This window comes from Mus caroli, unplaced genomic scaffold (assembly GCF_978045245.1).
Source record: "Mus caroli unplaced genomic scaffold, Mus_caroli_1 scaffold_2, whole genome shotgun sequence".
Classification (NCBI taxonomy): domain Eukaryota; kingdom Metazoa; phylum Chordata; class Mammalia; order Rodentia; family Muridae; genus Mus; species Mus caroli.
In genome coordinates this window covers 168,642,316-168,930,673 of record NW_028227257.1, presented here as the reverse complement: position 1 = coordinate 168,930,673, position 288,358 = coordinate 168,642,316, and the positions used below count along the sequence as shown (strand labels likewise).

Below are 288,358 nucleotides of genomic sequence, written 5' to 3'. Positions count from 1 at the left end.
TTTACTCTAATGACAAAGGAGAGAATAAACATTTGGCTAATCTGCTTTTCTGTTATCCTATTACCGTTTACATAGTTAAAATACATGCGTACATGCATGTGCACGCACACACACATATTATATACTCAAGTGTGTTGTTAGATATGTGTGCAACCCTAGTGTATGTGGATACTTTTAAATCATTGCGCACATCTGTACATATATTAAGACATGAATATGTATACAATAAATATTCACATATTTGATGTATAAGGTTGATTTGAGAATCTTCTCGTTTGTATTGACTTATTTTACATGAACTTAGTAATCGAGCTACAAAGTAAGAATTCACCCTGGTATTTCATGGAAGATTAAAAATGAACTTTCCAGAATTCTCAAGATATTTGTGGGAATTCATCTGAGCAAGTTAATGATTTAAAATGACTGTGCTCCCTACACCGTTTCAGAGGTCCTTGTGCTTGCTTGTGTTTTCCCTTACTTAGCTACTTTCCTTGGCAGGACCAAGCAGAACTTTTCCAATTCAGGTGAGAATGTATGTAGTCTAACCTAAGACAATTTGACCTCAGTGGTTTAAAACAGTGATTCTGCCATCAAACATTTGGTTGACTCAGGCTGTGTAGTGTCTGTCATGGAGGTCTCTTAGCTAACTCAGACTATTCAGGGACACAGGAGCTTTGGAGATGGTTCACCGGAGGAAACAAAATCTAACCTGAAGATGGAGCCTACCAAATGAATATGCTCTTTTCTCTCATATGTTACATCCAGACTACAGTTTCCCCTCCCTCCTCACCAGCCTTCACCTAGCTTCCCTTTCCCTCTCTCCTCCCAGCCTTCACCTAGCTTCCCTTCCCCTCTCTCCTCCCAGCCTCCACCTAACTTCCCCTCTCTTCTCCCCTCCCAGCCTTCACCCAGCTTCCCCTCCCATCTCCCCTCCCAGCCTTCACTTAGCTTCCCTTCCCCTCCCTCCTCCCAACCTTCATTAGCTCCCCACCCACGCCTCCTGGCTTTCCCTTCAGAGAAGCACAGGCCTCCCAGGGATAGCAACCAAACATGGCTTAGCAAGTTGCAATAAGACTAGGCACCTTTCCTTCTATTAAGGCTGGACAACACAACCCAGGAGGACAAAGGTCCCAAAAGCAGGCAAAAGAGTCAAAACCAACCCCTGCTCCCTATGTTAGAAATCCCATAAAACACTAAGCTACACAACTATATCATATATGCAGAGGGAGACTTAGGATAGAACCAAATATGACTGGTATATTGATGTATACATCAAGAGGAATTGCAAAGGATCTTTTGAACAGGAAAACAGGAACAAGGTGAAACCCCAGACTTGAACGTTTTACCCTCCTGAACTGTCTAATTATTGCTAAAGTGTTTTGACTTTATTTCTTCTCTTCTTATACTTCTGGCTTATAGAAATGCAGAGTTTGTTTTCATTTGTTCCACTTAATTTCTGTTTTCTTACCTCTTGTTCTTTCTAGCATTGGGATTATTAAAATTTCAAATTAAGTTGCAATCCACATATTTGAGATTCATTCTTTGAAGGCCTGCAACTTAGTGACTTTAAATATAGTCATAAAGTTGTATAATATTCATCATTATCTATCCCCAAATAATTTCACTATCTATATATGAAGTATATTAACAACCCATGTTCTACCTGCTCCTATCCCTGGCCACTATTCACCTCCTTTCTGGCTCAGTTGACCTGAGGCTATTCTGGATATTCCATATAGATGTAATGAAAGAAAATGTGTATGTCTAATTTACTTCATGTAGCACAATGTTTTCCAGGTTAGTCTATATTATAGCCAGCACCAATTTTTTATGACTAAACTAGTTTCATACAGGGACACATATTTTTGTTATCTATCCATTCACAAGTTAATTGGCATTTGTTTTGTTTTACTTTTTGGCTACTATAAATCATGTTGGGGTGAACACCTGTGTATAAGGCTGTGCATGCATGTATGTTTCCAGTTCTTTCAGGTATATACTTAGGAGTGGAATTACTGGACCACTTGGTAACTCTGTTTATACTTATGAGGAGATGCCAACATTTTTTTTATAGTGGCTGCACCTTTTGGTGTCCACGTAGCGATATATAAATGTTAGACTTTCCCCTTACATATCTGATTTAGAAATGTTTCATCCCATTCTGTTGACCTTTTTATTTTAAAGCTTTTGTAACATTCTTTGATGTACAAATGTTCCTAATTTTTGTGAAATCCAGTTTACTCATTTTCACCTTTGGTTGCTTATAGTTATATTTTATATATGAGAAACCATCATGTAGAAAAAAAGGTTCTTGGAACTACATGTATGTACTGAGCAGGTGCTAACTGCTGTGCCCTTTACCCCTTGATTCAGTTCAGTTGGTAAGTTTTAAGCTTTGTCTGTTTTGCTACAATGAATAAAAATAATGGTAAATCAAGTTATGCAGCATTACAAAGATTTTCTTCTAGGAGTTTTATAGTTAAAGGTTCTTTGCTCTTTTGAGTTACTTTTCTCTGTGGTGTAACGTAAGGTTGAGTTTTAATGCTTGATAGGTAGATGCCCAGCTCCCCCATGAGCACCCTGTGAATTCCCATGGCATCTTAACTGTCATTCTACATTTATGGCACCATTCATTGTGCATGGGAATCACTTGTGATATGTCTATCAGCTTCCTCAACCCACCACAGTGGGCTCTATGGTCACCTGTTAAACCTTTCCACTCGTGACATAGCTCTCAGATGAGCTCATGATGCTACATGTTGTCAATTAATTGTTGATCTGAATTGATATGAAAAGCAAAAGATATCTCTAATGAGCCCTATTGCACTGTGACTCTTATTTCTACGGGAACTATTTTTCTTCTAAGTAGTTATCAATTAATAAATTTAGAATAAAATGATTCTTCTACTGGTATATTTGGACTTTGCAGAGTCAATAGGTAGCACATAGCTCTTCCCTGATTTTAGAAGCAATTGGAGGGTAGATGGGGGAGTCATATGAATGTTATAAAATACTACTTTTTTATTGCTGAGAAAACATGGCTTATGTCTGTGGCTAGATGGCTTGTTAAAACTAGATATACTGTTTTGTAGGGTAATTGACATACAGCATGACTTCCATATTACTACCAATGCAGATAGACTGTATCTTATTTTTTAAATTTAAAATTTTTGCTGAGTCAAGAATGGCCATGTAAGAGATGGAATGACATGGTTCCTGCCCTGAAACAGAGCCAGCAGGGCCTGGGCCTCTATGAGTGTTGATGGTTGCTGTGGGCATGAAAGCTTGTTTCTACAATAGTGTGCATATTTTCACATTCATCCTTCAAGGATCATCCCCTTTGCTCATATCTTTGAGGCTCTTCCCCACTTTTTCCTCTATAAGTTTCAGTGTCTCTGGTTTTATGTGGAGTTCCTTGATCCACTTAGACCTGAGCTTTGTACAAGGAGATATGAATGGATCCATTTGCATTCTTCTACATGCCAACCGCCAGTTGAGTCAGCACCATTTGTTGAAGATGCTGTCTTCTGTCCACTGGATGATTTTAGCTCCTTTGTCAAAGATCAAGTTACCATAGGTGTGTGGGTTCATTTCTGGGTCTTCAATTCTATTCCATTGATCTACCTGTCTGTCACTTTACCAGTACCATACACTTTTTATCACAATTGCTCTGTAGTACAGCTTGAGATAGGGGATGGTGATTCTACCAGAGGTTCTTTTATTGTTGAGAATAGTTTTTTTCCCATCCTAGGATGTTTGTTATTCCAGACAAATATGCAAATTGCCCTTTCTAACTCTGTGAAGAATTGAGTTGGAATTTTGATGGGGATTGCAGTTAATCTGTAGTTTGCTTTTGGCAAGATAGCCATTTTTACTATATTAATCCTGCCAATCCATGAGCATGGGAGATCTTTCCATCTTCTGGCTGGTCCTTGGCAGAGTTTTATACATTTTTCATTAAAATACTTTCTTCCCTCCCAAGTCATATCCCACATCTCTAGAGAGGAAAGAAAGAGCCTGGGATGGAATGCTTAGTTTCTTCTTCTAAATTTTCTCATCAGCTGTGTTTCTCATGAGTGTAGGAATGGAGACAGAGGGAAGCAAAAGGGGCAGAATCCTGGGCTGGGCAATTGCTCAGATGTGAAAAAGTAAAAAGAAACAGTAATTATATTAAGCACCAATATTTCTACTTTTAACAATATGATTCTTTGAAGCAGAATTGAGGTTCCTGGGGTTTGATGGCCAGTCTAGTCTAATTAGTCAGTTCTAGTTCTGATGAGAGACCATGTTTTAAAAAGCAAAAAAGGTAGTTAGCATATGAAGAATGACCCACAAGGCTGACTTCTGGCCTAGTGTGCTCATGTACACATGTGCATCCAAGCAGACACTCACAATCCCTAGGAAAAAACACCCTGTTTTATGGAAGGAAAGTTCTTATTGCCAAAGATGCAGACACTTCAGTCAGAGGCACTGCAGAGCTGGGACTGACCCTGCGGACTAGCTTCCATTGTATCAGAATTCATTGAGCAAGCTTCCAAGGGGAGAACAAAGCAACAGTCCTACCCAGTTATAATGCCTATGAACCCCAGCAATGACTCTCAGGGAACAGCAGTGTCAGGCACAAATAAACAACATCTCTCTGGTTTGATAAGAGGGAAAGAAATTATGTCCACGCCCAGGACTGGAAAGCCAGCGCTAGTGAAGTCACACATCTTGGAGGAGAAACTACAACCGCTACTTTACTAAGCCAGCACAATCCCTAGCTACATTCTATTTGTCCTTATACCCACAGATAAGTGTGGTGCTCACCCCTCATCAATGGAGACCATTATAGAAAAGCACAACCAATCAAAATGCAGATTTGCAGAGCCCAGTCTCAAGGGGTACATCTACAAAACAACTCTACACCTAAGGCTCAGGGAACATTATGGAAGAGGGAACAGAGAGATTGTGCGAGCCACAGATCAGGGAGTTTGCTGTGAGATTGCATTTCCTGGTGATGTCAGAAGCAATACCAATAAAATCTCACCAACATGGCTGCCTAAATGTGAATGAACTAAACAAGGACAACAATGAAAGACATGTCAACATTGTCAGGGGTGGGGTGGGGTAGGAGGAGCCTATGAGGCCTTGACCCTATGCAAAGAGCTGCAGGCAACAGAGCAATGCTGAGGGTGGCTGCAGTAGTCTTATCCAGGGAAAAGCACATCAGCTGGCCATCCAGTACCTAACACTGCACAGTTGGAGCATGCTACATTTAGGAATACATTTGTGTCTATGTATAGGCACATAATAACAATGAAAAGAGAGGCCATAGATGTGAAAGAGAGCAAGGTAGGGTATACGGGAAGATTTGAAGTGAGGAAGGAAAGGGGGTGATGATGTAATTATAGACTCAAAAAAAAAAAAAAAAAAAAAAGAAGATAATCTAAAATAACAACCCACCTGTTTTCATGATCCTGTTCCTCTTACTCTGTTTGTGTAAGTGCCAATGAACATTTAACTTGTTGGTCATGAAAAATACAATCATAATAAGACTGGAGAGCTCACAAATGCCTGTTACTCTGACTCTAGGGATTGTACACTCTCTTCTGGCTTCTGGCTTCTGTGGCTATATGTACACATACACACACACACACACACATGTGTGTGTGTATATATATATATATATATATATATATATATACTCATATATATACTCATACCTAGGTGAGTATATACATAATTAAAGATAAAATGAATCTTAAAATCCTATTATAAACATCCCTGTCATTATATGTAAGCTTTTGTTTATAGGGTCTTTTCCCTGAGTCAGGCTGGAGTCACTGAAAGGTGCCTCTTTGCACCATGACTTGTGTTAAGGAGCAGTATATAGGATCCTTGCTGTGTGTTCACAGGATCCTTGCTGTGTATTCACAGGCTGCTTCCAGGGAACCAAAGGAGGGAATGCAGAAAATTACACTTTGAACAGAAAGGTGGCTTTCAGATGTGTGTGAGGAATTAGTCACCACTCTCACATATCATGAGACTGAAGCCACCACAGTTTCACGTTAGCCCTGGAATTTTAGTTAATTTTTCTCATTGTTAAAATACTTTGCAGAAGCAACTCATAGGCAGAATTTATTTTTCCCTCATAGCCCATAATGGGAAAGAAGACATAGTGAAGTTCAGGGTGATGGAGTTTATACAGAGACTCCTCATGTCTTGATGAATCAGCGAGTGGACAGTGGAAAACACTGGACTCATTGGCCTTTCTCTATTTTGCCTCTTTTATTTTAGGTCCCCAGCCCAAGTGACACAGTCGGTGTGTGGCTCTGGTCACAGCTGCCTGAGATATGAAGTCGAGTACTAAAGGGGTCAGAGAGGGATTTCAAGGGGTGTGGCTCACTAGCATCTGCCCCCAAGGACAAGTGAGGTATGTAGCACAGAGTGCAAATGTACTTAAGATAGCCCAAAGTGAGCGAGACTCTTTCAGTGGTAGGGTGTTGTAGGTTGACGGGTGTTTCTAGATTTCTTCAGGCTCTGGTGAGGATCACTCATGACATCATCACAGGTGAAGTGAAGGAATGTGGTGATATGCAACTCTAATAACAGGGACATGGTTTCTATACTCCAGATCCTGAAGTCATGAAGTCCTAAGGAACACTTAATTCAGCTTAATGTTAGATCACTTCAGAGCTAGGGAGATGGCTCAGAACCCTCAGAATCTATGTTAACAACAAACAGAAAAGCCATGAGCAGTAGCGTGTGCCTCGGGTTCAGTCTTGGAACTCAGCAGAGAGAAGATAGTAGGTACCATGGAGGTCATGTGTTAGTCAGTCAAGCCAACCCAGTGAGCTATGGGTTGATGAGTATTGATCGAAGAAGACAACATTGACATCTAGCCACTACAAATACATACATGTGCATATAACATGTGCACACATACACAAGCACACACACACACACACACACACACACACACACACACACACACACACTGGTTGTGGGGTTAGTGAGTATGGTATGGGATAGCACAGTTGACAGAGGTTGTAACATCAAGTTAACATCATGGACTACCTAGGGCCCCCTTAAAACAAAGTCAGCATGATAGATTCAGAGACAGAACGATTCCCATCCAGCTTGCAAACCAAGACACAGTGACTTAGCGGCCCAGAAGAAACAAGGATTTCCTGCTAAGCCAGGACTCTGAGCCAAAGCTGACCACCCACTGTCATCTGCTGTCTTGGGAGAGAGAACAAGTCCTTTGCCTCCACCCCCTTTGAGGCACTGACCCCCTAGCTTCAGAGCTTCTGTCTGGAGTCTTCCTGATGGATGCTTGGGAGGAAGCAGCACCCTCAACTTTGAATGTGGTTAATAGCGTTCTCATGACTTTTGTGGTGCTTGAGGTCTGCTCTGTCACCTCTTCTGATTAGGGCTGGACATTTGGAGTCTGCATGGCTGGCTTCCTGAACACCAGGCAGGGAGGCTGAGCTACTGTCAGCAATTCCAGGAGGTCACTGGGTCTCTGTTCTCCTCATTGTCTTCCTGTCCCCCGAAGCAGCGTTTTGAATAAACAGCTCTTTCCTCTCAAAATCCAAGGCATAAAAAAGCCTCCTGATCCCCCCCCCTTGCTGCTGTACTAGTTTCATTTCCTGTTTTCTAGTTGGGCATTCCCTCTGAGTCCTTTTGGGGTGCACCATCATGACTAGCAGGAATGGGTCAAACATACCCCAGCTTTAATCCTCTTCCATTTTGGGGAACGGTCTTAGTTACAGGAATCTGTTCTTGGAAAGATGCTATTATTTTTTAAAGGGCTTTTTCCTTGTAGCAATCAAGATTTAAAAAATTCCACCAAGAAATCTTTCCATTCTTGGTCATGCTTGATATCATGCGTCACTTGGAATTGGATGAAGATAATTAAAACAAGCAGCAGACTCAAATACATGCAGAAATATCAAGACTGCTCAGAGCCGGTGCCGGCAGAGAAAGCTGGCGTCTCTCATCAGCCATGCCTCTGTTCTGTTTCCCCATTATTATTGGCTCCATCAATGGCCCCATACGTCTGCACCAGCAGCAGGCATGCATGCACTACTCAAGTACACGACTGCTAACTATACACAGATCCCTGGATTTTTTGATGATAGCTTCTTTAGGACAAACAAACATAAAATGCTTGGAGTTTTTAAAAAAGGTTCTTAAAATGTAAATAACATGTTGAATACCAGTCTGACTGCCGCATGATTAAAAATCATTCAATTTTCTTGTTTATCCCATGTTCATCTCTTGGAAACCACGGAACCTGGTGACTCTGAAGCTATGCGCTTACTTAGCTTCCTCTCTGGGAGGTATCTATTTGATTTTTTTTTCCTGTATGACTATATCCAGAGATGGGAAAATTTGTCATTGTTTACCCTTTGGTCCTTTTATTTCATTTATTGAGCTAAATGGTAGTAATTCCATTTTCTTGAGGCTGGATTCAGTATCTCTTCTGATTCGCTGCTTGCCTGAGTCTTTTCCTTACTCATGTGAGGGCTTCCTAGCAGGCTCCCTGTTTTCATTCTTGTTCCTCCATTGCTCAGTTTCCATGTAACAGCATGTGAAAGTTTAAAGTAAAGGAGAACTGTTGTAAGAGGAGGTTTGGAGTATTCGACTTTGTAAAACTTCCCCATGACTCCATGTATGATTTGCCACACTTTTCAAGGCTCCTGGTTTTTCCTCTGGCCTTACACTTACAGCAGCCACCTTCTGAAATTCAACAATATATTGCCCTTGAACCAAAATACAGGTTCAAAACAATTTCATGATCATGGGGAGGGAGAGATAGATGGCTCATTGTTTAAGAGTGACTTGCTCACTGGACTGGAAGTCGGATCCCAACATCTACCATGGGCAGTTCCCAAATGCTTGGAACCTATAGCTCCAGGGACCCTTAGACTTCTGGTCTCCCCAGACCCCCACCCACATACATAGTTCTGTGTACCCTCACCCAGAGACACATACAGACACATGTGCACTCATGCATAGTAGACATTTAAAGAAAACATTTTTATAGTCTCAAAACCATTATAATACTGTTTTTAGTCAATGTCTAGTCTGAATCCACATACTAAGCAAGCACTAATTTTTGTTTGTAAATGTTTCCTTTCTATATGTCTTACAAATACAGTAATGTAAATATGCACTCCACAGTTTTTAACTTCTCTTATTAAATATCAGTTCTGTTTTCATTCATTCATGTTTCAGTATTTATTAACATTCCATTCCTTTTAATTGATGGAAAATATCTCATTGTACAGATACACCAGATACTTTTTAATCTGCTCACTAGTTGATGGATATATATCTGGCTTTTATATATATATGGCTTTTAAAATCTGCTCAGTAGTTGATGGTACATATCTGGCTTTTATCTACTCGCCATATTGTTTATGAGCATTAATATCTAACTTTTCTGTGGGTACATGGTTTCATTTTTCAGTACATTCCTGAGTAGTCCTATGGGAAGCTGATGACATCATTTTTAGGAAGCATCCAAACAGATTTCTAAAGTGGCTGCACCTTATTATATTCCCACTAACAATAGATAAGTTTTAGTTTCTTCATATCCATGCAAATATTTGATGTTTTCTTTCTTATTAAGGCCATTGCAGTAGCGATTTTTTTAGTATGTATTGAAATGACTATGATAGTGAATTTTAATTCTCTATTATTTTAATTTTCTGGGTGTTAAGCCAAACTTGAATTCACCTTGCTAATATTTCTTTGTGTAAGATTTTTGTGTCCATGGTTTATCAGGCATTTTGACATTCTGACTTTTCTCTCTTGTGATGTTTGGTGTGGCTTTGTTAGCAGGGTAACACTGACCTCATTATAGAATCTTTTCTCCTGTATCTTCTGAAAGGCTTGGTTTTTGTTTGTTTGTTTGTTTGTTTTATATAATATTGGTTTTCTTTTTAATGAGTACATGAGAGATCTTTTTAGCAAAGTAAATAGTTCTAAGTTAACTTGATCCTGAGTTTCTTTTTCTAGAAAGATGGTAAATTGCTAATACAAATTCTTAGCCTATGAATAGATCTATTTTTTCTTGAGTGAGGTATATCTTTCTAGGTATGTCTGCTTTTAATCTCTCTCTCTCTCTCTCTCTCTCTCTCTCTCTCTCTCTCTCTCTCTCTCTCCTCTCCTCTCCTCTCCTCTCTCTCCTCTCTCTCTCTCTCTCTCTCTCTCTCTCTCTCTCTCTCTCTCTCTCTCTCTCTCTCTCTCTCTCTGTGTGTGTGTGATGGCCTGAGTATGGAGATCAGAAAACTACATTGTTGGCTTTTGCTTTCCATCTTGTGACAGGCTCTCCCATTGCTCATCCCTGTGTATGTTGGGCTAACTGGCCCATGAGCTTTAGGGTCTCTTCTGTCTCTGATGCTGGGGATTACAGACCCATGCTGACTTTGCATGGGCTATATGGGTCCAAATCTAGGTCCACAAATTTACATAGTGAGAGCTTTACCTATTGAGCCACCTTGCCAGCTATTTTTTAGGAATTAAGTTTCATCTTCTTGATAATCCTATTCATTTTGTGAGGATGGTTATGTTTTTCTCTCTTTCCTCCTTAATTTTGCTAAATGTGTGTCTTCTTGGTTATTTGTTAGAGTGACACAAATTTTATAAACTGTAAATTCTAAATACTTGAATACTCTAAAACTTGTAAAATTTTAAAAGCCCAGCTTTTGGTTCTGCCGACTTTATTGCTTTTCTGCACCTGAGTTCCTTCGGCTCAGTTCTATCTTGAGCCTCATTGTTCGTTCATCTCTCTCAGCTGAGTGGGGCAGGTTTTAGTTTGCTGATGTGGGCTCCTGCCACAGGCAGCAAAGACATGCATTTTTCTTCCTATGCTGCCTCTGTGCATCCAACATGTTTTGATCTTGCGTTTTCATGTTTTTCTTCCAGCTCAAAACCTTTAACTTACTTGTGTGCATTTTCACTTTGACCTGTGGTTTTTCAGAAGTGTGTTGCTTCATGTCCAAATATCATTCCCTGAATTTGTTTCTCTCTTGGTTTGTTCTTTCTGTTGTGGTCAGAAAACATCATATAATTTTAATGTGTTTAAGTTTGTTGAGGCTTGTTTTGTGGTGCAGCATAAAGTCTCTGAAGAGGGCTCCTCCTGTACTTGATAAGTTTGTGATCTTGTGATTTCTGGCTAGAGTGTTCTGGTAGAACTATTTCGTAGGACAGCATTGTTCACTGCCATAGCTTTACTGATTTGTTTTTGTTGGTGCTGTTTTCCAGTGGTTTTTATTGATTATTGAGCCTGGAGTATTGAGAGCTCCAACTATTACTGTTACATTGGTTTATGATTCATATATTTTGGAAATCTGCTATCATGAGCACATACATAAATAATTGTTCTATCCATCAGATAAGTTGACTTTTAATCACCATGAAGATCTTTTCTTTGTCTTTATAAATATGGTTTTTAAAGTTTATTTATTTGCTATTCATAGTTTCCATATTGACATATTTTTATACAGGCTATAATTTTTCTATGCTTCAACTCTGAATGCATTTACTTATTCAATAGCTTGCATATGCACAGATCTTGCTTTTTTTTATGTAACAGGTTAATCTCTGTGTTTTGAATGGAACTTTTAGTCTATTTATATTTAATGTAATTGTTGATATAGATAAACTCCCAAAAGCTATTTTGACATTTCTTTTCTATCTATATTTTTCTCTTTTATCACTTATTGTCTTTGTTTGTAAATACTTTATTTTTGGCATATTGTTCTAAATCAACATTGATTTCTCACTACAAAAAATGTAAGCTATTACTTCCATCTTAACTTATCACAATCTCTTTAAAAATAATATTTAATACCCTTACTGAAAAGCACTTATTGTACTGGAAGTTACTCTGCACACTACCAAAGGAGTAAGACACACCAATCCAGGTACAAACGCTGGGATCAACAAGGTGACCCACCTGCAAGCTTTGCTGCTGCAATAGAGGCACAAAAGTTGTGGAAGTAACCAATCACTATGTGAGGATTTAAGCTCCACTCCATGAAACGGAACCCAGGTTTGATGCTACTCAGGTGGCCAAGAATCTAGCACTACATGGGTCATGTATATAGGGGAAAAACAAGTATTACTGTTATGCTAAAGGAATATAGGAATAAAATGGCTCCTAACAGTGTTCTGTTAAACTCATAAATCTTTATCTTGCTTAGCCATTGACATAGATGATTACCGCCCCCCCCATGGTAATTGGGAACAAATTCAGAGACCCACAACCAGACAAAGTGCAGAATGTGAGAGACAGACCTTGGAACACTTGGTCTTAAATGGGATGTCTCTCCTTGCTCTGAGGGCTCAGAGAACCTTGTAGATGAGGAGGCAGAAAGACTGTAAGAGCCAGAAGGAATGGAAGACATCAAGGCCCAGACACAATAGGGCCCATGCTCATATGAACTCACAGCCTACGGCAGCATGCACAGGGCCTTCACAGTTCTGAGAGGAGAGGTGAACACAGCCCCTCACCTGAACCTAGAAACTATCACCAATTAACAACCTCTTGAAAAGGAGAAATTAGTTTTTTCCAATGGAATCTCACTGGGTATACAAGCCACACTAAAGGGCAGGCCTCATGCCCAATAGTGGTATTTTTGGAGGAAGTTTTCTGTCTCATGCTTTGTTCAGACTTTTTTTTTTTTTTTGACCCTACAGGGCTTTTGCTTATATAGTATATTTTATTTTCTGGTTTGTGCTTTTGTGTGAGTCTTGTGTTGCAAATGTGTGTATGTAGCTGTATCTGAGTATGTTTCTTGTGCTTTTTCTTTGGCTTTTTTTCTCCTTGTTTGTTTCATATTTATTGTATCATCATCATCATGATCATCATTATCACTACTACTTTGGGTACATGCTTGTTTTTTTAATGAGAGCAATCAAGAAAGAGATGGAGTTAGGTGGGTAGGGGGTGGGGCTGATCTGGGAGGAGTTATGGGAAGGGAACCATAATCAGAATGTATGGTATAAAAAATTATTTTCAAAAAATCTTTAGTTAATTCTGGTAAAATGAATAAAGCTTGCTTCTATAAAATTCTAGTCTCACTCTCTGTGTTATTACTATAATGTATATTTGTTAAAAATCTCAACAATATACCATAAGCATAACTTTATGTCATTGTATATATTTAAAAAGTTTTAAAACATAATTTAAAAATTAAAATATATTTCCATAATTTCCTCCTTCCCTTTGACCTTTTTAATCCCTCCATGTCCTCCCCCACTCCATTTCAAAGGGCTTCTCTGTTATCACAAATATGTATAAATATATAAATAGAACCTGTTGGGTTATTTGGTGTTGTTTTATATATATGATTTTGGGGCTGGTCACTTGATACCAGATAAACAATTAGGGCCTTATCCTTGGGAAGACTAGTTCTTCCTCTCGGAGTGTCATCAGTTACCTGTAGTTCTTTGTCCATGGGTGTGGTTCAGTGAAATGTCTCCCTTACACATTAATATGTACATTGGTGCTGTTATTGTTCAGGTCTTGTTTAGGCAGCCATATTGTTGAGGTATCAATGTTGTAGCTTCCCTATCATTTCTTTCCTTTTTAATTATTAGACATTTTCTTCATTTACATTTCAAATGTTATCCCCTTTCCTAGTTTCCCCTCTGTAAATCCCATATCTTCTCCCCCCTCCCCCTGCTCCCCAACCTATCCACTCCTGCTTCCTGGCCCAGGCATTCCTCTATACTGGGGCATAGAACCTTCATAGGACCAATGGTCTCTCCTCCCATTGATGACCGACTAGGCCATCTGTGCAGCTAGATATATTCAGTTAGAGCCATGAGTCCCTCCTTGTTTTTTCTTTGATTGGTGGTTTAGTCCCAGGGAGCTCTGGAGTTACTGGTTAGTTCATATTGTTGTTCCTCCTATGGGGCTACAAACCCCTTCAGCTCCTTGGGTACTTTTTCTAGCTCCTTCATTGGGGACCCTGTGCTGCTCCTAATGATATGTACTCACTGATAAGAGGATATTAGCCCAGAAGCTCAGAATACCTAAGGTACAATTTGCAAAACACATGAAACTCAAGAAGAAGGAAGACCAAAGTGTGGACTCTTCAATCCTTCTTAGAAGGGGAAACAAAATACCCATGGAAGGAGTTACAGAGACAAAGTTTGGAGCAGAGACTGAAGGAATGACAGAGACTACCCCATCTGGGGATCCAACCAATAAACAACCACCAAACCCAGATACTATTGCAGATGCCAACAAAAGCTTGCTGACAGGAGCCTGATATAGCTGTCTCCTGAGTGGCTCTGCCAGTGCCTAATACAGAAGTGGATACTCACAGTCATCCATTAGACGGAGTACAGGGTTCCCTATCATTTCGAAGGAACACAATCTCACTGCAGACTCCTTGGTTCTTTGGTTGTTACAATCTTTTCTCTTCCTCTTTGATACAGTCCCCTGAGCCTGGGGCACAGGAGTTGTGTGTTTTATATATTTATATATATATATATATATATATATATATATATATAAACATATATCCAATATATATTATATATATATATAATCCATATATATCCATATATATATATATTATATATATATAAAATCATATATATATATATATATATATATACATATATCCATTGGATATATATATCCAATGGGGCAGGACAACCTGGGGTCTGTTATTCTGTGCATTTTGATTATTTGTAATTTTCTCTGTTGCTGTGTTTACTATTTTACATGCTTTTATAAATAAAGCTTTATTAAAATGCAGCTGTTCTTGTGAATTTATGTTTGTGTATTTCTTCTTTTCTCCCTTGAGACAGAGACTACATATGTTTCCAGGCTGGCCTTGAACTCCTGGGCTTAAATGATTTATTAACTTCAGCTTCCCAAGTAGCTGGGACAATACATATTACAGGTATGTGCTGCCTTTCCTTTTTTGCTTTTATAAATTACTGGTTTTCCTTTAGGAAATCTAAAATAAAAAGTTTTAATGGTTGTATAAAACCATATACATATATCATTTACAAGAGGTACCACAGATTTTTTAATCTAGTTAATAGGAACAGCACAACTATCACTGAGCCTGAGCACACCCTGCCCACAGTTTCAGACTAGGGTTATGTTGGTGTAATTCGAGTCCTCAGGTCTTCAGACATGGACTAAATTGTTCAATCCTGGTCTCTAGATTTTGGGTCAGAGATTTCTCAGTGTCCATTTTCTCATGAATCAACCTCCAGAATAAAATTTCTCTTATCTACAGTTATCTCTGCCTTATTATTGGGGTATGGAATAACTATTCATCATTGTCAACTTGACTATATCTGAAATTAACTAGAATCTAAATAACTGGGCACACCTGTGATAGACTATTTTCGTAATGAAATTATTTGAAGTTGGAAGACCCACTTCTAGTTTGAACTTTGAAGTGAAGAGATAATCTAGCTCTCTTGACAAGGGAAGATCACTTTTATTCTGTACCACACCTTAAGCGGGCAGCCTATATAAATGACATGGAAGAAAGAAGCTCACTCTCTTTGTCTGCTTGCTCTGGCTCTCACTAGGAGTCCATTCCCCCATGGCATTAGAGCTTACTCCTTTGGGATTCTAGTGCATATTGAAGACTGTTTGAGACTTTGGACCTGAAAGACTAAACAACTACTAGAATTTTGAATCTTATGTTCATAGGCAGTAATTGTTGGATTAACTGGATCACAACCTGTAAGTCATTGTGATAAATCCCCCCATACATGTGTGTGTGTATGTGTATGTATGCATACATATATGAGACATATATGTGACAGAAATACACACACATACATATGAAAGAGAGGTTCATCCTATTAGTTGTTAACCTAGAAAACCCTGACTAAAATGGAGACATGTCCTGAGACCCTGAGCTACCACCTAAAATCAATACTAAATTTTATACTGTTTTTTTCTTACCATGACGAAGTTTAATTTGTAATTTTAACACAGAAAAGAAATTAGTAATAGCTAATAAAGTAGGATAGTTATGACCATAATAATACAATATATGAATATATATATATATATGAATATAGTTTCTCTTTCAGAAGAGTTGACAAATATCAATCAAGGATAGTTATGACCATAATAATACAATATATGAATATATATATATATATGAATATAGTTTCTCTTTCAGAAGAGTTGACAAATATCAATCAATACATTCAGGATGCATTGGCTCACAGCAAACCACAACTTCAGAGCATGACGCCTTGAGTGGCCACTCTTTCTGCATCTCACAAGAACCCTGAGTAATAATTTTTAAAAAATTAGATAGATTTGTTTGATCTTATTGCATAGGTATTTTTGCCTACATGTATGTATGTGCTCCACATGCATGCCTTATGCATGTGAAGTCTAGAAGAGAGTCTCAGATCCCTGGGAGCCATTGCTCTAGCCCTGCAATCTCCATGTTTTAATCTCTGTGAAATGCTCTCTCTGTGTCCTATTTTATTTTCCTTCTCATTATTCAAACTTCTCTACCCAGACTGTCTTTCATCTTGCTTTATTTTCTCATAGAAATCAATATCACATTATAAATTATGTTTAATTATGCTTTACTTAACTTCAAAGGGTATGGGCTTTGCCACGTGTTCCAGCACGTTCTCAGAATAATTCAGCGTGTATCACGTGTCAATGAGCATCTGCTGAGAGAGTGAGTTGAGAAGGAAATTGAATGTTATCTCTTCTCTACGCATGCTTGAAACTCATTTTTCTTTTTCTTGCTATAAAGATGCTTGAGTGTCCACCCCTAAAACTTAAAATATTCCTGGTGGATACAAATGCCTTTATAATCAGTGGGAGTCTTGTTCTCAAGGAGGAAGCAACAGTATGTAAGACGGATAATTCCTACTGCATTAATCTTTTGGTAATATGACACAGGAGACCATTTATCCACTGAGCATCTCTACATAAACTATTTTTTTTACAGAAGTGGTCCTCTCTGGGCTAATTACTTCTACCTTCCTTTCACCATCCCCCAGATCCTGTGTTAAATAAGAGTGCATTTTACCATTCTGAATTGCAGTGGAAGTTTACCATAAAGACAAATCATAAAGATGATGTGAACACATTAATAGGCTAGTAGAACATTCATATGGAGAAAAGATAAGTTAAATACTACAGGAAAAAGGACAAGCACTTAGATGAAAGGCAAAATCTCATGTGTTATGTGAATGGGGGAGGCAAGGACAGAAAAGGACCCAAGAAGAGCTGTGTCATGAGAGTGGGCAAATAATTCTAGGCTGGTTCACAGGACAGAGGACCGATGTCTTCTTTTACATGGAAAGAGTTGGGGCTCGGAGAAAAAGAGGGGTTTCAATTGGAAGAAAGTATGACACCTGGAGACTCAACAGGTGTTTACTAGGCTCAATATGGAGAACAGGTTAGGACATCCCAGACAAACCGAGCTGATGGTAGAATGAGCAGATAACCCATTTCACAGCTGCTTTCAACCTTATTTTATGAAATTAGTCTTGTTTGGTTCAATGAGATCATCACAGTAGCATTGAGCATATAGCCAACAACTGTAAGGAATGAAGTCCTAGATAAACTATAAGTGGGATGAGTCACTTTACGATTAAAATATCTGTGGATAAGCTAGGCAGTAGTGGTACATGCTTTTAATCCTAGCAATTGGGAGGGAGATCTCTATAAGTTTGAGGCAAGACTGGTCTACAGAGTAAGTTCTAGGACAGCCAGGAATATATGGATGTTGAGGTTTGGTCTGTTGCTATGTATTGTAATGCTAAACACTGGCCCTGGTTGCCTCAGGGTCAAGGAGAATCTCATGTTCACCAATATGTAACCTTGCTCCCCAAGTTATCCCTGATTGGTGAATTAAGATGCCTCTGATAATAACTGGGCAGAAGAAAGGTGGAGTTTTAGTTCCCAGGCTTGGGGTCTGAGGAAGGAGACCAGAAAGAAGAAGAGGAGAAAGGACGGCATGAGGTCGGAATCCTGAAAACATGGCCATGAGGGCTGGACAGAGGGAATAAGAGCAACCCAGATGGAACATAGCAAGTCATACTGTGGAGCTATTGACAGGGACAATAGAATAGAATAGAATAGAATAGAATAGAATAGAATAGAATAGAATAGAATAGAATAGAATAGAATAGAGGGAAGACATCTGCCCAGCTCTAGTGTTGATTAAGGCTTTATAAATATAAAAGTTTATGTGTCGTTTACTTGGGAACTGAATGATCAAAGGCAAGCTAGAAACCCCTGATTGAGATTACATATTTACTACAACACACAAAGAAACCCTGTCTTGAAAAAAAAAAAAACAGAAAAATATATCTGTAAGTCGAGTAGTGACTTCATAGACATTTTACTGTGACATTTCTAGTAAGTACATACTTGCAGAGATTATTCTATTATTATTCATTTTTATGCCTGCCAGGTAAAATAGTTTATTTTAATAAAATAATATAATGATCATTGTCTGGGCCTGTATAGATAACTCAGTAAAGTACTGCCTTGTAATCTCAGTTCACTTCCCTATAACCCATGTTAAAGATTTAAAACCTGAAAAGCAAGGTGTAATGTCACACATGTATCCCCAGTGCTGAGGAAGTAGAAACATCTAGATCCTTGGGGCTCCATGTCCAGCTAGCTTAGCCTACCTGATGAGTTCCTGAACACTGAGAATTCCCCAGACCCCTGGAAAACTCAAAGTGGATGGTGTTTGAGGAGTGACAGCTGAGATTGTCTGACAATCTCCACATGGCATTCTGACACATGCACATATAAGTTGCTCTCAGTGCAGTCTGTTTTTGATGAGACTTCACTGATACAGTTGAGTACTAAAATAGGGACTAAAAATAGAGAGTATAGGAACATGTGCTTTGAGTTCTTGGGTGAATTTTATTTAAGCGGGGAGTTACATTCCAAGAGGTGTCTGAAGTGCTGAAGGCCATGCTCAGGTGAGGACTGATAATCAGGGGAGAGTTGTTACTTTTGCCTCCTAGGAGTAGGATCTTCTTGTATCCTTCTGTTGGGGCAAATGTTTAATACTAATTGGGGGTTTGTATCTCATCTTGGATCATTCAGTCCCCCGATAAAGGACACACAACCTTTATATTTCTAATAAGCCTTAAAAGCACTAGAGCTGAGCAGAATCTACCCTCGAAGCTATTCTATTTCCCTGACAATGACCCTGTGATATGACTTGCTGGGCTCCACCTGGGTCCCTCTTACTCTTACTGACCAGGCTTCAGGGCCAGTTTTAATGATTCCTTACCCCATGGGATCTTCTCCTCTCTCTACCTACTCTCCTCCCTCTTGTGGTTCTGCCTCACATTCCAAGCCCAGGAAGCAAAACCCCACCTACCTCTCTTTCACCCAGCTATCAACTGTAGGCATCTTTATTGACCAATCAGGGATAACGGGTGGGGGTGTGGGGCAGTGAGCAGTATTAACATCAGTTAATATGAAGAGAATATTAATAGAAGAGACAGCATTAAGCTGCTTCATACTTGAAGTATAGGACTCTAGATAATGTGAAGAAAAAAAAAGAAGTTGGAGCACTCAAATGTCTTTTCTATATGATGGCTTAGGAGTGCAATGGTTAGAGACTACCAGGGACTGCCAAAATCCTCACGCTGAAGGATTCTTTGGGCATGGAGACTGGCTTAGGGAAGGGCAGGCATATGATGGTGCCAGGCATCTTCTGTTAAATACTCACTGCCTTTTAGGAAGGGAGGGAGTGGAGGCTCCCATTTGTTCAAGAGTCAATGATACCGTTGACAGCAAGGGAGACCTCAGTGTGGGATCTCAGTGGCTTCAGTCTTACAGAGCAAGCAGCATTTCACCGCATTTCATCTCCTCTTCAATATGTGGTCCTCAGGTTCAACCCACAATTATTTCCTTCTTTGAAAGCTGTAATGTGGTCTTCCGACGAAATATTCCAGCATTGCCTTTTGAATTGCCAGGGCAAAGATTCTTCCCTACATCTGTCCCCTGCAAAGAGTATTTTGGGAAAATGAATCACATATGGTATTCTGCTCAGATGACGCCGGCAGGCTCTGATGGCAGGTCTCCAGGGAGATTTGGGTTAGATAGTTAGTCACCATGTCCTATGGACTGTGCCTTTGAAATGTCGCTCTCATCTTGCCTTTGGAATGTTTCTGTTCTCTTTCCTGCTCCATGTTGCTCTAGCCAACCAACACTTTTTTATCTCTGTTCTGGTTCCTGGTGCCTGGCTTTCAGCACCTTGTAGCTGGTCAGCTTAGACTTCTTGCTTAGAATCCTGAAGTAGCTTCCATTTTCTCATTATTGAATGGACACATCCCTGCCTAGTATTAAAGCCTTCTGTCATCTGTTCCCAAACGACCCATTCAAGCATGACTGATCTTTCTCCATGTCACAGATTCTCTGTTCCCATGGGACCAGAATCCTCATGATGCCCAAGCCTTGTCTGCTGTCTAATTTACTTTTTTTATGAGCCAGAGGATATCCCTGCCTAGTCCTACATACATTTTTCAGTGTATAGTCATCCAGGGCCAATGTCCTGCTTTTATTCTTCTATAAATGTCTTTAGAACTTTCTAATAAACCAGAAGAAACTCAGGTTTTGATTTACTTTTTTTTTTTTTTTTAATAAGATGGCTTAGCAGGTTTGGCAATTTGACTTCAATCCCTGGATTCCACAAGGTGGCAGAAGAGAACCAACTTCTGAGGGTTGCCCAATGAGTACACACACTCATACACACACACACACACACACAAGCACATGCACACACACACACACTCACACACACACAAGCACACACACACACACGCACATGCACATATACAATATATGCATGCACACACAGATACACACAATCACACATGCTCACAAAATGCATAAATACATAAATACTTTTAATGATGATAATTCTAGTGTATACTTTGATGCATTTAAAATGTCTTCAGCAATCATCATAATTCTTGATAAAAAACATGCTTGATGATTTTGCATTTCTTAGAACTGAAAGTGATTAGAGTCAGCTTCTGAAAATATATCACAGTTACTCTAAGTTAATTCAGGAAAATGTGTGTGTGTGTGTGTGTGTGTGTGTGTGTGTGTGAGCACCTGCACATGTGTGCATGCACATCTACATGCATGAATGCATATGGAAGCCAGCGTTTTATATCCTGTGCCTTCCTCATTTGCCTTTCACCTTATTTATTTATTTATTTATTTATAGACAGGGTCTTTCATAAAACCTTATTTCACTGATTTGGTGAACCTAGTTACCAATAAGCTCCAGTGGCCATCCTATCTTTGTCCATGTTCTGGGACTACAGACACGCATTGTTGCTCATATCTGACATTTTTTACAAACATGGATGCTAGGATCAAACTCAGTTCCTCATGTTGTACAGCAAGCACTGTATTGACTCATCCCTCTCCTTGTGCCCATTCTGAAGAAATTTCACCATCTTCAGGAAATTGTGGTTTTTGCATTGCAGGTGTGGAATGAGGTAGGTTACAGTGCCCATTTTGAAAATTCTCATAATACAGTCATTCTTGTGACCAGCATCTTATCATCACCTCTGTCAACAAAGGTCCCTTTAGTCTCCCTCTTTCTGTAGAGTGCAAGAATTCCCACCTAAGTATTGTGTTGATTCACTTCATTGTTTTAAAAAACATGGCTTTCTTAGTCAAAGTCTTCACAGAAGTTGAAAAGCATGCAGAGATCATTGTCTTAATACAGTTTCAAGCACGCCACATCTCTGCACACATTCTTCCACGTCTGAATGTAGCTACTGCTTTGGGGGCAGCACACGGGTCATCATCTTCTAGGGAAGTAGGATCTTGACCCATAACTAAGGCTAGTTTTTACATAAACAGCCACAGTGGAGGTTGCCCAAATGTCTGTTGTCTGTCTACAGACTTATAAATAAAAATAGTCAGCTGGAAGTTATAGCTGTCTTTTGTTAGAAGAAGGAATTTCTTTAATAATCAAAGAATAGCAGTTTTTAATTTCTCTCTTAGATAGCAAGGACTTGCTAAGGAACTTCTCATGCCTCCTGTAGGATCTTTACTCTGTGTTCTAGAATATTTTCAGGAGCCTTCGTTGTGGGTAATCTTCCACACAGTGTATACTATTTCTGGGTTAAAAGATTCACATCTTGAATTCCATTTTTATCTCTCTCTTGATTTTCCTTAAGTTCTGTGTTGTTTCCTCCAGGTTTTCCAATAACATGCTTTGCCCATGAGCAAAGATGACAAAGCAGACAACTCAAAGATGTTTGCTATGAGTTTATCTCCAGCCTGGATTCTCATGAATTCTGTAACAACCATTCCAGCATGAACACAGCGTCAGAGACGAGACTGGGCCACGTTAGCTCAAGACAATAAAGATTCTATTACTAAAAGTGACCTTGTGGGAGGAGGAGCACATAGGGGGTCCATTGACCCCAAGTTCATCTCTGGGTACTGACATGAGATTTAGCTTTAAATAGAGAAGAATTTGGAACAAGAAAGCATGTGGATAGTGGTGTTCATGGTCAAAGGGGGCTTTCTTTGGTCATTGTCTCTGCTTCAACCTTGAAGGTAGTCTAAGCCCTGACTGTTTAAGAGGATACACCACTTCTGCTTTAGGGTGCAGCCTCATCACATGGATGATTTGCCCACAAGGCCTTGCTGTTTCCAAAATACAAGCAGACTCACTGTTTAAGACAATGACTTATCTTCATGCCTGTAGCCTTGAGAAGGAGTGAGATAGGTTAGATAGGCAGACACTCCTTCAATGATTACCATACTTAGGCAGAGTTAAGCAGGAGTTCAACTCAAGGTAAAGGAGACAGAAAGAGAATGAAGGCAGAGATGCCTGCTCTCACCTTGCATGTAGTTACTTTCTGAGCCCAAGTGAGGAGTTGATGCCCAGTGTAAAAGCAGCTTCTAAAAGCATGTTATGGGACCCACTCATCACTTCTTCTCATGTGACATGAAGTAGAAGTGATGAAGTGGTTGGTGCAATGACTCCACTCCTATTTTGTATGCCACTGGGCCTCTTGAGCTCATTGCATTATTCAGGTTAGAGAATTTAGCTTTAGTGATTCCTCGGGGATGCAGGTAGCTTCATACAAGGTTTACCTACAAAGTCATCATTCCTTTCTGAAGTTGTCTGTGGAGATATCAAAGCTTTTGGGAAACATCTCTAGGGTACACAGTAAGATATGCCTAAACCCTCAAATGCGGCGGGATGGTGGGCTGTGTCTTGTTTCTCTTCCGTCACTCAGGGATTACTCAAGTCTTCAAGGACTGACGTGCTTCATTGTGATTTTGGTCACCAGCTGTAGGACAATTAATTATATCTTCCATTACATCTCATTGCTTGATTTCTTCCATTTTAGGACATCTGCAGTGGAGTTTAGATTTAGAAAGCATGCTTTTAGATGGAAGGGTTTGTATCTATACCAAGGAGGACAAAATTCCTTACCTCTTAGCAGGGCTATTTGTAAACCAAGATTAAACTTGATGAACAATTGTTGAAGGCTTAGTTTCAGCACACTATGTAAACCCCAGACCTTGCCTGAATGCTGCATGAACCCTGTGGGTAGCCACAAGAGATTTACATTTAGGGATGGGGATATCTGTCTCTCAAAGTGGCTGCCTCTTAGTTGGAATAGGAAGCTGGGGAACCCATGGTCTTGCAGCCTTTAAGGATGACTGGAAAAACTCAACTGAGTTCAGCAGGCTAAGACATCATCCCATCTCTCTATGCAGATGGCTAGAAAGCAATCCCTCCTCACTCCAGGCATCTCTATCCAGGCTGTGTCTGGTTGTATGGTTGTTTATTTTGGAAGTGTCACAATAAATAACTGGAGAGAGGATATTAGAGAAAGTCTTCTTGGGAAAGGTCACAAATTCTTTGGGGACATAAAGCCTCCTGCATGTGGTCACTAATAAGAGGAAATCTCTATAGATAATATTTGCTTTTTCTACATTCCCCAAGGACAGTAAAATAGAAACAGGAACAAACAGTAGAAAAAAAAAGCTGTTATTTGTTTGCCTAGAAAAGCCTTCTATTTTAGTCATTTCTGCTAAAGCAGGGACTGGACCTTGAACTGACGTGGTGCCCTGATAGTTGTGGGACAGATCTACTGGGAAACTTGGGGATCACAGTTACAGCAGGAGGAGTGAGGTCTACTCTTGTCCCACCAGGCCTGGGCCAATGCTTTGTGAGATGTGGCATTGGGCCTCTGGTTCTTCCTGTTGGCTACAACTCGAGAATTCCTGGTATAGCATTTGGAGACAGATTTGCTGCCTTAGGCAAGGAAACAGGAGGAAGAGTTAAAAAAATCAAATGGCAGAAAACAATGGCAGGTACTGTTTGCACATATTCAGGGGCTCTCCGAATCACTCTGCACATCTCTCTATAAGGGTTTTGGCTCAGTTACTTAAACCTCCACAAGGACCATGAGTCAGCGCCAAAGCTTACATCACCAGGAAGATAAAATAAGACGTGTGTATAGCTTAGGGGACAAAAGGAGGCGCCAGCCACATCTGGGGCAGTGACCCTCCCCAGGATTCTGCCCTATGTCCAGAGGTGGAAAGGACCCCCCAAGGAGTTCCTGGATCAGCAAAGGTCATCAAAGAGAGGGCCCTCTTTCCATGGAGAGTTGTTTATTTTTTTTCCTGATTTTTTTTGAAATTTCAACTTAGAAATTCTGAATTTGTATTTGCAGGCTCACCTTCCTTTAGCTTGCAGCAGAGAGATCCTTCACAGCCCAGCAGGGGAGCATTTGGATTCCAAACATCTTTAACAAGGAGGAGGTCGGCAGAAGAGTCAGCAACCAGGCTGACTCACTGCTACTTTCAAAGGAGTTATTGAGGTGGTCAAAGACTGACAAATCTCCCGTGGAATTGGGACAGAAACCCAAGAGAGAGTTAAACACAGAGGACTCCAGCGTGAAAAGGTTCCCTAGCCATTGGGGAGGAGGTCACATTGTGAAGAAAGGGACTGATTATACTTGAAATCTCACAGGAAACTTTTTCTTTTATAGAGGACAAAAATGAAGAATGAAGTTTATAGTCTGTACTGAAGTATGTACCAGGGGCAGGTGCTGAAGATGCACACATGGCTGAAGGCAGGGGAGAAACTGGGACAAATTTAACACAAAGTGAGGCAAGAAGTCCCCCAACCCATCCTCATCTCTCTCTCTCTCTCCTTCTCTTTCTGTCTCTGAATGTCTCTCCCTTTTCTCTGTCTTTCTCCCCCACCTCTCCCCATCTGTGTGTGTGTGTGATTTTATGTCTCTGTCTCTGTCTCTGTCTGTCTGTCTCTCTTTCTCTCTCTAAATATGTGTGTCTAAAAGCATCAAAGCATTACCCTTTTGGACTATAAAAGAAAGTACATGCCAGGTGTCCAGACCAGCTGCGGGCCTGTCACCAGGGAGTCCTCTACATCTCTCCAGCCTCAGTTGTGTTTCACAGAAGGGCCACCAGGCTAGGATAGTCTGAGTGCTGGAAAAAGTAGACGCTAAGATGAGTTTGACAGGTGAAGATGAGGCTGATGATATGAGCATATCCGTGAAGAGGGATACCTCTGAGGAAGGATATGGTCTGGGAGCCAGGACAGGCTGAGAGCAATCATACTACCGTAGACTCTAACCCAGGGAGGACCAGAGGAAGAAAGGTTGAAGGAAGCCATCATGCACTCAGGGAAGTTTCAGCAAGGTCACTGGAGAAACTCTGGGTAAAGGAGGGGCCCATATCTCAGAGAGGCATCAGGTCTCCTCAGTGTACCCTGTATGTCTTGCCATCAGATGGGGCTGTCAGAATGACAGAGACAGGCCTTAACCAGACTTCTGAGTGTGAGGAATTTCCTCTTCTTCCTGCAGTTCATATTGTTGTCATGGTTTTCATCCTGCCTCAAGGCCAGCTCAAATAGGGTCGGTTTGATGTGGATGTGATTAGTGATGGGCTCCAGGACACAGCTTTCAGCCCATCCTGGCTCCCACTTCTTGAATGGAAGTATCTGTCCCTCTATATAAATATTCACGTAGCAGCCTCATGTTAACATACCTTGGTCAGTGAGCTGAATGATTCTGCGGTAGAGCTTCATGGGTGCCTAATGTATTTAATTTAATATTCTGTGCTTTTTCTCATTCTATGCTGTCATAGAGAATTGCTGTACCCTGAGACCATATAAGAGCGAGTGCTCTAAGGACTATGGGATATTGCTCCTTGGATGTGTATAATGGGCTTGGTTGGAAAACTGTCTGAAACAGAACCATCAGCAGTTCTGTCTAAAAATTTTAACTTGATGTGGGTAGGATATGGTGAGGAGACAGCTGGTTAAGAGGATAGAGCTCTCTTGCAGAGGACCTGAGTTTAAATCGCAGCATCCACATTAGGTGACTGATAACCACCTGTAACTCCAACTCTGAGGGATCCAACACTTCTGGCCTCTCTCTCTCTCTCTCTCTCTCACACACACACACACACACACACACACCTTTTATTCTCTCTCCCTCTCTCACTCTCCTTTTGTCTTTAAAAAATAATATACTTGTAATATTGTAATTGGGGATCAAAGACTGAGTTGGTTATCAAAGGAAGTGAAGCTCAAATAAACTCAAACAAAACTCACGTGCAGATGTTTGATTATGAACTACAAATAAAAACAAATAGCCAGAGAAACCAGAGAGGGGGGAGAGAGAGAGAGAGAGAGAGAGAGAGAGAGAGAGAGAGAGAGAGAGAGAGAGAGAGAGAGAGAGAGAGAGAGAGAGACTGGCTGTGTGTGTGTGTATGTGTGTGTGTGTGTGTGATTATATGGTATGTGAGAAGTCTTGGGAACAGTGACTCTTCTTTGCTATATCTCCCTATGCTACTGCGCAGGTGCTGTGTCCCATCTGCGCATGTCCAGGAAATGCAGGTCAGCTGCTGCTCTTGTTAACAAGTGGCTGGGGCAATGCAAGGACCCTTTGAGAAATGGGAATATGAATTTTTCCCTGGTAAGGGCTCTCCAGTCTGACTCAAGCATGAGAGTGACCAATCTGGAGCCATCTCAAAGGAAAGAATAGAAGTGGTTAACATATCTCAGAGGTTTACGTGTGGCTTGCTGGTCATATTGATAGAAGTTAGAGATGAGCAAGAGACAACTGGGCAAAGAATAGAAAGTGAGACGATTGTGTAGCTTACAAATAGTGTGATTTTTCTAAATCTTGTCCCTATCTTTTCTCTGTGACCCTGAGGGGTAACTGATGTTTGGAACATTGGAAGTACAAACAGAAAAGTTAGTGGCTTCTACTGGCAGATCAGGAGTGGAATGTGTAAAGAGAACCAGGTCTTTGTAAACCTTGTCGAGCTACTTAACGTCTAGATTCTCACCAACCTTTTTAGCCTTTTTCATTTCTTTGGAAAGGTAAATAGAAATGTCACTGGGGACACGGAAACCAAGGCATCACTTCTGTCACACCATAGCTTATTTGAAGACACAGAGAAACAAAGTATCCTTGTAAGTCTCCTTATTTGCTGGAGGGGGTTAATTAAGTGACTGTGTAGGAGGTCTTATGCTGAATGCAGCCAGGGCCAGAGCTCAGCAGGCGTCTTTTGCTTGATCTGAAAAGTACCAGACATAAAAGTGTGGTCATTGTTGGCATGTTCCATGACTACACAGAGGTGTCAAAACCTCTCTGTAAGAATAGCTTAAGTCACTGCAAAGAGAATCTAAAACAGAAGCAAATGATAGACTTTTCCAATTAGTGAGAGTTACAAGAAACGAGCTGTCTATAAGGTTAGATTTTTTTTTCTCCAAAATTAATCTTACAGACAATCAGGAATTCTCAGAATTTGATTATCACTAACACTTTTTTTTTTTAAACAGGTGTAGCTGGATGGTGGTGGCGCACATCTTTAATCCCAGCACTTGGAAGGCAGAGGCAGGTGGATTTCTGAGTTCGAGGCCAGCCTGGTCTACAAAGTGAGTTCCAGGACAGCCAGGGCTATACAGAGAAACCCTGTCTTGAAAAAACCAAAAATAAAACAAGAACAAGAACAAAAACAAGCTGGTGTATTTCTGGGAAAAGACCGGAAAGCCACCGGAGTTAAAGATAAAGTGTACTCTTTGTTGAAGAAGTTAGAGATATATTCTGCCCAGACCTTTCAGTTGAGAATCTTGCTACTGAGAAACTACTTGGATTAGATGCCAGTTAGGCTGGCTAGTCACGTGATACATGGGCTACTTGAATTATCCACACCTCACTGGTCTCTTTTCCAGCCATAGGAACTCTACAAAGAGGCATTCACTGTTTTATCTAAAGGGCTAAAGTCAATGATAGAGTATGGGAGTCACAGACATTCCAATGTTAAAGGTTTTTTTTTTTTTTTTTTAACCTAAGTTGGGTCAAATATTTTCAGCACACATTGCTTCAAGTATTGCTTAAGGCTAAAATTAGAATAAAGTGACTTCTGGAAAGAAAGATCTGATCTGCGAAAAACAAGATATCCTTAGCTATTTATGTCATTATGTCACTTTGCTCAATTTTTACAGTGTGTGCGTGTGCGTGTGCGTGTGCGTGTGCGTGTGTGTGTGTGTGTGTGTGTGTGTGTGTGTGTGTGTTGTGTGTGTGTGTTGAAACTGGCTGTTTTACTGAACCCTGGAGGTTGTTCTGTTTGGCAAGGTTGGCTGGCATCTAATGAGCTCCAGGAATGCACCAATCTCTGTTCTCCTACTCCAGGGTGACAAGCATTTCTACTATGGCCATCTTTTACATGGCTAGGAATCAAAACTCAGGTTCTTATGCTTGTAGGGCAGGCACTTAAGTAACCTGTTCTCCTTTCTAGACCAAACTGCCTTGTCTTGAAGTCAAGCAAGTGAAATAGAAATTAAGTTTTTAGCACAAAACACAAGAAGATGTAGCATTTGGTGTGTGTTTCATCCAATTAAAAATTTATGTACATATTATCTAGTTTAAAAAAAACATGAAAAAAAGATGTCAATTTTGGGGTCCTGATAATGGGTCAGTATGCTATCATTGCTTTATGCTGTGTACTTGAGACTTTTCATAAAACCTTGAAAAGAGTGACAGAGCTTATGTTTTCCATCTTGGGGACAAGTCTGACCCTAAAGGATTAGCTTGGTTAGCTTGGACAGGCTTGCCTCCCATGAAATCACAAGTGGGCCAGGAGCATCTGACAATGTTTGCTTAAAGAGAACCTGCTTCCATCCTGCTGGCTACCCACTCTGGGCCAATGCCATCTCTGCTTTCAGGATATTCTTCATTCTGTCTGTTGCAATGATAACTGGAATACTTCAGGCTCTAGGGTGTTTTGGCCTTTTTTCAACTCCTAAACTTAAATGGTAGTTTAGAGAAGTTAATAGATTTTCCCAGTTTTTCTTTTATTTATTTATTTTTTATTATTGTTATTATTATTATTTTTTTAATTCAAAGTTGAAATTCTGATTGGCATTCTGGAATGACCAGTAGATTTCTCTCCAGTGTGGTCTGTCTGATAGTTATCTAGAGACTCTGAAGGGAAACAGAAGGCAGGGCCATGATGCTGAGCCAGACAGCCTCCCTTCCTCCTCCCCGCAGCCCCCCCCCCTTCATTCATGACTCTGCTCTGGTGTCTTCTAAGTGAGAGTTTTCCTTTTCTGAGGACCTTATCTGAAGTAACATCCCATCATTCTCTCCCTGTTTCCTTGATTTATTTATTTTTTTATTAAATCTTCCAAAAAAGCATCAATCATTGCCTGACATTGTACATTTCTTATAGACCAATTGCCCATCTCCCCTCTTAGAATTTTCTCTCTGGCAGTGGGGGGCAGAGGGCATACTGTATAGCCACAGTTCTCCAATTTGATTAGGTTGGGGGATTTTGATATATTCACAAGGCTGGTTTCGAACTCTTGTTCTGGGGCCACACAGTGTGGGGCAGAATGCCTATTACTTTAATAGAACTCAAGGGATCCTCCTGTCTCAGCCTCCTGAGTAGCTGAGATTATAGGTGCATGATTCTCTAATTTTATAACAGTGTTGAAATCTCCAATGGCAGTTGTTAAAGACAGGCTGTATATAGGCTAGTTTAGCCTCAAACTTATAATCCTCCTGCCTCATCTTCCCAGGCATGTGGTCTCATATTCTGCTGTAGTTGTTTCATTTTTGGTCTTGCTGTCTTCTTACAAGACTCAGCTATTAGTTAAAATACTTCCTTCTTGTTAGTTGCATTTGAAGTAAACACCATTGTGAGAGACGTTCCTTCCTCTTGGACTTGGAGACTGAGGTATCAGAATGAGCATTGGGGAGCCATTTCCTATTTTGTTTGATTTCTAGAATCTCAGAGAAATGTTAGCAAAGTGCCTAGGATTCTTTCCCTCAAGCTGTGGTTGATTGTTTCCTACTGATATAAATATAACAGTCTGTCCACCATGGAGAGAGCAAGTTATTGAACTGAATGCCAAAGAGTAAGAACAGAGCAATCTTAGGTATTATTAGTAGTGTGTTATATTTTTGTAAAGCCATAGTTTCCAAATGACACAAATGATCTCACTTTTCCTTGGAATTATTCTGTAGAGAACAGTTGGTTGTTTAAGAACATTGGGTAAGTTCAACAATTTGTGTTTCCAGATGTATAGCAAAATGTTGGTCCAGAATGAGCCTACATACTTCCCATGGCTATGATGACTTCTGGTCTGAACACATATGTCTATGATTATTCTTGTACATATGCACACATGAGCACATGCACACAGAACAACTTACTGAATGGACAAGGCTGTGTACTGGAATCCATCCAAAAGAAGTCACACTGCCCCCATATACTGGGATGACTGGGGGAGTTGGGGTCTGGGATGTTTTCAAGGCTCTGTTTTGGTGTCAGATTGAGGGGAGATAGAGCAACCATTAATTTAACAGCACATCTGGGATCTTTAAAGCCAGAAACAGCTAGACAATTTATCAATCTTAATTTGCTCGTACTGCAGTTAGACAAAGGAGAGCTCTGGGAAGCACTGACAGGACCCAGATGTTCTTCATTCGGCTGATAGCACACACACCAGCAGCTCTGTACAGCTCCCACCCCCAACTTCCTCAGCCTGCTCATGCCTGAGCTCTTGACCTTGGGCCTGGTTTTGTTAGTGCCTGCACAGGGAGGCGGCACTGAAGCACACTTATCCAATATCCTCCAGGCAACCCTCTATGCAATGGAAAACTAGCCTCTTCTAAGCCATTGGCACTGGGGGACCAAGGTAAACTTTTCATTGACTAAACATTGGTGCACCCAGTTAAAAGGTTGATCAGAAATTGGTCAGCCCACTCAGTCTTTATGATGTACTTAGATATCCAAACTGGTCAGTCATATTTGAGGTCAGTAGAAAGGTGACTGAAGACAGAAACTAAATTTTCTATGTTTTGTTTTCCTATAGTTTCTTACAGACCACCATGTGTAATGATGCCCAGTTGATGTGATTTTTCAGGCTGTTCCTCTTATCCTTGAAATGAGGTTAACAGTGCCATAGGTTTTGTAGCACAGATTCACAGACATATAACACACATGCAAATGCACATGCACACACATACACACAAATATGTGCACTCAAACACACAAACACACACCATTCATTCCATTTTCTATTCAGGTTGCTTATGTCCTAGCGCATGACCATTCTGAGTTAAGAGTTTGGGGCATGCAGAAGGAGGTAAGATAGACAGCTTTTTTGACTCTGCAAACTCTATCATGTGGTTGAGATGAAGAAGACAATGATATTTTCCCAGAGTCATAATTGCTGCAGAGTGTGGGAAAAAAAATCACTGGGCTCTGTGAATAAGGAGAGCTCAAGTTTGACTCTAGCCTGGGGCTCAGAGAGGAAGAAGCAACATTTGTTTTGATTTCTAATGAGAAGGGGCCCAGTTTGGGAAGGGCAACCCCCAACAGACTTTATAGAGCATCCAAGCCAGGACAGAGAGACAGAGAGACAGACAGAAAGACAGGCAGAGACAGAGACAGGGATAGACAGAGAGAGAAACTTTTATTGTTTTGGTGGAGACAGGAGATGTGGACAGAAGAGTAAGCTGGCTACGTGTGGGCAGGAGGTTTGCGACTTTTTCACTGCTGTTTTTAACTAAATTGTTTTCCTTCAAAAGCTTTAGTAAATGTCCAAGAATTCCCAGTGAGTGGTAAAACAAAATGATCACTCATTAGGAATCTCAAAGGAAATCAATGATTTCTTCAATGGGCTTTGAGGAAATGTGTCCTCAGGCTGTCAAATGTTGAAGTAACAAGGTGACAAAGGAGGAAAGATTAGAAACTGAGGCAAAGGTCTCGAGGTTCTCTAAGTGCCTTGTGGGAAACACTATTTTGATTTGGTATCTCTAGTTCTTAAAGGCCTATGTCCAAAGAAGTTGTTAAAACAGCGAATTTAATGATAGTGGAAGTTTACATATAATGGTGCCATTAGAGCCACCATTGGGCATAGTGAATCTCCAAGAAACTGCAATAATAAGCATTTCTTAAATAATTTGATGATGGAAGCCCTTTTTGGAAAAAAAAATGGGGCGGGGTTGGTGCATTGAGAAACTGAGGATTGGCCTGTGATGATCTTGAAAGTAAGGCCAACTTCAGGAGGGGCTTCATTGTGTCACTACAATGGCTAAAGCATTGTGTCAGGTTGAGCAATTTTTATCAAGGATCAGCCTTATGTCTTGCACAAATATGTGTTTACGTCTGACTTCCAATAGCATTAAGAAGATTTTAGTTGCATAAACAATCTTTCTCTAGTTAAAACTATTTTTTTCTAATTAAAAATATTATTACTAGAGCTGAAGAGATGGCTCCATGATAAAGAACACTGGGCACTCTTCTAGAGGATTGGGGTTCAGTTCCCAACACCTACAGCATGGTGGCTTAGAACTGTTTAACTCCAGTTCCAGGGCATCCAATGCCCTCCCTCCTCTAGCCTTCTCAGGCACTAGATGCACACACACACACACACATTGTACATGTAAAGAAAATACTCATGTATAAAAAATAATAGTAATTAAAATTATTATCACTATAAGTGTGTGTGCACACACAGACATATATGTGTGCACTCACCCTAGTATGCATGTGAAAGTCATAGGATATCTTTGTGAAACTGGTTTTCACCTTCCACACTTACATGGGTCTGGGTGACTGAGTTTAGGTCATCAGGTGTGTGCAGCAAGTACCCATTCCACATTTCTAATTTTTACTTTAGATTCAAGTTATCCATTAGAGTCTTTAAAATGAAATAGGCCCACAGAATGCTTGAGTTCTCATGCAACTGCTTCCAACAATGCATGCAAGTGGTATCTATAAAAGTGCCAGGCAATTCGTCTTGTCCATTTGACCCCTTTTATCTTGCTGAGTTTATCAGTCTATCTTGGAAACACACTTTCACCAAGCTGACCTGACTATTTATATATACTTGGAAAACATTCCTTTGGAAATGACTCTCACAGTGTTCTGTGCAGTATAAAAAGGAAGTGGTAATAAGACCCTGTTGCTTCATCACCATGTTTTCCCTAAGATAGTTTCCTGTGCTGTTATTGGCTAGCCACGGATTAAGAAAATCTCCTGTGGGCATCCAAAAACATTGTTCCAATTCTCTGAGATTCTTTTGGGGCAAGAAACACACGATGTTTTTATTCTTAAAGTTGAAAAGACCAAACTCTAAGAGGAAGAGAGGGGAGAGACACATATTTTCCTTATTGCCACTGTTTAAATGTCCACCACACCCAACCAATACCATTGGGCAGTACAGAGTATTGAAAGTGTGTGTGGCATTTGCTGCTGGAGACTGACAAAGGAAGTGTCTGTGATTTATAAGTGATTAGACAGAAACAGGCAAATTTCAGATAATAGCAATGTGTGAGGGTTTCCAGTGAAGACTTCATGGCTTCTCACATTGGATAGGCACTTGGAGAGTGAACTTTATCCTGAAGACATTTGCTATGAAGTTTCATGGGGGAGGGAAAATAAAATCAAATATGGGGGCTAAGAGAATGTTCCCTAGGAACTAGGCACCAGGCAATTTTGGTAAATATTACCATGCTCTTACCTCATGCCACCAACTGGAAGTCAGGAGGTTTGCTCACACCTCTGTTTCTATCTCTCTGTGTGACAGGCCGCTCAAGCCTATGAGTTTTAATTCTCAAGTATCTTTTAATCCCACCACTGATCGCTTCCCATGCCATCTTCCCCAGCTTGTCCTGCGGTCATCCGTGACTTGTTGTCTTCTTTTCTGCCAGAGCAGTCTCTGATGTACTCTCCACACCATGCCAAGGAAAACTTCTCAGATAGCAAACAACAATATAGAGAGCATCTATGGTTGGCCAGTGGCCACTGGGATAAAACTCATATGCCTCACCATGGCCTGGTTCCAGTTTCAATATTGTTCGGATAATTTGTTTGAGCAGCTGTGTTGGTTCATGTGATCAAACCCAAGAAGTGGGCATTGGTGGTTGCCATTGCTAATGCCTGCCACTATTACCTCTCTAGGTCTCCTCTTGTCCTCCTCTCTTTAGATGTTTGCTCCAGCCCTTGTTAGCAATTTGATACTGTTCTCTCTTGGCTTTATACCCACTTGGGCATTCTTTTCTGTTCCTCCTTTCACCTGTATATCCAGACACACTTACAGCATCCTTTCCTCTTGGAAAGTTCGCCTGAATCCCCTGTTCTGTTTGGCACTGAGGGCTCATTGGATGTCTCTGCTCCTATCTCACTTGGAGCAGAGCCCATGATGTTGCCTGTTTTGTTTTTGTTTTTGTCTGCTCCATAACTGCCTTTTCCCCTAGTACAAATTCCCAAAAGCAGAATTACTGCTTAAATGGAATATGCATTTTACATTCAAAAGCTTACTATCATCTTCCCTTCGAGAGATGGGTAGCAAGTTCCATTCCCACAAAAAAGAAAAAAAAAAAAAAAAAAGGACAAAGAGCCTTATTTTCCTCCACCTTGTAATGTGTGGGCAGTGTCACTCTTTTTGGTTGCCAATCAGATAGGTGACTATGATATAATATTGATTTTTAGTTTGAGTTTCTTTGAATTTTTTTTAACAGTTTACTATTTCTCCCTTTCCTCTTGTGAATTGACTCTTTGTCTTTTGCCCATTTTCTAGTGGGGGCTTCTGTTTCCTTCCTTTCTTTCTTCTTCCTCTCTCTCTCTCTCTCTCTCTCTCTCTCTCTCTCTCTCTCTCTCTCTCTCTCTCTCTCTCTCTCCAAGATACTCTTCTCTACTGGCCCTCAGAAAGGCCTATTGCAAATTCTTTCTCCTGTGGTGTTCACTGCTTTTCACTGGTCCATTTTTCTATTTCTGTGACTTCTACACTATTTTAGTTAATACAGAAAGACAGGGCATTTTGTTGCATTGAGCCTTATGCCCTGTAATTTTCCTATAGCCATGCCCTTGTCATCTGGAGTGAGGAGAGGATTCACAACCTTCTGAGGTCTCATGAGATGCTCAGGGACCAATCAGGAGGTGTTTGTGACTTGAGTAGACTGGAGTATCCCCTATGTTGAGATGTTCTAAAAAAGAAAAAAAAAAAAAAAACAATCCCTCAATATGGGGATTGGCATAAGATCTGATAATTCTTCAGAGCTCCTGGTTCTTGGTGCTGGCCTGTACCTTTGAGAGTATCTATGTGTACTTGGATTAGTTTGGAATTATAAAGGGTCTAGAGATTATCCATACATTTCTAAAGACTGGCCAAGGATAGAGATGAAGGCAAAGCAGAAAATGAATGATAAAATGATCAAGAAAATCTTATCTTTGTTGTCACATGAGTGGTGTCATGTCCCCTGGAGAGGGAAAGTTTTCACATTTATAGAACTTTGATACCTAAGCTGTTTCAGTCTTTCAAATGAGAATGTGCGGAATGACAGATTGCAAACAGAAACGCTAGTGAGGAGAACACTGTGTGAGCTATTCATGTTCAGAGCGAGCTGCTGTTTATTCGGACTATAACATTCTTCTAATAGTTTTTGGGGCAGGAGGAGAAGGATTTTACCCCAGGACCTTATATGGGTTCCATTCCTCTTCTTTCTGGAAGATAGGCCACTTGAGTTCACCCTGGCCTCATTCAGCCATTCACGTTTCTACCCACCGAGGCTGTCTAGTTATCTTAACTCAAGCCAGCTTCTTGAAATACCATCTGCTGGGCCAGATGAGGGAAAAGCAGCAAATGAGGTTTGGATTAAGGAAGCCCTGCTCCACAACTGATCTGTGTGGCGAGGGTGGTGTATGGTTTCACAGGTCAAATTCCAGCCAGGGAAGACATGGGCTAAATCTTCCGAGGCCTGCATGTTCTCAGTGATCAATAGCTTTCCTTTGAGTAGGTTATTCCCTTGGGGCACAGCCATCTTTCTGTTATTGAACATTTTTGTGGTAACCAAATTTAACCTATAAATAGAATTCACATGACCGTGTTCTTTTGGGAACTAGGAACAAATCAACCCTGAACTGGCCTTCATAGGTGACGTCTCATATTCTCCTTCATGGGCAAAGACACATTTTTGAGTATGCATGGGGGGTGGGCAATCAGAAACTATGCACTACATGGAATTTCCCTAAAATGCTGTGACAGTGTCAGGATGTCTCCAGGCAGCTGATTTCTGCTCTGAGTTTACAAAAATGAATCCCAGATTTTTCTCGTAGAGATGTAAACAGAATTACTTGCATGTAGAGGCACAGCCAGGGCAAGTCACAATGAGTACTTCATTAGCTCCCAATTGTGTTGTGTTATTTTCTGGGCTTGCATTCTTGAATTCAATCAGTCCTCAGGGAAGGGAAAACATGATTCTCACAGGTTAACTCTTCTTGTGTGGGAGCACAGCCTGCTTAACCGTGGCTAGTCTGAAACAGGCCCGGCTTTCCATAACAGAATGTGGTTGAACCTGCAAGGATTGGATCAGCCATCATTTCTTTTTATTTTAATTTGCTATTTTGACTGAAAGATTGTTCTTATTATGTATCCTAGAGAAGGAGGGCACTCTCTTAATGGTGAACTACTTTGACATGTTAGCAAAAGTGCTGAGACCAGGGACACTGGAACAAACACAGAGTCCCTGCTTTATTGGTGAGTAATGGGAAAGGTGGAGACATAACCCAGAATGAGCAACTGGGAAGCTATGAGAACACGGAGAATGGTCCAGCAACCTAGAGCAGGGAGAGGACTGGGCTGGGAGCAGGTGCTGACACCTTCAGGGGATAGGGATGCTCATACCACACCAACTTTGGGAAGAGAGGAAGTAGAGAGAAGTAGGAATATTAGAAAGATAATCCTAGCAGGGAATAAGTTATTGGGAAAGTCATAGAAATGCAGTAAGAATCCTAAGGTGGGAAGATGGAATGTGCTTGTGGAAAGGGAAGATGTGAGTGAGATTGGACACTGCTAGTGTCTGTCATAAAGAACCTAACAGTATTACCCTGAGGGCAATGTGTAGCCTCTGAGGTGTGGGTACAGGAAATAGAGGGGAGGGCAAGTGACACATTATTGGATTTGTCCCTTAATGGTAATGTTGTCAAAACATTGTAAAAGAGTGGAAGGACTCCGACATTAGTGGCAGCCTTTGGTAAAGTTGTGTTGAACCAAGAAATACAGCAAGCCTTAAGGAGCCAAGAAACACAGGTAAGGAGATGCCCCTGATGGAACAGATACTTTAGTAGTGAAGCTGCAGAGAAGAGTCTAGAGAGACTTGGGTGTCTGGGTCTCCAAAGGTAGAATGATTGACTAGAATGGAGTTAGAAATGGAGACGAAAGAGGCAGAGCAGTGATGGGTATGAAGACAGATGAAAGGCTTAGTTGAAATTTAAATTTTATGGTCATGTGTTGCAGCACAACATTATCTTCCAGGATAAATATAAATGTTATTTCTGAAGAGGGAGGACTGTGCTAGGGAGGAGGGAGTAGACAGTGCTCCTGTCAGCACCTCATTAAAAGGATTTTTCCGAGGTCACATCTTTCAGGGGCATGTGAGCCTTGTAAGATAGCAAGGATAACATGTGGTTTGAGCTCCAGAGGCATTGAAAGAATTTTAGTGATTGTATACAAAACCCTTTGACCTGTGCCCTACAACATGTCCCAAGCCTCAGATGCCTTTAAAAAATAACCTCATTATGGCTGGATGAAAGATGGATTCTTTTCTATCCACCTCCTCTAAACAGAGACACCATGGCATAGATGCAATCAGGATGAGTTCATAGATGTAGTCAGGGCTGAGAGATTAAATTGCAAGTGGAAACTCTTCTGCAATGATATATTCAGGACAGACAGGTCCTAATTATGGTGGGAATTCTCACATAATGTGATCTCATCGCTCATTCAGGTGACTTATGACGGTGTTCCCTTTCCCCCTCTAATTTATTCTGAGCAGTTTTGCATACCCCACTAATTCCACCAGCATGATGCTGAAGCTAAAGTGACTTAAACATAAATGATGGCATTGCTTGCCCTAGCAGGGGTGGGGATCACAGGAAGAAGCAGGTGTGGAGTTCAGGTTACCATGGTTACATGTTTCAGCTGAAACTCTTCATAGGAAGTTCTGCTATGCTTTTCCACATGTGTGTCTGCTATGGCATGCTATGTCCACCATGGTTTAGTCACATGGGACACTTTTCCACAGTGTCCCAACCACACACATAGTGTAGATACAGCGCTAAAGAAAGGTCAAGGGAATGCCTATGTGCAATCAATATTTTAAAAATTGTATTTATTGATTGATTTTAATTAGTGTGTGAATGAGTGTATGTAAGCACACATGCATATGTATCTCTGTGTGTGTACAAGTACATACATGTTACAGCACATGTGCAGAGGTCAGGGTACTCTCATGCCACCTGGTAGGATCTATGCATAGAACTTATATATCAGCCCACCCCCACCTCTAATTTTCTGAACCATCTTGTCAGCCTCACGATCAATGTTTTTTCACACCAGTTGGAGAACAATAAAACCTCCACAGAAATAGATTGATGCATATTCGTTATTGGCTTAACCACTGAGACTGCAAGTTTTGTGAGAGAAGGGAACGCTTTACTAACCATTTGGTGTCTAGACAGTGTTCAACGTACTGTCCACTGTCCTCAATGGCCACTGAATGGATGAGTGAATGAGTCAGTGGGCTAGAACTTGGTAACAAAATAAACAGAACAAAACAAACATCCCAACAAAGAAAAAAATCCCCTCTGAGTCAACGGCTCTCAACCTTCCTCATGCTGTGAGCCTTTAATACAGTTCCTTGTGTTATGATGACCACCCCCCAACTATAAAATTATTTCATTGCTTCTTCATAACTGTAATTGTGCTATTATGAATCATAATGTGAATATCTGATATACTAAATATCTGATATGTGACCCCTCTGAAAGGGGGGGGGGTCAACTCTCGCCTCGTTTCAACTCTCAAAGGAATCATGTCCCACAGGTTGAGAAAGACTGCTCTAAGAAATAAGGAAGTTCTGCACACACACACAGATACACACAGGCAAATATCAAGCCTTCATGGAGACAAAATTATAGATGCAAATTACATTTGCACTTTGGTAGGTAAGGTAGTTGTTTCCCAAAGTTACTGTGATGGAATTAAGGAAACGGGTGACTATCCATACTGCGTTGCAGAAGGGGAATTGTGGTTCTGGATGGGACCAAACCTGTGAATTGCTGATCTAAGTTAAGTAAAGTAAGGAGGGCCTCCTGATGGATGGACACAGTGTTATCATGGAAGCCCTTCAAAGTAGAGACAGAAGAGAGCAAGAAGTTGGAAGAGTCTACTGTGTTGGCTTTGAAGGTGGAGGAAAGTGCTGTGGGCTGAGGGATGCAGGCAGCCTCCGTGTACTAGAAACACAAGGGAGCAGATTCTCCCAGGGACTTCCAGAACACAGTCCTGTTGACATCTGGGCAAATTTCTGACCTCTCATCTGTAGAAGGAGAAGACAAATTAGTGTTGTTGCAAGCCAATCATTTTCTGGTAATTTGTTATAACAGTAATAATTTTCTATGTAGTTGGTATTTGTGGTGTGTGTGTGAGGTATACTCACTATGAACATGTAGAGTCCCAAGGACAGTATTAAAGGTCTTCCTTAAAACTCTCTGCCTGATTCATTTGAGACAGGGTCTTTTATTTTTTAAGATTTAAATTTTTTATTTTTTTATTTTTTACATCCCAATCACTGCTGCCTTCCCAGTACTTCCCTCACAGAGTCCCTCCCCAGTTCTCCTTCTCCTTCTCCTCTAGGTGGGTGTTGGTGTCCTTATACCTCCACCGGGAGTCCTGCCTAGCTATTGTAGGTGACCTCTTCAGATTCCATATTTCTACAGCTATGCATCTCAGAGAAGGTCGCACACATTGATTCCAGGAAGCCTCAGCCATCCCAGGTCTCTGGCACTTCCCAGAGATTCCCCCCACGCCTTGGTAGCTGCAGATTGCCATTCACTCTCCTGGATCTCTGGCCCTCTCTCCTGGCTCTCTCCACACCTGATCCTGAAAACCTCATTCCTCTCTCTATCTCCCCACCCACCCAGTTTCCTCCTTCCCTCTGCCTCCTATGACTATTTTAAGAGAACCCCTATAGCTGAGAAACAGCTTTGGGTAAGTGACTGGATATAAAATTAACTCAAAGAAATCAGTAACCCTCCTTTATAAAATGATAAGTAGGCTGAAAAAGAAATTAGGGAAGCAACACACTTCAAAATAGTCACAAATAATATAAAATGTCTTGGTGTAACACTAACCAAAAAAATGAAAGGCCTGTATGTGAAGAACTTCACGTCCCTGAAGTAAGAAATTGAAGAAGATATCAGAAGATGAGAAGATATCCCATGTTCAGAGATTGGTAGGATTAACATAGTAAAAATGGCCATCTTACCAAAAGCAATCTACAGATTCAGTGCAATTCCCATCAAAATTCCAACACAATTATTTATAGACCTTGAAAGAACAATTCTCAACAATATGGAATAACAAAAAACCCAGGATAGCCAACAGTAATCCTGAACAATAAAAGAACTTTTGGAGAAATCACAATCCTTGATCTCCAGCTGTACTACAGAGCAATAGTGATGAAAACTGCATGGTACTGGTATAGAAATAGACAGGTTGATCAATGGAATCAAAGCAAAGACCCAGAAATAAACCCACATACTTGTCTATACATGATTTTTGACAAAGAAGCCCAAACCATACAATAGAAAAAAGAAAGCATCTTCAACAAATGATACTGGTCGAACTGGAGGTCTACATGTAGAAGAATGAAAATAGATTCATATTTATCACCCTTTACAAAACTTAAGTCCAAGTGGATCAAAGGCCTCAACATAAAACTAGTTACACTAAGTCTAATAGAAGAGAAAGTAGGAAATAGGCTTGAACACATTGGTATCACAGTCAAGTTCCTGAATTGAACACCAATGGCTCAGGCTCTAAGATCAACAATTGATAAATGGAACCTCATAAAACTGCAAATCTTCTCTAAGGCAAAGGACACTGTCAATAGGAAAAAATGGCAGCCTACATACTGGGAAAAGATCTTCACTAATCCTTCATCCAACAGAGAACTAATATGCAGAATACATAAAGAACTGAGAAAGTTAGATGACAACAAACCAAATAACCTAATTTTAAAAAATGGGAAGTCTGGGCTGGAGCCCTGAGCAGAACTTGGGTGTAAACTCTGCAGCTATTCCCACAACACCAAGAGGAAGTTCCACTTCCAGTCACTCTAACATGCCCAGAATCCCAGGATCCCAGGAGATTGCTCACACCAGGGTCTCATGGTTCTAGAGGCAGCTTGACTCCCAGGATCTCTGACATACCCAGGATCTCAGGATCCTAGAATCACAGGATCACAGAGACAGCTGGACTCTGAGGAGTTCTAACACAACCAGGACCAGAGGAAGGACAGGCTCCAATCAGATATAGCAAGGGCAGGTAGCACTAGAGATAACCAGATATTGGGAGAAAAGCATAAGGATATAAGCAACAGAAAATAAGGTTACTTGGCATGATCAGAATCCAATGTTCCACCATAGCAAGTCCTGGATTCACCATCACACTGGAAAAGGAAGATGTGGATTTAAAATCACATCTTATGATGATGATAGAGGACTTTAAGAAGGACATAAATTATTCCCTTAAAGAAATACAGGAGAACATAGGTAAACAGCTAGAAGCCCTTAAATAGGAAACACAAAAGTCCCTTAAAGAATGACTGGAAAAACATAATCAAACAGGTAAGGGAAATGAAGAAAACATTGAGGATCTAAAAATGGAAATAGAAACAATAAAGAAGTCACAAAGAGAGATAACCCTGGAGTTAGAAAAACCTAGGAAAGAGATCAGGAGTCATAGATGCAAGCATCACCAACAGAACACATGAGATAGAAGAGGAAATATCAGCTGCAGTAGATACCATTGAAAACATTGACACAACAGTCAAAGAAAATGCAAAAAGCAAAAATCTCCTTACTCAAAACATCTAGAAATTCAGAACACAACGAGAAGGCCAAACCTAAGGATAATAGGTATAGGAGATAGCAAAGATTCTCAAACTAAAGGGCCAGTAAGTATCTTCAACAAAATTATAGAAGAAAACTGCCCTAATCTAAAGAAAGAGATGCCCATGAACATACAAGAAGCCTACAGAAATCCAAATAGACTGAATCAGAAAAGAAATTCCTCCTGTCACCTAATAGTTAAAACACCAAATGCACAAAACAAAGAAAGAATGTTAAAAGCAGTAAGGTAAAAAGGTCAAGTAACATATAAAGGAAGACCTATCAGAATTATACCAGACTTCTCATCAAAGACTATGAAAGCTAGAAGATGCTGGGCAGAAGTCATACAGACCCTAAAAGAGCACAAATGCCAGCCCAGGCTACTATACCCAGCAAAACTCTCAATTACCATAGACCGAGAAAACAAGATATTCCATGACAAAACCAAATGTACACAATATCTTTCCACAAATCCAGCCCTACAAAGGATAGTAGATGGAAAACTCCAAAACAAAGAGGGAAAGAAACTATATCCTAGAAAAAGCTTTCAACAATCTTTCAACAAACCCAAAAGAAGATAGCCACACAAACATAATTCCACCTCTAACAGGAAGTAACAATCACTTTTCCTTAATATCTCTTAACATCAATAGACTCAATTCCCCACTAAAAAGACAGTCTAACAGACTGGATAAGAAAACAGGACCCAGCATTTTGCTGCATACAGGAAACGCACCTCAGTGACAAAGACAGATACTACCTCAGAGTAAAAGGATAGAAAAATATGTTCTAAGAAAATGGTCCCAAGAAACAAGCTGGTATAGACATTCTAATATCAAATAAAATCGACTTTCAACTAAAATTATCAAAAAAGTTAAGGACACTTCATACTTGTCAAAGGAAAAATCTACCAAGAAGAACTTTCAATTCTGAACCTCTATGCTCGAATTGCAAGGGCACCACATTCATAAAAGGAACTCTACTAAAGATCAAAGCACACATCACACCTCACAAATAGTAGTGGGAGACTTCAACACCCCCCTCTTGTCAATGGAAAGATCATGGAAACAAACTAAACAGAGACACCTTGAAACTAACAGTAGTTATTTGCCAAATGGATTTAACAGTTATCTATAGAACATTTCATCCTAAAACAGAAGAATATATCTTCTTCTGAGCACCTCACGGTACCTTCTGCAAAACTGACCATATAATTGGTCACAAAACAGGCTGCAACAGATATAGGAAGATTGAATTACTCCCATGCACCCTATAAGATCACTATTGACTAAGGCTGGCCTTAAAAAACAACAAAAACAACAGAAAGCACACATAAACATGGAAGCTGAATAACACTCTACTCAATGGTAACTTGGTCAAGGAAGAAATGAAGAAAGAAATTAAAGACTTTTTATAATCTAATAAAAATGAAGACATATCATACCCAAACTTATGGGACACAATGAAAGCAGTCCTAAGAGAAAAACTCATAGTTCTGAGTGCTTCCAAAAAGAAAATGGAGAGAGTATGCACTAGCAGCTTGACAGCACACCTGAAGGCTCTAGAACAAACAGAAGCAAATACACTCAAGAGGAGTAGACGGCAGAAAATAATCAAACTCAGGGCTGAAATCAACCAAGTAGAAACAAAAAGAACTATTCAAAGAATCAACCAAATCAACAAGAAAATCAACAAGATAGATAGACACTTAGCCAGACTAACCAGAGGGCACAGAGAGAGTATCCAAATTAATAAAATCAGAAATGAAATGGGAAACATGGAAATTCAAAAAATTATCAAATTCTACTACAAAAGGCTATACCAACAAAACTGCAAAATCTGGTGAAGTGGACAATTTTCTAGACAGATACCAGGTACCAAAGGTAAATCAGGATCAGATTAATGACTTAAGCAGTACCATGTCCCCTAAAGAAATAGAAGCAGTCATTAATAGTCTCCCAACCAAAAAAAAAAGCCTAGGTTTAATGGAGAATTCTATCTTCAAAGAAGACATAATACCAATACTCTTCAAACTATTCCACAAAATAAAAACAGAAGGAGCACTACTCAATTCTTTCTATGAAGCCACAATTATGCTTATACCTAAACCACACAAAGACCAAACAAAAAAAGAGAACTTCAGACCAATTTCCCTTATGAACATTGATGCAAAAATACTCAATAAAATTTTTGCCAACTGAATCGAAGAACACATCAAAGCAATCATTCACCATGATCAAGTAGGCTTTATCCCAGGGATGCAGGGATTTCAATACATGGAAGTCTATCAACATAATCTACTACATAAACAAACTCAAAATAAAAAAAAATCTCATCATATCATTAGATGCTGAAAAAGCATTTGGAAAAATTCAGCATCCCTTCATATTAACAGTCTTGGAAAGATCAGGAATTCAAGGCCCATACCTAAACATAATAAAAGCAATATACAGCAAACCAGTAGCCAACATCAAACAAAATGGAGAGAAACTTGAAACAATCCTATTAATATCAGGGACTAGACAAGGTTGCCCACTCTCTCTGTATCTATTCAATATATTAGTACTAGTACTTAAAGTCCTAGACAGAGCAATTAGACAGCAAAAGGATACAAACTGGGAAGGAAGAAGTCAAAATATCGCTATTTTCAGATCATATGATAGTATACTTAAGTGACCCCCAAAATTTCACAAGATAACTCCTAAAGCTAATAAACAACTTCTGCAAAGTGGCTGAACATAAAATTAACTCAAACAATTCAGTAGCCTCCTCTATTCAAGGGATAAACAGGCTGAGAAAGAAATTAGGGAAGCAACACCCTTCACAATAGTCCCAAATAATATAAAATACCTTGTTATGACTCTAACCAAGCAAGTGAAAGATATGTATGGCAAGAACTTCAAGTCTCTGAAGAAAGAAATCGAAGAAGATCTTAGAAGTAAAGATTTCCCATGCTCATGGATTGGCAGGATTAATATAGTAAAAATGGCTAACTTGCTGAAAGCAATCTATAGATGCACTGCAATCCCCATCAAAATTCCAACTCAATTCTTTATAGAGTTAGAAAGAACAATTTTGCAAATTCATTTAGAATAACAAAAAACCCAGGACAGCTAAAACTATTCTCAACAATAAAAGAACTGGGGAAATCACCATCCCTGACCTCAAGCTGTATTACAGAGCAAAGGAACTAAAACCATCCAGTTGGGGGTGGGGGAAGCATTTTTAACAAATGGTGGTGGTTCAACTAGAGGTCAGTATGTAGAAAAATGTAAATCAGTCCATTTTTACGTCCTTGTACAAAGCTCAAGTCCAAGTGGATCAAGGAATTCCACATAAAGAACCAGATACATTGAAACTTATAGAGGAGACAGTGGGGAAGAGCCGCGAACACATGGGTACAGGGGAAATTTTCCTGAACAGAACACCAATGGCTTATGTTCTAAAATCAAAAATTAACAAATGGGCCCTCATAAGATTGCAAAACTTCTGTAAGACAAAGGACACTGTCAATAGCACAAAACGGCAACTAACAGATTGGTAAAAGATCTTTACCAATCCTACATAAGATAGAGAGCTAATATCCAATATATACAAAGTACTCAAGAAAATAGACTCCAGAGAATCAAATAACCCTATTAAAAATGGGGTACAGAGCTAAACAAAGAATTTTCAACTGAGGAATATCAAATGGCCGAGAAGCACCTAAAGAAAATTTCAACATCCTTAGTTTTAATTTTTAATTTCAACATTGTTGATGTCATTGCAAGCTCCCACAACCACTCTGGAAATCAGTATGTCAGTTCCTCTGAAAACTGGACACAGCATTACCTGAGGACCCAGCTATACCACTCTGGGCATATACCCAGAAGATTCACATGCTCCACTATGTTCATAGCAGCCCTATTTATAATAGCCAGAAGCTGGAAAGAACCCAGATGTCCCTCAGCAGAGGAATGGATATACAAAATGTGGTACATTCATGAAATTCTTAGGCAATGAATGGAACTAAAAAATATCCTGAGTGAGGTAACTCAATCACAAAAACATATGTGGTGTGCTGTTGTGGATAGCCCTGGGGCTAATTATAGTTCATGTTAATTCTGTTCTCCTGTGAGTGGCTGTGAATAAGGAATGAGTCAGCACTTAGGTGATTTCCTGTAAGCCTGCTTCCCACCTTAATTTGTAAAATAAAGGAGAGCTGATGATTGGGCAGATAAAAGGGAAGGTGGAGCAGAAGGTGGGGGAGAGAAGAAGGAGAAAATGGAAGAGGGAGAGGATACAGAGGAGGAGGAGGAGGAAGAAGAAAAAAAGTGGAGCAGAAGTACATGGCCTGGAGAAACCGAAAGTTCTAAGGGGTCTCATAGAGGTGGAAGATGGCAGTGTAGTGGTAGATCTGCCCAATCTAGGCACACAGCATGTAATCATATTAACTGTGTTGTGTTTTCATTGCCAGGGCATATTTGGGAGGAGATTTACTGCAACTGTATGCCCTCACTGATAAGTGGATATTAGCCCAAATCAGCTCAGAATACCCAAGATGCAATTCAAGGACCACATGAAGCTCAAGAAGAAGGAAGGCCAAAGTGTGGGTGCTTTGGTCCTTCTTAGAAAGGGGAATAAAATACTCTCATGAGTATATATGAAGACAAGGTGTAGAACAGAGACTGAAGGAAAGGCCATCCAGAGCTGTCCCACCTGGGGATTCATCCCATATACAGTCACCAAAAACCAACACTATTGTGGATTTTAAGAAATGCTTGCTGAAAGGAGCCTGATGTACCTGTCTCCTAAGAGGCCTTGCCAGAGCCTTACAAATACAGAGGCAGATGTTCACAGCCAACCATTGGACTGAGTGTGGAGTCCCCACTGGAGGGGTTAGAGGAAGGACTGAAGGAGCTGAAGGGGTTTGCAACCCCATAGGAAGAAGAATAATATCATCAACCAACCAGACCCGCCCCCCCCCCCATAGCTCCTAGGGACTAAGCCACCAACCAAGGAGTACATATGCCTTTAGTTGCATAAGTAGCAGAGGATGGCCTTGTCATGCATCAACGGGAGGGGAGCTCCTTGGTCCTGTGAAGGCTCAATAGATGTCCCAGTGTATGGGAATCAGCAGTGGTGGCACTACCTAGCAGAGAGAGCTAGATCTCAGCTCTGGCACTAGTCAGCAGCAGGGACCAGGAGGAACACCAGGAGACATTCCCCAATGTGCCTCTCTCAGGGAAGCAAAGATCACCAAAAATTCAACACCCACAGGCTTTGCACAGTTAGCTCTGTAAGCCAGCCAAGCTCAGCCTCTGTATCGTCCACAGGAAGTGCCTTAGCATGTGTCTGTCTGTCTGTCTCAGCTGACATCACTCGGCCAATCAGTCTGAGTCCTTGGAAGTAGCAAGTCCAAGAAACTGCAGCACAGCACCAGAAGTTTTTTGGCACATTACACTCTATGGAGTCCCGACAACTACAGCTCACCTGTGCAATGCAATTACAGACCAGTTCATGTGTGTTGTTAGCAAAGAATCCTTTCACGTGCTTGCAGAACATCCTTTCATCTGTGTCTGCTTCAGCTAAACATTCCTTCATGTGCTTGCCCCAGCAAAACACATCCAACCGACTCTCCAGAGAACCCTTACGTTTCCACTTCAGGCAAGACTGGGACGGCTGGGCTAAAGGCATTTGTGTTTTAGCTGGACCTGTAAGCATCTGCTATTGTGCTCAACCAAAGTGTTAATCATTACCAGGAGGTTGTTTTCTCAATTGTAATAATTTTAAAAAATGATTTTTCATCATTAAATAATTTCATTTAGTTTTCTCCATATTTTACCAATTTGTTTCTTTTTTTTCTTTTTATTAGATATTTTCTTTATTTACATTTCAAATGTTATCCACTTTCCTAGTTTTTCCTCTGAAAGTCCCTATTCCCTTCCCCCTCCAACCTACCCACTCCCACTTCCTGGCCCTGACATTCCCCTATACTGGGACATAGAACCTTCACAGGACTAAGGACCTCTCCTCCCATTGATGACTGACTAGGCTATCCTCTGCTACATATACAGCCAGAGCCATGAGTCCCACCATGTGTTTTCTGTGATTGTTGGCTTAGTCCTAGGTAGCTCTGGGGATACTGGTTAGTTCATATTGTTGTTATGGGGCTGCAAACCCCTTCAGATCCTTGGGTTCTTTCTCTAGCTCCTTCATTGGGGACCCTGTGCTCTGTCCAATGGATGGCTGTGAGCATCCACTTCTGTATTTGTCAGGCACTGGCAGAGCCTCTCAGGAGACAGCTATATCAGGCTCCTCTCAGCAAGACAAAGTGGGAAGCAGAGACTGAAGGAATGACCATCCAGAGACTGCCCCACCTGGGGATCCATCCCATGAACAACCACCAAACCTAGACACTATTGTGGATGCCAACAAGAGCTTGCTGACCAATTTGTTTCTTAAAAACCCCTCAGTTTTTTCCCCTAAATGTCAGAGAAGCATATGTTATCATTAAGTTTCTCAGTATCAAGAAGTAAACTAACTCTCTCTCTCTCTCGCTCTCTCTCTCTCTCTCTCTCTCTCTCTCTCAGATAAACCTATTTAAACTCAGTGGTTCACAAAACAAAACTGAAAACAAAATAAAAAACATAGGTGTGGGAGGGGGCCTCTTTTGGGAGTTGACTATATATATATATATATATATATATATATATATACACACATATATATATGTATATACACACACACACACATATATATATATATCACTTGTATGAAATAGAAATCTAATAATATGTATGAAATTATCAAAGAATAATAGAAAAGAAATCAGCTCATGTAAACTTAGAAACAAAACCAGGCTTCATTTCTGTGTGTAAGGGCCTATTGTATGAGTTCCATACACTAAATACTTTTTCTTTTCAAGGTCAGAGCCTACAAGTTCCCGATATCTTCCTTGGTCAATGAGGAGGACGAGGTGTTAACTGTGGTTGACCAGAAAGGCCATAGGGATCTGAAGAAGCCCTGCAACTCAGGACAAGAGAGAGTTGCTATGGGAGAACTTGAGTGTGATATTAATCTAGTGGTTCACAGAGGTCAGAAATCTAGATATTGATGCATAGATCCAAATTCTCACATGCTTAGTTAAGGCTTTACTGATGTGAACAGACACCGTGACCAAGGCGAGTTTTATAAAGGACAACATTTAATTGGGGCTAGCTTACAGGCTCAGAAGTTCAGTCTATTATCACCAGCTGGAACATGGCAGCATCCAGGCAGGCATAGTGCAGGAGGAGCTGAGAGTGCTACATCTTCATCTGAAGGCTACTAGCAGAATATTGACTTCCAGGCAGCTAGGACGAGAGTCTTAAAGCCTACCACCCCCAGTGATACACCTACTCCAACAAGGCCATACCTACTCTAACAGGGCCACACCTTCTAATAGTGCCACTCCTTAGGCTGAACATATACAAACCATCACACATGTGGAGTTTAAATATATATCAACTTACTTCTGAATCACGACACATAAACTTTTTGTCTTTTTGTATATGAAATATTAGGTATTGAACTCAAGGCCTTGTGCATGCTAAATAAGTACTCTACCATTGCACTAGAACACGTAGACACAGAAGCCATCTTTTTTCCCCAATTTTTTATTAGATGTTTTCTTCATTTACATTTCAAATGCTATCCCAAAAGTCCCCTATACTCTCCCCCTGCCCTGCTCCCCTACCCACCCACTCCCAATTCTTGGCCCTGGTGTTCCCCTGTACTGGGGCATATAAAGTTTGTAAGACCAAGGGGCCTCTCTTCCCATTGATGGCTGACTAGGCCATCTTCTGCTACATATGCAGCTAGAGACATGAGTTTGGTTGCGTTTAGTCATGCATATTCTTCATTTTGGGATGTTTTGGGATGTTATTGACATGGAGATGCTGAATGTGTGTAGAAGTGATTAACCCTTGAAAACACTATTGATGAAATGCTCATATTTACAGTGGAAGCACATAGGAGGAGGACAAAGATACCCAAACAAATAAGCAGACGTAACTTCTTTAAACCCCTTAAAGTAGTGAGACAAGGTGAGAAATCTTAGGTTAACAAACTATCCCAGGTTAATGTGATTCTGAAAGATGGAGGTGATCAAGCTACATATGAAAAGTTCATGCCCAAGACAGCTACAAGATGAGCAAGAAGAGGCAAGTGCCTGGTAAAACCGAATGTCGTAAAATGTTTGGTGAAGAATCTAGCATAAGGTAGGTGCCTATTGGTGCAATGCTAATTTCAGAGAGGTCAAGGCATTTGCAGAAAGTATTTAAAGCTGAAACACTCTGTCTGTACTGCTCAGGTAATGTCTGTGACAATTTACGGTGATGCCTAGTGGATCAAAGTGTGAATGGTGAAGGAGTGAAATTAGGAAGTCAGCTGTTATGGAATTTGCTGTGACATTTGAGGATGTCATAAATGAAGAACTATAGCTTTCAAGTGACTTTCCATATGAACACAGTGGCTTCTTTTGACTTGAAAAAGTCAAACAATGTTATTAGATTCTAACATATGTCCTTCGTATCCAATGTGTTTTTTTGACTGATCCATATTCTTGCTTGTATTAATTTATTTTTTAAAGAATAGAACTTTAATCTTTATTTACAGGACATGACAGTGTATGAAATTTCACATAGAAATAAATTCAGAGGACAGCTTCATAGAATATGTATAGTTTATAACTGGTCAAGTATAGTTTCTTTTGTAAAAAGTGCTACAATAACAAACCACATTTAAAAAGAGTTCTTAGTAGAGAAACAGTAAGACAAATCTATGAGAATACAGAATAGCACAGCACACAGCTAACAACTTTGTGCCTTGGCTGGACATTAGAAGTTAAAGGTCCCGGGAGCACCATCCTGAACTTGGAAGGCAAAGCCTTCAGAGGTAGTTTCTGGCACCATGTTTTGATCTTCCTCTTCCTCCACTGAGAAGTACTTCTCAATTAAGTTCAATGAGGCCCTGTATACAGACTCGTTTTCATGGCTCTGTAATGCTTCAATTTTATCCAAGCCTCCACACTCTTCAATCATTATACTGAGCTTTTCTGTCTCACCTAGTTTCTCTGCAGCCTGAAAGATATTTGAAATGGCATCAAGAATAACCTGAATAATCTTGGTATCTTTTGCATTCAAGAGGTTCATCAAAGGTTCTATTATCCCACAATGAAGGAGATACACAATCTGCTCAACAGTTCTACCACTGGTATAGATGGTTATAGCCCACACGGCCTCCATCTGTGTCTTAAAGTCTGCCTAGGCCGTGATTCACAACTTGCTGTATCTGGTCCTGGCGTCCAGCTGTAATGTTCGACATTGTCCACGTGGCCTCCTTCTGAATATTAGTTTTTGGGTTTGTTAGCAGGCTGGGAAAGACTGCACGTGCTCCTGCATCTATCACTTTCTGAGTCTGTTCATCTGTTCCAGTGACAATATTCCCTATGGCTCTTAGTGCGGGAGTCACAGTGGGCAGTTCAGTAGCTCCTAGAAGCTTCACAAGTTGGGGAACAGCTCCTTTCTTCACAACCATCTCAATGAGCTCATTTGGCCCATCAGTCAGGTAGGAAATGGCCCAGCAGGAATCTGCTAATACTTCTGGATCACTGTGGTGCAGGAGTGGAACTAAAGTAGGAAGAATCTGCTCAACAGCGTCTAAGGGAGGTGCAGGGTTCTTGTTTCGACAAAGGTTTGAAAGTGTCCAGGTAAGATTACATAAGTAACCACAGGACAAGGATGACAGATCAGGAACTGCAAGAAGTGCCAACAGTGGGTCAATTGCACCGTGTTTGATAACTAAGTCTCGGAAAGCTGAACCATCACCAGCAATGTTTCCAAGAGTCCATACAGCTTGCTTGCTGATGTGAGCATGGGGAGATGCCAAGAGAGAAATAAATGCTGGGATAGCACCTCCATCCACCACAGCTTTGGTCTGTTCAGATGTTCCAGAAGCAATGTTGGTGAGTGCCCAAGCAGACTCAAATCAGTTTTGCCCAAGAAGGACGTAAATTTTGGGATCAAACCAGTCCAGATGATGTTGTCTATAGGAGGCTGTTTCTCTCTAGAAAGCAATTTCTGAGCAGCTTGAGTAGCTTGGAGCTGGCTTTCCAAATTGTTACTGTTTATGCCTTTAACAATGTCCTCAACAGACCAATTTATAGTACCTTGGTTGTTCCGGTTTTCCTGTAGCAGAGAAGTAGCATCATCAGGAAAGGAGCTGACCTTTCTCCTTTTCAGCATCTGCTCATCTTTTTTTTAGCTTTCCTGAGTTCCACATTAACTTCTATTCGGCGGCGACACATTTCTGTACTGTCCTTCGCCTTGTTCTTGAATCTGTTAAGTCGGGCAGCTGGTAAGTTAGCATTCTTGTTCGTGGACATGGTTGCAGGAACAAGGAGGAAAGCTGTACAGCTGGCTCAGACTTCCACGAAAGGCGGTGTGGGATACTCAAGCTGCGGGTCGGCGGCTGTGGAAAAGTCTGCTACCCTTCAGCCCTCAGACTTTGTGTCTCGTGCTGCCAGCCTGCGCGATTTAAATTTCGCTTTTATTAATTTTTAATACAACACACAAAACACTGTGTTTGATTATAACATTTTTTGTTTTTATTTTTATTGTATATTTTATTTATTTATATTTCATTTATTTTCATTTATTTACATTTCCCAGTTTCCCCTCCTCAAATGCCTTTATCCAATTCCTCTCCTCCCTGTTTCTATGAGGGTGTTCCATGCCCACTTACCCACTCCTGCCTCACCGCCCTAGCATCCCCCTACGCTGGAGCATCGAGCCTCCACAGAACCAATGGTCTCCCCTCCCGTAGATGCAACATTTTAGTTCATGTGTATCATTATGCTTTGTCCTTCTTGTCTGTTTCCCCAACTCTCTTTCATACTCCCTGCCTCCCCCTGGCTGGTTTCTTCCTTCGCCCAAATACTTTCCCCTTCTGCTTTCATACCAAATTGATTCTATGACTCTCTTTCTGCCTGTCACTTCAGATCCCCTTTCTAGTCTCATGATCCTCCCCCCCCCCCACCCCGACACACACATAAACTTATGGTGCACATTCTACATAGGAAAGAAAGGTAAATTTTTGTCTGAGTCTGGGTGATTTCACTTAACATAATGATTTACTGTTGTATCTATTTTTACACACATGTCATGATATCATTTTTCCTTATAGTTAATAAAACTCCACATGTATGTGTACCATATTTTCTTTATTCATTCATCTGTTGGTGAACATCTAGGTTGGTTCTGTTTCCTGGCTGTTGTGAACAGTGCAGCATCCTCAAGGGCATGAAGATAAATCTCTGCTAATGTGAACTTCCAGACATTTGCCCTGGACCACAGGGTTGTTACGGTTTTTAGGTTTTTTGAGAAAACTCTATTCTGGTTTCCATAGTGGTTATACATATTTTCATCCCACCAGCATTGGGTAAGAGATCTCCTTTCTTGCTCTTTCTCTGTTTCCTCCTCCTTATTTGTTGATACATGTTTCCTTGATGCTAGCCATTCTGACTGGATTGAGATGGAATCCAAAAGTGGGTTTATGTACAAGGATACAGGGATATTTTTCAAACATGTGTTGGTCACTTGCATTTCTTTTTGCAGGATTATTTATTCAGTTAATTGGTCCACTTCCTTATTTGGTGTTTTTTTGTTGTTGTTATTGTTGTTGTTGTTTTCAGTTCTTCATAGACTCTACATGTTAGTTCCTTGTCTGATGTGTAGATGGCAAGGTGTTTTTCTCAAGTGGTGGCAGTGGTGGGGATTGGAGGGGGGAATCTCTTCTCTTTAGTGATTACTTCCTTTACCATGTAGAAATGTACAATTCACGTAATCCTACTGATCAGTTCTTGGGAGTATTTCCTGTGTTATAGAGTCCTTTTCAGAAAGTCTTTGCCTGTGCTTATGTCTTGAAGTGATTTACCCGCTTTTCCCGAGCAGTTTCAGATCTCAGAGTTATAGTATTTGATTCACTCTGAATTCATTTTTATTCAGGGTGAGAAATACAGATAAAGTGTCATTCGGCACAAGGAAGTGCAGTTTGTTAAAGTGGCTGTCTTTTCCCAACAGTATGTTCGGGCTTACTTCCTGTTTTATTCTGTGGCTTTAAATGTCTATCTCATGCTTGCTACTTTGTTCCATGCTACTTTGTTCCATGCTGTTTCTGTTACTATGCTTTTGTAATATAATTTTAAAACAGATGTTGTACCTTACACATTGCTCTTTCTGGTAAAGACTGATTTGGCTATTTGAGGTTTTTTAATGCTTTATTGTAGAATTTAGAATTTATTTTATTTAGTTCTGTGAAAAAGTCATTGGAATTTTAATAGAAATTGTGTTGAATTTGTACGTTGCTTTTGGAAATATGGCCATTTTAACAATATTAATTGTGCCAATTAATAATTAAGCATGAGTGACTTTCCATTTTCTAGTGTCTTGTTTGGCATCTTAAAGTTTTTATTGTTGGGATATTTCACTTTCATAATTCAGGCTATTTCTAGATACTTTATTATTTTTGAAGCTATTGTGAATGGGATTTTTTTAAATTGGGATTTTTAGAAAACTGGTTGTTTCTTTGGTGAGTTTGCTATTAGTATGTAGAAGAGCAACTGATTTTTTTTTTCCAGAGCTGAGGACTGAACCCAGGGCCTTCTGCTTGCTAGGCAAGTGCTCTACCACTGAGCTAAATCCCCAACCCCTGAGCAACTGATTTTTATATTTTGATTTTGTGCCCTGATATCTTTATCAAAGTACTTATCATTTTGAAATTTTTCTTGAGGAGTTTTAGGCTCTAATAAATATATAATATAGCATTATGTGACAGGCAAACAGGAATTAATTTTATTTCTTCCTTTTCTATTTGCATTTATTTTTCTTGTTTTGTTGCTATAGCTAAAATTATGTTGAAAAAGCAAGACCACCAACTATGGAGAATGCATGAGCTGGATCTAGGCCCCCTACACATTTGTAGGAAATGTGCAGCTTAGACTTCATGTGGTCCCCTAACATGTGGAGCAGGGGCTGTCTCTGTCTCTGTTCCCTGCCATTGGATCCCCTTCTCTCTACCTGGCTGGCCTCAGTGGGAGAGGATATGCCTAGTCCTGCTGGGACTAGATATCCTAGGACAGAGTGGTCCCCAAAGAGGGGATCCCCCTTTTCTAAGGAGAAAGGGAAGGGACTGTTAAAAAAGAGTAGAGAGAGTGGGTACCCCTGTCTCATTCCAGATTTTAGAGGAAATGTTCTCAGTTTTTCTCCATTTAATATAACACTAGTTACATAATTGTCATATATAGCCTTTATTATGTTGGAATATATTCCTTCTATTAATTTTTTTTAGGGCTTTTACCATGAAGGAATAGTGAGCGTATTCAAAGCCCCTATAAGATGTATTCACATGGGACATGACTTGTCTTTAAGTCTGTTCATCTTAGCCATTCTGTCTGGTGTAAGGTGGAATCTCAGGGTTGTTTTGAGTTGCATTTCCCTGATGATTAAGGATGTTGAACATTTTTTCAGGTGCTTCTCTGCCATTCGGTATTCCTCAGATGAGAATTCTTTGTTCAGTTCTGAGCCCCATTTTTTAATGGGGTTATTTGATTTTCTGGAGTCCACCTTCTTGAGTTCTTTATATATATTGGATATTAGTCCCCTATCTGATTTACGATAGGTAAAGATCCTTTCCCAATCTGTTGGTGGTCTTTTTGTCTTATTGAAGGTGTCTTTTGCCTTGTAGAAGCTTTGCAACTTTGTGAGGTCCCATTTATCGATTCTCGATCTTACAGCACAAGCCATTGCTGTTCTATTCAGGAATTTTTCCCCTGTACCCATATCTTCGAGGCTTTTCCCTACTTTCTCCTCTTTAAGTTTCAGTGTCTCTAGTTTTATGTGGAGTTCCTTAATCCACTTATATTTGACCTTAGTACAAGGAGATAGGAATGGATCAATTTGCATTCTTCTACATGATAACCGCCAGTTGTGCCAGCACCATTTGTTGAAAATGCTGTCTTTTTTCCACTGGATGGTTTTTGCTCCGTTGTCAAAGATCAAGTGACCATAGGTATGTGGGTTCATCTCAGGGTCTTCAATTCTGTTCCATTGGTCTACTTGTCTGTCGTTATACCAGTACCATGCAGTTTTTATCACAATTGCTCTGTAGTACAGCTTTAGGTCAGGCATGGTGATTCCACCAGAGGTTTTTTTATCCTTGAGAAGAGTTTTTGCTATCCTAGGTTTTTTGTTGTTCCAGATGAATTTGCAGATTGCCCTTTCTAATTCGTTGAAGAATTGAGTTGGAATTTTGATGGGGATTGCATTGAATCTGTAGATTGCTTTTGGCAAGATAGCCATTTTTACAATGTTGATCCTGCCAATCCATGAGCATGGGAGATATTTCCATCTTCTGAGATCTTCTTTAATTTCTTTCTTCAGAGACTTGAAGTTCTTGTCATACAGATCTTTCACTTCCTTAGTTAGAGTCACGCCAAGGTATTTCATATTGTTTGTGACTATTGAGAAAGGTTTTGTTTCCCTAATTTCTCAGCCTGTTTATACTTTGTGTACAGAAAGGCCATTGACTTGCTTGAGTTAATTTTATATTCAGCTACTTCATTGAAGCTGTTTATCAGGCTTAGTACTCACTGATAAGTGGATATTAGCCCAAAAACTTAGGATACCCAAGAAATAAGATACAATTTGTTAAACGCATGAAACTCAAGAAGAACGAAGACCAAAGTGTGGACACTGTGCCCCTTCTTAGAATTGGGAACAAAACACCCATGGAAAGAGTTACAGAGATAAAGTTTGGAGCTGTGATGAAAGGATGGACCATCTAAAGACTGCCATATCCAGGGATCCATCCCATAATCAGCTTCCAAACGCTGACACCATTGCATACACTAGCAAGATTTTGCTGAAAGGACCCAGATATAGCTGTCTCTTGTGAGACAGTGCCGGGGCCTAGCAAACACAGAAGTGGATGCTCATAGTCAGCTATGGATGGATCAGCCCCCAATGGAGGAGCTAGAGAAAGTACCCAAGGAGCTAAAGGGATCTGCAACCCTATAGGTGGAACAACATTATGAACTAACCAGTACCCCAGAGCTCTTGACTCTAGCTGCATATATATCAAAAGATGGCCTAGTCGGCCATCACTGGAAAGAGAGGCCCATTGGACTTGCAAACTTTATATGCCCCAGTACAGGGGAACGCCAGGGCCAAAAAGTGGGAGTGGGTGGGTAGGGGATTGGTGGGGGAGTGTATTGGGGACTTTTTGGATAGCGTTGGAAATGTAAATGAGGAAAATACCTAATAAAAAAATTAATTCTCAAAAAAAATAAGTCTGTTCATGTAGTGTCTTATAGCTATTGATTTGCACACAGGACAAGCTTGCATGCCTGGAAGGAAACCAACTTGTTCTTGCTGTGTGCTCAGCTCAGTGTGCTTTTGTATCAAGTTTGTTAGAATTTTATTGACAATTTTATGCCCACCAAGGAACCTGACCCAGTTTATTTTTGTGGGGTTGTGTTGCTCTGTAGTTTTGGTATCAAAGTGATTCTGGCTTCAAGGGATGAGTTTGGTATTTTTCTTCTGCCTACTATCTTTTTAGAGCTGTTTGTGGAACACTGATGTTAAAGAAGAGCTGACTCTACTTTAAAAGCTTAGTAGACTTTGGCAGTGAGTCCTTTCAATCCCAGTCTTGTCTTTGCTGGGAAACTTTATTACTTCTTCAATGCTATGGATTGTTATGGAAATGCTTAAGTTGTTTATACTCGATTTAATCTTGGCAGGCTGGATATGTCTAAGAATTTATCTATTTCTTATAGTTTTTCAGCCTTTCTGGTATATATTTCAAAATATTCTCTAATGATACTCTATATTTCATTGGGATATGGAGGAACCTCACTAATCTTATTACTTTGTGTTTCCTTTCTCTTTTCTTTAGTTTAGCTATGGATTTGTCAGTTTTGTTTAGGATTTCAAAGAATTAACTCATTGATTTTTCCCTATGTATTATGCTTATACTTTCTGTTTCATTAATTTATTCCCTAATTTTCATTGGTCCTTTCCATCTGTAAGTTTCGGGTATAGGTAGTTCTTATTATCCTAACTCCATGAAGTGCATTATTTGTTTGAGGTCTTTTTTTATATGTAAGCATTTGTAGTCATAAACTTTCATTTTAGAAATACTGTAGCTATATTCTTTTTGTTGTTGTTGCTTTTTTATCTATATCTCTATATCTATCTATCTATCATCTATCTATCAATTATCTATCTATCTATCCATCTATCTATCTATCTATCTATCTATCTATCTATCTATCTACCTACCTATCCATCTATCTATCTGTCACAGGGTTTCTCTGTGTAGCCCTGGTTTTTCTGGAGCTCAATCTATAAGCCAGGCTGACCTCAAACTCACAGAGACCCACCCACCTCTGTCTCTTGAGTGTTGGGATTAAAGGTATGTGCCACCACCCTCTGGCAATGCCGTTATATTCTTGAGTTTCTGGTAAGTTGTTTTAATTTTCATCTGACTCTAGGAACTAAAAAAAAAATCTCCTCCCTTATTCCTTCAGGGATTCATCTGTCATTCAAGACTGCATCATTCAGCGTTTGTGTAGTTGTACAATTATTGCAATTTTTCTTGTTATTCAATTTATTATACTGTGAACTGATAAGGTATAAGAAATTGTTATTATGTTGACTCTTTACCATTTGGCAAGACTTCACTTGTGCCTTAGAATGTTATCTGTCTTACAAAAGGCCCCATACTCAGCTAAGAAAATGCATACTTGGTATCTTGGTTGGAATAACCTGATACTGTTAAGTCCATTTGACCTATGCTATGGTTTTGTTCTGGAGTTTCTTTGTTAATTTTTTATTTGAATGGCCTGATGAAGTCATTCTTTATTATTGCATAAAGATCTATCTAACCATCCATGCCCATTGCTGTTTCATGAGACAGAGAGCCCCAATTATTTAGTGCATATATATTTATTATATATTTGTGGTGAATTGTGCCCTTTATTGCTAGGTAGTGACCTTATATGTTTCTTTCCCCCAATTTTGGTCTGAAACTAACATTATCAGATTTCAGAATAGCTAGGCCAGCTTGTTTGGGGCTTCAATTTGCTTAACAGTTTATCTTACATCCTTTGGCTCTTCAGACTGTGAGTGTATTTAGCAGTGAGGTATGTTTCTTGGAGACAAAAGGCTGGGGTTTCTTATTAGTGAACAGAGTCCACTTACATTTAAAGTCACCATTGGAAGATAATTACTAATTCCTGTAATTTTATTGGTGCTTTTTCTGGTTGGATTATTATTTATCATACCCCTCTTATTAGTATTAGAGGTTTACTGGTTGACTGTTGGCCATGATAGATTCCTTCCTAGCTCTTTCTTGATCACCTATTTCCTTCATGAATTTTATTCTTGGCAGTGTTCTCATCCTTGAGATGGTCTTCCTCTTCTATGTAGAAATTCCTTTAAGTGTCTTCTGAGATGTTTGCTTCGTGGTTATGAATTCTCTTAATTTGCTCTTGTCCAGAACCATCACTCTTTTCTTTGTTATTTCTAAAGATAACATTGCTGAATATAATGATCTTGCTGGCAGTTACTTATTAGGGCTGACACGTGTCATTATTATTCTTTTATTTTTTAAACATTTTATTCATGTTTTGTAAATTTCACATCATGCACCCCAATTCCACTTCTCTCTCCATTTCTTTGTATCCCCTTTGCAACCTCTTCCCACAAAGGAAAATAAAAAATAAGTACATAAACAAAACAAGACAAAATAGCATGTGGTAGAAGCTGTAATGTGTAGCAGAATATCTTTTGTCCATACTTCTTTGCTTGCAAATGTTCATTTTAGTGAGTAATTGATCTGGTTTGAGGCCTCTGGCTCCTGTTCCACCATCAGTACTGGGTCCTCACTGGAACTCCTGTCAGGCATCCTGTTGCTGTTCTTTATCATGGAGATCCTGCAGCTTTTATCTGCAGGATGTGATGCTTCAGGAGTTCCAGTGGTTCATTGATGGGGTAGATGTTGGGGTGGACCAACTCAAAGCTCTGGATCTGAGCCTGGTCACTAGCTCATTGGTTATCCAGATGGCTCTCCTGCACCCACACCATTAGGTCGAGCTCTCCAGCACTGCCCTTGGCTAGCTCACCCAGTGCCACAGCTGACAAATGTGGGGCCAGACCTCCTGCTTTCATACCCTCGGACAACTCACCCATGCCCACACCCATGCCACCTGGGTGAGCTCTACTGTGCTGCCCAGGCCATCATCCTTACTCTCCCTCTTATTAGTTTTGGATTTAAGGTTAAGGATGAGAGATTAGACATGTGTAGCTTTCTGAGTTGGCATTTCCCCCTTATACCTTCAAAAAATTTTTTTGTTTTTTCTTTTTTTAAAAAAATAATGTACTAATTTGTCCTCTGAAGTATAGTATGTCATGGATATGTTCTGCTCTCATCCCAATTTGGAACTGTAAATGTCTTTATGTTTGGATGATGCCCATTTCTGGAGATTTTGAAAAGTGCTTGTTGTAATTTCATTGAACAGACTTTTTATTCCTTTGTGTTTACCTCAGCTCTTCTTCCTGCCCATGGAATTTTAGGCATGGCCTCTTGATTGGATCTCAGAATTCTTGTGTTCTGTGGTTGTATTTGCTTATTTTTCCCCTAACATTGTTTGATTGTAGTATTTTACTGACTTCGTCCTCTAGCTCAATGGTTTATTGCTGATATTTTCCACTGTGAGTTCTCTTTGAATCATTTCCAACCTTTCTATTTTTCTAAAAAAGAGAAATCTGAATGATTCTGCTGGAGTTTTGTCCCCCATGCTTCTGAGTATGCTCTTCAGAGTTCTGATTTTCTCATCCATTCTGCCGGCTTTTTCTTCTTTGGCACTGACTTTCCTCTCTAGATCCAGGGTTGAATTAATCTACGTGGTTTAGTCTCTTTCAGGTTTTGCTTGTCTTTACTAGTAAATCTTTGAAGTCTTTATCAGGCACTTTACCTCATTCAGTGTCTTTGGGCTCAGTAGCTGAGGAATTATACATTTTTAGAGGAAGGATGCTGGTTTGCTTTTTTACATATCACAAATAAATGTAGAACACTACAGCGGGGACCCTTGAGGGAGTACACTCAACTCTATCTGTGGGTCATATGTAGATACATTCCATAAAACGTGGGTCAAAAGTATTTGAAAAGAATGTGTTGTTCTAACAACCTTTCCATCATTCCCTATGTAATATAACAACTATTTGCATCACCCGTGATTATTTTGAGTATTACAAGTATTCTAGAGATGACTTATAGCCTGGGTACACGTTATATGCACATATTGTGCTCCTTTATATATGGAAGCTGCACACCCATCTGTAGATCTCAGTACTGAGGAACCAGCTCTGCAAGGACTTCATGGGAGAAGTGTACTTCTCACCGAGTGGGAGGACTTTCTGCCCAGCTTTCAGAATTCAAAGGGCTTGCTCATGCCCTGAGGAAATGCCTCAGGGAAGGCTGCCTGTGAGTTGACTCAGGAACTCACTTGTGAACTGCTTCTTGGAACCTAACTTATTTGTAAGCAAAAGAACTTTTCAAAAGTATTCCTTCTCAACAACCTTAATGAAGGGTTTTGAACATTTTGGTAATTTTTTTCTTCTTTAAGCAACTTACGGCAGTGAGATACAAAGTAGCTCACATTTTGACGTAAGTGAGCCATTCTTTTCCATGTCATAATGATCTTCTATGCCAGAATCACTCTTCCTTTAACCTAATGATGCAGGTTGGCAGACAAGAGAGGTTAGAGCAAGGGTGGGTCACTCTCTGATGATTCTAGCAGGTGTGTGGGCAACATTAGCAGGATTCTTAAGCCCATTTAGTCTCCAGTCCACAGTGACTCCAATGCAGGAGCAGAGCAGGAACGGATATATGAAGACATCAAAGTTTCCAAGCCATCTAAAAGAGGTTCTTTAGGGAGCATAGGAGTTGCTCTGTGGGTAAAGTGCTTGCTGCACAAGTGTGAAGACCTGATTCTGAATCCCAAGAACTCATGTAAAGTTGTGTGTGGTAAATGACAGTAATTCCAGTGTTCTTACAGTGAGATGGGAAGTGGCTACAAGAGACTTTCCTGAAACTTGTGCCAGTTAGCCTGGTATATGTAGTGGTCAACAACAAATCTTTTGTCAAATAAGGTGAAAGATAAGGAACTACACCTAAATAGTCCTCTGGCTTTCATGAATATGTCATTCACGTATGTGTCTGCATTCACATACAGGAATATGTGTGTGCATATACACATGCACATGTGCACGCATGCACATGTATACACAGAGATACAAACACGCTCAGGACACTCTCTGTGTGACTCTTATTGTGAACTCTAATTGTGCCCAATAATTAATTGCTAAACAAAATTTAAAGTTTCCCCAAGCCCTCTCAATTTTACTTAATAGCTTCTTCCTGGTCAATATATCCAGGGCAAAAGCAGGTTAACAACATAAATAAACCACTAGATTTTCTCTACAAAAATACGCTATATTTTTTCCTTTCCTAATAAACTTAAAACATTAAGAAACACAGGCATTTGTAAGCCCAAGCAAGATGGCTGCAGGAGAGAAACAGCCACAAAGCTTAACTGTCTCCAGATGTAAGCCCTCGCTCCTTCTCCCTCCTCATTTTTTTTCTGGAATGAAACTCCAACGGAAGACTCTTTTCTCATGTGCACTTAAAAGTGAGAGACACAGATTTGCAACTTCAGTGGTAAACACTTGCCTGAGAGTGCTCTGTCTCCAGCTTCCGTGGATCTATGCTAAAGCCCAGGGGAATAAGAAAGTAGATTTCTTAACAGAGATAGGTCAAAGGTATAGACTTTTAAACCTTATGATTAGTGTAATTTAAAGTATCTCTTTAGTACTAACCTTAAAAGGACAATTTTTTTGTAATGACTCATTGGCTGCTCATATTAAGAATGAAAGGGAAAAAGACAAATATACAGCCTAGTTACATGACAGAATAAGATCATGGTATGCAAGGGCTTCATTCCAGTGTTAATAATCGGCTGACTTTTGAAACAGAAGCCAAACAGCACATATATTATTAAGTGTGAGACTCCTTACATCCTGTACAGTAACTCACATGAAGAAATGTTCAATAAACATATTTAAATGCACATACATATGTATGGCCTATACACAGATATGTGTGGAAGCTTTATTGTATTTAAATCGTGGCATGTATAAAAGGGGGGATTTTTATTTTCATTTTCTCTAAAGGAGCCCCCCCCCCAGCTTAGTGAGAGTTTTGTGTGATTATCTTAAAACTATGTGTATAAATGAGTAGGTGGGGCTAAGTAAAAATCTCTTTCATGCTTCTAGGTTATCCCAAACTCTTTCTGCCATTGAGTAGTTTTCCTAACACTCTCAGTGAGATGCCTGCCACTCTATATCAGTGGTTCTTAACCTTCCGAATGCTTTCTAATACAGCCCCTCATGTTGTTGTGATCCCAACCACAAAATTATTTTCTTGCTACTTCAGAACTATAAATTTTAGTGTTATGAATTGTGATGTAAATATCTGATATGTAGGACATCTGGTATGTGATCCCCCAAAAGGATTGTGACCCACAGAGAAACTAAGATTTTAAGTATGCCATGCTTCTTTTTATCTGCACTGGATATTTATCCTGCAGAGAGATGATATAAATAGTGGTTAAGAATGGGCTCAAATTCTTGATCAAGATGATATGTATATGTATACACACACACACACACACACACACACACACACACACACACACACACACACGTGAGTTTGGTGAGAGGTTGCCTGTTCCCGGGGTTTCGCATTTTTGGTATGAGGAAATTTACCCTGCCATGTTCAGAGGTATGTCAGAGGGAAAGAAGATCTAGCTATCTTATGCTTGTGCATTTTCAATATGTGCCCTCCCCATTGCTCATATGCTACTTCCAGAGCATGTCACACATAAAAACAACAGTCGAAGAGGGACAGTTGGCCTTTTGATGGGAGGAACAGTACAAGTCATCATTACAGAGAACAAGCAAGCAGTGCCATTAATGGTCTGAGGTTAACACGGCCATTCCTACTTCTAAATATATCCCTCCAACTCCTAAAGATAAGCATGAATTCATAAAGACAATATAGTGCAAACACATCAAAGTTGCCCACCTAGGCCTCCTGACAGCACTGCCATGCAGGAGAGTAGTTATAAATGTCACATTCGTATCGTTTCCCATTGTCCCTGGAGCAGTGCCTATAAAACCAAGTCCTTTAGATATATTTCCCTTTTTAATTGCCTTTTCCCAATAGAAAACTTAACTTTGTGAAATTCCTTACTGAAAGTCTCAGTTGCTGTGAGGAAAAGTGCCGTACTCACCAAACTATACTTTAGGATTTGTTTGTTTCCAGAACATTCCATTTCTCATTGCCTTATGGCAAGGAAGATCCTATTAGGAAGCTTTATGGTATGTTTAATTCACTTTGTGCAGTTCCACTGAGTTTTTTCTCCATTGTGTCGGCTTCTCCATTTCTCAGTTATACATGGTGAATTAGAAGTTGATTCTTTCAATTATTCATATAATATTCTAGTGTATGACATCCAAACATCATATTGCCTGAACTGTTTTTGAACAAGGATTGATATTAGTACAATCAGAAGAACCTCCTAGGTGGAGGGTTAAATTGGAATTCTATTTGTCAGGGTGAGTCCTTCTCTATTTTTAATGTGCAAAAGATAAAAATGTAATATTATAATAATCTCTCAGGCAATAGTATCGTTCATTAGACAGCAACACTTTGAGGACATGACAGCAGACTTATGTGAAGTCATCATTTTCCAAGATGAAATAAAAAAGTTTAGATATGTTTGAATTGATGAATTTAATTTATCATATCATTTAGGCTTTTAATAAGAAGAGTTTTGTCAACAGGAATATTGATATGGTTCTTAGATCCCCAAATCCTTGTGGTGTTGGTGGTCAGTTCTAACTCTAATCAACGACTGAGAACACGAGAATCTCTCTTACCAGATATTTTGAAAATCAAAGCACCATCTGCTAAGCCTTTTAGGTATCAAAGGTATTGAAAATGTTTAATGATGTGTGTGAATCTAAGTAGAAGGATTTAGCTTTATAATTTATACCTAGTGGACCTCATTCACTGTGGCCATTATGCTGCTCTCTTAGTAGGGTTTTACTTGGAGATTCTATTGCTGTGATAAAATATCATGACCATAAACAACTTCAGAAGGAAAGACTTTCTTTCAGTTACTACTCTCAGGTCACAGTCTTGGGCCCACACTTTCATCATTGCACTTGATGATGGAAGTCAGGGCAGGAACTCACACAGGGTAGAAACCTGGAGACAGGAGCTGACAAACAGGCTGTGGAGGATGCTGCTGTCTTTATTGCTCCTCAAGACTTACTTATCCAGCTTTCTTATAGAACCCAGGACCAGCAGCCTAAGGGCAGCCCCACCCACCGTGACCTGGGGCTCTCACATCAATTCTCAATCAAAAGAATGTACCATGGGCTTCTCCACAGGCCAATCGGGTGGGGAAATTTTCCCAATTGAGGTTCCTGCTTCCAAAATGACTCTAACTTGTGTCAAGTTGCCATAAAAGCTAGCCATCACAGTGGGAGAACTTGAAAGATTCTTGAGAACGTTCTAGATTCATTGTTTTGATCCTTCTTTTCTTTCAACACAGAATGCAGTAGCAGTGCTCAGTATTTGTTGCCAATAACATTGTCCAACCCCAGACTCTGGAACTGGGCACAGACAGACTTAAATGCCCTTTCTGTCATGTACTGCAGTATAAACTGGCAAACTGCTGTTCTGCAAATAAGGATCAATGTAGAATGGACAAAGAGGCTCTGCCTGACAGACTGGGGCCAGACTCTCTGAGATCTGTAATTCATAACAGCTTGTACTTCAGTTTCTGACCATAAAGAGTCCAGTTTAACAAGAAAACTATTACATGACAATTCCTCCCTGTTCTCCATATCTGATTGCTCTCCTCATATCTCACTATCTCCCTTATCCCTATATTTACTGTGAATTACTTCCCCCATCACTCCTGCTTAACCCACTCTCCAGTGACAAACTCCTTTCTTCCGCTGGTGTGTTTGAAGTCAAGCTCAGTATGTCTCTTCTCTATAGCTAAATCTACCACAGTGCTTCCTATACCCAGTGCAATAGTCTTGAATACTCTCCCTTGCCTTTTAAAAAGAGTGAACATAATTTTTTCTCAGACAGTATCTGCCTTAGATGATTGTGGTGTGGACTGAGTTGAAATGCAGGAAAAGCACTTAGAAGAGAGTTTTGGTATAGGTAGAGTGTGGGATGCTTTCTTCCTTTTATTGTGATCAGTGTTCCTGTTATGATTCTGATCTCATTTCCTTTGTACTTTGCCTTCTTCTTCCTTTAGATGGTCATGGTCAGTATTTTCCCCCAGGCATTGTATCCCTTAACTCTTTCTTGTATAATGTATATAAGCATCTCATCTTTTTGTTGCCTCCCCTCAGGGAGGTGTCAGTAGCAGCTGATGCAGGGGATCTTGTTCTCACACAACTCCTGCACTTGAGTGTGTACTGGGAACCTGCTAGCCAGAAGGAGATGTTACTTACTGTCCAGCTTGAGCTGTGACTGCCTACTTCATACAACCAATGGAATGGACAGTGGGAGGAGGGAGACTAGGTGGGAGATGGAGGGGAAGTAAGAGATTGCAAGATTGCAAGACTCTATGTATCCCCCAGTTTGTCAGGCCAGAATGATATCCACTAACAGGTGTTTCTCCCCACCCCAATCTGTGGCACTGCTAGTCCTGCCTTTTTTGTTGTTGTTGTTGTTGTCTGGCTAGAATCCATTTCTACACCAGCTATGTGGCTCAGTGTAATATATCATGTGTGCCCAGAAAATTCTAGTTATTTTTTGATTTATAATCTTGTGTCTATCATCTCTTTTGGTAGATATTTTGGTATCTATCTTCTCAGCTTTGCATCACTCTGAGTTTGAACAATAGACACCTTCTTAGGATCCCTGAACAGTGAGAGGGTAAAGGCACTAAGCCTCCAGCTCAACAGTGACTTCTTGCTAATGGAGGGAGCAGAATCCTCTAGTGAGGAGATTACTTACTTATCCCACTGTAAGTGAAAGCTTTCCACATTGTATCATGCTGTTTGAGATGAATAAACTTGGCAAGGAAAGTTGTATTTAGCCCATTGTTTGGGGGAGTTTAAGTCCATGGCTGAGTGGCCCCATTGTTGTAAGTCTCTGCTGATGATTGCCTCTGTTGGATGGCAAAAGTAAGGGAACATGGTGGAACAGGACCACTTCCAACCCAAGCCAGGCATCAGCAGAAAGAAAGGAAGTGAGCATGGTTCCACAACTCCTTCCAGGACATGTTCCATGACCCAAAGTCCTCCCCCTCCTTGGACTCATCTCGTAATGGCTTTACCACCTCTCAGTGGTGTTTTGGGGTCTACACCTTTAACACGGAAAACATTCAACATCAAAACTCTAACAATCAATATATTTACAAATATCCATATTGTCCATGAGAAAAAATTATATCCATGGTAATTAAAATGGAGACTAAGAATTTTTTTCTCCAGTGACTCTCTAAGGTGGGTCCACTCACAGAAGCACACAGGTTGCAAAAACAGCAGATCAGCTGGAGCAGGGTCCTATAGGCCTACATCTGCAACCAGGAGGTAGGGCTGATCCTCAGCCCTCTGTGTACTGGTCTTGCCAGGAGAGAGCTGATCTCCCAAGAGTGCTCACACAGGCTTATAGACCCACAGGAGAAACAAGCTCCAGCCAGAGACAGCAAGAACATCTAATACCATAAATTACCAGATGTCGAAACGCAAAGGAAGAATCTTACCAACAGAAACCATGAAACTTGGCATCCTCAGAACCCAGTACTCCCACCACAGCAAGGCCTCGATATCCCAACACACCAGAAAAGCAAGATTCAGATTTAAAATCATATCGCCTGATGCTGATAGAGAATTTTAAGGACATTAATAATTCCCTTAAAGAAATACAGGAGAACACAGTTAAACAGGTACAAGCCCTTAAAGAGGAAACACAAAAATCCCTTAAAGAATTACAGGAAAACACAACCGACCAGCTGAAGGAATTAAACAAAACCATCCAGGATCTAAAAATGGAAGTAGAAACAATAAAGAAATCACAAAGGGAAACAACTCTGGAGATAGAAAACATAGGAAAGAAATCAGGAGCCATAGATGCAAGCATCAACAACAGAATACAACAAATAGAAGAGAGAATCTCAGGTGCAGAAGGTTCATAGAAAACATTGACACAACAATCAAAGAAAATGCAAAATGCAAAAAGATCCTAACTCAAAACATCCAGAAAATCTAACACACAATGAGAAGACAAAACTAAAGCATAATAGGTATAGATGAGAGTGAAGATTTTCAACTTAGAGGTCCAATAAATATCTTCAAAAAATTATAGAAGAAAAATTCCCAAACCTAGAGAAAGAGATGCCCATGAACATACAAGAAGCCTACAGAACTCCAAATAGACTGGACCAGAAAAGAAATTCCTCCTGTAACCTAATAGTTAAAAGACCAAATGCACAAAACAAAGAAAGAATATTAAAAGCAGTAAGGGGAAAAGGTCAAGTAACATATAAAGGCAGACCTATTCAAATTACACCAGACTTCTCTCCCAGAGACTGTGAAAGCCAGAAGATCCTGGACAGATGTCATACAAACTCTAAAGGAACACAAATGACATCCCAGGTTACTATACCCAGCAAAACTCTCAATTACCATAGATAGAGAAACCAAAGTATTCCAGAGAAAACCAAATTTATACCATATCTTTCCAGGAATCCAGCACTTCAAAAGATAATAAAGGGAAACTCCAACACAAGGAGGGAAACTATGCCCTAGAAAAAGCAAGAAAGTAATCTTTCAAGAAACCTAAAAGAAGATAGTCACATGAACAGAATTCCAACTCTAACATCAAAAATAACAGGAAGCAACAATAAGATTCCTTAATACCTCTTAATATCAGGACTCAATGCCCCAATAAAAAGACATAGACTAACAGACTGGTTACATAAACTGGACCCAACATTTTGCTGCATACAGGAAACCTACCTCAGGGACAAAGACAGACAGTACCTCAGAGTAAAAGGCTGGAAAACAATTTTCCAAGCAAATGGTCCGAAGAAACAAGCTGGAGTAGCCATTCTAATATCGAATAAAATTGAGTTCCAACCCAAAGTTATCAAAAAAGACAAGGAGGGGCACTTCATACTCATCAAAGTTAAAATCTACCAAGATGAACTCTCAATTCTGAATATATATGCTCCAAATACAAGGGCAGCCACATTCACTAAAGAAACTTTAGTAAAGCTCTAAGCACACATTGCACCTCACACAATAATAGTGAGAAACTTCAACACTCCATTCTCACCAATGGACAGATCCTGGAAACAGAAACTAAACAGAGACACATGGGCACTGTGATGGTTTGCATATTCTTGGACCAGGGAATGGCACCATCTGGAGGTTTAGCCTTGATGGAATAGGTGTGACCTGGTTAGAATAGGTGTGTCGCTGTGGGTGTGGGCTTAAGACTCTCACCCCTGGAAGTCAGTCTTCCAGTAGCAGCCTTTGGATGAAGATGTAGAACTCTCAGCTCTGCCTGCACCATGCCTGCCTGGATGCTGCCATGCTCCCACCTTGATGATAAATGGACTGAACCTCTGAAACGGTAAGCTAGCCCCAATTAAATGTTGTTTTTTATAAGATTTGCCTTGGTCATGGTGTCTGTTCACAGCAGTAAAATCCTAACTAAGACAGACACTAACAGAAGTAATGAAACAAATGGATTTAGTAAATCTACAGAACATTTTATCCCAAAACAAAAGGACATACCTTCTTCTCAGCACCACATGGTACCTCCTCCAAAATTGACCATATAATTGTTCACAAATTATAGGCCTCCACAGATACAAAAATATTGAAATTATCCCATGCATCCTATCTGATCACCACGGACTAAGGATGATCTTCAATAACAGCATAAATAATAGAAAGTCAACATTCACGTGGAAACTGAACAACACTTTACTCAATGATTCCTTGGTCAAGGATGAAATAAAGAAAGAAATTAAAGACTTTTTAAAGTTTAATGAAAATGAAGCCACAACATACCCAAACTTATGGGACACAATGAAGGCAGTCCTAAGAGGGAAACTCATAGCCCTGAATGCCTCCATAAAGAAACTAGAGAGAGCATACACTTGACAGCCACCTAAAAGCTCTAGAACAAAAGGAAGCAAATTTACCCAAAAGCAGTAGACACCAGGAAATAATCAAACTCAGGGCTGAAATCAACCAAGTGGAAACAAAAGAACTATTCAAAGAATCAACCAAACTAGGAGCTGGTTCTTTGAGAAAATCAACAAGATAGATAAACCCTTAGCCAGACTCACTAGAGGGCACAGGGAAAGCATCCTAATTAACAAAATCAGAAATGAAAAGGGAGACATAAGAACAGATCCTGAAGAAATCCAAAACACCATCAGATCCTTCTACAAAAGGCTATACTCAACAAAACTGGAGAACCTGGATGAAATGGACATCTTCCTAGACAGATACCAGGTGCCAAAATTAAATCAGGATCAGATTAATGATCTAAACAGTCCCATTTCCCCTAAAGAAATAGAAGCAGTCATCAATAGTCTCCCAACCAAAAAAATCCCAGGACCAGATGGGTTTATTGCAGAGTTCTATCAGACCTTCAAAGAAGACCTAATTGCAGTTCTCCTCAAAATATTCCACCATATAGAAACAGAAGGTACGCTACCCAGTTCATTCTATGAAGCCACAATTACTCCGATACCTAAACCACATAAAGATTCAACAAAGAAAGAGAACTTCAGACCAACTTCTCTTATGAATATCGATGCAAAAATACTCAATAAAATGTTTGCAAACCAAATCCAAGAACACATCAAAACGATCATCCATCATGACCAAGTAGGCTTCATCCAAGGGATGCAGGGATGGTTCAATATATGGAAATCCATCAATGTAATTCACTATATAAGCAAACTTAAAGACAAAAAATACACGATCATCTTGTTAGATGCTGAAAAAGCATTTGACAAAATATAACACCTCTTCATGATAAAAGTCTTGGAAAGATCAGGAATTCAAGGCCCATAGCTAAACACAATAAAATCAATCTACAGCAAATCAGTAGCCAACATCAAACTAAATGGAGAGAAACTCGAAGCAATCCCACTAAAATTAGGGACTAGACAAGGCTGCCACTTTCTCCCTACCTATTCAATATAGTACTTGAATTCCTAGCCAGAGAAATTCGACAACAAAAGGAGATCAAGGGGATACAAATTGGAAAGGAAGCAGTCAAAATATCACTTTTTGCAGATGATATGATAGTATATATATAAGTGACCCCAAAAATTCTACCAGAGAACTCCTAAACCTGATAAATAGCTTCAGTGCAGTAGATGGATATAAAATTAACTCAAATGAATCAGTGGCCTTTCTCTACACAAAGGATAAACAGGCTGAGAAAGAAATTAGGGAAACAACACCCTTCACAATAGTCAGAAATAATATAAAATACCTTTGTGTGACTCTAACTAAGGAGGTGAAAGATCTGTATGATAAGAACTTCAAGTCTCTGAAGAAAGAAATTGAAGATCTTAGAAGATGGAAAGATCTCCCATGCTCATGGATTGGCAGGATTAATATAGTCAAAATGCCTATCCTGCCGAAAGCAATGTAAAGATCCAATGCAATCCCCATCAAAATTTCAACTCAATTCTTCACTGTGTTAGAAAGGGCAATTTGCAAATTTATCTGGAATAATAAAAAACCTAGGATAGCAAAAAATATTCTCAACAATGAAAGAAACTCTGGTGGAATCACCATGCCCGACATTAATCTGTACTACAGAGCAATTGTGATAAAAACTGCATGGTACTGGTACAGCGACAGACAGGTAGATCAATGGAATAGAATTGAAGATCCAGAAATGAATCCACACACCTATGGTCACTTGAACTTTGACAAGGAAGGTAAAAACATCCAGTGGAAAAAAAGCATTTTCAACAAATGGTGCTGGCACAACTGGCGGTTATCATGTAGAAGAATGAGAATCAATTCTTATCTCCTTGTACAAAGCTCAAGTCTAAGTGGATCAAAGACCTCCACATAAAACCAGAGGCACTGATATTTATAGAGGAGAAAGTAGGGAAAAGCCTCAAAGATATGGGCATAGGGGGAAAATTACTAAACAGAACAGCAATGGCTTATGCTGTAAGATCAAAAATTGACAAATGGGACTTCATAAAATTGCAAAGCTCTGTAAGGCAAAAGACACTGTCGATAAGAGAAAAAGGCCACCAACAGATTGGAAAAGGATATTTACCTATCCTAAATCAGATAGGGGACTAATATCCAATATATATCTCAAGAAGGTGGACTCCAGAAAATCAAATAACCCCATTAAAAATGGGGCTCAGAGCTAAACAAAGAATTCTCACCTGAGGAATACCGAATGGCTGAGAAGCACCTGAAAAAATGTTCAGCATACTTAATCATCAGGGAAATACAAATCAAAACAACCCTGAGATTCCACCTCACACCAGTCAGAATGGCTAAGATCAAAAATTCAGGTGACAGCACATCCTGGCAAGGATGTGGGGAAAGAGGAACACTCCTCCATTGTTGGTGGGATTGCAAGCTTGTACAACCACTCTGGAAATCAGTCTGGTGGTTCCTCAGAAAATTGGACATACTACTGGAAGAGCCAGCAATACCTCTTCTGGGCATATACCCAGAGATGTTCCAACTGGTAACAAGGACACATGCTCCACTATGTTCATAGCAGCCTTATTTATAATAGCCAAAAGCTGGAAAGAACCCAGATGTCCCTCAACAGAGGAATAGATACAGAAAATGTGGTACATTTACACAATGGGATACTACTCAGCTATTAAAAACAATGAATTTATGAAATTCTTGGGCAAATGGATGTATCTGGAGAATATCATCCTTAGTGAGGTAATGCAGTCACGAAAGAAGTCACTAGATATGCACTCACTGATAAGTGGATATTAGCCTAGAAACTTAGAATACTCAAGATACAAATTGCAAAACACAAGAAAATCAAGAAGAAGGAATTCCAATGTGTGGATACTTCATTCTTCCTTAGAATAGGGAACAAAATACCCATGAAAGGAGTTACAGAGACAAAGTTTGGAGCTAAGATGAAAGGATGGACTATCCAGAGGCTACCCCACCCAGGGATCCATCCCATAATCAGCCACCAAACACAGACACTATTTCATATGCCAGCAAGATTTTGCTGAAAGGACCCTGATATAGCTGTCTCATATGAGGCTATTCCAGTGCCTGGCAAATACAGAAGTGGATGCTCACAGTCATCTATTGGATGGAACACAGGGCCCCCAATGGAGGAGCTAGAGAAAGTACCCAAGGAGCTGAAGGGGTCTGCAACCCTATAGGTGGAACAGCAATATGAACTAACCAGTATCCCCAGAGCTCGTGTCTCTAGCTGTATGTGTAGAAGAAGATGGCCTAATCTGCCATCATTGGGAAGAGAGGCCCCTTGTTCTTTCAAACTTTATATGCCCCAGTACAGGGGAATGCCAGGGCCAAGAAGTTTGAGTGTGTGAGTAGGGGAGCAGGGTGGAGGGAGGTATAGGGAACTTTCAGAATAGCATTTGAAATGTAAATAAAGAAAATGTCTAATAAAAATAATAATAATAATAAAAAAGAATAGACCAGATATCATGTTTTCAAAAATAAAAAAAGAGTTCATTAGAGGAATAAAAATGTTTGTCTGTATGAACCCTACAGTCCACAAAGTGAATGGATTTTGAAAGCTAAGAGATCAACTCCAGGGGTGTCCACTATGACTACCTCTTATAAAAAGCCCACCTCATAGTTAGATAGTAACACAATATGCTGATGGCATGTGTGTTTCTGCAGCACAGTGAACTGTCAAAATAAGTAGTACCACAGATGTCATGAACACCAATGTCATATCATGGCACCAGTGGATATAGAATCTGAGCCATTTTACTGGCCTCAGGTCCTGGTATAAGTCTACATTTCCATATGGATTTTGACCAAAGCTCATAAATAACAGAGAACTTGCTCATAAAGAATTGGAAGGGAGCAAGTCAGACAGATGGTATGTTGTAGGTGGGATGGGAAGAGTCTAAAACGGCAAGTGAGCCCTACCTTCTGCACACCGATCATGCTAAACTCATCACTGAATGAAGTATCACTGGAGTCAGATTCCAAATGAATCTAAAGACTGGTGTTTTGATGCTTTAAAATTCTCACGTGTACGAAATCAACATTTTATAATAGAGTTCTGTGAAAAAAGGAAAGTCTTTTGTATTTGAGGGGGAAAAAAACCACTTGATACCCTGAAGGCACAATATTTGCATTTGTAGCTATAAGGTAAAGGTTTTCAAGTCTTGGCTCTATGGAGGTGTTCTGTGGGGAATGGTCAAAATTTTACAGAGTAAGTGGGACATCCACAAAAAAACTTTTACTTTATCAGAAAACTATGCCAAGATTGCTCCTCAATTCATTTTACCCAATATAGCAACCCAGAAATCAGACCAGTGTTTAGAGAGTGTTGGTGCAGTTGGGTTACCCACAAACAGAATGGCTGGAGGTATTCCAGATATCAAAGGATTTGATTCATTAGTAGACTAGTCCCCATCTCCTGCATGTAACCATAAAGCAATTTCTACAAGCAAAAGCTGGTAAGAATCTTTCTTCTTCCTCACTGGTAGGATGTATAGGTTTTCTCCAATGGTGCTAGCCCAGGGGATAGCTGCTATCTCTATGCACCAGACAAGTCCAGCCCCACAAATATGGGTTTCTGTTGGGGTGTAGATTCTGTCTTACCTCCAACACCAAGACTATTGAATCCTTGCAATGGATTCCTCTGAGTGGTCATATTCCATTAGGCAGGGTTAGGTTTGAAAATGTGAGTGACATAATCTAAAGCAGAGGGTTCATCCTATGGCTTGCTCCAGGTTACAGGGAACGTAAACAGATGTAGATTCTTCTCATTGGTATTCATGAAATTCACCATTGAGAAAAGTAGTGAGAATTTAAATATCTTATGGGGCATTAGCAAAAAAGTTGGTGTGTATTGAATGTATGATTAAGTATTAGAACTCAAAACTAAATGTATCCATTAAATCTATTTAATTTAAAAATTAACTACAAATTAAAATCAAATTAGCTTTGATTTTTATCATTGAACTGTTTAAATATTGGTGCCCGAATTGTGAAGTAAATGGTATGTTTAGGTTATCAATTCATTTAGATTTTGTAAGTGTAGCATGTTTATGGGGAGCTAGAAAAACCTTCATTTCCTTTGAGCAAGCAATCTTCAGTCTTAATAAAAAAAGAAGAGATAAACTCTGACAAATGTGTTGAATTTAATGCTATTCTGAACATCTGAAACTGTGTGGACAGATGTTTCCAACAAGAGGGAGATGTCGTGAGTTACGCTCTCTGACCGAGTACTCTGGGTACCTGTTATAGGATGACTAAGTCATTATCTTTATCAAAGATGCATGATGAGAGTTTTAGTTGCTTTCTACATGTGGTGACCAAGCACATGACAAGAAGCTACATGAAGGAGGAAACATTTATTTTGGTTCATAGTTGGTGAGGGTACTGTCCATTAGGACAGGTAGGTAATTCATGTTGGTCTCCACAGCATCTGAGTGTGTAGCTGAGAATCCCCATATTGCAAAGAACAAAGAAACATAGAGCAGATAGGAACAGGGACCTGGTTATAAAATATCGATGCCTATCCTTCTATGTCAGTGGCTGTTTCCTCCAGTAAGGCTCTACAGAAGGTTTTCTCTCCAGACAACATCTCCAGCTGGACCCCAAGTGTTCAAGTGCATGAGCCTATTGAGGACAGTTCATGTTCATTCCATAGTGAGCTAATTGGAGATTAGATCCACATCTAGACACAAAATGAATTTCAGTTTCACATATACCTTGTAAATATAACCTAGAGATCCTTGTTACAAAATATTGTTCATGTGTCTATTTATTTACATATTTATGTGTGTGTGTGGCAGGGTGTCTGTTCGTGTGTGTATTGGTACTCCAGGAGGTCAGAAGAGGGATTTGACCTTGAAACAGGAATTACAGGTGGTTCTGGGCTCTCTGATGTGGATACTGGGAACTGGACTTCAGTCCTATGCAAAAGCAATAGCTTCTTGTTTTAGTTATGGTTTCTATTGCTGGGATCAAACACTGTGACCTAAAATTAAGTTGAAGAGGAAATAATCAACTAACACTTCCATATCACTGTTCAGCATCTAAGAAGTAAGGTCAGAAACTCAAGTAAGGCAGGATTCTAGAGGTAGGAGCTGATACCAAGGCCATGGAGAGGTGCTGCTTACTGGTTTGCTTCTCCTGGCTTGCTCAGCCTGATTTCACATAGAACCCAGGGCCACCAGCCCAGTATGATCTGGGCTCTCTCCACCAATCACTAATTTGGAACTGTCTTACAGATGGATCTTATGGAGGCATTTTCTCAATTGAGGTTTCCTCCTTTCCAATAACTCTAGCTCATGTCTAGTTAACAAAGACTAGCCAGCACAGCACTCTTGACCGTGGAGCCATCCCTCCAGTCCCAGTGCCTATGTTTTTACTGGGGCTGATAACCCATATATGGAATTTTTGGCTTATGGAATCATGCTGACATTCAAGATTTGGAACCTGAATTTCAGATGTTTATATTGGAATAGTCAACTTCTAATAACACTGTATTATGAATAGAAGTGTGGGCATACATTGTGTGTGTTCTGGTATTTAGTATTTAAAGTGGTTCACAAAAGTACATGTTCATCATGAATAATTAATATGCAAATAAATATACATTTATTCCTCAGTTTTTTGAGCATCCACTATATACAAGGCATCATGACTAAGTGTAGGAAACACACAGTTGAAAAGATGTGGTGACTGTTTTCATTGAGAGACAATCAGGTTGAGAGCTAGTCACGTGCACAAGTGGGAGGTGAGTCAAATGGAGGGCAGGTGAAGAGAAGAACCTTGAAGTTAGCTGAAGATGCAAGGGAAGAGAGGTACAGAGATACAAATTAAAACACATCAGACCAATCGGTTGCATGAGTGTGGAACTATTAGGAACTATGCAAACATTTGAAACTCTTTTCAAATATCACCCCTAACTATAATGTACCCACGTAAAGGGCACAGTTATTCAGCGTTGAACAACCGTCACCAAAGGCCAAGTATAGAGAAGTTTTACTTCACAAAGGAACCTTCTTCCAGTGTCAAATATTCTTATAATAAAGGAATCAAGGTATAAAGATGGAATTCTTATACTGTTAGCCTGCTGTGAATGGCAAATCTTCACATTGTACATTAAAAGAGCTAAACACGATTTTCTGTCTTTAACTTTTAATTTTATTGGTGACAATGTAAATAGGTACATGAAAATCTACACTGTCTCTACACATGTATTTAAATAAGACAAGAATTCTAAGATTTAGATTTCAGTGACAACTAGAATGCTTTACTGTATAAAAATCTCCAAGATTAGAAAATCTGCTCATTTCCCTGTGTCTTATAAAAACAGCTGTGAGAACTAGGGAAGAACTCATTAAAGAGATATACAGATAGACTCCTCGAGAATACCAATGTATGACAGAAGCATCAGCAATGCCCTGAGCATTGTTGAATACTCAGTTCTCTGTGAGGATGGGATGCCTACGAATATGTCCCCAGAGGGGTCACCTGACCTCAGCTTCTGTGTGCATGTGTATGACAGCCCCCCTGCACTTCTACAGTTGAGACCATTGGAAACCATGTTTTGCCTCTGATATCCCCATACCTTCTTCTGTGTTGGTCTTGTTGCCCCCTGACATCTTTAGTTTTTCCCATATGGCTGTCTCCCACAGTTCCTGTTTCACCCTAAGAGTTCTCTGAGCTCTTTCAAGATCAGACATGTACTCCAAACTTCTGAGGAGTTTGTAATGGACCCACATCAGGAATCCCAAAAATTAAAATGTAGAGTGAGTTGTCCCACCAAAAAGACTAACCGTAAATACAACCCCAGAGGCTGGTGTGTGACTCTGAGTCAAGTGTCGTACTCCCTAGACACTAGCCATATAGACTGGGAACTATATGTGAGTTCCTTATAGACATAAGCCAGCTACCAGGACAGATTTAACTGACAAGCAGGGCAAGATGAACAGCAATGCTGTTTGACTCTGTGCATTTCATTTGCTTTCCAAGGAACTGTAGCAACTGAAGCCAAATGGCTCCTTTCCAGGTTAAGGCACCACATAAAATTTACTGTCTGTGAGTTTGGGTCATCTTTCAAATAAAGTGTCATTGTTGAAACTGAGACACAGAGTTTTCTGTTTTGTAAACATTAGGATTTTGGTCGGCTTGTTATATCAGACTTAGTGATCAGGATATTAATTAAAAAAAGAAACTAATGCCAGTGTAAACATGCCTCAGATACATAGGTCTATAAAATATTGCACATAACATTTTGCTCAGCATTTCTCCATAGCAATTTTTCATTATTATAAAAAGGATATAAAATTGTGCAGACAATCTTATTAATTTGGCTGGTCAATATTACTTCGAAATGATAATATTACAAATTATTATGGATTATTTACAAGAGCTCTAAACAATGATTAGGTAAAGATGATGGTAAAATAGCTTAAACATAAAAGATTCTCCAAGATTACTTGCTAGGAAAGGTTAAGCATAAAGAGTGGACAATAAAGCTGCAATAAGCACTGTTATGTCCTTAAGAGTGAGTTTCTGTTTGGCTCACACTGGTATAACTTTATATATCTTCATCTTATTTATGTTCAACACAGTTTTCTCTTTTATATAAATGTGAGGTATTACAATGAAAATGAGTGTGTAAATTTCAAGGTAAATATTGGTGCTTACTATAGCTCTTAAGATAATATTCACCCATAGAGTTAAATTGCTTTGTATATGGACTCTACAAAATTGTGCAAGTACTTTTCACCATCATCAGCGTAGTGAGTACCTTGAAATGAATGGTTTAAAGAAGTCACTGGAAGTAGTTTTTTACACATAGAAAAGAAACTATAAATATAAGGTTTTGTAAAGTTGAATTATGCAGACATGAGTTTCTAGAGAACATGAAGAAAAGTCACTCCAGGCAGCAGGAAATTAAGCACAACAGAGCCCTAATGCCAAACCATGTGTAACACCATCTAACACCTGAAGAAGCCCAATTAAACACGCTGTCTGCATGGAGTAGTTATCTTAAGAGGAAGTAAACTGAGCAGTGATGAAATCTAGCTAACCAAATCTTAATTTCCACATCCTCTAGATGGCCCAATTCTCTACCTAGAGAAAGGAAACATAAATAAATATATTTTTTGGTCCTCCCATGATGAAATCATCTCTGTAGTTCCACAAGCACTTTCATAGTCCCAACATCATATCACTTTTCTCCCTGAGCCTTCGCATCCTTAGAAAGGGTTCTATTCCATAGGGAGGTGTCTGAGATTCCATCGGATTACAGTAGTGTTCAATCTCAGTTCATCTCATCTCTGTAGAAATTGTTTTTGTAAGTCATATTGGGCTGACCTGGACAGATGCCTGAGTTCCTACAGCTGTTCCAGAATGTCAGCCAGATGTGAAACGGTAAGAGCAAAGGAAATCTTCATGGCTGTGGACTGTTTCTGTAGTGTTGGTGGCTGCATTTCTTTGCACATGGGGTTCTCTGCACTCCACACCAATGCATGACTTAGATGAGGTGATCATTAGGGACTCTTCATTCCCTGGGTCATTGGCAGGTATGGAAGGCTATGATCATTGAGCCCTTGTGTCCTTCCTCCATTTCTTTCTTTGAATAGGACCAATGCTTAAATTTTAGGTCTTCATGTTTCCAAATCACGCCTCCGGGGTCTTGTCACTGGTCAGTTGTTCCCTGTCTGTCATTTCATCCTGAGGAGGTCTTGCTCTATCAAAGAATCCACACTAGGAGAGAGAAAAACAAGCTAAATATCAAGTCATGTGGGGAATTTGTAAAATACCTATTTAAGGACTTTTCATCTTGTACATTTTTAAAAGAAGCCTTGGGATATGTGAATGCTATCTGTCCAGTTCTCCAAATTAAGAAGGAAAAAAATCAATGTTACCTGTGGAGAGAGTTCATTGTTCAGACAAGGTTGGCAGAAGGCAGAACAGCTGTGTCTTTTCTCCTGCCACACAAGCAGGGGTGCTAGAATGTTTCCATTTTATATAAACTCTCACAGACCTTGGATGTTTTCCTGGAGTATAGCTAGTGTTCTAAGGATCCATCTCTGCTGTTCTGCATGCCTTCCTGATGGCACATGCTGAGATGACAAGTGTTTCCTGTGGTGTTCTACAGTGTCCTTAGGACACAGTTTAGGAAGAACTGACATTGTTCTCTTCCTTCTGTACTTGGTGGGACACACAGTTTTTAGAGGAAAGTCCAGCTTGTCATTTATGTCAGTGATAGCCCCAGGCAGGAGGGGACTAGCTTGTGACTTTCTATAGGTTTACCAGTACTCTAAAAAAGATGATTCCAGAATCATCTTTCTAGTGCACTTCAAATTAATGTTTAACACTAGAGGATGCATATTTTCCTAGAATTTGGAATTATTATTTACTATTTTTCATGTGGGAAACACAACATGAGTTCTTTACAAGATTAGCTGGGTATTCTGTCATTAAGAATTCTATCTAGTTACCATAAATAGTAGACTAATGTAAGCCAGAGGCGATATGGGCTCAGGACAGAACAGGCAGCTGATAATGATTAGAAAAGCTATTTTTTTAATTCAAACAAAGTTTTCTAAGTTTATAGTCTTGTAAAGCATACAGCTTCTATTTCAACATTTATAAATGCCATGTTCTTGGAGATCTACACAATAGTGGTTGACCAAGCAGTGATAATTATTCTAGTCATGTCATTGTGACACTGTTTTCATTTTGAGTGGAAGGCTCAGTCTGACTTGGCAGGTGGACAAGTCACTGGGCTATAAATCTGCTGCTCTTATGGACTTTTCGAACAAGTCTCAGTAGGACACATCTAACAATTTGTTAAGATTTCCTATTAAAGACAGACTAGTTGGCAAGATTGAAGACAAAGTCCACACACATTATGCATGGTCTATTTTGCCTAATATTTGACATGAAAAATTACAATTTACATATATTAGTTGCATGGGTGTATTGCTTTTAAAGCAGAATTCAAAGGGCTGATGATGGGAACATTCCAATAAAACACACAATTCCTGGTTAATGGAAAAGAGAAAGAAGTCTTGATAGCAGTACCATTACTCTAAGCACAGTGAAAAGGAGATTTCAAGATAAGGGCTCTGTGAATATTGCTCAGGACATAAAGGCTTGCCTAGCCTGTTCATAACCCCAGGTTCAATTCTTAGCACTCAGAAGTCAATCCCCTGATCCAACCAACCAACCAACCAACCAACCAACCAACCAAACAAACAAACAAACAAAACCAAAAACCCTTCAAACATGGAAAAGTTTACTCCCCATGTTTTTACACTATTAGCTTCACAAACATTAAAGTCCAAAGCAAATTAGGCACAATACTCTCCTATCCTTGAGGATTTATTGAAGATCAGCAACTTATGATTTTATCATTATATTATATTTAATAATTTCCTACAATTATCTTTTCACCCTCTAAATGGTCTCTGAAACCCCAAAGGAAAAGTAAAGGGAATTATCTTACCTTCCATAAAGCTAAAGTTAAGATAGCCAGAACCAGCAAACCAAGAAGGATCGCTAGTATTATGACCCACAATGGAATTGAGAAGGAGACATTCGGAGTGGCCCAAATAACCGACGTCTTAACCTAAAAAGAAAATGAAGCAAATGAGTACTAACTTGAAATCATCTGGCAAGATGTAGCAGGACCTTCCTATTTACCATTGCAAATCATTCTGAAATGATTCTCATGAAAGCTGATGTGATGGGATTCCAGGGGAGATGAGAAGGTCATAGCAATTGAACTTGACCTCTCTAAAGCAACCACACACCCATGTATAGCTGGTTGAGTGAAAGTCTAATAACAGACACTTGTTGGGTGAGTGAACTTTAGTCACAGAACCCTAGACTAAAATTGAGGTAAATGTGAAACCAATAGGATGGAAGGAAGAACTTTGAGTTGAATTGGCCTGCTATACAAACAACAGATCAAGATACTCCTGTGAGTGTCAAGAGTATATGTCTCTTCATGAAGCTCAGCTAATCTCACTGAAAGGTAAATTTGTGAGCAACCATGAACTATTAGGCATGTAAGAGTTAATGGCATTAGTTAATGTCAATACTGTGCCCCTTCATCTGTAGACCTTGTGATAGAGTAAGAGATTACAGCTGAGAACTTAAAGCTAGTCCTCCTGAATTTATTTATTTATTTATTTATTTATTTATTTATTTATTTACTTACTTACTTACTTACTTATTTTTATTCTCACCCTGTCTCTGTCTTTGTGTTTCTCTGTCTCTGTCTGTCTGTCTCTGTCTTGTGTGTGTGTGTGTGTGTTTGTGTGTGTATACCTTACCATGTATGTAAAGGTCAGAGAACAACTTGCCAGAGTCAGTTCTTTCCTTGCACTGTGTGAATTCCACAAGGAGAACTCAGGTTGTCAGGATTGGAAGCACATACCACCTTACCCACTAAGCCACCTTGCCAGCCCCTATCTTGCATTGTAGTGAAAAATTGTTAGGATGAGAGTGAAGCCATGTGTGTCAGCCCTAACAAACAGGAATAAACAAATAAAGGATGGTTCTCATGAATGATTGCTTGGTAGTAATCAGTAACAAAGATTCTGCCAGGAGGGGCTGGATAGATGGTTCGGTTCAGTGGGCAAGAGCACTTGTTGTTCTTGTACAGGACCAAATTGACTCCCAGCACCTGCACACAAATATTCACACACACCAGTACAAATAAATGCAAATTAAATCCGAAAAAGAATCTGCCAAAATCAAAATGGTCTCTTCAACACATACACATTGTAGTTCTGTAAAGTTACCTGCCCAGCAACTATCTGATTAACTTAGAATAACATTAGTTACTCTAGCTAATAATCGCTAGGTTAATGATTATTATTTCAAAATATCTTATTTCATCATCCTTATTTTTTGCATTGTGTCTGAGAAGATTCAACAGTGGATAAATTACTTGCTGTGCAAGCTAGAGGACCTGAATTAGAACTCCCATCAGAATCCATGTCAGAACTGGGCATGTAGTCTGAACATATGTAATTACTGTGTGGTTACCAGTGATGTGAGGTGGAAATGGGAATCCCTAAAACTCTTGGGAAAACTAGTCTAATGAATGAGCAAATGAACAACAAAAAAGAGACCTGTGTCAAATACACAGGAAGACAAGGACTTGGTATTGGTATATTTCTCTTGTGTTCGCATGCATGGATACACACACACACACACACACACACACACACGATTTCATTTTCCTTAACTTCTCCAAGTACACTCAGTTTACTATAACAAATGCATTCTCATTGCAGTGATGTTCTATTCCCTAAGAAGTATCCTTAACAGGAGACACTGATTGCTGCTTAAGTTAATGTTGTACTGTGCAGAGTGATGTAGGGTTACACACATGTGTTTGGATTAACTTCCAGCTTAAGTCCAATTTTTGTGGATAGAGCTGGAGTTAGCACTTGGAGATAATAGGAGCCCAAGCCATTCCCCACTATTGAAAAGAATCCTGGAAAAAATGATGCTTCCCCAGTAAGGTCTGTAGATTCAGAACCTTCTTCAGTTCTCTTGCAGAAGAGCTGGGAGTCTATGCAAGGAGGCTACAGACCCTACATAAAGTAGGGGGACTTAGTCATGCTGCTGGAACCTTTGCTCAGACAAAATAAAAATAAAAAATATTCTCAGATCTGAATATTATCTACTACATTTGCTATGTCTGGCTTTAACGGTATTGTCAGCAGTATGTCTGGCATTGCCTCCTTTAAACGGGTCGATATGCTCTTTATTTTAAATATGTTCCTTGAAACCACACAGGAACACTAGACTACAATCTTATAGCTTCCCCTCTAGGAGGAGATGGAATCACAACTAGTAACTGTGAACTGGTCTGACAGAAAATGACTGGAAATTTTTCTCACTAGAAGCTAATATTGGGCTCTATCAACGTCTATCATCCATCTCTCTATGTATCTATCTACAAATCTACGTATCTATCTATATATGCTTATATCTGTCTATCTATCTATCTATCTATCTATCTATCTATCTATCTATCTATCTATCTATCTATCTATGTAACTATCTATCTGTGTATCTATGAATCGATCTAGCCATCTATCTTTGTATCTATTTATCATCTGCCTGTCTGTCTGTCTGTTCTAACTTCTTAACTAGATTTGGACACTGTGCCAATGTTCTGCTCAGCTAGTACTAAGCATCTTATTGCTACCCCCATTTTAATCCATGCCCCTATTTAGCAGACATACTCATGGGTTATAGGTCCATCACCAGGTGTCCTCCCTACCTGGTCATTGCAAACTTTGCAGGACTGTCTCAAAAGCCAGACTATCTGTTGAAATAGGCATGAAAGTCCCTTGCAAACACTAAAGAAAGATACTTGAGGGACTTTTCTTGTCACAACAGTAATGAAAAAGCACAATTAAAACATGTGATCAACACTTAGACTTGCTGGGTGGTGGTGGCACATGCCTTTAATCCCAGCACTTGGGAGGCAGAGGCAGGCAGATTTCTGAGTTCTAGGTCAGTCTGGTCTACAAAGTGAGTTCCAAGACAGCCAGGGCTATACAGAGAAACCCTGTCTCGAAAAACCAAACCAAACAAACAAACAAACAACCCCCCCAAAACCAACCAACCAACCAAAACAAAACAAAACCAAAAACAAACACTTATACTTGACAGGTGCCTCTGAAGCAGGGAGCAACTCCTTCATGGCTCTTGATTTATATTTGTATCCAGAGATTCTGGTGGCTATGCCTTAGGGCAGCCTGTGGAAGGATGCTCACTGTATGATGATCCAAGATCTCTGAAATCCTCCTTTAGTTATAAAATTCTGAAACTCTCATTATCAAAACTGTGGCCAGCCTGCTTCCAGCAATATTGGGTTTATTTTAAAGCTACCATGCCCTTCCGTCCCTCTGAGTCACCTGAAGTGTTGGGGGTAGCCATGTTGTGCATACTTCTTGTATGTCATCCCATGCAGTTCACTAAGGGGGAGGAATAGAAGGTCGTGAAAGACTCCGAATGTTTCCCTCTGCCTTTTGGATCCACAGAGGACATGGTCTATGATGGGTGTGACTATAGACCTTTCTTCATCCTGATGTCTTCCCAAGATGGTCTTGGATTTATGTTGCACAATTAGAAAGTTGCAACACCGGAAAAGGCAACAGTGACTCAGATTACTGCCTGGTTTGCAGTGTAGAGCTGATAGACAGCAAAGAGCTAGACACTGTGAACTACTGAAAGAGGCTGTAAGCCTTGGAAGGAGAGGTTTTTTTTCTAGAAGCAATTAGGGAGTCGGGGGACATTCATATTTGTGCATCTGCCATAATGATGGGCCACCAGCAAAGACTGCTTTTCCGAAGACTTGCTGCTCTGAATAGATAATTCAGAGACTTGAACTGCACCTGCCTTTAAAGGAAATGATTTAACTGGTCATTTTGCTTAGACCTAAGTTTATTTAAATAAATGGTGGTGGAGAATTACAGGCTAATTTTGGAGATTTTGAGTGGAAATAAAATGCTGACAAATACTAAAACATTGTAATACTCATCTTGACGAGACCACAAGGTGTTTAGTTTGCAGCATCCACAGGGTTATAACAAAAGAAAAAAAAATGAACCATAACATGTGAGGGTTCTTATGACCAACTTTGGATTTACCCTAAGAACTTTGTGTTCACATCAAATAATATGAAACACACCATGTTCTCTGAATGTCTGTAGGAATCATCAGCTATAACCACGGTCGTGCTCAGTGCTGCCCAACTGATATGCAAGCCATCTGCAAAGGCAAATTTTGTAGCAGCCACGTTAAAAAATGATCATAGGAGACATTAACTTTAACTGTTAATTGTGCTATAAAACCAAAAATATCAACTATTATCTGTTAATGTAAACCTATTGCCATTTAAACATGTAATTAATATATTTTTTTAATTTTTATATCTCCAAAGTCCACACTGGCAACACATAACAGCTGCAAAGTTTTCAATTGCTAAAGTTAAATGCACCCTACAAAACTAACAAGCTGTGCTTAGTGGAAGGAATATTTTACAGTGTCAGGTCTTACTGTTTACATTATGAATCAAAATGAAATGAAGCTGTGAGTGTTCTCTAGTCCTACATTTTAGGAACTTGGGTTCTTCATGCATGCCTGGCATTATGTCCATGTGACACACTGGCTATTGACTGACATATCCAGACTCCTCATTGTGATCTTTGTCTTCTTGTAGTGAGTCCAGAGCATACTTCAAGGTCAGAGTTTACATTAGGGCCTGCAGTGAACCAAAACCCATGTGCCCAGGCCTAGTGACCTGGGTTGATTTCACAAGATGGCAGGAGAGAACCAACTCCTGCATTATCCTCTGATCTCACTAGGTGCCTGTGTGGGGAAAAAAAAAAAAAAGGAAGCCTTAAAGTTCTATTTTCAGAACATAGGCTGTGACTGGGTACTGCAACTTCCTAAGCAACGTTAATGTGGAGTAGCTGGAGAATATAAAATGTTGTTGGGGAGCCAATTGCTTGCCAACAAACCAACTATCGCTTTCATGCATATTTGCTTATCAGGGACGTGAAGCTATTTAAAGAAATAGTATAAAAACTTAGCAACTCCCTTATTGTCATTATCTGTGGCTTTAGGAAGTGGAGTCTATAAATTATAAGCAGTTGGGTTTTCTCAAAGTGATCCTAAGCAGGGAACATTTAATCTTACCTTCATCATGTCGTAAATTTTGCTGTTCTTTATTAAAGTGGAAAGCCTATAAATAGACTCCAATATGTGTCCACTCTATCATTGGCATTTATGATATATTTTTTCCTATTTTGATTAAAAAACACCAAACTAGGAGGAAACAGCTCCCTTGTGTTTGCAACTGTAGTTAACATTGACATATGTGTTTACATATCACAAAGCCTTAGATAAACATACTGCAAAGGGGTCAGGAGAATGTTTTAATAAATGTACCAAGACGTTTTACCTGCAGTGCCATTTAGAAGAAAGTAGAAATGCAAAGGGGCTCACCTGAGCCACATTTAACCAACCACCTGTGGCGTGTCACTCCATCAGAAGTCGATACTCCAAAAACCCATTTCATTCAAGCATTCTGTTTTTTAAATGCATTTGCAACTTATAGATAACATTTTACATAAGAATTTTCATGAATATTTTACAATTATAATCATGTTTGCATTTGTAAGTGGTGGAATTGCTTGTTTGTTGAATGGTATGCAAATGGCTAGATCTCACTGGTCAGGAAGAAGAAAGAAAGAAAGAGAGAGAGAGAGAGAGAGAAAGAGAGAGAGGAAAGAAGAAGAAGAAGAAGAAGAAGAAGAAGAAGAAGAAGAAGAAGAAGAAGAAGAAGAAGAAGAAGAAGAAGAAGAAGAAGAAGAAGAAGAAGAAGAAGAAGAAGAAGAAGAAAAAGAAGAAGCATTCAAGTAATTGATTTTTTTCCCCGTTTTGTGATAACTTAAGATCTACTCGTATGTCTCTAAATCATATGGCCCCTCATCACCTCTGAGAAGTATGGTACCAGCTCAGATGCTATGCTAACAAACAAACCAGTCACCCCATGCAAGGGTCTAGGAAAACAATCATATATTAGCTAGTCCCCCTTCAAAGTCTTCCCAGTGTCCAGATGGACTGTGGCTGATGATCAAGCGATTCCTTCAAGTGACTCTAACTTTAACAGCATTTCTCTTTGGCTGGGCTCTTTTTGAAAGAATGAGATCTTTGAGAACTCTCTCAACAAGATGTCTGCTCCCTCCAGCCAGAGTTCTCTCCAAGCCACAGAAAGACAGGTTTCCTACACTGAACAGCTAGCTTTGTACCAGTGTGATCTTCTCCTGTAAATCAGATATTCGGAGATTTGAAGGCATTTCCTTTCCTAAATGTTTTTTTCCAATAACCTCAATCTAAATGATGCAGTAAATCATGGCCATCAGATAAGGGGTCTTTTTTTTTTTTCATTTTCAAGATGGTAACAGGAGGAAGCATGCTTTTATTTGATCATTTCATGGATCTTTTGACATGAGTTGAGAACAGCAGGCTGTCACCTGTGGCCATCCCTGAAAGATGCGATGCTGTTGATGGAATCCACTGGAACATGTGTTTCTGTTATGAAACACGTGCTCCAAGAAAAACAAAGGGGTCTGGATTTATCTCCTCAAGAGCTGCAAGTCTTTGAACCTCTTTGGATGAACACTCTGTATTAAAATCCTAAGCCTCTGTTTTCTGGCTTGAACATAAATCCAGGCTATAGCAGACAACTTGTGAGAGAAAGAGAGGCAATTTAAATGAAGAAAGATGTGGCCATGCTGGTTTTAAAATACATTGCTCAAATCTTTATTGTCATTTCCAGTGTGGGCTTCCTAGACTTAGCCAGAGGAGATAAAATATTTGGGGATGTTTACTGATGTTTATTGAGTCTCGAGACTTGATTATCCCTGACAAACTCCTAAAACTTTGGTTATATAATTTTTTTAATTATCTTATCAGTTCAGTATGATAGATACGGTTTCTAATTAGATTGAGGAAGGGCCCCCAAACCTTAGTTTTTCTTCTTGGTGATCTGTCATGTTAAATTTCTCAAACTTGGCTCCCCCCTGAGGAATCTCCTCTTGTATATTTTTTAAAACAGAGTCCAGGGCTCCACCCTACATCTCTTTAATCCAGTCACATGAAGTGAAGTCTCAGAATATATGCATTTCTACATATATTTAACGTTACATGAGTAATGATTCTAAGCATATACTCCAAGTTGAGACTGATTGAATAATCAATAAATAATTTATTTAATTTTTTGGTGTGTCTATGTGCATAGATACATGTGTGTGTCTATCTGTGTACATCTGCATATGCCTGTGCATGTATGTGGAGACAAAGAGCAACTTCAGGTGCTATTCTTTGGACATAGTCCATGTGTTTTTATTTTAGTTTTGTTTTGAGATAGGTTTATTCACTGGCTTAGAACTGGTAAAGTAGGCAAGGCAGCTAGAGAGGGAGCCTGAGGCCTGTGAGCTTGTTCCTAGCTCCCTAGCTAGCACTGGGAGCAGAGGTGAGCACTATAAAGCCCTGAGCCTCATCTTATTTTATTTTATTTTATTTTATTTTATTTTATTTTATTTTATACTTCATGTGTATGGATGTTTTGCCTGCATGTATGACTGTGCACTGTATGCATGCCTGGTGCCCACAGAAACCAGAAGAGGGCATCAGATTCCCTGGATTGGGGGATACAGATAGACAGATGTGTAACCTCCCCTCCCCAGCCTGAAACCTGTTTGCTCAGGTTTCAGTGTTAGAGAGCATCAGGGTGGAGCTTGCCACCCTATCGTCCTGCCACTTCCACTGCCTGCCTCCTAGCTGTTCTGGAGCTATCACATGTTCACCTGCAACCTTACTCCAAGATGATTTGGCGGGAATCGGGCCCCTTCCCCTCCTTCATAACTGGGTGCACAAATTAGTAAAATTGAGCTTTGATCAGAATTTTGTCTTAGCTTTATCTTTCTCTCGTCCGCCTAGCTCCCTCTTCTCTTCCAGGTTTCCAAGATGCCTTTCCAGACTAGAACCCAGACACCCAGACATGTGAGCCGCTGTCCAGACATAACAAAATGTGTATCTGTAATCATGTGGGTGCTGAGAATCAAACTCAGGTCCTTTGGGAAAGCAGCCAGCTCTCTCAACCACTGCACAATCTCTCCAGTTCCCTTCATTAAAAACAACAAACAAACAAACAAACAAATAAATCATGGCTTTCAGATACTGGACTCATGCTTACAAGGGAATCAATTTACTGACTCAACTACTTCTTCAACCCACAATTTCAATTACCAAAGGCCAATTAGGCCAGGAAGATGACCCATTACAGTGAAATGGAAAATCTGGGCAGGAATTGGAAAGCAAAGGCATCAACTTCATACATTCTAAAGGAGCACTTCACAAACCTGACTGTGGATGTCCCAATAACGTAATAGCTGTGGAGTGAAGTGTGAAGCTGTATTTCTAATTAGCTCCCAGGAGATGGCCAGGATCCTGGCTATTTACAAACTACGTTTGGAATAACAAAGGTCTAGGGACCCAGACTTCAAGTTGGGGGTTGAAAATATCCACTGATAACTAAGAGATGGGGCTTAGAACTTTAATATTGTTTTTGCTTTGTTGTTGTTGTTGCTGTTTGCTTTCTTGAGAAAGGGTCTCACTCTGTATGGCTTGCGGTCCTGGAACTCCCTATGTAGACCAGGCTGGCTTCTAACTCAGAGTTGTCTGCCTGTTTCCCAAGTGCTGGGATTAAAGGTGCGTGCCACCATGCCTGGCTTTAATATTGTCTTGAAGAGAGGTGAGTTTTTCAGATCTTTGTAAGTAACCAGAAAGGCAGAGTTCTGTTAGCTAGCCTATCCATTTTCTCTCAGCTATGCCCTTCTCTCTGCCTGGGTTTAACATACTCCTGAAGATGTCAAAAGTTGTTCTGCAGAAGCTATGAAGTTCAGTGATATTTAACAGTCTTGATTTTCAAAAGCTCATATTTCCTCCACCCTTAAGCTCAGAATTGTTCTTGATGTGTAAAGGACAGAGGATTCTAAGTTTGCAGCCAGTCTAGGGAAGTTTCCTCATTCCCTACTAGACTCACCATTATGCTACCAAAATTAAAGAATCAGTGTGGTTTTGTTACGGCTTCTGTTTCTATTGCAATGTGTTTCTTGGAAACAGAACAATGGACTTTAAAAGTGCCGTGTAGTGTGAGTCCAACACCTGTAACTTTTAATGTAGACACTTAGATGAAAATTAATAACTAAATCAAAAGCCACTGGGGAATTTCTAGAACAAAAGAGGAAATGGTGGGATAAAGAGGAGAAAGGTTCTCTAAGCCATCCATGTAAAGGTTAAACTAAGCTCAAGCTGGGCAGTGCTTTAGAAACACTGTTAATTCTATTACTGTATCTATGACTTTTACAGAGGTGCTCACTCACCGCTGTGCTCCCCGCTGGCAGCTTTGCTGGCTGTTCTTTATACGGCATCTTCTTGACTTCAAAGGACACCAGGGATGCAAGAGCATAATGATCATTCTTTCTCTGAAAGTAAAATTGTTTACTTAAATGTATGTCCTTTTTAAATTTTCTATGTCTATGTACTCAGTTATTTTCAGCATTTTCTATGTCCAGTGCAACATTTCATTCTTTTATTCTGTTTTTCTGTTATGTTATCCATCCATCTACTCTTCCCTCTGTATGTCCATCCATTCATCATTTATTTGTCCATCCATCCATATATAATAAATATAAATCATATTTTTATGTAGTATATGTTAAACACACACACACACACACAGATTTAAGGCATGTACCACCATGCCCAGTTAGGATATGTTTTGTTAGAAAAATATTGTGCCTAAGTTTAAGAGGACCCCTGCTCCAGGAAATTTAGGCTCCAAAAGAAATAAGCTCAAGGATTCTCTGGAGTTATTGCTGGTGAAAGGAAGAAGGACCCTCAGAGATTACAGATGCACGTTATTTGAAAGAGAAAAGTGTTTTAGAGAAGACCCTGGTGACAGCTTACAAAAGAATGTTTCACATTTTATTCACACAGACAATGACCCAGTGCAGGGCTGCTTGGCCTGAGAGCTACTGAAGCTGTAGGTGCCTGGAGGCCTTCCTGTGCACTTGAAGGTGTTTAGCAGTCTCTGCCTTCTCTCTACTATATATGCCAGTTGTAGGAACTGGAATGCTCCTGAGAGCCAGTGGCCAAGATTTCAGAACCCTTGAGGTCAGCTGTTAAATTACAGCATAATTAACCAACCAACCAACCAATAAACAAATAAATGACATAAGCCATGAAGTGGAAGGGACCTGTGTGGGGAAAATTTCTGGGCAATTGGATGGAAAGTAGCAGGTAGATATGATCAAGATACACTGTACAGCTGTACAAAAAAATCAAAATAAATAAAATGCTATTAAAATTAAATTATACAAAATAATTTGTATTTATAAAATATAACAGTCAAGACTGAATTCTGTATAATTATATTTTATTATTACCAATGCTCCTACTATTCCTTATATCTATTTCATCTTTACATTTTCCTATTACCAATAATCCATTACTTATATCTGCACTTGGGCATCTCTTCCCAGAGTCCATATTTCCTAACATGGTGCTGACACACTAAAACTAACCATGGTAGGAACATTTATACTGTGGAACCACAGAGCCCTTTGATTCCTCCCTGATATCAGTGTTCCAGTACCTCACCTAGTTACCAGCACATCCCTGCCAATAATCCAGTGTTGTGCCTTTTAGAACCAGTCTAACATTTGGATAGTAAAAATTTTGTTCAAACATCTTTTATGAGTTAAGCTTCCCCTATGACTGAATTTTTCTGCCCCTAATGAACCCTACTTTTTGTACATGATAAGCACAGGCCATAAATGCACCTTTCATGTATTTAAAGTAAATTTATCTTTGCCTTTTCTTTCTAATTGTCCAGGGGTAAATAACTCTATCTGAACAGAAATATGTTCAGGATGGCATTCTTCAATGACCTATCCTTAACTGTCATTTCCATTCAAACTGAAAGCTGGATTTTTAATGTATGTGTTGGTACTGTCTAAAAATGTGGAAATACTTGCTAGTACTTGGTGATTTCAATCTCATTTACTCACAAAAGAAGTGCTCCAGTAATGAGATTCTGTGACTTTGTTTTGGCTTGAGACTGAATCTCCTTCTGTAGCCAAAGTTTACCATGAGCTCTTGCTGTAGCTTAGTTTAGCCTCAAATTGATGATATTCCCACTATTTCAGCCTCAGACATGAGTCACCACACAGGCTATTAATAAGATTCTACGGGGAAGAATTGTCACCCCCATATGCATGGGTATCCTTGCCTCTAAACCTTTGCTTCAGTCAGGGTTTCTATTGCCATGATATCACATCAAACCTAAAGCAACTCAGGAAAGAAAGGGTGTTTTTCATCTTATAACTTGAAGGTCACACTCCATCATGGAGTGAAGTCAAGGCAGAAACTCAAGGCAGGAACCCGGAAGTCAGAACCAAAGCAAAAGCCTTAGAAGATCACTGCTGACTGGCTTACACCTCATCTCTTGTTCAGCTTGGTCAGGGAGGCACCTCCCACAGTAAGCTGAGCCCACCCACATTAATCATTAATTAAGAAATGTCTCCACAGACTCACCTACAGGCAATCTTATGGGACACTTTCTCAACGGAGGTTCCTCCTCTTAGATAATTCTAGTAGTTTTCATGTGCCAAAAATCCAACCAGGACAGCTTTCAGTGAAGATGATTTCTGAGCTGGGAATAGGGGGTGGTGCACGCCTATGATCCTAGCACTTGGGAGGCAGGAGGATATGGAATTCAAGGCCAGTTTCTGCTACTTAAGAGTCTGAGGCTGGTGTACCAGCCTAGGCTACATAGGACCTTGTTTCAAAACAACAAAGCAAAGCTCTTGGTTCAATCCTTGGTACTGGAAAGCAACCAAACCAAAAAAACAAACAAAAAAATAAAACAAAACAAAACAAAATAATAAACAAAACAAACCAACAACAACAACAAAAGACACACACACACACACACACACACACAAACCCACAAGGACTAGTTTTAGTTGGGTATGTTGGCTCCTATTTAGAATCTCAGGACATGAGAGGATGAGGCAGGAAGATTGCTGTGAATCAGAAATAATCTTGGATTACAGAGTGAGTGTAGATTAGGCTCAGTGGTTAAGAGCACTTGTTACATGGGACCCTGGTTCAATTCCCAGTACCCACATCACCATCTCCTTGGGTACCAGCAGATATGGTGTACAGACATACTTGAAAGAACACTCATACATATAAAATAATAAAAATAAATCTAAAAATAAACATAACCAAACAAAGTCTCAAAAGACCCAAAGTGTTATTAATGTGCGCGTTTAATAAAAAATAATGGGTAGAAAATTGAATTTCTATTCTGGAAGCCACATCCTCATTAAACAAATTTAGCAAGAACTGCATCTCTGCATTGATTCTAGCTGAAAGCTTTTTTTTTTTTCCTCTTACTGAGTCTGCATTTAGCAATAAGAGTTTCTCAGTGCACTAAAGATGGGTGTGATGGTCTCTCCTGACACAACAGGACTGATGCATTCACAGACTCTCAGAGACTTGGGCACAAGACCTATGCAGGTTCAAGCTGGATGGGACCCCAGCACTGATGGGGAAAGGTGGACACAGCATCCGGCCACTAACCAAGAAGCTATCTGAGTTTTCATCTATTTCCTACCTTCACTGTCATTTCTGTTGGTTCACAATCCACAGGGGTTTTCTGGGTCCTTGAGAATTCCTGAGATCCTTGTCAGAAGTTCTGAATCTGTCTGCAGTGAAACTGTATTTGAAGTGTGGTATTATATTATATCATAACCTTTATATTTGATTTTCTAAGTTTTATGTTGTGGCTCATAATTTTTTGTTTGTTTCCCTATTTTACCGTTGTGATCCATGAAACGATGTCTGGACAACAGATCGCAAACACAATAGGAGCTCTCCAGGTTATATCACCTAATGGCACCATGGCTACCTGAGTGAGTGTGCTGTATGCTGTTTGCATAGCAACAATGCCTCTTGTAAACCTGTCTCTTCAAGGTAACAATGATACATGACTGCTCTTTTTTCCCCAAACTAATGGTACAAAATGGAAGGTCTACTCCATAGAAATATAATGAACTACAAACTATGCAGTACCTTTGGACTCACTGTAAGCACCTGTGTGCGTGCATGTGTGACAATGTCCATCTTGGTGTTTTTTTCTCTTAGAGTCTGTCTACCTTGTTTTTTGAACAGGGTCTCCTAGGACCTGGGGCTCATCCATAGGATATTATGGCTGCCCAGTGTGACTCGAGGATATACCTGAATCTCAGTGGTAGAATTATCAGAGCATACTGCCCTGCCCTGCTTTTGACTTGGGTTTTGGGGGGATCAAAATTAGGTCCTTGCACTACTGCAGTAGACACTCTATGGACTGAGCTGTCTTCCTAACCAGCTAGTGGGTACTTCCTCATTATGGTTTCCTTATGGTACTAACAGTGTTGGCAATACATGGGAGAGGAGGCTTCTGAGCTTGATAAATACTTAAGCATTTGCCAATATCAAGAGCATTTTCTGACTCGTCTTTGAACGGCTTAATTCCTTCTCAAGACTGATGATAATGATGTTATTTGAGAAAGGACTCTCAATGTAGCTCCAGCTGGCCTTAAACTCTCAATGTAGCTTCAGCTTGCCTTGAACTCTCAATGTAGCTCAAGCTGGTTTTGAAGTTACCATCTTTCTGCTTCTATTGTCCAAGTGTTGAAAGTCAAGATGTATGCTTCCATGTTCAGCTCAGTTGTTATTTTTAAGCACACACTCATTTTACATTTAAATATTCACTAGTTTCCAGAATCCAAGCTCCTGGGATTTCTGAGCAACTCTTGGTGAAACTTTCAACAGTAAAGAAGGTTTCATTCTGAGCGATGCTCAACAGAATAAGGTGTCATTTAGTAGTAAGCTAAGTAGAATCCTTTTCTGACCAGTTTGCATGTCTACCACAGGGAGAGAAAAAAAGCCTTGTGTGGCAAATCCTGACTGTCTGTCAAATTCAGATTTCTAGCCTGTGTAGGGGAAGCAGAAAGCATTATCCCTTTATAGATTATGTGATGAAACTACTTAAAAAAATGAATATATAAACATGCACACACAGAAGCAGATGTATATACCTAAATATAATTATATAAATGTATCTCTACATGTATACCTCTAACTATATGTTTCTATAAGATAGTGCACTCCTCTTTGGCATCAGGCTTCCATGAGGCTAATAAGCAGAAACTGTAGGAAGTACAGCCATTGTGGCTACAGGTGTGTGTGCATGTGCGGGTATGTATGAAGTGACTTGTTCTAAATTTTTAGCTTTACAGTGACCTCCTTCTTCTAGACGGGATTCAGAGTGTTGGTATACTTTCTAGTCTGACTCCTCTGTTTAACTGTTGTTTAAACAGCCTCTCAGTCACTGGTAATTTCCTTCAGACACACTGTGTCTTCTTTTTCTTTAAGATTTTCTTTTCTTTTATGTATATATCAGTGTCTGCACGCACACACGCACACGCACACGCACACACACACGTTCCTGTAGAGTCTAGAGGAGGTCATTGGATTCTCTGGACTAGAGTCATAGACCATTGTGAGCCACCATGTGAGTGCTGGGAACTGACTTCAGATCCTCTGCAAGGGCAGCCACCACTCCTGATCACTGAGCCATCTCTGCAGCTAGGTCTTCTCTATAGGAGAAAGAAGCTATGATCTCATCTCTATGGCCCTCACACTGGGATAGAATTCTATACACCAGGCCAAAGCAGGTACTTTAAAATTCTCACCCCCTCCCCAGTTACAGTGCTGTGATGACAGGTCCTGTTTCATCCAACAGCCCTTCTCTCTCATTTTGGGAGGATGCAATGATCAGAGTGACAGGAGGAATCTACACTTTTCATTTGGACCACATGGGCTTGGGAATTCCCTAAGGCACTTCTCGTCCAACTCTCAGATAAGAAGTAATAGCAAACAGGCAGTGTAACTCTGGCAGTCCTATGCTATGCAAGATGCAAGTGGCAGGGTCATCTTCTGGGTTCTTCACTTGAAACTTTGTGTAGTCACTTGGGGAAGTTTTGACTCCAGGAATACCAGTATTATCTATTAAAAGGGCAGTCTGATTTGAAAAGGCCAATTATTTTCAAACATGTGCCATTTGAAAGTATTTTTAAAAAATGGGCCATTTTATTTTTTTTGTGGCTCAGCCTTTAAAGAAATTAGTATTCACATATGCATGTCAGAAAAGTAGTTAAATGATAAAAGTCTAGAGTGGCAATTTATCATAAAGACTAATAATCACATTTTCAAAATTATGCAGGGAAAATAAAATTTTTATTGAAACTGCCTTTTTGGGATTTTTTTTCATGTTTCTCTCTTATCTAAAGTTCTAAAATTTTGAAAGACTTTTCAAGAAACCATCTGACACTTTAATGTAAAATTTTATTTTTGAAAACTTTCTCCCAAGGCAAGGGGATGAATAGGCTGAGCTAATTCTGCAGAGATCTGTGTGTGGCATTCTCTGAGATAGGTTGTACATGTGTAAACTGTTTCGCAAAGTCCTTTGATGTACATGCCTGCTTGTGTATTTCAACTATAAAGTAGAAAGAAAATTGTCTAATGTCCCTAAGGCAATAGAAAACATGTGACTGTCTTTGACCAGAGTTACCTGCCTCAAAGGAGGTATGGCACACTCGTAGTCTCTTTTGGCAGAGGAAATGAAAAGGAACATAAGGCTTAGTGGGTCTGAGTCCAAAGTTTGTTATTATTACTGTTCTGCTAATCAGTACAACCCAAGAATTATCTTTTATTTATCATAGGTATGGGGGTGGCATGTGCCTATAATCCCAGTTTCAGGAAGCAGAGGCAGGAGGATTATGAGTTCGAGGCCAGCCTAGGCTGTGAGCTCTTGTCTCAAGCTAGCCAGTGTCTTCCTTCCTGAATTCTGAAATAATAGGCAATATCTAATTCAGTAACACAGTAGAAAGGCTCTATAAGTCTTAAGGGGAAAAAAAATCTCTATATTGTGGTTACTACAGAATCACCTAGACTACTGGGGTTTCAGGTTTGCAGTCTGTGCCATTTGATCATGACCTGAAATCTCTAGTGGGTGAGTATCATGAGGTGATCTTGGCTCAGCACTCTAACCTAGTGATACACGCCAGGCTAAAGCTTCCAGACTCCTCCTCTTACCAGCTATGTGACCCTGGGAAGGCTACTTAACCTCTGTGTCTCTGGTTGCTCCCCTGTAAACCATAGTTGATAATAACCGTATGTATCCCACAGGTTTGCTTTAAGGATTAAGAAATTCACACATGAGCATTTATCCTCATGCCTAGTTGCATAGTCATCATTCAATAGGACCCTGGCTCTTGTGGACAGGCAGGCCTCTCTGGAAAGGCTGCTTGTTCCTTAATGTTTAGAGAGAGCCATTCTGACATAGTCTGTTCTGAGTCAACCAAAGTATCAACACAATAGAAAAGGAGGCCATTAATAAAGCACAGAGTTATTGCTGACTTCAGCTAAGTAGAATAAACATCATAAATAACTTATTAGGAGAGGTTCCATATGAGTTGCCCATATATCACTGAATTTTCAGGAAAGAAAGGAGACTTTTGTCCAATCCTTTCATCTCATGCAGGAGGGAATTCAGACCCATGAAAGCTCATTTGAACACAGCCAGTTCAGCATGGAATTGGGCTAGGGCCTCCTGACCCCATAACCCTGAAGACTGAATACAGATACTAGTCTAAATGAGGAACATCAATCGTAGAATTGTTTTTAATATGTGGACTTGGATTCTTACAGAGCATTTGGCTCATAGGTAGTTACCAGACATGAATCTGTCTATGAAATCCATAAACATGCTTCCCACATGTTCTCATAGATACTTTGGCCGATGTTTACCAAGAGTGAAAAGAGAATTCTCCATTGGCTTGCCTCTAATTACAACTTTTGCCCAAGATTAGTGATTATATATCTGAGAGTTGATAAAACAGGATCAAATGAGCAGAAAAAAAGAAAAATCAGAATAAATGTCTTAAACCCTCATTAATTAATTCTCCTAAACACTAAGGTTAGAAAAAGTGTTTTAAGAAGCATATTAGCTAAGGCATTACACAGTAGCAAGGTGGACTAGCAGAGGTTGCTAGGAAGGGAGTAACACTGCAGATTGTAGCGTGCTGACCATCCTCCCTGCAAGTCCATGGCCACAGGACTTTACTTAGACATGACTTTACTTAGAATCAAGATTCCTGTAGACTCTAGTTCAAGTTTGAGATGACATAGTGTTTTGGGTGGGCTATAAATCGAAGGATAGTGTCCTTAAAGAGAAAAGAGAGCTGAGGTGGTTCAGGTGGCACAATGCCTGCCTTGTTAGCTTGAAGACCTGAGTTAAGATCTATGTTAAAAATCATCTATGTTAAAAATGTAGCTGTGGTTATGTATATCTATATTCTAGCCTGTGGGGTGGGTGGGGGTAGAGGCAGGTAGATTCTCTGAGCTTGTTGATGTCTAGGCTAGTCCATCAGTGAGTTCTGGGTTCATGGTCTGCAGGCTAGCCCATCATGAGTTCAGCAGAAGACCCTATCTCAAAAGGTAAGGAGAAGAGGCATAACGGGAGACACCTGACCTCTACCTCTAGACTGCATATGCATGTGCACACACATGCAAACACGCATGCTTGTATACACAGACAGACCCTTATACACTACTGTATCATTCTCGAAAGACAAGAGAAGGAAGACACAAGGCCTGGGTGAGGTGATATAGCAGCAGCTAAGGTCGGAATGATGCTCACAAACCAACGGAGGCCAAGAATAGGAGGAGGTAGAGGGTAACTCTCCTTCAGTGCCCCTAGAAGGACCTATATCTTTCTACATTGGCTTAGACATTCTGATGGTTTGTGGTGTGTGTGTGGGGGGGTATGTGGTAGGTGCAGTGTTGTAGGGGGTATGGTGTGTATGTGTGGTATGTGGTGCTGGTTATGGTATGTGTGTAGATGTGTGGTGTGTATGTTTGTGTGTGTGTGTGTGGTGTATGATATGTAGTTCTGGTGATGGTATGTGTGTATATGTATGTGTGTGTGTGTATGGTGTGGTATGTAATATGTGGTACGTAGTGTGGTGTATGTGTGTGTGTGGTGTATGGTATGTAATGGTATGTGTGCTCATGTGTGTAGTACATATGGTATGTGGTGGTGGTGGTGGTGATGTGTGTGTTTGTGTGTGTATATATGGTATATGGTAGTGTATGTACATGTGTGTGGTTTGTGTATATGTGTGTATGTGTGGTTTTGTGTGATATGTATATGTTGTGTGTGGTATGTATGTGTATGGTGTGTGGTATGATGGTGTGTGTGAGTGTGTGGTATGTGTTGTATGTGTGTATCTATGTTAATGTGTGTGTACATGTGATGTGTATGTATGTTGGTATGTGTGGGGGTGTGTGGTAGAGTGTGTGTGTGTGTCTATGTTAGTGTGTGTGTGCATATGTGTGCATATCGGTATATGTGTATGTGGTGTGGTAGGGTGTGTGTGTGTGAACCTACATCCTTTCTTACACTACATCAGTGCCCTATCACTGAGCTAGTGTGTGTGTGTGTGTGTGTGTGTGTGTGAACCCACATCCATGTTTACACTACATCAGTGCCCTATCACTGAGCTATATACCTTTAGGCTTTGATTTTTTTCAGATAGGATTTAATTTTTTTTTTTTTTTTTTGGTGCAGGGTCTTTGTGGTTTGGATCAGACTATTCTTCTCACTGTTGGCCTCAAAACACCATCTTCCTGCCTCAGCCTCTGTAGTGCTGGGCAGTGTTGAAGAACACTGGCTTAAACTTGTAAGGCTGAAGCACCTGAATGATTTAGTCTCTCTGAACTACAGTTGGTTCATGTGTAATCTGCTGTTTATAATGGTTGTGACCTGAGAAAGATTTGAGGGTTAAATAAGATGCATTGAAAGTGGAATAAATGTACTTCTTGTTTGTTTGTCTTATAATAAAAATTAGGGACTAGTGGGATTATCCAAGTGTTTTTAAGTAATTGAATAGGTGAAAATTCAGAGACCCTAAATTCTATATTAATAGCTAGACAAAAGGATTTTCTTTGTCACATGAGGCAGATAAATATCTGCCTAGTTTAGGAGGTAAAGTATGAGCAAGATTAGACTGATTTACAACTTTCCCAAACAGTAAGATCATAACACAGCAGTATCATTTAATTGAATTTCATTTTCCTGCTGTAAGGAGACACACAGCACTTGCTGTGCAAGCGTGAAAGCTCACATTCACTCCACATATAAAAGCCAGGCAGGTGTGGTGGTTATCTGTAATCCCAGGACCTGAGAGGCAGAGACAGGGCATCCCCAGAGCTGCTGAGAAGATAAGCTTAGCTGGGATTCAAGAGCTCTGGGTTCAGCAACAGATCCTACCTCAACAAATTAAGGAGGAGCTCAATTGGGGAAGACTCCACTTCAACTTGTTTGTGTTCACACAGACACACGTGCACACAGAACTCTCTCCCTGCCTCAACGCTCAATGGACTTTCCCACTGCACAGTCAGGCAAAGCAGTGAGCAATCTTCAAATTGAAAAGGTTCAAACACTACTATTGACTGGTTAGACCTGCCCTGCATGGCTGCTGTCGAAAAGGAACTTTTAGAATAATCTTGCTATTTCTATTTGGTTCTGTTTGTTCAGCTTTCAGGATGTAGGATTGTATCCCCACTCTCCACACTGGCCCTACTCTGTCCCCTGCCTGACCATCCAGCAGTGCACCAAGTCTTTTCTCTTACTATCACGGACTCAGGAAAGTTAAACTTTTTTCCTCTGCTGGAAGAGGTGACCAGGGAGTGAAATCCGAAGATTGTTCTAGAAATTTTCTCTTAGAGGGCAGCAGTACAATACAGGCTCTAGCCAGGCCAACATCTCAGCAGAGTTTAGATCTTTTGAATTTGAAAATTGCTTGCTGCTTTGCCTATGTAGCAAGGAAGTCCATTGAGTTTTGATGTGGGGTATGTGTGTGTGTGTGTGTGTGTGTGTGTGTGTGTGTGTATGTACACATCTGTGTTTGTATTTACCTTCAGTGTCTTCACCAACTGCTCTTGGCTTGTCTCTTCTACAGAAATGTCCTTTAAAAATATTTGAATTCTTAAATTTTAAAAATTAAAATCTTTAAATTTAAAACTTGAAAAAAATTCCAAAATTAAAAAAATGAAAAAGCAGGGCTAGGGAAATGGCTCGGTCAGTAACCTGCTTGCTGAACAAGCATGAGAACCTGAGCCTGGATTCCCAGCACACACGGAAAAAGCCATGTAGAGTGGTGCATGCCTGCCATGCCAATGCTTGTGGCAGTGGTGAAGGACTGTGGGGAAAGGTGGCCTGCCAGCTTAGCCAGGTTAGTGAGCTCTAGGTTCAGTGACAGATTATCTCACAAAGTACATTGGAGGATGATGGAAGAAGACACCCTACATTGACCTCTGGTCTCCCGACAGTATGTGTGGGAAGCCACATATGCCATTACAAGGTGGCACTGGCTACCGCTGGCCACCATGCATAAGTTTGGGTAAACAACCAATGTGCGCATGTGCAGTAGAGTTTTTGCGGAGTCACTGCCTGCCCAGGGCATGTAAATAAGGTAGAAAGCATAACCAATCTGGGTGTGAGACACGCCTCTCCTAGGCCTATATAAGCAGCACCAGTTCTGGGCTCGGGGTCTTTTCGCCTCTGCAATCAAGCTCTCCCAATAAACGTGTGCGGAAGGATCCTGTTGTGGCATCGTTCTTGCTGGCGAGTTGGGCACTCACAAGTATGTGTACACACATGCACAATAACATCAATAACACATCTTCACACACGCATGTGCAAATGAAAAATTCCTACACATGGTGCTCCTCTTTTGGGGAGGTTCTGGGTGAGTGGTGTGTAAGGTATCTATCAGTGGCATTGTTACCTTGAGGAACGTGTGGGCCCACAATCTCGATCTGACCTTTAGGACTGCACTTTCACCTCCTCCCAGGCGACCCACTGCACAAGAGATTTGCAAGCAGTCAATGTTGGTACAGTTCTGCAAAACGCAAAGGCAGAGGCAGAGCGTTAGTGCCTGGAATGGCAGTAAAGAGTCAAAGCTGACATTACTTTCTTTCCTCAGAAGATATCGCCTTGCCTGCAACTCTAATTTGCTCCATGAAATCTAGGGAAAGAACACATTCATTGAGATAAACGAGACAAAGAACAGTTAGCAATGGTGCGACATTGAATTTCCTGGTAATAGAGTGGTAAAAGTGGATCATAAACAACAGTTAAAGACATGATCCTCTCTAAGGGTTCCATCTTTCAGTAGCAGTCAGTGAGCGCTCTCTCAGAGCTTGGCAAGACATTTCTTAGAGATAGCAGAGGCACTAGGAAAACCTAGAAGACTTTGCAGAGGAAGCCCTTGAGTCCATGTCTCCCCAAAGACTCAGTTACTGTCTCATTTACAAGTAATTGTTCCCCAACATTCTTGCTTTTGTCCAATCCATTTCCTGATCATAGAGCTGATTCTTGATCTGCTGTTAAGCCAGCCATTTACCCATCTTACAAGGGATCCCTTTAAAATACAAGACACACAATGTGAAAAGTTTTCATGATGAGGACTTTGTAACTATCAAATTTCTCTTCTCATTGGATCCTGGTTTCCACAGGCTCACATGTTTGAACACTTGCTTTCTAGCAGGTGACACTCTCTGGGGAGGCTGGAGAGCCTTTAGCTTGTAGGTCTTGGTTGGGAAGAGAACACTAGTGGAGTATTTTCAAGGTTATGCCTCTGGTTTCAATCTGCATTGTCTACTTTATGGCTGATTATGTATGTGGACTTACTTCTATGCACTCCCTAGACAATCCAGAAAGAGTTTCTTCTGGTACTCTGTCTTCCCCACCATGACACACTGAAACCCCCCTGAAATTGTACACAAATAAGCATGTCCTCCTTTAAATTGCTTTGTAAGGTGTTTTGATCAGGGCACTGGCAAAGATGACTACTATACCGAGTGTGGGAATACATGGATATGCATAGTCAGTTTTTCATGGGTAATGTGCAGAAGGATGCCTTTCTGACTGCGCTGGAGATAAGATGGAAGAATCAAAGAAGGACCCCCTGGAAGAGTAGAGTCTATTACAGAGGAGAGCAGGAGGTTGGAGATGGAATTTCCAGGTACAGAGTGTGAAGAGGTTCAAAAGGCCCTTAGGTGGGTTAACCAAAGGTAGGAAAACAGCGGGGAAAGGACAAGTGGGGGATGTGATAGTTCAGAGGTGTTCAGTAGCATTAAATGCAGAAAAGAAATCCATGGTTGTTTGTTGCAAGTTGAGTAACTAAGGAAAACAGAGAAAAGTTTGCAGAGGAGGAGAGGGAGGCGATCATAACAGAAGCAGCAGGAGCCCGAAGGCGATGGAGGCAAAGGTGAATGTAGTTGGGAGATTATGTTTCCATGTTGGAGATATAGAGTCTTTTAAAAAATGCAAACTGGAAATTATGATCCCAATACAGGATGTTGGCATTTTGCACTTACAAATTCCTAATCAGGAATGGGATTAAGTGCTTTGTTTTAACCAAACAAAAACTGTAGGAGGTCTTCTTTAGCTTTTGATTTTAGAATAAACTTTGCATAATCACCCTCTCCCCAGAGTTGTCTTGATTCAAGGACCTGGGTGGGTGTTGCATAGTTTGTAGTTTTTGAACCAATAAGAGGAAAGAAGAATGTAACATGAGTTTGAAATCAGATCCAGGTACTAATGACTGTGTGGCAATCATTTGCAAGTAAAATGCTCTTATGATATTTAGAAGTTGAAATTTATGGTAAAATATTTAATAAGAAATAGCAGAAGGGAAGAAATTGGACCTGCAACACAAATGCATACAAATTCTAAGAGAATTCCATTTATATATCTCTACCCTTCCTCTACTCAAGATTCATGCATAAGTAGATATTTATAGAGAGAGGGATTTGAATTTTGTTTTTACCAATGTTTACTTCCACAGAAGTCTGATATTGGGTTTCTAATGGGCTCTTCTCATTTCTACTGTATATAATAGGGTTCTGTAGATGTGAGCTTTCAGTAGCGACAGCATACAGCTTTATTCATTTAGCCTAAAAAAGACTATGTATGGATTGTCTACCATGGCTTTTAAAGCCATTCAGCATTGTAAGCTGCTCTCCTATATCTCAGGTGCTTTTTCTTTAAGAAGAAATGGATGTATATCATTCTCTCTCTCTCTCTCTCTCTCTCTCTCTCTCTCTCTCTCTCTCTCTCTCTCTCTCTCTCTCTCTCTCTCTCTCACTGTGCGTGTATGTGCCAGCACGCATGCATGTGTGTACATATGCATGTGTAGGCCAGAGGTCACCTCAGGTGTCATTCCTCAGTCACTGCCCATCTTCTAGGTTGAGACAATGTCTCTCACTGACCTGAAACTTATCAAGATGCTAGGCTGGGCAGTGAGCCTGGGGCATCTAACTTATCTGTTTTCTCAGTACTGGGATCAATCTACACCACCATACTTGATTATTTTACTTGGGTTCTGAGGATCAAACTCAGGGCCTCACACTTGCCAAGAAACCACTTTTCAGGGTGAGCTATCTTCCCAGCTTTAAGTCATAATTACAAGTCTCTCTCATCATTTTAGGAGTCTAGGCCAGATGTGCAGTCATAGCTACCATCTACTCACAGAACTTACCATCTCAAATTGAAACTCTACCTCCTGAAGTCTTTGTCCCATTGAATCGCAGCTGGCCACAGTGTCCATGCTATCCTACCATCCTCTGTGGATGCTTGTAATTACTATTAGGGTACCCACATGGCAAGTATCATATTCTGGAATATTAGTGCTGTGATTGGGGATGCCGTGGCCCTACTTTATTAGACTGAATTAAGTGGTTAGAATTATCAGGCTTTTAAATTTATTTTTCTATGCCTTAAAAATTAACTCAGGGTCAGTACAGAGCTATAGGAATAGAAAAGAAGTCAATTCACAACTTTTCTCAGTTCCCCACTTGCAGTCCTGTTTGTTTGTTTTCTTCAGAACTCATGTGTGTTATCTCTGTCTTTGCTGACCACCAAGACTGTGGCCCCCAAAGAGCTGGTCAGAGTTCAGAACTCAGGAAGAAACAGAGTCTGCAGACAGGGATGTTCACCTGGGACTTAACACCCCGGACCCAAAAGAACATGTATCTTTTTCATAAAGCAAATAACCTAACAGTACAGTTGGTTTTCCAGACCCTAGCTTGTGCCCCTGTTGTACCCTAGTCTAGCCTCTTTAGTTGAAATCTTCTCTGTGTGCTCTCTCCCTCTCCCTCCCCCCCCCAGAGTTTATCTAATTTGTTTGAGGGGATAGGATGGTCTTTACATTCAGTAAATTCTCCACCACTTTGGTTAGGATCTGTAAATGTAGCTTCGTCTCCTGATGTATGTGTTGTCTCCGAGGCTTGCTATCTCTGGTCTGCTAACCTAGATCTAGTCCTGGAAGTTTCTAGCCTCAGCACAATCTTATCCAGGCCTAGAATGTCTCTGAGACTTACTGCTGAATAATCTCACCCTTTCTTGTTCTTTCTGATATCTGGCTGGCTGGTTCAACTCAGAGGTTCTGGCTCAAAACTCCTCTCTAAGCTGACTGATTCAATCTGGCTTCTCTCTCTTCGCCTCTCCTGAATTGCTCTGCTTGGCCTCATACTAACTTTGGCAATCTGTTCTAAACTTCTGGCTCCTTCCTAGTCTTTGCCTCATTTGTTTCCACCCATGTCTAGCTTGTTTCCTATCCAGCCTGTCTCTGTAAAACTCTCCAGGTAAAACTGCCTCCCTTTCCCTACCTTCCCACCCCCAGCGGTTGGTCACTTTGTCATTCAATTTGACATCATTTTCAAACATGGTGCTTCCTTCTACAAACTAATTTTACCTTTGTTGTTTGGGGTTGAAGCTGTATACTAAGAGTGTATCTGTATTGCAGCTAGAGGGATTAAAGCTGTGAGGCCTGAGCCACACCACAACTAGAAATGTTGTTTTTTGTTTTGTTTTGTTTTGTTTTGTTTGTTTGTTTGTTTGTTTTAGTAAATAATACAATCTTGGCATTCATGGTGTGATCAAATATCCTGCAACAGGGAGCAAACAATCATGAACAGTCATTGATTCCACCATTCTCTCCTTTACTAATTGCAAATTATTACCTTTAAATTTTCAGTCATGTAAACTGAGGTCTGTGGTGGTTATTCATTACTGTCAGTTTGACTAAACTTGCAATTCCCTAGGAAATTTGATGGGGCACTCCTGTGGGTATGCTTGGGATACCATTTCCAAGGAGTGATTTGAAGGTCAATCAAAGGGGCAAGGAGAGAGCAAGCTGAGAACTGGTGCTCTCTATTCCCTGAGTCCTGGCCAGGGCATGAACATCTCTTCTCCACAAGCCTTGCTACCATGATGTGCTACTCAAGCACATGAGGCCAAGAGACCATGTGGTGAATCATATCAGTAAAACTGTGAGCAGAAATATATCCTCCACTAAGTTGCTATGTATTGTGCTTGGTCATTATGAAAATGCTAAACTCAGAGACCCAGATCCTTGGCCATAGATCCATTCTTTTTAGCTACCTTGAGTGACATCAGTTTTATGACTGGCTGGAACAATGGCCTTCACTGAAGTATTGCCAGGATAGACATCATATTTTCAATTCAGTGAATGTGGTGACTAATGAATTTTGTCAGGGTTCAAATTATCTTTTAATTTGTGCAGTAGTTGGTTTTGTAATTGGGTTGAGAGTTGAGAGGAGTGAGGGACTGAGAGGAGGAGCAGGAGGGAATGATATCCTCGGGGCATTTGAGATATGACTCCAAAAGCTACCACTAGTGCTTCAGTGAATTCATACCTGCTGTTCACATGGTCACTGAGCATATGAGTCAGGTGCTGAGCTGCACCCAGGGGAGGCAGTGCAGAGGAAAGCACACATATCCTTTGTGTTTTAGACGGGTGGACAGGTGGGGAAACAGCCCTGGGAGTCAGCACACTGCTGTGCCCAGGGTAGTCTTGTAGTCATTCTGTATTTCTGGGTGAAGGACAACAACATCAGTTTAGGGTTTTCCTGGTCCCTTGCCTGGTCAGGGTAGTAACTGCTGCCCCTGTGGAAACTGCTGTAGAGCTCAGCAGGGCTCAGGTTCTATCTTTCCCATCCTTCCCCATATGTTCCTTGGTCCTGAAGCTTCCTGATGAAGATCTCTCTGTGTCTCTGTCTCTATCTCTGTCTCTGTCTGTATCTTTCTCTCTCTGTCTCTCTCTCTCTTCCTCTCCTTTCTGTTTGTGACTTTGGATAGGAAACTCTTAGCCTTAGGTTGTAGCTTCAATTGGAATCAGCACAGGATAATGAACATTGGGTTGGGCTTCTTCAGTGCAGTGTGAGAAATGAAGCCTCTGCATTAGCCAAGGCACAGTCCCTACTCTGGGATGCTTGAAAAGAGGATGAGATTTCTGGTGGTCTCTGACGTCTACAGAATTTGAGAATGTATCTGTGGTTGACTTGTCCTTAGAGATCTAGTCTGTGAACTGCCTATGAATTGAACATTGATTTGAGCCTTTGCTACATGGTCAGGAAAGAGGATAAACATTCTTGTGAGGGGATAAGATCAGAACTGGCACTGGAGTGCATTAAGGGCCTTGCATAAAAAATGCTGACTCATGCTGACAGTTCTGCAAAGTCCTGACTAAGATCAGGCTACTTTCCCCAGAGCCCATCTGTCCTAAGACCCTCCTGTTTCAGCCCAGAAAACCTGAATTCACTATTTCTTTTTCTAGAAGGAGATTTTGTTGTATGTATTTGTATGTATGACTAATACATACAAATACAAAGCAACAGATTTTCTAATAAAAAAGGTTGCTGGGCTTTTTTCCCATCCTTTTGCTACCTCATTTTTTTAAGGTTGATGAATATTCATTGCACATGGTAATGGCTCTCACTCTTACTTCTCATGCATGCCTTTGGTCTCATCTGCCTACCAGCTCCCTCCTCCTTTACTACCCCAGGCCTTAATCCATCACCTTTTCTTTCTTTTTTTTTTTTTCATCACCTTTTCAGCAGTTCCTTTACTACTTGAATTTCAGGTCCTCATGTAGCCTAGGCTGGCTTTGTACTTGCTATGTAGCCAAAGATAACCTAGAACTCCTGATCTCTCTCTGCATCTATCTCCCAAGTGTTGGAATTATAAGTGTGTATCACCCAAGTCCCTGGGTGTTTGCTGGCTTGCTATTCTTGATGGGATTTCTGGTGAGCTTTTATTTTTTATTTTTTATATCCTATATATCACATATGAAAAGCAAAAGATGACTTTTTGCTTTCTGTAGAAGTAATTTTGTTCACTATGATGTGCTTTAGTTCCACTGATTTTCCTGCAGATGACTTGATTTCATTCTTCAGGGTGATACAGTACTGCATTGCCTACGCTACCACCTTTCCTTTATCCATCCACGTGGTGACAAGTGTAGGCTGATTCTATAGCTTGGTTCTCATAAGTAGTTCCTCAACAAACATGGAGGTGCAGAGGACTGTGAGCTGACTTTGTTTCCTTGAGTACACAGTTCTTGCCTCTTGAACAAGCCACGCCCCATGAGATTCAGGGATAGGTGTAACATAAAGACACACTAGGTGGGTGGAGCTCTCAGTACTCATTTGACACAGACAGATCAGTGTATCTGGGTAGGCTAACAACTGAACCTGTATAACTTAAAATTGATTTTTTAAAATTAATCTATAAAATAATGGAGTTCATTGTGATGTCATATATGAGTATTATTATTCCTGCCCATCCTCCTGTATTGTTCTTTCATGTTCTTGAATGGATTCCCAGCCATACTTTTTTTTTTCATCTCTACTTCTCTGAAGTGGCCTTCATGGTAGGCTTACAGGAATATAAAGGTTTTATTACAAATACTTCTTAAATCTTTTACAAAATAGTCACTTTCACTTGCCACAGTCCATACTGCTCCAAGCTGTCAGGTGGATCTGAGCACTGAAGGAGGCTAAAAGCAAACTTGATGCTAAAACCCCTTGTATCCTGAAATTCTATCTAATCCAAAGTTTCCCTTCAGTCCTGTGTATGTGGTGACAGCTTACCAGTATTCTTGCAGGGCTCTGTCTGTGGAGCTGGACCACTGGCACATCCCTCTTTCTGACAAGATGGGGAATTGTAGCATTTCTTAAGAAGGCACTGAGCTCAGGGGTATCCTCTGGGGAGGCAGCAGGCTGTAGAGAGAAATCAGGAGTCATCACACATAACTGTGTTCATCTTTCTCTTCACCTCAATTCCTCATCAAACCCTGGGTGATTGAACTGGATTCACCTGAGAGCTCACAAAGGTTGGGCTTTGCCATTAGCACAAACGTCAAAATGACTCAGGCTGACAAAGCAAGCACAAGCCTGTCCACTTTTCAGTTACAGGAATCCATGAAGCACAGGAGAACACATTCGTGGAAATTTTATCTTGCAAGAGTGAGATTTTCAGGAAAAATAATTTCTCCATTAAGGGTAGAAACCAAGACTCTGATTTTGTAGACATGAGTTACTCTCATTGCTTTCCCTCCATGATGAAGATAGACCTGGCTAAAGCAAGGCGGCTTCTATGAGGAAAGATAAACCCTGAGGTGTCTGGAAAGGGTTGGGGATAACTTGATATGGTCTTCAGGCTATTGTCATCATGATTTTGACCCTGCTCCCATTCTCATGTGTAGTGTTCCTGTAAGTAGAGTTGTGTCCTAATGGCAAGGGTTTTCTGATGCACACATCAATGCATACACTGCTTCGGGACAGTGTGCTTTCCACCGTTAGTTTGTATTCTAGAACTGGTGACTTTTATCTTGATGTCCCTGCTGAGCATAGCTTCTGCCTAAAAACAATACCCTAGTGATGTTATTTGCTTGTAGGTGTGGCCAACCTACAGCTCACCAGACATAAGCTGCATGAAAAACTATAAATGAAGTCTGAGATGAAGTAGTAAATGTACTTAAAACATTATAAGATTATTTTTCTTTTATAATTTGGTTGTGCAGTTCTCAAGTGTATACTTGGTAGATCACAGTGTTGTGTCACAATGGCAAAAGATTGGAAACACCTATGACCAACTGAATATAGAAACCTGCCCCCTCTTCCACTCTGAATATTAAGCCTTTGTTTTCTTGGCTTGTCTGTATGTGATGGGGATAACACTAATACAGTCATGTCTGGAATGAAAAAAGAAATTCTGGCATTACAGATGCATGATGTATCACAAAAGATAAAACAGTGATGCTCAGTGTATCTCATGGTCTAGAGCAGTGATGCCCAGTGTATCTAAGGGTCTAGAGCAGTGGCTTTCAGCCTTCCTAATGCTATAATCCTTCAATACAGTTCCTCAGGCTGTGGTGACCCTCAACCATAAGATTATTTCATTGCTACTTCATAACTATAATTTTGCTACTGTTATGAATTGTAATGCAAATATCTGATATAAAGGATATCTGATATGTAATCCCATAGAGTATGCAACCCACAGGTTGAAAATCACTTGTCTAGAAGACGTTACCAGACAGAGCAATGGAATTCAAACTCTTCAGGATGACAAGGGTCATGACATGCTGGATTTTGTATCTGTTGGCTTCTCCAGATTCATCTCACCAAGATCACTTTGATTTCTGCTCTACAAGGTCTTAGCTGGTTTCCACTCCTGAACTGCACTACCATGAAGCCCTGGGTACCATGACATCCATCTCATGGCACACATGACTTCTGTGGCCTATAAGTAACCATCAGGACTAGCCCAATTGCCACTAGTGGTCTCCATTAGAAAAGATAAAGTGAGAAGCTCAGAGTCACAGGCATGCTCCTAGGAAACTCTGGAGACAGCATATCTAACCAGGAAAAGTCAGATGGGAAAGTCCAGCAGTAAAGAAAATTAGCAAAAACAAACAAACAAACAAAACAGGGGCCTCTAGGTCACAGAGATCCTGAATAGGAGGAAAACCTGGTAAGGGACGCATTGACTGGATATTTCAGCTAAGAAGTTTTGCATGTCCTTTCCTGAGTGGGAGACTCAGCAGGCGAAAACTGAATTATAATCAATCAAGAGGATTTGGATAAGTGAACAATTGTTTAGAAAGGTATCAGATGGAGTCCCTTAGTCATGTTAAAGAAGTTTCTTTCCATCCATGCCCGAGTCTACAAAGATAATTTCAGGTAACCAGGGCTGCATTGTGAGGTCCCGTAAAAAAAGAGAAGAAGAAGAAGAAGAAGAAGAAGAAGAAGAAGAAGAAGAAGAAGAAGAAGAAGAAGAAGAAGAAGAAGAAGAAGAAGAAGAAGAAGAAGAAGAAGAGGAGGAGGAGGAAGAGGAGGAGGAGGAGGAGGAGGAAGAAGAAGAAGAAGAAGAAGAAGAAGAAGAAGAAGAAGAAGAAGAAGAAGAAGAAGAAGAAGAAGAAGAAGAAGAAGAAGAAGAAGAAGAAGAAACAACCAAGCAAACAAATAAGGAAACAGAAACTGATTTTCAATGGGTGTCGTTGGAATAAACATTAAAAGGAAGGGCAAGAAATCCACTCTTGAAAAAGATAAAACTATTTGGCTTAGTTTTTATTTTGATAATGGAGGAAATGTCCCAAGTTTGTAAGATCCAAGGAACAGATGGTAGAGGAGATGAGGTCAAAGACACAAAAAAAAAAAAGAAACAGGGATGTTTCACGTAGAAAAATTTAGTCCTGGACCTGCCAGAGGACATGTTTTTTTGTTTGTTTGTTTGTTTTGGTTTGGTTTTTTTGTTTTGTTTTGTTTTCTGTAAAAGTATTGCAGAGAGAAGTTGAAGATGAGAGAGGATATCAGAAGGTCCAGATTGTGGTCTGGATTTTGATGTGAGAATTGAACTTTTGAAGACATACTTGTCTTCAGCACATTATCAATAATAATGTGAAGGAAAATGAAAGGGAGGACAAAGAGGGCAATGAATTGGAGACACGAACATGAAGATTGACAAGGACAGAGCTTCCTTGTGACAAGAATGGCCCCATGGATACTTCAGCCAGTGAACTAAGCTGGCACCACCAGTGAAAGAGTGAAGAAGCTGGCAAGGGTTTTCAAGGCAGGGATTTGGAGATTGCAGAAGAGAGATCAAGGCAACTTTTGTCTGGGTAAGTCATCTTGCATTCTCAGCATGGCTGGAAAGAGAGTTTCGCCAATGGTAGCCTCAAAGGTGGGCTGGGCTTGGCTAATGGCTTGAAAGAAAGCATGCAAAGACACACAGAAAAGGTTCCCTGGAGAGAGGAGGTGGGACCATGATAAGGGTAGGAGAATGGATAAAAAACAGGATGTTGAGTGTGGCAAGGTAAGCTATCCTTTAAGACCAATGGCTTTGCAAAGCCCTGAGATGGTGGGCTGAATGGACAGAGTGAGGTGAGAACCCAGAAGTGTCAGCTCTCGGGATACAGGAGTCTCCCAAGACAACGACAGAACTGGCCCTGAACCAGGAGGTTGTTCACAGATGCACAGAAACAGAGGATCTGATAAAAAAAAAAAAAAAAAAAAAAAGTGTTTACAGCCCAAGATTTTTTTTTAAAAAATTGAGCTAAACAGACAATTAAGAATCATGTAAATCCTTAATTCCTCACATGTTTCCCATTGCACTTGCTGTATGTGTCTGCTGTCACGGCTTTCAGATTTATTAGCTGTAACTTCTCTTTCTTTTTCTTTCTTTGAGACAGGGGCTCATTATGTAGCTCAGGCAAACTTTAAACTTGCAAGCTCTTACCCCAGCCTCTAGAAGCTAGTTAAAGTACAGTGGAAGTACTGGAAAACCTGGGTCATAATTATCTGTGTGCACATATGCATTCACATGAGCAGGCATGTCCATATGTGTGTGCAAGTGAGCACACACACACATAGATGCCACAGTACATTTTTGGCTATTGTTTCTCAGATAGCATCCACTATGGAGTTTTCTGGGGTTTTGTTTGTTTGTTTTTAGGTAGGTCTAGTTTCTCACTGGCCTAGAACTTTTCCAGCAGGCTAGGCAGGCCGGCAAGCAAGCTCCAGAGATCTGCCTGTCTTTACCTCTTTAATGCCGGAGATGACAATAATGTTATCATATCTGCCTGTTTTCTTTCATAGGTTCTCGGGATTAAGCTCACAGCCTTGTATTTGCATGTAGCCATTATACTGACTATGCCACCTTCCTAGTCTCTAGTTGGGATTAATTCCCAAAATTTCACCTATGATTGTTATCAGTATTAATAAAACAATGGCCCCAAACCAAGAATTCTTTGTGTGGTTTCATCTGATATGACTTATGTGGAAATAAAAAAAATTGTATGTACTGGAGTACATTATAATTTGGCAATACTGATACATGGTCTCTGGATGAAGCACAGGTCTTCCTGTGAGCTAGAAAACAAGGATCCTGCAAGACAGGGGTTGGTGGAAACTGCTCCCTTCATTTCATAACCCTGTTTTGCAGATAGAAAAATATGCCACTGTTGAACAGCATAGACAGAATATCTTCAAGTCGCTTACAAAGCCAGTTTTCTGAAATAGCATTCCAGAAATTATTTCATAAAATAAAACCTAAGAGGGGAGATGTCTAAGAAATGCAAGCAACAACTACAATTCATTTTCTAGATGGATATTAGGGTCTCTTTCTGAGCTGGCCATGGCCCCCCAGACCATGCTTCTCCTTGGCCTGAGATTGTTAGTGGTAAGGGAGGCTGGTCTCTGAGCATCAGGCTGAGGCAGATCCACAGTCGAGAGAGTAAATTGGTTCAATGCCGTGAGAATCACCAAGTAAACCCCACAGTGACTGCCTGAGAAAATGCAAACAGCTTTCTGCAACAAGGAAAGAATTATTAGTAAATATCCCCTTTCTCCAGCTGCTCCTCAGACTTTGACCCCAACAAGACCTTTGTATTCTCACAATATACCCCAAATTCGTCATTCTTGTTTAGGCTTAAGGAACAATATGTGGTTAGAATGTGCAGTGCAGTTGGAAAAGTGGAATTTGAAGAAGGAGGTTGGCATGAAATGACACTGATTGCCCTGCGAACCCAGACTTAAGCACTATACCCCACTGTTCTTTTGTTTGTAATGTGTCTTTGGACTTCAGGTATTCCTAGAATGCACGAACGAACAGACTATACTCATGGACTATAATTAAATCTGCAGAAGAGCCTAGAGGGCCAGTGTACCCTACAATTAAGTTGTACATGTTAAGAATTTGTGGGCAGAGGGACACCCCATCTTTTTCTTCCTGAAGGAGTTATTCACAGGCTACCTAGAAGAATCATCATACTCCATTAATGGAGTTGATGTTTCCTGAGTCTTTGGGTGTATTTTTTCCATTGTATCATTTCTATGGGATGTACACACATATAATATGTGTTCACATATATGTTATAGGTGCATCATGCATGTGGGTGCTCACATGTACCTGTGTGTGCACATGGGTAGCAGACAATGGACAGCCTCAGGTGTCATTCTTCAGGTATCTTCCATGTTTTGGTTGAGAGAGGTCACTCATTGGCCTGGAACTTTGCCAGTAGCCTAGGCTAGCTGGCCAGGAAGCTCCAGGGTTCTGACTATTTCTTCCTCTCAGCTGACCAGCAAGTGCATCCAGATCCATCTCACATGGCTCTGTACTCAGGCGCTTGTCCTTTCTGCCATTAATATTGTTGGTAATCAAGTTTTTTTTTTTCAAGTGTGTGTCTACAGCCAGGATTGGTTGTCTATGCCTATAATATACCAGCATTTTTCAGAATGAAGTAGGAGGAGTTTAAGGTTGAAATAAGCCTGGACTATATAATGAAATTCTGTGTCAATGCACATGCACAGACACACATGCACAAGCTCATGCACACACACATGCACAAGTACACATAAACACACACATGCATCATGCATCCAAATGGATATGCAGTCACAGGCTCACATGCATAAGCAATGCTGAAGACATTCTCAACGAGCAAAGCTGAAAGCATTGTCTAGAGAACCAGCTCTGTTTGATGGTTAAGAATTGGATCCTCAGGCACTGTTATGAGCTGGAGGGAGCAATTCCTGAAGGGTGCTAGCATTATACTAGGAGGGAAGACATGAGTTCAGTAGGAAGCATGGAAGGAAACTTCAGCATCTTAACTGGATGAGAAAACCAGGCCCAGGTCATCACTCAAACTGAAGCCCTGACTGCCTTCAAAGGAGGAGGCAGGGCTTATAGCTCACACCTGACCATGACTGGGGTAAGTCACAGCCACCCGCAAGTGCTTCTTCCTTGAAATAAACCATAGCTGCAAATATCCATGCCTTTTAAAATGGTTCCAAAAGGCAAGAAAAGAAATTGTTAGGTAATGACAAAGGCAAGGCTAAAAGCTGTTTTTTTTGTTTGTTTGTTTGTTTGTTGTTTTTCCTCTATGTCTTCATTTAAAGGTTAGGAGGAGGCTGGTGGCAGAGAGACTGAGTTTTGTTTTGTTTTGCTTTTGGTGTTGTTGTTGTTGTTGTTGTTGTTGTTGTTGATTTGAGCTAACAAATGTCTCCCAGTTTTGAGTTGATGAGAACCAGTATACAGAAGCAGTTAACAGAAAAGAAACTCTTAAGGATAAGACAAACTATGCAAATTTGCCAAACCACTGTCTGCAGGCCACTTGAGTCTAGAAAACTATTTGCAGGGCTATAATCCTTGGCAGATGCATGGGTTCTGAGTTTCTGCCATCACTGTTTGTATGATCTGTATGATCTGGTTGTAATTTGGACTTCCTGTGGGATCAGTCTTGCTGAAGCAAGAGGAGACTCAGAGGCGACCTCCTTCCATACCTCCAAGGACAGTGCTTAGGATGCGGGCTTCCTGGTCTAGTCTCTGCAAGCCCCTTTATACCCAAGGGTTCTCCTTTTAGTGCAATTACTCCTGGGAGGTAATCTTGGGTTCTAATGCAGGCTGGCTCTCTGCATCTTTGCCTGTCTCCCCAAGTACAGGGTCTTGTTCTTCAGCTGTATTCCTGACTCTGGTCAGCTCATACTTTGACTGTTTATTATAAAATCTTGCCCATCAAAAAAACTTAAAATGCTTTATTCTTCATGAAACTTGTGGTTCCTTGTTCAGGTTTCCTTTTTCAACCTCATCTTATCTAGAGATCGTAGTATGTTTGGAAGGCTATCCAACCGCCAGAATAAAGTCCACCAAAATAACAAAATTGGTAGTTTGAAAAAAAAAATTTACCATCTTTAGTATAGTTGAGAAACACTTTTCTCAACTCTAAAAATCTTATTCCAAGAAGGAGCTGGAACAAATTTGATTTAATGGATCAGCTTTAATGCTGCAGACAGTTGAATGCTTCAGAGTCTTTTAGTTGGTGGCATGGAGAAAACTGCCACATTAAAATCTTTTCTTTCTGACCTAGACCATGATTCGTGTAGGCAGAACCTTCATGGGTGTCTGCTTCTTCTCACGAGGTTATAGAAAGCTGATAACCAAGCTCAGGAGGTAGAAAGAACCACTGCATAGCAGAACCCCAACCTTCTGATTGGGCTGCCACTGTCGATTCCACGTCTATTGCTCTGTGTTGACCTAGGCAGGGCATTGGCTTTCCTTGAGTGAGAATAATAGGGGCTGTGTAACTGTTTCTTCTCTTCACATTTATACTTCTCCTCAGACTCTGAGCTTTGACAGACCAAGCTGAATAACCTAGCTTGTGATTAATGTAGGTATCTAAATTAAAATTAAAGATGACACTATTGTCTAGCAGTGTCTCTGTGTGGTCACCCCTGCTTCATCACACCTTGGATGCTGATATTCTATATTTGGGCAACAAGTAAGGTGAAGTGGGTGAGATTGTTTGTTCCTTGTTGCCTAAAGTGACCATGGGTTAGAATTATTATGCTAGTGCCTTAAAAGGCACTCAGCATCCCTCCTTAAAACTTGGGAGACATTGGAATAACTTGATAGAATAGCCAGCTTCTATTGTGAGAACTGAGCCCTGCTGAGGTCAGACTCACTGGACCCTGATGTGCATGTGAGAAGACATTGAGGCTTATGTTGAATTTGGAACTCTACTTTGTTTGCACACAGGTCAAATTTCAGAGGGTTTGGGGAGATATTTGGCATTAAGGAAGCATTTCTCTTTAAAAATCATGTTTTAAATGGTAACTCAGTACTCAAGCCAGTAAACACACACGCACACACACACACACAGACACACACACACCCCTAGTGGGGAAAACCCTATTTAAGCTTCAATATGGTTTTAATGCTATAAAACTGTGTATTTATAATAAAAAATAATAATATCCAGGACAATGGCCATATAAGTGATTATAAAAAGTAGAAAAATTATTTGTTTGCTCTGTGATGTTGAATATTTAGGTAGGGACAGGTTTTTATAGAGGAAATCTGGAAAGTCAACATTTGCTAAGGTCCAGGAGAGTCCCTCGTTCATTCCAAAGGCTCTCTTTCTCTGTGGTGTCTCTGGTTTCCTATAGTGGGTGGCCTATAAAATGCTTCTCAGGAAATCGGAATGCTTTCTTTTTCATTAGTGTGTGATAGAAATGGGTACCCCATAATCCATGAAGCCAGGAGCCTGAGGTTGGGGAATGGAGAGTTAGAGGCCAACTTAGCCTGCATAGTGAGAACATGTATCAAACAGAACAGAACTATTAAAAATGAGGACATTGGGGCTGGTGAGATGGCTCAGTGGGTAAGAGCACTGACTGCTCTTCCGAAGGTCCAGAGTTCAAATCCCAGCAACCACATGGTGGCTCACAACCATCCGTAACGAGATCTGGCGCCCTCTTCTGGAGTGTCTGAAGACAGCTACAGTGTACTTACATATAATAAATAAATCTTAAAAAAAAAAAAATGAGGACATTGTGAGCTTTGCAGGCAAATGAATGGAACTAGAAAATATCCTCCTGAGTGAGGTAACTCAGACCCAAAAGGACATGTATGGTATCTATTCGTTGATAAGTAGATATTAGCCAAAAAGTACAGAATACCTAGGATACAACCCACAGACTGTAAGAAGTTTAACAAGAAGGAAGGCCCAAGTGAGGATGCTTCAATCCCCGTGGGGGACCCTCTAGAAAGTCGCAGAGACTTGGGATGTGAGAGACTCCCAGGACTCAATGGGGATGAGTTTAGCTGAAATGCCTAACAGTGGGGAGAGGGAGTGTGAAGAGACCATCTCTAGTAGATCAACAAGGGCCCCAAGTGGAGGGATGGGTTAACCAACTCAGAATTGTTCCTTTCTAAAAGGATTGCAGGGACAAAAATGGAGAAGAGGCTAAAAGAAGGGCTGTCCAGTGACCGGCCCAACTTGGGATCCATCTCATGAGGGGTGGCGGGGGCGGGGGAGGACATCAACAAAGCTTGATGCTATTACTGATACTGTGATATGCTTACAAACAGGAGCCTTTTGTCCTCCTGGGGCTCTACCATCTGTCCTCCCAGCAGCTGACTGAGACAGATGAAGATACTTACAGCTAACCATTAGACTGAAGTCAGGGACCCCTATGGAGAAATTAGGGGAAGGATTGAAGGAGCTGAAGGAGATTGCAACCTGATAGGAAGACCAGTAATTACAACTACTCTAGACCTTTGGGTGACCCCAGGGACTGAACCACTGAAGCGCATACATGGGCTGGTCCATGGCTCTGGGGCACATATGTAGCTGAGGGCTACCTTATCTGACCTCAGTAGGAGTGGATGTTCCTAATCCTGTAGAGACTTGAGGCCCCAGGGAAGGGGGAGTGGGATGGGATGAGAATCTATGGGAGGAGGGATCAGAAGCATGGGCCACCGTCTGGAATGTAAATAAATAAAACAATTAATTTTAAAAACCAGAGCAGAACAAAAGAACAAAAGAAAATCATAAAAGGGAGAAGAAAAGATGGTTACAGGGTTTTGCTGAGACATCTTTTCAGTCATAAGTGAGCACAGCCAAGAATTCACAGGAGAGAGAACAAGTTGACTAGAATATCTAGGCACAGCCATTGATGAAGGTGTCTAAGAGGAAATCTCAGGAATGGTGGCAGAAGATGGACAGCTAATGACCAGATGTTTCAAGACACACTCACTAAGGCACAGCAGATGAGGCCATAGTTAATGCAGAGACTCAGAGCTGGTCAAAGTGTTGACAAGGAAAGAATGACTATTGAGTGCTCAGCCCTAAGTGGGAGAACCTATGTAGCCCTAAACTATATCATTAACTGACCCACTTCCAGCACCTCCAGGCCCTAGAGTTCAGAGACCATTGCAGAAGAGGCGGGTGGAGTTGCCAGACAAGGAGGGTTGTTGTGAAATGTTGTCCTCTTGATAGGACAAGGCAGTTGCTCTCATGGACTCAAGGTAGCCCACACAAAAATGACACAGGCTCAAGCCACTTAAAACTCCAACGTGGACAGAGGAGGTGGTCACAAGGCTCCATCCCAAGATGATGAAAGATTGGCAGTTGATGACTTTTGGGTAGGGTATCATCTTTTCTTTGGAAGCATGGCCACTGGTAGATGGCGCATACCCTGGTATATGACCCAGTACACATGCGCAAAAAGGGCAGTTGAGAGAATGAGTCTGTTAGAGAAAACTGATTTTTTCTCTAATGAATATGTGATATATTATCCACATTCCAGAGCAGGCCCCATACTCAGGAGTAGGTGGCCAACATTAAATAGACTCCATGTTTGTGTGTGTGTGTGTGTGTGTGTGTGTGTGCTGTTTGCTTTTTTTTTTTTTTTTGGTCTTTTTTGTTTGTTTTGATTTTATATTTTGAGGGAGAGAAATAACATGAAATTGGGTGAGCAGGGAAGTTATGAGGGTCTAGGAAAAGTTAGGAGAGGAGAAAGAATGTGATCAAAATATACTATAAGATAAATGTAAATATATATTCTCTTAAAACAGCAAAAAGCATGTAAACTAAAAAATAAAAGTAGAGAGAGAGGGAGAGAAAGACAGAGAGACAGATAGACAGAGAGAAGAGTGTGATGCAGGAGGGAGATGTGTTTTGATATTTCCAGGTGAAATTGGGACCAGGGAAGTTAGAAGTAGACATGATCAGAGTACATTGTATACATGTATGACATTGTCAAAGAACAATAAAATATATTCTTTAAAACTGTAATGTTACAAAAAGAAGAAAAGAAAAACTTGCACATAGGTAGCCTGACCTTTTTCAGTTGTTAGGACAGAGTCCTTGACAATGGGTAGTATACACTGGAAAGCTCAAGGGTCTAGAGGCTGAGGAGTCCAACATGGTATGTGCCCAGGAGCAGAGGGGTGCTACTCACCTGCTTTCTTGGCTCCTGGTTCGGAAAGGAGACATGTGGAAAGGGAGGAAGCAAAAGCAAAGAAAAGCTGGGGAAGCCATCTTAGTGGCTTAACCCCCTGCACCCACAGTTACCAACTGCCCTGAGACTTTGCCCTTGTGAGAATGGCATTAACCCATCTAGAGTGCAGAAGCCCCAGCCGCAAGCCCCTCTTAAAGGTCCTACCACCTCTCAACACTTACACTGGTGACGCATTTCACACATTCCAACCAGAGTGCAGAGAGTAAGGCACTGTGCCTCACCCTACCTGCTAAGTAAACTTCGACTGCATGTGGGGACTTTATTCTCGCCTCTAACACATTTATCTTTCCTTCCATCTCTGAGGATCTGAGTTCTGATCCCCAGTGCCCACATACATCAAACACCAGGCCCATGTCTGCCATACCAGTGGCCCTGGAGAGGCAGAAAAAGAGGATTTCCTGGGATTCACTGAATATCCAGGCTAACTGCATAGGTCAGCTCTAAGGTCATGAAAATCTCCAACCTCAGGCAACTACAAGCCTGTATACACACACACACACACACACACACACACACTTCAGAGCATACACGCACGCAAGAACACACACAAGCATATACACACATACAGACACACTCATAATACATATGGACACATTCATAAGCACATATACATAAGCATATACACGTATTCACACACACACACAGACACACATAGACACATAGACACACGCAGCATACACACAGAGTGTACACACATACCCTATATACATATACCATACACCTTTATACACAGAGACACACACAGACATGCACACAGTGCACAAACACACCCTATATACACATACCATACACATTTGCACACACACACACACACCTGACATACAAGCACACACACACTTAGACTCACACACACAAGCATAGACACACAGAAGCATACACCCACACCCACACACATACACGCACACCTAAAACAATATATAAGTTATCGATTAGCCTTGATATTACCATTTAGAAAAATTCAAACCTATGTGTTTGAAAACATTTTGCAATTCACTTTAAACTAGTTTTTACACATACTCAATACAGAACAAGTTGTTTATCTTTGTATTGTCTAGGAAGGAATAAACTTGCTGAGTAACTTAATAACTATGTCACTAATCAATTTAATATCTTAAGAAAAAAATAATATTCAAGCAATCTCAATTATAAATGCCACTGACACAAAAATAAAGATTAACATTTTAATATCTATTTTTAAAATCTTTTTTGAACCTTTTGCAATCTTTTTTTAAAGTTTCTATTTATTTTTTTATTTAACACATGAGTGCTCTGCTGCATGTACACCTGCAGGCCAGACGAGGGCATCAGGGCATCAGATCCCTTTACAGATGGTTGTGAGCCACCATGTGGGTGCTGGGAATTGAACTCTGGACCTCTGGAAAAGCAGCCAGTGCTTTTAGCCGATGGGCCATCTCTCCAGCCCTTAATAGCTATTTATTAATAAGAGGTTTTTGAAATTTCCCTGGGCAACATAGTAAATATTGTTAAACTGTATTAAGGAGGCTGGAAAATGGCTCAGGGGTTAGAGCATGGCTGCTCTTCCAGGTAAGTTGGGTTCTATTCTCAGTAACCATCCAGTGGCACATAACTATCTCCAACTCCAGTTCCCATGGCCTAATATCCTTTTCTAGCATCCAGCATACTTGTGGTATGTACACATCTATGCAGACAAAACACTCATACATACAGAGTACAGTAGATTTTAATGAAATATGTTAAGAGCCTGGAAGTAAAGACATTCAGCTTTCCCATATTTAAAGAATTCATACATTATTCTAATCAAGCTATTTTAGGGAGCTATTACTTCATATTGTCATTAAATCTTATATTCAGTTTTCACAGATTGAAAGTTGTTTTTTTCTTTTATTAAAAAAAAAAAAACATAGTCAAGTTGCTTTAAAAGAATTTCCTAGCCTTGGGCAGGTTTTTTTTTTTGTTTGTTTTATGTAAGACTATGAACACTCCCAAAGAATAAGGAAGAAACAAGGATGCCAGGTGCTTAGTACACACTACCACTCAGTTTGCAGGGATCTGTCAATGTTTAATGCAAGTTATCTGTTAGCACTGTCCCTGTCACTGAAAATGATTGTTAAATTGCCACAGAGGGGGGAAAGCCCTGTACAGCCAGCATAGTGCACATTAAACAAGTTATATAATATATACAAACATATATAAACAATGTCAGACATAAGGCAAACATTACACTCTAAGAGAGTTAGGGGCCTTTTACTAGCGCATGTGACTCAAGACTCTGTGTGTGAGAGAGATACGTTAAATAAGGGTGCCGCTGTGAAGATCTGGGTTACTTACAGTATATGCTAACATTCAAAGACATTATTCTTCAATAAGCTGTTGTCCCTGAAGTCAAAAATCATCTCAATTAAGGGTAAGGAAAGAAGAAATGAGAAAAACTATTTCAGGAAGTATTTGAAATAATTTCATGACACACAATGGCTTTATTTATTACTTCTGCATAAAGAGGGAGGCTTACTACCTCTTGTGTCCTCTACTGTTGAGCCTCCTGTTAGGAGAGTCCTCTTGCCTCTATATACAGAGCATTTGGGGGTGAAAAAGGAAGCCATTCATGATGGCAGTGACCCTGGGCCTATGCCTGTGTCCTAGATGGCTCAGTCTGGGGTTCAGGACATCTGTCCTTGCACCAGAGACACTGGGCCCTTGTAGCTACTAGGAGAATGTTCTCCAGCAAAGTTGTCTTCTGAGCACATAACTGATTCACAAAGTTTCATTTCTGTTTTCATGCAAATGTGACATTTTCAAGGGGTGATGCTACTTCCCTTCTTAGGAGCCTAAGCTCAGTCTGGTCCTTACCCTGGATGGGATCTGGCTTTGGGTCACTTGGGTCGTTTGGTGATGAACAAGTGACCAGCAGACAAGCTGCTTGGACAGAAGGGAGAAGCTCAGAGCCAGTCCAGACCTGCTCTCAATTGACTCCCAGACTTCTTCCAATGAAGCCCTAGGTTCTGCCCTGACCCTGCATGGTTACAGACCCTATGTCAGGGCCTCTTATACTTTCCCTAGTCCCTGAGGTTCTTCTATAACCCTGCCTTCTAATACCTCTCCACAAACCCCATTTCTGACCCTGCTTCTAATAGGCTTCTCAGGCTCTGCTCTGGCTCTGTGTTATAGTAGGCCCATGGCCTTGCTCTGACCCTGCTGTGCCATTGGTTCCATAGGCCACTCCGTGACCACACTTGTTACTAGACCCCAGAAGCACTTAAAGTCTGTACTGCACTGCTTTGAGAGTCTCGTCAAGCTTTCGCTACCATGCATTCCAGTCTGGGGGTTCTCAGGGCATTGAGAGAGCCTTTGGCAAATCCCATTTTACCACGTGCTATTGACAACAGCTGTGAGAACTCATTTTGCAAAGATCCTCATGTCTTTGGGCAATATACCAAAAAAGACTTTTAAAAATAGCATTTTATACTAACTCTCCCAAGTGTGGCATACCTAGTTATGATTTTGGCTTTGTTGGGGCTATTGATCAAATAACCTATAGAACTTGGGGAATGCCAGGGCCAAGAAGTGGGAGTGGGTGGGTGGGGTAGTGGGTGGGGGAGGGTGTGGGGGACTTTTGGGATAGCATTGGAAATGTAAATGAAATAAATACCTAATTAAAAAAAAAAGAAGAAGTTGCCTATCGAGGCTCAATAACTGCCAGGTTGCTATGGATAGAAAACACTTGCTCAGGCCAAGACGACACTTGCTTAGGCCCTTTAAAAAGAGAAATGTTCTGCTCAGGGATTACCGAAGCAATTTAGGTCAAGCCATTGTTTAGACTATAATCCTACCTTTATATCCTGTGGGTTGATCTCAGGATTTGTTTGACATCGTAGAGGTCCCAGAGTTTGAAGATGAAAAATATAAAGGAGAAACTCATCCCGTGCAGAGAACGGCCAGCCCACGTCAAGAATGCTGTCACTGATGGTGCTGGGTCCAATGTTGTGCAGCTGCAAGAACGTGGCACATTAGGGAATGACATGTCTATCATGTGTCTGTTTTAAAAAGCACATCTTATCAGCTTTAACTATGGTGGTAGGGAATAGAACACAGAATCTAGCCAGGCCTGGGGCGCTCTGAAATCATGGTATGTACACATTCAGGGAAGACTCAGGCTGTGAAGCATTCAGCATGGGTTATTCAAAGACTATGCAGGTGGAGCAATTCATATTGGGAATGCTTGGGACCAGAAGTCCTTCAAACTTCAGAATACTGCACATACAGAATGCAAAACTTAGGGATGAGAATCTCCTATAATCACAAATCTGATGTTTCCTTCACATTTTATTATGCATAGCTTGAAGGCAACCTTTTAAATATCTGTCTATATATGTATGTATGTATGTATGTATGTATGTATCTATCTATCTATCTATCTATCTATCTATCTATCTATCATCTATCTAAAGTATGTGTGTGCATGAACATGTGCAGGTGTCTGTTCAGATATGTACCTATAGAGGCCAGATGTTGACATCAACTGTCTTCCTGGATTTCTCTGCACCTTATACATTGAGATAATATCTTCCTTGAACCCAGAGCTCCCTGATATAGGACTCATGTAGCTAGTCAGCTTTCTCCAGGGATCTCTTGTCTCTGCTCTCTAAACATTGGATGACATGCAGGTTGCCACCCTACATGGCAAGGGCTTTAAGTCACCTGTGCAGCTTCTTATGTTTTTGTTTGTTTGTTTGTTTTTGTTTTTGTTTTTTTAATTTGCTGGTGTTTTGCCTATAGTCTGACCCATGAGGTCAGGCTTGGTATTTTCTGCTTGCAGTAAGCATCATGTGAATACTCAAAACAACTCGACTTTGGAGTACATATTGTTGTTTGCAGATTGGAGAAGATCAGTCTGTTCTTACTATGTACAAGCATAGCTATGCTTACCTCGAACTGAAATAAATTCAATGGTAGCACTAGAAATGCTATTTTAATTATATGCTTCTAAAATGTAGTGATCCTTTCTTTACATTGGAATTTGCCTCCCGCCTGACTACTGGCTTGTCAATTGCAACCATCTGCAAGGCACTCTCTTTCACCCTCTGGGAAAATGGCCATCCATCAAGTGCCAAAGACAGTCTGTGCGCCCTACAGTTCTCTGCAAGTGCATGTTTCAAAGCTGGGATTCCTGGAGCAAGCTGACTAGTTACATTAACAAATCCCAGGGAAAGGAAGTCCATACCTCATGAAGATGAACATTTTAAACATTTGAGTTCTACTCAGAGGACACAGACCACATCCCCCAAACCCTGAGCACAGTGGAAGGCATTGTGTGAGTTTACAGATTCTTTTCAAGAGATCTTTGTCCCTTCTCAGTTCTGAAATCATCATAAAGCAACAAATTTTCTGTTTTTGCTACTCGATGGCTTATTTAATTCACATCATTAAGAGTACAGCATCCACTGACAGCATATCGTAAGACTTGAGATTAGCAATTAGTATGTAAGAGATATTTGGTGTTTTCGTTTTTTGTTTTGTTATTTGACATCCTGGTGACTACTTTAAATTTTTATAATGTGTATGCTAATCCTAGAATGCACATAAACGATTGAATCTGAACTTTTTTCTCTAAGCTCTGAAGTTCTACCATTCTTAAAAAGAATTTGGCTCACCCCGTTTAGTTAATGATTTGACAGCTTACTGTTTTCCCTGTGAGGTTCTGGCCCTGAGTTTTACTGGGATTGGACTGTCCTTTTGTTGTTACAACAGCTTAAGCTCAGGCCAGGGCTTCTGAACAGAAGGTGGAAGGGAACACCAACACTAGTCAGGAGTTATCACTTCTTCCCTATAGATGAGTAGCTCAAGTTTAGGAATGTATTGCTCTTCATGGCCCTTTGTGATGGCTAGGGTTAAGTGTAACCTTGACAGAAGCTAGATTCAGCTGAGACATGGGTCTCTGGGCTGGTGGGGATTATCTTAGTCTTGTAGTGATATGGAAGGCTCCTTTTTAATTGTAGGTGGTACTGGTTACCCTGGACTGTCAAAAATGAAGATGGTGGGCTGACCACTTATGCGTACATGCATTTCTGTCTGATCCCTGAGTACAGATGCAACGTGACCAGCTAGGCTTCTGTTCCTGCCATGCTCTCCTCCCTGCCTGCTGCAATGTCTTTCCTTCTGTGACAAACTATATTCCTGTGGAACTATAAGCTAACGTAAAGCATCTCGTGAGTCACTGATGTTAGTGTATTTTATTACAGTCAAAAAAATGTAACTAAGGCATTACATGAGATGAAAGTCACATTCAGAAATAAAAGGACATGGTGGGACTCATGGCTCCAGCTGCATATGCAGCAGAGGATGGCCTAGTCAGTCATCAATGGGAGGAGAGGCACTATGTCCTATGAAGGCTCTATGCCTCAGTGTGGGGGAATGCCAGGGCCAGGTAGTGGGTGGTTGGTGAGCAGGGGGGAGAGGGAAGGGGATAGGAGATTTTCAGAGGGGAAACCAGGAAAGGGATAACATTTGAAATGTAAATAAAGAAAATATCCAACAAAAAAAGAAGCAAGGAGAGCTTTATATTTTGACTAAATTTCTTAGCAATTTAGAAAGTAACATCTAATAAAAATATTTTTCCATTATAAAAAAACAAAACAAACAAACAAAACCCCCAAAAAGAAATAGAATCACTTTGAATGGCATTCTGCTATTTCCATAGCTCAGTGCCTTGCTCAGCCATCGTCAGAGAAGCTTCCTCCTGCACTAAATGGGAACAAATACCACAGGCAGACAATATGCAGAGTGAGACACCTTGGAACACTCAGTCCTAAATGAGATGTTTCTCTCCATCAATTCCCTCTCCCCCAAGGCTCAGGGAACTCTGAAAAGGAGGAGGAAGAATTTAAAAAGCCAGGGGAATGGAGGGCACCAAGGAAACAAGAGCTTCCAGACACAGCAGGGTCGGCACACAAATGGGCTCACAGAGACTGTGGCAGCATTCAGCCCTGCCAGGTGGGATCCCAGTGCTGAGAAAGGAAGCAGTCACAAGCCCCCACCTCTAACCCAGAAGCTATCTCCAATAGAGAACCACTTGCAAATCAAAACACAGTTTTCTCCAACAGAGTCTCATTGGCTATAGCAACCACTCTTAAGGTCAGATCCCATGCCCAGCAGTAGGTGGGTAACACAGTGGAACTTTGAGGTTTGTCTTACAATGCTTTGTCAGGGATTCTGTTTGTTTCCCTTAAAGGTCCTTTGTGTATACACTATGTTTTCTGGGTTTGTGTTTTTATGGGTTTTCTGCATGTGCAAATGTATCCATGTCTCTGAGGCTATCTGTGTTTTCTTGAGCTTTGTCCTTGGCTCTTTTGCTTTTGTTTACTTGTTTGGTTTCTTAACCTAATTTAATATTTTTAAATGCCTGCTTGTATCTTAATGAGAGAGAGAAATAAAGGGTGTGAATATTGGTGAGTGGGGAAGTGGAGAGGAACTGGAAGGAGTTAGGGGAATCATAATCAAAATTATATATATATATATATATGTATACATATATATATATACACACATATATATAATCTATTTTCAGTAAAAAGAGAAAGAAAGAAAGAAAGAAAGAGAGAGAGAGAGAGAGAGAAAGAAAGAAAGAAAGAAAGAAAGAAAGAAAGAAAGAAAGAAAGAAAGAAAGATGGAAGGAAAGAGAGAAAGAAAGAAAGATGGAAGGAAAGAGAGAAAGAAAGAAAGAGAGAGAGAGAGAGAGTGAGTGAGTGAAAGAAAGAGTACTTCCTGCTCCATACCATGAGGTAATAGACAATGAATGGAAAAGGATCTCAATCAAACAGTCTCTTGGAACTTTATCTATCTATCTATCTATCTATCTATCTATCTATCTATCTATCTATCTATTTAATTCTATACTGGGTTTTCTGAAAATGAATTGCTACAGGGCTGGTGGCATTGACTTTAAAGAAACACCTAAATAAACACTAAATTGAGCCTTGATTATATGTTCTTTTTTTTTTTTCATTAAAAGCTTAAGTATTTTAGGTAACGTCAATAAATCATTCCACTATTCCCAGTTTAACACTTTGTGTGGGAAGAGAACCTCTAGTTCTTTCTGTGGTTTTCTGTTTGCCTCTCAAGAGAGTTTACCAATCCACGGAGCATTTCAGATCTTGGGATAAATTATTCATTTCCTATTTCATTTACATAAGTAAAAAGTATAATTATGCTATCATGTTCTTCCTCATAAATTATTTCTATATTTTGGTACAGTAATAAATAATTCATTCATAAAGTATTTGAATAGTACCTTATATATACTATTTTAGTTTATAAATATATAAGTTTCTAAAAATGTGAGATGAAAAGAAAAGAAATACAACCAAAGGAGCTAGTTTTTATTTTAATGTATAGGTTGCCCAAATATTATGTGGAAAACAGACAAACTATTTTTAAACTATCACTTAATAAGAGAAGACTGTCACCCTTACCCCTGAAGACTGAGTGTACGTGACTATGGTTATAAATAACCATTGGCAGCCATTGCAAAATGGTTCCATAATAGCACAAGTTACAAAGGTTGGACCTAAGGTTCTATGAATTTCTTATTAGTAAAAGGTATATGAATAAAACCTCAAAAAATTAATATAAGATATACTACCTTGAGCTGAAAAGATGGTTCATCAGTTAAGAGCATTGGTCACTCTTCCAGAGACTCTGAGTTCAGTTCCCAGAGCCCATGAGGCAGTTTACAACCATCTGTAACTCCAGTTCCAGAGGATTAGATGCCCCTCTCTAGCTTTGACAGGCACTAGGTACACATAAGGTGCACAGAACTATATTCAGGAAAAACTCTCAAACACATAAATAAATCATATAAGAAATTAAAAAGAAGTGGATACCTCATAAATATGCTCAACCAAAGGACCAACTTCCTCCTCTTTGTGTGGCTTCTTTTCTGGTTCCCAGTTGTGGATGGGCAGAACAATCTGTGGAGGGTGGGACACTCTGCAATATGAAATATTAGGTTAATTACTGATGAGGGCCCACTAAGGATGTCTTTGTTGCTATTAATATATGCAACTGGTTTCATATATTACACTGATTTCAAAGGAAGCAAGTTGAAGTTATCTAAAGAATATATATATATATATAACACATGGTACGACATTGTCAGTAAGGCTGGGTGAAATGATGGAGTGAAGAGTGGAGACGCAGAAGCTCTGCAGTTTTAGTTACTGGTCTATTCTACAGCCACTGTTTTACAGTCTTGCACATCTTGGACACTAGGGGGCAGAGTAGAGAGAATTCTTGAATGGACATAAACAGTTGAATGCACATACACCTATGTGCATTCATAAAGCCTGCTACTTATTCTTTTTGTAAATATGTGTATGTACCTCTGTGTGAGGATCCTGTGAGTTCTATTCAATCTCCAGTTTGAATGGAAAAAGTAGTTTCTGGTGAAAGCTGCCTGCATAGAACAGTAGCTACTCTGTGTTTGTTCCTTCTTTCTAGATTCACCGCAGGGAGCAGAGCCAGAATCAAATCCGGAAAGGGTCAAGTATGATGGAGGCATAGAATTGTTTTATAGAAAGTTCAAGGGGCAAGAGAGGTGGAGCTAAAGTGTTGCCATCATCTAAGTATGAAATTAACTTGACATTTGCAGTGAACACATAGACATACATTAGTTTGTGGCACCATGTGTGCATGTATGTGTGGCACATGCATGTGCACACATGTTTTCATATGTACTTCTCTCTCGTGGAGGAAGTGGAGGCCTGAGCTTGATGCTGAGATGTGTTTTTCAGTCACTTCTGCCCCTTGTATTCCTTGCAGGACAGCTTGCTGACCTTTGCATTCCCTGCTTTGGTTATGCTGGGCTGGCCATGCAGGGAGCCTCAGGAACCCCAGTCTCTGGCATTCCGTGCTGAGGCTACAGTGGCTTACACACACAGCTTTTTCCATGCACTGTGAGGACCCCAGTGCAGGTCCTCATTCTTGCACAGCACTTACTCCGAGCCATTCCCCAGCCCCCATACTAGAATGTGAAAGTTTTTTTTATGGCATTCTAGAAATTTATTTTAAAAGAATCCCTCAATATTTTGTTAAAATTAATTTCCACAGAATATATCCTTATGTGGGTTTAAAATGCTGCTTTAAGAATGTCCAGTAATTAATGCAGCCTGTAGCAACTCCATCTTTCTCCCTTCTAGACTGTTCCATCTATTAAGTGTCCATTTCGCTTTATTGTTGAGTAATCTATGGTATGGTTTGTTTACCATTGACCCATTGAAAACAATTTGGGTTGTTTACAGTTTAAGGTGATTACAAATGAATTTCTATAAGCATTTATATACAAGTTTCTGTGTAAACTTAAGTTTTCATTTTCTGGGAATAAATTTTTTGTCTGAGATAAAGTAAAAGAGTTTTGATAAGTTGAAGTGTGTTTGCTGTCAGGAATCTCAAAACTAAAGATTTGGTTATATGATGTGAACTCCATTTGAAAAAAAATAAGAGGCCTTGTTTTTAATTTCTATTTATCCCAAATATCAAATAACATCATTTATTGTCTTAAGTAATGTTGACCCTACCAGCAATGGACAGTATCCTATACAGGCCTTGGTTAGTCATGATTTTTTTTCTCATTTTAAATCTTTTTCTTTCTTTTATTATTTGGTGTGTGTGTTGGTTTGAATTAGGAGGTGTGGCTTTATTGGAATAGGTGTGGCTTTATTGGTGGCCTTGTTGGAAAAAGTGTCACTGGGGGGGGGGGCTGAGTGTGGGGGTGGAGGGCTTTGTGATTTCAGATGCCCAAGCCAGGCCTAGTGTCAGTCTCTCTTCCTGCTGCCTGGGGATCCAGATGTGGAACTCACAGCTGCTCCTCCAGCACCATGTCTGCCTGGATGCTGCCATGCTTCCCATCATGATGATAATGGACTGAACCTCTGAAACTGTAAACTAGCCCCAGTTAAATGTTGTCCTTTATAAGAGTTGTTGTGGTCACAGTGTCTCTTCACAGCTGTAAAACCCTAAGACTGTGTGTGTGTGTGTGTGTGTGTTTGCCATGGCATCTACTATGAGTCAGCACTTTTCTCCTCCCATTTTGGGGTTTGGTTCTGAGTATAATACTTGGCTTTTCAGACTTGGCAGAAAGTAAATTACTTGGTGAGCTATCTTGCGAGCCCTGTTTTATCTCTTAACAAAGCCTATTCCACTGGATTATTTTTAAAAGGCTGCATATTTCAGAAATTCTTCATGAGCTCAAAATATATGGTATTTCCACTGATGGCAATGTTTACCTAATGTAGATCTGTGTTAAATCAATCCTTTATTCTAATGAATTGTGTACCAATTGGCTCAAAGACAATGTTGATGCATGTAGTACTGAATCAAACAACAGTTATAAGCACTTTTACCACTCAAGAAACTCTACTTGAGATTATTTTTAAACTATAAAAACAACAAGAAATAAAAACGGGCTTAACATAGTGCATAATAAAGTAGCTAAGAATAAACATGATTGGCCAAAAGAAAATGAGATTTCCCTAAAGGCTGAACACAGAAGATCTTCAACACAGTGACAATTTGTTCCTTGAAGAATTAAACATTGGAACTAATATTTGAAAAGAGTAACCAGAAGAAAGAATTCTGCTATGTGATATGGCCAGAAAGATTTTTAAACTGTCAGAGAACAAACTGTAGTCAAGTATTGGATATTAATGTGGCAACTAAAACAATTGCATCCACAGGAGGAACCCAGTTTTAATTGTTTGGATTGCTGGCAAGAATGAATAGAAATGTCCCCATTCACCACAACTGATGGTAGAAATACATGTGAAAACATTAATCCCATAAAGTGAACGTGTGAGAATGAAGGCAGTCACCATCAGCCCTTCAACTGCCTTGATTCGCTTATACATTATTGAATCCTAGAAACTTTCCTCCAATTTATATTCATTTACAGAACAATTTTAATTTAGAATTACAACATAGCTCATATGTTGTTGTAATTTATTATTATATTACTATTTATTATTATTGGTTTTATGAGACAAGGCTTTTCTGCATGGCCCTGGCTCAGCAGATCAGACTGACCATGAACTCAGAGATCCATCTGCCTCTGCCTTCTGAGTGCTGAAATTAAAGCATGTACTACTATACTCGGCTTGGTTCCTATAATTAGCAAAACTAAAACTACAGGGCATTTGGCGGCACAGGTCTATAATCCCAGCTACTCACAAAACTGTAACTAGTTAATCAAGAGAGTGAGGCAGCAGAATTGGAAGTTCAAAGGTTACAGAGTGAGTTTGATAGGGGTTATAGAGTGAGTTCAAGGCCCAATAGGGAAACTTAGTGAATTCTGTCTCATAAGAAAAAGTAGAAAGAATTTTAAGGAGATAGCAGTGTGGCAGAACATTACTTAGCATGTGTGAGGTCCTACGCTCAGTCCCCAGCACTGAGAAAAACCAATACAAACACATCAAACCCAACTCAGATAAACAAACAATGAGAAAGCTGTAAGATAAGCAGAGGCATGAGATGGGGCTCATGAATAGTAGTGGCATTGTTGAAAATACATAGAAAAAGACTGTAACAATTAATGCTATATTTTCTTTCCTGGGCTATTAAAACAGTAGCTCTTTTCTTTGAGAAAGAGGCAAGAGGATGAAATTAAAACTCAACAAAAATGAAATAACAACTCCTAACTCCACATCCCAGGGCTCCAAATGAGTCACTTCCCCTGAGTCAGATGAATCAGAGGAAAAATCACAAAGCAAGTTAGAAACCCAATATAGCAACAGTTGAGAGGGGGCGGGGATGTGTATGTGTGTGTATGTGTGGTGTATGCTTGTGTATATGTTCCTGTGTGCATATGTGTTTTATGCTTGGGTATGTGCATATGTGAATTATATACTTGTATATGTGTTCCTTCCTATGTGTGTGCATGTGGTGTATGCTTGTGAATATGTTCCTGTGAGTGCATATGTGTGGTGCATGTTTGTGGATGTGTTCTTGTGTGTGCATATATGTATGCTTGTATATGTGTTCCTGTCTGTGTGTGCCTGCGGTGTATGCTTGTGTATGTGTTCTTGTGTGTGCATATGTGTGGTGCACACTTTTGAATGTGTTCCTGTGTGTGAATATGTGTGGTGTAAGCTTGTATGTATGTTCTTGTGTGTGCATATGCGTGGTGCACACCTGTGTATGTGTTCCTGTGTGTACACATGTATGTGGAGCCCAGTGGTAATGTCAGGGGACTTCTCCAGTTTAGTTTTTGAGACATGTCTTTGAGTGACAGTGGAGCTTGCCTATTGGAAAAGACTGACTGGCCCACAAGCCTCGGTGATCCTCGTGCTCCTACCTGCACAGTACTCAGATTACAGTGATGGACACCATACTTGCTTTCTAGAGTAGGAGCTACCAGTGTTCTTAGGTCATTGAGCTTGCACTGCAATACTTTAGTGACTGAGCCATCTCCCAGGCCCTTAATAAAGTCATTAGTAAAGAAAAATATATGGAATAAATCATCAAAGATAGAATTTCTTTTTTTATTAGATATTTTCTTTATTTACATTTCAAATGTTATCACCTTTCCTAATTTCCTCTCCAAAATCCTCCTATCCTCTCCCCCTTCCCCTCCCCCTCCCCAACCCACCCACTCCCATTCCTGGTCCTGGCATTCCCCTATACTGGAGCATAGAGCCTTCAAAGTACCAAGGGCCTTTCCTCCCATTGATGACCAACTAGGCCATCCTCTGCTACATATATAGCTAGAGCCACAAGTTCCACCATGTGTTTTCTTTGATTGGTGGTATAGTTCCAAGGAGCTCTCGGGGTACTGGTTAGTTCATATTGATGTTCCTCCTATGGGGCTTCAGTCTCCTTCAGCTCCCTGGGTATTTCTCTGGCTACTTCATTGGGGACCTTGTACTCCATCCAATGGATGACTGTGAGCAAAAGATAAATTTCTAGATAGAACTAGGAGAGGGGGCAAACATAACCTACAATGGAAAAAGAGTCAGAAAAGCACAAAACAGACAAGAATGAAAAGAAAAATAAGAAAAAACAGGGAGGGAAGTATGGCCAGGTGCTGGGCTCGTAGAGCGGCCACCTACCTCTTTGTTTTCCAGAACAAGGCAGTAATGGAAGAGGATAGCATTGTCTCTAAGAGGCACAGCAACAAGAAGGCTGACCATAATTCTGAGTCAAGAGAGGGGCAGGAGAGCTACCCAGGCTCCCCTGAAATCAGGACTTCCTGCCCTGGTGGAGCAGAGGAGTCCAAGTGGGAGCCAAGAACAACAAACTCAAGCTGGAGAACACACTCTCAGCAGGAGGGAGACAAGAGAAGATAGGGAATGAATCAAGTACACATTTCAGCAGGCACACTGCACCTTCTGAAGGTCAGGGCTGTAGAAATAGGAGTCTGGATGAATCTTGTTGGGATGGAAAACACATGTGCAGGTACTGAGGCTGGAGAGATGCTTGGTAGTTACGAACATTTGGATAGAGGAATGCTTCTAATGTATTTAATGAATCTAGTATACCCTAACACTTAAGAAAGGAAAGAGATACTGTAAGAAAACTATAGAAGAACACTTCTCATGAGCATAAATATGAAAGTCACCAGCATAATTCTAGTAAGTTCAATCATAAAGTATCCCCAGAAAGAAAATTTAGTTTAAACTTTTGAAACAAAAATGAATTGGTTTACAGTTTCCATGGATCCATGGAGAGAAAGACATAACTATTTAATCATCTTCATAAGCATAGAAAAAGCATTGGACAGAACTCAATACATATTCATCCATTCTAGCAGTTTTCAAGCAAAAAGAAGACAAATAAAATGTAAAGGGGAACAGATAGAACTTGAGAGAAAAAAGTTATGAAAACTGTAAAGTCAACATCAGACTAAATGTGAAAGACTATATGATGCTCCTTGTACCATGTCTATCCAATCTTGAACTAGTGAGCCTAGTCTTTGCTATAAGAGAAACAAAACAAAATAAGTACATTCAGCTTTGCCAACGAAGAGGTCTGGCCTTTGTCCTCATTTTCTCCGGGATACTTTTGAAGATACAATTTTATTGATGCCTGAAGTGACAAGATATGTCTAAGCCTTTGTGACACACTAGAAATTCTGATAAAAAGGCTTACTGTGAGGTTGTCCAAACCAGAAAGACCAACAGTATAATTTAGATGGGAGCATTGGTCATATCATTTTAGTTAACTTGGAGATGAAAATCACTTAGGTGGGCAGACAATCAATCAATTAATGCCCCTCTACAAAAGACCAATAAAACTTGTGTTAAAAATAGTGCTCTGCACATTGTTATCCATCAATTCTGGGAAGTAATAGGCCCTACTCTCCAGACCAGGACAAGGAGAAGCCAGTGTTTGGCACTTGTCTAGTTTCTTCCTCCTTGCCTTCTTACTTTGAGGACCTTGATCTGATCTTCCCCCAGCAGTACCTAACTGCTGTGAGCGTGAGAGCTTTCAATGAGACCTGTAAGCAGCTGAGATTAGAAATGATGGTGCTTGTTCTAGTTTGCTCTCTGTCGCTGTGATTAATATTTCAACAAAAAACACCTTTGTGAAGGAATGGGTTTATTTCAGCATACAGATTTAGGTAATAGTCTATCATTGAGAGAACTCAGGGCAGGAACTCCAGCAGAAACTGAAGCAGAAACCATGGAGGGATGGTATTACTGGCTAGCTCACAAGGCTCTGCTCAGTTCACCTATCTAAGAATGGTGTTGACATCTAGGACTTTTTAGGGAGGCTGGGCCCTCCCACACCAGTCATCAGTCAACCATTCCAGACATAGCCACAGACTATCTTATTGTGGCAATTCTTCAGTAAAGGGATCCTCATCCCAGGTGACAAGACTGTGTCAATTTGACAAAGAAACAAAACAAAACAACCTCAATCAATCAACCAACCAACCAACCAACCAACCAACCAACCAAAAAAACCTAGGACACTGGTTCTTTTTGGAATCCTTAAGTTTGCAGTTGGCTAAATTATATATAAATAAATTGTGTGTGTGTGTGTGTGCAAGAACATGGCTCTTTCTCAAATTCTTTATGCTAACTAGAAGAAGTAATCCTCATTCTGAATGAGTTCCCTTTGTGACATTCCAGGAAAGGCCAAAGTAACATGACAGAAAATAGACCAAGATGCCAGAGTATGGAGCCCAAAAAAATCATGACCATCAATGGTCTCATGGTATTCTAAATTTATAAACTGGGCTCTCCAAAGTATGAATTTTACAACATGTAATTTATATCTCAAACTTGACTTTAAAAACAAAATGGACACCCAATAAACTATGAAAAGATAAATCTGACTGATAGCCTAATGTCTATATTCATGGTCATGAGTGCAACCCTGTGAGGCAGCTAGGAAATCAAAGTACCTAATGATCTGACTTTTATCCCACTGAACACTAAACTTAATGATTTACCACTTACCCTCTGATTTCGACCTGAGCAATGGCAGTGATGTTGATTTGTACACTCGCGAAGTTGCTGTCAGGATTGTCCTTGTTGGAGCTAAAACAGAGACATAACACAATTTCACTATACATTCTCACAATCGTGAGAACCATACTATATATATATATATATATATATATATATATATATATATATATATCATAAGAGCAAACCACATTTCCAATTTTATCATTTGGAAAAAAACAGTGGGATTTAGTCTTCAGAATCATAGCCATTTGTCCACAGAGATGAAGAGCTCTTAGAATCTATACAAACCAATCAACTCTCCCCAGGAAGGTGCTTCATTTGGAAGCACTACAGAGATGGAAAGAAGCTAACACTTTAGTTAGAATAAACCAAAGGGCACTGAATTGAGTTTGTGTTTCCAACTTCTATCTAAAACAAATTCTTTTGCTTCTTGGTATATCATGCTCAGTGCTCTTTAAATAGGAAATGACAGCATAGTCAACTCCAGATTTTCCACGCTAATAAAATGGAGACCTGGCATGCATGATCCAGGGCAGCGTATAATCAAGAAAGTTTTTGGGTTTGGCTCTAGAATGCACAACCATATATTGTTTTATCAGAATTTTATCTCCTTATGGTTTCTTTCTTAAGTTAATATTAATTTAAAATGTGTTTTATTATATATAAGTTAATAGTAATATATAAGATAAGTGTTTGTAGTCATCACGTACTTTCAGGATGTCCGTGGCAAGGAACAGGGAGTGTATCAGAAGCCTAGCTACACATTGCATAAGCAGGCAGTTCACAGGATGTGGGTGCTTGTGAAATGCATCAAGAGTCTTAAGACAGAGGATGTGAGTTTCACAATTCCTCATTGAATGTGGAAGAAAAATTTAAGTTTGCTGTTTTTCTCTCACACAAATATAATTATTTCATCAATTATGAAATTGAACTTTGTAAAAAGTGTACATGTTAAGCAGCTGGGGCTGTAAGGAAAATTAAATAGAACCCCCCAGAGGCTCAAGCAGTGCCTGGGCCTTGGATACAGCCACCACCCACACTTCATGCCCCGTTTGTGCTTTCAGCAAAGCCATTTGGCGATGGAACACCACTGTGGGTGGTGGGTGTAATCGGCTTTGTAAGGACAGAAAGCCTGCCCTGTGGTCCTCATGAGCACTGCTTGGATCCACTGGACAAGCCCTTACTATGAAGATGGCAACAGGGTAGATAGATTCACAGCAGTCTTCTGATGCTTTCCCAACTCAGGCTTGGGAATGCATTGGATAAAATCCTGCTTTTCAACCAGGGGTGCCTTTGAAAAGTCCTGATCACTTGTATTTAATGATAAGGCAACTTAAAGTCTGAAAACATTAGTAAAAGGTGTAAACTGGCAGATTGCATGCTTGTTCCCTATAGGAGACTTCCCCCTACTAAGTTTGTAAGGAGTCTACAGGAACTTCCACACCAAAGCATAAAGCCCAGTTGTTACCATCTATTTTCAGTATTTACATCTGGGGGTGTGTGCTTATTTTTCCCTTTTAAAATAAAGTGTTCAAAAAATTCAGCTCCTGAAAATTGTCTTTGAACCCGAGTTTCACATGAGGCTGTAAGAGACTGTTTTGATTTTTAATTACATCTATTTATTCTTCGTTAGTATGGGTGTATCTGAGAGTCCATGTACTATAGCATGCAAGTGGCCATCAGAAAATCACTGTAGTAGCCAGTTCTCTCTCATAAAACCATGTAGATTCTGGGGAACTAAGCTGGAGATCAAGCTTGGCAACAGGTACTTCATCTGTGGAGCCATCTCCCTTGAAATTCAGCAAGAGCAATGGCAGTCATAGAGCAGTCCTTGCTCACTTAATGAGACTGCTTCCTTCCCAGTATGCCAGCGCTTTATGCCCTAACAGTGCCAATAAAGTCTCCTGGTAAGGAAGGACCTGGCTTCTTATATAACTCAGATGCTTCCTGGAGTTCTTTCCTGGAAGGAAACTTCCTTCACTAATTAATACCATAGCTACATGCAAACATGTCCTCTAACCTTTGCTGAGAAAGCAACTTCAAGAATGCTTACAAAGGGGTGTGTGTTTGTGTGTGTGTGGGGGGGGGGTGGTGGTGTGTAAAACTGTGTCCTGACATTCAGGGTGGGCAGGAATTCCCCCATACAGATCCAGGGCTTTGAGAGACTATTTAATGCCTTTATTTGGCAACAGAAAATATTTTAAGTGCTATTAATATATAAAGCCAACTTATCTCCTGATTTTAGTTTATAGAAATAGGCATTTGTCTTGAGTTGTGGTAGAGTATAGGCTGTGGAGCATTTGATTTAATTTATTTTTTGTTTGAACACATTTAACTTGAATGCAAAGCCACCTCCATGAGCTTTTACATCTTTGGAGCTAGCCAGCAAAGCAAACAAATAAACACCTTTCAAATACTTTATAGTATTTTTGTATGAGCTGTCCTCAAATTCTTTTATTTCTCAAATAATTTTGGAAATTTAAACCCTGAGGGTTTTTCCCTGCATTTTTATAATTTTAAAAACAGTTGCAACTGTCATGAGCAGAAATGGAATATGATTATGGCTTGTTTTTAGAAGAACGTGAAGGTTGATCATTTGGTCATTTTTGATCCTGCCAGATTCAATCCTTCATTGATGAATTTATTGCTTTAACTATGATCTGTATTGTGGATTTTGGGGAGGCTCACTCAGCACATTATATAGGACCTCTTGTTCCTTTGGCAAGAAACAGTTTGCATCAGTTCTCTTATCTAAAAACCAAGAGGGAAGCAATGGGTTTGCTTTGTATCTTAGTCCTGGATGGTCCTCCTAGATGAGGGCTATGTGTTTTTATAAGAGAAGTGTCTTTCCCCAAGTGACATACGCTTTGTGCCAATGAACATTGATGGGGGAAACAGAAGCTTCTGGCTTCTGGCTAAGGTGATATCAATGTCTTCACTTTAAGGTTTCCTCTCTTTAAGCTTAGTAATACACACTCACAGGATTTTAAAAGTTGAAGAATTGGGGACCATGTGAATCTTTGGAGGAATATTTATTTTGGTGGATGTGAAGAATTGCTTTAATAATCTTTGAATAGAATGAAGAATTATTAAAAGAGAATCAGACCCCATCATTAATATAGGTAAAAAAAATTTAAAGTTCTAGGAGTCACAGAAAATCACATCCAAGAAGGAGCCAATTATGGTAAGAAATGAACATCTGAGCCAGCTAGAAGACTTCCTTCCCTAGAAAACTGGATCAGGCTTTGAGTGGGTTCAGGGAGACAAAGACATTTTAGATCTAATTGGTTACACTCTTATCCTAAGGTTTCTCTAAGCCTTATGTGGATGTAACTTTAATTGATGTAAGAAAGTAGTCTGCCACTCAGGGTCATTATCATAAAATCTATCACACTCTAATATCACTTCCTCTTATAAGACATTAAGGTATATTACATACTACTTGAGAACCAAGAAACAGGCACCAAGTTTACAGCTATTCATATGGTTACAACAAGGGTTCCATATACTAGGCAAGGTATAAATTATCATGGAAAGTACCCTATGACATCTATATCAATGTTTTAAAAGCTTTTAAAACGCTTGACTGAAAAAGTAAAAAGGTCCATTTGACAGAGCATCTTAATAGTGATTTATATTTTTCAATGAGGAATGGTTCACATACAGGACAGTTATACTATAATATATATTTTATATACTAATTATATCACATTATATCTATTTCATTTCTATTTGTTTCAATGAGTCTAGGACCATTAAATTCATTGTACTGAAGCCCATATCTGGGAGATCCCAGCCTGAATGTGTTATTTCTCTGTAGGCCTTTCTCTTCATGAAATATCTCTGGCTACAAAATAACAAACAGAATAGACAATGAAAGGGCAAAGTCATGGCCAGATATTTGAATAGGTCACCCATAGACAGCTGTGTGCATGGCTCAAGGTTGTTAGAGAATGGCCCAGTCCGCAAACAGGGCTATATCACCCTGACCTAGCACAGAACAACCACTCAGGCCATGCTTAGACTTAGTCCCTTCTGAACATTTAGGAAATCATAGACTTCACTTGCAAGATCTATCTTTTTTCTTTAGATTTTGCCCCAGAGATTAGCCACTGACTGGCTGCTCAATACATCTGGTAAAAGAGGGCTCAGTACTTCATTATATATAATAGAGTGTAGTACAGTCCTTTACAGTATAGCACAACAGCTCTGGGTCTGGAAGGAAACAGAGTGGGAGTAAGTCAGCAGGACTGGGAAGCTGCTCAAGACCACGAAGCTGACTATTTTATGCCCTGGACTATATTATTTAATCACTTTCAAAAAGCACAATACCAAAAGAGCTGAAATAATTCATAATAATAAAGAAGAATGGGTCTGTGAAAGTCTAGATTCTCATTTTAGGAGAAATTTGAATGTGCACGTTCTTGGCCACCATGCATATTTTCATTTGAGAACAAGTGGTGTCAACAAAGTTGGCATGTAGAAGTCTAACCTTCTGATTTGGAGATCGAAGTTAATGCTCATATTTGTTTTCTCAAGGCGAGGAACAGCAAATCGGAGGCCCAGAGAAAACTAGAAACAAAAAACAACACACATAGGATACAAAGGTATTCACAGGAGGACCCCTTACACAGTGTGACAGTTTCTCCTTAGTAACCCCTATTCCAATCACCACCATAGCCGTTATCTCCTGTTCTGGATGTCTGGGAGGCAAGAAGTCTGCACTGAGACCACAGGGCCCAGAAGATTCAGTTCAATTCATGTTCTTCCTCCCTCTCTCTCCCCCCTCCCCCCTCTCTCCCCTCTCTTTCCCTTTCTCTCTCCTTATAACCTCTCCTCTGTTTCCTCTCTGATGCAAAAATTCTAATAATACAAATATATAAGATTTAGAGAGCTGTGATGCTTATGTTTGATAGACACTGGTGTACTTGTAGAGATCACAGCTGTGGCACCAGTGCAATAAGGTGGGTGATACTTCTAATAATGCTCTATAAAGAAATAAATGTACAGCCTTCTGCATGTCACACATGTTAGCTATGGTTTGGAAAGTCTACACAAGCAAAATTACTATGTGTTTGAAAGCAGTGGGAGTGAACTGTAAGGAAATATTCCAGGAGAATATGCTACCGTCAGGTTGGGGTAATGGTTGTATGAGTTTCTTTGTTTTCCTTTATTGTCCAAATTGTAAATTTTGCTCTTAGTATGTTTGCATCCTGAAAATACTTTTAAAACAATTTTTATTAGATATTTTCTTCATTTACATTTCAAATGCTATCCCAAATGTCCCCTATACTCTCCCCACATCCTGCTCCCCAACTCACCCACTCCTGTTTCCTGGCCCTGGCATTCCCCTGTAGTGGTACATATAATCTTTGCAAGACCAAGGGCCTCTCCTCCCAATGATGGCCGATTAGACCATCTTCTCCTACATATGCAACTAAAGACACGAGCTCTGGGGGTACTGGTTAGTTCATATTGTTGTTCCTCCTATAGGGTTGAAGACCCCTTTAGCTCCTTGGGTACTTTCTCTAGCTCCTCCATTGGGGGCCCTGTGTTCCATCAAATAGATGACTCTGAGCCTCCACTTCTGTATTTGCCAGGCACTGGCATAGCCTCACAAGAGACAGCTATATCAGGGTCCTGTTAGCAGATGTGGGCATATACTCTCTCATACACATACACATAAATAAAATAGAATAAGTATTTTTTAAAATCGCATATATTAACTAATAAGATTTTGGCCCATCTCTTTTGCTATTGATTTTTAGAGAAATTTGCAAGTTATGAACCTTACTAGCATATACTATTTTATGTCACCATGGCAGCTACATGCAAACAACTTTTCCCTTTAAAAATTTTAAGTCAGACTTCTGACTTAAAGACTTGACAAAATTAAATTAAAATAAATGTCACTTTTTTCTGACTCTTAAAATATTAGGCCTGGGTAAGTATTCCTGCTGATTTATTTATTTGTACTTTTGTAAATACCAGGACTGCATTTCCATCTGTAATTTGCTCCACTCCATGGCCAGAGAGTGTTTTCAAAGTACAAAATGAAGATGCAGGTGAATCAGCATGTTTAATAACAAAACAGAAAGCAAGAAAATTAGATGTGTTTGAGGGCTTTAACGGGCAAGATAAGACACTTATTCGGTTTCTTCTACTAGGGACCTAGAGATAAATGAATCTAAACAGTTTACTTCCCTGCCTTCTTGAGCTTATTTGCTGGTGAAATAGATAGATGGCCTCTCACGTAAACACTTCCATAGTTCAGACTATTCTGCTATTTACACCCTTTTCTCAGAATGGCCAAGTGGGCAGCTTTTAGTCCACTGTTAGTCATAGCTATGGTGATTTTAGACCATCTGCAGTCTAGATGTAATACTCCCAATACTGAACAGGAATGAGTGACTGTGTCTATAGATGCTGACCTTGATACCCTCGTGCCAAACTGGTTTCTTCTTGTCTTTAGGTAAATATCTCTATAGCATATCAAGTGGTTGGATTTATTTCCTTGAAAACTGGCAAGAGAGGTTGCTAGTTTCTAACTGAGGGGATGCTAATGGGAGATGTGCAACCTATCTTTCATATCTCCTTTGTAAACATCCCATCTGCAGCTCATTAGCTTCACTCAAGTTCTTCCCACAACATTGCAGACCAGATAGAACAAGGGCTTTGTGGTCAGGCCTGGTTGGAATCCTGTTTCTGCCTTTCATCATCTGTGTGACTTCAGGCAATGTGTTTGACTTTTTCAGACCAGAGTGTTCTTGTCTAGAAAAATAGGTGAAATGAAGTAAGATAACATTAAAGTAGTTATTCAAGGGTCTGGGCTTGGAACATAGAAGACATTCAATCTATGGGAACGACCAGGAATCTGTTACGGGAATTTGACATGTATTAAAATGTTTCTTTAAGTTAACTAATTTATAATATACATACATATATATATATATATATATATATATATATATATAGTAAGTCTATAGTATCCCAGCTAGCCACATTTTTTTTAAGTACTCAAGAGCATGGCAATGCAATAATGTAAAGAGGAAAAACTATTATTTGATGTATACACTATCCTGAAGTATAAGTTGGGAAGAGATGTTTAAGAAAATGTTGCAAATATTCAGTTAAATTTGTGAAACACACTGGGATAAAAGATTTATTTGCTAGAAGAGTTATCAGCATCTTTGAAATATAAGACTCTGGACCCCCTCAGAGATGCTCAGGATAAGTTACAATGACCGCAGAGCTCCCTTTAAAGGATGGCCAAGGGGCATCACTGTTTAGAGTCAGCCAGGGAAACATTCTCACACAGGCCTAGTCGATCGTAAATTCTCACAAAGTTCTTTGCAAACAGGCAATTTCACTGATGACAGAAACACCCAATTTTAAGTAGAGGGTCATATTCTCTTTATTGTGATTTAATTGTGTGACTTTTTCAGGTTTCAGAATCTGTTCCCTGACCTCAAGATTTCTACTTCTATGTTGATTATGAGCTGTTGCCCTTCTTTATTCAAACTGTAGGTGGGTAAAGTAACTTTTCTGCCTGCAGGTATCCTGAGGTCATTAATCAGCCCAGTTTTCTTTCATTGCAAGGAAATTTGTATTATTTTTCAAATGTATTTTGTTTAAAATGTGATTAATTGGTTGACTTGTTTGTGTGTGTGTCTGTGTATGTTACATGTGTGCAGACGACAAGGGAGGCCATGGAGATCAAAAGAGGGGATCGGATCCTCTGGAGCTAGAATTATAGATTGGTTGGGGGCTACCCCCCATGGGTGCTGAAAACTGAACTCTAATCCTCAGGAAGAAAGCACTGAGACCTCTTACTGTTGACGCCTCTCTCTGGCTCCTTTTCAAACCTAGACCTAGTAAAGATCACTCACAAACCAGACTATGATTATTTTAAACATGAAAATACTGTCATATTCGTATGGAAGGCATACTGGAAAAGAGGTTTCTTTGCTAATATATTTTTAAATTACCCCTCCCCCACTTTGGACGGAGTGTCATACAGCACAGGCTGGCCTTGAACTCACTGTATGTACCTTGGGGATGATTCCAAATAAATTCTCCTCTTTCTGCCTGCTCTTGGGTTCTGGCATTCCAGGCCCCACTCCTGGTTGGTTGGTTTACTCAGTACTTGAGATCAAACCCCAGAGCTTTGTGTGTGCTAGACAGGCATCCTACCAAGTGAGCTACATCTTTAGCCCTCCTAAGGAGCTTATTTTAAAGCTCTTAAACTTAGCACTATAGTTTAAAAATCTACACTATAATTAAAAGAAAAGAATAAAAGGCAAAATCCTGGAGTGCAAATGTTGCCATTGCCTTACTGTAACTATAAGATGTAATGTGTAATCCTCAGAGAAAGTGTGTGAAAGCCAAGATCAGTTTGTGTATCTGAAGCGCCATTATCACCCCATGGAGGTTAAAATGCTAAATCCCTCCATGCTGGCAATTTCCTGCCCAATCTGCTCTGGCTGCTGTTTGCTGAGTGCTAATTGGTGAGTTTTCCATTAGTCCTCTGTAAAATTCAATTAGCCCAAGATCAGTAAGGACTGCTGGCACTCGCTTACATTTGTTCCAGTCACCATCGGGTTCCCAAGGTCACACACCACCATCCTGGTCACGTTTTCCATCTTGTACTCACAACTCAGGGGCCTCAGTCCCTGTAAGGAGAAAAGAACACCACCGTGGGGGTCAGGGGCAGAGTAAGTTCCATCCTGTGGCCTGCAGTGTGGGAGGCCTGAGCGCTCCCCTTGATTTCAAACACCTGTGCGTCCCGCTGCACACAGTTGATCTGCTGCCATTCACTCAATAGAAAACACCGGGACACGTTAAACTTCAGGAAGAGTTGTCTGAGGATGTGTTGTGTTGCGGAATAAGAGGCTCAAATGATATTTATGTGAGCATTTTGTACTTTCAGTAAACCTTAATGTTAGACTCTGAGCATTAAGATAAAAAAAAGCAATAAAATATAAGCAAACAGATTTAGTCCTTACATTAATACCACAGGAGAGAAGCAACAGGGATGCATGCTGTTATTATGTCTCTGTGGCTATTTGTAGGGGTTCAATTTTTCACATATCAAATGTGATTAAAGAAAAACTCTTAGGTTAGCATACTAAAGAATAGCTTTATTATGGTATTTTCTTTCTCGAAAAAAAAATTTGTTGTTTTTTGGAGTGAGTGTGTGTGTGTGTGTGTGTGATGTGTGAACACACACATGTTTGAATGAGTTTAAAGGCCAGAAGAGAGTGTTGGATCCCTGGGTTTGGAGTTTCAGACATGAAACCACCAAAGCCTCTCAGATCTCACTGACGCATTTCCATATCCATGTGACATATACATATTGATTTAATAGTGCCACCTGTACTGTACCCCACCATGTTCTCTGACTAATATTTTAGATATATGCTTAACTGGTTCTTCCTCTATGTGTCCTTCTTGTAACTCCAGTTGGAAGAGGTTCTTGTTCGTTGCTGGAAAACTCTTAAGCCTTCCCTTTGCAGCCTTCTGCCCCTCCCAGGTCCCCCTTCGTCTTTGTGCTAAAGCCATGGCCTGGAACTCCACTATTCACTTTTCACCTAATTCTCTTTCCATCTCTCAAAACCCGATGGTGTATTTGGTGACAACTTCTTACATACTCCACCATTTCCTTATATGTCATCAAACTGTGGACTGCCACCTTCAGCCCCTAAGATATGAAAGTCACATGGATGGCTTTCACAATGGAGTACTTCGGGGGAATTCTGGGAACTAAATAGACGAAGCTTTCTTTGGCAATGATACTTTGTTCATTGTTAGTGTTTCTGGGGTTTTTACATAAAAGGAAGCAATATCAGGTTTTCAAGTAAAGGCTTAAGAAATGTTTCTCTGTTCCCTTCTCCTTTAGGGACACAGCCCCCACCCCCACCCCAGCCAACCTGCCTCCAAACAAAGGAAAACAAAACAAAACCCTCCAATTTCTTCATGAAGAATTTTATAATCTATACATCTGAGTGTGTAAGCTTTAGGAGGGCAGAGCTGCCCCGTCTCAATATCTGGAGCAGGGTCTACACAGAGCAGCAGAGAAGATCAGAAGCAGCTCGCACATTGTCTCCTAAAGAGAAGACTACACAGAGATGCCTGCTCTGATCATTACCCAGGGACTCGCATGCATGCATACACACGTGTGCACACACATAAAGCTTGGAAGCACCATTTATCAAAAGTTCTTTACAAATACCCTGCAGAAGGCGTGCTAGGTATCATGAAGGAGCTAAAAAGCATCTTTCCAAAGTTAGTAGTATCTCATTACTCAAAGGTAGGTGTCAGGTATTAATCTTTATAGCTCATAACTGAGAGTGACCATACAGAGATGTTTCATCCCAAAATTACTAGTCATGAAGGCAAAACAAAAGTAAAATGCTTTTGCAAGTATCCATATTCCCCTCGATTGTAGCTAAGGGTTTTAGTTTCTACCGTTCATAAAATTGACAAGGACTTTTAAATTTTTTATTTTTAAAATAAAAATTGTTATATGTGTTGTGAGTTTTTGGCCTATATGTTTGTATATGTCCTGCATGCCTGGTACCCAAGGAGGCTAGGAGAAGGCATTGGCGGTTATGGATAGTTTTGAGCTAATCTCTCGTTGATAGAAACTAAGCCCAGGTCCTCAGCAAGAGTAATACATGCTCTTAACTGCTGAGCCATCTTGCCAGCTCCCACGGGTACATCTTCTCAGCTTTCAAGAAGCAGTGGATATCAATGGAAACATTTCCCCTCCCACATCACCTCTACCCTCTTTTCTTTGTTTAGCTTTTATTTCCTCTCTCTGATGAAAAGAGAGGCCAATTGTTTTTCTAGACATTTCTAGATTATTTTTCTCAAGTAGTTCCAGGGACATTTTTGTACTAATCCATTTATAGCTTGTAGAATATTATTCACTCCGTTATTCATTCACTGAAAATATTTATCTTGGGTGGGCCTGCAGCTTAATAGGTAAACAAGACTCCCATGTTCTTACTGAATTTCCAATCATTGTAACAATTCTAACAGGTGACTTGTAGCAAGCAATGGAAACATAACTACAGAAGAGTTAGGTGGGTTTTTTTTAATTAGAAAGTAGGATTTAAAGAATATTTATTGCATATTTATGCAATCAGAGAGGGCATCATGGAGAAGGTAGCATCTGAGCTGATGGGGACAGGGCTTGTCAGTGATTCAAAACAGCTGAGACCTGAATCTTGGTTCTGCAATACAACAACCATGTAGTTGGAGTACGCTGCTGTCTTCTTATCTATGAAACCTAGAACAAATTTGCTTTTTCTCTGTAAGGTCATTGTCATGATCATGTAAATTCAATGCATGCAAGAGCTCAGAGCATCACAACTGCACAGTAAGTGCTGATTGTCTTCTTTAATAGCCACTGTGGTTATTAGTGGGTCTTAACTATTACGAAGACCTGAAGGATAAATAGAAAGGAGTCAGGTCTCTGAAGAGGGTGAAATTTTAGAGTTAGTGTGTCTGGCGGAAGAGCATGAAGGGGGACAGAACAGAAATTTACACCACCTGGAATTTGAGAGGTGTGTGTGTGTGTGTGTGAAATAGATGCTGATGACAGAAGGAGAAGAAAGAACAGGAAGAGTTAACCCTCTGAAGGATCTGAATCTGATCCAGAAAGCAATGGAGAACTAATGAAGACTTTAAGACAGATGCTAACATAGTCAGACTTGCTTGTTAGAAAGATGGTCCCTGCATAGCAAAGAGTCTGGAGAGGGTGATGGGGAAATGGAAGAAGAGTAGGGTAATATTCTTGTCTAAGTCATGTCAGCCTGGAGGAAGGCAGCAGGAATTTTAGTACTTGGAGCAAAGGATAAGGGCCAGGCAGATTTCAGGTTGGTTTGAAGCTGTGGACACCAGGTGGATGTAGGTACCACTCTCTGAGACAGAAAATGCAGGCGAGAGCCATGTGAATATAGGGGAGAGAAGGGGAGGGAAATGGTAAGGGTAAGGTGATTGGGAGAGATTTGAATTGGGACACGCAAAGTATCTAGAATAGCCAAATCACAGATGAATAGAAGGAAAGCATCTAATGGGGAGGAGAAGAAATAGAGAATTAGTTTTCACATGAACACAGAGCTTCATCTTGGGCAAACGAGTTCTGGAGTTGGATGGTAGTGGTGGTTATATAGCAGTGTGTGTGTGTGTGTGTGTGTGTGTGTGTGTGTGTAGTAATGATAGTTAAACTGGGCCAGGGATGTGGCTTGGTACATTAAGGTGCTTACCTGCACAGATATGAGGAGCTAAATTTGGATTCCCAGCATCCACATCAAAGCAAGGAATGGTGGCAGGTTTCCCCACTGGGGGTTGGGGGTGTGGTGTGTTGAAGACATGACTCCAGAGGCTAACAGGCTAGTTAGTCTAGTTAACAGTGCTAGATGCAGGTTTCATGGCAGAAACTGCCTAACACAATTAAGGAGTGAGGAAGTGTATTCTGAAGAAGGTATCCTGATATGAACCTCTAGCCCCTGAATACACCAGCATATGATATACCCCAGCATATGATATACCTGACATATACACCATGCATCTGTATATGGGTGAGTGCATGTGCACACACATGCACACATGCATGCACCACACACACACACACACACACACACCCCACATATCATATACTGGTTCAAATGGTAGATTTGATTGTATATATAACTGCAATAGCATAGACATTTTAATTTCATTTTTCTAGAAGATCAAAGTTTCCCAAGAGAGAACACAAAAACTCACTATCAGATAATACTTACTGTACGTCCTCACGTGGCAAACCTTTCATACACTTACTGTACGTCCTCACGTGGCAAACCTTTCATACACTCAAAGTCCTTGTGCTGAGTTCAGAAAAATTCAAACTACTTAAAACACAATATAGTTTACCCTTGGAAGATGTAAAGATCCAGTAAAGTCTCTATCCAAGGGACATTGACAAAGGGTTTAAAAAATTGGGGGTACCTTAGCACTAATTCGAGGTTACGGCTAATACCTGTTACAATGTGTGTTACAATAGAGTGGTAAGCTTCTCTGGTATTTTCTCTTGCAACCTAGTGAACAACAACCTGGATGAAAATGAAAATATAGGGGAGCCCAGACATATTTTTTTGAAAATAATACATTTAAGCTATATGTTTGTATTTGTTTATGTATCATTTGCACATAAACATTTGTAGGTGACATTTTTCTTCTCTCTCTCTTAATAGACCTATTTTTAGTTGTACGTGCTTGTGTGTGTGTGTGTGTGTGTGTGTGTGTGTGTGTGTGTGTTTGGACGTGAGCCTATGCTCTCACATGTTTATAGACATACAGGCCAGAAGAGGTTGTCAGATCACTAGGAGATGGAGTCACAGGGCTAATAGGATCTGACAGGGTCTCTTATAAGAGCAGTTAGTGCTCGTAGCATCTGAGCCATCTCTTTAGCCTTTCTACTTTTTTGTTCCTCTTGCGTGCAGAAGTTTAATTACGAGGTGGCACTTCCAGTTGAAAAGCCTACCACAGATATGTGGGATGTGTTTCACTACCCTCTAGTTTTTATATACTGAAATAACATCAACCAAGGAACAAGTGTGAAGTACCATGAAGTGTGAAAGTGAGGATTTGAGATCATTCCTTGGAAATATTAAAATACAAACGGATGCTAAGGCTTGCAGTGGAGGAGGGGAAATGCCAGAGCAATGAAGAACAGCAGGGAAAGTTTCCCTCTAATTGTTGCTGCCAATGAGAATGGGTTTAAATGCTTCTGCCGGATCATTTTAAAACAATTTATTAAGGTATAATTGGCAGGAAAAGGCTTGGGATACAACCTGATGAGTGTAGATATTTTTAAATCACTTTCTTCAAGAGAAATGCATAATGATTTTAAGTGTCAAAGACACTAGATTGCTGTTTGGTTTAATTATCTTTTATTTTTAATTAAGAAAATAATTCAACAAATACAAGAATCCATGAGACTAGAAATGGAAATAGAGAATTTTTGTCCCCTAACTTTCTTCTCTCTCTTCCTTATCCAATACTCTATCTATCTATCTATCTATCTATCTATCTATCTATCTATCTACCTACCTACCTACCTATCTGCAGGGTCCTCTATGTACAGCCTGGCCTTGAACTTGTGATTATTCTGTCTCTCCCTCTCAAGCGCTAGGACTGTAGGGATACATCTCCACATCAGGCTCTGTTTACACGTTTTTAAAGGCGCAAGGGTGACAGCATCACACCAGACAGATCACTTTCCATGACATAGTTCAGTCATTAGACTGTGAAAGTCCCTTATAACATGTGGTCTTGAGAAAGTGGTAGACACATAATAAATTTCAGCTGAATAAATCCATCGGCAAGCATTTATCGGCAAGAGTTTATTGAGTGCCTATGCTATTTTTATGCCTGTGAAAGAATGTGAACCTTAGTTTCTGCCCTTAATTGAACATCTCAAATACTCTGAAATGGAGGGACCGTCAGTCTACCAAGCATTTACAATGATGCTTTTGCTTGATTGCTTATTTGTTTCAGTCTTTTTACTGAGTTTGATTTGTAGCATGGGCAGGTCTTCAAGTCATGGATCCATTAGCCCAAGCCTCCTGGCTGCTAGGATTACTGGACTAGTTAGAATGTTTTTTTTTTTTCTTTTTTTTCAGACAAAACGATTAAGACTACGACAGGTTCCCAGGACACACGGAGTGGGAAGAATCATGTTCTGATAATGATCCACAAGATTTATGCTCAGCATAAATAGCCCTGGTACCTTGTCAATAAACAGCAACATTGAAGACTGGTGCACCAGGAAAAAACAGGCCCTTCTCTGGTCTCAGTCCCAAAAATGCGGACTAAAAAGAAAGAAATGAATTTGTTTTCTTTGCAGTTCCTGTCCAGGCTGTTATCAGTGCTCAGCAGGACTGGTTGGCTCTTCTTCCATCACCTATAATAAAAACCAGACCTCCTTCGATCTGCTTGGAACTTAGAGGAACTCAAAGCAGGGTTTGCAAAGGCAATGAGGAGAGAAGGTTAGCCTGAGAAATGAGCCATCTGCCTCTTTGGCTGGCCTTTTCTCTGCCTCGCTTCAGCTCCTGGTCTTTGGCCATCTTTGTACTGTGGCTGAGAGAGACTTTACTATTTCACAGTCACCTTCTCCCTGCCTCGTTGCTGTTATGAGCTGACAGAGGAAGGCCCCATCCTGACCTCTTTGGGGAGGAAAGACTCAGTCTTGCTCACTGAACTTTATATTTGCATGGGTTCCAGCCTTACCTTGTTGTTGCGCTCAATCCCAACATAATCTGCTTCTTCGGGGATGATAACAAAGAGTTCGGCTTCATAGGCCCCTTCTCCCTCATTTCTTGCATTTATTATGAGCATTAGGTGATTTTCATCGCCAATAATTATCTCATGTTTATCTCTAAAAAATACAGTTTAAAAAGGATGAATATGCAAACCCTACAGCACTGGATTCATGAATATTCTATTTAAGATATTTAAATATTGTGTGCCTGTAAATCTAATCACTCGGGAGACTGGGATGGGAGAATTGGAAGTTTGGGACCATCCTGGATTACTGAGCTAATAACAGGAGTCTGTCTCAAAACAAACAAACAAACCGACCAAGAAATACAATGACTTAGCAGAGAGATGGGGGGGGGGGGAAGGAGAGAGAGAGAGAGAGAGACTGGTAAATGTAAGGCTAGGGCTGAGAAAAAAGGGAGATGGTCCTGCAAAGCCTGTAGGGAGGTTTAAGAGAACATCCTCTGAATGGGGGAGTTGATAACCCTCCATGGTGTGCAAGCTACTATTTAACATTTTGTTCTCAAAAATAAAATTGATACATATTATTTGTGGATTCCAGTATTGTGCCCCCACCTCCCACCCTGACCAATTTGAAGCCATCAACACACAAAGTGACTGGCTACCAAATTCCTGCAAACTTAACATTTGACTTTGGAACCAGAATGAAGTGTCCCAGCTCCTTCCTATCACTGAGAGCACACATTAGCAGGAGATTGAGCTGCAGGGAGAGACAGCGAGCTCCTTTAGACAGTGATGGAGGGAGGATGCCCAGCAACAAGGATGCCAAGAGGGCAAACCAGGCAGGCGAAACAGGATCTCAAGTGGCTGGGGGTGGGGGGGGGGATTTGAAGTATTTTAAGGAAACTTTGAACTCCAAATGAAACCAGTGTTCAGAAATGCCTCTTCCACTTTTGACCCCACCTCAAAGCTATTGCTTTTGACACTTATTAAATTATGAACTTTGGGGCAAGTCCCCTTGAGAGATTAACAAGCAGATTCCAAATGCTGGTAATTCAAGCATTCCTCGGGGTGTGGGGGGAACAGCCCTGCTTTTCCACCCAGCGATGATGTCTCAGCTCCAACTACTATTTCTTTCCACACACAGCAAGCAGTGCAGTCACCAGCTCCAGAGTCAGTGGTCCCCCCACCCCACTGTGAGCCCTTTGATTCCCATTTGACTTTCTGACACCTTCTGCTTGACCCCCACCCCCAGTGTGTCTTTTAAGTTTCCCCCACCCCCAGTAAATGAAAATTAATTTTGTTTTGACAGTTTTAAGGAGGCCTTTGAATCATGGGGTGCTACAAAAACAAGTTTGGTTAAGGTGTGGACTGAACCCTTTCTCACTTGACTAAGGTAAGTAAATAAAACCCGAGCCACACCACATATGAGTTTACTTTCAACAAGAACACTCTGATGCTTGCTGAAAGATGAACTGGCCCAGGCAAGATCTCAGGCTGTGTCACTTGACACCAGTGATAGAGAACTGACCAGATCAGAGGCAAATCCCAAGTGTGGTCATGCTAAGGAATTCCCTGAGTCACTTTCCCGCCTCCATTTCTTGGAAGCATATACTTTCTCCAAAGAAGTTTTAAGTAAACACCCAGAGACCACCAGGTGTGGTGCACACATTTACTTATTTAAACTTACGGTCTAGCTGACAGCTTCAAGTCAGGAACGCATAGATTGTCTTCTCCACAGTCCACCAGGATGTGAGCCTGTGTTAAGTGAGGGAAGCATCAGAAAGAATCTGAGAAAGCTCAACTCACATCCTTCCTCATGCCGATCATAAAGGATTCCATCAGCTGAACCTAAGCTTTCCTGCCACTTCACAGAAGTCTACACAACTCCACATGCTGTGACGGAAAGTGACAGGTTGATGGATCTGACGTTCTTTCCAGATTGTTCTGAGATGTCTGGTGATGATGCTAATCAACTCTATTGAGAGGTTTACTGGTTACATTGCTTCCAGTACTACTGCATTTGAATAAATTAAATCTTAATTAGGGGAGAAAATCTTCTAAAAGTCTCATAAGGAAACATGTTAGGATCATGCCCCTATTGCTATATACCTCTGTGTGCAGGTGGAAATAGAAGGGTCTGACTTTCATCTCCAGATTATAGGGACAACTCTCTCCAGAGAATGGCAAGGAAAAGCCTTCAGACTCTTGCCTCAAAGACTCACCTGCCCAGTAACTACATTGTCCCTGTAGTGGTTCAAAATTGGCTTCACTTCCAGGCCGTCTTTAAAGGTAGAATCATCCAAACTGTAGTTCAGGCTGATGTTGATTGGAGACAATTTATCTCGGAATTCAGTTTCATCCTAGGAAAAAAGTAATCACCAACTCAGGCTCCTGAAATGACTGCAAGATGTGAGTCGATGACAAACAGGCAACCCTGGACTCCTGTCAGTGTTAGTGAAGGACAGTGTTCACCACAACATGATGAATTGGGTGCTAATGCATGTGGTCTGCTGTAGCAGGCATACATAAACCCAGTGTTGAAATCACCCAGAGCCGTGGCTGCTCTGAGATACTCTAGAGCAGTGGGTCTCAACCTGTGGGTCACAACACCTTTGGTGGGGGTCAATGACCATTTCATAAGTGTTGCATATCAGATATCCTGTATATCAGACATTTACATTATGATTCATACCCATAGCAAAATTACTGTTATGAAGTAGAAAGGAAAGTAATTTTAAGGTCTACGGTTACGTGAGAAAGTGTATCAAAGGGTCACAACATTAGGAAGGTTGAGAACCACTAGTCTAGAGGAGATGTTCAGGTACCCTGGACCTATAACACCTGACATGGAATTGGTCAAGTCACTGAGGAAAACATTACACTCATATACCATGCATGCCAGAGAACATCATGACATGGTTTTTTTTTTGTTTGTTTGTTTTGTTTTGATGAAGCTGCCAGAAGGTTCTCTTGGGATCAGAGAAAGAAAACATCTTACTTTTCTTTCTCTCTTTGCTATTCCTTTAAGCCTTTCTGTGAACAAGATACCTTTAGCATATTTGAAGGTGCCTCAGATAAAGAAACAGGAATCCTTCTAGAGTGAGGAGAGAGAAGCAAGCACTAAGCACCAAGTGTTAAGCACTGAGCACTTACCACTAAGCACTTAGCACCAAGCACTAAGCACTTAGCACCAAGCACAAAGCATTTAGCACCAAGCACTAAACATTTAGTACCAAGCACTAAACATGCAGCCAGCATCCTGCCTTTCAGTTGTGCTAACCAAGGTCCTACTAAGTTGGGGGAGGGGGACCATGTGCCTGGGTTCTCGTTCTAAAGTATAGCTGCAATCCTTTAATCCTCACTAGCATTCTCCCTGTGAACTAAGCCTGATGGGAAGAGAATACATGGGACTATTGATCACTCTCTAACAGCTGGCAGCAGCACAGTGGATAATTGGGTTCCAGATAATTTGAATTTTAAATTTCATGAGGATTTATAAAACCATATCCAAATATAATAACCAAATTATAAGCACAATTACATGTTATTTTTTAATGAAAGCTTGGTTGTCTAAATATTTCCCAAGCCAGCTCTAAATGTATCCTGATAAAATCTAACAGGACATACTCACATAGGATAAAAAAAAAAATCAAATAAACTATGTTGAACTTTTATATATGAGGGAGGGAAGGCAGTTAAAAATTAAGACCACCTGAGTAAGATGCTATTATCAACATTTTGTTCAAGACAAACAAGAAGCTGTAAAGATTAAGAGGAAGAAATCACTGGGCTTTTTGAAGCCAGGGTCAGCAAGACAGTATCCTACCTTATGCCAGAGTCTCCTCCCGGAAAAGTGAGAATAGAGAGATGTGCATGTCCACGGCAAGCATGATGGTTAACCAGATAGAAATGGTTAGAATTGGGATTTGAACTTGATAAGTCCCAGAGGGGATTTCCAGAATACTTACCCGAAGGTAAACTATAAAATCCTGGCAGTGGAGGGATTTCTGCTGCTTCATCACAAAGGGGAAGGTGAAATGGGACTGGTGGTTGTGGAGAAAGAGCGTCCGTTTGATGGCTCCTTTTTGCTTCAGGAAATCTAACTGCACCTCAGCCAGCAGGGCTAAAGGACAGACAGACAGACAGACGAGAGTACACAAAACCATGCTGGGGAAAAAACTGGGCAAAGGCAGTGCTGTCAGGGGAAGGGACTCACTTCAGGATGATGATTGAGGAAAATCTTTTCTTGTCATAGTTGAACCACACATAAGCTGATGTATTAAAAAAAAAAATCAAGCCCAGTATCTAATTATTTTTGCGGCTTTGCATGCACATGTGGCATATGTTTGAGCACTTTTTTATGTGTTTATTTGTGCAGATGTATGTGTGTGTGTGTGTGTGTGTGTGTGTGTGTGTGTTGTTTATGAATATGTTTGCATGTGGAAGCCAGAGGTTGACACCAAGTGTTTTACATGATCATCTCCCCCCCCCCACACACACACACACACACACTTATTTTTTGAGACAGGGTCTCTCATTGAGCCTGGAGCTTACCAGTTTGGCTAGGGTAGCCAGTCAGGAATATCTGTAAAGTGCCTGCCTCTACCTCTCCAGTACTGGGATCATAGAAGCATCAGCCACATTTAGCTGTCATACAGCACTGAAGACCTCAATTCAGGTTCTCATGCTTGCTCAGCAGGAATGCACAACCAAGCTATCTTCACAGCCTATGTTTTGTAACGTATGCAAAAAATACAGCATACCACTTTCCCAACAATTATGTTTTGTGATAGCTGATGCCCATGATTAAAGCAGTATTAATTAGGTAGTTTTTAAACATACAATAACAACTCGAGTTTTCATAAAGGGCTCTTTAGTTTTCTATTGTCTGTGCAGAGAAATATGTCATGGGATAGCATAAAAATGAAAATATTCTCACCTATTGTATTTGAAATGCTCTGGCCGGCTATAGATGCACAGACTCTTACAGAAAAGCTGTGGGAAGACAATAGTCAGTAATTTATTGGTTAGTAAAGCTTTGAATTTGAGATAGAATGTTCCCTTCCATCCTTCCAGATAAAATGAACACATGGCTTCCCCCTATACTCTTAATTACATATACATACACATGTGAATAAATATGCACACACACACACACATGCCAGCTCAATGGAATTACTAATACAATTGAAACAGGTATCTTTGAAAATACTTGAAAATATTACTAGAGATTTAATCAATCCATTAACCAATACCACCACTGTCTTTATGCAATGACAACACATGACCGTATTCCTTGTGCCATGGAGTAAAGAACTGTATAATGCAGAGGGTGAGATGCTATGGAAAAGCCTGGAGAACAGCAGGGGCGTGGCTCCACTTGAGCACTGGAAGAGTTTCAGTGTAGTCAGAGCTCCCAGAAAGATGGTTTGGTTGATGACCATAGGGCTTTGAAGTCATGGTGAGGCATGTGCATTTAATCAGAAGCATGGAACAGCAAGCTTGTCTTAACATCAATCAACACTTGGTACCTTGCAAGGAGTGAGACAGTAGTGGAGGTGGGAGGAAAGAAGAGAGGGAGAGAAAGTTAAAGCAGCTGACTCCAGCTAGGTGTGCACAGTGATGTGAATACCAAGACGGTGACAACTGGCTGGAAGACACTTTCTAATTTCTCCTTCAGCGTCCACTAACCGCCACCCAGGAAATGTTTGTGGTGTTTCTGATTGCCCCTTGACCCAGACTCTCCCTGTCTGTGGCCATAGACTGAATGAGAAATATCCCCTTGTCTCTGCCTGAGTGTATGAAATATTCTCACCTCCTCCTAGTCTAACAAACAGTCATGGCTGCAGACAGGGCCTGTGCACATTACCGAGAAAATAAAGATATAAGAGAAGTCTGATTTAATGGCAGTCCTAAAAGATTTTACTAAAAATTCTAGTATGATTTGAGTATTTCTATGGAATTCAAAAGAGTAAAGCCAGTAAAGCCAGGCTTTAATTGGATGTCAGCTTCCTGTGTCAAACGAAGCAGAATGTGTCACATCTGGGATTCATCTCTGTGACCTCAGTCAATGTCTCCCTTCATGGTAAGTAATTCGCCACACACCATTTAGCCGAAAGTTTCCTGAGATGTTTGTGCTGTTTATACCACTTCCCCAGAGAAGTCACAAAGCTTACCTAACGTCTCCTTCGATTAGAATTATTCAAGGAAGGTCCGTAGGTAAACACATCTTTAAATTTTCTGGCAGTACTGGCCTCTCAAATTAGGTTTTTTGGTTTTTTTCCCCCCATGTTCAGCTTTTCTATAAGCATTTTGTGTGTGTTACCATGGTCCACTGACCGATATCTGACTCACTATTCCTCAGTATAGATGAAGCTTTGCCAAAGTAAAGTCACATTTATGATGAACTTATCAATATATAAAATTAAAATGGATTTAGAGACACTAATTGCTTTATACAAGATGAAGCAATATAGCTTTCACAAAGGAGTAAGTTACAGCTATGGAAATGGGCTGGTAAGGAGGAATTTAGTAAATGCTGTCAGCTGAAGGCTTTATTCTCAGTTTATGAATTATGTCAGAGTACATCTATGTTTCTTTCTTTGTCCTCCCTATCTGTTAATATCATTAACAGTTGGATGACCTTAACTTTTTTCATTCAAATTTACTATAACTGTGATAGCCTGTTGAATTACTAAAAGTAGCATTTCAATCTGAACAGAGGTCAAAGAAGGCTTAGCTGAAATATCTTTTCTAAGCGGCAGCTTTTCCATAATTCTGTTCTAAACTAAGTTTTCAAAATTCTAATTAGTGGATGAGCATATTCATTCTAAACATAAAGAAATATTTCTTATCTATGTCTAAAAACTTATGAGTTTGGTTCCAAAGAATCAAGTTCATCTATAATTGTGAAATGTGTCAGGCAAAGCTGTGAAATATGACTTAATATGAAATATAATTTTAAGCTATGATTTATGTTTAAATTCAGCAAAGTCTATTAGTCTAATTATTTTTGATTGAAAAAAGAAAAACATGAAGCCTAACGAAAACTACATGAAATCAACTGAGTGTTCTTGTTGAGTCTGTCTAAATAAGGCTATCAGCAGACAGGCTGCTGTACACAGAAGGCAGGAAATCCACAACACGATCTCCACACTATTTGCCCACCATGAACTGGTGAATGTGAGCTTGTTTTGTAAGTCTGTTTGTGGCTATATGGAATGAGAAAAATGAGATAAATGTAAAATGTGGTTTTGAAATACAAAGCCAGATGGGGGAGATACTCAGTTGTTCTAGTACCTCCTGCAGAAGCAGAAGCGTCCATATTTATATCACCAGCATCCAAATGAAACCCCCACAGTAGCTATCACAGTGCTGGGGTCGGCGGTGGGGAAGAGGCGCAGAGGCAGGAGACTCTAGGGCAGTGGGTTTCAACATGTGAATGGAGACACTTTGGGTGTTGAATGACCCTTTCTCAGGGGTCACATCAGGTGTCCCTCATCTTAGACATTTACATTATGATTAATGGCAATAGTAAAATTATAGTTACAAAGTAGCAATGAAAATAATTTTCTGGTTAGGGTCATAACATGAGGAACTGTATTAAAGGGTCACAGTGTTAGGAAGGTTGAGAACCACTGCTCTAGAGCTTATGGCTTAGCCAGGGTAGCCTAACCCAGGAGACTGAGGTTCAGTAAGAAACCTTGTCCCAAAACTAAGATGGAGACAGATTAAACAAGATAGCTGGTGTCAACTTGTGGCCTCCACATCCCTGTGTACACATACTCACATGCCCATGTGCACACATGTATCAATACATATACCACACAAATGCCACATACATATGCAATATAACAATGAAAGCACAAAGCAAACAATCACTAATTCTTATTTATTTATTTACTTATTATCATGTATGCATGTACTTGGCATTTGTATTGAGGAGCACACATGCTATGGAGAGCATGTAGAGATCAGAGGACAGTTTTGTAGATCTGGTTTTTCTTCCACCTTTTCTAGGGCCTGAGGACTGAACACAGGTCCCGAGGCATGTGTGGCAAGCACCTTTACAAGTTAAACCATCTCACTGATCCAATTATTACCAATTCAACTCTACTTTAATGACGAAAATTATCTGACTTTTCCATGATGTCACTCATAGCTGAAAAACTCTTTTCTTTCAGATTGGAGAAATAGCTAAGTTGTTTTATGTTCATAAAATAGAAAAAAATATTTTTTCTCATTAGTAACCAATTATCTTAATATTTATTGTGCTGAATTTCATTTCCTTTTTCCTGAGTAATATCAACAGCAGATATTAAATCAAAACAAAACAAAACAAAAAACCCAATGACGACAACAACAACAACAAGAAAACCAAGCCCAGATAGCTGACCGAATGACACAGAAACCCACAGGGAAGGAAGTGAGGTATGATTTGTGACTGGAGTTTGCCAAAGAGTTCATCTACAGTACACGCTGATGTGAAACTAGGTCAGTGTCACAGCAAAGATGCCTCTCAAACTCTTCGGGTAAACTATACACAGAGCATTCCACATCCTCCAAACATTTTACACAAGTCAGTTCTTTGCTTCCTAGCTTCTGTCTGGTTGGTTGGTTTTGGGTTCTGAGGATAGTCTACTACTAAGATACAACCTCAACCCCTAACTTTGTATCTGACTATTCTGAAACACAAGGAAAAGGCTTGCACTTGAAAATTAAGTGTCTTTCAGAAAAGGATACAATTGAATTAAATACAAGTAATGTGACAGAACTAAATAACAGCAGTATAATTTGTCCACAGATCAAGTTACATTTTATCTTAGCAATGTGACTCCAGGGAACAAGAAAATGACTGCCTGAAGGGAAGAGAAGGCTTTAGCCTGGGCTATTGGCAGTTGGCTGAAGATGGGTATGAGGGCAGCTGTGCCTCAGCAGTGTTCACACTGCTGGGTCCCCAGTGCCCTACTGAGTGACCCACCCATGCTCAGGAACATGCCAACAGCTCTAACTGGACTGAGTGGGCTAAATAAATAAAAATAACTCCAAGAGAAGTAGGTGAAGTTGTGAGGGAGATGTGCTGAGGGTCCTTGAGGGGAGGGGGTTAGGGATGGAGTACGGAATCAAGGTTCATTCTATATACATATGGAAAATTTCAAAGACTAAAAAGAAAAAATATTTTTTTCCCTGAACAGAAGTGAATAGTCCTATATCTTTTGAAAAAGACTCCAATTTCTCTCTCTCTCTCTCTCTCTCTCTCTCTCTCTCTCTCTCTCTCTCTCTCTCTCTCTCTCTCTCTCTCTCCTTCTCTCTCTCTCTCTCTCTCCTTCTCTCTCTCCCTCTCTCTTTCTAATCAATAAAACTAAAACTCTTAGGGGAAAAAGACATTTATTTGAAAATAAACACATTCTATACTGGAGTGCTGCCATTAGTCTTAAAAGAAAGTAGTGTGGAAACCCAGGGTTTTGAAGGTGTGAACATGGGGCTCCTTGGAGAACGTTAGAGTCCTGATGTTTCCAGCCAAGTAGAGCTCACAGACTACTTAGTGTTCATTGAATCCTGCCAGGCGTTGGGGAAACGCTGGCTTTCTCCCGTATTTTCTCAGATCGGGTTTCATTATACTACTTTATGGTTTAAAACCATTTTAAAATGTGCTCAGGGCATTTCCCAGCCACTTTCAGAGGCAGTTAAAGGAGAGGCCCGGCCTTTCCACACCAAGAGCTTGCCACAGCAGGATGTTTTCCAAAGACTTCCTCAAGATCCTTCATCTCCCACAACATGGACTCCCGTAGGAACTCCTGTTGAAGGGCTATTAGCTACATGATGCTGGGATGGGCTGAACCTAGCTTCTCAGGGTCAACACTAGCTTTTCTTTATTCTAATATTTTCTTTTTTTTTATATTTTTATTACATATTTTCCTCAATTACATTTCCAATACTATCCCAAAAGTCCCCCATAGCGCCCCCCACTTCCCTACCCACCCATTCCCATTCTTTTGGCCCTGGCATTCCCCTATATTGGGGCATATAAAGTTTGCAAGTCCAATGGGCCTCTCTTTCCATTGATGGCCGACTAGGCCATCTTTCGATATATATGCAGCTAGAGACAAGAGCTCCAGGGTTCTGGTTAGTACATCATGTTGTTCCAACAATAGGGTTGCAGATCCCTTTAGCTCCTTGGGTACTTTCTCTAGCTTCTCCATTGGGAGCCCTGTGATACATCCAATAGCTGACTGTGAACATCCACTCCTGTGTTTGCTAGGCCCCGGCATCGTCTCACAAGAGACAGCTATATTTGGGTCCTTTCAGCAAAATCTTGCTAGTGTATGCAATGGTGTCAGCGTTTAGAAGCTGATTATGGGACGGATCCCTGGATACAGCAGTCTCTAAATGGTCCATCCTTTCATCACAGCTACGAACTTTGTCTCTGTAACTCCTTCCCTGGGTGTTTTGTTCCCAATTCTAAGAAGGTGCACAGTGTCCACACTTTGGTCTTCATTCTTCTTGAGTTTCATGCGTTTATCAAATTGTATCTTATATCTTGGGTATCCTAAGTTTTGGGCTAATATCCACTTATCAATGAATACATATTGTGTGAGTTCTTTTGTGATTGTGTTACTTCACTCAAGATGATGCCCTCCAGGTCCATCCATTTGGCTAGGAATTTCATAAATTCATTCTTTTTAATAGCTGAGTAGTACTCCATTGTGTAAATGTACCATAATTTCTGTATCCATTCCTCTGTTGAGGGACATCTGGGTTCTTTCCAGCTTCTGGCTATTATAAATAGGGCTGCTATGAACATAGTGGAGCATGTGTCCTTTTTACCGGTTGGGACATCTTCTGGATATATGCCCAGGAGAGGTATTGCTGGATCCTCCGGTAGTACTATGTCCAATTTTCTGAGGTACCGCCAGACTGATTTCCAGAGTGGTTGTACAAGCTTGCAATCCCACCAACAATGGAGGAGTGTTCCTCTTTCTCCACATCCTCGCCAGCATCTGCTGTCACCTGAATTTTTGATCTTAGCCATTCTGACTGGTGTGAGGTGGAATCTCAGGGTTGTTTTGATTTGCATTTCCCTGATGATTAAGGATGTTGAACATTTTTTCAGGTGCTTCTCTGCCATTCGGTATTCCTCAGGTGAGAATTCTTTGTTCAGTTCTGAGCCCCATTTTTTAATGGGGTTATTTGACTTTCTGGAGTCCACCTTCTTGAGTTCCTTATATATATTGGATATTAGTCCCTTATCTGATTTAGGATAGGTGAAGATCCTTTCCCAATCTGTTGGTGGTTTTTTTGTCTTATTGATGGTGTCTTTAGCCTTGCAGAAGCTTTGTAGTTTCATGAGGTCCCACTTGTCAATTCTCGATCTTACAGCACAAGCCATTACTGTTCTATTCAGGAATTTTTCCCCTGTGCCCATATCTTCAAGGCTTTTCCCCACTTTCTCCTCTATAAGTTTCAGAGTCTCTGGTTTTATGTGAAGTTCCTTGATCCACTTAGACTTGACCTTAGTACAAGGAGATAGGAATGGATCGATTTGCATTCTTCTACATGTTAACAACCAGTTGTGCCAGCACCATTTGTTGAAAATGCTGTCTTTCTTCCACTGGATGTTTTTAGCTCCCTTGTCGAAGATCAAGTGACCATAGGTGTGTGGGTTCATTTCTGGGTCTTCAATTCTATTCCATTGGTCTATTTGTCTGTCACTATACCAGTACCATGCAGTTTTTATCACAGTTGCTCTGTAGTAGAGCTTTAGGTCCGGCATGGTGATTCCACCAGAGGTTCTTTTATCCTTGAGAAGAGTTTTTGCTATCCTAGGTTTTTTGTTATTCCAGATGAATTTGCAGATTGCACTTTCTAATTCGTTGAAGAATTGATTTGGAATTTTGATGGGGATTGCATTGAATCTGTAGATTGCTTTTGGCAAGATAGCCATTTTTACAATGTTGATCCTGCCAATCCATGAGCATGGGAGATCTTTCCATCTTCTGAGATCTTCTAGAATTTCTTTCTTCAGAGACTTGAAGTTTTTATTATACAGATCTTTCACTTCCTTAGTTAGAGTCACGCCAAGATATTTTATATTATTTGTGACTATTGAGAAGGGTGTTGTTTCCCTAATTTCTTTCTCAGCCTGTTTATTCTTTGTGTAGAGAAAGGCCATTGATTTGTTTGAGTTAATTTTATATCCAGCTACTTCACCGAAGCTGTTTATCAGGCTTAGGAGTTCTCTGGTGGAATTTTTGGGGTCACTTATATATACTATCATATCATCTGCAAAAAGTGATATTTTGACTTCATCTTTTCCAATTTGTATCCCTTTGATCTCCTTTTGTTGTCGAATTGCTCTGGCTAGGACTTCAAGTACAATGTTGAATAGGTATGGAGAAAGTGGACAGCCTTGTCTAGTCCCTGATTTTAGAGGGATTGCTTCAAGCTTCTCACCATTTACTTTGATGTTGGCTACTGGTTTGCTGTAGATTGCTTTTATCATGTTTAGGTATGGGCCTTGAATTCCTGATCTTTCCAAGACTTTTATCATGAATGGGTGTTGGATCTTGTCAAATGCTTTTTCCGCATCTAAGGAGATGACCATGTGGTTTTTGTCTTTGAGTTTGTTTATATACTGGATTACGTTGATGGATTTCCGTATATTGAACCATCCCTGCATCCCTGGGATGAAACCTACTTGGTCAGGATGGATGATTGTTTTGATGTGTTCTTGGATTCGGTTAGCAAGAACTTTATTGAGTATTTTTGCATCAATATTCATAAGGGATATTGGTCTGAAGTTTTCTATCTTTGTTGGGTCTTTTTGTGGTTTAGGTATCAGAGTAATTGTGGCTTCATAGAATGAGTTGGGTAGAGTACCTTCTGTTTCTATTTTGTGGAATAGTTTGTGAAGAACTGGGATTAGATCTTCTTTGAAGGTTTGATAGAACTCTGCACTAAACCCATCTGGTCCTGGGCTTTTTTTAGTTGGGAGACTATTAATGACTGCTTCTATTTCTTTGGGGGATATAGGGCTGTTTAGATCATTAACCTGATCTTGATTCAACTTTGGTACCTGGTATCTGTCTAGGAACTTCTCCATTTCATCCAGGTTCTCCAGTTTTGTTGAGTATAGCCTTTGGTAGAAGGATCTGATGGTGTTTTGGATGTCTTCAGGATCTGTTGTTATGTCTCCTTTTTCATTTCTGATTTTGTTAATTAGGATGCTTTCCCTGTGCCCTCTAGTGAGTCTGGCTAAGGGTTTATCTATCTTGTTGATTTTCTCAAAGAACCAGCTCCTTGATTGGTTGATTCTTTGAATAGTTTTTCTTGTTTCCACTTGGTTGATTTCACCCCTGAGTTTGATTATTTCCTGCCGTCTACTCCTCTTGGGTGAATTTGCTTCCTTTTGTTCTAGTGCTTTTAGGTGTGTTGTCAAGCTGCTAATGTGTGCTCTCTCTAGTTTCCTTTTGGAGTCACTCAGAGCTATGAGTTTTCCTCTTAGAAATGCTTTCATTGCGTCCCATAAGTTTGGGTATGTTGTGGCTTCATTTTCATTGAACTCTAAAAAGTCCTTAATTTCTTTCTTTATTCCTTCCTTGACCAAGGTATCATTGAGAAGAGTGTTGTTCAGTTTCCACGTGAAGGTTGGCTTTCTATTATTTATTTTGTTATTGAAGATCAGCCTTAGGCCATGGTGATCTGATAGGATGCATGGGACAATTTCAATATTTTTATATCTGTTGAGGCCTGCTTTGTGACCAATTATGTGGTCAATTTTGGAGAAGGTACCATGAGGTGCTGAGAAGAAGGTATATCCTTTTGTTTTAGGATAGAATGTTCTGTAGATATCTGCCAGATCCATTTGATTCATAATTTCTCTTAGTTTCACTGTGTCCCTGTTTAGTTTCTGTTTCCATGATCTGTCCATTGGTGAAAGTGGTGTGTTGAAGTCTCCCACTATTATTGTATGAGGTGCAATGTGTGCTTTGAGCTTTACTAAAGTTTCTTTAATGAATGTGGCTGCCTTTGTATTTGGAGCATAGATATTCAGGATTGATAGTTCCTCTTGGAGGATTTTACCTTTGATGAGTATGAAGTGTCCCTCCCTGTCTTTTTTAATGACTTTGGGTTGGAAGTCAATCTTATCAGATATTAGAATGGCTACTCCAGCTTGTTTCTTCATGCCATTTGCTTGGAAAATTGTTTTCCAGCCTTTCATTCTGAGGTAGTGTCTATCCTTTTCTCTGAGATGAGTTTCCTGTAAGCAGCAAAATGTTGGGTCTTGTTTGTGTAGCCAGTTTGTTAGTCTATGTCTTTTTATCGGGGAGTTGAGTCCATTGATATTAAGAGATATTAAGGAAAAGTAATTGTTGTTTCCTGTTATTTTTGTTATTAAAGTTGGCATTTTGTTCTTGTGGCTGTCTTCTTTTAGGTTTGTTGAGGGATTACCTTCTTGTTGTTTCTAGGGCGTGGTTCCTGTCCTTGTATTGGTTTTTTTCTGTTATTATCCTTTGAAGGGCTGGATTCGTGGAGAGATAATGTGTGAATTTGGTTTTGTCGTGGAATACTTTGGTTTCTCCATCTATGTTAATTGAGAGTTTGGCTGGGTATAGTAGCCTGGGCTGGAATTTGTGTTCTTTTAGTGTCTGTATAACATCCGTCCAGGATCTTCTGGCTTTCATAGTCTCTGGTGAAAAATCTGGTGTAATTCTGATAGGCTTGCCTTTATATGTTACTTGGCCTTTTTCTCTTACTGCTTTTAGTATTCTATCTTTATTTAGAGCATTTGTTGCTCTGATTATTATGTGTCGGGAGGTATTTCTTTTCTGGTCCAGTCTATTTGGAGTTCTGTAGGCTTCTTGTATGTTCATGGGCATCTCTTTCTTTAGATTTGGGAAGTTTTCTTCTATAATTTTGTTGAAGATGTTTGCTGGTCCTTTGAGTTGAAAATCTTCATTCTCATCCACTCCTATTATCCGTAGGTTTGGTCTTCTCATTGCGTCCTGTATTTCTTGGATGTTTTGAGTTAGGATCTTTTTGCATTTTACATTTTCCTTGATTGTTGTGCCGATGTTCTCTATGGAATCTTCTGCACCTGAGATTCTCTCTTCCATCTCTTGTATTCTGTTGCTGATGCTCGTATCTATGGTTCCAGATTTCTTTCCTAGGGTTTCTATCTCCAGTGTTGCCTCATTTTGGGTTTTCTTTATTGTGTCTACTTCCCTTTTTAGGTCTAGTATGGTTTTGTTCATTTCCATCATCTGTTTGGATGTGTTTTCCTGTTTTTCTGTAAGGACTTCTACCTGTTTGATTATGTTATCCTGTTTTTCTTTAAGGATTTGTAACTCTTTAGCAGTGTTCTCCTGCAATTCTTTAAGGGATTTTTGTGCTTTCTCTTTATTGTCTTCTGCCTGTTTAGCAGTGTTCTCCTGTATTTCTTTAAGTGTGTTATTAAAGTCCTTCTTGAAGTTCTCTATCATCATCAGGAGATATGCTTTTAAATCCGTGTCTAGCTTTTCCGGTGTGTTGGGGTGCCCTGGACTGGGCGAAGTGGGGGTGCTGGGTTCTGATGATGGTGAGTGGTCTTGGTTTCTGTTAGTAAGATTATTACGTTTACCTTTCGCCATCTGGTAATCTCTGGGGTAGTTGTTATCGTTGTCACTGTTTAAAGATTGGAGCAGAAGCTGTGTTCCACTCACCAGCAGTCTCTAAATCCTGCGGCGGGGGTCGTGGGTAGCTGATGGTACCCCGGTGCTGGTCCAGCCGGAAGAGGCCTGTGGTCCTACACAGGCCGTTTTTCTGCTTCCCTAACTAATGCAGTCTCTGGTCCCGCGTGCAATTGGATTGGAGCAGAAGCTGTGTTCCACTCTCCAGAAGTCTTAAGATCCTGTGGTGGGTGTTGTGGGTAGCTGGTGAGTGTCAGCCGACCCTGCGCCCCAGCTGCCCTGGTGCTTTTCTGACTGGAAGAGGGTTGTGGCCCTGTGTAGGCCGGATTTCTCTCTCCCCAACCAGAGCAGTCTCAGGTCCCGCGTGATTGGACTGGAACAGAAGCTGTGTTCCACTCACCAGCAGTCCCAAAATCCTGCGGCGGGGGTTGTGGGTAGCTGGCGGGTGTCAGGCAACCCTGCGCTCCCGCTACCCCGGCGCTGATCCGGCTGGATGAGGCCTGTGGCCCTACTCAGGCCGGTTTCTGCTTCCCTAACTAATGCAGTCTCAGGTCCTGCGCAATTGGATTGGAGCAGAAGCTGTGTTCCACTCACCAGCAGTCCCAAAATCCTGCGGCGGGGGTCGTGGGTAGCTGGCGGGTGTCAGGCAACCCTGTGCTCCTGCTACCCCAGCGCTGATCCGGCCGGATGTGGCCTGTGGCCCTACTCAGGCTGGTTTCTGCTTCCCTAACTAATGCAGTCTCAGGTCCCGGAGCAATTGGATTGGAGCTGAAGCTGTGTTCCACTCACCAGCAGTCCCAAAATCCTGCAGCGGGGGTCGTGGGTAGCTGGCGAGTGTCAGCAGACCCTGCGCCCCAGCTGCCCAGGTGCTTTTCTGACCGGAAGAGGGTTGTCCTAATATTTTCAGAAACTGAAGATACTGCCTCAACACCCACCCTGGCAAATAAGAATCAATCTCAAATATAAATAAATAAATAAATAAATAAATAAATAAATAAATAAATAAATCTTTGTTGATTTTCCAGAGGAAATGCCCTGGCCCTGCGGGGCATTGTCTTCTGATGACTGGGGACCCCCACACTCACAAACAAGCTGGTCTTTTTTTTTTTCATGGGATGTGTTATAACCCAGTTCAGTTGTGTCATTTCAGGTGACAAGCTGGATCAAAAGCTGGATATCATGGCCACAAGAACAATTCAGGGTACAAAAATCTCCTTTTGTAGACCATTGGTCTTCTATCTAGTTGTACATTTCAAATTACAAAACTGCTATTTCCAGCACCTGTAAATAAGTAATCTTGACGAGTTCATTTATTTTTAAAAAGGCGACTCAGTGTATTCAGTATATGCAAAAGTAAGAGTCAAAGTATTTAGATAACATCCAGAGTGCCACGAAAAAGTTTAAGGTTTTTTTCCCAAATGTTTGGTCTTTTTATCTCAGAGCCTGTAGGTTAGAGCACTGGCTCTGTGTAACTCAAAGCTTAGCACCACACTGCGCTCCTCTGGTAACACAGACTCTTTGCCACTCAGTCTTGGTGTATAATTCAGAAATCTTAACACCCTCTTGAAGACTTTTTCTAGATCCACAGTGTGCATGACCTCGGGTCCTACCTCAGATTTCTGCACCCAAATATGTATTTTTTTTTTAGAAAAAAAATAAGATTCTAGGCAATTTGAATCCATGTTAGAATGTGTGTAGGAATGGGCTAACTTACCAGGCCACAGGAGTAGGGAATTCTGGAATCTGGCAAGTTTTATTTTCAAGGTTGATAATCATTGGGTGCAGCAGAAGCTGGGCATCCACGGTTACAACTGGCCTTGCTCTGTAGGAAGAGAGCCAAGGTATGAATTGAACTCCCAAATCACAGACAGATCCTTTCCTGATGAAAGGAACTCTTCCTCAAGAAGCCATTGTCAACACAACATGCCCAGCCTTGCACAATGAACCCTGCTCATGTTTTGAATAAATGGGCACCACACTCAACTGATCTCTAAACCACCTAAGAGTTAAAGTCTGAACAAGGGATGTGGAGGCCTGTGAAGCACATTACATCTGTCGGCTTGATTGCTTATCAAGAGGACTCACTGAGCTGTGATACTAGGCTGTGCTTGTACCACAGCTCCACGGGTTTCTGGAGCCCTATGTTCATGTTTGAGGAGACATATTTTATTCAAAGATTTCTTTTACTTTTATTTATGTGCATTGTGTGTGTGTGTATACAGACTGGTGACTTGGGAAGCCAAAGAGAGAGAACATCAGATGTCCTGGAGCTAGAGTTACCATGTGGGAGATGGAACCCAAACTCAGGTCTTCTGCCAGAACAGTAAGTTCTCTCTCTTAAACACTGAGCCAGCTCTCCAGCCCCAAGACACATCGACTCACAATAAGTACTTGAGGATTTTGAAAATTGTGGGCTCACTGAGAATTTTTCAAAATGATCAGTAATTTTATGATTAAGCTTTGCAGATTTAGCTGAGCACATGAACGTAGATTTATAGAACCATTTTGTCCTTCACCCAGAGCAGTGGGTCTTAATCCTGTCGGCACAGTGTAATTACTTGGGAACTTTCAAGCAAACACTACAGCCAGACAATATCTTGGGTCAGTGGAACTTGAACCTCCGGAGGTAAGGGGCAGGACAAAAATCTTTTTTTTTTTCTCTCTTGAATGCTGTCATTTTATTTTTCATTGGTTAAAAATACAACATGGCATTTTGTGATGACATTTTTCTTTTTTCTTTTTTTAACTTTGTAGGAATATTTATTTTCTTTTTTCATTTTTTTGTATCTTTAACAAAGTTTTTTATTAGATATTTTCTTTATTTACTTTTCAAATGTTATCCCCTTTCCTAGTTTCCCCTCCAAAAAATCCCTATCCCATCCCTTCTCCTCCTCTTCACCAACCCACCCATTCCTGCTTCCTGGCCGTGGCAGTCCTCTGTACTAGAGAGTATAACCTTCATGGGACCAAGGGCCTCCACTCCCATGCATGACCGACTAGGCCATCCTCTGCTATATATGTAGCTAGAGCTATGAGTCCCACCATGTGTTTTCTTTGGTTGGGGGTATACTGGTTAGTTCATACTGTTGTTCCTCCTAGAGGGATACAAACCCCTTCAGCTCCTTGGATACTTTCTCTAGCTCCTTCATTGGGGACCTTGTGCTCTGTCCAATGGATGGCTGTGAGCATCCACTTCTGTATTTGTCAGGCATTGGCAAAGCCTCTCAGGAGATAGCTATATCAGGCTCCTGTCACCAAGCTCTTGCTGGCGTTCACAACAGTGTCTGGTTTTGGTGGTTGTTTATGGGATGGATTCCCAGGTAGGGCAGTCTCTGGATGGTCATTCCTTCTGTCTTTGCTTCACACTTTGTCTCTGTAACTCCTTCCATGAGTATTTTGTTCCCCCTTTTAAGAAGGATCGAAATGTCCATGCTTTGATCTTCCTTCTACTTGTGTTCCATGTGTTTTGCAAATTGTATCTTGGGTATTCTGAGATTCTGGGCTAATAGCCACTTATCAGTGAGTGCATATCATGTGTCTTCTTTTGTGATTGGGTTACCTCACTTAGGATGATATCCTCCAGACCCATCCATTTGTCTAAGAATTTCATGAATTCATTGCTTTTAATAGCTGAGTAGTATTCCATTGTGTAAATGTACCACATTTTCTGTATCCATTCCTCTGTTGAAGGACATCTGGGTTCTTTGCAGCTTCTGGCTATTATAAATAAGGCTGCTCTGAACCTAGTGGAGCATGTGTCCTTATTACATGTTGAAGCATCTTCTGGGTATGTGCCCAGGAATGGTTATTGCTGGATCTTCCAGTAGTACTATGTCCAATTTTCTGAGGAACCACCAAACTGATTTCCAGAGTGGTTGTACCAGCATGCAGTCCCACCAACAATGGAGGAGTGTTCCTCTTCCTCCACATCCTTGCCAGCATCTGCTGTCACCTGAGTTTTTTATCTTAGCCATTCTGACTGGTGTGAGGTGGGATCTCAGGGTTGTTTTGATTTGCATTTCCCTAATGATTTAGGATGTTCAACATCTTTTCAGGTGTTTGTCAGCCATTTAGTATTCCCCAGTTAAGAATTCTGTTTAGCTCTGTACCCCATTTTTAATAGGGTTGTTTAGTTTTCTGGAGTCTGACTTCTTGTGTTCATTATTTATATTGGATATTAGCCCCCTATCGGATTTAGGATTGGTAAAGATCTTTTCCCAATCTGTTGGTTGCCTTTTGGTCTTATTGACAGTGTCCTTTGACTTACAGAAGCTTTGCAATTTTATGAGGTCCCATTTGTCAATTCTTGATCTTACAGCACAAGCCATTGGTGTTGTGTTCAGGAATTTTTCACCTGTGCCCATGTGTTCAAGGCTCTTCCCCACTTTCTCCTCTATAAGTTTCTGTTTCTCTGGTTTTATGTGGAGGTCCTTGATGATTCTAAAAGTTACATGGGAGGAGGGGAATGGATGTGAATGCCATTGGAGCTCCCCAAGAGGGTAATAAGACAAGAGAGTAAATCTGAGAGCAGGAGAACAAAGCAGCTTCTGAAGCTTAAAAGAGACATTAGCTAGGAGCCAAATTTCCAGAGTTTAGTGTGTATCGGTGCTGTGATGAGTCGGTTTCCTCTGACAGAAAGAAGAGGGAGGGGAGTCATGCATGTCTAGGGGCAAAATGCTGTTCAAGCCGCTACTTCACATAGTTTCATGATAACAAGGGGGCCACTGGGATTTATGACAAGACTCTTGATGTACTGTATTATATTTTTTTAATTTTCAAATTTGTATTATCTGTAAACATAAGATGATAAAATGGTGTTAGGCATGCTAGATGTTTTCTGTGGTAATCACCTTTGAGAACAGGGGATCGAGTGGGGGAAGGTGGGAGTGATAATCCTCTCAAGCACAGAAAGGTAGAGGATGGAAAAGAACATTCTGGTGTGGGCATTGGTGTGTACCTGAGCAGAGTTGCCTTGGACAGGTTTTCTAATTCTGCAAGGATCAGCAGTCACTTAGGTCCTTGTGCCAGCAATAGGCTGGATCAGATCATGGAAAATATGGGATTGGCCCAGAGCCGAGGTGGATTTGGAGGTCGGCAGATAGAGCCAGGGTTTGGGGTGGTTGTCAATTGATGGCCATAAGAAGTCTGAGCCTTGTACTTGAGACCTGCTAGGAGTTTCTGCTCTTTGCTTCTCTATAGCCTATGTGAGAATAGCTGACTCAAATCGGTGCATGATGCGCTTTTATACTGGGGTGGAGGAGCAAAGCTTAGTGATTTGTGGGGAGCAAAGCTTAGAATCTCTCTGTAAATTAACTACATTAGCATTGCATACCTAGGACACCTGCACACACAGGTCTGTATCCATGCATTCTTGCATGACCTTACCTTGAAATCCTAACCTAGTCTCTTGAGTTCATAATAAACTTTTTAAGAAAAACCCAGCTATCTAATCAGTTATTACTTAGTATAATTTGCATTTAGATTCTCACTAAATCCTTAGACAGAAGTAATTTCATGAGCTAAGTATTGATTTGATAGTTTGATTTACAGGTGAGAACTAGAGGCTCCAAAGGCTATGGGAGTTTTCCCTGAAATCATACAACAGTTAGTGTGTGGAAGGGTCAGGTTCTGAATCCAGGTCTGCTGCATTAGTGCTGCATTAGTGGTGTGGCTGCATGGGTATGGCTGCATTGGCGCGGCTGCATTTGTGCTATAGTGTTGGCATTGCTGCATTAGTGGTGTGGCTGCATTGTTGTGGCTGCATTGGTGCTGTAGCAGGTCTTGCTTAGGAGGGGATGACTGATTCCTGGCATGCTCTATTCCCCAACAGTTTGTCCACACTTGGGTGTAGGAGTGAGTGTGATTAACTGCCTGTTATGATTCTGTCCTACAAGTATGGACATCAGTGATTCCCAGACATAGAGAGTCTGACTTTAGAGCCACCTAAAACATGAGTCATTTTCTGATTCAGTGAGTTTAATACTTTATTTAATGTTAGTTATATTGGTAGGAGCTAGAGGTTTGTTCATAAAGTATGAGAATAAAAGTATATAGAAATGAGAGAAATGTTAAAAATAGAGGAGAAATATACACAGAGTTTTAAAGGGACATAGGATCTGTCTCCAGAATAAACAGGCAGAATGGGCCTTTAATGTCTTTAGGACAAAACTTATAATCTAAGGGAGATGCATTTACATCCCAGCAACTACGTACCTGTAAACAGCTACTTTCCCTTTTCCAAATGCCCCTACAAGCAAATCTGAAAAGAAAAAAGGACAAATCAAAACCCATGCATAAGTTTTATAGAACCTGAAAGCCCAGATCAGAAATGCCCTCCCAATCTGAAACTTTTAAGCAAGGACATTAGACTACAAGTAGAAAATTCCATACCAGACAACCTTGTTTCATGCACAAAATTATTAAAATTTTTGTATAAAATTACCTTCAGGCTGCATACATGAGGGATGTATAAAATGTAAATGAATTTTGAATTTATGCTCGGTTCTCCATCTCTAAGATCTCTGACTATGTATGCAAGTGGTCCACAACCAGAAATGGAAATAAGCAGAATCTTAAACACTTCTGGCCCTGAGCATTTCTGATAGACGTGGCTCAGCTTTGTCTGCACCCAGCTAACAATCTGAAATAGTACATGGAATGTTCTGGAGTGCCAACTGCAGATTGACAGACATATAAACAGAGGAAGAATTCACTCTGCTTGTGGACACTTGGGAAGGCTGTAGCACTTCAATGTAATGGCAGTCTGACATTTGAAAGAGTGGCTTTCAAATGCCTTCTCCCTGAAGGGCAGTGTGGCAACATGCATGGGAATCCACCGAGGCACTGTTTTCCCGACCTCTAGATTCAAGACAGATGATCCAAGAAAAGGCAAAAGGAAAAAAAATGTACAAGCTGAGGACTGACAGAAAGTCTGGCCTATTACATACACTGTCTTATCTCTGTTTTACCATGGACAAGCCCAGGAAGCAAGGATCATTGTCTGCAAGTGTGACATTCTGAGCATCAATCAGATAGCACCCTCCCTCTTTCAGAGAGTATGTGTAAAAAGTTCCCATTCAGTAAAGTAGTCCATGACCTTTTAAATAACTGAAGTATTAATCTGGTCTTCTTCAGTAGCAATTTAATAATAGATAACACACAAACAAATCCAATATTCTACCAAAAAGTTATTTCCAGTGATTTCTTTCAGAGAGGAAATTTGAAAGGTTATCAGCCATACAACTTACAGAGAAACTGAACATTAAGGTGACTAGATTATAAACTCACTGACGTCATGTAACCAGGTCAGAGGCGGATATGAGGGAAACCCTGGACTCTCTGAGGGACAGGGACTGTCTCACTGATTTGCCCCCAGGTAAAGCAGCCTGTTTATCTCTAATTTACAGTGAGTAACCCTTGGTGGAAATCCACGGCATTAGAAATGACACGGGATAACTCTACAGTGTAAAGAGCGCAGACTTAAGAGGAGTAAGGGTCTGGAATGAAGCACACATATTTGTACCCTTCTTCAGCCTAGGCAGGCTGGTTCAGACCTTTTGGTACTGAGGCTGGGCCACATGCTGTGCTGCTTCTCATCACTCTCCTTTGATGTGACACTGCCTGCCACCTGCCTGAGGCAGAACCAGTTCTCCAAGGTTTTCCCGAGTTTACTGCAAACTGTGAATTTGAGTTTCTGCTAAAAGGCTGTTCTGACAACTTCACAAGAAACTTGGCATGACTGGGGATGGGCTTCCCCTCTTTATAAGCGCAGATTTTGTTAGTAAACATTTGAACCTTGAGCAGACTAGCTTGTCTTGGTTCCATTATTTCTCTACCCGCCTAGATCCCCTCTTCTTTTTCAGCTCCAAGATGCCTCCCAGGTTCGAACCCGGACATGAGAGCCGCAGGCCGGCCCCAACACATTTTAAACAATACCTGGTTAAGTCTATTGAAAGAGAAGGATAAGCATTTTTAAAAAGGAAGAAGGGGAAGCTCAGCCATTTGCTGAGTCACAGCAAAATGACTCAGCACCACAGTGTCTTGTCAGTTCCTTCTACCCCGTTAACTACATAGGGCTGAGAGCTGGAACTGAACAATAGGAATATGACTTCTGTGTCCAGGTTGGTCACTGGAGGAGTGCTCCCCCCTGTCTGTTGGATGTCTCCAGCCAGAAAAAAAAGCCATATCTGCCCACAGTAGCATCCAGATCTGTGATGATCCTCATCACATCCCTCCGTTCTGAGTCTTCCTTCATCTCTTCTTTACCAATATTGCACAGGCTAATTTCTCCAATACACAATATGTTTTCTAATCCCTGGTTTGATGTTTGTGTGGGGACCACTCAACCTAAGATACAATAATTCTTATTAAATATTTTTTCTTATGTAATGGGCTCAAACATCTCCTAGATCAAAATTCAGGCAAACCTTTCTGTTTTATAAATATGGAGTCTGGAATAAGAGACTGAGGGCTTGACTCAGAGAAGGCACTGTGCATGCTATTGTTTTAGTAAGTCAAACACAAGCCATCTAAAGAGAGCTGTGTTTATGGAATTAAAGAAACCACAGAGAAGGGGACTACAGTTTAGCCAGCCTCTGCCTTAAACCCTTGAAGCCAGATGTCTACATTCCTTAATCTTGCAGCTTAAAAACTCTGTTCAATGACTTATATCAGAACTTCAGTTTCTCTGGCTATTTTCACATGTATTCTTTGTTACACATGTGTCCTTGGGGATATTCTTGCATTGATTACTATCACTAGAATATGAACTCTTCTGTACTCACAGTCCTCAAGGCTGAGATGAATGTAATGTGGGTAGCCTCACTTGAATCTGTTGACAGGGCAGGACATGGATACCTTTGTTACACAGACAGACTCAAGAGGATCGTGGGCTATGCTCAAAACACTGAGTAAAGTAAAACATTTGCATCCAATATTGTACCTTTAGCTAAAAACAGATTAAATTTTAAAGTTCATTTGAAGCATAGCTACCTGAGGTTGAATCCCCAGCATCCAGATAAAAAGCCGCACATTGCTGTGCATATCTGTAACCCCACTGGAGAACAGAGACAGGTGGATCCCAAGAGCTCAGTGGTCTGCTATCTTAGCCCAAACTATGAGCTTTCAGCTTGGTGTGGGAACTTCTCCCAAGGCTATAAGGTAGAGAGCAGTAGTGTATTGGCTGGTTTTGTGTGTCAACTTGACACAAGCTGGAGTTATCACAGAGAAAGGAACCTCCCTTCAGAAAATGCCTCCATGAGATCCAGATGTAAGGCATTTTCTCAATTAGTGATCAAGGGTTGGAGGGCCCATTGTGAGTAGTGCCATTCCTGGGCTGGTAGTCTTGAGTTCTATAAGAAAGCAATCTAGTAAGCAGCATTCCTCCATGACTTCTGCATCAGCTCCTGCCCTCAGGTTCCTACCCTGGGTGAGTTCCAGTCCTGATTTCCTTTGGTGATGAACAGCAATGTGGAAGTGTAAGCTGAATAAATCCAACTTGCTTCTTGGACATGATGTTTTGTGCATGAATGGAAACCCTATGACAAGCAGAGAAAGTCACCCAATGTCCTTTTCTAACCTTTACATTGTCATGTATGAGCATGAATACTATACATTTGCACCATACATGCACACACACACACACACCCCAAAGAGAAGGGGAGGGGAACAAGTTATTTTTTAAGTGAAAAAAATGTGAGATTATAAGCCCTCACAGGGCAGAAATCTTTGCGTTTGCATAGGCAAAGACTTCATGCAATACTGTGCTTTAAACTAAATGGAAAAGGAAATAAATCTTGGCTTCTGTGGTATCAGGCACGGAGCCAGATACAAAATTGAGGCCCACAACTTCCTGCTAAGTAAGAGTAAATATGGCTGCGACCATATTCTAAGGGTGATCAGCATGAACTGCTGTGTTTATTCAAGCAGGTGAATGGGGGCCAGAGAGGAGTTCTGCCATTTATTTGCCTGTAACTTGGAGATACTGGAAGAAGCATACACATGTGCACACACCTCCCAGAGTCTAGATAGTGATGCAGAGGCTCCATCACGATCAGATTGCCATTGGCACTAATAATCTCAGAGACAAACTCCTACTGATGACAAAGACCTTCCCTTTCAACTCTGTAATTAATGTGTTGCAGAGAAGGAGTTTTCCAATTCTGGAAAAATAAAATTAACAGGCAAAATAGGCCACATTTTTTTTTTCTTTGTAAGAATGTGGCCAGTTATTCAAAGGCCATCAGTTATCTACCACAAAAGTATGCTTGTCTTTTGAGATCCCACCTTGGTATTATGCCTGCTGGAAAAGATCTCAAGTTGGCTAGATCTCTCTAAGAAAAGAGAATTGACTTGGTGGTTTCAGTTCTAAGTAATCTGTCTTTCTAAAAGATGGGACTGGTTTTGATGGGGACCACACAGCTTCTCTCTTTTTCTCTTTGCCTCTCACAATGGGTTGCATAGATATAGGATGGATGTTTGTGTGTGTATCCACTTACATATCTATATGTCCTCTATATAAACATAAATATGTGCTTGTGTGTGTATATATATGTATATGTATATATATATACATTTGTATTTATATGTGTGTGTGTATTGTATATATGCATGCACAAATATGTATGCACATCCAGAAACAATACTTGTTAAATAATTCTGATTAGAAGGGAGTTAAGGGAGAGTACCATGTTGTTCTCAGGAGTCTAACTCATTTCACCAAGCTTAACTGCAACCACCTTGACGCTCTGAACCATCTTGCCAGCCATTTTATTGTAGGCGTTGAAATGGTAATCCAGACACAAAGTACTTTTACTGCTTCTCTATGGCTCTCTAACCATATAAATCTTCTCCCCACTCCCTCATAGATAACAGGTCTCACACCGTGGGGTGAGCTCATGCTTTTATAAGAAATTCCTCAAAGGCAAATCCAAAATCAAATGAAAAATGGTGCCCTTCTCCACATATACACATTAGCTGTTTTTGTTTTGTTTTGTTTTTCTGGAAGAAATAACTGGCAACTAAAATCAGTTCTTTCCACTCAATCAGAAAATGCTCTCCAAATGCTTCAGGCCTTTTCAAACACTTGCTGGCCTGAAACATGGAATTTGTTTTCCTTTGGAGGAAGGATGGGTCCTCTTAAGGAAACAGAAAGGAGACATTAGCATAAATACAGGGTCAGTTGTCCAGAAAAAGTGACCCTAATAAAAGGTGATGTCATGGGGAATGAGCCACACTCATGTCCTTTACTACAGCCCCCCAAACTGTCATTTTTAGTATATGTACAGCTGAATCATACACACATCCATCGTGTTTGTTTGTGATTTTTTGAGATAGGGTTTCTCTGTGCAGGCTCAGCTGTCCTGTAACTGAGACCAGCCTAGTCTTCACTCTGTAGACTAGGCTGAACTCAACCTCATAAATTAGCCATCTGTCTCCCATTTTTTAAATTTTAAAATGATTTTTATAATAATTTAAATAATTTTTGGTTTATTTTTAAATAAGGAGGAAGGGAATCACCCAAGTTGTCAAGGGAGTGCTTAGGCTACAGAGTCTGACATCCCAAGGAAGAAAATCTTAGAGATGAAAGTTTGTTCCAAAGGCTGACTTCCTTTGGAGGGTGTGCTCAAGTTGGTCAGGCAGGGTGCATGCAGCAAGGAGGGAGGACTACTGGCCGGCAAGGGCTACTCAGGAGTGACAGAGAGGTGACAGTGCTTCACTAAGCCTTCATCTAGGTTGCTCAGTCCTGCTGCACCCGGAATATCTTAGAGTGCAGTAGTACCAAAGAGGGGCTTCCCCCTCTCTGAGAAGGGGACGAGGTAACAGGGGAAGGGATTTGTGAGGGTGGGACTGGGAGGAGAAGAGGGAGGGAAGGGTAAGATTGGGATGTAGAGTAAATCAATTTCCGGGAAAAAAAAAAAAAGAATTTATAGAGGTATGACCATCTATACTTCATGCTGTACTATGGAACTGTCATAAGAAAAAATGCAGGGTATTGGAAAACAAAACAAAATAACAACAATAAGACCCCAACTTCCTTCAGGGTCACTTCCTGGAAAAGCCCCTGTTATGACTGCTTATACAAAGCTCAGGCAGTCTTTCTCACCTGGAAGTCACCTCCCTTCTGGAAGTTTTTCTCTTTGTCTCATTATCCTGAGGAACACACTAATCTGGAGAGTGCTGCAACAAAGGGCCTTAGACGGTTTCTTTTTATGTGGAACTCAAAAAGGGTTTCTAGGCTGGGAATGGCTCAGTAGGCAAAGTGTTTGTTGTGCAAGCATGAGAGTCCACGTTCAGATTCTCAGCACCAATGTAAAATCCAGGTGTGGGATGTGTCTATAGTGTCAGGGCTGGAGAGGACTTCTCTGAGGGTGGCTGGTCAGGTGGGCTAGCTGTATGCCTGTGTTCTAGGTTCAGCGAGAGAATCTGCCTTAAAACTAAGGTGAATAGTGATACAGGAAAAAGCACATTGTCCATCTATGGCTGCTAATTTGCAACACGGGTGAGCATATGTGTGCAAGCATGTGTCCAGCACACTGGCACACATACTAATTTAGAGTTGTTCTGGACAATGGGGGTTGTGATGAGAATATCCAACAAAACCTGGAGAGAGAGAGTTCAGTGAGTAAGATCATGGGGACTTGGGTTCAAATCCCAGCACCCACATAAAAAGCCAGTTATGACTGCTTATGCCTTTAGCTCTAGCATTTAACTTAGCAGAACAGTGTCTAAAGGCAATAAGGCAGAGAGCAGTAACGGAGGGTTCCCAACATCCCATGCTGGCTTCTGAATAGGCACACATATCCCCCATACAAGAAATTTAAAAATAAATAAATGCCCTAAGAAAACATAAATGCAAAGGTAGTAGTTGTCAGAAAAGACTAACACAACTCAAGAGGTGACACCTTAAAAATAGAGAAAATCAAGAGAGCGTGCAGGAGTTCTCCAATTATAATTTTAGCAAATACAGCAGAGCATGTTTGAAAGAACAGGAGGAGCAGGGAAACCTTGCTACTGTGATGCCCTGATCAAAGGTTAGCATTTCTCAATGGTTACCAGAGTGTTTGACACCTAATAAAAAAGAACTGCCAGTGGCTATTGTTTATGCCTGATCTGTTAAAAAAAAAAACTCATATAGGTTGATAAAAGCATGAACATACTCATAAAAAACTATAAGGGGAGAATTCACATAAAAATTTATGGGTCAACAAATTATGGGAAGATATTTAACTTCACTAGTCATCAAAGGATTGCAAACAAAGGGAAGGATGAGAAGTTGTTTCTAGCCTTTTACTTTAGCAGGATGCGAGACGGGGCGTGGGACAGGACTAGTTCGTGGGCCTGGTTTATGAGAGCATAAATGGATATTTTTCTTGGAAGATTGTTGTTGTTGCTTGTTTTCCAGATGGGTTCTCATATAGCCCAGGCTAGCCTTGAACTTGGTATGTAGCCAAGGATGTTCATGAATTCCAGATCCTCCCACCTCCAACTCCCAAGAGCTGGGATTATATGTAAGCACCACCTTGCCCAGTTAACATCACACAGCCCACAGCTGGATTGTCTGGTCTGACTAAGAGACTTCATAGATGTTTCCAGATTTTGGAAAGTCACAGTAAAAAATAGGTGTACATTGGTGGTTACATTTTATATGACTGATTATTAGGGCAATTTTGATTTGCATGTGGCCTCTCCCTGAGTTCCCTCTAAAACCTTTGGAGCCCTGTTTTAAATCCCGTGCTGTCTGTCAGTTGTCACCTTGCTGGATTTGGAAGGTGAAGACCTAGGCGTTCCAGATCCTGTTTTACTTTGCTGCTGACTTTTTTTTATACCCTTGGACAAACCTCCATTCACTCATAGCTGATGGAGTTTTTGAAGGTCCTGAAATAAGAAAGTAACCTGAAGAGTAGAATTTGTTGGGGTTGGATGAATGAGATTTTATGTGTTCTCATATCTAACCCAAGCCTCTTAACCTTGTACTGTAGCCTTTCTTCTGCAGAGGTGTGTGTGTGTGTGTGTGTGTGTGTGTGTGTGTGTGTGTGTATGCATGGCTTTCCCAGCCTGTACATATGAATGTTGGCCTCACCTTTGTGACTCAAGCTACTAACTCTTGATCCCTGTTTCGAGATTGCTGTTAGTCACACAACTTAGACTTTCTTCGAGGCCCTGCCCATCACTGTCCCAGGGTCCATTTGTGCTAGGCCTCTTCCCAAAGTATGTAAAGACCAAAAGAAGCAGTTAAGTGAAGGTCATTTCTGGAGACGCATCATGATCTTTTCCTCTACATAGTGAGGAAACTAAGAGAGATATAAGCCTAAACCAGCTGTTACAGAGTTCTGGGGTTAAAAACAGCAGTGTGTGAGTCTGGCAATAGAGAAATTGGCAATTGGGGGGGTGGGTAGCAGAAAACCACTCATGCCTGTGGGAAGCTGGCCTTAGAGGAGTCTCCTAAAGTTTGGCAACTATGTTAATCTAAAAATAGATGTCTCTCTTGCTATTTTATCACAACATGCAAAATATTACTGAGAGAAAAGTTATGAGTTGAGGAAGAAATGTTCGAGAAAAAAAAAAAAAGCACTACTTTGTTCCAGAAAGCAATAATGCTAACAATCTGTCTGAAATGCTTCCAAATGAACTCCAAAGAAACACAGTTATGGGACTGAGCAAAGGATTAAGTTTCAGCTTTGTGATTTACAGAGGGTTTATTTTCCCTTTTAAAAAAAAATCCCACAAAAAAAAAAGAGCAGACTATCAAACAATGAGTGTGCCTTATGAAAATAGTTTTCTACACATTATTAGCATCCTGTGGTTGCAAGAACCACCCCTCCCCCCCTCCTTCTGCCTTCAGCGTCACTGTATGAATAGCCTCACTTGATCTTTGTCAGGGGCCATGCTGATGCACAGTGTGTGTGTGTGTGTGTGTGTGTGTGTGTGTGTGTGTGCTGTCCAGCAGCTGTCAAACATTCTGGAGAAAAGTTTTCTTCTTCAGGACTAGGATCCTTTGTCAGTTTATAGGAAATGATTTCACAGTCCCCAGAAAAGCCACAAGCCCCCAATACTCCCATATCCCGCCTAAGGGAAAATTCCTGTGATTAAAACATTATGGGGTTTTATATGCTTTCTAAGTATTGTGTACTGAAGTGTGTACTTTTTCAAAAGACATGAGAGTAAGAGGGGTGCTTCAGGTGGAGAAGAAGGGACTCAGAAGGAGTGGGAGAGGGATAGGAAAAAGAGATGGGGGAGGGTATAATGGCAATACATTTTGTACATATCTAAGCCTTTTATTAAAAATATATACTAAATAGATCTCATGGTGTAAAAGTTCTTCCTTAGGAAGCTCCTTAGGGTATGTCTATATGTAGGATGTTAATTTAAAATGCTCTAATGTGGTGGGTTCTAATCCCATAGACCTGGTATTGTAAGAGGAAATAGGACATGCACCCTGGACCATGAGACCACTCGATGGTCAGCACAAACCGAGGCAAGAGCTGAGGAAGGAGCCAACTCCACAACCATCTTGGTTTTGGACTTCTTCTTCACAAGAGTAGGAGGAAATACATGCTTTTTGTTTTTGTTGTTTTGTTTTCTGAGTTTTGGAGGGCGGTTGTAAAGATACGAATTACAGATTGAAGAGGCGCAGGGGAGACAGGCATTTTTCCCAGTGGCTCCATGCTCCAGGTACCTCATTCCTCAGCATCTCACTGAACATGGAGCACAAGCCATGCTTTACAGAACACAGGCCAGTATCCAACTCACTAAGGGGCTTCTTAAACACCGAGGTCAAGAGCTGACAAGGTACTAATAGGCGAGTGCTTGTTCAGCAAGAATACAGCCTTGCTTCTATACCCAGCAAAACAGAGACAATAAACCACAACGACTATGGCCCATAGCAATAAAATTTATAGATGGTTCTTGGCTCTCCTAATCACTCCTAAATTGATAACAGTGATATTATCCCATCTTCTACAGCACACGTTTAAGGGAAGGCAAACTGTGGGCACTCTGCAGCTTTCATGAGTAGAAAGAAGAACATACAGAGAAGAGAGGCTCTGAGCATCCCCAAATGAGGTCCACCTACTTCCCAATTGCATCTAAGGCCTGGCCAGATCCCAGCCCTTCTGTTCATTCGCTGTCTTGTAAAATTTTCTTAGGGCTAATTAATAGAGTCAGATAATGATTCCTATCATTATCATAGGAAAATATCACTAAAATATAAATATCACATGGAAAATAATTCCATTAACAATGCAAATAGAAAGGGCCCAAGAAGACTTTCCTGGTTATTTTTTTCAAATGGGTCATTTCAGAGTGAGGGTGAGCTCAGCACAGTACTCAATGTACCATGATGAGGACCTAAGTTCAGATCCCCAGCACCAGTGTAAAACCCAAGGTGATACTGTGTACTGAGCACACACACACACACACACACGGACTCTCTGGTAGGAAGCTCTATACAGTGATTATCTGAGTCATTATTTTAGAACACAGGACTGAATCTGAAGCCAAGAGCTCAGAACTCAGCCTTGAAACTGAGCACCATCTTGCCACTTCCACTTGACTGAAAGAGTTGAGAAATGGCTAGTCACGAGAATCTTATTAGAGTTTTCAAACCACCTCCAGATCAATCTTGAATGGTGAGGATTGGGATAGATAATGGTTTTTATGGTTAGCTAAACCGAGATTAACATATGCCATGACAGTAAATCGGCTCCATGATGGTGAAGAAGGAAGTACGTGGGCTCCTGGCTTCAGGTGTGCTACTCATCACGTCACTGGTGTGATGGCTCAGTCTTGACCTTGAATGGGATGAGAAGTGGCTGGCCTCCTGTAAGGCACACTTCCATGTATGTCTGTGAGGTCATTCCCAGAGATGACTAGACTCTAATTTTATCAATATTTGATCCGCTGATGGATTCAAAATTGGAACAAAGATTGAGAGGAAGTGGCACTGTGGAGGGTGGGGCCTGGTTGGAGGAGAAGATCCCCGGTGACTTTAAATCCCAAGGATCCTGAGTAGTGTCCTTGGGGGTTGCATCTTCCCATGGCCCTACCTGTACAGTCCTGCTCTGCTTCCTGCCTAATCTTTCGTGATGAGAGCTACTCTTCTGTCTCTCCCACCATGATGAACCAAAACTACCAAAAGAGAGAGCCAAACAATTATATCTTACTTTAAGTTATTTTGTATTTCACCATGGATGCTAAAAACTTAACACGACTGCTACAGCAGCTTGAACAACTAACAAACACCTACGTGTCTGGCTGAGCTAAAGCTAGGAGGAAAGGCAAAAGCTGCTGAGAATCACCTTCTGCTTTAAGTGGAACTCAGAGGAGAGAAGTACCAAAGTCCATCTTTATCATCTCTACTTATGTGTCCATGCTCATTCTACACAGAGGTAAAATGGCTCACTCAGTTCCAATGGAGGTAGAAACCAGTGGTGAGTTACAGAGAGACGGGACCCAGGGTTCACAGGCAGACGTGTGCCTGAGAGGTAGTTGGTGCCTTGGTTATGTGTTCATAGAATCCGTCCAGACAAAGACTCACGTATTCACCTAGGATCTGCCTGCTGTCTTTTGTATCTGCCAATGGTTTGAGCACTAAGACTCCAAACTAACCAAAACAATATTCATCCCTTGGTTTAAAGGAGGACATTTATCAAATACTAACATGCTGGTAAAGCTTCCATCTGAGATGTGTGTTTCCAGGGCATTGCAAGAGTCGGGGATGGCTTCCTGAGGAAGTGACAATTGACCTGAGTTTCTAAGAGGAGAGTGCAAACATGGAAAAATGACCAGGGTGTGAGAAGGCTTTGAAACAGAAGGGGTGCATAAAAATAAAGACATTAAGGAAGTACTCACTTGCATATTAATAACTTTAGATTACTTATAGAAAGAATAGACAATAAGAGGAAAGAAATAACATGCTATCCTAAGCATGGTCATGCTTGGGCTTGTTCTAGTTCTTCCACACACCACTCTTACCCCTAACCTGCTTCAAGAAAGCCACAGCACAGCATCAGGAATTTATGTCTTAAAAGCAAGATCAAGTGTAAATTGCTTCCCATTTTACCTAATGATTCCATGGCTTTCAGAAACAAAGCCAGTATGCACTATTATACAAAGAAAGAAATTAGGTAAACTTTAAAGGACTACATAGCACCTTATACAGAAATGTAATAGCCATTCAATTTAATTTCTTTCACTGGGCATGGGAAATGCCATAGTTTTACTTCTACCAAGTTGGATGTTATTTAAATATGCTCTGAAATAGACCTTGGAGTAAATTGTTTACCAAGTCTAAAGACTTGGTATTTTTACCTCAGTATCAGTCAGACTCAGGTGTGAGGAAGAGATGGTCGGTTCTAAGATTAGTGATAATAGCTTTGGATGGAAGGCAAACTGTTTCAGTGTGGTTTAGGGGCAAACAAGAGGCGATGTAGATAAAGGCAACCACAGCTCCTGTTCCTCGGGAGCCTCCTTCCTTGGTTGTTGAGAATGGGCCTCTCACTGGACCGGGGAGCTCTCCAGTAAGCCCCAGGAGTCACCCTGTTTCTGCCTACCCAGTGCTGGAATTACAGGTGTGTCCCACTTGCCCGTTTTCTGTTTGTTTTTGTTTTGCATGCATTCTGGGAATCAAACTCGGGTTCTCCTGCTTGCAAAGCAAACACCTTTTGGACCGAGTCAACTACTCCAGGCTCGCTTGATATATGTATATCTTAATAAGAATATGACTGTGATATCTATTGAGATATCTACATGCACAGTGATTTCTACACCATCTCCTGAAGAATGGGAGCCTGGATAGTCTTAACAAGATGTCACAAAAATCAGAAGTTAGAATATTTGTTAAGTGGCTGGACCAGAGAAGGAAGTTATGTTGTGTTCATTTCAGCTGTATCTAGGGCAAGTGTATAATTCTTGTCACCTGAGAGTCAGCAAAGTTCAAAATCAATCATGGTAGAAAAAATTCACAGGGATTTTTGGAAATTGGTACATGTTGCAAATATGGGTTTGTTTGATTGTTTTGCTCCTGGAAAATAGTTGCAAAACATTTGCAAACACACCTGTAAATATAAGAGCATATTTTAAGTTTGAAGTTATAGAAAATACACATGTAAATATATTATTCTGTTTACTATAAAGGCTGAGGCTATATTCAAGTATTAAGCACTTTGTATTTCTCATTACCTTCTTAACACAGCATAGATTATTTAACATATTACTCAAGGCCTTTAAACATATATCTCCAGCTCTCTCAGCTTTCTTTCCCTCCATTCATGCCCTATCAATTTGGGCCAAACTGCTCTAAAAGTAAAAAGAAGAGAGTACTTCATTTTGTTTTATCAAGTTTCTTTCTTAGCATGGTTTGACAACACAAAATGGCGTGTCTTTAATTTTTTTCTATATATGCTAACAATAACAAATTGGGTAATGTTTTTATTATGTTAAAAGAAACAGTTAACATTCATTATGTGTACCAAGATCCTTTTTTTTAAAAGTCTGTGCCTTTTAGACCTAGAAATGTGTGAGTTCTTCATCTTCATTGAAGTATCACTCAGTCAGAGTTAGTTCACACACTCTAACCTTGATATAACGAAGGCTTCTCAAAAGTAGGAAATTATTTTTGTCACATGATGAAGACATATGACTCTTTGCTGGGGTGTCATCTGTGCCTTCTCCTTCCACTTACTCTTTCAATATGTCTACACCAGGGGGTCATCTTTATTGTTGTCATGGTTAGAACCCTTGACATGCATCACTGGATTCTTTTGGGTTGCTTCTCATATAACTGTTTATGGTCACCTACTTCTTGAGACCTTGTTTAACTTAATTCTCCCATAGAGATTTTTTGGTCATCTTAGTTGTACTGGTGTGTGTGTGTGTGTGAGAGCACATGCACACATGCATACATGTGTGCACAGGTGAGTGTGCAACATCAGAGGTCATTCTTTAGCAGTTGTCTACCTTAGTTTGTCTCTCATTGCTTTGGGACTAGTCAGTTAGGCTAAGTTGGTTGCAATGGAATCCTAGGTATCAACATTTCTCCACATCCCCACAGCTGAGATTGGAGACAAATACCACCATGTAGGCCCTTTTGTTGAGTGTTCTAGAAAATCAAATTTAGGTGCTTAGCTTATAGAACAAATTCTTATGTCTAACCTTTCTCCCCAGATGCCCTCCCTGAAATTCCCCCATATTCAACCTTCTTAAAAGTTGTCTCCTATTCTGCCTTGTAGCAAAGCCAACTTTTAGGTGCTTTGCCTCTGTGATTACACTATTCCTTAAAGGCATAGATTATATTTACATAGTGTCACTATTTCATTAATGAGTAATATTAGTAAAGATGCTGGCTAATTTATACCTATTATCTAACTTAACCTCCAGATCAGGTATTATGTCAGTTTTACTAATAAAGGAACTGAGGGTCCTCAGCACTATCACTTGTCAATATCCCATTGCGGCCATTGTTCCCTTCAGGATTAGAACTGAGGCCCAGAGAGCTGAATCATTGTTTAATTCAGTGCTGTATCCTCTTCATCTAGAACAGTGCTAGGCATGTGGAAGGCACTTTGTACATATTGGTTGAATAATTGAATAATTGCACTCCTTAAAACAAATGTCTTCAATGTCACATGATCAGTATTCTATTATTTTTAAGAATAAAGAAAAATGAGAGGAAAGAATCATGGCTTCTTAAGGAAAGGTTGACTGAAACCACAGCAAACAACTACAACAGCAAAAACCAGCAAACAAACAAGCCAAAACCCCACAAAATCCTGGAGTATCATGAGATGTTTTACTGTATGGAAATACTTATAGAAAGATTGGCAATATCAAAATGTCAGTGAAACCTATGAGAAGGTTTTCCCAGTCTCTCAATGTGGGACATATTCAACAACATAAATAGACATGCCGGGCGTGGTGGCGCACGCCTTTAATCCCAGCACTCGGGAGGCAGAGGCAGGCGGATTTCTGAGTTTGAGGCCAGCCTGGTCTACAAAGTGAGTGCCAGGACAGCCAGGGCTACACAGAGAAACCCTGTCTCGAAAAACCAAAAAAAATTAAAAAATTTAAAAAAAAAATAAATAAATAGACATAGGAATGGAATATGACCCAAAAATAAATATCTATGATTCCATGTTTATATATATATATATATATATATACACATATATATATATATATATATACACAAATAAATGGTTGTATAATTCCTACATTAGAATTACAGTCAATAAATTTAGATATAGAATGAATTTAGATACAGAATGAATTTAGATACATCACAGTTTGTCAGTAATAATCTGTAGGCAAGGCTCATCTATGGATACTAAGATCAGTGAAAAAAATGTAGGAGATAGAAATTTGCATGGTCAGTATTTTTATAAATACTCACTATAACAAAAACCAAAACTTTCTAGTTGGGAAACTTGGAAGACAGTCCCTGATGCAAGTCAAGCAGGTATGAAAAGACAGCAGACATCACACTCCCTGGGTAGGATGCATCTGGGAGGGGCTAGGACCACTGGGTGCTATTCTTGTCAAATACGTGACCTCCGTCTAATTCTAGTGAAACACCGAGACAAAGCTAAGTTCCATGTTCTTCGAAATGCCTGGTCAATGCTCTTCGGTGTGTCCAGATTGTGACAGTAAATGAGAAGCCAAGGGAGTATGAGCAGCTGAAGTAAGAGAACCCGACAAAAGTCAGTGCCGTGTCCTTGTTTGGATGTGGAGTGGGACAAATGGATGAAAGGAACACAAATTGTTAAGTGCCATTAAATCGCTAACAAATCTATTTATTAGTTGATGGCCATTGAGCTACAGTTGTACAGGATGCTGCTCACAGGGGACTCTAAGTAAAAAGGACCATGAGCTGTGAGCATCTTCATAACTTCCCTGGGAATCTAAAATTATCCCCAACCTAACTAAGACAAAGGTATATATATATGTGTGTGTGTGTGTGTGTGTGTGTGTGTGTGTGTGTGTGTGTGTATAAATATTCACCTAATCAGTTTTTATTATTAAGACAAATCCTCAGTGATTGCAGAATATTATGGATGCACATGGGAGGCAGTGTCTAGCTCTGTGTTATAAGCACAAATGCTGTGGGTCAGACCTTTGGAGTCGCAACTCACTCACTTGTTTTACTTCTAGACAGTGAAAGCATGGCTCAGAGATGCCCAGCTACCAAGCCCCACAGGGTAACCCGGCTTAGAAACTGAAGCCCGTTACCTCTCTATTCCTTATGGCTTGACTCAAACTCAAGATCTTGCCCAGTTGAATTCATTCAATTCTAGTTAAACTCATGGGTTTTGCTCACAAAGAAGAGCAATATTGTAACTTCTAATGTGTGACATGGGCAGCATGCCTCAGTGACAGTGTCATATTTGCTTTGCTTATATGCTTTAGAAGCACTGTGAGAAGTGAACATGAACTCTCGTGACAAGATTTGAATGCAGTTCATTTAAACTTCAAACTAAGCGGCTTCAAGGTCCTTAAGGTTTAGCGAAAATACACTATTTCCTTTGACTCAATCCTCCCCTTTACTTTCCCTGTGTAAAGGTTGGCCTAGCTTGTTTGCATTCCCCCCCTTCCCTCCCTCCCTCCTTCTCTCCCTCAGCACTCACTAAAACAGATGGGTCATTTTATTTCATTGAGTGTAATTGTCTGAAATGGCTTCATGATATAATCACTGTATATTAGGAGCCTGAACAAGACAATGATAGCCTTGGCCCTCAGCCCATGTTTTCTCCAGTTTTTACTGCTTGTGAGATTTGTGTTCCTCAGCAGAGCCTGCCCTTCCCTCCTCCATCTTCCGATGCCTGGGCTATGTGTTTGGCAGGCTGTGTTGCTATGCAATCCTGGTTAACAGGATTAGACAAGATCATTGGATTTTAGGATTCCCAACTATCACAGCTGTTTCTTCTCTGGCGTGTTTTCACTCAATTAATGTACACAGGATCCTCTGGTCAGCCTTTGGCTTCCAGTGAGGACCCAGGGAAAAAGTTAAACACATCTCCATTTTGGTTTTCAGATGAAAATGTCTGTGGTTCCTATTTATATATGCCAGTAACAACACATTTTACACACACAATGTCTAAGACATGTGGTTTGGATACCATAAACATGAGAGTGAAAAAAATCTCGCGTTATTCTTATAAACTAGTGTCTATAGCTTTATAAGTGAATTTCCCCTCGTGTGGTCTTTTCTCCACTATCCTGTATTGATATCTGAGTTATTTTTCAAACTAATGTTTTCTTACTCTCTCCTACTCCTCTTTATTACATCAGAGCGTCTTATATCTACAATCAGTCTGCCTTTCATTTACACAATTTAAAAGTTTCTTTCTCTCAATTTCCATAGTTCTCATAGAAGGTGAGGTCTAGTTGGATTGTAATCACATATTCAATGGCTAAGGGACTGGGAAATGTGTGCATTGCCCATCTCTGCTAGCCAGTAAAGCACATACAGCCCTGAGGGAAGCCCCTGATACCTCATCTCCCACCCAGGGGTGGCAGTGAGGTGGGGTGAGTAGTGGATTGCATCATCACAGGGGGTAGGATATTGGGGAACTTTCTGCTGGGGTCTTACTAACTAGAGGGCTCACAGTAGCTACAACCTGACTCCTACTCCTGTTTGGGATGAAGGAGGCAACCATATCCCCATAGGTTAAGCTAGGGAAGTTTGTTTATTCAATTGAAAGAAAAGAATGGACCTTAACATGCAAAGGAAAAAGTGGACCTCAAAAATACATACTTTGAAAAGTAAAGTGGACAATTGCCATCCCGTAAGTGGTATATATGATCTCAGTTTGAGTTCATGTGGTCTTTGTTTGTAACATACAGCTTTGCCTGTTGATGTATTGGATGCACATGCAAAGAAGTATGCTCATAGACCAGACAAGGACAGTGGGTATCTTTATCATCCTGTAATACGCTTGAGACCCAGTCTCTCACTGTACCTATAGCTAGGCTGGCAGCTAGCAAGCCCTCCCATTCTGTCTTTACCCCTCTAGCCCTAGACCGGATGTGTATGAGGGGACACTCCCAGCTCTGATATGGAAGATTTGAACTCAGTTCCTCACACTTGCACAGTGAGTTCTCTTGGCCACTGAAGCATCTTGTCCACCCCACATCATTTAATTTTTACATCTACACATTCTTGTCCAATTTTACAGGTGAGGAAACTAAGGTTGAGACGTTTTCTCACTCTTACACAGCTAGAAATTAGAGAAGTCAAATTTTCAACCTGGGCAGTCTGTCTTCAGCCTAGTAGAATGCCATTTCTCGGAATCTTCTATCACCAAATATAACTCTGATAAAGCAGTTTTGACTTTCACCACAATAGACAGATTCAATTCCTATCTGAAGATAGACACAGTATTGTGTAAGAATTTTTTTCCAACTTAGAAATTCAAATAGACACATCAATGCAAACACCCCTGGGAAGTAGAAGCTCACAGAAGTCAAATGGCCCCTTGAGTGTCAGTTAGGCTGTCAGTGCTAACCTGAACTGGATGGTCTGATTTCCATCCATGTTCACATGGACTCAGCCACCTTTTCTAAGTTAATATTTGTTTGACATTTTTCAAAACATAATGGAATGTCATCTAATCCTACTGTACATACTTCTGCTCTAAATAGATATAAGTATATAAAAATAGACCTTCACATATATGTATATGTAGCTCTGTAAGAATTCAAGAATAATATTCAAATGAGTAGAGTCTATATTTATTGTGGTAGTGTCTAGCATGCTTGAGATTCTTAATGATCAGTAGTTACAGTTGCAAAATGGGAATGGCTGTGTGGCCTTGTAACCTCAGTGCTAGGTGGGAATGGAAGAGAGACAGGAGGATCACTGATTCTTGCTGGCTGTCAGTCTAGCTCCAGGTTCAGTGAAAGACCCTGCCTCAAGGAAATAGGGCAAAGTGATAGAGAAGGTCACTCAATGGCCTCCTCTGGCTTCCATGAATATATGGTCTCTTGCACTGGCACAAACATGTACACATGCCCATGGCACACACATGTGTGCACACTCGTGCTTATAATTGCAAAATGTTAATAATACAATTGACCCCATGTTTCCTCAGTGCTGACATCTCTCCTTCCAAAGATAGGGAGACAGAGTGTCCTCGCTCAAATACATAACATATTGAACTTGATGAATTATTGGGACAATTGGCCCTACCATTTCTCTTTGTCAACAGAAGACGGGTTATATTAAGAAAATTAGAGTTCTTGCTGCTCTTTATGAATTGATGAAACATGTCACAGTGTGTGTGTGTGTGTGTGGAGGGGGCTAATAATAGGCTGCCCAGAAAGGCTGTGTAGCAGGCAGTAAGGGCAATTGAAGCTAACAGTGTTATAGCGTTTAAGGTACTAGCATTGCAATGAGAGGCAGTTTTCATTTTAATAACTAGAAAATTAAACCTATTATAACCCGTTCAGTGATTTCAGCTGCCACCACTGTTGGTAAGCACCAGTTTTATTTGTTTTCCAATTGGTAACAACTTTTAAGAGTTGGTCTGGTCTAAACCTAGAATTTTAAAGCTGTCTTTGCATTATTTTCTTCATAAATTTTGCAGGTAACTAGATTGAGGAAGTAAAGGCTTGAGGTCTTGTTTCTGACCTCAGAGTAGACCTTAGAGCAGAAGCATGAAGAGGGTGTCTGTGTGTGAATGTCTGTCTGTGTATGAATGTCTGCATGTGAATGTCTGTGTGTGAATGTCTGTGTGTAAACACTCAAGCGTGCCTTTCGCCTTCCCAAGTGGAGGAGTTCCCTGCTGGATGAATTTGCCCTCACTCCTTCCTCGATGGGGTGAAACCTGGATGTGGATCATGTCCATCAGTTTTGACTTTGGAACCAGCTCATGTTCTGGAAGTAATCAGGGACTTGGAGGTGCCTGTTTATGAAACTACAGAGCCTGGGCATTTTTTTTTTTCTGGAAAAGCACATAATTAAGACCAAATGATTATAAAATGCCTAAAGACTAATGCTACTTCTCTCATAAAATATAGACTTTTTAAGTTCACAAGTGTATTTTTCAGCAACATTTAAAAATTTTTGTGAGTGCATTTTATTCTTTTCTATTTTAAAAATCTGCATTTTCAAGATATATATATATATTTTATGAATTTGCAAACTTTTACATTTGATGGTTTTCTAATGAAAGTCAAGATAAGGGAACTGGGGAGATGGCTCAGTAGGTAGAAGTGCTTGCTTTGCCAGCATGAAGCTATAAGTTCAAGTGTAAAAGAAGAAAAAACTGGGCATGTCTGTGTATGTACCTATAACCTCAGCATTGTGGGGTGGGGTCAGATGGGTCCTGAGAGCTCCCAGCCTAGGGAAAGCAGGGTACTTCTGGTTCACTGAAAGATCCTATCTCAAGGCAACAAAGCAGACAGTGATAAAGAAGTTTCCTGATATCTTATTCTGGCCTCCACATGAACACACACACACACACAAACGCCATATCCATCACTACCGTCGTTACAACACAAAGGTGAGCTGAGAGAGAGAGAGAGAGAGAGAGAGAGAGAGAGAGAGAGAGAGAGAGAGAGAGAGAAACTGTCTGTCAGTCTAGCGAGAAGGCTATCTGTCATTTCTTAAACATTGTATTTAGTGGACCTAAGCAATAGATTCTGAGCAGGCTAAGAAGGTTCTCACTGTCTTCAGCAGGGGCTCCAGATGGTAATTCACAGGTGGTGGAATCTTACTGTATCTGCATTGTCTCTCAGACTGGCACCTCACACAGCCTCTCACACAGTGATCATGTCCTCTGGGTCTGCACCTGGATAAGCCTCATGCTCCAAACACACTGCACCACACCCCTATACCACATTGTCACTGGAAGGCTAAGTTTACAATGTTTACAAATCATCACCTCTGCCACAGGTCTGGAACTCCTCACTGTTTACTGTTTTGAATGAATTTGGAATGGCCCCACCATGTAGCTAGATGCCAAAGTCTGCGAGCTGGAAGCCATTTATAAATCCACCCTGTCCATAACCTGTGCATACAACAGTTACTCACCTACAAAGATGTTCATCATCTCTCTACATCCTCATGACCATCCCATCACAATCAAGATCAAGATCTCTTTCATCTTCCACTGAACTAGAGCATCCATCTCCCCATCTATCCAGTTCCCACGCTGAAGCTAGTGTGAAACATACAGCGCGTGTCCTTTTCCCATCACTGTGGAGGATATGCAAAATGGCTTCTGAGTGTGCCTACAGCTTTTCTCTCTGCCTCTGGCCCTGTGGTTTGTCACTGACTCCGGATGCCTCTGAGCTATTATAGGCTGTCATACTTGTCAACATAGTTTCCCTCCCTGCCTCCACTGCATGGTTGTCTGATACTCAGCCTTCATATACGGTCAACTTAAGAGATTCTTTATAGACCATGAGGAGCAGCCACCACATGGCAATAGCTTTACTTCAACTATTGTGCCATCCCTGTCCTTTGCTGTAAGCTTTGCCTATAATTTTAAGATTGAGAAGGCAGCAACTTGTTTGGCCACTCAGTATGCTGTACACAACAGAGCAGAACATTACTATTTGACAGAATGAAACATCTTACTTATCTTTCTTCTAAGTCTCCAAACTAAAACAGCCAACATAAAAGGAAGGCTGAGACATTTAAAAACAGTATTTCATCTTGAGCAATATTTTCCTTTAGATTGTGTTTCTTGTTTCTTATTGCCATCATTATTGTCTGCAGTCATTTTTGTTTTATTGGCTTAACGGCTTGCCATACTGGATGCTTCTGGGGATGCCTTCGCAGTCTCCAGGTCAACTCTTGTCTGTGTTGGACAATGTCACTCTTTGTTTCAGAGTCTATCCAAGTTCTTCCTAGAGGACTTTAGACTGAGATGATGTGCAGACCTCAAGTGCATTCAAGTGAAACAGTCATCCCTGAGTTGGGAACAGAACCAGCTCACCCTGTGTACAGAGAACTCTGCTCTGCAGAGAGAGGGGAACCAGCTCACCCTGTGTACAGAGAACTCTGCTCTGCAGAGAGTGGGGAACCAGCTCACCCTGTGTACAGAGAACTCTGCTCTGCAGAGAGAGGGGAGCAAGGAAAAAGGGGGAGAGAAAAGGGTGGGAGAGGAGGGGAGGAGAGGAAAGGCAATGAGAAGATAGGGAAGAAGATGGGAGGGAAGAAAGAATAAGAGGAGGGACAGAGGAAAGGACATGAGATGCAAAAGAGGGAGGAGAGTGGAAAGGAGGAGAAGATGCAGAGGGAAGGAGGGGAAGAAAGGGGAAGAGAGAAGAGGGAAGTTAAGAAAATGAGAGGAGGGAGAGAGGCCAGTGGGGGAGGGGAGATGAAACATGGTGGGGGGAGAAAGTGAAGAAGACAGAATGGAAAGGAGGGGAGGAAAAATGAGGACAGGACAGAGGGGGAAGCAGAGGAGAGTGAAGGGAGGGATGCTGACAGGGCCTGGTGAACTCTTGTCTTTGTGTTGTTTTGAGATAGCTTTCATTTTATAATTAATAATTGTGTGTGTGTGTGTGAGTGTGTGTGTGTGTGTGTGTGTGTATTTGTGGCTGCATGTGTGTGGGTGGGGGTAGCACACATGTTAGAGGTCAGAGAGCAACGTGAGATAATCCTTTAACCTCTTTTAAATATTTTTATTTAAAATATTTATATTTAAAATGTTTAAAATACACTTTAACTTTATACTGTGAGAGTATATTTTAAATGAAATGAAACTTGGTAAAAAAAATATTTTGACTACACAAGGTCTCTGAAGCATGATTTGGAAAGTAGAGTATTGGGTTCAAACCCCAAATCCCTTAGCATCTTCCAGTGTTGACAGATCAAAGTATCCAAGGGACGTCATCCCTTCAGCTCTTATGAGCAGGCTCAATAAGTACCTGGCATCCCTGGTAAGTTTCAAAACGTGAATCTGAATCCTATTAGCGTACAACTCATCCCAGGTATGACGTGAAGACCAACCATGCTGCACTTTGAGGATGAGTGAAGAGACACAGGGAAGACCCTGGCTTATTCTACTCCTCCTTCCGTGCCTTGATCATTTGAAAGGAACACAATTCGATAGCAAAGTTGTTTCTCATGTTACCCTCATTTGGCCTTTGTTCACCCTTCGCAGGAAGTGCTGCACTGGCTATTTGATTGACACAACCTCTACTCCTTTGCCCTGTAGAAAGCACAGCCACTCTGCCCGTCAAGTTCCCTGTTCTAACAGTGGAGAAAGGATGTTTATGACAGACATAATGAATAGTCAAAACTCTCTAAATAAACTGAAACCACAACACATGAGTTGGATTTCATTAATCACCTTGACATACTTGGAATAGTAACAACAAGAAGAATCTAAAATTTTTAATTAATCAAAACTAGAATATATTATGTAGTAGACCCTTCCTCCCATCAAACTATGAACCTTTATTAATTAGTATTGTATAGCTTAAGAGAACAGATTTAACTAAGGCTTTTTGGTATTGCCACAGGCAGCATTAACACGTAACATAATCCTGCTGTGGAAGGTTTCTGGAAAATTTATAGTATGTTCTGTTATCTTGTTTTGCCTAATTGAAGAGGAGAAAATGAAAGCCAGACAATGGAAATTAAGGATATATTCTTGTGCCTCAAACTCCTGAACCATTTCCCCAAATCAGAGATCCATCCGTAGATGGAAAATTCCCAATTAAGAGAAAGAATGGTGACAAGAGACAGGTTTTGAATAAATACAGCTATCTATCAAGTATTAATGGTTTATTAAAACCATCTTTAAAAAACTAGCATAAAAGTGACCAATGAACCACAGTGTACCAAGAAGTCCGATGCTCTCTGCTAAATGTTCTTCTTACCAAGCTAATCCTTTAGGATAAATCCACATTTTAATGTGCATCTGCAAAATGTAAAGTTTATGTTTGTGCTGTGTAGCTCACCACATACCCTTACAAAAAGGCAATCAAGAAGAGCTCATGTTTCTTATCACGAACCAGTTTTTTCTTTTTCTACTTTAAACTAGTCACACTGTCTTTGGAAAGGCCAAGGATATGGTTGGAAAATATGCTCTGAAAACATGAAACTCACAACAAAAATATGGAGGTTATGCTCTAATTAATAATAACTGACCTTAAAAGGAAATAACAGGTTAGAGTGAATTGCTTTAGACAGGTGTCTGAAACCAGCAGAATGTCAGTGGAGACTACATGACTTTGGGTTTTCAATGAAAACTTGGGTTGCACAGTTGACAAGCTTTATGTCCAAGGCAGCTTTGAAAGCCATTTTGCCTTTCTAACACTGTGTCTTGACTATAAAGGAACTGTTTGTTTTGTCTTAAATGCTTGTGAAAGTCACTCTGGAATCATACCAAAAGAGCCTGTGCCATGTTAAATTTGACCTTCATCTTTTATGAGAGAAATGCTTTTGCGTAATGTGTTTTCCAGAGAAGGGATTCTTGCCAGGAAGCAAGTGCTCACGTGGGAAAAGACAAAGAACCTTACCTGGGTAATCATTCTTGTCTATGTCTGCATCTCCTCTTAGAGAAAAGCCAAATCCAGAAGGGATGGTCTGTGACCCCCATATTCCTTGCAGAACTTGGGAAGGCTTGCTGTGTAAGCCTCTTGGGTTTCCATTGTAAATGAGGACTTTACCTCTTTGATCCTTGCCTGCAAAGGGCACACCAATAGCGATGTCTACGGAGACACAAAATCAGATTTGAAAAGAAAGAAAGAAAGAAAGAAAGAAAGAGAGAGAGAGAGAGAGAGAGAGAGAGAGAGAGAGAGAAAGAAAGAAAGAAAGAAAGAAAGAAAGAAAGAAAGAAAGAAAGAAAGAAAGAGGAAGAAAGAAAGAAAGAAAGAAAGAAAGAAAGAAAGAAAGAAAGAAAGAGAGAGAGAGAGAAAGAGAGAGAGAGAGAGAGAAAGAGAAAGGAGTTTTAGAAAAAATTAAATGCAATCCAAAAGCAATGCCACAGGGACCAAATGACTTGATATATTTTCCAGAAACTTCTGGAATACTGTAGCAACACAGAAGAATGCTATGCCTTATATTGGCACGATGAGTGTGTGCTGAGAATATACTAGTACTAGTACTCACTGGAGAGACAAAGACCCTGGTGTTTGGAAAGTTTGTGGTTGTCAGGACTTTGAATAGAGACACAATTAAGGAAATATTGAAAGCAAGAAATGGTGTAGTAAATGTTTTTTTAAATACTGGCACAATGGAGCATCATTTTAGACTAGGTAGTCAGACAAGTTGTCACTTGAAGCTAAAATCTGAGGTCACAAAGGAATCAAACATGTGACAATTTAAAGGAAGAGCTCTTCTTCCCTTTCAGGAGAAGTAGTTAACTTATAAAGACCCGGAGGTGGAAAGAGCATAGCCAATTTGAGAGCCAGAGAAGGCAGAAAGCTATCTTACATGGGACCTCAAGGGTGAGAGGCCCTACCATATATTAGGAGGCTGGTGGGATGAGAAAGGTACTGTTGTAGGAGTTGCTTCTTTCAAATAATAAAATCAAAAGCTCAATTCCCATTGATTGCTTTATTTAATTGTTCCCTGATCTAATCAACTAGAAGAAGCATATTTTATAATTAAGAGTGCTAGGAAACCCAGAGAGAGCCAACTACTGCTCAAATATAACATTTATCTTCTGGCATATGGATTCTTAGGATTGTCTTGAATACTAAATAGAGACTTTTGTAGTTTGAAAAAGTCACCACACAGCAACAAACGAGTTTACCAAATGAGAGGGGAGTCTCTTTTGGTAGTGAAATGTCTCATTGCATGTTCCTATGTGGACAACACTGAATGAATCAGGACTCAATTATCTTTGAGAATTACATTATAGTGAGGGAACTACAGATTCACTTCTACTGGCTTGCCCAAGATAAATAGTCTAAGCAACCCTGAAGACAATGAACTCAGTAGAAAATAGAAACACTGTCGCGTGTTAGGTAGCAAGGAACATTTTCTGCACTCCCTCTATGTCCTTGACTTTTCAGCTGTCCCCAAATTTAAGCTCAGCTAGCTTGGCATTATTTTGCTTGCTTAATATTCCAGAACACTAATGCCCATAGTCTAAGAGATTCTTCTCTTAGCTTTTAAAAACATGAGAACTGGCTCAAGGGGAAAAACAAGTAGGAAACAGGATGAGAAAGGTAGCTTGCATAACTTCCAACATGGATTCCCTGGGATGATTGTTTTAGAAAGCAACAAGTCAAGCTACTTCATGGGGATCCTGACATTTTTATCGTCCCAGAGCATGGACTCTAACATGAACTTGGTTTTCTTCTATTCTAGGGCTTGAGTTAAGAGCCTCCTTCATGCTGGGCAGATGGTCTACTGCTGACCTGGATTCTTGACCCAAGCATGTATGGTTTATAGGACTCTAACAATGACTAGTTGCTGAGGCTTTTTTTCAAAGACATTTGAGTCCAAAACACTTGGTATTAGTGCATATGAATATCCATCTGATGGGAATCCTTCTTCTGTTAGTTAAATCCAGAAATTTCCTCTTATAGCTTCCTCTTTGAATGACAAACATATTGTGCTTTAGTTCTTCACTTACGTGTCATGAAAATGTATGCAAATTTTGATGTAAGCATGCAGTATTTTATTCTCTGAGACAGTGTCTAGGATGCATCTATAAATTCCTTACTTAAAGAAGTGCATGGTCCAAATAAGGATTTAACACTGTAATATTGCAAGCATGGAAAGGACCTTTAAAATGACATTTACTGACTAAGAATGGGGCAGTATAAACATGCAAAACTACATGCTTGATACCATACTAACATGTATTTATCTCCACTCTATTCATATGAAAATCTACAGCTTTCAAGTCACCAATGAGAAATCACAGGAGAAAATCTCAATGCAATATCTTAATTAATGAAAACATACAAACTTAAGTCTGCCTTGAGATTTTTCAGAATTTATCGAATTCATAATAACTTGACCCCCACCATTAAGAATCTTTTAAATGGCCATAGCTTCCTTCTGGCAATAGTAGCATGGCCCTGAGGTGCAAGCCAGTCCCACCCATTGCTCTAAATTACCATTGTATCCATCTTGGTTCAGGTCCCCCAAGTGGGCCACAGAGCTACCAAATCTTCCAAATGTCTCCGTGCCGGTGAGGACCTGTGGGTCTTGGAAGAGGAGGGCGCTTGCTTGTAGGTACAAGTAGACCTGTCCCACTTCTCTAGGATTACTTTCAAATTCTCGCTCCATAAAGAGAGGTGCCCCAACCAATATGTCATCCATGCTGCAAGGAGCAGAAAGAGGGGACAGTAAACAACCTGGCAGAAAGGTTCTCAGGAGCATCTGTAATCAACCAGATGAGGACATTTCCGTTGCTATGTTTCCTTTCCTGAGAGACATTTTACAATCATCTGATTTCTTTCATAGCTTTGTTTTGTCTACAAAACAGAATGCTGAAGAAAATAAAAGTTGTTAAATTATCACAGTGAACTTTCTAACTATGCGAGAAATGTCTAAGAAGCCACAGACAAGTTGTCCTTTCTGGCTTTTTAATGCATTTCCAGAAACTTGAGCCACATGTGGAAAACACATCAAACCTGTGCGTGTTTTGTTTCTTTGAGGACACAAGAATATGTGCTTAATTTATTGAGCTGACCCTGACTTCTTGTAATAATAAGATTTCAAATAATTTTTGTCCTGTCTGTTCTCTGGTTAAATAAAAGAGGCCAGAGAAGTAATTAATTCTGGCTGGAAAACAAATTTTTATTCCTGATGAAGTATTCAGTCATTCTGTGTATGTCATAACAAGAATCTAATAACATATTTTCAAGACTTAGATTTAGAGATGAGCTATTACTAATGTACTAAAGATAAAAAACAAAAGGAATTGGAGGTGTCTTTGTCACAGAGGTAGACATCACAGAGTGGACAGGATTGGGAATTTTCTGTTTTGTCAGGAGACTTCAAAGTATTTGGTTTTTATTTTCAAAAGTTTTAAGAAAACTCTTACTAACAAAAATTCATACTTTGACTTTTACTAATGACCAGTGCTCAAGTATGTCTGAAGAAAAGTCTCTCTTGGCAGAGGCAGTAATGTGAGGCTCAAGTTCACCTTTGACTCTCACTCTATGCACATTAATGCTGAGGTTAGCCAAGTTATCTAATGCCCTGAGTGCTTTCATTCACATAACTTAATGATACATTGCTATGATGTTTCTACTAATGTTGGACTACTAATACAAGAATATTAATCTGTATATTAATTGTGTAATAAAATCAGTGCTTTGATATGTTATTATTAATATAGAAAAATATGTTAATATATGACATATTTATAATATTATTTTTTAAACTAAAGATAGTATGGAAAGCTATTGAGAGCCAGATACTTTTTTCTTTCTGTCCCCTCCATTCTCTTTACTGTTCCCTCTCCTTTTCTCCCTTCCATTTCCCCCTCTTCCTCACCCAACCCATCCCCATTGCTTCTTTCTCTTTCATTTTTGGAGAGTATCTCCTATGTAGCCCAAGCTGGTCTTGAACTCATGATCTGTTAATCTCAGCCTCCCAAATGTTGGAGTTACAGATGTATACCACCATGCTCAGCTGTAGAGCCAAAATGTTTCCAGAAGCTCTAAGTGGTATGAATAACACACTATACCGATTCCATTGTTCTGACATGTCCCTAAATTCAAAGTTTAACTTCAGTCGGGGCTCTTTTTCTTCTAATGGTTTGTCTTGTTCAACTTCTGTGTGATAGTTTTTCCTGCATCTTATTATATTTTATTTTTTGTTATATTTTTTGAATGAACAATTGAATAAATAGAAAGCTAGCTATTAGGGTAAAGGTTAACAACAGAATTGTTGTTTATACTTGCTAAAAGAGGAAAAATTAGTTTTCTCCAATAGAGTGACCCTGGGAATAGGCACTCCAAAACAGGCTTCAGATAGTTGAGTAACATATAATGAACTACATAGCTGTGTGTGTGTGTGTGTGTGTGTGTGTGTGTGTGTGTTTATTTGGTTAAAGTTGGGTGGCTTCTTTCTTTATTTTTTGTGTGATTTTATTTTGTTTTTGTTTTGGATGGTTTTGTTTTCTCTAAGAAAGAACTTTAATTTTGGTCAGTAGGGAAGAGCAGAGGATCTGGAAGGATTGACAGAGGGGAGAGATATGATCAAGATGTATTTGAATTTACAATTGTTTTAAATAATAAAGAGATAATTAAAAAGAAAGATATATTGTGTATACCTGCTAGGTGTAAGAATGGTGTTTGTAATCTAAAGAATGCAATGTGAGATATTGGGTCAAGTCAACACTTGGAAATGATATTCTTTCAACTTATCACTCATGTAACTGCAAACAAGGCAACCTAAAACAATAAAGTCAGCATCCAGATTAGTGCTGAGATTATAGACAGAGGAGGGCTGGCGCTTGGGAGGAGTGCAGCGATGGCAAGTGACCACATGTGAGAATGTGCTGGGGAATCTAGAAATAAGCTCACTGTGTTGTGAGCCAAGGCAGGTACCTAAGAGTAGAGTCAGAGAGCACTGAATGGCCCAGTGAGCTCCATGATCTGAGCATTGTTGCACATTTAATTGGAAGAATAAAATCTATTAGTAATTCTTAAAATTCAGAAATTTAAAAGTAATCATGTATATTCATGTCATATTGTAGTGTTATCATACATCATATTTCAAATACTATAAGTTATTTTATAATTATGTTATATTTATACAATATATAGTAAGAACACTAAGCCAAAACCTATTAAAATTAGACAAAATATCTGAATTAGATGCCTTCTCAAAGAAGATGCAAGCATATTGGAAGACATCCAACATTGCACATCATTAGGAACTGAAAATTTAAATAATGAGATCTTACTGTAAATCACTTATAACAGCTAAACTCCAAATGCCATTATGTTAGTGTGGATGAAGCAATATGTACATCAACATGGCCACACTGAATCAGCCTAGCAGGTCCTTACAAAGCTGCACATATGCTCGTCACATATGAACTCACATGTGTACACCCTTTCGTGTCTTGAGTGAGCTTAGAACTTAAGCCCACATGAAAAGCTGCATGCATACATTTGCAGCATAACTGCCTAAACTTGGAGACCACCAAGATGTCTTCAAAGACCATGTTGCATCCTCTAGTGAGTATTCTTCAGCAGTCAACAGAAATTAGCACAGAAGCATGGGAAGATACTACAGAGGAAATTGCACACATTACTGACAGAAAGAAGCCAATCTGAAAAGGCCAGTGCTGCATAATTCCAACTATGTGATGTGCAGGAAAAGGCAAACCCATGGAAACCAGTAAGAATGGTGATTCCAGGGATAGGGAAGGGGAAGGGTGTAAGGAGGAAGATACCTTGGATTTGTAAGGCACTGTAATGTAGTCTGAGGGTGACACTGTGTCAATGGGTACATGTAGACACCACATGGCAAGAACTACAGAACCTTATAGGACAGAGTGGACTCTTGCTGTTAATAGGTTTCACCTATGTTAAAACTGTGCCACACTAATGCAAGATGTTAAGGACAGGAGAAGGGGGCGGGGTAAGGAAGAGCATGGCAATGTTGCACTTCCTGATCCATTTCCTATACACCTAAACAGAAAATAGATTAAAACTAGTGACAAAGAAAGGTCCTTGAAGAAGTAACCCATCCTTGAGTCCAGGTGAAGTGAGAAAAATGGGAATTTTGGAATAATAGTGATGTAGACCTATCACTGCCGTAAGCAGGTATAACATGGCGAAGAGCTGTATTTCTTACATGCAAACAGTAATTGACTATACTTCACTGAACACCATTGGAAACATCTCCCCCTGCTCCCTCTTGCCTGCCCTGACACTCCCTGTACAGTAAGTAGCATTTTAAAAAACAGTAGAAGTGTTAAAGAGGGTTTGGGCTGGCTGGTGAGGAGAATATCCAATATTTTAACATTATACTGATGTAAATACAAAAAATTCGTGTACAAAGAGCAAAGTTCATGTTTCCTTCTTTCTCACTCTGCAAGGACTACAAACAAGTAGAAAGTAACTTGGGAATGGATGGAGCCTAGAGATACCACAGTAGGAGACACAGCATCTGAAAACCTCCAGGAGGTGCTTGTAGCAGCTTGCAGTGTGGGAAGGTAGTAGGGGCTGAGGGATGGAGTTTAGGGTTGGCTTTTACTTTTGTTTCAGATTCCAAAAACTAAGAAGGACTTCTAAATGCAACTTCTTCTCTCTCCCTCCCAACTTCCTTCCATCTTCCCACCTCTCGCCTTTATCTCTTTCATTCTTTTTTCTTTCAGGCAGAGTCTAACTATGTTGGCCAAGTTGGCCTGAAATTCAACAGTCTTCTGGCTTAGTCTCCCAAGTGCTGGAACCACAGGCTCACCTCTAACTTAAAATGTTCCAAAATGCATGTCCAAAAATATGTAAAAAATCATTCCACCATTATCCCTCCATCACCTGAGATACATCCCCAACTGGCAAATGCCTCTGGTATTAAGGACTATTGGGAGTAAACTATGTGTGATTTTAAAAATCAGGTCTTGCCAGATAGCCAGCCTGGCTTGAGTTCCAGATCCTCCTGCCCCAGACTCCAGAATATTGTAATTATAAGAGTATGCCACCATAACTGGATAAATCCCTTTTCTGTGTGAGTGCCCAATTCAAGTTTAATATTTAAAATACTGATTAACATAGATAACTTTTGTTGATTATTTGATCAGTAATGGTGTATGATAGGCTGAAGATTATACGTGTGTGTATTTATGTATATTCAAATGGTTTAAATGGGTTTATTTATAAAGCAATTACAAAGAAAGCATCTTCAAGATGTGTTTTCACTAAACCAATTTCCTTTGGTGGTGATGTGGGTGAGATTTAACTTTTCCTGGAAAGGCATTTCACGGAGTAGGATACACGCATCAACTTTATTTTATCTGGAAGGCCAGAGTTTAAATAAGATCTATGCATCTCTGTGAAGCCTATAGGCTTTATGTTTTTCTCTAATTTGTGTCTAAATCCACTCATGACCTAATATAATGGTCAATGCCTCACCCTTCACAAGACATATGGAACAGGACAGTTCCTATTTGTGATAGTGTGAGAGAACCCACCAATGAGAACATCAACATGAAAAACCAGAATTCCTGTAGATGAATGATATTAATAAGTTAATTTAACATAGGAACTCTATATTGTTTTCTCCAGGAGTAAAATTTGTATGCTAATTTACTTCCTGAAGGAATCCAGAACAGTGGACTGCAGAGTTGATATCTAGGCAACCTAACTGGTTTATGATAGTAGGAACTAGCAAAAGTCATTAAGCTAGTTACATTCCTGAACTGAATCTAACTTACAACCATGTTATGTTTTACTGTTCTTGGTTTTCTACCTAATTTATTCATAACAACTTTTTCATGTGAATAAAAAACTTGGGACTGAATCTAGCTTAAATTTTAGTTGCTAAAAGCTACTCCTTTAAAAAGCTTTTCTCCAGGGTGTTCTTAATTTCATTGATGGCTGAAGTCTGATGAAATGTGTTTCCTTTGGTCCTAGGTGGGGCTGTGAACAATGGGTATGGAAATGGCCAAGGTTTCAATTATAATTCTGTCAGTTTCTGAAATAGAATAAATAATTACTACATGGTTCAGTGATTATAATGAAAAATTGAAACAGAGCCTCTTGTCTAGAAATATAACAAAAATTACTATTTCTATTTGCTGTTTCAAAAACCCCTAAAAAGTTTACATAGATAAACAAGTTCATAGAATAAACTGCATCAAGAAACCAAAACTGAAGTGGATTCTGTTTTATTTTCAGTCTGTATATACCATCTTCAAAACCATGGCAGACTTGATAATATCTCATACCAACTAGTATGTGGACAACTGTTTGATCTAAATGTTTGGAATCCATTTATAATATCAGTAGAACTTCTTCTAAATAGAAGTATTCAGATGTACTGATGAATGTTTGTAACCCCTGAACAGGGAGCCTGAACAGGAAGATCATGATTTCAAGGCAAGCTAGGGTTACATGGCAAAAATCTGCCTCAAAAAATAAATACATACATATATAAATACATACATACATACACACACATATATGTATATAAATGGTAAAATCAATACCAACTATCACATTATTTTGTCATTTTGCTTAATATCACCATGTTTTCTTTCCTGGTGTTTAGATACTGGTAAGGACCTGGATTGTGTTGCGCACCAGATAAGCATGCGCAACATGTCAAACAATCTTCATTTGCAGTCTCACACATGGTGCTTAATAATCTTTTGGTGTGAAAAAAGTCTGGTTCAGCTGAGAGAGAGAGAGGAGAGATAGATAGAGAGAGAGAGAGAGAGAGAGAGAGAGAGAGAGACACAGAGAGAGGATAGAGAGAGACAGAAAAAGAAAGAGAGAGACACAGAGAGACACACACACACAAAGACACATATAGGGAGACGAAGACATAGTGTGTGTGTGTGTGGGGGGGGTGTCTTAGATAGGCATGGTCTTTCTAAACCATAGCCATCACCTAGGTGATTTTCTTAGCTCTCTGAATAAACTATATAAACTACCACCATGATCTTGATTTTGCTTGAGTTATCCAGCTCTACCATGGATCTGCCTTTGGTCAATTCCATTTGCTTCCAGAATGCATTTTATTTATTATAGGTCCTTGAATCTCACTGTACCCATGTAATTTAAAACAGCATGTTATTAGCACACTGAAAATTTATGGGCCCTTTATCTGGAAGAAAGACTAGGGTTCATGAATCCATTCTTTAGTAGAAAGATATTATTGATTTCAAAAAAATAATTAAAAAAAGAACTGTGTACACAGCAATTTTGAAAATCACAGCGAAGGACAGATCTTCCACTTGAACATTTCCTGAGTTTATTGTTAACAATTTGTTTGGATCAGCAAGAAACCAAAGAAGCAATTTGTCTTTTGCATGGCAAAAATGTATACTGTAAATATTGATGTCATGGAAATGAGGGTGCTTCCAGGAAAGGGGGTCCCAAGTTGTGAACTCTGGGAAAAGTCACTGGAGTTGCCTGAGGAAGGCTCTTGGAGAAAGGGTAGGCCTAATGGAGCTCCACTCAGTACTCAAGCATGTGTAGTCTGATGCCTGCCCAAGAAAGAAATATTGTTAGGCATGTCTGACTGCTTTCTATGGAACTGACTTCACTATAGAGTGGGTTCACTGAATCTGCATGCCATGCCATGTTTGGGCTTCATGTGTTTCTTTAGCTTAGCTTTTTCCTGAAGTTCTAAGAGGGTTTCATAATAATTATAGCCCATCAAGTTGATAATCTTCTAATGTTATCTTACTCTTTGCAACTAAGACAATTGGAGATGAATGCTATTATTTTATTTAAAATTAATAGCTTGCAGGATAAAATCAGCACTCAGCAAGTCTTTCAAACTCTATCCAGTGTGCAAGTGCTTCAGCTTCCAAACCATTGTTTTGCCTTCTCTGGAGAATAACCAGACAGACAGTGCGCCAGAGAGAATGGTCTCCTTTTGAATCTCCTGTAGTCCATAGGATAATGCCTGCCTGGGGCAGATTCCTTTTAGCCTCCCTGTGATATTGTATGGCCATGTCTATTAAATGCCGTGGGATCTACACATTTTGAAGTCCAAGTTCTCATCATTTTTCAAATCCCTTCGCTGCTTCTAGAATATTTCAGAAACTCCCACCTCTGGGAATTTGTTCTCTCGATGTTTGTGTGGGAAACCTCGTTCTACCTATGACTATGGCCGTATTTTGCTGTGATTTTCTCATGCAGATCTTTCTCATTTTAAAATGACATCTCTCCCAATATATCTTCTCTGTTTTTCACTATAAATTCGTCAGCAGAATTTATTTTATAGATCAGTTTTAGATTCAAAGTAAATTTGGACATAATGCACAGAGGTCTGTGTTACCCTCCTACAGGTAGTTTTCTCGACCATCATGTCTCCTATCATAGAAGAATATTTATTAAACAGTAAACCAATATGCAGAAATAATTATCCAAGTACCTCATTTACCTGGATCTCACTCCTGCTGCTTTATGAGATTTAGCAAATATGCAAAGATTGTATCTCACAATGGTTATGTTGACTGATAAATCCTCTGAGCCCTATTCATTCACCCTTTCCTCCTAGGATCTTGGGCAAGCACTGAAGTTTTTCAATTTGCATAGTTTTACATTTTCCCAAATAGCCATTGGAATATATAGCACATATCTTTTCCAGAATTTCCCAGAGAGACAGATTCACTTCCTCCCTTCCTCCCTCTCCTACCCGCTCCCTCTTTCTCTTCTTCCTCCCCCTCCTTTTCTTCCTTCCTTCCTTCCTTCCTCCCTCTCTCTCTCTCTCTTTCTCTCTCTCTCTCTCTCTCTCTCTCTCTCTCTCTTTCTTTCTCCTCTTTCTCTTCCTCCTTAGTAATGTAGTAATTAGGCACTCAGAGTTTACCCATATCTTTTTTTTTAATGCTGAATAATATCTTATTCTCTAGATTTGCCATAGTTTATTCACTTGTTTTCTTTCTTTCCAGCTTTCTTTCTCCATAGAACTCAATACCATCTGACATACTCTTCATTTGACTTATTGATTTGGGGCTATATTTCCCACCTTCCAACTCTAACTTAAATTTCATGGTAGTGCAGCATTCAATCAATACACAGTGGACAAAATAAGGATGTTCAACAAAAGGAAAAAAGTAAAAACATTTTCCGGGATGTACAGAAAGTACTCAAAATTTTCCACTTGTATGCCACACCATGATAATAAAAATACTTGCAGTTTTGTAAGTGTGAGAGAGACACAACCTATTGATGATCCATCTAAGATGATTAGATCTGATGATAAAATATAGTAAGGATACTTCAGATACTTGCTTTGTACAAAACCATGTAATCCGTGGGAGCAGAGGTCTATCTGCCTCACTCACCTTAGTGAGTGCTGTGAGTGCCTGAGAATAATGCCCTCCATAAGAGATTCTCCAATGGCATTTGTTAAATGAATGACCAGTAAATCTCAACGTAAAGACTTTTCTCTTCCTCCTCCTCTTCATACTACCTCTCTTCCTCTTCCTCTTCTTGCTCCTCCCCTCTGCCTCCTTCTTCTTCTTTGGACCTTCCTTCCCTTGTTATACACTCTGTTCTGTCCTATATACTCTACTGTAGACTTGAACTCATAGTGTCCCAGTTTAGTCTCAGAAAGACTTGTTAGAGCCACACTTGGCTAACATTTTTTTAATACTTTGCCAAACTATCTCTCAAGTGCCTTGATAAAACAAAGGGTGTGTATAATCATTTACTTTAGATACAATTACTTACAGACAACCACAATTCAGTAGTGGAGTTTAGCTCAAGCTCAACTGTAATTCACTGCCAGGACTGGAAATAATTTAATTTTTCATGTTCTTTAGGAATTTTACTGATAGGTTGGCTAAAGCAATATAGGAAGGAAAAAATTCATAGATGTGTAAAACATTTTATAATTGTATCACATAAAGGGAAAACCTTTAGGCACAAAGAGAAATAAATGAGCAAGCCCCTCGCTCGCTGCTGTTTGAATGGTAAATGGCCATTTCTTGTATAATATCAGAGTAAAACCAAACAAAAATTGTACTCTTTTTAGAAGTGGCAGATGTGGAAACTCCCAGCAAGACATAAAATAAGATGACAGAATTCTTTATTACATGCATCCTCTTGTCCTGAACCAAAAGTTAAAACAAGAGAGCCTCTATCTTGCTCAGGAAGTACAAAAGGATGTGGTTGATAAAGGAAATATATAACATCTTTTATGGATGGACATGACTTGCAGCAAGAGAGGAACTTCTTATAAACTTACCCATCATTGTTAACATCTGATACCACAACAGTATATCCGAAATAAGATGCCATCTGCAATACAATAATAGATTTTGTGTTCAAGAAGCCAAGTTCATAGTCACCTCTTACTTATTCATGAGAAATGACTCTCACTGTGCCACAATTTTGCATTTGAATTCATAGACCCCAGACCTTGTTCCAAGTGTTCAAGTCATTTAGTTTAACCTCTGACCTAATGAATAATTCCCTCCATAATAATCCTGACATCTGCTGGTACATCATCTGGATACATTAGGTCCACTCAATTGGTGGACAGAACTATTAGGAGGCTCCTTCTACTTGTAGTCTTTCTATGACATCTAGTGCTTTAATATACTTAGTTCAGCCATTTTGAACCCCTCAGAACCAACTCAGATTCACCACATGTGGAGTACTTCCAGGACATTTTCAGATGCTACACTGTTGAGCTCCGAGATTCCAGATAGCATCCTCCAAGAACAGATGGTACTCATAAGCACAGTGACAGAAAAGTAAAGTAGGAATTACGCTATCTAGTTTGGTTTCTATGTTATTAAATCACAATATGATTTTAATTTTAGGGAAATCCACAACTCATCAAATTACAGTGAGATCATATTTAATAAGACTTCCAAGTCTTTTCAGTGAGTGTAAATACTATATAATCATATCCCACAGTTTCCCCTCAGAGTTGTTTTAAAAGAGTTTTATAATTTGTTTCAGTCTGGATCATCTTTTCACCTTACCAATGTTGTTCTTTGTGTGTGTGTATGTATTTGTCTCATGTTCACATGTGTGTACAGGTGTACATATGTATACAAGTGTGTGAGGCCACAGATCAGCATCTTCTTCAGGTTTTCCCTATGAGAAATTTTTGAGACAGATACTCTTACTGATTCTGGACTTTACTAATCTGGATATATTCGGATGTATTTCTTTGCAACATTCCCTTTTCTCTGGCTCCCAAGTTCTGGGGTTACACACATTTGCCACTGTGCCTGCCCCTAGGCCAACAGGTACTGCAAATCAGGTGTTCAAGTTTGCATCACAAGCACCTTCCCAAAGGCTCTAGCCCCACCTCTCTTTCTTTAGTCTGCAATCTGATACTTTAACTGACTTAATCTCCAATCATCCACTAATTCAATCAAAATATAGCCCACTAGAAACTATGTTCCCTGGAAGGCAGACTTCAGTCTGTCTTGAGCTCTTTCCTGTAGTGACACTTTTGGAATTTTGGTTTCCTTAGAAAACAGATATATTTTAAGAATGTGCTTTCGTTTTAACCCCAGGCGTAAGGATATGGAACTGCTTCATAGCAGCTGACTATGAGTTGCCTCGTGCTATAGCAGAGACATGGCTTTGCCAGCTGCAGATAGTTTCTGCAATTTTGTGATGTTTGCAATTCTCCAACTTATCAGAGGTATATATATGCTTGAGCTCCGTAGGTGGGTTGAGTGGTTGTTGGTTATTTAGGGGGGTTGGTGGCAGTTTTTTTTAGTAGTTATGATCAAAGAATAAGAAGAAAGAAATTAGATCCAGATTCTCTCTTCTTTCTCACCTATCTAGTGGTAGGGAGTGATATGTGGGGGTAAAGGGTGGGAAAAGGAAGAACCCACAAAGTAGCTAAGAGAAGCTATTCTTTCCTGCAATTCCTGAGCAATATACGGATCATGGTAGACTCCATTGTGATACAAAATCCCTCCAGCAGAGCTATTCAAACTTGACCAACTATCCACCTTCACTATCACCCCAGCCTCATTTATCCCTGCCACCCAACAAAGTACCAGGAGAGGTATGAAATTCCTTGTTGAAAATTTCACCGCAATGAAACTCAAACTTTGCACAAGATATGAAAGGCTCTTTCTGTTCATTCAAAGCCCTTGCTAATTGATTCTCTGGACATTGTTTTCCTGGATGGCAGGGTTACCATCAGTGCTTGAAATAAAAAGTGAAAAATTTCACAAGGTCACAATACCATAGTGAGAGACTATCAAAACAAATAAGGGCTAGGGATTAACTCAGGGTAGAGCATATAGCTAATGTGTGCAAAGGCCTGTCTGTATTTCATCCTCATGGCGACAAATGGGAAGCAAGGAGCTTAATGCAGATTGCTAGGGTCAGCTTCATGGTTTGCACTCAATTTTACACAAGTGTGGCAAATAGAAAACCTTTAAAACCAGATAGTTCTAGACTAGCACCCACCAGAGGTGCCACACAGTTACTCTCAATTCAGACTAATTTCTTGCTTGCTTATAGCCGTGGCAGTTCTCAGGAGCCTCCGATTTGTCTGGCTAGTTTCTGTGTGAAAGCCTGCATATTCTTTGCCATGGGCTTTGTGTTTAGGCACTTCTGCTGGGAGTCTGTCAGCCTTTGCACTACCTCCACCATATGATATAATTCTGTTTTATTTTCTTCAAATTATTGATCACCATCTGAAGTAAAATCAACTGTGTCATTCTGCTTCTTCCATACACAGCAGCTTGAGGGCTGGGATTGATTAGGTATGCCATTGTTCATTACTTCCTGAACAAATGAATGAATACCTGATATGAACATTGGATGTTTTGTATTTAAATGTCTACCCTTTAGGCTGGTTATAATGGTGTGAATCTGTAATCTTAGTACTGGGGAGGTTGAAGCTGTAAGACTACTTGAGTTCAAGGCCAACCTAGGCTACACAGTGAGTTTGAGGAGAGTTTGACTGAGACTTTGTGTGAAGACAACAACAATCAAAAAGTTTTTACCTGCTCACCAGTAAAATTCTGAATGAAGGTCATATCTGTGGAGTTAATGATGGAGACCTGAAATTGCAGAAGTGAGACAGTATATCATTCAACAGAATCAGAAAATGTTAAATGATGCCGATTTAAATCACTTAAAATTCTTCTGAAGTATAATAGCCCCCAAGTGTGGTCTTAGCAAAAGGCAACTGAACTTTGAAACAAAGAGCATGCTGATGACCTTAGAAGGGGAGATAATTAAATGCAAAGATATGGATGGCAGTTGGCATGTTAGCCACTTATTTTGTCTGATCATGATTTTTTCATAAACACATCTGTGTGCTTATGCTATTAGGAGGCTGATGAATGGCTCATTGGAAAATAAGCCATTTTTAAGTCCTATCCACATAGAAAAAAAATGTCTCCTTTAATTCTCGTTAGCCAAATGCAAACCTGAAAATTGTATATATTGTCTAGATTGTATTTTATTTTAATTTACTTTTTCAGACAGAGATTCATACATCTTAAGCTGACCTGGAACTTCGTGTGTAGCCTAGTGTACTGGCTAGTTTTGTGTCAACTTGACACAGGCTGACGTTATCACAGAGAAAGGAGCTTCAGTTGGGGAAATGCCTCCATGAGATCTAAGTGTGGGGCATTTTCTCAATTAGTGATCAAGGGGAAAAGGCCCCATGTGGGTGGGACCATCTCTGGGCTGGTAGTCTTGGATCATATAAGAGAGCAGGCTGAGAAAACCAGGGAAGCAAGCAAGCCAGTAAGTAACATCCCTCCATGGCCTCTGTATCAGCTCCTGCTTCGTGCCCTGCTTGAGTTCTAGTTCTGACTTCCTTTGGTGATGAACAGCAGTATGGAAGTGTAAGCTGAATAAACCCTTTTCTCCCCAACTTGCTTCTAGGTCATGATGTTTGTGCAGGAATAGAAACCCTGACTAAGACACCTAGGTTAACTTAGACTCTGGATTCCTCTGAACTTAACAGCCTCTTGAGTGGTAGTAGAGTATCCACATCATGCACATTGTAAATACTTGGGTGGCTACATGGAAATGCTCATGTGAGTGCAGCTAAATAAGTGTCCTCGTGCATGCGGAAGCCAGAGGTCAACATCAAGTGTCATTCCTAGGGAATCCTCTACCTACTTCTTTAATACAGGGTCTCTCTTTGGCTAGAGGCTTGACAGATGAGCTAATCAGGCTAGGCAGCAAGTTCCAGGGGTCAGCCTGTCTCTCCCTCCCTAATGCTGGGAATCCCATGTCTGACTTTTTCCACACTAAGTCTGAGAATCAGATATATGTTCTTGTGCTTGCACAGAAAGCTCTCAACTTTCATCAAACCCAGACACTATTGCACAATGCCAGAAAGATTTTGCTGAAGGGACCCTGTTATAGCTATCTCGTATGAGGCTATGCCAGTGCCTGGCAAATACAGAAGTGGATACTCACAGTCATTTATAAGATGGAACACAGGGCCCCCAATGGAGAAGCTAGAGAAAGCATTCAAGGAGCTGAAGGGGTCTGCAACCCAATAGGTGGAACAACAATATGAACTAACCAGTACCCCCAGAGCTCGTACCTCTAGCTGCATATGTATCAGAAGATGGCCTAGTCGGCCATTACTGGGAAGAGAGGCCCCTTGGTATTACAAACTTTATATGCCCCAATACAGGGCCAGGGTCAAGAAGCAGGAGTGGGTGGGTAGGGGAGCAGGGCGGAGGGAGGGTATAGGGAACTTTCAGGATAGCATTTGAAATGTACATAAAGAAAGTATCTAATAATAAATAAATAAATGGAAAAGATTTTAGCTGAAAAAAAAAAAAAGAAGAAAGCTCTCAACTGATTAAGCTCTTGCCCTCAGTCTGTAAGCCCTTTTATGCCATCTCCTTGTGAATGCCTTTTTTCTAACTTCTTACTGACCAGTAATGATGGGATTAAATATTATCCATTTTGGATATTTTGACACTTTGGAATGACAACTGGTTTTAAAGCACCTTTATAGAGAAATGAGTTAGGGGCCTGGAGATAAGCTCATCTTTTAGGTATCCTCTAAATCCAGTGGCATGTGCCTTTGTGAAGGAGAAAATACACGCGTAGAAGGAATTTTGTGTACATTTTTTATAATTAAGACTTTACACATTTTGGTTTCACGGGGACCCCCAGAAACCATGCCATTAATGTGCTTGCATTTGTTCCCCTCTGGGTTGAGTAGGAAAACAGCCCACTACTGTAGCAGGAAATATTTAGTAAAGGACATTTAAAATGGTCTAAAGTCACATGGGGGAAAACACTTCAGTACACATAGAATATGTCTTGATACTCACATATCCAAAGTTCTGTGCTCCTCTTGGAATCCCAGCAACCAATTCTAGAGATAAGAAGATAATTTTGAGGGGAACAACATACATACACACACACACACACACACACACACACACACACACACACATACACATACACATACACATACATATACGGGGGTGCATGTGTGTGTGTGTGTGATGTGTGTGTGTTCATGTGCATAGGGTATACATGGATGCAGGTATCAAAAGGAGGAGAACCTTGGATGTTTTTTTCACAGGAGACATCTACCTTGGATTTTTGAGACTAGGTCTCTCAGTGGGATTTAGTGTTTATATAATTACCTCAGCTCTCCTGGCTTTGTTGCCAGAGCCACAAAGATCTGCCTGCTTCTGCTTCCCAGACCTAGCTTTACAAGCACAAGCCACCATGGTGTCTATTTTAGATGGGTTCTTAGGATAGAACTCAGGTCCTTATGTTTCTATGAGTTGTACATTACTACTGAGCCATCTCCTCAGCTTCCAGTATATTTAAAGCCATTTAGCATCCAAGTGCTAAGGATGGTGGTGCCTTGTAAACAGTGATGCAGAGGGTAAAGATGGCACCTTGTATGTAAATGGTGATGGGGAGTGTTACAAGCTCGAAATTTGCAGGATTTGCAGTTGCATTCTGCCTGATGTTTCTTTACAGATGACAGAAAACAAACAAGCAAAAGTCACACTTTGAGCTGTTGCAATCTGCATACTACATAGCATGCACCTCTGCCCTTCAAAACATCCTCTTGTCTTTGCAGGTATACATGTGATTTAAAATTAAACCTTTCCCTGAGGCTTTGATCACATCTGCTCTGGGGACATCTTTTATACCACCACAAAGGTACTCCTTGGAGCTTCAGTTATCATGAGGGCCATCTGTGGACCAATCAGCACAGGCCAAAGATTCCATATTAAGAATCCACATCAAGAAGAGTTCATGAACGCATTTTTCTTCTCATTCTTTTTTGCCATGTTATTATTTATTTGTGTGTGTGTGTGTGTAGCAGGTTTGTGTGTGCCTATGAGTATGTTTGTGGAGGCCAAAGATTTGATACAGTCTTCTATTATTTTCCACTTTAGTTTTTGAAAACAGGGTCTCTTATTGAACTTAGAGCTTACTGTTCAACTTAGACTTTGGTTACTGAGACTCAAGGAGTCCTATCTTTGCCCCTAGGTCCTTGATGCTGCACCAAGCTTTTTATATAGGTGCCGAGGACCAGAACTTAGGTCTTTACTCTTGTGTAGCAGTCTTTTTCTCATTGAATCATCCCTCTAGGCCCTCATATTCTCTTTTATTCAGCTCTCCAACTCGTCCCATTGATAATGAGCATGGATGGCCATAGATTCGCAATGGTCTAACGAACTGTTTGAGATGCCCTTGACAGTGCCTTTATTTTATAAATCCTCAACTCATACAAAGTCAGAATGCATTTTCTAGATACTACTGAAATACAGTGAAAATTACTAGTGTCCCTGCAGGCTGTCATGCTACCCATGTCAGTAATGAACTAAACCTCTGAGCTGTAAGCCAGTCTAAATACCTAATATATATATTTATATTTATATATATTATATATATAAATATATATATTATTTTATTATATATATTTATATATATAATAATATTTATACATATATATAAAGAGTTGTTGTGGTCATGGTATCTCTTCACAGCAATAAAATCCCACGTAAGACAGCAGGTGCTCTGTGTTCGTCACACCCAATATAGTGAATCTCTGAGATTAAGGAGAATTTGTTTACTTCTGCATTCACAGTATTTAACAGATCCTGGAATGTTGTAGATACACAAAAAAGTCTGTAACAAATGAATAGGTGGCAGAGACCTTCGAAGAGCTAGAAAATGAGATGACACAGGAATTTATAGAAGTGCGATGCTAAGTAAGGAGTTGAGGACATGCCATTTGACAACTAGCCTAAAAAGTTAAGTATGATGGGAAGACAGGCATAGGACTAGAGGTTTGGAAACAGGATAAACAATGAAGGCTGTCTATGAGAAGAAGGAGTAGTCTGTTCTGTTATTTGGGATTGGGCTTGTCTAATGGAGAAAGGGGAAAAGTGTTGACATGTAAGGGTGATGTCAGGTGGAGTAGGGCACCTAAGATATGCACTGCTATAAATTAGAGTGGAAAATCTGGATTTTTTTCACTCTGACCTATTATTATGCAAGTGTGACCTATTAAGTCATTTAATCATCTGTATGGTTTTGACTTATAATCCTGGCAACTTTCCTCATTTATAATTGCTTAATTAGATTTTATAGGGATAGGAATAGATTCTTTTTGTTAGTTTGGGTTTTTTGTGTTTTTTTTTTTTTTTTTTTTTTTTTTTTTTTTTTTGAGGTTGGGTTTCTCTGTGTAGCCCTGGCAACCCAGGAACTCACTCTGGAGATCAGGCTGTGAAACTCATTCCAGTGAAATTCTTTGAAATAAAATGCTGTGTCAATGTGTATATATTTTCCACAAAAATTATCACATAGATATATACATTTCATCTACATAAATCTTTGTGTAGCAAAAATCAATCATATTTACAATAAGACTTATGTGTCATTTAGCATTCCCCAAGCTTTTAAAATGATTTAAGTTTAAGGATGTCTCTGACCTTGCTGAGAGTCCCCGGTGAATTCTCCAGCAGCGACTGAATATCCTATATTAAAGAGAAAAAAAAGAATGAATTGCATTTGATAAGAAATGAATTGTCTCTAGAGAAAGTAAGGAGCGATCATGATCCTGTGTTGTTCAGAAACCTCTACTAACAATTTTAAAAGTCAAAGGATCTATAAGAGGAAAAATAATCACACCAATATAAACACTTTCAGACAAATTCCTGGCTCTAAAGAAAATCAGCCACACAGATCTTCCATAGACTCGTGGACCCAAAAGGTCGGATTTTCAGATCAGCCTTCAGAGCATGAGTTCATGGCCCCTGTAGGTGCAGGTGGCAGCTGATTCTTTTAAAAAGTGGCAAATTCATCTGTCATTAAGCATAATTTCTATAAGACAGCCTTTGCAATCCTGATTAGTTACTGATCATCATGATGACCTACTTTTAATGTAGCATAAATTTTTTATTGTTTGTTTTTATTATATATTTTCTTTATTTGCAATTCAAATGCTATCCCTTCTTCCTATTTTCCTCTCTGAAAATCACCTATCCCCTCCTCTTCCCCCTGCTCCCCAACCCACACACTCCCACTTCCTGGCCCTGGCATTCCCCTATACTGGGGCATAGAATCTTCGAAAGACCAAGGGTCTCTCCTCCCACTGATGGCCGATTAGGGCATCCTCTGCTACATATGCATTTAGAGAAACGAGTCCCACCATGTGTTTTTTTGATTGGAGGTTTAGTCCCAGGGAGTTCTGGGGTTACTGGTTAGTTCATATTGTTGATCCTCTTATAGGGCTGCAGGCCCCATCAGCTCCTTGGGTACTTTCTCTAGCTCCTTCACTGGGGACCCTGTGCTCTGTCCAATGGATGACTGTGGGCATTCACTTCTATATTTGTCAGGCACTGGCAGAGCCTCACAGGAGACAGCTCTGTCAGGTTCCTGTCAGCAAAATATTGTTGGCATCTGCAATAGTATCTGGGCTTGGTGGTTGTTTATGGGATGGATTCCCAGGTTCGACAGTCTCTGGATGGTCCTCCCTTCAATCTCTGCTCTGAAATTTGTCTCTGTAACTTCTTCCATTGTTCCCCATTCTAAGAAAGATCAAAGTATCCACACTTTGGTGTTCCTTTTTCTTGAGCTTCATATGTTTTGCAAATTGTATCTTGGGTATTCTAAGTTTCTGGGCTAATATCCACTTATCAGTGAGTGCATATCATGTGTGTTCTTTTGTGATTGGGTTACCTCACTCAGGATGATATCCTGCAGATTCATCCATTTGCCTAAGAATTTCAGAAATTCATTGTTTCTAATAGCTGAGTAGTACTCCCTTGTGCAAATGGACCACATTTTCTGTAGCCATTCCTCTGTTGAGGGTCATCTGGATTCTCTCCAGCTTCTGGCTATTATAAATAAGGCTGCTATGAACATAGTGGAGCATGTGTCCTTATTACCAGGTGGAGCATCTTCTGGGTATATGCCCAGGAGAGATATTACTGGATCTTCTGCTAGTACTATGTCTAATTTTCTGAGGAACTGCCAAACTGATTTCCAGAGTGGTTGTACAAGCTTGCAATCCCACCAACAATGGAGGAGTGTTCCTCTTTCTCCACATCCTCGCCAGTATCTGCTGTCACCTGAATTTTTGATCTTAGCCATTCTGACTGGTATGAGGTGGAATCTAGGGTTGTTTTGATTTGTATTTCCCTGATGATTAAGGAAGTTGAATATTTTTTAGGTGCTTTTCAGCCATTTGGTATTCCTCACTTGAGAATTCTTTGGTTATCCCCATTTTTCATATGGTTATTTGGTTTTCTGGAGTCTAACTTCTTGACTTCTTTGTATATATTGGATATTAGCCCCCTATCGAATTTAGGATTGGTAAAGATTTTTTTCCCAATCTGTTGGTTACCTTTTTGTTTTATTGACAGTATCCTTTGCCTTACAGAAGCTTTGCAGTTTTATGAGGTCCCATTTGTCGATTCTTGATCTTAGAGCACATTCTTGTTCTGTTCAGAAAATTTCGCCCTGTGACCATATCTTCAAGGCTCTTCCCCACTTTCTCCTCTATAAGTTTCAGTGTCTCTGGATTTATGTGGAGTTCCTTGATCCACTTAGACTTGAGCTTTGTACAAGGAGATAAGAATGGATCAATTCGCATTCTTCTACATGCTAAACTCCAGTTGAGCTAGCACCATTTGTTGTAAATGCTGTCTTTTTTCCTCTAGATGGTTTTAGCTCCTTTGTCAAAGTTCCAGTGATCATAGGTGTGTGGGTTCAATTCTGGGTTTTCAAGTTTATTCCATCGATCTACTTGTCTATTGCTGTACCAGTACCATGCAGTTTTTATCACAATTGCTCTGGAGTACAGTTGAGGTCAGGCATGGTGATTCCACCAGAGGTTCTATTACTGTTGAGAAGAGTTTTTGCTATCCTAGGTTTTTTGTTATTCCAGATGAATTTGCAAATTATCCTTTATAAATCTGTGAAGAATTGAGTTGGAATTTTGATGGAGATTGCATTGAATGTGTAGATTGCTTTCGGCAAGATACTATATTAATCTTTTACTATATTAATCCTGCCAATCCATGAGCATGGGAGATCTTTCCATCTTCTGATATCTTCTTTGATTTCTTTGTTCAGAGACTTGAAGTACTTATACAGATCTTTCACTTCCTTAGTTAGAGTCACACCAAGGTATTTTATATTATTTGTGACTATTGTGAAGGATGTTGTTTCCCTAATTTCTTTCTCTGCCTGTTTATCCTTTGTGTATTGAAAGGCCACTGATTTGTTTGAGTTGATTTTATATCCAGCTACTTCACTGAAGTTGTTTATCAGGTTTAGGAGTTCTCTGGTGGAATTTTTGGGGTCACTTATATACACTATCATATTATCTGCAAATAGTGATATTTGACTACTTCCTTTCCAATTTGCATCCCTTTGATCTCCTTTTGTTGTCTAATTGCTCCAGCCAAGACTTTAAGTACTATATTGATTAGGTAGGGAGAAAGTGGGCAGCCTTGTCTAGTCCCTGATTTTATTGGTATTTCTTCAAGTTTCTGTCCATTTAGTTTGATTTTGGCTACTGGTTTGCTGTATATTGCTTTTACTATGTTTAGGTATGGGCTTTGAATTACTGATCTTTCCAAGTCTTTTATCATGAATGGGTGTTGGATTTTGTCAAATGCTTTCTCCACATCTAACGAGATGATCATGTGGTTTTTGTCTTTGAGTTTGTTTATATAGTGGATTACATTGATGGATTTCTATATATTGAACCATCCCTGCATCCCTGGAATGAAGCCTACTTGATTGTGATGGATGTGTTCTTCAATTTGGCTTTCAAGAATTTTATTGAGTATTTTTGCATCGATATTCATAAGGGAAATTGGTCTGAAATTCTCTTTCTTTTTTGGGTTTTTGTATGGTTTAGGTATCAGAGAAATTGTGGCTTCATGGAGTGAATTGGGTAGAGTACCTTCTGTTTGTATTTTGTGGCATGATGAGCTACTCTTAATTCCTTTCAGGATAGTGGCCCACAGATGTCATTGAACTCAAACACAAAGTTCCATCTACACTGACAAAATATAACCATAACTTAATTTTTCAATGCATAAAGCAATGAACATATCACTTGGACACCCAATCATGGGTAACATTAATATTAAAATGACATTGTATGGTTTTCATATAATAAAATTTGAGAACAGTCTTGCATATAGAATGATTCTTGTTTAAACCAGACAGGTCTGCTGTCATGTCGCCCCATAGCATGAGCAGCAGCCCTGCTGATATAAATGTCTTCTACCAGTAATACACCGTAGGAGAATGTCAGTGAGCTTACAGAATATTAGCTAGAATCATGTATGTTATGCATGATAAAGCAAGTTGTGCTGAGAAAGACAATGTAAGGGTCTACTCAAAATTATAAGAAAGAAAGCTTCCAGAAGATGTCAGATAACACCAGATAAGTCAGGACAAAACAAAAAATCACATGTACATTTAATTTATTTGCCTTCTGAGAAACTACCAGTTCCTGAGCAATGGTTCTTACCAAGGTAGCTGTCATCATAGGAAGCTGGAGCCACGTCTGTCTGTTTTTCTGCGGCCAATTTTCGTAGAATATCCTTGAATGAGTAATTTGCAATGATGTCTGCTATACTGACAGTGATCACCTGACCTGCGATGGGACAAATTAATACATCCACTGAGTGAATGCAAGGGTCAGGCTCTTGCTCAGCAAACCTGGAACCACACCACACACTCTTGAATGCTATCAAGGACTTGGTCCCTCCCTGCCCCCCAAACTGACAGGCAGAGGTTAGTTATAACTGACTAGAACATTCCTTTGTAGTGGAAGGCCAAAGATGAACAGCAGTGTTTTATCCATCTTCCTGTACTTTTCATGGATATCCCCACTCTGCCTTCAAGTGATAAAAACAGGAAGAAATAAAGGCAATTGCAAGTGAAAATTTACATTTACATTGATAGTCTAAATTGGGGCTGGGCTTCATTTCATGGACTGCCTACATAGCATGCCCAACTCAACATGAAACTGAGCAGGGAAAACGGAGAGCCATGCCTCGAGCTCCAGCACTTCAGAGGTGGAGGCAGAAGGATCAGAAGTTCAAGATCATCCTGGGCTACACAGTAGGTTTGAGCTCAGGCAGGGCTACATGAGAGACTGTCCAAAACAAACAAACAAACAAACAAACAAACAAAAAGAACAACAATAAAACAAAACTATAATGTTCTAGTCAGAAGGACATGTAACATCAAACAGTAATATATGTTTTTTCATGCTTAAAGAAGTTGTTGGTGTTCTCAAAGGTCACATAGTTTTACTAGTGGCTGTACAACCAGTCTCCTTTGCATTCCAATAAGGGGTTTTGGTTTTTTGCAAATACGTGTGGAACTTGCTTACTTGACAGATTATAAAGTTCTCATCCCAGTTGAAGGAAAGATCTAATAAATTTTTGAGCCCTTTACATTTATTGAAAAACTGTATAGAGAAACAATGAAATTATGATAGTAAGAGGCATCTATGTCCAATGAGATCTAAAATTTCACCAAGAGAGAGACAGACAGAGACAGACAGACACACACACCCCCCAAACACATAGAGAGAGAGAGAGAGAGAGAGAGAGAGAGAGAGAGAGAGAGAGAGAGAGATTGATTGATTCATGGCTACCAATGTTACAATGTTTTACAATGTTAATAAGCTAGAGAAAGTACCCAAGGAGCTAAAGGGATCTGCAACCCTATAGGTGGAACAACATTATGAACTAACCAGTACTCCGGAGCTCTTGACTCTAGCTGCATATGTATCAAAAGATGGCCTAGTCGGCCATCACTGGAAAGAGAGGCCCATTGGACACGCAAACTTTATATGCTCCAGTACAGGGGAACGCCAGGGCCAAAAAAATGGGAATGGGTGGGTAGGGAAATGGGAGGGGAGGGTATGGGGGACTTTTGGGATAGCATTAGAAATGTAATTGAGGAAAATACGTAATAAAAAATAATATTAAAAATTAAAAAAAAAAAGAACTTGGCTCATTTTTCCCTAAGTCACTCTTGGAAGTCTTGAAGTATGATTATATTGAGACACACAGATATCTAAAATAAGTCATCACATGTAAAATCCACACATCCAAATATTGAGTGTGGACATCTCATGCTTTTTGAGACAAAAAAAGGAAGACATGCTTTTGAAAGGATGGTACTTAATATCAAATTTAAAGCTACTTAATTCTTTGGGAATTCTAAGCCATTGGGTTTGAAGTCAAGAAAAGAATAAAACACAGTCAAACTGGGTTGTAAATATTTCTATGTGATGGGGACCAATGACTGTCTGATATCAAGACAATGGGAGTTTCACAGAAATTTATGAAGAATATCTGTAGAATTTGCCAGTTTTCTCTGACTTTCAGACCAGTGTTCCCCTGCCCTTTTTCCCATGTCCTGACTATTGCTCTTTCTCATTAACTAGGTCTAGGAAGATGTTGAACCTCTATAAGATTTTAAATTCTCTATCTCAGGTAAGTTTTTCCTTGTGCTTAAATAACTGTTAATTCTCTTAAGACATTTTTCTACTATAAAGGAAGAAATTAATTACATGATTAATTAAATTGATATTTTAATTACATGATATGTTTAATTACATGACTAATTAAATAGCTATTAATTCAAAAGATATTTTTCTACTTTAAATAAAGGAATTAATTATAAGATTAGAAGAAAGTACTTATACACATAAAAATAATGTTCAGTTTACATGTATCTCTACCTTAGACATAGATTTTCAGCTTATGAAATAATTTGAAGAGAATAAAATATCATTTAATGTCATTAATTACATGTCAATAAAATTTAATAGTAATTTCATGTACAAATCATTCATATATCCATCTTTCAGAATATTTCCCAATGGTTCAGTTTTTTTTTAAATATTTACATGTATGTGTTAGGCGGAGTACTACATATCCACGTGTGCATGTACACCCCATGCATGGAGACTGGGACAGGATTTCAGGTGACCTGCTAGATCTAGTTCAGTGAAAGACCCTGAATCTAGGGACAGCACAGCCTCAACAAGCCTCTGTCCTCAGACCCAACAAGTCTGTGTTCTCAGTACAGCCTCTCCAGCATCTAATACAAAGGCTGGTATGACCTCAATACGTTCTTGGTAGAGGAATGAGTAGTCACCTGAAGAATGCTTTAGAAACACTGTCTGCACAGCAAAGTGCTAATCACAACAATTCTTCAGTCAAGAAAGTGTGAGCTGGGGGTTAGCGCCCTTAGGAAAGGCCAACTTTTGATGGTGTGTCTGCTTGCCTGTTAGTGACAACAAGCGTGCTCTTCCTCTGAAACAGAACATACCTTGCCAGTAAAAGCTTCCAGGTCCTCCCACTATAAGGTCTCCGTTCTGCAAAACAGAAGCATCAAGGAACATGGGAACAAGAAGCCACTTGTTTTAAAGGCTGCTGAGTCACAGCTAACAAGCACTGCTCCAACAAATGGTTTCTCATAAAACTACACTTCCTTGAAGAGGTCCTTGTATCTGGGGCCTGAAGGTCGTTTTCTTTCATGTTTTTTTCCTTCTAGTTACTTAGTGCATTATGTTAAATAATTTGAATTTGACTCAAGCACGTTGACCTTGATCCCTTGAGAACATAAATTCAGGGTAGGGGGGAAGGCTGAACCTGAGCAAGGCATCAAGTTGGCAGCTCAACAGGCATGGCCTTTTGAAAATCTTGGCAACAAAAAATAAATTCATTTCAATTATTTTCAAGGTGACAATAATGTCGCCTTTAAAAATATAGCTATCGCCAGCAAAATGGCTCAGTGGGTAAAGGTGTTAGCCCTCCAGCCTGACAAGGTCAATTTGATTCTTGCAAGTTACAAGCTAGGAGAGAACTGAGTCCCCAGAGTTGTCTTTGGAGCGCCCCCAATGAGTAAATAAAGCAATGTAAAATCTTTTTTAAAAAAAATGTAATTCCACCCTCTTTCAAAAAAGAAAGCAAAAATTCTAGATTAGCAAATGCAAGCAGCTCCATTCTCTAACTTCAATCTGTAAACTATCAAAGCAAGCAATCACAGTGAAATGCAATGGACCAATAGTAAAACAGCATATGTTTATAAAATTTCCTCACACTAATTTCAAAGGCACAGAATTTTTTTCCTTCATAAGTGAATCAAATGCCCTTTGTTTTCTCAGGGGCTATGTAAATTTTAATATGCATATTAGATCAAAGCAGCCAATTACAGCTGAGTGATAAAGTGAGAAATAGTTAATAGATTCTTGTGATCTTTATAAATGAGCTATTGCATTTTGTATTCAAGAATGGTTCATCCTGGGTGGGAAGGAAGTTTCTTAATATCCTATGTTTCTCCATGTTATTATCATGTGCATAAATTTAAATAGAAATAGTGAACAGGAAAACAAAATAAATCTCAAGGAGAAGTTGCCAGACATTTCTGATCCCAAAGCTTCTCTGGTTATTACTGTCTGGGGTTTGGGGATCGTGATGAAAGACAGAGGGTAAAACAGGAGCAAGACATGAAGACTCACCCCATGCACATGCTGTGACAGTAAGACTCACCTTATAGAAGTCTAGGCTAAACCCTGCCTGGCAGTAACCTTGGCCTTCGGGATCAGCATTGCCTGGAAAGATGAAAACACACACCTGTTAGGTCATTTCTGAGAAATGTTTATTAAGCAGTACAGATTATTCCATTGTTTCCCCACATACCACTGAGTTAAAGAGAACAATTTATGTTTTATTTTTAAAATGCATTCCAGGCAATATTGAGTACATGTAATCAATATTTTCAAATACGTATATTCATGTATTTTCAGATCCTGAATATTAACGCTGCAGGGAGATGAGTTTTGGGGATTTATAATATTAGGTCTATTGAGTACAGGCCACATAAGCCATTCTTTAGTTGGGGAACACATCAAAGGAGGGGTGTATGTTGGGATGTACACTCATATTCACCCCCAAGATAAAATCAATTTTCTGATTATGCCCCCAAATCCCCACATGACAGCAGTGTCTACTTTGCCTACTCCTGGTGTTTCTGGCATTTGTACAGTGACAACTTGAAAACATAACCCTGTGCATGTTTTCTGCAGAGAATACTGGTAAAGATCTCCTTTTCACTTTTCACGTAGCCCAGGCTGGCCTCCAACTCTATAGCTGAAGATGGGCTTGCACTTCTGAATCTCCTACTTCTACCTCCTGAGTACTGGAGTTACAAATGTCAACGGCTCCAGCCAGTGGCTGTAGTGCTGGGACCAAACCCAGGGTTTCATAACTGCTAGGCATAACTGAGCTACATCTCCAGCTCTTTAAGAGGAACATAATTTTAAATTAGGTTAATTTGAAAATTACATTTCTGATTCTAGTGACCTCACAGGGACATTGCAATGGCTAATGTTATCAGAAGAGAAACCCTCAAGTCATGGTTTATTTTGTATTCTGTTTACTAACTGAAGAGCCCAGTGAGGTCTTGTCATACATTTTTATAAACTGTAGGCTTTATAGTGAGCATAGAGACTCCAGTGATATTGTTGTTGAAATCTGTAGGACACTAGGATCACAAATTTACTCACTCTTACCTGTACTTCCAAAGAGGCCCTACAACTTCCAACTCACTTAAATTATAGTCAAAATGTAGTTGAGTGGGGGAGTCTCAGTTATTATGTAGTTAGATGAAAACATATTAACAATTACATTTTCTCACTGAGGATATCATTCAAACAATACTACAGTGAAATGGCAGGAAAGGAGCAAACATTGCTGCAGGAAATAGGCTGGGCATGCCTCTGTTTCAAAATATCTCTAAAATAGATCTGGTCCTTCTAACTTTCCACAACACTGTCCATATCCTTTCTTCCAGCCAGTTCATAGTTTTAGCTTCTCCTTATCAATTCTGTGCAGGCATCCCTTTGTTCTATTTGCTTGTTTTGTGTTTGTTTGTTTGTTTGCTGAGAGAAGATCCTATACAGCCCAGGCTGTCATGGAGCCCACCATGTAGCAAACAGTGGACTTGAACTCTCAATCTCCTGCTTCTACCTCCCAGGGTTGGGATTACAGGTGTACATCACTACACCTGATCTTACCCGCTTTATGTTTCTGATGCTTTACTAAGCCGATGCAATGTCTTCCACCAAATTTGTTCCTTTGTTTACAACTCTGTGTTCAGACTGATGATTACGAGTTTTATAGCGTTCCCTAAAAGCTCATTTTTTTCAGTCTCATCTATATAGCCTCAATTCGTGGGGTTCTAACTTTCTAGAAATCCAGTGGTGTAAAATGTATGCATATTCAGATACATGTGTGAATGTACAATGTACTCAATTTGAACCCACGTGGATTGCATTTGATTATATTTAAGAAATAATTTATAAGCACACAAACCTTCCCAAAAATCCACTTTTGAAATTGGTTCTTTATTTGTAATATTGTACATTATGCAGAAGGGAAGAAACCTAACCATTCTTTACTTTAAAACAGGATGCTGAAAAAAAAATCTTCTAACTGAAAACAAGTCATTGAGAAAATAATCAACTTCCAATGTTTGTTTTGAGTGGCAATTAGAGAAGAGTAAGGATCTTTGCTCTGCAAGCCCACTTCTCCTTTCTCATTGAAATATAATTTATGAGTCCCTGAGGAGTTTTTTCTTCCTGGAACCTCACAGTGTCTCTAAATGTTATGCCCCAGTATAAACTCAGGAATCTAGGGATGTGTGTCATTCATTTTCATTCATTGCCGATGGTTAACTGCTAATGTGAAACTGTAGGGCTGTGAGAACTGCTCTAACCTGAATTATGAATGGCCATAAGAACAGAAGGCATGCCGTTCAGATGAATGAGTAGGCTACTGCCCACATTGTTCACGGTGCCTCCAGGGCTGTGCTCCAGAAGTAATACAAGACGCTTCTTTCAGATCTCTTTTGAAAAAGATATCGCTGCTGTGGTATTGATCATATGCTCATGGGCAAGCAGGCTTTATGTTAGTGGACTGTGAGCTTCTCAGCCATGACAGGAAGTCAGCTCTGTGGGTAATTTGAAGAGGAGGATGTGTGATTGATTATATGAAAAGTGTAGGTATGTTCTATAGCCAAACAGCTCTTAGAGAACTATTCCACCGCTCCACCTAAGCTCCATTTCATATTGGCTCTACGTTTTTCTATCTGGGAAAATGAGTGAAGAAACAGGCATGGTAATGTGCCCACAGAGCTCCAAAGTCTTGGGCAGCATAATTTACAGTGTTTAAAAAATGGTTCAAGCTCATGCTGAAACAGGTACCTCATAGGTTGAGATTCTGTGAGCAGAGTCTTACCCAGGCACTCAGGCCACAAGAATATAAAGCATAAAGGCAGAATAAGAAAGCGTGGTGACAGGTTTCATGAATGAACTTCACAACAGCCAGAAGAGTCTAAGTTACCAGATTCAATGCCCCAGCAAAACATCATTTGACATAACTGGCTTTCCAAAGAACTTGAGGTTTCTACTTCAGTTGGTGTCAACGTGTACAGAAAACATGTGCTGAGTGAATTACTGAGTCCCATTCTCAGCATGAAACCTAATTTTTTTTAAAGCTGTTTAAAATAAAGTCCTGAACTTCAGACTCTTTCTTTAGCACAGTGCACACCTAGAAAATCAAACTTTTTGTTTCCTGCCAAAGTCCTCATGAAAAACTCTTGGGTTTAAAAAGTTCAGGTTTGCTTTTGAGCTGTTTTATTCTGATATTTGCTTACTGTCTTCCCTGAATTGATCTAAAATCTAAACAAACAAACAAAAAAAAAGTATTCAGAAAAGGGAAATTTTATTTGTAGTTTTTAGGACAATGTATAATAGCTTCAGGCTGGGTCTTTCTAAAAAGGTTACTATCTAAAATAAGTTACTCTAATTTTCTTTGTAGTGACATCTCTCTACAATGTATTCCCATTAGTTAGAAGAAGAAGAATGGAAAATTCTTTTGTTGCTTATCCACAGCTCCTAGTGATCTACCAAAGACTCAGAACAATAGATAGATAGGTTTATTAAAGAATTTCAAGCAGATAATTAATTAGTAATTGAATTTCCCAAATTTGACACTGGTGCTAGTATGACTACACTCATTTGCTTTAAAGGCTACTTTGTACTGGTGTGGTGGAATATGCTTGCAGTCAGCAATTTGGAACTGACACAGAAATATCAATAATTTAAAATCAGCTTGGTCTATACAGCTAGTTCAAAGACACATAAGAGACATAGAAATGGTGCTGTTCTGGGTAAACCCAGGACGGCTAGATGGTATTTGAGAATAAAGGGGAGTCAACATTTTCATCAACAAGTGCAACATGCAGATAACAGGTTCACAGTTGACAAAGCAACAGTCATTGAGAACGAAGGCTGTGCAATGCTGGTGTCAGAAATGAGCTCAGTCCAATCATCCTAACTGATATTACTGTTTTCATAATCAAGTAGGGTGGACAGACAGCATCTTGTGGGGCACAGAGTAGGGATTTCCAACAAAAATTGTCAAGAGCCAAACTGGAAGATCCAATCAATTCTACCAAAGACTGTCTAAAAACTGACTTTTATATACAGAAGAGCCAGCAACTTAGCTCACATATGGGTACTTGTGGCCACAGCTGACGACCCAAGCTTTATCCCTAAGACCTGTATGGTGGTAGGAGAGAGCCAACTCTTTATTGTCTGACTTCTGCACATATGCTATGGCATGTATGTGCATATATACATGCAAAATAAAAACCTTTAGATTAAAAATATGTGGTTTGAATGAGAATGACTTTCATAGACTCATATATTTGAGTGCTTGGTTCCCAATTGATGGAACTCTTTGGGAAGGAATGTGTCCTTATTGGAAAAGGTGTGACGTGGGGCTAGGCTTTGAGGTCTCAAAACCAAAGCATTCTCAGTTAGAGTTCTCATTCTCTCTGCCTTTTCCTTAAGGATCTGTTGTAAGCTCTCAGCTACTGTTTCAGCACCATGCCTTCCTGCCTGCCGCCCTGCTCCCCACCATGGTGGTCATGGACTCACCCTCTGAAACTATAAGCTCCAATATACTCTTTTCTTCTGTAAGTTGCTTTGGTCATAGTGTCTTAGTTTCTTATAAAAGTAATAAATAAATAAATACTAGATCAGTAGAGCTCTAAATCTTGGATATCTTCTGTCACAGCTCTCAAGCTTGAAAGTTTTCAAGCCAAATTTTACTTCTTTTTTTAAAATTTTTTATTAGATATTTTCTTCATTTACATTTCAAATGCTATCCCCAAAGCCCCCTATACCCTCCCCCTGCCTTGCTTCCCAACCCACCCACTCCTGCTTCCTGGCCTGGCATTCCCCTGTACTGGGGCATATACTTACTGTTTCGACAAGGTGAATGCTCAGCATAGGCACTGAAATTCTGAATTGCTACATAGCATGTGCCAACTGGGTCCTTTGCTGGATTAGGTTTTAGAGTTCTCCAGTGATATAAAGGGGCACAAGCCTGTGGAGACCAAAGGCAAGAAATAGTTTTGATTTAGGTTTCTCAGACAATAGCTTCATTTGAAGTGTTGACTAGTAGTGTATGGCCATACCACCCTGAATAATACCAATCTTGTCTGAATTGTTGACAAGTATAGATGATTATATTGTTACATGAACTAATCCACCTTCAGCATGTTCATATCACAGTAGAGAGAGACAAACTTCCAAAGCTAATTTTTAATATTAATTCATTTAAAAAGTTGTAAAATCTATACTGAAGAATTGATTCAATCTCGTGGTACAGTTTTTAATTAAATAAAAAGTAAAACTGGCAAAAGAAAATTACTTTTTAAAAGCTAAGAACTCACATCTTCTATTTATTCTTTTTAAAAAGGGGGAATATAACAGCAAATAACATTCAAACAGTGCATGAATCAATGCTATATCTTAAAATAACTCATCTCTTCCTTTGTCTGGTTGTTAATTTTTCAAAATGGCTTTCAAAACAATGGATTCATGCAGGTTAATAAATCTCTGTTTTGTGAACTCCCTCAGTTTATTACTGAAGTTGAATCTTATGAACTTTTAATTAATAACTATTATGTAGTCAGTCTCCCTCATTATCAATACATTTTACTATCTTGAATGTAATCGTGAGGACCAGCAAGCATTTAAAGGGCAGGTGCTAATGACAGACACACATTTCTAAGGGATTACTACCCAATGGAAAATAACCTATTTCTCTGACTCTGCTTGCTTTAGTGAAACTCATTCTGACAAACTCCAGTGGCCACATATAACCTTCATGGTGGAGATGAACTACCCTAGCCATTCCATAGATTCACGCTCAATTTTAAATTGGAAAAAATACCCTGAAGGTTATAAGTAAAACATTCCATGATTGTTTCCATGTAAACTATATAGAGCAGTAACTTTGAGAACTATGTACAGCACACAAGCATTTGGTCACATTAAAGTCTTGCTTAGGATTCATTTAAGTGCTAGCCACACTAAACATGGAGCTTTGCATGAGAAATCTCATTAATAAACAAATGTGTGCTGAATAAAATGGAATGCACGGCCTCTGGAGAACTTAAAACAGATTTGTGTATCAGGTTATTAGGAATGGGCTCTCACATCTTGGATGTTATGTTATGTAATTTGTCATACAGATACTTATTTAATGGCTGACAACATGTTCTAATTTTAGGATTCTGGTGAAATAAAAAACATACTTGTTAAATTATGCCTTGTGATGTCATTTCAAGGAATATATTAGGATGAAATGAGAGAACTTCCTTCAGATTAGCTTCCTTAATATCAGGAGTTTTACCAGCAAAAGTTAATTTCAACAATAATAAGAAAAGTATGTTTCATTCACAGCACACTCTGGTTTCTTCCTCTTTTAATTAATTTGTTTTATATACTCCATTATAAGAATCTTGGAAATAAAATAAACACTACACATGAAAATTTATCAGGCCCACGGTCTATATACATCTCAGTGATGATGTACAGTAGCCATCCTAAAACTGTGGAGCTTTACACTGCGTTTTACACTTTGAATATTAAATGTATTTTTAGACACTTATCTACCATGAAGAACCTGGGCAGAATTAGACCTAGAAAAAGAATTAGATTTATATCCTTATTCATGACTCATGTCTAGTACTGCACTGAGTCCTTCTACAAACTAAAAACAAACCAAAACCAAAACCAAACCAACCAAAAACCTCAAGCTCTATTAAAATTATTCATTTCTCAATAGATTAGGCACGTATAATTATTTACAACAATGAGGGAATGAAAGCCAAATTAGAACATTTGCAAGCTGAATGATCCAAATTTAAAAGTGGGATTGTTTGCTGGACAGTGGTGGTTCATGCCTTTAATCCCAGCAGAGGCAGAAGCAGAGGCAGAGGCAGAGGCAGAGGCAGAGGCAGAGGCAGAGGCAGAGGCAGAGGCAGAGGCAGAGGCAGAGGCAGAGGCAGAGGCAGAGGCAGAGGCAGAGGCAGAGGCAGAGGCAGAGGCAGAGGCAGAGGCAGAGGCAGAGGCAGAGGCAGAGGCAGAGGCAGAGGCAGAGGCAGAGGCAGAGGCAGAGGCAGAGGCAGAGGCAGAGGCAGAGGCAGAGGCAGAGGCAGAGGCAGAGGTAGGCTGATCTTTGTGAGTTCAAAGCTAACCTTGTCTACAGAGCTAGTACAAGGACAGCTGAGGCTACACAAAGAAAGCTTATCTCAAAAATGAACAAAACAAAACAAAACAAAACAAAACAAAACATAACAAAACAAAACAGTGGGATTACTTACTTTAAAAACCATTAATTTAGAAATAGTGGTTAGTTTGTAGTTTTTAAAGTTCTTACTGTTAAGAGAAACTTTTCCACTGTTCTAAAAAGGATACCACAATACATAAACATTTAAACAACCCTAGAGTGTTTCCCCTTGATTTATTTTTCTCTGGCTCAATTTAAAATAGCCTTTCAAATTGGTCTTAAGCAATAAAGTATTTACCCCTGTAAGAGGTAGCTTTTCATTTTCCATCTTTCCTAGTAATTTTTAAAGTGTTTGAAAATATCTGAAATTTTAGGATGGGAAAGGCTTCATTTCCTAAAGCTTTTAGCACATTGTTAATATAGTCTTTAATTTCCATCACTGAGTGTCTGGTTTTACATACCACATTTCTTTGAGCCGCCAATAAGTCTATCGATGTATACAAATACAAAAAGCATTTGTGTAAAACAGGCATTAAATTGTGTGACACACAAGGCAAGCAGTTCCATGACCCATTCATACTCACCACAACTTTTCCTTTGTGAGCTCTCACTGTGGCTCCAAACCACTGGTTTGATTTAAATTCTATAGGTTCTTTGGTTCCATTAACTCTGATTTTCCTGTTGTCTGACAAGGATGATAAATTATGAATAGCTTATGAAATATGGCAGCCAATTAAAATATAGAGTAATAAATACATATTACTAAATATATAGGGTAAATATATTAATAAATATAACAAATATAGGGCATTAAAATATAGAGAAATAAATATATACACCAGAAAAATGAGTGCCAATCTTTCGTAAACTTGTCTAAAAAGTTGAAGAGGAGAAAAATATTTCCAAGGGCCAGAATTACCCTGATTTTAAAGCCAAACAAGGACCCCGAGAGAAAAGTAACCCATGCCGTCACTCCATAGGTGTAACCCATACTGTCACTCCATAGGTGTTGACAACGCATTGCCAATGTTCTACATTCCTTCATGTTAAAAATTCTGAATAAGTTATGGATGGCAGGAAGAACATACAGAGGCCATATAGCTCAAGCCTATAGTTAATATCATACTTCCTGGAGAAAATTTAAAACCTTACATCTAACATCAGAAACAAGAAAGGATACCCTCTTCTTTCATTGATTTATGTGAGTGTGTGTGTCTGCCTGCTTGTCTATTTATGTGAACAGTGTCCACAGAGTGTGGAAGAGTATCTAAGCCCCTGGAACTGAAGTTATAGGCAGTTGTGAGCTTCCCTGTGTGGAAGCAGGAAGTGCTTTTAACTTCTGGTTCATTCCCAAAGTCTCCCCTCTGTACATATATATGTAGCATAAAATTAGAAGTGTGTAGGGTTCATGTACATATACACAAATATGTATCCCAGCATTCATTAATTATCTTTAGCTGTTCTAAGAGTAGGGCCTCGTGAGATTTCTTTCATCCATATTGAAATATCAACTTATGTTGTATCTGTTCAGGTTTTATTTTGATTACCATATTGCTCAGATTATGTGAGTGCAGGTTCCCTTTTCTATTTAAAATAAATAATATTATAGCAAAAAAAAAGAGAAATGTGTACGGTTAAAAGACAAGAAAAAGAAAGAACAGGCCTTGACATCAGAAAGGAAGAAAACTAATTCTCTGTGCAGATAATGTGCTTTTATATGTGAAAAAATACTACATGCTCCAGAACGAAACACCCCAAAGCCCAAAACATTAGAAATGAAAATCGTGATAAATTTTTGGGATATAAAATTAGCAAACAAAAACCAGAGAGCTAGGGATATAGCTTAATAATAGAGTGCTTGTTCTAAATATGTAAAGGCATGGATTATATTACTAGAAATATACACACATTACCAGAAACACATACTTTACTACACACACACATACACACAACACACAACACACACACATGCACGCACACACAAAACACACACACACACACACACATGTGCATGCACACACACATGAGAAAAGGAAGGAAGGGAGGGAGGGAGGAAGGGAGAAAGGAAGGAAGTCAGAACTAACTTTGGTGGCTTATCCGGTCCCCAAACCAGCTGAAGTAGTAGGATTGTGAATTTGAGGCAGTTAATGCTCCATATAACTTTCAAAACTAGCTTAGGCTCTATAGGGATACTCTATTGACATCCACAAAAATATCAGTATCATTATTATATACTAACCATGAACTATCTGTGGATGAATTAAAGAACACAGTAAAATATAGTATCAAAACTTTTGTAATAGATTTGTAGCAAATTTATTCAGCACATTAATATAACAAACCCATAAAATATTGGTGAAAGAAACTGGACCAGGTCACCTGGGGTGCAGAGTCGGCGGACACCCCCACGGTCCCCAGAGGACTCGTCACAAGATCTTAGGATCACTGGTGAGTGGAACACAACACCTGTTCAAATCCAATTGTGATGGGCCTGTGACAGCAGGAGCAAGAACACCAGAGCCCTTCCTAAGCAGAGGCTCGGATTCCTTTTTGATCAGTTCTGGTTTACCTTGGTTTTGAACAGAGCAGACAGCTCCACGGTCCTCAAAGGAGACACCACTTCCAGGCACAGTAACACGCCCAGAATCTGAGGACAACAGGATCCCAGGATAACAGGAGCTGGGTCACACCAGCATTTCAGGGTCTCATAGGAAGCTTGACTGCCAAAAACTCTGACACACCCAGATTCTCAGGTTCACAGGAGCCCACAATCAAAGGATCAGAGAGAAAGCTGGACTCTGAGGAGTCCTGAATCAACTGGAATTATAGGAAGGACAGGCTCCAATTAGATATACGGAGGGCAGCAAGCACTTGATATAATCAGATGGCAGAAGGCAAGCTTAAGAACAGAAGCAACAGAAACAAAGGTTACTTGGTGTCATCAAAACCAAACTCTCTCAACATAGCAAGTCCTGGAAAGACCATCACAACAGAAAAGCAAGACATGGATCTAAAGTCAATTCTCATGATGATGATGGAGGACATTAAGAAGGAAATACAAGAAAACACAAGTAAACAGCTAGAAGACTTTAAAGAGAAAACACAAAAATCGCTTAGAGAGTTACAGGAAAACACTACCAAACAGGTGATGGAATTGAACAAAACCATACAAGACCTAAAAAGGGAAGTAGACACAATAAAGAAAACCCAAAGTGAGGCAACGCTGGAGATAGAAACCCTAGGAAAGAAATCTGGAACCATAGATGTGAGCATCAGCAACAGAATACAAGAGATGGAAGAGAGAATCTCAGGTGCAGAAGATTCCATAGGGAACATGGACACAACAATCAAAAAAAATGCAAAATGCAAAAAGATCCTAAGTCAAAAGATCTAGGAATTCCAGGACACAATGAGAAGACCAAACCTACAGATAATAGGAGTAGATGAGAATGAAGATTTTCAATTTAAAGGGCCAGCAAATATCTTCAATAACATTATAGAAGAAAACTTCCCAAACCTAAAGAAAGACATGCCCATGAACATACAAGAGGCCTACAGAAATCCAAATAGACTGGACCAGAAAAGAAATTCCTCCTGACGCATAATAATCAGAACAACAAATGCACTAAATAAAGATAGAATATTAAAAGCAGTAAGGGAAAAAGGTCAAGTAACATATACAGGCAGGCCTATTAGAATTACACCAAACTTTTCACTAGAGACTATGAAAGCCAGAAGATCCTGGACAGATGTTATACAGACACTACGAGAATGCAAATGCCAGCTCAGGCTACTATACCCAGCCAAACTTTCAATTACCATAGATAAAGAAACCAAAGTATTCCATGACAAAACCAAATTCACACAATATCTTTCCACGAATCCAGCCCTGCAAAGGATAATAATAGGAAAACAAAACAAAACAATACAAGGACAGAAACTATGCCCTAGAAAAAACAAGAAAGTAATCCTTCAACAAACCTAAAAGAAGACAGACACAAGAAAAGAATGACAACTCTAACAACAAAAATAATAGGAAACAACAATTACTTTATCTCTTAAGATCAACAGACTCAATTCCCCAATAAAAAGACATAGACTAACACACTGGCTAAACAAACAGGACCCAACATTTTGCTGCTTACAGGAAACCCATCTCAGGGAAAAAGAGAGACACTACCTCAGAGTGAAAGGCTGGAAAAACAATTTTCCAATCAAACGGTCTGAAGAAAAAGCTGGAGTAGCCATTCTAATATCGAATAAAATCGACTTCCAAACCCAAAGATATCAAAAAAAGACAAGGAGGGGCACTTCATACTCATCAAAGGTAAAATCTACCAAGATGAACTCTCAATTCTGAATATGTATGCGCCAAATGCAAGGGCAGCCACATTCATTAAGGAAACTTTAGTAAAGCTCAAAGCACACATTGCACCTCACACAATAATAGTGGGAGACTTCAACACCCCACTCTCATCAATGGACAGATCCTGGAAACAAAAACCAAACAGAGACACAGTGAAACTAACAGAAGTTATGAAACAAATGGATTTAACAGATATCTACAGGACATTTTATCCTAAAACAAAAGGATATACCTTCTTCTCAGCACCTCATGTTACCTTCTCCAAAACTGACCATACAATTGGTGACAAAACAGGCCTCAACAGATACAAAAATATTGAAATTGTCCCATGCATCCTGTCAGAAAACCACGGACTAAGGCTGATCTTGAATAACAACATAAATAATACAAAGCCAACATTCACGTGGAAACTGAACAAGCTTTCCTCAACAATAACTTAGCCAAGGAAGAAGTGAAGAAAGAAATTAAAGACTTTTTAGAGTTTAATGAAAATGAAGCTACAACACACCCAAACTTATGGGACACAATGAGAGCATTCCTGAGAGGAAAACTCATAGCTCTGAGTGCCTCCAAGGAGAAACTGGAGAGAGCATACACTAGCAGCTTGACATCACACCTAAAAGCTCTAGAACAAAAGGAAGCAAATTCACCCAAGAGGAGTAGAAGGCAGGAAATAATCAAACTCAGGGGCAAAATCAACCAAGTGGAAACAAAAAGAGCTATTCAAAGAATCAACCAAGCCAGGAGCTAGTTCTTTGAGAAAATCAACAAGATAGATAAACCCTTAGCCAGACTCACTAGAGGACACAGGGACAGCATCCTAATTAACAAAATCAGATATGAAAAGGGAGACATAACAACAGATCCTGAGAAAATCCAAAACACCATCAGATCCTTCTACAAAAGGCTATACTCAACAAAACTAGAAAACCTGGATGAAATGGACAAATTTCTAGACAGATACCAGGTACCGAAGTTAAATCAGGATCAGATTAATGACCTAAACAGTCCTATATCCCCTAAAGAAATAGAAGCAGTCATTGATAGACTCCCAACCAAAAAAAAAAAAAAAAAAAAAAAAGCCCATTACCAGATGGGTTTAGTGCAGAGCTCTATCAGACCTTCAAAGAAGACCTAATTCCAGTTCTTCTCAAACTATTCCACCAAATAGAATTAGAAGGTACTCTATCCTATTCATTCTACGAAGCCACAATTACTCTGATACCTAAACCACACAAAAACCCAACAAAGATAGAGAACTTCAGACCAATTTCCCTTATGAATATCGATGCAAAAATCCTCAATAAAATCCTCCCAAACCACATCCAAGAACACATCAAAATGATCATCCATCATGACCAAGTAGACTTCATCCCAGGGATGCAGGGATGGTTTAATATATAGAAATCCATCAACATAATCCACTATATAAACAAACTCAAAGACAAAAACCACATGATCATCTCATTAGATGCTGAGAAAGCATTTGACATAATCCAACACCCATTCATGATAAAAGTCTTGGAAAGATCAGGAATTCAAGGCCCATACCTAAAACATAATAAATGCAATCGACAGCAAACCAGTAGCTAACATCAAAGTAAATGGTGAGAACCTGGAAGCAATTTCACTAAAATCAGGAACTAGACAAGACACTTTCTCCCTACCTATTCAATAAAGTACTTGAAATCCTAGCCAGAGCAATTAGGCAACAAAGGGAGGTCAAGGGGATACAAATTGGAAAGGAAGAAATCAAAATAACACTATTTGCAGATGATATGATAATATATATAAGTGACCCTAAAAATTCTACCAGAGAACTCCTAAGCTTGATAAATAGCTTCAGTGCAGTAGCTGGGTATAAAATTAACTTAAACAAATCAGTAGCCTTTCTCTACCCAAAGGATAAACAGGCTAAGAAAGAAATTAGGAAAACAACACCCTTCACAATAGTCACAAATAATATAAAAAACATTGGTGTGACTCTAACTAAGGAAGTGAAAGATCTGTATAATAAGAACTTCAAGTCTCTGAAGAAAGAAATCAAAGAAGATCTTAGAAGATGGAAAGATCTCCCGTGCTCATGGATTGTCAAGATCAATATAGTGAAAATGGCTATCTTGTAGAAAGAAATCTACAGATTCAATGCAATCCCCATCAAAATTCCAACTCAATTCTTCAATGAATTACAAAGGGCAATTTGCAAATTCATCTGGAATAACAAAAAACCTAGGATAGCAAAAAGTTTTCTCAGTGATAAAAGAACCATGCCTGACCTCAAGCTGTATTACAAGCAATTGTGATAAAAATTGCATGGTACTGGTATAGCAACAGACAGGTAGACCAATGGAATAGATTTGAAGACCCAGAAATGAATCCATACACCTATGGTCACTTGATCTTTGATAAGGGAGCTAAAACTATCTAGTGGGAAAAAGACAGCATTTTCAACAAATGGTGCCGGCACAACTGGCAGTTATCATATAAAAGAATGCAAACTGATCCATTCTTATATTCTTGTACTAAGGTCAAGTCTAAGTGGATCAAGGAACTCCACATAAAACCAGAGACACTGAAACTTATACAGGAAAAAGTCAGGAAAAGCCTCAAACATATGGGCATATGGTAAAAATTCCTGAATAGAACAGCAATGGCTTGTGCTGTAAGATCAAGAATTGACAAATGGGACCTCAAAAAATTGCAGAGCTTCTGTAAGGCAAAAGACACTGTCAATAAGACAAAAAGGCCACCAACAGACTGGGAAAGGATCTTTACCAATCTTAAATCAGATTGGGGACTAATATCCAATATATATCAAGAACTCAAGAGGATGGACTCCAGAAAACCAAACAACCCCATTGAAAGATGGGGCACAGAGCTAAACAAAGAATTCTCACCTGAGGAATATCAAATGGCTGAGAAGCAACTGAAAGACTGTTCAACATCCTTAATCATCAGAGAAATGCAAATCAAATCAACCCTGAGATTCCTACCTCACACCAGTCAAAATGGTTAAGATCAAAAATTCCTGTGACAGCAGATGCTGGCGAGGATGTGGAGAAAGAGGAACACTCCTCCATTGTTGGTGGGATTGCAAGCTTGTACAACCACTCTGGAAATCAGTCTGGCAGTCCCTCAGAAAATTGGACATAGTACTACAGTGGATTCAGCAATACCTCTCCTGGGCATACATCCAGAAGATGTTCCAACCAGTAAGAAGGACACATGCTCCACTATGTTCATAGCAGCCCTATTTATAATAGCCAGAAGTTGGAAAGAACCCAGACGTCCCTCAACAGAGGAATGAATACAGAAAATGTGGTACATTTACACAATGGAGTGCTACTCAGCTATTAAAAACAATGAATTTATGAAATTCCTATGCAAATGGATGGATCTGGAGGGTATCATCCTGAGTGAGGTAACCCAAACACAAAAGAACTCACATGACATGTACTCACTGATAAGTGGATATTAGTCCAGAAACTTAGAATACCCAGGATACAAATTTCAAAACACATGAAACTCAAAAAGAACAAAGAACAAAGTGTGGACACTTTGCCCCTTCTTAGAATTGGGAACAAAACGCCCATGGAAGGAGTTTCAGAGACAAAGTTTGGAGCTGAAACGAAAGGATGGACCATCTAGAGACTGCCATACCCGGGGATCCATTCCATAATCAGCCTCTAAACACCTACACCATTGCATACACTAGCAAGATTTTGCTGAAAGGACCCTGATATAACTGTCTCTTGTGAGGCTATGCCAGTGCCTAGCAAACACAGAAGTAGATGCTCACAGTCAGCTATTGGTTGGAACACATGGCCCATAATGGAGGAGCTAGAGAAAGTTCCCAAGTAACTGAAGGGGTTTGCAACCCTATAGGTGGAACAACAATATGAACTAACCAGTACCCCTAGAGTTCGTGTCTCTAGCTGCATAGGTAGCAGAAGATGACCTAGTTGGCCATCATTGGGACGAGAGACCCCTTGGTCTTGCAAACTTGATATGCCCCAGTATAGGGGAAACACCAGGGCCAAGAAGTGGGAGTGGGTGTGTAGGGGAGCAGGGACAGGCGGGGAGGGTATAGTGGACTTTCGGGATAGCATTTGAAATGTAAATGAATTAAATACCTAATAAAAATTGGGAAAAGAAAGAAAGAAAGAAAGAAAGAAAAAGAAAGAAAGAAAGAAAGAAAGAAAGAAAGAAAGAAAGAAAGAAAGAAAGAAAGAAAGAAAGAAAGAAAGAAACTGACAAAGACACATGTCAGGAGGGAAAACAGCCCGTGTTCCTAGGTTTGAAGAATTCCTTTTGTTAAAGTGCCCATGATTATAGACTTAATACAATCCCTATAAAAATCCAAATGATGTTCTTCATAGAAAGAAAAAGGTCATACAGAATTGCAAAAAACCCACATAACCAAAGCAACTATAAACAAAATTAACAAACCTGGAAATATTGTTCTACTTGAGTTTAAAATACAATACACTGGAATAAGTATAAAAATCAAAATACCATCACAACACTGGCTTTAAAAATGGGGGCATGGGACAATGAGTCAGGATAGAAAGCACAGAGATAAACTCACACATTTTATCTAGATGATCTTCAATAAAAATGTTAAGACCATACAACAGAGAATAGATAGTGTTCCAATGAATGGTTGAAGTAATTAGATGCCCACATGCAGAAGAACAAAATTGGGCCCTTATCTCACATAAACTCACATATAAAATCCACTTAAATGGATTATAACTGTAAACTACTAAAAGAATATTAACCAAAAATTTTATGGCATTGGTGTCAGCAAAGTTTTTTTTTTTTTTTATATGACCCCTGAAGCACAAGCAACAAAGCAAAAATAGACAATGGGGTTGTATCAACGTGGAATAAAGAGACAATCTATGGTGTGGAAGAAAGTGTTTGCAAACCACATATCTGATAAGGCAATATCTCAACCAACCCGACAGCAAGGCAGCAATAGCACCAACTACAACTGAACAAAGAATTTGAACAAGGATTTCTCAGACGAAGACATAAAGGTGACAAACGGGTAAACAAAAATGTGTTCAAGACACTAATAATCAGAGAAATGAAAACTCAAACCACAGTGAGGTAGGAACTCAGCTCCAGGAGGGATACATTACTACTGAAAAGACTAAAGCCAATTCTGGTGGGAATGTGAGAAAGGGACCGTTATAGCAGCTGGGTATGAATACACTCTGGTCCATCTGCCGTGGAAAACAATATGCAAGTTCTTTCATAAATTGGAAATAGAACTACTCCCTGATCCAGCTGCACTCTCCAGTGTCTATACAGAAGGAAATGGGGTCAATATATCTGCTCAATACGGCATTGCTCACAATAGCTGAGATATGGAGTCGTCTTTAGTAGAATTCATCAGATGAATGAATTAAAAACTGTGGCTTAAAAACATGATAGATTATTTGACCTGAGAAAAGACGAACATCCTATCATTTGCAATAATATGAGTTAATTCTGAAGATTTATCATTCAGTATGTAGCAATGATTTTTAATGATTTATTATATACAGAAAATTCTAAGGAAATAGATTTTGAATGTTTTTTGAAAGAAAAATGTTAACAATGATAGTTGATTGTTGTTGTTTTAAATAAGAGATGTCCCTCATAGACTCATGTATTTGAATGGATGCTCAGATCTTGGCTTTGAACTGAAAAACGTGTCTGCAGCGCCTCTGAAGAGAACCTGCCAGTTCAGCTTTCCTCCCTTGTACAGATCTCCACCAGGTGGAGGTTAGATAGGGAGAAACTTAGCCCAGGTATAACACAAGCTTCAGGTCCCAATCCAATGCAGGGATCTTTCCTTCTCTCTACTCATAGTCAACAAACTTGCCACATGATTTCATCTACCCTGCCCCAACAAGGCACTCTATAGTAAAGGCTGAGGAATCCTAAGGAGATTTGACCTGAGCTATGTTATCTGCATATGTTTCCTCTCATATAGATTTCATTTTTCTTCCTTGTCTCTCAAACAAATACATTACCAAATCAAGTTTTAAGTTTTATTGGGTAATGCCAAAATAAACACCTAATTAAAACTTCAGCTGGCTTTACTTGTGACTACAGACATTTTTAAAAAGAATAATATATTCGATCTGAATCTAAAATTTACATGGTGACATGCTGGTAGACAATCATGAATTTTCTTTTCAAAAATCTTAGCTTTCATGTTTCTGGAATGTTTTTTAAAAGACAAGCTCTGGAAGTTTTCACCCCAAATGCACACAACTGGCAAAGAATTAGATCATCTTGCAGCTTAAAGACTGGAATGAAATTTATAAACACATCCTTTATGTCTTGGCAGCATGGTGACCAAAAACTCAAAGCCAAAGGATCTTAACTGATTCACCCAACCCTTTTAAGTCCTCAGTCCTTCTATTTAAGGCTTATCTGCTGCTTTTCAGGTGGTCAAAAGTCACCACAGTCATACCAAAGAGTTGGCATGGAGGATATTTATAAATTAGAAATCATGTTAAACAGAATCTTCTAGCAATCTGACCAAATGTTCATAATCTTAAAAAAAAAAAAAGCATCTAGTTAGAAACTCAGAAAGTCAACCTACATCTGAAAATTGGAAAGGACCTCACAGACACACACACATACTAGGCTATTATTAGTGATTTGTGGGGCTCGGGAGTGAAGTGTGTGACACCTCACAAGATTGTCAGTGTGGCTTTGATTAAGCGCAGGGAGAAAGTACTGGAGTGGCTCTGAAACTTCTAGCTAGTAAAAAGTCAGGAAAAGGAAGACTGGCAACTCAAACACTCATAGTTAAAAGGGATCCTTAAAGGGCTTCTGTAAGGAAGGAAGTAAATTATGAAGAAAATAACTCATTTTGTGAGCCTGAATGGCCTGAGTTTGTCTGGGTGGCTACTAAGTTGTTTGCTTGTTTGTCTTTGTTTTTTGTTTGTTGGTTGGTTTGGGTTTTTGTTGTTTTGTTTTATATCTGTTTTTGTTTGTTTGTTTGTTTGTTTGTTTGTTTTTCCTACTACAGGTTGAGCTGGATAATAACTTTTCCAAGAGAAGAAACTATGGTTATTTGGGAGAAACAATCTTTTTTTAGTTGAAAAAATGCCAACGAATTAATTTTGTTGATTCCATTTCCAACCCAAGTAGTGTAGAAGAGAAGGTTCCTTCTGCATCAGTCTCAGGTCCCCCTGATCTGTTAGGATGCAGGTGTGTTATTCTTGCATTGATTCCGAATGTACACAAGTCACCTTTTTAAAATCCCGTTTGGGTCTACAAACTGAGTCCCTATTGCAGAAAACAACGCCCACACAACTCATTGAACATGGAGAAGTTGAGCTGGTGCCTGCATAGAACCTTCATCCCCATATTCTAATGTCTATGACATGGAAAGGTATTCTGCAGGCTACCAAAAGTGATAAAATAAATACAATCCCAACCACAAAGCCTTTGATCTACAATATGTCCATCCTGCAAAATAAGCTAATGGCAATGGCAGCATAAAATTTGTGGCAATAATCAACAGAGGTCAGATTTGACTTAAGGCCCATTCTATCAAATGCAACCCATGCTTGACATTGCTTGGGTAACCAAGAACAAGAGTCTAGATAGCCCAGGACCTACAGTAAAACCAGATGCTGTTGGTCTTTAAGAAAAGTAACATTTAAATGATTCCTAATGACATCCTGCTATACTCATAGATCAGTGCTTTATTCAGCCATCATTAGAGAGGTTTCCTCTTACAGCAAATGGGAACAACTACAGAGACCTAATAGCCAAGCATCATACAGAGAGATCTTGGCTTGGAACACACAGCTCTAAGGGAGATTTCTCCATCAAATCCCTCCCCTCAAAGCTCAGGAATACCTGCAGAAGAGGAAGCAGAAAGAGTTGGGGAGACAGAAGAGATGGAGAACAGGAGAACAAGGCCCTCTCAAATGACTTAACAAAGATCCTATGAACTCATGAAGACTGAAGCAGCAACCTCAGGGTCTACACAGGTCAGCACCAGGTCCTCTACATACATAGTACATATTCACTTTAGTACTTTTATGGGACTCTCAAATCTATAAACAAGTGGGTCTCTGTTTCTTGTGCCTTTTCTTAGAGTTCTGTTGGTTATTGTTCTGTTGGCTTGGCTTGACCAACTTTGATATGATGGTTTTCATTTGATCTTATAGTTTATATTTTATTTTTAAAAGTTCTGTCTGGGGCTGGTCAGGTGTCTCAGTGGGAAAGGGACTGGTCACATAAGGGCTGAGCCCATTAACTCAAGTCCTGGAATCCACATGGAGGTAGAATGAGAGAACTTACTAAAGAAAGTTTCCTCTTCCTTCCACTCATGTGCCAGTACACATTCATCATGCACACACACAATAATAATACAGTTAAATGAAATAAAGACAAATTATGTTTCACAAGAAAAAATGAATTTGATCAATAAACAGATGGCTCTCAAAAGACAAGGTGGCCAACGAGCATTAAAAGAAAAAAAAAAAACTCTACATCTTTAACTGAGAGGGAAAAGCAAATTAAAACTGTACTAAATTTCATGTCATACCAGCCAGAATGGCTGCCATGAGGGGAACAAACGACAAATGCCAGGAAGAACTCAGGAGGAGTGAAGCCCACTTATACTCCTAGTGGAAGTGTAAAAAGATGCAAGCACCCTGGAAATCAGTCGCCCCACGATCCAGCGATATGATACCACTCCTGGGTATTTACTCAACAGATCCTAAGTCAACGTTTCACAGAGATACCTGGACACCATTGTCCACAGCTGTGTTATCTACAATAGCCAAGACAAGGGAAGGCTGAATGCTGAATGCCTACCAGCAGGTGAGTGGAGACACAAAAGGTGGCTCCTTTACACAATGAAATAGATGGAGCTGGAGACCAGCGTACCAAGTGAAGAGACATTTCTAGGACTTCCTTACGAGCATAATTCAGGATAAGCAAGCAGCTCAGTGGAGATTTGGCCAGGGGGAAACAGGGGAGCTCCAGGGGGAAGCAGGGGAGCCTCGTAGCAGCTGGAGGCAGATTCGTGGGATTCAGCAGTGGCAGATGTGTTGCTTGACCAGCCTAGCAGCTCCAAATGTCCTCCTGACAGCCATGTCTCTGATCCGCACACTCCTAGCCACTTGATCTGTGGAAGCTGCTTTCTTCCCGGGGCTCACGGGCTCTCGGATGCTGTAATAAGTTCTTGCCTAATTACCACAGGCAATGGGCACTCTATTTTCCTACCCAGGTCCAAATCCAAATCCTAACTGTAGCACTTATGACAAGGCAGAGTATTTTGGGCAGACTTCATGTCCTCCAGAGCAGAAGGAGGTACTGAGTCACCCCAGGTACCCAGAGCATTGTCCACTGCACAGACATGAAAAAGACCACTCCATCTTAATAACTCTCTAACAGATTACAAAAGACAGGTGAAACAAAGTCCAAAATTAGGAAACACTTTTCAAGTCACTGTATGCAATTTACAGTTTCCCAAGTGGCAGGAGACCATTTACAAGGTTAATAAATAAGTAAAATTCCATGTAAATTTTCTCAAAAGAAGCAACAATGCAAATAATATATAAAGAACTCTGAAACCAGTACACAGAAGACAGAAATTCAATAGGAAGCCCTATGCAAATGGAAATTCTTATACACTGCTAATGAGCATATAAACTAATTCAGTCACCATGGAAAACAGTATGGGGGTTCCTCCAAGAAATGAGAATACATCATTATTATACAGAACATATCAGTAAACTGGTATGACCAAGTTTGTACCACTCCTGTGTATTCACCCAAAGGACACATCACATCACAAAGACACTTGTAAATTTCTGCAGCATGATTCACAACAGCTAAGTTATAGTACTAACCTAACTAACTGTCCACCAGTAGAAGAATTTAGATAAAATGTAGATACATACCTGGGGGCATCTTCCAATTATAAAGAAGAACAAAGTTAGCATGAAAAACTACCAAGACCATATAGCACACACTCGTGTTCACACAGGACAGAATTGAAAATGTCTCAGATTTCTCACATTCATAAACATCACAGTTCCTTTTCTACCCATCCAAACTTCCTCCTCTAGATGTGTCAGCATCATGAATTGTGTGTGTGTGTGTGTGTGTGTGTGTGTGTGTGTAAAATAATACTAGAGCTAAGAACAGCGCTCAGTCAATAAAAGGCTAGCCTGCAGGCATAATGAACTGAATTTGATCCCCATTACCCACACCAAAGCCAGATGAGGTTGCAAGCCCATGTAACCCCAGCACTGAGGAGAGAGAAATAAGAACATCCTTGGGCTAGCTAGTTTAGCCACATCAGTGAGCTTCAGGTTCAGTGAGACCCTGTCTCAAAAACGTAAGGTGAAGAACAAAGACAGCTGACATTGAGCTCTGGCCTCTGTGTGCACTCACACATACATGCACAAGCACATAAATAATGTCATGAACAATATATATCCAGACTCTGCATCTATCAAGGGCCAGACAACAAATCTTTCAGGTACTGCTATCTTCCGCAGTCTGTTACAACTGCCCAAGCGCACACTCATAGTGAAATCAAGTGACAGACAGGACAGAGGAAACTGGGCTTGGCTGAGTCTCAAAGAATTTCATGTATGGGCACAGAAACTGAAATTCCATATGACTTTTATGTGTAATAAAATATTCTTTAAATTGTTAGCCAGTTAAAACTTTAAAAGTATACATAGCTTACAGATTGTGTAATAATAATATAGAAAGAAAAGATAGTTCAAAATCTCGTTGTAGTTTGCCAACATTTGACAGAATATTTTTAAATTGATAAACAACATTTTGTGATCTTTAGGTAGCTGAATGTGTTTGTGTTTCACATTTGACTAGTCTGTAAGAGACAGCCTTAAAGGGGTAACTGTATAGACAGACACACAGGTATCTAGAAACATAGATGGGTACATTGGTGGACAGGTGGATAGATTGGCCAACAGATAAATTGGTTTTCCCTTGGTAAAGTACATTAATTCCACGCATAGAGACATCCTGTCTCTCCTCTGCAGTCTTCACTTCTTGAATAATTCACAGCACACTTTAAGTTGTCCATAAGTATTTATTGATTGAATAATTCAGTTTCCATGCATTTATTCAGAAGTTTCCCAGAATAAATTATTCAATTCAATTTATTGTTGTTGGAAAAGTAAGTATGTGCATGTTGGAGAAGAAAGAAGGGAAGCAAGGAAGGAAGAAGGGAGAGAGGTAAATAGGATGAGAGAGAGATACAGAGACAGAGAGATTCACCCTTTGCGTTTCCTTTTAATTTATTTCTGTAATTTGAGAGTGTAGACAAACCTGAAGATACCCTGAAAAGACAGGGAGCCAAGCTGAGAAATACAGATTTCTGTCAGCAAACAGCCTGTTCTATTTTCTGGGCTGTGAATAATCCCCCTTAAACTGTATATCTGGGCAGCCTGGGTATAGATCCCAGTGGGTGGTAAGCCCACCAGCTTTAGGTCTTTTTACTTGGGGGAATGCATGTTTCAGAACAGGAGTGGGGTGTGGTGCTATAGAAGGTGGTGCACACATGAGCAAGGACAGAGTTCTCTAATCTGTTTAGTGAAATGAGAAGGATTGGAGGAGTGAGGCTAAATCAACAGCAGAGGGGTGGGAAAGGCTGAGACCACACAGGTGTGGCCAAACACTTTGGCAGATGGAACAATTTTGGGAAACTATTTATAAAACTCTTGACCTCATTCTGGAAAAGCAGTAAGTTTGGCTCTAGCTTTCGGTCATCACTTCCAAGCCTGTCGCCTCAGGGACTTTCTTCAAGCTGTTGTGGGAACTGTCCAGACAGTTTTGATCAAGAAAGGGGGGAAAGAAATCTTGAAATGTTTAAATCTTGATCATCATCAAATGTGCTGTGAACATTGCCTTTAAGTTGAAGCTATGCTTGTGAGAATAAAGAAGATTCATACATAAAGGTCAAGATAAAATGACGTTGTTGGATAATCCCTTATCTAAAAGAAATAAACCTAAGAGAAGAGTGTGAGTTTGATTTTATGTCAGAAAAAAATTAAGTTCCAAATGGATTACTCTCAATCCCCCCATTGAAAGATGATAAAGAAAGCTCTGGGGCTCCACTCTTGGCTGTTGAGAGATCTGGTGTTTAAATAAATTTCACTGACTCATTTCTGCCTCAGATGTTCAAGAGATGTTTTGTTCTGACTGGATAATCTGCTAACTCAAATTGGTGACTTACCTCATATATGTATACTCTATGTCAGTAGATACGTACATGAATATGCAAGCACACATGTAGTGTGAATGACATGCTTACCTTTACCTAACAGATTGGGTCCCCATGTCTTGCTCTTCACACCAGAAGACATATGCCCTGTATGATCTCCATATGTGAGGCTTCCTTTCTAGTCTGGTAGCTTTCTCCTATTCCCCACTGAGTTACACACACACACACACACACACACACACACACACACACCATGATCCTTTCTTATTTCCAACTTCTCTAAGTAATTTTCTTAAAACCTGTTGGTAAGTGGAGGATAGGATGGCTCATGCCTGCAATCCTTGCACTTGGGTGACAAAGGCAGGAGCATTATAGGTTTGGGGCTAACCTAGGCCAATTAGTGAGACCCTGTCCCAAAATAACAAACAACAAAAGGGCTGGTATGGATCTCATCATTAGAGTGCTTTCCTGGTATGAAGAAGCCTCTGTGTTCTATGCCAACACCAAATGAATATAAAAGGCCATAAATCCTCTTTTAAAGTTGAAAATCTATAGGTTGTTTTTTTTTTTTAATTTTTAATGTCAAACAATGAAGTGTTTTGCAAGAAGCTTCCTTCTTTGTGGATCTTGGTGATGGGAGCTAAGCGATGCTGTTAACAATGGCTTCAAGTATTTTCTCTGTTATTTGCCAATTGGGTTATTCTACATTGTGGGGAAAATGGAAGACCTGGGAAAATGCTTTATACCTGGTTAAAAGACAATTTGTCATCTTAGAGTTATATCAATGACAAGAAAGATACTTTCTTGGTTCTTTTGTGACAAGGATGGGCCATATGCTTCTTTTCTTTCTTCCTTCCTCTCTCTCTCTCCTCTCTCCTCCTCTCTCCTCTCTCCTCTCTCCTCTCTCCTCTCTCCTCTCTCCTCTCTCCTCTCTCCTCTCTCCTCTCTCCTCTCTCCTCTCTCCTCTCTCCTCTCTCCTCTCTCCTCTCTCCTCTCTCCTCTCTCCTCTCTCCTCTCTCCTCCTCTCCTCCTCTCTCCTCTCTCCTCTCTCCTCTCTCCTCTCCCCTCTCTCCTCTCTCTCTCCCTCCCCTCTCTCTCTCTCTTCTCTCTCCTCTCTCCTCCTCTCCTCCTCCCTCCTCTCTCCTCTCTCCTCTCTCCTCTCTCCTCTCTCCTCTCTCCTCTCTCCTCTCTCCTCTCTCCTCTCTCCTCTCTCTCTCTCTTTCTCTGTAACTTCGGATTCCTTCCTTGCCCCTTGCCACTTACATACAGCAGGCAGGAGAGCTGGCCTTGCAGTCATGAGAGCTTGAAAGTTGGCCCTGCCCCTCAACAGCTGCGGCACTCAGGAGAGTGGGCCTTGTACCTTGCTTTGGCAACACAATAGAGCCAACCCTGCTTGAGTGGGCTTAAGTGAGCGACCCAAGGACTTGAGAAGAGAGCTGACCCTCCCCCATACTGGGTACCTCATTGGGTGAGCTAGCTTGAGAGCACTGGCTGGAGAGCCTCGCCCTGGTGATGTGGGTATGGGAGATCTGGCAGGCTGACCAGCCCAACTACGACCCAGGTCCAGATCCAGGGCTTTAAGTTGGTCCACCCCAACATCTACCCTATCTATGAACTGCTAGAATTTGTGAAGAGGCCTTTCCTACATATCCCAAGCTGCAGGACCTCCATGACACAAGTCAAAAACATGATATCTGAGGGAAGTCCTACTGAGGATCCAGTATTGATGGTGTAGCAGGAGCCAGAGGCCTTGAACCAGATTAATGACTCATTGCAATGAACATCTGCAAGCAAAGAAGTATGGACAAAAGGGTAGACTGTGGGACACACTGTCACACATTACAGCTTCCACAGTGAGATTTCTTTTCCTTTTTGGGGAGAGGTTGCAAGGGTAGAGGTTGGATATGAAGGGATGGGGAGCCGAGTGGGATAAGTGCATGATGTGAAATTAACAAATAATCAATAAAATGTTAACTTTAAAAAGCTGAAAAAGTAGTTTAATGTCTGTCTTAGTCAGGGTTTCTATTCCTGGACAAAACATCATAACCAAGAAGCAAGTCAGGGAGGAAAGGATTTATTCGGCTTACACTTCCATACTGCTGTTCATCACCAAAGGAGGTCAGCACTGCAACTCAAGCAGGTAAGAAAGCAGGAGCTGGTGCAGAGGCCATGGAGGGATGTTACTTACTGGCTTGCTTCCCCTGGCTTGCTTAGTTTGCTCTCTTATAGAACCCAAGACTACCAGCCCAGGGATGGCACCACCCACAATGGGCCCTCCCTGCTTGATCACCACCTGAGAAAATGCCTTACAGCTGGATCTCATGGAAACACTTCCCCAAATGAAGCTCCTTTCTCTATGATAACTCCAACCTGTGTCAAGCTGACACACAAAACCAGCCAGTACAATGTCGAGTTCTATGACATGGCAGCAGAAAGGGCTCCAGTTTCCTGGATGTTCTTTCTGCTCTTCATGGTAAGCTCATTCAACCATTCACAATATAAGAACAGAAAAAATTAATTATGCCATTCTGAAAATTGTGAAACTTTTCAGTTCATTTGTCAAAACCACAATTTCAGTGTTTTTCTCCATACATAACCAAATATTAAGATGCTTAAATGAGACAAATTTGTGCTTTTAGAGTTTAAATAATAATTTTCATATGTATGGGTTTGGGAAAGCAATCATAAAGATTATATTACAATAATTTCTATTATATATTTTCCTGCCCTGGATGAGAACATGATTTTTCTATAATTATTTCCATATCAAAATTATCTCCCAAAGAATAGAGAACACATTCCCAGCTTCATGTTTTGAATAACCATAGTAGTTCACCAGCGCTATTTAGAGTTTTGTTTAGCAATAAAAATGAATGCATTTTCTACATCATATAATAATATTTGAAATGTTTTTCATATGTAACTTAACTAAAGTTGTATGTAAAGTTTGTTCTGAAAATACATATGGACTTTTGTTAAGACAGTGTGAGCAATTTTGGAGGGTGGGAATTCTGCTGTTTTATAAGGTACAGCATGAGAAGTGAGAAATTAGAAATAAAGAAACAAACTCATGAGCTCCCCAGAGGAAATCACAAGGCACCTGTAGATCATTGGCCCTTAGGCTGAGAGGCAGACTTGACTGTGGTTTGGTCTGCAGTGATAAAAACCATCAATTTAACCTCAGCTTCTACAAATCACTTTGCTATAGTCACGTTGGCTAGGTTAGTTTTCTCTCTTACCTATGCACATGTATGTGCACACACACACACACACACACACACACACATACACACACACACACACACATACACACACACACACACACACACACACACACACCACTCTTCAGATGTCTTTCTAAATCCTTTCCTCTGATGTAAGCTTTCCTTGACTTAGAAAATGCACATCTTCCAATCAAATATGAAATATGAAATATGAAAGAATCTAAATTCTTTTTCATTTTCTTCTACTAGGACACCTTGGAATAAAACTTCAATTCACTGTTTTTTCATAGGACTTAAATGTTTCATGGACAGACTGCCATGTCTGTTTTATCCATTAGTTTTCTGTGATACGAGGCAACCTCATTAACCAAGTCAGGAGCCTGGACTACATCCTCAAAAACCATCAACCCCATGGTCCACAACTCCATTCCTTCATCATATTCTTCTGGTTGGTTCTCTTAATCTCCCTCAAATCTCAAGTCATCGCATGTGTTTCTGCCTTTCAGGCATCATCCCTCATGGCAGCTACTATGCTCTTCAGCTTCAGTTTCTAACATGGCTGCTCTGGCTCAAGCTTGCCACCTTCAAGTCCCTTCTCTACCTCAGTGGCAGACATGTTTCTCCACCAAAAAAGCTAGCCATAAAGAGTCTGCCATCTTGACAGGATCATTCTTGTCATTTCTAACCAATGTGACTTTAGTTTAGCTCCTTGAGTTTTTTAATATTCATTCTCCCTCAAACCCTTCTTCTAGATTTTCTCTTTCTCTTAGAATTATCTTCCTCTCAAGGAATTCTTGATCACATGCCTTAGGGGTAGGACAAGATTTAAAACCCTAGGAGCTTCCAATGTGGCTTATGTATCAGTATTATTTCTCAAGGGCACAGCACGTTTCTGTTTAGTACCTAATCATTTCTTTTCATAAACTGATGAATAGAAATCTCAGGAAGGTCATTATAATGTCTTCAATATGACCTCAGAGGACTGCTTTAAATACAGTATCCAATTGGGTTTCAGAATATGGGCTGTGTAAACTAGCTTCTCTTGGTAACATTTGAGAATATATTTGAGCTACCATCCTATTGCTTGGTTGAATATTCCTTAGAATTTTATCTTCTTTGTCTGAAGATGATGAAGTAAAAAAGACACCAACCATTCATCTAAGGAAACAATTGATTAAATTAATATTTTTTACATAGATTTTGTTCATGTGTGCCTGTGCACATGGCTGTGTGTAAGCTACAGTACATATGGAAGTCAGAGAACAGTTTAGTGGAGTTGATTCTCTCCTTCCACATTTTTGTGGGTCCCAGGGTTTCATCTCAGCTTGCCAGATTTGTGCAGAAGGTACTTTCACCTACATCATATGAATTTTTAAAAATAACTCTTCCTGATGTTGTTCAAGTAGGCACCACAGAATGCAGGACTTCTTTGTCTGCAGTTTATACTTTGGAAGATTAACCTCCAAGGTGGAGTTGTCCTCTGGGAGATATTTCTTAAATTCTGTCCTGTCCAGGTACAGCCATGCTATGGGGTGAGTGGAGACAAAGGTACATTCACTCAACAAGTGCATACAGAAATGGCTGTGTATCTATTGCCTGGGCACCCTGTTACTTCAGTACTCAGTGTGGTCTGTGTTCATGGTATCACTGTTTCCCTTTTCTCCCATTCTTCTCTGTCTCCTCATTCTCATCCGATGGCTTTGCTTTTTGATTCACTGATAAAATCTGAAGACAAAATGAGATGAAAGGTCACGTTCTTCCTGCATCCCATAATGCATCAACCACTCACAACTCATTCCACCCAGGACTAAGAGTGAGCAGTCTTCCCTTCGTGATCCTGCAAGCCTAGACCTTCTGTTTATTTTAGAACCCCATCCATTCCCACTTATGTGCATTGCTCTCTCTTTCCGTCAACATTGTTTCCTTTCATTCCCTCTGGTTAATTTCCATCATATTGAAACCACTCTGTGGTGGCTACTGGATTATTAAAATTTCCAGGTTCCACATATAGCTTTGCACATTTCCTCTCTCTCATCATCTGCTCCCAGTCTGTTCTGACACATTCCCTTGAAACTACTTTTTTTTTTTAAACCGAATGCACAACTTTCAGTTACAAGAACAAATCTTTCATCACATTTTGCAGACATCCCGACTTTCATCTACCAAGACTCTCTGTACCTTACACACTCCCCTCTGTGCCCCATCCTTCTCTAGAGGTTGCTCTAGGTCTGAGTTTCAACCTGGGAACCTCCTCTTTTCTATTTGCTCACTTTGCTGCTGTGCGGTTGGTCCACACATGCCCCGTAAGTAAGCCATTGTCTTAAATATCATCTATACTCGGCTTCCAAATTTAAAATCCCAGGCATCTTGCACAAGGCCTGGGTCTATTTATCCAACAGCCCATTTGACATCTATTTGGAGGTCTAATAAGCATCTCAAGTTTCACATATCTGGATTCAACTCTTGCTGTTTCCTCCAAGGCATGCTCCTTTCCCAGTGTTCACTCTCAGTCAGCTTATTCTGGAAGCTAAGGTCAAACTCTACCTCCTCTTTCACACTGATCCAGAACTAGATCCTTAAACTGGATGTGAAATCCGGTTCCACCCAGCTCTCACCCTGCATTGCTCCATGTCAAGCTGTATTTCTATCCTTGGGCAGTGCTAAGCTGCCCTTGCCTTATCCCCTTGGCTTCTGTTTTGGCTTGTATTCAGTTCTGTTCTGGATAGCATATTCTTCTTTATCCAATAGCTCAACTTATCCTTTAAAAAAACAATTCAAACAATCTTACTTCCTACTCAAAACTCCCTTATTGGTTATGCATTTCTATTAATATAAAACCCCAAATCTCAACCCTGGCTATTAAAGTACCATATAATTTAGTGCTGGTCAGAATCTTGAAAGGCACAATTCCATGTCATAATATTTAATGTTTAGATTCTGAAAAATCAAAATCTGTAAGGTTTATAGTACCTAGAATCTAAAAATCTCTGAAATCACAATCCTGAAAGATTACAATGTCAAATGTCAAAACCCCCAAACTCTCCAAACCACAGTTCCCTACGAAGGAGAACAGGCAGGAAGGAAAGTCAAGTTCTAAGAAAGACACTAGAATGTTTGGCTGCATACAGGATGGCTGCATCATGTCCAGCAGAACAAAACATGGAGACCTGCTAAGGTATTACTCTGAGTGTGTTTTCACGGGAGAGTACTGTATCCAGATGGCCACAGGCTTTTAGAAAGACTTCAGCAGGTTCTGGTTCACTTTATGTATTTCTCCTCATTTGACTCCATGAAATTGCACTAGCGCAGTGTTGACTTAGTCTGTGTGCGTTGTGCATGTACTTAAAAGCATCTACATTTCTTTGGGGGATGATGAGACGGCCTTTGTATGCTTGTATTTGTGAAACCTAAAATGTCTCCAGATCTCAGCTTTTTGGGTAACTGTGCATTCAGTGGTGCCCCAATGGAGGTGTTGTTTCTAGGTTTGAGGATATAAGTTCAGACATGAATACAATGTACTTTTATCAAATCTACCCCCGTGCAACTCCTCCCAGATCTACTGCCCACCAAATCTTCTTCCTAACGCCACATACTGTTTGACCCAATGAGTCCAGTTGGCTCAGGAGTCACTGTGGTAGAGGAAGTAGGAATGGTATAAAGCAGAAGTTGTAGAGGACTCTGGGAAACCACATTTCCCATGATGATTTGATGGATCTCATGAAACATTTCACCTTTGCATGTCTGTCATAGTTCCTCCAATGGCCATAGTTAGAAAGCTGGCTGTACCCAATTACCAACCTTTGTGAAATACATTTATACATTTCTTTTTAGACCTATTTCTTTTTTTTAATTGTATATGAGTGTGTGTCCACACACTCACTCCCATAAGTGTGCATGTGCATATATAAATAAATACCTTTGGGATCATAGCTCAATCTTACTCACCTCCAAAGCCTCTCTGGTCTAACTTTCTAATCTTTCCCTACTCTCTAGGCTCATACCTTTCTTATTACCCACAGTCATTCACCTCCAGAATTTAACTCAGATAAAACTCTAAAATACTTCTTCCTCATTAGCCTCACATAACTTAGGCCATTTCTAAAGTATCACCCCTTCAGTGAAGTCCCATTGACCACTTGGGTTAGACAGAAATAATAACCTTCACATATCTACAAGCTTATAAATGAGTTAAAAGTAAATAATAGTAAAGGAGAGCTGTTTCTGAAATGCAGTCCAGATGCTAGTCACCTGGCCTTAAGACAGACAAGGTCTTCTGTGTATTAACATGACCCGATGTAATAATGTGTCTCTGCAAAGCAGAAAAGGATGCCCAGAGGAGTGCCATGCAGAAGCACGTGGCCCATGCTGCAAGTTTTAAAAATGGACAGGGCCACCAGCCAGAACACAGAGGCAGGCTACAGCCTGAGAAAGTCAAGAAAACTGCTTTCCCCAAGCACTTCCAGAAAGAACATTGCTCTGCCAAGATCTTGACTTTAGCTCAGGGAGACCAATTTTAGACTTGGGCTTTCAGAGCACTATGGAAATCAGTGTGGGTTGTTTAAAGCCCCGTGAGTATGTACCACTTTTCTGTGGAAGTAATAGAAAGCTGATGATTGACAGTCTGAAATACATGCTCATGTACATACCCATACACTTCTTTCTCTGCCTCTCAGCTTGTCCCTGCTTTTCCTTGTCCTCCCTATAGAGGTAAGACCAAGGTTCTCCTTATGACCATGTGCCAGGGCCTAGAAGGTGTAATGTCACTAGGCTTCATTTAAAACTCTACTGTTCCCTTTAGATTACGTTGTAATAAGTAAATAAATATCTGTTGGAAATAAAAGGTGATTTTTAAGGACAAACGATATTACAGAAGGGCTGGGGAGAACAAGGACTAGACTCAGATCCTGAGTTCTAACCCCAGGATCCATGTTTTTAAAAGCCAGGCAAGATGCTATGTGCTTATAATCTCAGCCCTGGCAAAACAGAGACAAGAGGGCCCTTGGGGCTTGCTGGCCAGTCATCCATCCTAGCTGGCTGGGTAAGTTACAGGCCAGTGAGAATCAAAAATGGGGCAGGGGCACCTGAGAAATCACCCCTGCTGCTGACCTCTGGCTTCCCCAGCACTAATCCCACAACTATACTTCACTGAACTGAACAAGTACATGGGTTGTGGGGCCCAGACTTGGATCCACAAGCCAGCATGGCAAGGATTTACCAACTGAGATCTCTCTTCAACCCAGAACCCATGTTTTCCCAGCAGCCATCTACTGTACTCTCTTTCCAGTACCCTTATACACGATGTTGAAGGTATTAAATTAACATTAAAATAAAAGTAACTTCTCATATTAATGTTGGTCCTTTTAGATTTCAATTTTACAATTACATCATGTTTATGTGATTTATAGCATTGACTTGGTTGACTAACATATTTAAGCTGTTGAAATCATTGTTGTTGTTGTTGCTACTGTCGTCCATAAAAAGGATGTGTGGTGATCTTGGAACTCTAGAAACAAAGCCTATTGGGAAGTATAAGAAGGAGATGAAGGAAGTCATTTTCTGATTAGAAAATTGTTTCTGGGAGGACAGCCATGCTAGGCTCCTCTCTGTAAGCACACTATAGCCTCAGAAATAGTGTCAGGCCTTGGGGCCTCCCCGTGAGCTGGATCTCACTTTGGACCAGTCACTGAACCTTCTTTTCCTCCGGCTCCTCTCCATTTTTGTCCCTGCAGTTCTTTCAGGCAAGAACAAATTCTGGGTCAGAGTTTTTGACTGTGGGATGGCAACTCCATCCTACTTTCTTTCCCTGTCTTTCTACTGGAGGTGGGATTCTACAAGTTTTCTCTCCCCCTTTGAGTCCTGAGAGTAATTCACCTCCCAGGTCTCCAGTCCATTCTAGAGTGTCCACCTGCCTCCTACCTCCCAAGGTTGCCTGTTTCCATTCTTTCTGCTGGCCCTCAGGGCTTCACTCCTATTTCCTCTCTGCCCCCCTTATATTTGATCATGTTCCTTCTGCACCCTCATCCCCTCTCCTGAGATTTTTCAGATACTGAGCCACCAACCAGGCAGCATATACTAGGTGGTATGAGACCCCCAACACATATACAGAAGAGGACTGCCTGGTCTGGCCTCAGTGAGAAAAGATGCATCGAACCCTGGAGAGACTTGAGGCCCCGGGAAGTGGGGAGGAATGTCTAGTGTGCTGGGGGTGTGGGGTGGGGAGATCCTTTTGGAGATGAGGAAGGAGTATGGGATGAGAAACAGTCAGAGGGCAGACTGAGAGGGGGACAACAACTGGACTGTAAAAAAAGATTAAAGAATAAAACAACAAAACCAATCAAATAAACAAAAAACTACCACCACCACCACCAACAACAAGAAAATCATTTCTGAAAAACAAGTTATTTTAGGCAGTTAAAGAAGAGGCCACAAAACAGCCCAAAGTGAACAGGAGCATGTGTGACAGAGAAGGAAGCAATACTGTGCTGCAGTGGGAAGATGTTAATTAAGCAATGTGGCAAGAGGCGTCATCTGGCTGAGCTTTGGAAGGTGGCGATGGATGCAGCTGAAGGACCCACAGCCTGGCCATTAGGAGCCTCCCTTCCCAGATCATTGGGCATCAGACAATGGATATAGCATGGGTTCTCTAGAGTCCTTCAGTAAATGGATGCTGGAGCAATGCTGTGTTCCCTCTTCTCTAGTCTCAGTGTGTCCTGGAAATCATTATAGATTGATAGAGTCTTTTACAGTATCATATAACCATCTGCGTCCATATGCCAAATATCACAGATAGGAAAAAAAAATCAGCCTGATGTAAATCCCTTACAGTGCAATTGCACACATTTTGATGTGTAAGATATTATGATTAAAGTGAGCACTCAGCTTGGTGACTACTGACGAGGGGTCCCACGCTTAGGTTCTACAAGCCCTGTAATTGCAGGTTAGGGCGTCCTGTCGAACAGATGTATTCTTACTCAACCTTACTCAGCGATGGTTCTTTAAATTAAAGAACCATTAAAGATGGTTCTACATCTTCAGTCTCACACAGGAGAAATGGCATGCACTCATCATCAAAGCTATGTGTTCTCACAGAATCCAATTTTATTAGATCAGACATTGCCATAGACTAAAGATCTTAATGCCTATGTACTCAGAGCAATGGTTATAGGAACAAAATGGATCATATAAAATATGTAACATTCTCTTTATTCCCCAAACAGGCTCTTTTTTCTTTTAATTTCAAAATTTTTTTGTTACACTACATACAGGAAAGTTTTTTCTTTTCTACTTCTATGGATTTGGGCAATTACATGCAGTCAACTATGCACCACAATAACAAGGATGCAGAAAGTCACACCAGGTCACCCCAATCGCCCCCTGCTGTCCCATTTAACTTGGCTCTTCTCAATTGGAATGAATGCTCAAGGGGCATTTCCAGAGAGACCAGGTTTTGCAACGGATACCTTATCTTTACAAAAATAATCCAAAGGGCAAAAGGATCACTCGGGCAATGTTTGTGGATCTAGAAATGTTTCTCATCTTGACAGACCTCTGGGGTGCTGCTACTTACCATCTGAGATTCCAGTTCTGGGCTTTCCGCTTGGCTGAGATTGAACTGCACTGCCCCCAGACTGTCTGGTGACATTCAGCCAAGCTCTGCCAGTCTGCATTTCAGAACAGTGCAGAACTGGAGTAAGAGCTAGATTGTTTTGATTATAAACCACTTATCAGTGAATCACAATTTGCTTGGCTATCTCAAATCTCCTTATAGCATGGCCTACGACTGACATTACTGCTAATCTATTTTAGGACTCATTGTGCAAATACACCTTGTATGCAACTACACATGGTTTTGGTAAGCATGTGCTGAAATTGAATTTTGAAAGATTAGACGATTTCATTAAATGTGCTCAACATGTTGGTTGTGTCTGCCATGTTCCTTGTCCTCATCACGGATGCAGGACTCGCTACCCAGGGCTGTCGCAAGTGCACACTTCAGCCAGTCCCCTTAAATGTCCAAGTGCAGTTTTCTTCTCAGAATAATTTCAAGACTATTTCCAATATTTCTCACAGAACATTGCATCTGTTGCCTGAAGTATCCTTGCCAACAACCTGGAAGCCTGTTCCCTCACACAGACTTCCAGCTTCTTGAAAGAATTTTTCAGATTAAGCAACAGGCGCCTAGTGTTCATACGACTCAACTAGCCGTGGAGCAGATCTGTTTCCTATTTCTAGTTGGAGTTTCAAGGGCTTCCTCTTTCTAATTGCTTCCTCTCTCTCTCCCTTGGTTGCTAAGCACTGTGGGGTCCAATGCCTCCTCCCTTCTCCTATCAGGGCCCAGTTGTTTTTGTTGTGGGGAAGTCTGGGCCAATGGAGATTCCATTAGGAATGCAAGGCGGGTGTCTCTATGAGGCCAGCCATCAGGGAATTTTCATGGGAAAAGTAGAGGGTTAGCTGAATGACTCTTGATCAGGCAAAATTAGCATATGGCTAGTACCACTTCTGCATATGCATTTATATACATATTGCTTTCCGTATGTGTGTATATATTTCTGTAAATATGTATTCATCTGTATATGTTTATGAGTAGTAAAACTTCATTCATTCATTCATTCATTCATTTATTTGGTGTTGGAAATCAAACTCAGGGCATCATCCCTGTTAAAACTTCCCTTGCCAATCATGCATATCCCTAGTCCCATTATCCCCATCCTATCCATCCTTATCCTCTTCCATTTGCTGAGCTAGGGATTGGCGATTGATCCTAGCTCTTCCTACACATTGGGCAAGCATTCTGCCTCTATGTTTTATCTCCACCTGCTTGTCCTTTTTGTTTTGAAGCTGGGTCTCACTCAGTGATCCAGGCTGGAATTGGACTTACTCTATAACCCATGGAGGCCCTGAATTGTCCATATTCTGACCTCAGGCTTCCATGCAGTAGGGATTACACGTGCACCAGCACTCTCGGCTCCATCATGGACCCTTTAAAGGAGAAGGTCATTGCTGTCTCCCCTCTGTCTTCTTCCTTTCAATTGAGCTTCCTGAAGTACAACCTTCTGCTCTCCCTGAGTCCTGCCACATCCAAGGTCTTCCTTCCATCATTTGCTTGAGTAGCTCTGACCTATATCTTCCTTTCTCTGCTCCTGAACAAAGCATGATCTACCCATCACCACCAGGGATTGGTGGAGGGAGGGAGGGAGGGGGAGGCTGGAAAAGCAAGGCTTTGTCACCAACAAGTTTCCCAACTTTCGCATAAGGAAACTGGCACAGCCCACACTATCACAGAGCAAGCCAGTCCTGGTGTACGGCAGCAAGATGCTGAGAACTGTTCATGCTGTGGGCTGAGGCAACACGAAGGAGACAGCTCCCACGAAACGAGGAATTCCATTTTCCAAGTCAATCCCAACAAGTCTTGCCATTCTGAGATTTTGAAAGGCCCTAACCAGATTACCTAAGAGTTTCTGTTTTTCTCCCCTCTCTTTCCCACAAAAATACTACATTCAGGCAAATTCTAGCCGTCTTTCTCAGTTGGTTTCTCCCAGGATCATCTCCCACCTCTTCCTGTGCCTAGTTCACATGGGTCTCTGACTATGAGTGAACCCCACTTAATTTCCTCTGTCCTTAACTGCTGTTGTGACCATTGTTACTAGCACCTGCCTTTAGGTTTCCTCTCCAAGTCTGTCACTTGGGAATAAAACCTGTCAAATATTTTCTTGGATGGTGCTTGGTTGCAGCACTTCACCATTTACCATTTCATGACCCATAGCTGAAAACATCAATATCATTCCCCCATCCTTGACCAGGAGGATACTGTTCTGCTGATCCTGATGGCATCTACACATCTCTGGGGAAAGTGGAGGAAAAAGAAGAGATGATCCTTGGAACTTCACATGCACGAGGCAGATGTGAGCTTCTGAGCTTTGTGTGACAGGGGCACAGTGCAGAGACAAAAGGGAAAGAAATCGATTTAGCAAATAGAAGGGATTCCATCCCATTGAAGTACGGGGGTAAAACAGAGGGTGGGGGAGAGACGTGCTTCTTTAGGACGACTTGGTTTTGTACAGAGCAGGGAAATTATCTACTCTTTGCACCTCCCCCATCACCATATGCTTCTTTTAAAACCCCCTCCTTCTGGACTTAAAAGGACCAGAATTTGATGGTATTCATGCGTTTGAAGTCCCGGGCTATTGGAAACTTCCTCTAGTTTTGTATTTATCACACAATATAGTGAGAAGTGAAATCCAAGTTGATTGATAAAGTAGAAATAAATGATGATCAGATAGCAAAAAGAATTAAGCTAAGCAGGTAACTTTTAAAAGTGGGGGGTTAGTCTTAAATAAATTGAGGTAGGTTCTGGGACTAAGTTACTTGGGTTCTTCAGTATCCAACAAAGGACAGTTAGTGGGTTACAGTAGCAAAACACTGAATGGTAGACATCCCAGGGCTGGGACATGTTGAAACAACTTCCTTAAAAACCAAGTCAGATTTTCTCAGTATCTTGCCTTGAGATATAATGAGAAAGCAGACATGGATAGAGGGCAGTGGAGCCCTCCACAGTGTAAGAAAGACATGGGTAGAGGGCAGTGGAGCCCTCCACAGTGTAAGACATGGATAGAGGGCAGTGGAGCCCTCCACAGTGTAAGAAAGACATGGATAGAGGGCAGTGGAGCCCTCCACAGTGTAAGACATGGATAGAGGGCAGTGTTACAGGGGAATTCCAGGAAATATATGGCAACATAGTACACGTGTATCCCTGACACTTTATACCCTGTTTCATGAACGCCACCTTGCTTCTGTCCCAGCCTCTATTTTCTCAAGAAAAGCCATTGTCTTCCCTTTTTCCAGGAAAACTCAGGCGGTAACTCATTGGGAACCCTGAACAAAGAGTCAGTGGGAACTTAAAGAAACCAGAGACATTACAACCCATAATTTCTACCAAGAACAAGCCTCTCCTAGTAACTGTCTGGTTTCTCCGAGCCCCTTGTGAAAATCGCTTTAGTTTAGACTCTTGACATTGGGATTTTCAGATCCAACGGTGGTGGTCAGGTAATGTGGGTTAGGGTAAAGGGATGGAAGGTGTACAGTGAGTGGCTCTTGGGCTCCACAGACCCATTCAAGATCCTGAGCCCTGAATTGGCACACCAAGAAGACCAGCTTTCTCCAGTTTCTAGGGGGAATTCAGAAAGCAGTCCATATCTGCATCGTACAGTCTTGGTCATACCTTTGAGGTCAGTTTCTGGACTCATAGGATGTGTTTTGCGTAGTTGTTTTGTGTGATTGGGAATGATGAACATCAGTCATGTTTATGCATCTACAGTGTTGACTGTGAGACCGAGTGCTGGTGATGCCCATTGCCACCATTCAGTGTCAGAGACCATCCCGTGAGAAAGTGATCCCCTCTCAAATCTCTTTAACAAATCAAATGACCTTGTGCTAAGAGCTGGTTGCCACCCCCTTTCCTCCCTATTCCCTTCCTAACACCTAAGGCTGTAAAGTTGAATAATGGTCCCCTCTTCCTTATCTCTTCCTGAATTCCCATGACATCCAAGGACATGAGCTATGCCTGAGCCCAGCCTGACACCCAAGGCTGTCAAGGAGGATCTATGTTCCAGAGATAAGATGCAGAGTGCCCGCAAGTTTGGCGCCTGACCTCAGCCCCCATGTCAGCAGATGCCCACTTCTTTGTTCTTTGTATAATTCTCCCTCGACCCCTCCCATTTTCTCCGCGATGTATGCTTTAAAAAGAAGGCACCTCAGCTTAATAAACGAGACCTTGATAGGTACAATTCTACTTGGTCTCCGCCTCTCTTTCTTTTCCTCCCATTTCCTTCCAGGTTCTCGGTCCCCCTCGCACCCATGAATAACTGAATCCCGCGGGACGGGATAAGTGGCATTTCCAAATCAAACTATACAGAGCCAGCTTAGCAAAACATGAAGTAAAATGCTTCATAAACCACCGCAAGGCCAGATGTTTACAGATAGGTTACCACGGAACCCGAGAGATGTGGCTGTGGGTGCACTCTGCGGTCCTTGACACTGCCCACCGCCTCTGCTCTAGCAGAGATTCTTCCCTTCAGCTCCCTAGAGTTCCCTAGGCTTCCTATTACAATTCTGGTTCTCAATCGCAGCAGCCTTTGAAACTAAGCAATTGAACTCTTTGGCCACAAATCAATGTGTTTACTTGATGGGATTGAGAGTGACAAAGGACGATTCTGGGGGCCTGCTGTGGCCTCTCAAGTGTGTGGTCCAGAGTACCTGCAAGAGGACGTGTGCGTTTCCTTTGTTGCTGCTGAGGAGAAGGGAAGGCAGAGAGAGCATATGTTTTGAGGTTCCAGACAGGGTTGCTGCACGCTCTCCTCTCCAGCTTTCATACCTGAGACTGAGGGTGACAGGAATCTACGGAAGGTGCAGGTAGGGTCTGGCCTGGTGGAGATGCATTTCAGGAATTCGTTTGGGATTTGGAAATCCCAGTTATAGTTATGCGTGCATCTGTGGTAACAAGGGTGGATAACAAAAAGGGGAGAAATTATACCCCCATACACATTATTTAAATCATACTTTTATTTTTAAGAATTTTAAAATTCAGATGTCTAAGAACTTAATAAATGCCTCATAGTATCTTAAAACTAGACATAATCATGTCTAGGTGAAATGATAAGGATACACTCATTGACACATGGCATAAGCCTGAACAGAAGGTTATTATGGGGAAAAGAGGGCGGTGTTTCTGTTTTATCCACAGAATACTGCAGAAGCATGCTAGCTTCCAGAATGATTCCTGTGACAGACTGACCTGTGAGTTCATAAGTGCCCTGGCAGTGATGACAAAAAAGCTGTGTTAAGTGCAAAAAAAAAAAAAAGAGGAATCAGAGAGAGCAGCCACTTACAAACAAGATAAAGAAACTTCCTATCTTCGCCATGGGCTACAGCAAGGAGAGCCAACCTGGTGTCAATTTAAGGACAACTATAAATGAAGACTTGTGAGGCAAAGAGACTGCTACAGTGTATTTAACAAGATTTCATCAGAGACACTGTTTTTGGCCATTCAGGCCAACTCCCCTATAGCTGTGAAAGCTTTTGTACCTTACATATATGCTATATTGTTAGATAATTTTAAGAGTTAAGATCACCAATCTTGACAAGTCTTTTCATATTCATTGTAATTGTTGTCAATTAACTAATTATGTAGATCCTAATTTAGATAAGAAATTTGCTGTTATGATTTTGTTAAAGAGACTTACATATGTTTTTGCTGCCTGTTAGAATTAGGATATGATCCTTAGTTTAAAAATCTGGGAATGCAAACTTAAAAAAGGTCAAATGAGCAATTTTAAGATTTACTGCTTTAATTGCAATTTTAACTTCAATATCTACCACAGCTTTAGATCAACAGCTGCATACTGATCGTTTTGTTAATGATATGCATAAGAATATTAGCAACTTATTGTAGATAAAACATTAGAGGCAAAGGTTAATGTCTTAAAAGTAGTGGTCTCAACTATAAGACAAGATATAACAAATATTAAGGTTACAAAGACAAAAATTTCAGATATTAGAAGAGTGTTGTTTTTACTCTGACAAGACTGGCTTAGTTCAAGATAGCATAGATAAAGTTAGAGCTAGTTTAAAAGAGAGAAAACGTAACAGAGAGAAACAAGAATATTGGTATAAAAATTGGTTTTCTACTTCTCCCTGGGTCACTACCTTGCTTCCCACACTTTTGGGACCTTTCTTGGGTATTCTGCTGCTTTTGTCTTTTGGCCCCTGGGCCTTTAAAAAACTAACCAGTTTTGTTAAGTCACAGATTGAAGCTGCTCTAAGTAAGCCAGTTGCAGTCCACTACCATCAGCTGGATATCCAGGACTCAGACGAAGAAGATCCTCCTCCCACCGAGACAGGAACAGCGACTCGTCTCCAATTTTCCACCCTTGCTGCTAATGCAGAGTCCCCCTGGTTCCTTAGGTTTTGGAGACAATAGGGACAAAGAAGGGTGACCTCCAGCTCCTATTATAGCTTAAGAGCCACGAATTGTGGCGTTACAATTGACATAATTCTTGTAGAGGCCTTACTGAGTCTGAGGTTGATAATTCTCCTATGAGAACTGCACAAAATTCAGAATTGTGCATGCTGGTTCGTTAAAAATGCGAATCTGGTATGGGCCCAGCATGGGTGCAAACTAAGTATTGCAGGGGAAGGTCCATATAGACCATTTCTGAGTTCCCTGAGAGACAAACCCGGTTTGGGAAGAGGTTGGTATCTGATTTCAGTTACAATTAATAATTTTTCTAAGGCTCTGCCTCGCCTCCCCAAAAGATACCAAGAGCCACAAGTGTGGGTCTATGACAGCACCCACGGGAGGAATCGGGTCAATGTCCCCCCAGCCATGGTAATGCCCGCTCATCTAAAGATGAAGAGATTATTTGATCACCTCAGTTAAATGTGGCCTTATTAAATTTAATTCAGAAGGGGGAGATGTCAGAGACCATCCCGTGAGAAAGTGATCCCCTCTCAAATCTCTTTAACAAATCAAATGACCTTGTGCTAAGAGCTGGTTGCCACCCCCTTTCCTCCCTATTCCCTTCCTAACACCTAAGGCTGTAAAGTTGAATAATGGTCCCCTCTTCCTTATCTCTTCCTGAATTCCCATGACATCCAAGGACATGAGCTATGCCTGAGCCCAGCCTGACACCCAAGGCTGTCAAGGAGGATCTATGTTCCAGAGATAAGATGCAGAGTGCCCGCAAGTTTGGCGCCTGACCTCAGCCCCCATGTCAGCAGATGCCCACTTCTTTGTTCTTTGTATAATTCTCCCTCGACCCCTCCCATTTTCTCCGCGATGTATGCTTTAAAAAGAAGGCACCTCAGCTTAATAAACGAGACCTTGATAGGTACAATTCTACTTGGTCTCCGCCTCTCTTTCTTTTCCTCCCATTTCCTTCCAGGTTCTCGGTCCCCCTCGCACCCATGAATAACTGAATCCCGCGGGACGGGAATTCAGCCTGGGTTCTAGCATTCCCCTCTGTTCACAAAGTCAGTGCTCAACTAGAAAGCAGCTCTGCCAGCTCTCGCAGTCCCATCTTCACTGTCACAGCTTTGTATAAATCACAGCTACTGTCTATTCTCCTCTCCTGGATCATGTGAACAGGATAACTGGACAGACGGGGTGAGCATCAGCACCTACTAAGCAGCATACACATGCACTCCAGGCTTCTGGCTTGCACCCATGTCTCCCCTATATTTCCTATAGGGAAAAATGTTTCTGGACTCACAGTACCCCCTCTTGGCTGACACAGGAATTTTTTTTCTTTCCCAGAGATTTCTATCTTCTTTTTCAGTGAGATGGCTCTATGTTGTAGGTCACTGAAGTATTGCTTCCAGCTCAAAGCCTTCATTTCTCTGAAACTCTGTGCAGCCTTTCCTACCTCACTGCTTTTGAAAGAATAATCACAAGTTCTTGGAGCTGAGGAGATGGCTTGGTCAAGAAAGTGCTTGCTGCATAAGTATGAAGGCCTGAAAGGAGGCTCCCCGAGGCTCCCTGGCTAGGGAGGAGAGATAAAAGTTGGGGCTCAGTGTTCAGTGAGAAATGCTAAATCAAATATGAGGAGATGGGGAGAGATTGAAAAAGTTACTCAGAATCAGCCTCTGGTCTCCAGACATACACGCCTGCACAAGCGTGTGCACACACACACACACACACCAAGAAAGAGAGGGAGAGACAGACATACAGACAGAAACACATGCACATTTACACACAAAGAGAGAGAGGGAGGGAGTGACAGAGAGAGAGAGAGAGTACTAAAGTATTAAAGCTATAACTGATGTATAACTGATGAACAATTGGATGCACCTCTATCAAGAGAAAACTAGACATCTAGAGCCTGGGGATGTAGCTCAATAGCACAGCATTTGCCTAATATGTGCAAAGTGCAGGGTTTGATTACTACCCCTTACACACACACACACACACACACACCAAATCAGAAATCCTGTGTACATTTATAAAACATAAGTTCAATGCCTGAGTGCTGAGACATGCTGTTATGTTCTTCTACAAAGAAGCCAGTTCCCTTTACCATCCCTTTACCATTACCAAGTAAAAATGGCTTTTCTTGATAGTATTTTTCTACTTAGGTAATTGCCAAAATTGTCCTAGCTTGTCCCTTTTTCTTCTGTTGCAAATATGAGTTCAACTCCAGTATGGGCTAAGTGTATTCCTATGGACCATTCCGGAAATCCAAACACAATCTTTCGGCAATAGTTTGCTAAAGAAAAGTGAACTCAGACCCCCAAACAATTGCTTTAGAGCAAATGTTGGAAAATATTAACTACTGTAATTTAAATGGAAAGTGGCTGGAGAAGCCAATTTAAAAGCCAGTTTAGTACCTGGATTCTATGGCTTTTATCTTCTGAATCATGGCATCAGCTGAAGTTAGCACTTTAAAAGACACTCATCTGGGCAGAGAGATAAATATCTGGACAGATATCAATTCTTCTTTTAGAAAGTTAAAAGAAAATGCTAACTACATGCTGATTTCATGTACTCTAGAATGCGCTAGAAAGTTATTAGATTCATTTGTATAACTAGCCAGTGCTACTTGGTGAAAAAAAAAAAACCAACCATTTCATCATTTATGAATGTAAATTAAAATAGTACAATACCTTGTATCTTTCTGTTTCCAAGTTTGGATTTAAATTACCTTTTAAAAAGATAGATTAGTGGCTGGAGAGAGGGCTAAGTACTTGGGATACCATGCTATTCTTCCAGAGGATGGGAGTTCAGTTCCCAGCCCCTACATCATGTGATCCAACACATTCTTCTTGCTTCCATGGACACCATACATATGTACCAAACATAAGCGGATGCACACAGAGATAAGCACAAATAAACCTTACAAGAGTTATTTGCTTGGATAATTAAAGTGGTATTGATTTCATGCTTATATGATCAAACCTTAGATGCAGTCTTTGTGTATGCTTGTGTGTGTGATATATGGATGTGTGCACACATGTGTGCAGATGTGCTTGCCCAAGTAGCATCTGTGGAAGCCAGAGTTTGAGGCTATATTCTTCCTGATCACTATTGCCTTATTGCTTGAAGTGGGGCCTCTCGTTGAACCTGAAGATCACTGTATTTTAGCTATGATCAGGTGACTAGAAAGTGCTTTAAAGGCTCACCCCGTGGCCTAGCTTTGACATGGAGCTGTGGATTGCAGCCAGCTCTTTCCCCACTGAGCAACCCCCTGCACCACCAAGCCTCCCCACCCCGCCCCCCGGCCCCAGGAGCTTATTCTGAAAGTAGAGATCAGTAAGGATCAAAGCGCCACTGTTTTATTCACAAACGATTTAAAAGTTCCAGTTGCTAAATTTGAATGTAAATAAAGTAAAGCCTTATAAACCTGTTTTCAAATAACTGAGCCATTTAATAAAATAGCAAACAAGATGGCCTGACAATGGATGGGCATGGAAATATAATTCCAAAATGTTTTTATGAAATGTTTTTCTAATTGGGTCATAATTCAAGGTAAAGATTGCATAATTTTTCTTTAAAATGATTTCCATATTGATAGTCCCTCTCAAGAGAAATGGCACAGATTAAAGTCATGAGTACATACCACCCAATCAATTTTTTTCGAAATTCTGTGAAAATGCACATTTACATAAATCCTAGATGCATAAGTTAGATAACCACAAGACCACAGGGAAAGTAAGAACAATGTCCTAAAGTATGACATGTACAAGGAATTTTAATTTACTGCCCATCACACCGTCATTTGACCTGACATATTTGCATCTTTGAAAAAAAAAAGAGGGTATTCTCTAATAATATATTATTTGAATGCTAACATTTGGGTGCTACAAGCTAAAACACCGAGTGATGGTGTTTTCAAAACACCACTTTTAAATTATTTTCTTAGGATCCAAGTTAAAAACAGCAGATGAAACAGTATTTTCCCTTTAATTAAATAAGAAACATCTGTCTGGGGATTTTGGAAATGAATAGAATCCATCCACACTCTGCCTGTAGTATTTTGCATCTAATGTCCAGTATTTTGAAAGAAAATTCTTTCTGTAAAGAGTTAGAATGTCAAGCACCGCAGGTTGCAGTCTGGATCTACTACAGGGCAAGTCTCACCTCCGGACTTGGGAACTAGAGAATTACAAATACTCTGAAGCGAGTCCTTTATCAGTCTCCAGCTCTATATTTGAGGACCAACCCGATTCTCTATAGTGAAGGTCATTTTGTAACTCTGGCTGGCCTTGAACTCACAGAGACCAGCCTGCCTCTGCCAACCAAGTACGAGGATTTAGAGTGGGCTCCCCTGTAGGTTTCTACTGGTCCCAAGCACCTCCTCCCCGTAGTGTTCACCTCTGAACAGTAGGGAAAGGGATGTTACCAGATGCACCCAAACACTCAGATTTACATTAGGAGGGGGAAAAGAACACTAAATTGCCGCGAGGAATGGCTCTGGTTCTTTTTAACCAGGGGCCACACTACAGGTTAGCATCACTTACTGGTGGTGTCAAACGGTATCTGCTTGCACTGTGCAGACCTCTCTGAGGGCCAGGGACAGTAGTAGACAGCTCCCCCTTCTACGATATCCGGCTGGCTAGTGTTGGCTTTGGGTGCCCCCACTAAGACACTGGCTCTGCAAAGAGATTGGAGAAAGTCACTCCTCTGGGAACATTTACCCGTGTGCCCAGTCTGTAGAAGCATGCCCACCGGACTGCGGCAGCACAAACAGATTTACTGTGGAAAGACTGCCAAACTTGATTTCCTCTTTGGAAGCCTATGAGCACCAGAAACCTGGTTTTGGAAGAGGCTGCTTGTCTAGGTGGAGGTAGGTGGAGACTGTGATGGGGAAGGCAGATCCCAACTGTTTGCAACCTAAGGCGCTATGAGATTCCGTAGGAACAGACTGCGGTCCTTATTTTAAAACTGACCTGAGTCTGTCCCGCCCCACTCTCTCCTTTGTATAATGCTCCTGTCTTTGAATCCGAACTTATATACCAGTGGAGCATCTCCAATCCCAGATTCATGGGCACATCTATTTAGCATAAGCCAGGAGGAAAGATGTTGGTAGCAGGCAAAGAGCAGAATCCGACCCGGAGTGGGCAGTTGCCTGAAATATCAGACATCCTTTCCTCCTGGCTGCGGAGACCTCTGAGAGACAGAGGCAGGACCCGGGATCGCGCGCCACCAAGCCACCAACCCAACCCAGCAACTTACGTGCGCGCATCAGGTATGTAGAAGTCCAGTGAGTAACCGAAGTAGCTGCCCTCGGGGCCACTGTACACAGTGAGCTTGTCCACATCCAAGTTGAACGCCAGAGACGCAGAGGACCAGAGCATCCCCAGCGCGGCCGAGACGCAACAGAGACGCGCGAACGGAGGTGCCCGGTTCCCCGGGGGACCACGGTGGGTTCCCGCAGACATCGCCCTCCTCCCCGAACGCTGCTCACCCGGGATCGGGAGCCGTGGAGCCCAGAGGAGAAGGCCTGACGCTCCCCAGAGGCCGGTGTCCCGGGTCGGTGAGCTAGGAGTGTCCACAGTGACAGTCCTCTCGTCCTGTGCGGCCCGCCGACCCCGCTGCTCTGGGCTTGCAGCAGCGGATCCCGCGCTCGACCCTCTCCAGCCCCTGGCTGGGGCCGGCGCGCTCTTCGCGCCCTCTAGCGGCTAGTTCTCAGGCTGCAGGCCGGAGCTTGCGGTCCAGGACTAAGCAAGCGCCTGTTGAGCCCGCTAGATTTCAACAGCAGTCTCTAGTTTAAGGAGCATCTAAATTTTATGGATGTCACCTCAAGTCCTTGTTTTGGAGAAGCGGTGTCTCATATGCGGCGAGAATTTAATGATTTCCCACAATTGCGCAGCTCGGATACAAGCATACAAAAGAGTATCCCACCTCCAGAAGAGTGATTATCTGGTTGTCACCTCTACCCTTGAGGGATTTTTAGGGTAAATCAGTTTCTTCCTCGGTAAATGGGATTCAATAATGGAATGTAACAACCCTCTTCCTCTCCTATTCCGCTGACATACTAATAAGAACAAATCCTGTAGGTTTTCTCAGTCTTTCTCAAGGGCATCTCTGGCACATTGTATGATTTGGTATAAACCTCTATCCTATGAGGTTGTGATGAAGGACTGCAAAGTCAGAAATGCTGCAGTTAACAGTTTTCAAAAGCAGGGCTTGGGAGTGAAAGTTTGAGACAACAGGAACTCTTCCTCACCAGTACTAATTGTTGATCTTTCCAGGAGCCCGAGGGTGAAGGGAGCAGACTAGAGCTGTGTGTATAAATGGCTTTTTATAAATACAAACTTTTCAGGACATAGATTGGTGATAAAAACAACATGACTCTGAGGTCACACAGAATTTAAGTGTAGGGAAAGAAGTGTGGGATGTGGTGACACATACCTGAAATTCCAACACTGTTTTGTTTGGGTGCGGGGGCTGTAATAAGAGGATCTTTTGTTGGACAGCCTGGGCTAACCTAACAAGTTCAAGACTAGCCTGAGAAGGCTGTGTTAAAACGAACAAAACAGAAAATCAATCAAAAATCACACATATATACAAGTGTGTGTGTGTGTGTGTGTGTGTGTGTGTGTGAGAGAGAGAGAGAGAGAGAGAGAGAGAGAGAGAGAGAAGGGGCAAGTAGTTTCTGGGTAATTTCAGGAAAGTTGGAAACAAATGTAGATGTAGACAAGAATTTGAATAGGAGACTTAGATTTGGACCTCCCGGAAGCAGAAGGAAACACTGAAGGCACTAATCTAGCATTAGATGACCATGAACGAGATCGTAGTGAAAAGGAGTATCCAAGGAGTGGTCTGAACTAGGGATGGATGGATCCTGAGACCAGGGATCCAGGCAAAAGGAGCCAGAGCAGAAATATGATAGGCACCAGAGATTCAAATGTCCAGTGGCAAGTCATCTGAATAAAAAGAAAGCAGGGATGGACAAGGAGATCCCAACCTGGTTAACAGGACAGAAGGAGAAAAGGGCCATGAAAGTTAAGGAAAAGGCTGAGATTGGAGGAGGATGCACGGCAGAGAGGATCTAAGCTGAGTCTTAAGTTACCTACTTAGGAGAAAATAAACGCAGTGAGTGGATGAATAAGATGCCAACTTACTCATCTAAGAATAATTAGTACCACTTCCTACAACTGGAGGGCCCATCAGGAGGTTGATACAATTTGAGTAGACTAGACAAAAATCTCAGCCTACTAGGAAAAAAAAAATGTTTTCTGATTCGTTTTCCTTCATAACCCACTCTGTAGAATAATTTCAATTTTGTGTTTCTACTTGTCCCTATTTAAAAAGCAAAACAAGCAGTCTGTCACAAGGCTCCCTGTCAAGCCATCACATCATCATTTCCTAATTACATTGCCCAATACGAGGCATAAGAGCTTAGGAGTAGGTGGTAGACCAGTTGACTGGTTTTCCTTCTCTATCCTAAAGTCAGTTTGTGCTGGACATAGAGTTTGCCACTTTGATTAAGATATTGCTAAGAATAAAAGTCAAACTCTCCACATGAGCTTGAATGAGTAATTCACACACAATACACACATGGAACTCCTCGGCGCTATCACCGAGGCTGGGGATTAACTACAACATGGGAATTTCCTGACACCAGTGCACTGTAATTTTGAAAGTTGTCATAATGCAGGAAAGTTTTAATTTATGTTGACTGTCTAAGAGGGTATAAAGTGGCAGCATGGTCCTAGGTGTGTACTTAGCATGGACAGATTTCTACACAGAGGTAGCATGGTAAACATTGTTTCATGTTGACCAACTCCTCACCAGGGCATCCCTAATGTACCCACTTGTCTATTTCCCTAAAATATCCCTCAGCTATTTATTCTTCTTGTTCCACATACCTATGAAATGAAAACATGTACTCTGTGTGTGTGTGTGTGTGTGTGTGTGTGTGTGTGTGTGTGTGCGTGCAGTCCAGAGGTGGCTGTTGGTGTCTTCCTATATGGACTGCATGTCCAGCAAACCCCAGGGATACTCACGTTTCTGCATCCCCAGTGCTGGGATCACAGGCTTGTCTCACCACATCCAGGTTTTACATGGGTGCTAAGAAATCAAGCTCCCCATGTGGTCATGGCTGGCACTGTGTCCACCAAGTCATCTCCGCAGTCTCGATTTCTTTTGCCACATACACAGGTGAAGTTTTGTTCCTCTCTTTTAAAATAGACTTGTTCTTGCTTATATAAGTTATATTCTTACTAATATCATTCCCCACTTTACAGCTGAGAACCCAGATTAAGGTTCCTGAAAGCACAATGCTTTTATGCTCACAAAGTAAGCAAGCAGTGTGATTTGAGCTCAGGTCTATCAAATGCCCAAAGAATTCCTTACCCTATGTAGTTTCTAAGGAATACTTTAAAAAAAAAATCTTATCTTAACTGACAATATTCCATTCAAGAGCCAAAGACCACCTGATGAAAACCTCAACACCAGGTATGAAAGAAATTGTTGGTCAGGGTTGTCTAAGAGACCTCCTGATTACAGACTGTTGCTACTGTCCTTGGTTGACTTCTAGAGGTTGAAGGTGAGCTTCTATTGCTGAAGACACTGTGTCCTTCAGACACAGGCCCACAGGACCCTGAGCTGAAACTGATCTGAAAGCCTCCTCCCTGAGAAGCAGCTTTCATGGACCAGAAGACACCATGCATGCTTCCAAAGGAGCACTGCCCAGCTATCATGCCTGTGAGCCACAACGACTAACATGGCCTCACAGTGGTAGCACACAGACTTGGGCAGAAACCAACAGCTCTCTAAGCAGACTTGAGACCAACTCAGTAAGAGGGGAATCATTCCTGGTACTGGGAACCGAGCCAATCACGCAGGGCTAAGAACGTCACAGATCTTAGAGGAAAAACACCTCTTTACTAAACCAGCATAATCCATAACTACACTCTATAAATTTGTGCTTATATCCACAGATAAATGTAGTCCTCACCCCTTATGAAGGAAACTTCTCTCTGCAACAGATGGAGACCATCACAAAAAACCACAACCAATCAAAATGCAGTGTCGTAAAGCCCAGTCCTGATGGATACATCTACAAAACAACTTTTACACCTAAGGTTCAAGGGTCATTTCAGAAGAGGAGACTGAAAGATTGTAAAAGCCAGAGGCTCTAGCTAAGAGACTGTGTGAGTAATGGCAGAAGATACGCCCTTACACTCTCACCAGCATGACTGCCTTAATGTGAGCTGAACAAGGGCATCAGCAGATACTCCGAAGTGGGTGAGAGAAAGATCCTGAGGCTTTAACCCCACACAGAAAGCTACAAGCAGCCAAACAGTGCTGAGAGTGGAAGTAATAATCTTTCCCAGGAAAGAGCACAGCAATTGGTTAGCTGATACCAAATAATCAGCCCTGAAGACATACGTGTAAGTAGCATTATATTATATTAACAGAAAAGGTTAAATTTAGGAATACATATGAATATATGGGTGCGTAAATGTATATGTAAATCTAAATGTGTATATGTATATGTACACATATTTGTGCATCAACAATTGCAGGGAAAAGACCATGAATTTGAAAAGAGCAGGGAAGAGATAGAGGGAAGGGTTTGGAGGCAGGAAAGAGAAAGAGATGTTATAATTATCTCAGTTAATTATCTCAAAAGTAAAAGAAAAATAGCATGTTCTTAAAGCTATGATAAGCATGAGAAATTAGCTTCTTCCAGGCATAAGCTATTTGGAGCTGGCCTTTTGAACTAGGCTTTGAGAGCTGCTTGTGGGGTGGCATGAAACAGCTATGCACTTCTCTAGGCAAGCCTAGGGTCCAGTTTGATGGTACCTTGTTGTCTGAGAGCAGAGGTAGTGAGGGTTCATTGAAATTTCTGAGAAATTCAGCCTGGCACAGTGGTAAATCTTACACAAACTGAAAGGGAGGGATTTTGAGTAGGGAAGCTATGGACCTGAATAGGTATGTTGAACATTTTAACCTTCTGGCTCTTGGGAACCACGCCAATCTGGAAGGTCTTAGGTACTGTCGAAGGCACACATGGGCAGTGACAGGTCTTGTGCTCAGTGAGAAGTTTGACATTTTAAAGCTCACTGGGCACTGAGTTATTTGTCAGAAAAGCAAGTCTGGGAACTGTTTACCATGCATGCAAGTATATGTGTATGTTTAAAATCAAGAAAGGTATACATAGTTGTTTCCCTGAAAAGGAAAGAACCAAAAGGTCAAAGATGGAACAGATTTGGCTCATACATTCCAAAAATAAACAAGAGTTCCAGAAGGGAAAATGACCTTGGATTTGCAGCCATGTACAAAATGCTTAAAAATAGAGATGGTGTAACATTTATCCAGTGAGTGCCAACTCTATAGCTAAATATATAAATATATACGTAACTTAAGGATCAATTAGGATGTCTGATTGTGTTTAAGTCTATGATAGAATGTAGACAAGTCTTGACATCAAGACGTCTGGAGTTCAGACACTAGTGTGTTCACTAAACCATTTATGAACCAAGTCAGTGTGAAAACAGTATGCTCTTAAGTGACCCTCCAGCTTTTAAACTGATACATTGATTTACCCTGTGTGTGTGTGTGTGTGTGTGTGTGTGTGTGTGTGTGTGTGTGTGTGTGTGTATTTTCTATGGTGTAAGTGTGTAAATCGGAGGGCAACCTATGGGACTCAGTGCTCTCTTTTCCCCAAGTGGGCTCTAGGGATTGAACTCAAGATATAAGGCTTGTCAGCTAGTGCCTTTCCTACTGAGCTATCTCTCCAGGCCCTTGATAAATTTAAACATAAATCGAATAGAGGGAATTTTAGTTTCCTGATCTTTTCTTGTAATCTGGGCAGTTGTAGCAATTACAGCCTTTACTTTTTGCTCAACTGTTTTTATTCCAGTTTTCCCACAATAGTAAAGGAAATTACCAGTAGGAACTGGTTGGTTAAACCTAAGTTAAATCCTCCCGTCTTTGCTGACATCAGCCTATGTCTGCAGATTTTTTATTCTGGTCTCTGGAGGGTGAGCTTCATCTTAGTCAAATCATCTCCTCCCATCCCACCCCCCCCCCTTTTGATGACTTTGTTTGCCATTCTCTTCTATGATTTTCCTTCATGATTTTATTAGCCACCTCTAAGTTACAAGTGCTGGAGCAATGGCTTCATGTTGGCAGAAATCCAAGCACAGGCAAGAGCTGGTTCATCTGAAGGAAAATTTCCACTAGTCAACTTGATCCTTTCAGAACATGCTTTTCCAAACAGCTGTGCTTCAGGAACAAAGACTCCCAAGGCAATTCTCCCCCCACTGGCTCAGTCGTTGAGGAAAAGATGTAATCCCTGAGCTTTGAGATCTGGGGCAAGTCCTCCTGAGATCCTAGCCCCTGGGGGATTCTAACCTATGACCAGGGTCTTGGATGGTGGCTGACAGATTTCAAAGAAAACCACTTTTGCTCCAGAATTCTGAATAAACTCCATTGTCTGGGTGAGATATGCCTTTTACTATCTGCTCAATGAACTAAATGGAAATTGTGTGTGTGTGAGTGTGTGTCACACACTCACACACACACACACACTCATGCTCTCTCTCGCGCTCTCTCTCTCTCTTTCTCTCTCTCTCTCTCTCTCTCTCTCTCTCTCTCTCTCTCTCTCTCTCTCTCTCTCTCACACACACACACACACACACACAGATGCACACTGTGATTACAGCCTGCACCACCAGGCCCAACTAGGGCATCTACTTTCTAATCCTAGTGTGCAGGGTTTGGGAGAACAACAAACCTTTGATTTTAAACCCTAGCACATTAAGGACATTGAGAGACTTTTAGAGAGACCTTTGAATATATTCCTGCAATGTCCCTTTGTGCTGGGCTTAACTATGAGCCCTGGGGAGTAGAGTGGGGGAATTAACCTCTCCAGTCACCAGACTCAACATATACAATTAAGATGAGGCTTAGTTTAGGTCAGTACTGGAGGGCTTGCCCACAGAGCATGAGGTGCAGAAGAGGCAATGGCAACAGGCATAGATGTAACCAAGATATGGCCCCACCCTTGGAACAGCAGATGGATGCTCACTCTTTGTTTCTGCTCCTGCTGGAGGTTACAAGACTCAGTAGGACACTGAAAACCTCCTACAGATAGGCAAGGAAGCCTTCCAATCACAAGGTGGATTGAATCCTGAAGTATTTGAGATACAGGTCTGACTGTGCTGGAACCCCCAGGCCAGGATGCAGCAGTTTTGATCTCATGGGTATCCAGGACTGCCCTCTAGTGTCTGTGAGCCCATTCAAGCATGTGGGTTTTTCCCTGAGCCATCTCTCTTGTGAAATCTCACATTTTAGATAACCCTTGAAACTAGATGTAAGATGCTTATAATTTGAAAAGTTTCAAAATAATTGTGGTGATCCCTCCTACACAGTTTTGTTCATTGTTAGGGTTAAAAAAATTAAGAAGGAGGATAGAAGGCAGGAAGAAACTCTGGGAAGGAAGTGAATATAAAACAGTTAATTAGTACTTTTGCAATAATGGCAAATTTAAATAAGCTTTCCTACCAAGCGTTTGGCATCTCTGCCCTTCCCAAGAGCCTTTGTCTTCTTGATCGCTTGTTTGTTTACTAGTCTTTGTTTATCTTTTCAACAAACAGGAGCAGCAATTCCATGTCAGGCACTGTGTCAGTGTGGAGATATAACTAGCTGAAGAGAAACACACCCATACCACTATGTCTACAGGTCTTACTCTCATGGCTTTAACTACCCATGGTGAAAACTGTCCGGACAAAGAAAATCAAGTCTGAGCTGGGCATGGTGGCGCACGCCTTTAATCCCAGCACTCGGGAGGCAGAGGCAGGCGGATTTCTGAGTTCGAGGCCAGCCTGGTGTACAAAGTGAGCTCCAGGACAGCCAGGGCTATACAGAGAAACCCTGTCTCGAAAAAACAAAAACAAAAAAAAAAAAGAAAGAAAATCAAGTCTGCAGTAAACAGTCACAGATTTTTCCTTTTTTTGTCATAATACTCTGCACTGTAAATTATAACAGCTGTTTACTAGCACTGACATCGTGTTATTATTAAATAATCTAGCAGTGATTTCAGTACACAGTAGGAGGAACTTAGGTTATGTATAAATCTTATGCCATTTTATTGGAGGTTTGAGCATCCCTGGATTTTTGTATACACAGGGGCTCTGGAGCACAGATATTGAGAGATGACAACAGTTCTTATAGAACTTGGGATCTATTTAAGATGGAGATGGAGAAGGAAGAAAGCAGAGCATAATGTAATTAAATGGATGGATGCTGGGAGAAACACTGATGGCTGGTATCTGAAAATGTTCAGGCAGGAGGGAAGAGGGTGTTCCTGAGAGAGTTTTCATTAGGAAGACTATTACCATGTGGGCTGCTCCAGTTACTCTTCCTAACATGTGACAAAATGTCCGGCAAAGCAATTTAAGGAAGAACGAGTGTATTGTGGTTCGTGGCTTGAGATGAGATATAGTCCTTTCTGTGGGGAAGGCATGGCTTCCAATTTTAGCAATATTTGAAAGAACAGCTTGAGAGCTGGAAGTGAGTTTCTTGCCTCTACTTAAATTACCTAACGTGAGACTACTTGACTAATGAGCTCTATGGTTTGTATTATTCTAACCTATTTAAAAGTATGTGTTTCCTTCCCCACAGGCTTCTGAGCACATGAACAGAACACAAGAATACTACAAGTTAAATTAAAGCCAGCAGATGAAAGTTAAAATCCCTGGAATCAAGATGCCAGGTGGTATTCCTGGAAGGACAAAGAAATGTGTCAAATGGATTAAAGTTAACCTGCTTTTCAACTGGTTTGCAAGAAGAATTTGTTCAGAGTAGATGTTGGAGTGACTCCCCTTAAAGTCACTGAAAGCTGATTTGTCTCTGCTTGCTCTCAAGCCAAACCAGGGGACCAGTGGCAATCCTGGGAGTTCTAAAGAAAAGCTCTTTTTATCAATCATATGGTTAATGCTCAACCACTGTGTGTTCTCTCTCTTGTTTTTATCACACTCTTAGGAAATTATAGACTTGTAAAATATCAAGGCCAGCAAGATGGCTCAGTAAGGGTCCTGGCTACCAAGCCTGAAGGACTGACCGACCAACTGCTGGGACCCTGGGATTCATGTGGTGGATGGAAAGACAGAGCTGAATCTTACACATTGCTCTCTAGCATGGCACTTTGACATGTGTATGAACTCCTTAACCCACATGCAATCCATGTAATGAAAAATTGGAGTATAGTTAATGTCTCTCTTCAGTCCTTAATCTTACAGACAGTCTAGTCATTGTATGATCCTGTTTAAAAACCAGTGATGCTCACAGGTGGAGAGGCAATGTAGCACAATGAGCGGGTTCTATGTAACCTGAGCTTTTCCACCTGGCCTCTTTCTTCCCTGAAATAATTATCCCATTTAAACTAGTCTAAGTCATGTCACGTGATTAGTTACCTCTCCTCAGGTTCATGTGTCTGTCTCCATCAGCATTCTGGGAGAGTCTTTCATCCCTGAACTTTTTCTAGAACCCAATCTCTATCTGCTGGATGTTCCACCTTCTAATCCTGCCCCAGCTCATTGGCCATGGGCTTTTATTAACAGGTGATGCTTCCACTCAGTACAAAAAAATTTTCTCTACAGTTCTGGATCGAGACTTGGGAATCTACAATCCAGTGTCCCCACCTATAGGAGCCTAAGTAATTGCTTTTTCTTATTCCAATTTTACCACTTGCAAAATGGCCACATTAACAGTAATTCATGTGGACTAGTGAAGACAGTATGAAACAGATGTCTACACTTATATCCAAACGCCATGGAAAACAATGTCACTCATTGTAACAACATTAGCTTGTGTCCATTCTCATATGTGTCACTGAGAATTCTGAGTGCTCACTGTTAGTTGGAGTTAACCTGGAAAGTGTCCCATTCTTGAGTAAAACCATGTTCTGCTGTCTTGGTTGAGCCTCATTAGTTAAACTCTCCAAAAAAAGGCATTAAATGTCAGGGTGCAGAGTCCTTACTGAATTATGTTCAGATTTTGATAGAATAAATGGTCTGGGAGGTGAAGGAAGCCCTGGGTGAGTGACATCCTGGATAAATATGTTGTTTGACATGGGCAAGGCCATGACAAGGACCATAACCTCAGACCCATAGGAAATGGCAAAGTCTCCCCTCCCCCTACAAGGTGACGCACAGGTGAATGGCAAAGCCTCCCTTTGGTCCACGTCCAGATATTGATAATGTATAACAAACAAAAATAATGTCCATGAAAGCTTTCTCCCCCTGAATATTTATGTCCTAAAGACAGCTTCCCTATAGAGATTGCTTCTACCAAAATTAGATAACCTTTCCTCTTTGTTTATTTGTATGCAGTAATCCTGTCCCCTTATTCAGCTATATGCAATAATCTGGATTCTCCGTTCAACCACACATAATAAAACACTAAGACCCTAGGGTGCTGAGAATTCACCATCAGAATGGTCAAACCCCGTCAGATCCCAGCTTTTTTGTGTGTCTATATGTTTGTCTTTTCTTCATTCCCTTGTCATCCCTGTCAGGTCTGTTCCTGGAGCATGGACATGGCAAAAAGATGTTTCAGAAATGTTTAACAAGTGAATGAAGGATAGCTGGGGAATAGTTCCTACATATTTAGATTAGTCTCTGTGGGAAAAAAAAAAAAAAAAAAAACATCAAGTTAGAATAATGACTGAACCAGGGACAGGGAGACATGACAGACTCGAAGCAGAGGCCAACAGAACTGTGTGACTGGCTGACAGCAAAGACGGGGAGCTATGACTGGGAGGATTTACCCCCAGTGCTAGGGATAAAAGTCGGAGCCCTGCATATGTTGGGCAAGTGCTCTGCCACTGAGCAACATTCCCTAGCACTGACTTTTGAGACAGAATCTCATTATTACAAATAATGGTCCCACTGCCTCCACTTTCGCAAGTGTTGTGATTATAGTCCCTTACCAGCATGCCTGACCTGAAGATTTAGAAAATTTTAAAGCTAAAATTGAAATATAACAAAAAAATCATAAAATTATTAAAATGTGTAATAGTCACAAAGCAAAACACTCCCTATCATCCAAGTGAAGGAAATACCATCAACTCCCCAAAAGCTCCTCTGGCCACTTCCAATCACTGCCCTCAAAACTGTAATCCAAATTTTAAAAGCATATCTTAGCCATCTGAAGAGGTGGATCTGCAGTTAAAAGCACTAGTTGCTCCTGCAGAGAACCCAGATTCTGTTTCCAATAATCACATGGTTGCCCACAACCACCTGGAACTCAAGTTCCAAGACATCTGGTGGCCTTTGCTGGCCTCTGCAGGCATCAGGCATGCAGGTGGTGCACGCATATACATATCTATATCTGTTGCATCCGCCTCGACCAGCAAGGAAAACACAACCACCAGTTCTTCTTAATGCAGTTTATTCAGGCAGCTTCTCTCTTCAACTCTGCCCGAGCCTCGGGAAACAAGTGTTTTTATGCACTCAAGCTACAACCACGCTTCAACCAATCACCACAGGTCACATCACCTCACCAGGCAGGCTTGCTCAGCCAATCAGGGATTAAGGGCTAGCCATCCACCAAATATGGGCTTGTTTACTGCCTGGCATAGATTTCCATCAGGCGCCATCTTAGGGTGCAGCCCAGGCTGGCGGTCCAGAATGGCTTCCCACATATATCTATCTATCTATCTATATATGTATATACATAGATATAGCATATATCTATAGATATATAATCAAAACAAATGAATCCTTTAAAAGCATAGCTTATTATTATATTGTTTTAAAGTGCATAGCAATGTCTTCATATACTGTTATTGTTTGTACCTGCTTATTTTGCCTAACATGTTTGAAGCTCATCTCTGTTGTTATTTGTATAAATATATTCAATATTTTGCATTAGTGAGTGGTACTCCATTGTATAAGTAGATATGGTTTATTTATTCATTCCCTTATTGATACATTTGAGTTTTTATAAGTAACATTTTATGATCACTTATGTCCATGTCTCTTCATACTCTTCTGCAAACATTTGGTTGGGCATGTTCCTAGGACGGGAATCCCTGGAAAATAGGATAGTATTGGTTTGCTATTACTCTTCAGTCCTTTATACTTGGGCGTGACTACACTACCTAGCACACAGGTGGACTGTGATGTTTTATGTCTTTTAGTCTGAATCCTTTAATTAGAGCTTTTGATGAATTCACATTTACTGTTATCGATTAGAGTTTAAAGATTCTCTTATATTTTCCCTACTCATTCTATATTCCTTTTGCTCTCATATCTTGTCTTCCTTTAAACTTACACAGTATTTTTATTTAATGTTCACTCATTATTTATAACTCATTCATTATAATTTCATACTTTATTACAATTAATTTAGATATGCCCCATCTTCATATTAACCTCTACTGTTAATCAACTGTTTTGCCCATAAGGAAATTTTAGATGCCTTAGAATACTATAAACCTTATTTTATAAAAAGTCTTCTTATTTTTATGCTGTCATGATATTTTACTTCTAAAAAAGTTAGCCATAGACATTGTTATTATTGCTTATGCAAACAATACTTACTTAATATCCCTGACTACTTGCCCGTTTGTTGATCCTCATGCTTTACAAGGTGTCTGCTTATCTTTGCAGTTATTCCCACTCTGTCTGAGGTCCGCACATCAGGACCTGTTGGTGGCATTTGTTCACAATGAATGCTCTTGGCACTTCATTTGTCTGAAAACAACCTTACTTTACTGTTACTTTTAGAAGATACTTTCACGCCGGGCATTGGTGGCACACGCCTTTAATCCCAGAGGCAGGCGGATTTCTGTGTTCGAGGCCAGCCTGGTCTACAAAGTGAGTTCCAGGACAGCCAGGGCTATACAGAGAAACCCTGTCTCGAAAAACCAAAAGAAAAAAAAAAAAAAGATACTTTCACTATGTATTGAACTTAGAGTTGACTGTCCTGATATGATTTATGTTTTCATTTGAAGATCACTCTAGTGCCTTTGAGTTTTCATTGGCTTCTGTCCTGAAATCCCCTTTCAGTTCCCTTATTACTCTTCTAAATGTGACAAACTATTTTAAACATATGTGTACACACACACACACACACACACATATATCTATACATATACACACACACATATATATATATATACATATATTCATATATATATATATGTCACACTGACATATAGAACACCCTTTAATTATTTGGAAAAAAGTGAAGATTTGATTCACAACTGGTAATGCTGTGGAGGGAACTGGATCACAACCATGATGATTTCATCCATGGAGTTCATGACTGACTCTCTCAGCAATCAGCTAGTTCCTGGGGAAGTAGGTCATTGGGGCACGTCTCCGAGGGATGCTTCTTGTCTCTGGACCCTTCTGGCACTCTGCCTCCTAGCTGCTGTGAGGGGAGCAGCTTCCCACCACCATGCTTTTGGCTGTGGCTGTTTCTGCTGCACCACAGTCTAATCACAATAGAACCAAACAGTTCCCACAGAGGAGGTGGAGTGTGACTCTTCATCTTTCAAATAAAGATATCCTAGTGACTTTCAAAAGCTTATCTTTACTCTATTTATTTGTTCTCTGTCTCTGTGTGTCTCTCTCTGTCTCTCTCTCTCTGTCTCTCTGTCTGTTTCTCTCTCTCTCTCTCTCTCTCTCTCTCTCTCTCTCTCTCTCTCTCTCTCTCTGTTTCTGTGGTTGTGGTGGGGGATGTACAGGTTCCACTGCACTGTGTGTAGGTCAGAGGACAAGCGTAGCTATAAGTAGTCTTAACGGCCGGACCTCCTAGTGATGCTGTGTGAGGCTTATAGACAGGTAAACACAATGAAGCTTTAAGTCCTCAGCGATGGGTTATGTGGCTGTTGTCCCCAGGTGTGACATAATGAAACTGGATCCTTTATACCTCTGCAGTTTTCCTCCACAAACGTATTACCCCAGTCTAATAGAAAAGAACGCCAGAGATACAAATTAAGAGACATCCTGAAAAGTACATTTTTTCAGAAGTCTCCTGACCATCAGAAAGAGGAGAAGTCTGAAAGCTGCCATGGCGCAGTAGAGGCAGAGGAGACATAATGACCCAAGCCATGTCTGTTTCTAGGTACCTAGTCAGGATCCTTAAACAGAAAAGGAACTGAAGACAACTTAGTAAGATATCAGTTTTGGGAATCACAGCATATTAGCGAGTATTAACAATAATAAACAAGCTCATCATAGTAGTGTAAGATTTTTTTGTTATTGTTTGTTTGGTTTTTGAGACAGGCTTTTTCCATGGAGCCCTGGCTGTCCTGGAACGCACTCTATAGACCAGGTTGGTCTTGAACTTAGAGATCCACCTGCCATTGGCTCCTGAATGGCGGGATTAAAGACATGTACCACTACCACCTGACATAGTAATATAAGGTCTTAGCAGGTCATACTAGCTGCAAAGTGTTTGTATATATTGTGTAGACAGTTGTTTCTCGATATCTGTGGCAGATTGGTTGCAGAATATCCCACTGCAGGTACATCCCATTCCCCACTGAAATCTGAGGATACTCAAGTTCCTCATGCAAATTAGCATTGCATTTGCGTATGACCTATTCCTGTGTGCCTCAGATGCTCTGTAGATTAACCATGATGGTTAACTAAAAG

At 40.3% G+C, this 288,358-nt stretch overlaps 1 protein-coding gene and 1 pseudogene across 1 annotated transcript; both read right to left on the bottom strand.

Annotated features, from left to right (window-relative positions):
• Window positions 1-51,276: 51,276 nt before the first annotated feature.
• LOC110290143 (importin subunit alpha-1 pseudogene) lies at window positions 51,277-52,975 on the bottom strand (annotated as a pseudogene).
• Window positions 52,976-77,506: 24,531 nt separating this feature from the next.
• Window positions 77,507-274,347, bottom strand: Itga8 (integrin subunit alpha 8). The gene is made up of 30 exons (XM_021155534.3): window positions 273,966-274,347; window positions 273,251-273,384; window positions 235,503-235,603; window positions 232,602-232,725; window positions 227,821-227,882; window positions 226,598-226,643; window positions 223,773-223,898; window positions 219,712-219,756; window positions 217,078-217,121; window positions 214,768-214,824; window positions 212,025-212,077; window positions 202,253-202,458; window positions 199,697-199,888; window positions 175,436-175,481; window positions 170,937-171,044; window positions 158,494-158,549; window positions 157,523-157,677; window positions 155,777-155,914; window positions 155,242-155,309; window positions 153,561-153,708; window positions 146,861-146,953; window positions 142,774-142,853; window positions 138,270-138,350; window positions 130,698-130,803; window positions 125,649-125,807; window positions 110,626-110,754; window positions 103,455-103,568; window positions 91,869-91,970; window positions 82,391-82,513; window positions 77,507-80,643 (listed from the first exon to the last, which is right to left on the bottom strand). The coding sequence occupies exons 1-30, from the start codon at window positions 274,169-274,171 to the stop codon at window positions 80,557-80,559; spliced, it is 3,189 nt and encodes a 1,062-aa protein (XP_021011193.1). The 5' UTR covers window positions 274,172-274,347; the 3' UTR covers window positions 77,507-80,556.
• Window positions 274,348-288,358: the final 14,011 nt, after the last annotated feature.

Coding starts and splice junctions, on each gene's coding strand:
- Itga8 (XM_021155534.3), bottom strand. CDS start 274,171: ATGTCTGCGGGAACCCACCGTGGTCCCCCGGGGAACCGGGCACCTCCG. Junction 219,757..223,772: donor CTATGATGACAGCTACCTTG/GTAAGAACCATT, acceptor TCTTTAATATAG/GATATTCAGTCGCTGCTGGA. Junction 155,310..155,776: donor ACAATGTAGTTACTGGGCAG/GTGAGTCTTTGA, acceptor CACTTAACACAG/GCTCACATCCTGGTGGACTG.